At 44.3% G+C, this 256,232-nt stretch overlaps 1 protein-coding gene across 1 annotated transcript; it reads right to left on the bottom strand.

The window, feature by feature from the left end:
• Positions 1-24,080: 24,080 nt before the first annotated feature.
• Positions 24,081-194,225, bottom strand: clstn2a (calsyntenin 2a). Its single transcript, XM_038963295.1, has 17 exons — positions 194,189-194,225; positions 191,016-191,138; positions 119,070-119,265; positions 104,695-104,903; positions 100,411-100,560; positions 92,721-92,906; positions 90,608-90,865; positions 89,557-89,678; positions 43,158-43,320; positions 35,901-36,067; positions 35,435-35,583; positions 29,998-30,185; positions 29,671-29,838; positions 28,962-29,107; positions 28,578-28,698; positions 27,922-28,109; positions 24,081-24,272 (listed from the first exon to the last, which is right to left on the bottom strand). Exons 1-17 carry the CDS (start codon positions 194,223-194,225, stop codon positions 24,081-24,083), a joined length of 2,763 nt encoding a protein of 920 aa, XP_038819223.1.
• Between the last annotated feature and the right edge of the window lie 62,007 nt (positions 194,226-256,232).

Genomic DNA, 256,232 nt, shown 5'->3' with positions numbered 1-256,232 from the left:
GATCTCTCTCTCTACCTACCTTTCTCTTTATCTACCTACAGTTGAAGTCACAAGTTAGCATACACCTTAGCCAAATACATTTTAACTCAGTTTTTCACAATTCCTGACATTTAATCCTAGTAACAATTCCCTGTCTTAGGTCAGTTAGGATCACCACTTTATTTTAATAATGTGAAATGTCAGAATAATAGTAGAGTGATTTATTTCAGCTTTTATTTCTTTCATCACATTCCCAGTGGGTCAGAAGTTTACATGCACTCAATTAGTATTTGGTAGCATTGCCTTTAAATTGTTTAACTTGGGTGAAACGTTTCGGGTAGCCTTCCACAAGCTTCCCACAATAAGTTGGGTGAATTTTGGCCCATTCCTCCTCACAGAGCTGGTGTAACTGAGTCAGGTTTGTAGGCCTCCTTGCTCACACACACTTTTTCAGTTCTGCTCACAGATTTTCTATGGGATTGAGGTCAGGGCTTTGTGATGGCCACTCCAATACCTTGACTTTGTTGTCCTTAAGCCATTTTCCACATCTTTGGAAGTATGCTTGGGGTCATTGTCCATTTGGAAGACCCATTTGCGACCAAGCTTTAACTTCCTGACTGATGTCTTGAGATGTTGCTTCAATATATCCACATAATTTTCCTGCCTCATGATGCCATCTATTTTGTGAAGTGCACCAGTCTCTCCTACAGCAAAGCACCCCCACAACATGATGCTGCCACCCCCATGCTTCATGGATGGGATGGTGTTCTTCGGCTTGCAAGCCTCCCCCTTTTTCCTCCAAACATAACGATGGCCATTATGGCCAAACAGTTCTATTTTTGTTTCATCAGACCAGAGGACATTTCTCCAAAAAGTATGATCTTTGTCTCCATTTGCAGTTGCAAACCATAGTCTGGCTTTTTTATGGCAGTTTTGGAGCAGTGGCTTCTTCCTTGCTGTGCGGCCTTTCATGTTTTGTCGATATAGGACTCATTTTACTGTGGATATAGATACGTTTGTACCTGTTTCCTCCAGCATCTTCACAAGGTCCTTTGCTGTTCTGGGATTGATTTGCACTTTTCACACCAAAGTACGTTAATCTCTAGGAGACAGAACGCGTCTCCTTCCTGAGCGGTATGACGGCTGCGTGGTCCCATGGTGTTTATACTTGCGTACTATTGTTTATACAGATAAACGTGGTACCTTCAGGCGTTTGGAAATTGCTCCCAAGGTTGAACCAGAATTGTGGAGGTCTACAATTTTTATTTTCTGAGGTCTTGGCTGATTTCTTTTGATTTTCCAATGATGTCAAGCAAAGAGGCACTGAGTTCCACTCAAACGATGTCAATTAGCCTATCAGAAGCGTCTAAAGCCATGACATCATTTTCTGGAATTTTCCAAGCTGTTTAAAGGCACAGTCAACTTAGTGTATGTAAACTTCTGACCCACTGGAATTGTGATACAGTGAGTTATAAGTGAAATAATCTGTCTGTAAACAAATGTTGCCAAAACTGTAGTTGGTTAACAAGAAATGAGTGGAGTGGTTGAAAACGAGTTTTAATGACTCCAACCTAAGTATATGTAAACTTCCGACTTCAGCTGTACCTCTCTCCATCTCTACCTACCTCTCTTCATCTCTACCTACCTCTCTCTTTCCATCTCTACCTACCTCTCTCTTTCCATCTCTCTACATGCCTCCCACTCGCCATCTTTCTCAACCTCACATCTTGTCTATTACGCAGAGAAAACTGCAGTTACAAGCTGAGGAGTTTTCCCCCTAGTGATAATTTTCTAAGATCCCTCGAAATTATTAGAGATATTAAGTGGATGATCAGTGCTGAATTTAAGTGGACACTTCCTTGGAACATCTTAAATAAGTTTGAAGAGGATTTACCCTCTTGAGAATGGCCGAGGCCAGCAAATTGGCTTCCACTCCACTAAGCTCAGCCATTGAATCTCAAAGCCTGCAGTTTTATTTTACATTTGAACAAAAGTGAATTTTTATGCGTTGATCAGACAGCTAGCTATAAATATAGCCGGTTCAGCCTTTAGCTTAGCATGGATACATGGACCCGTGCTAAGCTGATACATGGACTTGCGTAAGTGAAAATGATAGATCTTCAAAGGGAGCACTAAGTGCACATCCCAAATGTGGCAGTCGGGATAATGGAGCAGACATCTGCCAGACTGGGGCTTACATCTCTGTTGTACAATGTGATATCAGAGTTTCACATCCGCCCAAGTCTCCAGTCTCCCTATCTCGGTATGTAAGGGATTGCTGTATTGGAAATCAATGCCAGACAGCGTGATACTACTCTTCCGTGCCGGCCTTGAAATGGGCTCGGGTTTTTTTTCTCTCCCCAACTCGTGTTTTTTGAAGCAGCTCAAATGTAATTGTAAAACAAGACTACATGGGGTTTGATCAAAGGTCTGTTGGCATCATTCTGTTTGAGTGCAAGGACACGTGGAGGATATATACACTGCTCAAAAAAATAAAGGGAACACTTAAACAACACAATGTAACTCCAAGTCAATCACACTTCTGTGAAATCAAACTGTCCACTTAGGAAGCAACACTGATTGACAATACATTTCACATGCTGTTATGCAAATGGAATAGACAAAAGGTGGAAATTATAGGCAATTAGCAAGACAACCCCAATAAAGGAGTGGTTCTGCAGGTGGTGACCACAGACCACTTCTCAGTTCCTATGCTTCCTGGCTGATGTTTTGGTCACTTTTGAATGCTGGCGGTGCTTTCACTCTAGTGGTAGCATGAGACGGAGTCTACAACCCACACAAGTGGCTCAGGTAGTGCAGCTCATCCAGGATGGCACATCAATGCGAGCTGTGGCAAGAAGGCTTGCTGTGTCTGTCAGCGTAGTGTCCAGAGCATGGAGGCGCTACCAGGAGACAGGCCAGTACATCAGGAGACGTGGAGGAGGCCGTAGGAGGGCAACAACCCAGCAGCAGGACCGCTACCTCCGCCTTTGTGCAAGGAGGAGCACTGCCAGAGCCCTGCAAAATGACCTCCAGCAGGCCACAAATGTGCATGTGTCTGCTCAAACGGTCAGAAACAGACTCCATGAGGGTGGTATGAGGGCCCGACGTCCACAGGTGGGGGTTGTGCTTACAGCCCAACACCGTGCAGGACATTTGGCATTTGCCAGAGAACACCAAGATTGGCAAATTCGCCACTGGCGCCCTGTGCTCTTCACAGATGAAAGCAGGTTCACACTGAGCACATGACCACATGTGACAGACGTGACAGAGTCTGGAGACGCCGTGGAGAACGTTCTGCTGGCTGCAACATCCTCCAGCATGACCGGTTTGGCGGTGGGTCAGTCATGGTGTGGGGTGGCATTTCTTTGGGGGGCCGCACAGCCCTCCATGTGCTCGCCAGAGGTAGCCTGACTGCCATTAGGTACCGAGATGAGATCCTCAGACCCCTTGTGAGACCATATGCTGACACATGCACATTTGTGGCCTGCTGGAGGTCATTTTGCAGGGCTCTGGCAGTGCTCCTCCTTGCACAAAGGCGGAGGTAGCGGTCCTGCTGCTGGGTTGTTGCCCTCCTACGGCCTCCTCCACGTCTCCTGATGTACTGGCCTGTCTCCTGGTAGCGCCTCCATGCTCTGGACACTACGCTGACAGACACAGCAAACCTTCTTGCCGCAGCTCGCATTGATGTGCCATCCTGGATGAACTGCACTACCTGAGCCACTTGTGTGGGTTGTAGACTTCGTCTCATGCTACCACTAGAGTGAAAGCACCGCCAGCATTCAAAAGTGACCAAAACATCAGCCAGGAAGCATAGGAACTGAGAAGTGGTCTGTGGTCACCACCTGCAGAATCACTCCTTTATTGGGGGTGTCTTGCTAATTGCCTATAATTTCCACCTTTTGTCTATTCCATTTGCACAACAGCATGTGACATTTATTGTCAATCAGTGTTGCTTCCTAAGTGGACAGTTTGATTTCACAGAAGTGTGATTGACTTGGAGTTACATTGTGTTGTTTAAGTGTTCCCTTTATTTTTTTGAGCAGTGTATATATATATATTGATCACTCTCCAAACTCTCATTTACTCTTCTCTTTAAAACAGTGTTCTTTAATCCTGGTCCTGTGGATCCACAGAATTCACAAGTGGGTATAGGAACTTACAGGAACTTACAGGAACTTCTTGTTAAACATCCTGAACATCAATTTGGATGAAACCAGTTCAAAGTAGGTTGATCCAAGTATGAAAAATCACGGTAGTTGGTACATTGACAAAGTTGATCACAATGTTACTGGTCCCCTCCCCCCATGTCAAATACTTGGATTTAGGAGGCAGGCCTTACTTCCTGCATTAAGAAACGTCACGTATTTTCTGACATTTTATACACCAATGGTACAACGCCTTAAAAACCATCATCACGTGCGCATCATACGGCTTTGTTTAAAAAACGTAAGATAGCTCAAGCAGAACGATACTGGTAACTAACCCCTTTTCATCTGTTGTGATTTCAGAAACTATTCAGACCCCGTTACATTCTTATTCTAAAATGAATTGAATAGTTTTTTCCCCTCATCAATCTACACACCCCATAATTTTTTTTGCAAATAAATAAAATAAATTATATCACATTTATATAAGTATTCAGACCCTTTACTCAGTACTTTGAAGCACCTTTTGCAGCCTTAAGTCTTCTTGGGTATGACACTACAAGCTTGGCACATCTGTATTTGGGGAGTTTCTCCCATCCTTCTCTGCAAATCCTCTCAAGCTCTGTCAGGTTGGATGGGGAGCGTCGCTGCACAGCTATTTTCAGGTCTCTACAGAGATGTTTCGATCGGGTTCAAGTCCGGACTCTGGCTGGGTCACTCAAGGACATAAAGAGACTTGTCCTGAAGCCACTCCTGCGTGGTCTTGGCTGTGTGCTTTGGGTCGTTGTTCTGTTGAGAGGGGAACCTTCGCCCCAGTCTGAGGTCCATGCTTCACCGTAGGGATGGTGTCAGGTTTCCTCCAGATGTGACGCTTGGCATTCAGGCCAAAGAGTTCCGTGTTGGTTTCATCTGATCCGAGAATTTTGTTTCATGGTCTGAGAGTCCTTTAGGTGCCTGTTGGCAAACTCCAAGCGGGCTGTTATGTGACTTTTTACGTGAGGAGTGGCTTACGTCTGGCCACTCTACCATAAAGGCCTGATTGGTGGAGTGCTGCAGAGATGGTTCAGCTTGTGGAATGTTCTCCCATCTCCACAGAGGTACTCTGGAGCCCTGTCAGAGTGACCATTGGGTTCTTGGTCACCTCCCTGACCAAGGCCCTGCTCCTCTGATTGCTCAGTTTGGCGGCCGGGTGGCTAGCTCTAGGAAGAGTCTTGGTAGTTCCAAACTGCTTCCATGGAGGCCACTGTGTTCTTGGAGACCTTCAATGCTGCAGACATTTTTTGGTACCCTTCCCCAGATCTGTGCTTTGACAAAATACTGTCTTGGCTCTCTATGGACAATTCCTTAGACCTCATGGCTTGGTTTTTGCTCTGACATGCACTTTTAACTGTGGGACCTTAAATAGACAAGTGGGTGTCTCTTCAAATCATGTCCAATCAATTGAATTTGCCACAGATGGACTCCAATCAAGTTGTAGAAACATCCCAAGGATGATCAATGGAAAAAGGATGCACCTGAGCTCAATTTCGAGTCTCATAGCAAAGGGTCTGAATACTTATATAAATAAGGTGTTCCTGTTTTACATTTTTTATAAATGTGCTCAAATTTCTAAAATCCAGTTTTTGCTTTGTTGTTATAGGGATTTTGAAGAGGAAAATGTTTTATTTAATTAATTTTAGAATACGACTGTAACGTAACAAAATGTGGAAGTCGTCAAGGGGTCTGAATACTTTCCGAATGCACTGTAGCTTGTGTCATTGGGGCTAATCATGATGATTGGGGAGCGGGGTATTTTTATTTCACTTTCCATCTCCTTGTGTCTTTCCACTATCATCAAGCTGTAATGATAGACATTTTAGAAAACAGCTTCCCAGGCAAACACACCAGCAGGAATGCTGTGATACAAAATCAGTTTTCCCAAGGCAAAGATGACGGGATATGCTGAGAAGACAGACCCAGCATACTGTAAGTCATATTAGTGTACCTGTCAGATTCCCAGGCAACCACGCCACTGTCATGATATATTGCTTGTTTGTTTTTTGCTCTTGAAGAGCTTTGAGATTCTATGAAAAGAAGTATAGAAATGTAATTTAGTATTATTGCTATTCATTTCAAATCAATTCAGCATTTCAGGCACACATATTCCAAATACAAACATTGAAAAGTTTAACCAAAATGTGCACAACCAAATATTGTACTTCAAAAATACCAGAAAACACATTGTAGAATGAGTAGATCACTACATCAATAAATTGATAGCATCATAACTCATAGCATCATAAAATAAAATTCACTCCACATTTAACAAACATTTCCCTTTTCAAAAACATCACAGGCTACGTAGAAAGGCTCCTGGATCTCCTCCCCAGCGAGGTCACCCTTGATCCAGCACCGTATGTGGGGAAGCTGTGCGTGCTGTCCATCACAGGACCCCTGTCTGCCCAGTGTGAGAGGCCTGACAAGGAGGAGGCCACAGCTGGATTTGTCTCCCGCTTTAATCTTGGGGAAGACTGAAGTCAAGTGAGTGACTGAAGCCTGCTTGATTGATGCGGGGTACCTGGGTCTCTCTCCTCTCCTGCTCCCCTCCCCATCAATCTCTGTAGTTGGCTGCTTTACCTAATTCACTCTTACGTGATATGACATTATACTTTGTTACTTTGAATTGTTGTTTTTTTAAAGACTTTGGATGGGAGATGGGTGTTACAAATTGTACGAATCAATGGGGTCCTGTACACTGTAGGGTGGCCAGGTGCCTATATTTGGTTTTTGGCTCCAATCAAAAAAAATCCTGTCAATTTTTTTCCCACCTTTATTTCTCATGAGTGTTCATGTTGATCATTATTTGTCTATGCTGGCCTCATGTAAATGGTCAAATGCATGTCTGATCAATACAATGCTGAACATATTGTCATTGGTGATGCTCGTGCAGAGGCACCAATAAAGTGTCTAGTACGCTTATTGTATGCTGTTTTCATGTATATTCCCTTATGTCAAAAAAAAAAGTAAGGGTCGGGATCAGAAAACCAGTCAGTGTCTGGTGTGACAACCATTTGCCTTATGCAACACGACACATCTCCTTCGCATAGAGTTGATCAGGCTGTATCCGCTCCCAGGAATTGTGTACAGATCCTTGCGACATGGGGCCGTGCATTATTATCATGCTGAAACATGAGGTGATGGCGGCAGATGAATGGCACGACAATGGGCCCCAGGATCTCGTCAAGGTATCTCTGTGCATTCAAATTGCCATCAATAAAATCCAATTGTGTTCATTGTCCGTAGCTTATGCCAGCCCATACCATAACCCCACCACCACCACGGGGCACTTTGTTCACAACGTTCACATCAGCAAACCACTCACCCACACAACGCCATCTGCCCGGTACAGTTGAAACCGGGATTCATCCGTGAAGAGAGAACTTCTCCATCTTGTTACGACGCGGAACTACAGTCAGGTCAAGACCCTGGTGAGGACAACGAGCATGCAGATGAGCTTCCCTGAGACGGTTTCTGACAGTTTGTGCAGAAATTCTTTGGTTATGCAAACCCAAAGTTTAATCAGCTGTCCGCAGGTGAAAAGACCTGATGTGGAGGTCCTGGGCTGGCGTGGTTACACGTGATCTGCAGTTGTGAGGCCGATTGGATGTACTGCCAAATTCTGTAAAACGTCATTGGTAGAGAAATGAACGTGAAATTCTATGGCAACAGCTCTGCTGGACATTCCTGCAGTCAGCATGCCAATCGCACACTCCCTCAAAACTTGAGACATCTGTGGCATTGTGTTGAGTGACAAAACTGCACATTTTAGAGTGGCTTTTTATTGTCCCGACACAAGGTGCACCTGTGTAATGATCCTGCTGAATCAGCTTCTTGATATGACACACCGTCAGGTGGAGGGATTATCTTGGCAAAGGAGAAATGCTCACTAACAGGGATGTAAACAAATTTGTGCACAAAATATGAGAGAAATAAGCCTTTTGTGCGTAAGGAACATTTCTGGGATCTTTTTATTTCAGTGCATTTAACATGGAACCAACATTTTACATGTTGTGTTTATATTTTTGTTCGGTATATTTAGGCTTGGAATGACGTGGCCAATTGTTAAGAATAAGAAATAAAAGTAACAAGTAATTAAAGAGCAGCAGTAAAATAAGAATAGCGAGACTATATACGGGGGTGTACCGGTACAGAGTCAATGTGCGGGGGCACCGGTTAGTTGAGGTAATATGTACATGTAGGTAGAGTTATTAAAGTGACTATGCATAGATGATAACAACAGAGAGTAGCAGTGGTGTAAAAGGGGGGGGCAATGCAAATAGTCTGGGTAGCCATTTGATTAGGTGTTCAGGAGTCTTATGGCTTGGGGGAGAAGCTGTTTTCGAAGCCTCTTGGACCTAGACTTTGCGCTCCGGTACCGCTTGCCGTGCGGTAGCAGAGAGAACAGTCTATGACTAGGGTGGCTGGAGTCTTTGACAATTTTTAGGGCCTTCCTCTGACACCAACTGGTATAGAGGTCCTGGATGGCAGGAAGCTTGGCCCCAGTGATGTACTGGGCCGTTTGCACTACCCTCTGTAGTGCCTTGTGGTCGGAGGCCAAGCAGTTGCCATACCAGGCAGTGATGCAACCCGTCAGGATGCTTTCGATGGTGCAGCTGTAGAACCTTTTGAGGATCTGAGGACCCATGCCAAATCTTTTCAGTCTCCTGAGGGAATAGGTTTTGTCGTTCCCACTTCACGACTGTCATGTTGTGCTTGGACCATGTTAGTTTGTTGGTGATGTGGACACCAAGGAACTTAAAGCTCTCAACCAGCTTCACTGCAGCCACGTCGATGAGAATGGGGGCGTGCTCGGTCCTCTTTTACCTGTAGTGTGTCACATTGTTTACCTTGTTATCTGGCAATGATCACAAGGGTTTTTTAAGAGCTGTTAGTCAAGGGGAGCTCATGAATATAGGCTCCCCGCCCACTCAGCCTGTTATTTCAGACTTCCTAATAGTTTGAGATGAGGAAAAGGTATAATTTCTTAAATTCTGAGCATTTTTATAGTGTACAAATATTATGGGTGATGTTTTGGCCATCGAAAGCTATTTTTACTTGGGAAATAGGATGATTGTGCGGGACCTTTTAATAGGAAGGATCGAAATAGGGCTATTCACAATTATGTTTATGGACTATTGCTTTAACTTTCATAGATATGAATAAACTCTGGTAGTCGGCCTAGAACTAATTCAATGGTTGCTCGCAATTCTGCAAGGCTCTCGGGTACGTACATTGCTAGTGGATGCTTTTAACTGTAAAGCCTATAAAGCCAAATTGTTACCAACAGAATAAAACGGGAGAATAACCTTGGAAACAGAAACTTCATCTCTCCTCCCATATGCTTTGTGGACATCATCCAGCATCCATTTTCTCTTAAGTGGTAAAATGGTGATAAAGCGGCATTTAGCTGCTGTTGAGGGACCTTGGCAGACGAGGTGTGAAAAGGGTCAAGATGTGTATCTCTTCTGGAGATTGTGACTTTCCTTGGGGATGATGGGAATTGCAGGGGTGCAACTTTCACTGGGACAGGGGGACTTGACCCCCCCTCCCCCAGTTTTATAACTGCAGTGTGATACAAAACGTGGCTCCGGTGTGCTTTAGGACCATCCGGACGCCACAGAGAGGTTGGGGTGACCCTGCTATATTGTGTGCAAGTAAAAAGAGCTCTACAGTACTATTTGAACTATGATATTAATTATTTATTTCATATTTCACCTTTATTTAACCAGACAGGCCAGTTGAGAACAAGTTCTCACTTATAACTGCAACCTGGCCAAGATAGAGCAAAGCAGTGCGACACAAACAACAACACAGAGTTACACGTGGGATAAACAAACGTAGAGTCAATAACACAATAGAAAAATCTATATACAGTGTGTGCAAATGTAGTAAGATTAGCGAGGTAAGGCAATAAATAGACCATAGTGGCAACATATTTACAATTTAGCAATTAAACACTGGAGTGATAGATGTGCAGAAGATGAATGTGCAAGTAGAGATACTGGGGTGCAAAGGAGCAAAAGAGGAGTTGGCTTTGGGGGTGACCAGTGAAATATACCTGCTGGAGCGCATGCTACGGGTGGGTGCTGGTGACCAGTGAGCTGAGATAAGGCGGAGCTTTACCTAGCAAAGACTTATAGATGACCTGGAGCCAGTGGGTTTGGCGACGAATATGAAGCGAGGGCCAGCCAACGAGAGCATACAGGTCACAGTGGTGGGTAGTATATGGGGCTTTGGTGACAAAACGGATGGCTCTGTGATAGACTACATCCAATTTGCTGAGTAGAGTGTTGGAGGCTATTTTGTAAATGACATCACCGAAGTCGTAGGATAGTCAGTTTTACGACGGTATGTTTGGCAGCATGAGTGAAGGATGCTTTGTTGCGAAATAGAAAGCCGATTCTAGATTTCATTTTGGATTGGAGATGCTTAATGTGAGCCTGGAAGGAGAGTTTACAGTCTAACCAGACACCTAAGTATTTGTAGTTGTCCACATATTGTAAGTCAGAACCGTCATGAGTAGTGATGCTGGACGGGCGGGAGGGTGAGGGCAGTGATTGGTTGAAGAGCATGCATTTAGTTTTTCTTGCATTTAAGAGCAGTTGGAGGCCACGGAAGGAGTGTTGTATGGCATTGAAGCTCGTCTGAGGTTTGTTAACACAGTGTCCAAAGATGGGCCAGATGTATACAGAATGGTGTTGTCTGCGTAGAGGTGGATCAGAGAATCACCAGCATCAAGAGCAACATCATTGATGTATACAGAGAAAAGAGTCGGCCCGAGAATTGAACCCAGTGGCACCCCCATAGAGACTGCCAGAGGTCCGGACAACAGGCCCTCCCATTTGACACACTGAACTCTATCTGAGAAGTAGTTGGTGAGCCAGGCGAGGCAGTCATTTGAGAAACCAAGGCTGTTGAGTCTGCCGATAAGAATGTGGTGATTGACAGAGTCGAAAGCCTTGGCCAGGTCGATGAATACAGCTGCACAGTAATGTCTTTTATCGATGGCGGTTATGATATCGTTTGGGACCTTGAGCGTGGCTGAGGTGCACCCATGACCAGCTTTGAAACAAGATTGCATAGCGGAGAAGGTACGGTGGGATTCAAAATGGTCGGTGATCTGTTTATTAACTTGGCTTTCGAAGACTTTAGAAAGGCAGGGTAGGATAGATATAGGCCTGTAACAGTTTGGGTCTAGAGTGTCACCCAATTGGAAGAGGGGGATGACCGCGGCAGCGTTCCAATCTTTAGGGATCTCAGACGATACGAAAGAGAGGTTGAACAGGTTAGTAATAGGGGTTGCAAGAATTGCAGCGGGTCATTTTATAAAGAGAGGGTACAGATTGACTAGCCCAGCTGATTTGTAGAGGTCCAGATTTTGCAGCTCTTTCAGAACATCAGCTATCTGGATTTGGGTGAAGGAGAAATGGGGGAGGCTTGGGAAAGTTGCTGTTGGGGATGCAGAGCTGTTGACCAGGGTAGGGGTAGCCAGGTGGAAAGCATGGCCAGTCGTAGAAAAATGCTTATTGAAATTCTCGATTATCGTAGATTTATCGGTGGTGACAGTGTTTCCTAGCCTCAGTGCAGTGGGCAGCTGGGAGGAGGTGATCTTATTCTCCATAGATATGAATTATATGGAGGGTGTACTGTTTCTGTGTTAATGTGTTAGTGTGTTTTATAAAACTTTTGTTTTCCAAATCTTTCCTTGAGACATAAAGAAAGATGGGAAAGAAGTTTTGTTGGGGAGAGAGTTGAGTTATTGACTAGACTTGTTGGGGTTGGGCGTGCAGGCGGCTCGGGCTGTCTGGGCAGTCTGGCTGAAATTTGATATAGAGGATCTTAATAAAGACAATCAAAGGTCTTTGTACTTTCTTTGTAAGAGTTGTTAATTTGTTAGGCTATTGGTTAAAGGTGTAACACTACTGATTATTGAATTATCATTGATCTAGTTCAGCCTTATCAATCACTTAAACATATTTAATAATGATCTCTTACCTAGCTTGATAACTGGGAATTTTTGCTTCCTTTATGTTGTTCTAAATAGAGATGGCTAGAAGGGTCATGGATCATATTAGATTGTGTAGAAATGCAGGAAATTAGCTTTAGATGCCCCCCAAAATGGGAGGACACCCAGACCCCCCTCCAAGTTATGTCCCCCCACTTTTAAAACCAAAGTTGCGCCCCTGGGGAATATAAATAGAAGGATGGGTATTCCAGCCTCAGTCATGGGTAAGGCCCTGGGTTGTCCCTGGTTGTGAAATGGACAGGAAAATCTTGGGACCTTGGGATCTTGGGCTCATAAACTGTAGTAAAATGCCAAAGGTTATTGGACACTATTCAATTCCAGTTGACAGTGGCTGAGCTGTTCTCATTAAAATGACTCTTTGTGTAACATCTGGACCACACATTCTGACAGGACACAAGGGGACCTCTGGCCACTCCCCTGGTCTCACTGACGTTGGAAAGACAAGCTACAAGTCCTCCCGGAGGTGTTTACAGCAGGGGTCAATTGTGACAAATATGTTTAAGTGAAACGAGAGACATGTTCAATTCAATACACTTTATTTATCCCCAAGGGGCCAATTAATGAGGAGTAGAAACACAGATATGAACTGCAGGGAAAGAGGACTGGTAAGAGAGCTGGAGACTGTCAACCTATTTCTATGGTGTCCCCCAAAAATTCTGGGCTCCACTTGCTCTTGCCTTGTTTGCCGATCCAGTTCATGTATTTTAGTCAACAACCCCATTCACCCCTCCCTCTCTTTTAAACAATATCTACTTCTGATTAGCCCTCTTTCCATTTTAACTGACACATAATTACCTGCTATTTGGGAAATTGCTCAATATGGAAGTATTGTCAGAGTCGGTGATGTCACTATACCCAATAATGTCTCAAGTCCTACAATTACTCACCAGACATATTGAATAAACACAGCTCCCCCAAACTGGAGAGAACCCAGGTTGCCAAGGAAACAATGTTGAACGTAAGAGAAGGGCAATAAATAGGATGACAAGGAAACGAGGGGCTGCCACGTGTCGATGACAGCGTTGCTATTACGACTAATAGTTTTTATAACTTGAGAGGTGTGTATGTGTTTTTGCTATAGATAGATAGACATATACTGTAGATAGATAGATTGTGCCTGTGTGTGTGGATGTGTGTTTGTGCTATGGACAGACAGACACACAGACAGACACACAGACAGACACACAGACAGACACACAGACAGACACACAGACAGACACACAGACAGACACACAGACAGACACACACACAGACAGACAGACAGACACACAGACAGACAGACACACAGACACACAGACAGACAGACACACAGACAGACACACAGACAGACACACAGACAGACAGACAGACAGACAGACAGACAGACACACACAGACACACACAGACACACACAGACAGACAGACACACACAGACAGACAGACAGACACACACACACAGACAGACACAGACAGACAGACAGACACACACACACAGACACACACACACACAGACAGACACAGACAGACAGACAGACAGACACAGACACACACACACACACAGACAGACACAGACAGACAGACAGACAGACACAGACAGACAAGTCAGACACAGACAGACACAGACAGACAAGTCAGACACAGACAGACAAAGTCAGACAAGTCAGACACAGACAGACAAGTCAGACACAGACACACACAGACAGACACAGACAGACAAGTCAGACACAGACAGACAAAGTCAGACACAGACAGACAGACAGACAGACACACACACACACACACACACACACAGACAGACACAGACAGACAGACAGACAGACAGACAGACAGACACACACACACACACACACAGACAGACACACACACACAGACAGACACAGACAGACAAGTCAGACACAGACACACACAGACAGACACAGACAGACAAGTCAGACACAGACAGACAAAGTCAGACACAGACAGACACACACACACACACACAGACAGACACACACACACAGACAGACACAGACAGACAGACAGACAGACAGACAGACAGACAGACAGACAGACAGACAGACAGACAGACAGACAGACAGACAGACAGACACAGACAGACAGACACACACACACACACAGACAGACAGACAGACAGACAGACAGACACACACACACAGACAGACACAGACAGACAAGTCAGACAAGTCAGACACACACAGACAGACACAGACAGACAAGTCAGACAAGTCAGACACACACAGACAGACACAGACAGACAAGTCAGACACAGACAGACACAGACAGACAAAGTCAGACACAGACAGACAAAGTCAGACAAGTCAGACAAGTCAGACACAGACACACACAGACAGACACAGACAGACAAGTCAGACACAGACAGACAAGTCAGACACAGACAGACAAGTCAGACACAGACAGACAAAGTCAGACAAGTCAGACACACACAGACAGACACAGACAGACAAGTCAGACAAGTCAGACACACACAGACAGACAAGTCAGACACAGACAGACAGACACCGACAGACAAGTCAGACACAGACAGACACCGACAGACAAGTCAGACACAGACAGACCAGACAGACAGACAGACCAGTCAGACAGACAAGTCAGTCAGTCAGACAGACAAGGGAATTGTTTTGCAACTACTGTTGTCATGTATTTTAATATGGAGCTGTGTTCCAAAACTTCAATACCAATTTCATTGGTGTTCTAGTGCCAGTGACACGTTTTCGCTGGTTTGATTTCACACACCAACAAAGCATTCTCGTGCCAACACTCCAGAACACAAGTCACCTTAGTTTGGAACTATGTACCGTACATTTGGCGTATGTGTTCTCTCTTACAGCACTGGAGAATCTCAAATAAGGTTATCCCCCTTGTTGCCAGGAAGAGCATTTAATGAGATCTAACCTGCCCTGCTTCAGTGAACACACGCATGCACACTCGTAAAAACACAGACACCATGTACACACCAAGTACACATAGTTATATACACATGCACTACACTTACACACACAATTACATAACATTTCAGTCCATTTAATCTGTGTATTTTTACGGTAACACTCTTAAAAGACACCAACCTTCACCTATGGAATTGTGTAATCATCAACATGACATTTATTTCCACTGAAAAACATTTACACACACACACACCAAACAAACACAGCTCAGTGCCCTTAGTGGTGAATAGTAGGTGTGTGATTTGTGTGTGTTATGTCCCGTATGGTTCTGGTAGATGACATGCACGGCCACTCAAGCTCAGTAATAGATCCCTGTTTTTATGACCTCAGATGAGGCGAGGGACTGTGTGTGTGCAGTATCTGTAAGTGAGTGTGTGTGTGTGTCTGTGCAAATATGTGTGTGCTAATGTGTGTTTGTGTGCGCAGGTGTGTTTATGTATATGTGTGCCTGTGTATGTTTACCTGTGTGTGCTTGTGTGTTTGTGCATATATGTGTGTTTTGGTGTGCCTGTGTGTGCTTGTGTGTTTGTGCATATATGTGTGTGTGCACCTGTGTGTGTGTGTGTGTGTGTGTGTGTGTCTGTGTGTGCCTGTGTGTATATGTCCATCCAGTACACATCCAGGGTCTATCCGTGGGCTCAAGGCATGTCTGTGATGGTGAAGGAATGGTCATAAAAGTTAATAGCTTAATAAATTGTGACCCATAAACGGCAGCTCCGTCCCAGAGGATGAACGGATGTGACGGATTAGACCTGGGACAGGACCTGCACAGGAAAGGACAGAAAGGACACGCACACAAATGGATGGATTGATGGATCAACCGGCCGAGAGACATAGAGATACAGATACAAGGAATCAGGGAACTGTATATAGATTTCTATTAGAAGTTGTGACTGGTCCTGTGATACATACTGTACGGGCAGTGACATTAAACTTGAGGAGAGAGGCAGTACTGGATGCCTTTTATAACGGTTTAAATATATCTGCACTTGGATCCTTTCCCAGCCCAAGATAGGTAGTGCTCTCCCTCTTCTGGCCTTCTTCGGTAAGTACATCTTTGTATTCTACGCATGCCGACCTTGGAATACTGAAATATAATCGCTTTGGGGCAATGCTTTGGACTGAACTTTTTTATAAACAGTCAATTGTTCTTTCCAGTGTTACTTTCCAAGTGAGAAGTCTATTGGATCTAGTGAGAAGTCTATTGGATCTAGTGAGAAGTCTATTGGATCTAGTGAGAAGTCTATTGGATCTAGTGAGAAGTCTATTGGAGCTACTGAGAAGTCTATTGGAGCTACTGAGAAGTCTATTGGATCTACTGAGAAGTCTATTGGAGCTACTGAGAAGTCTATTGGAGCTACTGAGAAGTCTATTGGAGCTACTGAGAAGTCTATTGGAGCTACTGAGAAGTCTATTGGAGCTACTGAGAAGTCTATTGGAGCTACTGAGAAGTCTATTGGAGTTACTGAGAAGTTTATTGGAGCTACTGAGAAGTCCATTGGAGCTACTGAGAAGTCTATTGGAGCTACTGAGAAGTCTATTGGAGCTACTGAGAAGTCTATTGGAGCTACTGAGAAGTCTATTGGAGCTACTGAGAAGTCTATTGGATCTAGTGAGAAGAAAGCTGTAAAAAGAAAAAAAGGGGGGGGAAAGGTAGGAACAAATCGAACTGAAGAGGGATATATAGTGCATATATAACTATTCAGACCCCTTAACTTTTTCCACATTTTGTTACATTACAGCCTTATTCTAAAATTGATTTATTAAAAATAAAAAACAGAAATACCTTATTTACATAAGTATTCATACCCTTTGCTATGAGACTCGAAATTGAGCTCAGCTGCATCCTGTTTCCATTGATCATCCTTGATGTTTCTACAACTTGATTGGAGTTCACCTGTGGTAAATTCAATTGATTGGACATGATTTGGAAAGGCACACACCTGTCTATATAAGGTCCCACAGTTGACAGTGCATGTCAAAGCAAAAACCAAGCCATGAGGTCGAAGGAATTGTAGAGCTTCGAAATCTGGGGAAGGGTACCAAAACATTTCTTGAAGCACTGAAGGTCCCCAAGAACACAGTGGCCTCCATCATTCTTAAATGGAAGAAGTTTGGAACCACCAAGAATCTTCTTAGATCTGGCCGCCTAGCCAAACTGGTGACCAAGAACCTGATTCTCACTCTAACAGAGCTCCAGAGTTCCTCTGTGGAGATAGAAGAACTTTCCAGAAGGACAACCATCTCTGCAGCACTCCACCAATCAGGCCTTTATGGTAGAGTGGCAGAAGCCACTCCTCAGTAAAAGGCACATGACAGTCCGCTTGGTGTTTGCCAAAAGGCACCTAAAGGACTCTCAGACCATGAGAAACAAGATTCTCTGTTCTCATGAAACCAAGATTGAACTCTTTAGCCTGAATGCCAAGCATCACGTCTGGAGGAGATCTGGCACCATCCCTACGGTGAAGCATGGTGGTGGCAGCATCATGCTATGAGGATGTTTTTCAGTGGCAGGGACTGGGAGACTATCCTTGATGAAAGCATGCTCCAGAGCGCTCAGGACCTCAGACTGGGGCAAAGCTTCACCTTCCAACAGGACAACAACCCTAAGCACACAGCCAAGACAACACAGGAGTGGCTTCGGCACAAGTCTCTGAGTATCCTTGAGTGGCCCAGCCAGAGCCCAGACATGAACCGATCAAACATCTCTGGAGAGACCTGAAAATAGCTGTGCAGCGACACTCCCCATCCAACCTGAAAGAGCTTGAGAGGATCTACAGAGAAGAATGGGAGAAACTCCCCAAATACAGGTGTGCCAAGCTTGTAGCGTCATACCCAAGAAGACTTGAGGCTGTAATCACTACCAAAGCTGCTTCAACAAAGTACTGAGTAAAGGGTCTGAATACTTATGTAAATTAGATATTTATGTTTTTATTTTTAATACATTTGCAGAATGTCTGTTTTTGCTTTGTCATTATGGGGTATTGTGTGTAGATTGATGAGAGAAAAAACTATTTAAACAATTTTAGAATAAGGCTGTATCGTTACAAAATGTGGAAAAAGTCATGAGGTCTCAATACTTTCCATAATGCACTGTATTTTATTTGGATGTTGTAGCGTCACTTGCATTTGTGAGGGATAACTTGGCTATAACTGTGGTCTTGGTAGGCCCTCAACTGATGTGGTCAAGATTGCTCACTTAATACTACCTGTGCAGTGAGTTATGGGAACATATCTGCTCTTGGGTCGACTTCATCTCTGTAACTACAATGACTTTAGATTTATCTCTCGTCTATGGTCGTTTACATTGGTGAGGCTGAGAGATGAGTTATTAGTTAGAAATGGAAGACAAGGACAAAGCCATTGGCCATGCAGGCAGCATGCTTCATAATAACACCGGTTGTGCCTCATCATTGGGTTTTAACAGCCCACTAATACAAATGCAATTAACCTCAACGACCATCAAGGGGATACAGTAATTGACTGTTAACATTTGCTGTCTGGCCAAGGTTTTGGAGTTTCTAATTAACATTATCAGTAATGATGCGATTAGGCTGCGGCTCCCGCCACAATGTAAACAACCGAGAAGCTGTAATGTCATTATTTTTCGAGATGTAGCCTACAAAGCATCATCTATGAGGCTGAGATCTCATCATTCCTTTTCTGGCTGTGTTTATTGTTATCAAACTTCAGTCTGCCTCATTGTGCTTGCTAGTATAGACCGAATGCTTTCTCAACTGTTATGACTATGATGATATGGACAGGAATGATGATGCACTACTGTGCTCACCTGTATTTCTCTGTAATTTTTGAAATGCATGTCTTTTTATTGTGCCATACTGTATATGAAAATGAAAAATCTTTCCATGAAAAATTCATTGGAAGACATGCATAGAAAAGAGACCATTGGAGCAGGTGAGATTATGTCATTCTCAGTCCAGTCACCTTGTTTTAAACCTCTGCGGTGTCGTCGCCAAGGCTATCGGTGCGGAGCTGTGAAAAATGTATATTTTTAAAATCAATACACTCCTCGCAATCTCCTGTTCCGTCACTGAAACAGTAGTGCGTCATGGAGCGCTCCAAATGACGCGGGCACTGTGTACAGCACTCCATAATGGGCGCCAATAAAACATGAGAACGGTATGGGCCCGGGTGTGAAGGTTCTTCAGGAATTTCTAGCAGTAATTGAGCTCCCAGGTCTGGCAGAATTCCACTGCTCGCCTGCCCATGTGGCACAAGCTACAAGGGTCCTCCTCCCCCCGGGTTGACTCTGTCTCACGGCCATATCGTTCTGCTCTGTCAGGTGCTGGAGGACGTGTCCTACCAGTGGGTTGACTCTGTCTCACGGCCATATCGTTCTGCTCTGTCAGGTGCTGGAGGACGTGTCCTACCAGTGGGTTGACTCTGTCTCACGGCCATATCGTTCTGCTCTGTCAGGTGCTGGAGGACGTGTCCTACCAGTGGGTTGACTCTGTCTCACGGCCATATCGTTCTGCTCTGTCAGGTGCTGGAGGACGTGTCCTACCAGTGGGTTGACTCTGTCTCACGGCCATATCGTTCTGCTCTGTCAGGTGCTGGAGGACGTGTCCTACCAGTGGGTTGACTCTGTCTCACGGCCATATCGTTCTGCTCTGTCAGGTGCTGGAGGACGTGTCCTACCAGTGGGTTGACTCTGTCTCACGGCCATATCGTTCTGCTCTGTCAGGTGCTGGAGGACGTGTCCTACCAGTGGGTTGACTCTGTCTCACGGCCATATCGTTCTGCTCTGTCAGGTGCTGGAGGACGTGTCCTACCAGTGGGTTGACTCTGTCTCACGGCCATATCGTTCTGCTCTGTCAGGTGCTGGAGGACGTGTCCTACCCCCGGGTTGACTCTGTCTCACGGCCATATCGTTCTGCTCTGTCAGGTGCTGGAGGACGTGTCTTACCAGTGGGTTGACTCTGTCTCACGGCCATATCGTTCTGCTCTGTCAGGTGCTGGAGGACGTGTCCTACCCCCGGGTTGACTCTGTCTCACGGCCATATCGTTCTGCTCTGTCAGGTGCTGGAGGACATGTCCTACCAGTGGGTTGACTCTGTCTCACAGCCATATCGTTCTGCTCTGTCAGGTGCTGGAGGACGTGTCCTACCAGTGGGTTGACTCTGTCTCACGGCCATATCGTTCTGCTCTGTCAGGTGCTGGAGGACATGTCCTACCAGTGAGTTGCTCGGGAAGTCCCACTCTGAAGAGGGTAGGTTGGGAAACAGTTTGTGGCACTCAGGGCATTGGCCGTGTGACTGCGCGTCCTCACAGTAGCCATCCCTCTCAATGGCACTCATGCCCGGTTCGCATATGAAGTGGCCACAGAGGAGAGGGAATGCTCTGTGGAGGCCTTTGGCACATGATGGGCAGTGTAGGTGAGAGACTATAGCATGGGCAAACATTTTCTCCGTGCAAGTTGTTGATGCACAAGATGTGGGCGATCTGAGCTGAAACTGAAATGCAGCCCATCTATTTATGTAGGCTGTTTTTCATGAAAAAGCCTACAGCTTCAAACAAGATCCACATACAGTAGAATTTTTTGTATTTTTAATTTAAAATGTAACCTTTATTTAACAAGGCAAGTCAGTTAAAAACAAATTCTTATTTACAATGACAGCCTACCCCGGCAAAACCTGGACGACGCTGTGCCAATTGTACGCCGCCCTATGGGACTCCCAATCACGGCCGGATGTGATACAGTCTGGATTCGAACCAGGGACTGTAGTGACGCCTCTTGCACTGAGATGCAGTGCCGGGCACAGTGAGTGGTGCAACGGGTGAAACAACGGAAGCCCATTCATTATTTTTTAATGAAGGAGCGGGGGACCGGTGGGCGACGTGATCATGGGCGAGGGACGTGAACAGAGCGGTACCAACTTTGGAGAGAACTGAACTTTATGCAAATACTCCGCGAAATCGCATTTTTATTGAAGCGCACTATTTTCCAAACCCTATTGAATTGGCTGTTGATACCTAGCTCGCTTGCTAGCACCAACATTAGGGTACTAAGGTGTAACTAGCCCCCCCTAAGAACAATGTCTAATTGCTAACACAAAAAAATCTACGTTTGTAACTCTCTTATGCTCTGCTATTGCACAATTCTAATTTATACCTGTAGGTCACAAATAAAGCTATCCCCAGTCAAATTGGAGCACAGTCGCACTGTAAAATGTAGCCTATAAAATTCCTTCTAGGCATACTAAGTTATGAGGCAGCCAGACAGGACATCACACATTCTTGTCCTCACATATAGAGAGAAGACACATATACTGTAGATTCTAAAACAAGTCTTTATTGGTCAATGTACAGAAAGTGCTGCCGTGACCATCAAAGAGGAAAAAAAAAAAACTTTACAAAAACAAAAATAAATGAAACATATATATATAAAATAACTGTCTTTAACTGTTTTGACACAGTTTATATGCAAAAGTAAATTTTTTACTCCTCTATGACACACTTGGTGTAAAGATGGGGTGAAACAAGGCAATGGGAAAGGCGCGTCTCACGATGATGACATCACAACCACAGGCATTAAGGCCGACGGGGAAGAGTTCTAACCACTGCTACAGACATAAACATGTAACGGATGCAGAGTTTAGAGTGGCATTCTGGGAAAATAAAGGGGTCAGAAAGGAGTTGGCTAGATTCAGCTACAGCAGCCCTGTTATAGGCCACCAGAGAATGAGCGTGAGGATCAATAGTTTCTGGTCTCTTACAGTGGCACTCCTGACAGAGGTGGTTTATCATAGAACAACAACAACATGAGAGGGTATCTCAATTGTCAGAAGTGGATTCCTCTCTTTGTCTCCTTTCCTTAATCTGTATGGGCATGAAGTGAGCTGGTGAAAGCAAAATTTGGGTAGGCAATGGCACCCACCAGTTTGCTTTCACCTTACTGGTGTTTTCGATGGACAGGTGAAGGAAAGGAGACACGGTGAAGACAATTCAGCCCTTTGAGATGCACCCAAAGGCTGTGTTTACACAGGCAGCCCATTTTGGGGGTTTCCACTAATTGGTCATTTGACCAATCAGATCTTTTCATATCAGATATTTTTCAGAGCTGATCTGATTGGTCAAAATACCAATTAATATATGAACAATGATTTAACACAGGCTTTCCACAAGTGTTGAAAGGTGCCATGTGCAGAAATTGCTCCATTTCCTGGTTTCTAAAATTTGCCTAATTTCAGTTTGTGAAATTGACAAAACAAGCAGTCATTGTGTAGAGAATAATTTTACCATCTAAATCGCTTTGAAATATATTTTCCATAACCAAACATATCGTATTTTCAGCTGTTTGAAGCTGGTGTACAAAAACAAAACTTAAGAACGGGAAGCATAGAAAAAGTGCACATAGAACTGAACTACCGCTTCTTAGACTGGCTTTCAATGAGTGACAGCGCCATAACTCATATTTATATGTGAATTTGGGTCGGGTCCCCAAAAATGGGCTGCCTGTGTAAAGACAGCCAAAGAGAATGTGATAAATTGTCTCTGTGCCCAGGCTAGAAATGCCAACCTGTCAAACCGAGAATAGGGATTTTGTATGATGTTGCCCTCTGGTGGTGACTAAAGGGATAGTTCACCCCAAAATGAGCTGTCAGACGCATATTCCTTGTTTTAAACAACAGATGGCATGAAACATTTACACAATTTATGGATTTTATACCACTTTTGATGTATAAAAACAACGGACAAACTTTATTATGGGGTTAACTATCCCGTTGTGTCTATTCTCAGGCCCTCATCTCAGCCTAAGAAGTAGATGGACACAAGTCAATGGCAAATACAGATAGAGGCATGACCATGAGTGCTGATCTAAGATCAGTTTTGCATTTTCCTTTCTAATGGTTAAAGTTAGTTGAAGGAGGGTAAGCTGATCCTAGATCTGTGGTTAGGAGAAACTCGACTACTCACAATGCCCTGCCTCTGATGCAAGCAAGTTTAAACATACAGTTTGAAGAGAGGTAGGTGGGAGACAAGGGGCTCGATTCAATCCGTAGCGCTGAAGATCTGCGCAATAGTGCAATTGGTAAAGGTAATTGAGCCATCCTATGCAGCGTTTACCGTGAATGCAATCTCTGCGAACATTGCCTTTACATCTGTTGCGTGTTGAAGCGCAGGTCTTCAACGCCACGGATTGAACGAAGCCCAAGGTGAATGATAGTTCAGCTACACTACCTGCTATATTCACGAGGGATTTATAAAAACATACAGGAACTTCTCTTTTTTTCATATGTCCAAGAACACGAACCAGGCAGACAGAAAGAAAAAGGAGACTATTAAAATGTTCAAAATTAGTTTTGTAAATACATTGGCTCTTAAAATACCTTAAATTAAATATGCTAATAAAAAAAAGTATGTTTTTCAGAAGACCTCAAACGTATTTCCAAGATTTCAAATGAATAAAATACAATCTTAAAATCCAAAGAAATGCATAATTTTGTATTAATGCAAAAGAAGGTACATACAATTTACAATGAATGCATTCAAAGATCTTTTTGTATTAGTAACTCAACAGCAATTGAGGAAGATAAGACGAAAATGTGCTGTCCAATGTTTCGTGTCCAAACCCAGAAATAATGAAACACAGATGAACGAGCCATTGGATATAAGGTGGAAATGTGCTTGTGCAACTGAATTTTCAATTGGCCCTACCTATTGTGTTGCCAATGGTGGTTTTAAATAGGAACAATTAGTTACACCAAAATATGAGAAAATAAGCTCTACTGGGTAGTCAGAAAACAATGAAACCTTTTGTGTGTAATGCCTTATTTTGACCAGAAGAGAGCGACATTTCATAAAACATTGGACAGTGGCAAATTTGATGGGTAGCTGTTTTCACAACTGATTGACCGACTTTCAGCAAATTCTGTATATGTTGGGGTGTGTGTGTATGTGCATGTGCGCATGCGTGAAAGATTAATATGTTATCGAAGAGCTATCCCATTCCAGCTTGCTCTTCGGCTTGCTCTCCTTCACTTCCCTCTCGTCGTCCTCCTCTTCCTCTGTTTCATCACTGTCGTCAGACTCTGCACTCGTGATGTCGCCTGCCTGTTCATCTTCCTCTTCCTCATTTACCTCCTCCTCCACCGTCTGAGGCTCTCCGACGTTCTACGGGAAAGGACACAGTGGAACACAGAATTACTCTTCCAATATGCAGAAGACACTTTAAAGATACTGTAACATAAGGCCAGTAAAAACTTCCAAAATGACTCATTCAAGGCAGAGAGTTGGAGCGCTCAACAAAAATGGTAGAGATTTATTTATTTTAGCTCACTTTAATCCATTGTTCAGGTGAATGACATGATGTCAAGTTGACATCTTCCTCAGTGTTACCTGCATTGCACTTAGCTCCTATTTATAGCCTAGTGGTTTACTGAGACACAGCAATGTAAATAACATGATTCAAGGTGAATGGAAAATAATAGTACAAAAAAATAATAATAGGAACAATCTTAGACACCATGGATCCTAAGGGGCTAAACAATGATTTTTCACTCTCCTCATTTCTATTACCCTACATTTTTTAGGGTCTCTATACCGCCGCTTTCACAGGCACCCAAATATTTGTGTTACAGAAGGAATTTTAAATGGATTACATTTAGATTGTGGAATTTTTACCACTGACATTTTTTACCAATGAATTAAAAATGAAAAGCTGAAATGTCTTCAGTCAATAACTATTCAAGCCATTTGTTGTGGCGAGCCTAAATAAGTACAGGAGTAGAAATGTGCTTAATAAATTTCATGGATTTTTTGAATGACTACCTTAATCTCTGTACCCCAAATACAATGAATTATCTGTAAGGTCCCTCACTCGAGCAGTGAGTTTCAAACACAGATTCAACCACAAAGACCAGGGAGGTTTTTTAATGCCTTGCACCTATTGGTAACTGGTGACTTTAAAACATGTACAGAATTCAATGTCTGTGATAGGAGAAAGTGAGAGTGGAAGGAAGCCTGTACAGAATAAACATATTCAAAAACATGCATCCTCTTTGCAACAAGGCACTAAAGTAATACTGCAAAACATGTGGCAAAGCAATTTACTTTCTGTCCTGAATACAAAGTGTTATGTTTGGGGCAAATTCAATACAACACATTACTGAATACCACTCTCCATATTTTCAAGCATAGTGGTGGCTGTATCATGTTATGGGTATGCTTATAATCGTTAAGGACTGGGTCATTTTTCAGGATTAAAAAAGAAATGGAATGGAGATAAGCACAGGCAAAATCCTAGAGGAAAATCTGGTTCTCTCTGCTTTCCACCAGACACTGGGAGATGAATTCACCTTTCAGCAGAACAATAACCTAAAACATAAGGCAAAATCTACACTGGAGTTGTTTACCAAGAAGACAGTGAATGTTCCTGAGTGGTCGAGTTACAGTTTTAATCTACTTGAAGATCTATGGCAAAACTTGAAAATGGCTGTCTAGCAATGATCAACAACCAATTTGACAGAGCTTTGTTAGCTAGCTAGAAAGTTACTGTTTAAGAAGGTTTGAATCCTAAGCAACCTGCCTACACATTGTTTGAAGTACAATAGACCGACATAGCTACTGTAGTAGGTCAAAGCTGTGTGCTGGAAAACCTTGGTAGAGCATGGGTGGAATAGGCATTGTGGTGCTCGCTTGAATTTACTTTCTTTTTCGGGCTTCAGACCAATGCCTATTTCTCACCAATCACCAACACCTTGAATTAGTCTTTTTGGCAGTTTTTTCTTGGCAAGCCTTTGTTGGATTTCTGTCATTGTTGTCGAGCACCCCTCCTATTTACAGTGGGGCAAAAAAGTATTTAGTCAGCCACCAATTGTGCAAGTTCTCCCACTTAAAAAGATGAGAGAGGCCTGTAATTTTCATCATAGGTACACTTCAACTATGACAGACAAAATGAGAGAAAAAAAATCCAGAAAATCACATTGTAGGATTTTTAATGAATTTATTTGCAAATTATGGTGGAAAATAAGTATTTGGTCAATAACAAAAGTTTATCTCAATACTTTGTTATATACCCTTTGTTGGCAATAACAGAGGTCAAACATTTTCTGTAAGTCTTCACAAGGTTTTCACACACTGTTGCTGGTATTTTGGCCCATTCCTCCATGCAGATCTCCTCTAGAGCAGTGATGTTTTGGGGCTGTTGCTGGGCAACACGGACTTTCAACTCCCTCCAAAGATTTTCTATGGGGTTGAGATCTGGAGACTGGCTAGGCCACTCCAGGACCTTGAAATGCTTCTTACGAAGCCACTCCTTCGTTGCCCGGGCGGTGTGTTTGGGATCATTGTCATGCTGAAAGACCCAGCCACGTTTCATCTTCAATGCCCTTGCTGATGGAAGGAGGTTTTCACTCAAAATCTCACGATACATGGCCCCATTCATTCTTTCCTTTACACGGATCAGTCGTCCTGGTCCCTTTGCAGAAAAACAGCCCCAAAGCATGATGTTTCCACCCCCATGCTTCACAGTAGGTATGGTGTTCTTTGGATGCAACTCAGCATTCTTTGTCCTCCAAACACGACGAGTTGAGTTTTTACCAAAAAGTTATATTTTGGTTTCATCTGACCATATGACATTCTCCCAATCTTCTTCTGGATCATCCAAATGCTCTCTAGCAAACTTCAGACGGGCCTGGACATGTACTGGCTTAAGCAGGGGGACACGTCTGGCACTGCAGGATTTGAGTCCCTGGCGGCGTAGTGTGTTACTGATGGTAGGCTTTGTTACTTTGGTCCCAGCTCTCTGCAGGTCATTCACTAGGTCCCCCCGTGTGGTTCTGGGATTTTTGCTCACCGTTCTTGTGATCATTTTGACCCCACGGGGTGAGATCTTGCGTGGAGCCCCAGATCGAGGGAAATTATCAGTGGTCTTGTATGTCTTCCATTTCCTAATAATTGCTCCCACAGTTGATTTCCTCAAACCAAGCTGCTTACCTATTGCAGATTCAGTCTTCCCAGCCTGGTGCAGGTCTACAATTTTGTTTCTGGTGTCCTTTGACAGCTCTTTGGTCTTGGCCATAGTGGAGTTTGGAGTGTGACTGTTTGAGGTTGTGGACAGGTGTCTTTTATACTGATAACAAGTTCAAACAGGTGCCATTAATACAGGTAAAGAGTGGAGGACAGAGGAGCCTCTTAAAGAAGAAGTTACAGGTCTGTGAGAGCCAGAAATCTTGCTTGTTTGTAGGTGACCAAATACTTATTTTCCACCATAATTTGCAAATAAATTCATAAAAAATCCTACAATGTGATTTTCTGGATTTTTTTTTCTCATTTTGTCTGTCATAGTTGAAGTGTACCTATGATGAAAATTACAGGCCTCTCTCATCTTTTTAAGTGGGAGAACTTGCACAATTGGTGGCTGACTAAATACTTTTTTGCCCCACTGTATATGTTTGTTGTTGTGCGGAGGCCTACCTGAACACTTAAAAGCTATAGATCAGAAATCCTCCCTGCAGGTGCTCATTGATAATATAACTTATCAAAGGACAAAAATAATGTCCCTGCTACAAAACCCAATCCCTAAATATAATACCAAAACAGTTTTGACGTAATAAATGTTATGAAATACATGTAATAAAACCCAGTCACAAATCAACCCCTAGCCATTCCACTAGACCTAGAGTAGGTCTAATCATTCAACCCCTACACATATTCATTCAATTCAATAGGTCTCAACAATTCAGATCTTCACAAGTGCTTTGGAGTTGATTTTAGTTGACAATGCCTTCTCTGGGAATTCCTTTGTGTAATGTCCTCTCACCTCCATAGGGTTGACTGTGATGGTGAGGGTGGAGTCGTCCCAGTCCATCTCTGGGTCCTTGGCTCCATCCTCCTCACTCTTGGAGCTGTCCTGGTGGGTACTGTGGAGCCTGTAGATGCCTAGCACCACTATACACACCAGGGCGGCGATACAGATCACTACCACGACTGTGGCAGCTGGAGGGGTGCCTGTGGGGGGAGAAATGTGTTTAAAAGTTAAGTTCATCTGAAATTACAAAATCACTTCACTGTTTCATTACATTGAAAGTAGTGTATATTAGTATTATTAATGTAATATAAAAAAGTATGGAGGGACTGGCTTTCTGTTCTTGTGGTAAAACCGTAGAAATCTGCTGCCACATTCTTTCCATTGAGTTGTGTCTCTACACTCGGTTCTCTCTGTACACAATAGGGCAGAGATCCCCAGTTCCCTCTGCCGTGTGCTCTGTCCTCCCTACCCTTGGGAGGATCACTCAGTCCTGTGTATGTGTGTGTGTGTTTGCCTGTGTGTGACACTGAGAGAGGGAGACAGAGACAGCATGTGTCTGTATGATCTGAAGGCTTAGCCTAATCTGGATCCCTCTCCAGTTCAACAAAACACACCCTCAGGTCTTCACTGTGCGTGTGTGTGTGCGTGCAAACTGCTGGGTGCCTTACCTGAGATGTGGGAATTGACAGAGTGCACCATCAGTGGATGATGCACCGACCGCATGTACTGGGATTGGACAGCCATGTGATTGACATGCTCTACGGGTGCTGCGTTGTGAACGAGGCTAACCTGAGGGCGGGACAAAGAACATATCAGTCAGTATGGAGATGGCACTGATGCAGACAAAGACAGACAGGGATAAAGGGTAAATGGGGCTGGGTGATAAGTGACGGTGCAGAAATGTGTCGAGAAAGAGTGTTCAGGAGTGTGAGAAAAGGAGAGAGAGGTGTTAAAATAGGTATGTAGACAGAAGAGCGGCAGTGGTGGAAATATGAGAGAATAGAATGTGTGAGTGGGGGTGAAGTAGAAAAGAAAACCGTTTCATCCCTGACCTCCAAATTAAACTCATTACTGGTGTAGCGTCCATTGAGCTCAGAGCAGGTGAGCCTGAACCTCCTGTTAGTCAGGGTCGCCGGGCGCCAGTTCCTGTAGCGCACCTGCCTGAGTGCCTCCTCATAGTGGGTCATGGAGTCCACACCTAGGGAAAAAGACAGGAGAAAAGGCATTATTACCAAGGGTGTCCCTGGTGTTCCCAACCAAATATAGATGGTGTCCCCCAGGGCTCAGCACTGGGCCCAGTGTTTTTCTCAAGACACTAATATAAATATCTTGACCCCAATCCCATAGAAAATTTGTGGGCAGAACTGAAAAAGCGTGTGCGATCAAGGAGGCCTACAAACCTGACTCCGTTACACCAGCTCTGTGAGGAGGAATGGGCCAAAATTCACCCAACTTATTGTGGGAAGCTTGTGGAAGGCTACCCGAAACGTTTCACCCAAGTTAAACAATTTAAAGGCAATGCTACCAAATACTAATTGAGTGTATGTAAACTTCTGACCCACTGGGAATGTGATGACAGAAATAAAAGCTGAAATAAATCATTCTCTCTACTATTATTCTGACATTTCACATTCTTAAAATAAAGTGGTGATCCTAACTGACCTAAGACAGGGAATCTTTACTAGGATTAAATGTCAGGAATTGTGAAAAACTGAGTTTAAATGTATTTAAATGTAAACTTCCGACTTCAACTGTACATACCATATATGGATATTCCTGAGGTGGAGTTTGTGGCGTCCAGGTGTTTCCCCATTAGAGAGCTGTGGTGAATCTCCAGACTCTCTTGCTCCGGGTTGAGCTCCTCTCCGATCACCAGGACATCACAGTAATCCAGGTTGTGCATCGCCTCCAGAACACCAGGCCTGTAGACTATACACATATACACAAACGCACACAAAATCAAACACAGACATGGAAGCACAAACACACACTTTTACAACTTGACTAGTTGGGATCACATCATGCTGATCAACATGTATCCACGGTAACCGCCCCCTCATCCACCTGCGCTGAACGGCACACCGTCACCCTTGGTTACAGTGCTGGTGATGCGCAGCTCCTTGAAGGGTGCCACGCCCATGGCTCCACGCAGGTCGGCGGCAGGCCTGACGAGTTGATCTGAACCAGCGATGGTGATCCGTGGCTCGCTGGGTGGCAGGACCATTACTAAAGCCTTAATGTCTGGGATGGAGATGCATATGTCCTCCCCGAAACACCTGAGCACCCAGGAGGAGAAGAGAAAACAGTAGAAAATGGAGATAGACATTAGTGTATTGACAGATGATGCAAAAAGTGCACCTTATTTTTCTCAGGTCATGATTGTTCAGGGCAGTAGATAATTGGCCTACAGATAAGGAACAAGAGGGTAAGAGAGATTAGGGGAACATAATTGCCATTTCATACTGGAATCGAAATAAATTGCATTGTGTGGCACCATTAATGAGTGCTTTCACCCAAGAGGACACAGCCTAAATGCTCTTTCTGGTCATGGTAATGAATGACTTGGCACTTTTAATTTCAGAGATCAGAGACAGTTACTGTAAAGACAGATTGTGATAGAGGCAACTGTGAAAGTGGACTTCTAATATTTGTCAAATTGTTTTTGCAAGTGGTCTCTGTTGGCAACGAACTCTACAGCTTTTCAGAATATTTGGGAGTGAGTGATGTGCTTTTGAGACAGATGGCTCGAAACTGCCCATTTCCAATAACACACACACAAACACACGCACAAACACATTCACATATGTATACTAATTATCAGATTTTCTCATCAACACAATTTAACACTTTCTCAGCCAATGGTTGACATGAACACCCCAAACAAAGAAACATTTTAATGGTATATGTCTACATTCACTGTACCTACCTCCTACACACTTGTGCCTAGGGGTACGGGCTTAGGGGCTAGGAGTTGTTTCTGGATGTGACATTCTCTCTGACACCTTTCACAGTTACTACTGTTTAAGTAGTACTCAGACTAAGTTGCCCCTAGTCACTGATTTAAGATCAGTTTTGCATTTATCCATACTAGATTAGGACTTGGCGAGGGTAAGCTGAACCTAGATCTGGGATCTAGATTGTAAGGATATCCTCCCCAGAGTGAGGAGCTGCCCTGCCACCCAGGCAGTCTGGGGGAAACAAGCTGGCTGTCATCTAACTTCATTACAGTTTGAGGGGGGCAGAGTGAAGTCTCTCAGGATTAATACAAACACTGGCGCCTAAAGCCTCGAGAAATTACGCTTTTCAAGGGTTGGTGAAAAGTGCTCTTCACTCACTTATTTATTCATATATTTACTTTCCCACGCTAATTAAAAACAGTCTATTTGTTTATATGATAACAGTGCTTCTGGCTTTACTAGCTAAAAGTACTGATTGGACTGCTTTCCCATGGTAATTACTCGCACTAAGTCTAGGCCTAAATAAAGCATGTACTTAGATGCATTGTTCTCCTTAACTAAATAACAGACTGGCTTTGAATGGGATGACTGTATATGTGTGTCTGTGTATTTACATGTATTTGAATGGGAAGAGTGTGTGTTGTGTGTGTCAAATCAAAATCAAATCAAATGTATTTGTCAAATGCGCTGAATATAACATGTGTAGACTTTACCGTGAAAGGCTTACTTATGACTTAAAAAGTACGAGAAATGAGCAAAAAAGGAAATAGTAACACAAAATAACAATAACGTGGCTATATACAAGGAGTACCGGAACAAAGTCAATGTGCAGGGGTACGAGGAGTTGAAGTAATATGTACATGTAGGTAGGGGTAAAAGTGACTAGGCAATCAGGATAGATAATAAACAGAGTAGCAGCAGCGTATGAGAAGTGTGTGTGTGTGTGTGTGTGTGTGTGTGTGTGTGTGTGTGTGTGTGTGTGTGTGTGTGTGTGTGTGTGTGTGTGTGTGTGTGTGTGTGTGTGTGTGTGTGTGTGTGTGTGTGTGTGTGTGTGTGTGTATGTGTGTGTGTGTGTGTGTGTGTATAGAGTCAGGTGAGTGTGCATAGAGCCAGCCAGTGCAGGAGAGCCAGGGCCAAAAAAAACCAGGGTCAATACACACCAGTATTTCTGTTTGCACATCCTCATCTGCACATCTATCACTCCAGTGTAAATTGCTAAATTGTAATTACATCGCTACTATTGGCCTATTTATTGCCTTACCTCCTTACTTAATTTGCACACACTGCATACAGATTTATTTTCTATTCTTTCTATTGACTGTACGTTTGTTTATTCCATGTAACTCTGTGTTGTTGTTTTTGTCTCACTGCTTTGCTTTATCTTGGCCAGGTCGCAGTTGTAAATGAGAACTTGTTCTCAACTGGCCTACCTGGTTAAATAAAGGTTAAGTAAATAAATTATAAAAAAATAGTGTGTGTATTTGTATGTGTATGTCTGATTAGTTGATCTCCATAATTACCTAACAAACTGGCTTTGAATAGGAAGTGCGCGTGTGTGTGTGTGTGTGTGTGTGTGTGTGTGTGTGTGTGTGTGTGTGTGTGTGTGTGTGTGTGTGTGTGTGCACCTGCAATCGTGTGTGTAGATTTATCTGATAAGCAAAATTGGCTGAAACTCCACAAACAATTACTCTGAACAACATCGGTAAAATATTTGTGGGGTGTAGCACAGTCTCCACACTAAACTAGGGCCTGTCATGCCAAATAGTGTCCCTCTGCCAAATTGTGTCCTCTCTGCGTCACAATAGGATCCGGACCTCACTAAATATATGCCACTTGACCAGAAACACTACTATGGGGTTGCTTCCCAAACAACACCCTGTTGCCTACATATTCCCTATGAGCCCTGATCACAAGTAGTGCACCATGTAGAGTATAGGGTGCAGTTTGGGACACAGCCATGCACCATGTAGAGTATAGGGTGCAGTTTGGGACACAGCCAGGGACATATAGAAATATTTCTGCTGAGTAGGAGGAGCCGTCTCTCTCTATACAAGGCAGCGGTCTGAGTTCTCCTGAGTTAGAATAATCCTATTACAGCTCTTGTGACATCAGTCCACTATCCACCACAATCGTCCATTTTGATTTGGCCGACCCCTCCCTCACTGTTTAACTGTGAACAGGTGTAGACACGTATACAAGGGGCGCACACACACGCAGACAGACACACACACATACACACACCTTTTTGACTTTTCTCCCAATCCTTTCTCATCCCCGTTCTTATTTGGGCCTGTTTCATTCCTTATATCACACTATTTCTTTCTCTCCACTCATCCACTCTCACTTCCTGTCTTGTTATGGGCCTGCATTTGTTTACCAATACATTTCATTAACTCCTATAAGACTGCACAAGTGTCTCTCTCTCTCTCTCTCTCTCTCTCTCAGGTAATGACGTAAACACATGAGCTGTTACAGATACATGCAAAACATTGAAATCATTGAAGCATTGAAATCCAATAACTTTCTTGAAATGGTGACTAGAGGAGGGGGAGAGAAAGACACAGAGGGGATAAGGGAATAGAGGGAGACAGAAAGAGAGAGAGACAGAGAGAGACAGAAAACGAGCCCGCCAGTCACCCACCCAGTCAGCCAATCCGCCAGCCAGTCTTAACAGAGCTATATTTGTCTAATGATCAACTTTCCCTCTCTGAGTGATCTCTGGCGTGACAAACCCTGACATAGCAGATTGCCTTCATGGCCCTCATTCATATCCTCATCATCAGCTGACGAGATGTTGGCCCCTGCGCCACAGCTCCATGGCAACCACGGCGCAACGACATCCCAGCGGCCCTCTCAGCCGTGGCGTGGTGGGGCGGAATGGTGTGGTTACTGAGGGGAGATGTAAAGAGAGGGACATGCCTCTCCCCTCTAACACTCCTGAATAGCACATCAGACACAGAGAGACCACAGGCCGCGCCAGACAACACACACACACACACAACCTGGAAGGTACACATGTACACACTAACCTCGAGAGTGCGCCACAAACACGGATACACACTGACCCGGGGACACACAGAGAGCAAAGGCAGAGACTCGGATGTACACACACCCCCACACCCACACACACACCACACACTGACCCGAGGACATGCAGTTGAAGGACTCCACTTTCACTCAGTAGATTCTCTATCTTTTCTCTCACTCTCCCACCATCAAAACACTTCCCCCTCTCTTTCCCCAGAGAACCACATTTCTTTACCTCTGCTGTATTTGTTTGTGTGAAATACACAAATGAAGGCTTGATATACACATTCTGTGAAGTGATACAAGTCTTTCTGTGTGCTTTGTGTGAATCATATTTGTGTCTGTGCGCTCAAGCACCTGTGTCTTGCGCTTGTAAACTATGTGTGAGAGAGCGAGGAAAAGAGGTTGAGGAGTGTGAGCATGTGTGTGGGAGACAGATTACAGTGTGTGTCTGTGTGTGGGAGACAAATTACAGTGTGTGTCTGTGTGTGGGAGACAGATTACAGTGTGTGTCTGTGTGTGGGAGACAGATTACTGTGTGTGTCTGTGTGTGGGAGACAGATTACAGTGTGTGTCTGTGTGTGGGAGACAGATTACTGTGTGTGTCTGTGTGTGGGAGACAGATTACTGTGTGTGTCTGTGTGTGGGAGACAGATTACAGTGTGTGTCTGTGTGTGGGAGACAGATTACAGTGTGTGTCTGTGTGTGGGAGACAGATTACTGTGTGTGTCTGTGTGTGGGAGACAGATTACAGTGTGTGTCTGTGTGTGAGAGACAGATTACAGTGTGTGTCTGTGTGTGGGAGACAGATTACAGTGTGTGTCTGTGTGTGGGAGACAGATTACTGTGTGTGTCTGTGTGTGGGAGACAGATTACTGTGTGTGTCTGTGTGTGAGAGACAGATTACAGTGTGTGTCTGTGTGTGGGAGACAGATTACTGTGTGTGTCTGTGTGTGGGAGACAGATTACTGTGTGTGTCTGTGTGTGGGAGACAGATTACAGTGTGTGTCTGTGTGTGGGAGACAGATTACTGTGTGTGTCTGTGTGTGGGAGACAGATTACAGTGTGTGTCTGTGTGTGGGAGACAGATTACTGTGTGTGTCTGTGTGTGGGAGACAGATTACAGTGTGTGTCTGTGTGTGGGAGACAGATTACTGTGTGTGTCTGTGTGTGGGAGACAGATTACAGTGTGTGTCTGTGTGTGGGAGACAGATTACTGTGTGTGTCTGTGTGTGGGAGACAGATTACAGTGTGTGTCTGTGTGTGGGAGACAGATTACTGTGTGTGTCTGTGTGTGGGAGACAGATTACAGTGTGTGTCTGTGTGTGGGAGACAGATTACAGTGTGTGTCTGTGTGTGGGAGACAGATTACAGTGTGTGTCTGTGTGTGGGAGACAGATTACAGTGTGTGTCTGTGTGTGGGAGACAGATTACTGTGTGTGTCTGTGTGTGGGAGACAGATTACAGTGTGTGTCTGTGTGTGGGAGACAGATTACTGTGTGTGTGCGTACACATACACATCTATAGGGTTCCATACTCACTGTACGGTGGTGGTGATGTGTAGCTGTCTGAGGCCTGCTGTGGGGAATTGGCGTGAGTTGATGTAGGAGACCTTGGCCATGGCTGTGTTGACACTCTCCAGGTCCTCTCCCTCCATCACCAGCACCGACTGGGCTGGGTTGAAGTGGAACTGCACACACAGAAGAACACATGAATCAACACATCGATACTAGAGGTGAAGTTCATTTACTGTGATGTCTTGCGGAGGTCTTGAACCTCTCGATTTGTACCGTTTCTACATGGATCGCCTTAAAAAAAAAAATACTTGACCTAAGAGTATAATCATATTTATCAGATTGATGGTGATTTTTCAGATCTCCTAACAGTACTGTTTGTAGAACACAGATGTTATGACTTATAAGGGTAAGGTGTGTTTGTAGATTTATGTCTGTTTATATGTGTTTGTATGTGTGTGTGTGTGCACCAGTGTGTCTGCAGAGCTGTCACCTTGATGTCCTTGCCCAGGCTCTCCAGTGAGTGGATATCCAGTCCTTCCTTACAGGCCTGTAGACAGGAGATGACTTTCTGGGTCTCGATCCTCCCTGGCCGGATGGTCAGTCCAGACAGACTGCCCCGGAAGAACTGGGTGAACCGTGGGGTGGACACCTCACCACCTAGGGAAGAGAAGAGGAAGGATGGGAGCTCAAGGTTTGTTCAGCTCAAAGCTGCATCTCAAAACGGCTTCTGAGGAGATCATGTCCTCTCCTTCATCTGTTCTGATCTGAAACTACAGAGCAGGTGAAAGCAATATTGTGCCTGCCTCTATTATAATATAAGAATATACTTTGGTAATTCTTTATTATACAGCCCTTTACGTTTTATTGACTCGGTCTAAGTTAGAAATGACACTTTAAGAAAAGAGATGAACCTACATAACTAACCTTTCAACAAAACTAACCTTTATGAATAAAGGTTTCAATAAAGGCTAACAGAGGGTGACCTTTGTTACCACATTTCCTAAACATCAGGTAAATACCAAGCCAAACAGTACTGTAAAATAAAGCCGATAGCGTGACTACGGAAATGCCAGCCAGTTTTGTTTGCCAGCTCCCATCTGCTCTCCCCACTTCTTTTTTTAAAGCGACTGTCAAAACAACAAAATAAAAACATGTCCAATGTGAGGTAGATTTGGGCTCAGAGCGTCAGGGACATGAGACCTGTGAAGCGCTGCCGTTGTCTTATTCAGACGAGTATGTGTGCGTTTCCTCTTTGATCCACTGGCAGATGGAACTGGCAGTTCGCTAGTCGCTATAGTAACGTGCTAACGGCCCCAGAGCCGGGTCTCGCCACCTGCATCCGCTCGACTTATTGCTTCTGATTTTTTTATTTTATTATGACGTTATCAATTAACTGTTGTGGCACCAAAGGACAGATTGAGGGAGCATATTTTAGGCTCATTTCAGTATCGTCCTACCAAAAGAGGATCATTTGAACACGTTCAGTGTGTAGGCCTCAGTGCTGCTAGCATATGCCATGTCTGCACATCTGGCTGTATAGTATTTACACCTGCAGTGAGAAAGATGGCAATTAGGTTTAAATCAAAAGTTTGACTTTGCTGTATTAGGAAAAGAGAGTAGGTTCAAGATTATGGTTAAGAAGAGGCAGGACATGACAGTAGGCCTAAGGCCAGCCAAAGTTGCTCTGCACTATACTTGTAATTACACGGCATACATTGCTTGTCTACTCTGCTGAAGAGCACCGTTCAAAGCAATCTCCATAAACGTTTCCCCAACGAAAATGGGTAAAAAAAATCAAATAAACTCTGTCGCTCTAGTCTCAAGTCACAAATCTCGTTTCGATTTGGGGAGCTAAAATGATGTCTGGGGCCTTTCGGTCCGTGTGTCTCTTCATTACGTTGTTGATTGTGTGCAGGGTGGTGGGTACTTAGAAAGGCAATCCTGTTCACTAATGGTCTGCAAAGTTATCAGTTGCGGCTTAGTGAAGCTTAAAGCAGCTTCACTGGGTTGTAATAGCCAAAGAACTTGTCTTCCATTCAGACTGTCTTAATCCCTTCTGCAGGGCTTTCTCACACAATCACAGATTCATGGAAAGAGAGAGGAAACAGGAGAACAAAGAGAAAATTGCAATCAGGAGCCAGATTAAAATAAATTCAAATGACACGGAAATGCCGTTGATGTTGGACCTCGATGCTTCGAGTGGGGCTCATGTGATTTAGCTGTATCCATCTCGCGGACCTGCTCCCCCCAGCAAACACATTTACATTATTATTCTTTTGAATCATAAAAGCTATGGTAAGTAGTGCTTCTTCGTTCAAATGGGATCATTAGCCCCCTCTTTTCAAGCGGCTGGAATTGACAGCCTGTTTTTCCTGTTCGATGTCTCCAAGCTTGAGCCTCTTGATTTGAAATAGAATGACTCGATGTTAGAGGTTGTTTCGCGAGCCAATGCTACCTAGCATTAGTGCAATGACTGGAAGTCTATGGTAACTAGGTCGACCGAGAGTCGTCTGTTTTTTTGACCAAACGTGTATTTTTCCATTTATAGACACATCCTATGTGTTAATCAAATCAACTATATTCACTGAGCTTGTGTGATGCTTTAAGCGCATTGTTTCATGATATAATTAAGACACACAAATGACTAGAGGGAGTCTGACCGCAATTGATTTGATTGTGCCGGGCCGGGCTGAGAATTGTTGCCTGATGTCTCCTCCCTGCTGCAAACCACCACAGTGTTTATCATGCTGTCCGTGTTGCTGAAGCTGCAACGTAAATACAACCATTTCTGACTGGAAAGTTCTGTTTCCAAAATCTCCCATTTGTTTAGGAAAAACATAACATTTTCCCTCAACCGTTGCTCTTGTTACGTGACACATGTACGCATCGCATGCACGTGACCAATAGAGCCTGACCTATAGCATATCATAATCACATCAATAAATTGGTTATAACAAACTCTGAACACGTGATAGCAAAATAGATGCAGAGGACGTGAAAAAAAACTTGAAACGGGGGAATGTTTGTTTACTGGTTGCTCAGGAGGTAAAGAGGTAGTCGATTTGGGGAATACATTTGACTAGTTGTGACAAAATACTGGAGATCAAGAAAAAGAAGGTAAGAAGCTCTGCGTGCATATTATGTGTGCCAAACAGGTGCTGTTAGATTACAATATAATTATTGTGACTGTTTGGAACAATGCAAACATAAAAAAAATTATAAGCATACCAGAGAGTCTGTTGTAACGTTTTTATTTTTTTATTTTTTTAAAAGCAAAGACTAAAAACAGTCACATTCATTCGTGAATGCAATTTCCGAAACGGAACGGTTTATTTCTTGTTTACGCTAATTATTCAAAGGTTGCATTGTTATTTTATTTTAAAACTAAAATGCTTGATTGCATTTCAAATTATGAATGACTTGTATGCTCTGTAATGACATTGATGAATGAATGATTGATACAGCAGCCTACAGCATATAGGTATTAAAATCAAATCAAACTTCATTTGTCACATGCGCCGAATACAACAAGTGTAGACTTTACCGTGAAATGCTTACTTACAAGCTCTTAACCAACAGTGCAGTTCAAGAAGAGTTAAGAAAATATTTACCAAGTAGACTAAAATAAAAAATTATAAGAAAAAGTAACACAATAAGAATAACAATAACGAGGATATATACCGGTACCGAGCACCGGGCACCGGTACCGAGTCAGTGTGTGGGTTTAGTTGAGGTAATTTGTACATGTAGGTGGGGGTGAAGTGAATATGCATAGATAATAAACACCGGGTAACAGCAGTGTACAAAAGGGAGGGGGATCAATGTAAATTGTACGGTGGTGATTTCATTAATTGTTCAGCAGTCTTATGGCTTGGGGGTAGAAGCTGTTGAAGAGCCTTTTGGTCCTAGACTTGGCGCTCTGTGCGGTAGCAGAGAAAAAAGTCTATAACTTGGGTGACTGGAGTCTCTGACAATTTTATGGGCTTTCCTCTGACACCGCCTATTATATAGATCCTGGATGGCAGGAAGCTTGGCCCCAGTGATATACTGGGCCGTTCGCACTACCCTCTGTAGCGCCTTACAGTCAGATGCCGAGCAGTTGCCATACCAGGCGGTGATGCAACTGATTAGGATGCTCTCGATGGTGCAGCTGTATAACCTCTTGAGGATATGGGGATGCCACATTTTTTCAGTCTCGTGAGGGGGAAAAGGTTTTGTCGTGCCTTTATCACGACACTCTTGGTATGTTTGGACCATGATAGTTCGTTGGTGATGTGGACACCAAGGAACTTTCTGTCTGAAAGATATCAGTTTGTCTCTGTGGATGGTTTGTCCTCAGACAAATCAACTGTAAATTTCGCTGTTCCTCAAGGCTCCGTTTTAGGACCACTATTGTTTTCACTATATATTTTACCTCTTGGTGATGTCATTCGGAAACATAATGTTAACTGTCACTGCTATGTAGACGACACACAGCTGTACATTTAGATGAAACATGGTGAAGCCCCAAAATTGCCCTCCCTGGAAGCCTGTGTTTCAGACATAAGGAAGTGGATGGCGGCAAATGTTCTACTTTTAAACTTGGACAAAACAGAGATGTTTGTTCTAGGTCCCAAGAAGCAAAGAGATCTTCTGTTGAATCTGACAATTAATCTTGATGGTTGTACAGTTGTCTCAAAAAAAACTGTGAAGGACCTCGGCGTTACTCTCGACCCTGATCTCTCTTTTGACGAACATATCAAGACTGTATCAAGGACAACTTTTTTCCATCTACGTAACATTGCAAAAATCAAAACGTTTCTGTCCAAAAATGATACATAAAAATTAATACATGCTTTTGTCACTTCTAGGTTAGACTACTGCAATGCTCTACTTTCCGGCTACCCGGATAAAGCAATAAATAAACTTCAGTTAGTGCTAAACACTGCTGCTAGAATCTTGACTAGAACCAAAAAAATGTATCATATAACTCCAGTGCTAGCCTCTCTACACTGGCTTCCTGTTAAGGCAAGGGCTGATTTCAAGGTTTTACTGCTAACCTACAAAGCATTACATGGGCTTGCTCCTACCTATCTTTCCGATTTGGTCCCGCCGTACATACCTACACGTACGCTACGGTCACAAGACGCAGGCCTCCTTATTGTCCCTAGAATTTCTAAGCAAACAGCTGGAGGCAGGGCTTTCTCCTATAGAGCTCAATTTTTATGGAATGGTCTGCCTATCCATGTGAGAGTTGCAGACTCGGTCTCAACCTTTAAGTCTTTATTGAAGACTCGTCTCTTCAGTAGGTCCTATGATTGAGTGTAGTCTGGCCCAGGAGTGTGAAGGTGAACGGAAAGGCACTGGAGCATCGAACCGCTCTTGCTGTCTCTGCCTGGCCGGTTCCGCTCTCTCCACTGGGATTCTCTGCCTCAAAACCTATTACAGGGGCTGAGTCAATGGCTTACTGGTGCTCTTCCATGCCATCCCTAGGAGGGGTGGGTCACTTGAGTGGGATCACTGACATGATCTTCCTGTCCGGGTTGTTGCCCCCCCTTGGGTTGTGTCGTAGGGGAGATCTTTGTGGGCTATACTCAGCCTTGTCTCAGGATGGTAAGTTTATGGTTGGAGATATCCCTCTAGTGGTGTGGGGGCTGTGCCTTGGCAAATGGGTGGGGGTTACATCCTACCTGTTTGGCCCTGTCTGGGGGTATCGTCGGACGGGGCCACAGTGTCTCCCAACCCCTCCTGTCTCAGCCTCCAGTATTTATGCTGCAATAGTTTGTGTCGGGGGGCTAGGGTCAGTCTGTTATATCTGGAGTACTTCTCCTGTCTTATCCGGTGCCCTGTGTGAATGTAAGTATGCTCTCTCTAATTCTTTCTTTCTCTTTCTCAGAGGACCTGAGCCCTAGGACCATGCCTCAGGACTACCTGGCCTGATGACTCCTTGCAGTCCCCAGTCCACCTGGCCGTGCTGCTGCTCCAGTTTCAACTGTTCTGCCTGCGGCTATGGAACCCTGACCTGTTCACCGGACGTGGTACCTGTACCAGACCTGCTGTTTTCAACTCTCTAGAGACAGCAGGAGCGGTAAAAATACTCTGAATGATCGGCTATGAAAAGCCAACTGACATTTACTCCTGAGGTGCTGACCTGTTGCACCCTCTACAACCACTGTGATTATTATTATTTGACCCTGCTGGTCATCTATGAACATTTGAACATCTTGGCCATGTTCTGTTATAATCTCCACCCGGCACAGCCAGAAGAGGACTGGCCACCCCTCATAGCCTTGCTTCCTCTCTAGGTTTCTTCCTAGGTTCTGGCCTTTCTAGGGAGTTTCTGTACAGCACTTTGTGACATCAGCTGATGTAAGAAGGGCTTTATAAATACATTTGATTGATTGAACTTGAAACTCTTGACCCGCTCCTCTAAAGCCCCGTCGATGTTAATGGGGGCCTGTTCAGCCCGCCTTTTCCTATAGTCTGTAGAAATATAGGCCTAAGTAAGTTATGTTATTAAGACTTAACAGGATGCCTACAGCTTGATGGTGGTTATACAAGGCTGCTATATTAAGTCCACAAATGATAACGACATTACTTATTATTATAATGATGATCATAATAATAATAGTAATAATTACAATAAGGAGATTATTATTATACATTTTATTTTTCAGACAATTTGGAACAGTGTAAACAACACTAAATAAATTATAAGTAATAACAAAGAGGCTGTTCTAACAAAAAAATTGTCAAGCCTTTTTACAGCATTGCAAAGATTAAAAACAGACGAATTTGTGAAATTGTTTATCCGACATGTTGTGGTTGCGTGAGGCTTGGTGCTCACAGAATCAGTAGGCTATTAAACAAACACTCAAACAGAAGCAGGATGTGTCTTAGTTCTGTAGATATACAGTATATAGATGATTTATAAAGCCAGGCACATTTAACAGTTAGGCTATTGATTATAGGCCTAATTGAGTTGGGGTTTCCTCTCTCCTCATTTTTCTTAGACAATTAAGTCAAGGGCTGTTTCCTCATTTCCTAACTCCGCTGCATTGTTCTCAACACCAATATGCTGGTTAACTATTATGCACATAGCAACATGGTCTAGGAAAAGGCACCAATTCAACAGTGCTGCGGACAACGATCACTATCCAACGTGGGAAAAAGCGTTGTTCTTACCATAATATAACCATATACTGTACAATTAAAGTAGCACATGTCTTAGAGTGATGGACTGTGCCATCCCCATGGCCTCCACAATGGATCAGTCCACTCAAACAGGCGCGAATCAGACAGGTGTCTTGTACACCCTGAACAATTTTTGCCACTGCTCGACTCAAGAAATCTCGGTCGACCAACAGCCTATCGACCAGTCAACTAAATGGGGTCACCCCTAATGGTAACAGCTAGCATGCGCTAATGCTAGTTAGCAACCGAGATAAAGCTAGTTAGCAACTTCCTTCAAACTTCACGAAGACACCCCACTGGTAATGCTCAGGGAAATGGCTGAAACATGATATGAAACATGAATAGGGCCCTTTTCAATCAAACCCAATATGCAGGGGTTTCTGGGATATTGAAAACCGCTGCATTCTTTGTTTGCTCTGAGATAGCATGTCTGAATCCAAGAGAAACTTCCTCCCCTCCCTTTATTTTACAGTACAAAATATAGTTATTCTGGTACGGTGTCCATATTAGGACAGCCTCAGAGTTTCAAGGAGTTGGAATGAACACAGGACAGTATATAAGAGTCTATAATGACCTTGCCAGCAGGCACCCACTGTCAGCTGGGTGTCGATTGACGAGGGATGGATGGGCCAATCGTCCGTCACCAGGTAGGGTTCGTAGGTCACGCCATCCACAAAGAGCGTCACGGCAGGAAACTCCACGTTGATCACGTAGTAGTGCCACTCCTTATCACAGATCTGTAAGACATATGGACATGATGTTAGCATTGAGTTAAACCCACCAATGAGTTGTGTAGATCTAGTTGGTATTTAAGCACATTGATAATCACCTTCCCACATACTCATACTTCATTGGATTCAATAAGATATAATACTGTAACAAACAAACCCATGTGGATGATATTTCTTAAATTAACAATTTATTTATGGTTATCATAAAGCCCAAACCCAACAATGCATGTTTGGAAGTCTCCCTCTCAATCTCAGTAATGAAAAACACATTAAACTTCATTCAGATTCATCCCGCTTCTCTCTTGTTAATTTGTTCTCAGGATAATTCATGAAGTTTAACTGTAAGGAGTTGCTCATTAAGGGGACATGGATTTACGAGCGCTGAGTCAGGGGACCATCACACAACTTTTTCATTAAGCCCAAAACACTAACTTATTCCAAAACCTCCCTGGGGGAAGAACCAAAGCCTGTCAAATCCAGCCCAGCAGTCAGTCAAGCACCAGCCAATCGAAAGGAAATTGACCCAGCTCAGCTCTTATAATAATAGTGTTATGTTCCCCCCCTGGCAAGTGTCTAGTGTTGAGATACTTCCAGGGAGAAGTTGGCCCCACGCTCTGATCTTGAATCAGCTTTTAACTCCCCAACTGTAAGTTGTAACTATCAGGGGGTACACTGCGAAACTGACCTTGGATTAGACGTTTGAGGGGCAATTGCGGCGTACATGGTTGAGATCTATTGTGGAGGGAGATAGCTGTCAAATAGTAGTACTGCAGCACTGTAGATGATTGGATAGAATCCCCCACGCACAGAGCTAGGATCAGCTTTCAACTCCCAATTCAATTCCAAACTGGCTTTAGATCAGAAGTTGAGGGAAACTTCATTCTATTAAATCAACTATATGGAGGGAGATAACTGTCAAACAGTGTGTTTGTAGATGTCTCCAGAGTGCTCTGAGGAGTTTATCATTCAAGTAATGCAATCTCATGCTGCTGATTTACCAGTGAGCCTTGAACAACCTCTCTAGTCGGCGCACAAGGCAGTCAGGCATGGCTAACTCCTTCCCTGATGCCTCGCACACCCAGGAAGCCTTTCATGCTCACAAACATGAGGCATCATTTAAAATGTTGTTTTCTTTAATCAGTGTGAGTAAGACCGCATTAGGTCGCTCGCTGTCGGTAAACACTGATACGCGGCCCACGCAGTGGTAAACACCGATACGCGGCCCATGCAGCGGTAAACACCGATACGCGGCCCACGCAGTGGTAAACACCGATACGCGGCCCACGCAGTGGTAAACACTGATACGCGGCCCACGCAGTGGTAAACACTGATACGCGGCCCACGCAGTGGTAAACACCGATACGCGGTCCACGCAGTGGTAAACACCGATACGCGGCCCACGCAGCGGTAAACACTGATACGCGGCCCACGCAGTGGTAAACACTGATACGCGGCCCACGCAGTGGTAAACACTGATACGCGGCCCACGCAGCGGTAAACACCGATACGCGGTCCACGCAGCGGTAAACACCGATACGCGGCCCACGCAGCGGTAAACACCGATACGCGGTCCACGCAGTGGTAAACACTGATACGCGGCCCACGCAGCGGTAAACACCGATACGCGGTCCACGCAGCGGTAAACACTGATACGCGGCCCACGCAGTGGTAAACACCGATACGCGGCCCATGCAGCGGTAAACACCGATACGCGGCCCACGCAGTGGTAAACACCGATACGCGGCCCACGCAGTGGTAAACACTGATACGCGGCCCACGCAGTGGTAAACACTGATACGCGGCCCACGCAGTGGTAAACACCGATACGCGGTCCACGCAGTGGTAAACACCGATACGCGGCCCACGCAGCGGTAAACACTGATACGCGGCCCACGCAGTGGTAAACACTGATACGCGGCCCACGCAGTGGTAAACACTGATACGCGGCCCACGCAGCGGTAAACACCGATACGCGGTCCACGCAGCGGTAAACACCGATACGCGGCCCACGCAGCGGTAAACACCGATACGCGGTCCACGCAGTGGTAAACACTGATACGCGGCCCACGCAGCGGTAAACACCGATACGCGGTCCACGCAGCGGTAAACACTGATACGCGGCCCACGCAGCGGTAAACACCGATACGCGGTCCACGCAGCGGTAAACACCGATACGCGGTCCACGCAGCGGTAAACACCGATACGCGGTCGACGCAGCGGTAAACACCGATACGCGGTCCACGCAGCGGTAAACACTGATACGCGGTCCACGCAGCGGTAAACACTGATACGCGGCCCACGCAGCGGTAAACACTGATACGCGGCCCACGCAGTGGTAAACACTGATACGCGGCCCACGCAGCGGTAAACACCGATACGCGGTCCACGCAGCGGTAAACACCGATACGCGGCCCACGCAGCGGTAAACACCGATACGCGGCCCACGCAGCGGTAAACACCGATACGCGGTCCACGCAGCGGTAAACACCGATACGCGGTCCACGCAGCGGTAAACACCGATACGCGGTCCACGCAGCGGTAAACACCGATACGCGGTCCACGCAGTGGTAAACACTGATACGCGGTCCACGCAGCGGTAAACACTGATACGCGGCCCACGCAGTGGTAAACACTGATACGCGGCCCACGCAGTGGTAAACACCGATACGCGGCCCACGCAGTGGTAAACACTGATACGCGGCCCACGCAGCGGTAAACACTGATACGCGCCCCACGCAGTGGTAAACACCGATACGCGCCCCATGCAGCGGTAAACACTGATACGCGCCCCACGCAGCGGTAAACACTGATACGCGCCCCACGCAGCGGTAAACACCGATACGCGGTCCACGCAGCGGTAAACACTGATACGCGCCCCACGCAGCGGTAAACACTGATACGCGGCCCACGCAGTGGTAAACACTGATACGCGGCCCACGCAGTGGTAAACACCGATACGCGCCCCATGCAGCGGTAAACACTGATACGCGCCCCACGCAGCGGTAAACACTGATACGCGCCCCACGCAGCGGTAAACACCGATACGCGCCCCATGCAGCGGTAAACACCGATACGCGGCCCACGCAGCGGTAAACACCGATACGCGCCCCATGCAGCGGTAAACACTGATACGCGGCCCATGCAGCGGTAAACACCGATACGCGCCCCATGCAGCGGTAAACACTGATACGCGCCCCACGCAGCGGTAAACACCGATACGCGCCCCACGCAGCGGTAAACACCGATACGCGGCCCACGCAGTGGTAAACACTGATACGCGGCCCACGCAGTGGTAAACACCGATACGCGGCCCACGCAGTGGTAAACACTGATACGCGGCCCACGCAGTGGTAAACACTGATACGCGGCCCACGCAGTGGTAAACACCGATACGCGGCCCACGCAGCGGTAAACACTGATACGCGGCCCACGCAGCGGTAAACACCGATACGCGCCCCATGCAGCGGTAAACACTGATACGCGGCCCACGCAGCGGTAAACACCGATACGCGCCCCATGCAGCGGTAAACACTGATACGCGGCCCACGCAGCGGTAAACACCGATACGCGGCCCACGCAGCGGTAAACACTGATACGCGGCCCACGCAGCGGTAAACACCGATACGCGCCCCATGCAGCGGTAAACACTGATACGCGGCCCACGCAGCGGTAAACACCGATACGCGCCCCATGCAGCGGTAAACACTGATACGCGGCCCACGCAGCGGTAAACACTGATACGCGGCCCACGCAGCGGTAAACACCGATACGCGCCCCATGCAGCGGTAAACACTGATACGCGGCCCACGCAGCGGTAAACACTGATACGCGGCCCACGCAGCGGTAAACACTGATACGCGGCCCACGCAGCGGTAAACACTGATACGCGGCCCACGCAGCGGTAAACACCGATACGCGGTCCACGCAGCGGTAAACACCGATACGCGGCCCACGCAGTGGTAAACACTGATACGCGGCCCACGCAGCGGTAAACACTGATACGCGGCCCACGCAGTGGTAAACACTGATACGCGGCCCACGCAGTGGTAAACACTGATACGCGGCCCACGCAGCGGTAAACACTGATACGCGGCCCACGCAGCGGTAAACACCGATACGCGGTCCACGCAGCGGTAAACACCGATACGCGGCCCACGCAGCGGTAAACACTGATACGCGGCCCACGCAGTGGTAAACACTGATACGCGGTCCACGCAGCGGTAAACACCGATACGCGCCCCATGCAGCGGTAAACACTGATACGCGGCCCACGCAGTGGTAAACACTGATACGCGGCCCACGCAGTGGTAAACACCGATACGCGCCCCATGCAGCGGTAAACACTGATACGCGCCCCACGCAGCGGTAAACACCGATACGCGCCCCATGCAGCGGTAAACACTGATACGCGGCCCACGCAGTGGTAAACACTGATACGCGGCCCACGCAGTGGTAAACACTGATACGCGGCCCACGCAGTGGTAAACACCGATACGCGGTCCACGCAGCGGTAAACACCGATACGCGCCCCATGCAGCGGTAAACACCGATACGCGGTCCACACAGGCATAGATGTGAATATATATATTGTATATGCCTATACAAAGGCACTTGTAGTAACCCACACATAAACATACACATCCCTGCGTATGCACGGACGCATGCAGGCACACACACACACACAGGTGTCGCTGTCACGCTGTGGAGAGTAAAATGTCAGAGAGACCTCCTGTAACTGACTGATGTCTCCTGGGAACAACCACTCTCAGTAGCTTCTCTCCCTTCTCTCTGACTATTCTCTCCAGGGAGATACCACGCCACTCCTCACTGCACAGACCCTCCTCTGATCTCCCTCTCTGGGTACTACTGTCTCTCTACCGGCCTTTGAATTCCTCTCTATGGGACAGATTGACTAACTAAGCATTTTGCACCAGGCGGGAAAAAAATCCGGTCATAAAACACCAAACAGAAAGCTAAAGCAAAAGCATGTAGCAGTATTCATTTAAAATGTTCCTTGAAATGTCTTAACCATCCTCTTTGCCCTTACTGTTGCCGTTTTGTTCTGGTCTCTATGGTTGATATCATCTGGGAAACACAGGTGTACATTTCTTCACCTGGAGAGAAATAGCAAGTCTGTCACAGTGATCTCAGAGAGACTGGCTTACATGTACTGATGGTGGTGGTTGTTATTTGAATGACTATGAGCATGTTGAATTACAGATCATACTTTTGATAACTCTATAAGCTTAAATGTTGAGTAAGTTAGACTTATGTCCACAAATGTACCTATTATATGACACTTGAAATCGGAAGTTTACATACACCTTAGCCAAATACATTTAAACTCAGTTTTTCACAATTCCTGACATTTAATCCTAGAAACAATTCCATCTTAGTTCAGTTAGGATCACCACTTTATTTTAAGAATGTGAAATGTCAGAATAATAGAAGAGAGAATGATTTATTTCAGCTTTTATTTCTTTCATCACATTCCCAGTGGGTCCGAAGTTTACATGCATTCAATTAGTATTTGGTAGCATTGCCTTTAAATTGTTTAACTTGGGTCAAACGTTTCGGGTAGCCTTCCGGAAGCTACCCACAATAAGTTGGGTGAATTTTGGTAAATTCCTCCTGACAGAGCTGGTGTAACTGAGGCAGGTTTGTAGGCCTCCTCGCTCGCACATGCTTCTTCAGTTCTGCCCACAAATTGTCTATGGGATTGAGGTCAGGGCTTTGCAGAGGTGGGACCAAGTCATTGTTCTACAAGTCACAAGTAAGTCTCAAGTCTTAGCACTCAAGTCCCAAGTCAAGACAGGCAAGTCCGAGTCAACTCTCAAGTCAAGACGTGAAGTATCAAGTTAAGTCTCAAGTCCTAAACTTGAGTTTCGAGTCCTAAGTCATAATGTGCTCTTCACCAAATGTAATACCATTTCATATTAGTATATTACATTTACGAAAATCATGAATGCTTTTAAAAATATCTATTTATTTATTACTTTCCAAATAAACGTTATATTTCCATGGAAATACATGGGTAGCCATGAGAAAGACCTGCACTTGTACTTTCTCTATAAAAGCAGAGACCCGACTATGTTTGTTAAGCTTTCAACTCTGAACCATTCTTGGTGATTGTTGATTGCTTCATTTTTGCAAATCTTATAATAAAATTGTTGTTTGAAAGAATCTGCAGTCTGTCTTCCTATAGAATTATTTATCTGACAGAACTCAAAGCTAAGATCCTATCAAGCTATAGGACAACAACAAAGAGAGAATATTTAATCACCTCATCACTTTATGTTTGCCATCCATGCTTGACTTTAACTACAACAGAATAAGATGCCACTTTGGTTTAGCTGGTGTTATGTGACAGTGAGGTGTACACAGTGTTCATTCTCCATACCTCCTTCACAACATAACTAATGTCCCTAAAGCAGTGATTATGTAGCTGTTACAGAATGGTGAACGCAGAATTTTTCACCAGCTTACAGTACATGCGCCCTGTAATGAAAAACACATAAGGCATTAATCTTCGCATGACAGGAGGAGGATCAGCAAGTTAAACACTCACACATAAAAACAATCTCTGACACACACATACACACAATCAATCTCTCTGCACCTGTCTCATGCACACACACACGTAGATGCAGACACACACACACACGTAGATGCAGACACACACGTAGATGCAGACACACACACACACACACGTAGATGCAGACACACACACACACACGTAGATGCAGACACACACACACACACGTAGATGCAGACACACACACACACACACACACACACACACACACACACACACACACACACACACACACACACACACACACACACACACACACACACACACACACACACACACACACACACACACACACACACACACGTAGATGCAGACACACACACACAGCTAGGCACTGTGTAAATATCAACAGAGACATCTGTTTCCTCTCCACCTCTTGATTCACTTTGGTTTCACCGTTAATCTGTCTGTTGTCAGCAGATTGCATCTTGACCTTCAGATCTAACAAAAGACATGAATAAAAACCCAAGAACAGGTTGGAGTGAAAAGCGTGGTCTTCCTCGATACCTTTCAGTTCTTTTGGAGAGATGAGAGAAATGCCTTGCAGGCTACACACTGACATTCCTGTGTTCTCTCATCAGGCATATACAGTAGGTCTGCACTGTGTTGTGTCCCATTGACTTGCTCACTAGCCACGTATAGGCACAAGTGTAATGTTCTTCTGAAAACAATTGCAAAATTGTGCTACGCCACTAAAGAGCGTGGACCATAACAAAAATCCTGACAGAAAAGCGTATCTGTTCGACCCATTCAACCAATTCCGTTTCTATGACGCACTAGCAGAAAGTGATTCTGGTCCTAAACGACCCACCCACTTCCTGTGAAAGCATTGTTGGACTCTGATGAATACGACACTGGACTCTGACACAATAGAGGTGGGAGAAGGGGATGGAATGAGGTGACAGCTCTCCCTCTCCTTTCTCTTCTCCCTGATAAGGAGTGTATGTTATATGTGCTCCAGTACACAGCTACACATCACAGCCTACTGAAGCATGAGATTGGCTGACTGTTGGAAGTGGGCCTATGGTGTCAAATAGAATTCTGGTGCCCCCACTGTCAAGATCTCTTCCGGGCCACTCATAAACAATAAGGCCCTCGCGGAGAGCTGAAATTGGTGTAACACTCTCTTAAGTCATTTCCTCTGGTACGAATGAGTAAGCGTGGAAATAGTAGTGTAAACTACAAGACTGTCGTGTCAAATGAATAGAGAGTTTAATAGTCCACGTTTCGGTCCCGGGTTATTACATTTCTGCAGTGGCCCACAGAAGGGAATGTGATATAAAACAATGGAGTTTTAAGGAAAAATAGTTGATGTTAGGTACATTTGAATGTTATTGGATATGAGGTGATAGTGTACATTTGAATGTTATTGCATATGAGGTAATAGTGTACATTTGAATGTTATTGCATATGAGGTAATAGTGTACATTTGAATGTTATTGTATATGAGGTAATAGTGTACATTTGAATGTTATTGTATATGAGGTAATAGTGTACAGTTGAATGTTATTGGAGGTGATAGTGTACATTTGAATGTTATTGGAGGTGATAGTGTACATTTGAATGTTATTGGAGGTGATAGTGTACATTTGAATATTATTGGAGGTGATAGTGTACATTTGAATGTTATTGGAGGTAATAGTGTACATTTTGATCAGGTGGCACTGGGTCTCAAAACACTTGAACAGGACTACACAGTACATACAGAAAGTATTCAGACCCCTTGACTTTTTCCACATTTTGATACGTTACAGCCTTATTCTGAAATTGATTAAATGTTTTTTTTAGCATCAATCTACACACAGCACCCCATAATGACAAAGCGAAAACAGGTTTTTAGAAATTTAAGAAAAAACTGAAATATATTATTTACGTAAGTATTCAGACCCTTTGCTATGAGACTCAAAATTGAGCTCAAGTGCATCCTGTTTCCATTGATCATCCTTGAGATGTTTGTACAATGTGATTGGAGTCCACCTGTGGTAAATTCAATTGATTGGACATGATTTGGAAAGGCACACACCTGTCTATATACCAAAAAATGTCTGCATTATTGAAGGTCCCCAAGAACAGTGGCCTCCATCCTTCCTAAATGGAAGAAGTTTGGAACCAGCAAGATTGTTTCTAGAGCTGGCTGCCCGGCCAAACTGAGCAATCGGGGGAGAAGGGCCTTGGTCAGGGAGGTGAACAAGCTCCAGAGTTCCTCTGTGGAGATGGGAGAACCTTCCAGAAGGACAACCATCTCTGCAACACTCCACCAATCAGGCCTTTACGGTAGAGCAGACGGAAGCCACTCCTCAGTAAAAGGCACATGACAGCCTGCCTGGAGTTTGCCAAAAGGCACCTAAAAGACTCTCAGACCATGAGAAACAAGATTCTCTGGTCTAATGAAACCAAGATTGAATCTTTGGCCTGAATGCCAATCGTCACATATGGAGGAAACTTGGCACCATCCCTACAGTGAAGCATGGTGGTGGCAGCATCATGCTGTGGGGATGGGTTTCAGCGGCAGGAACTGGGAGACTAATCAGGATCAAGGGAAAGATGAACGGAGCAAAGTATAGAGAGATCCTTGATGAAAACCTGCTCTAGCGCGCGCAGGACCTCAGACCGGGGCAAAGGTTCACCTTCCAACAGGACAACGACCCTAAGCACACAGCCAAGACAACACAGGAGTGGCTTCGGTACAAGTCTCTGAATGTCCTTGAGTGGCCCAGCCAGAACCCAACCGAACATCTTTGGAAAGACCTGGAAATAGCTGTGCAGCGACGCTTCCCATCCAACCTGACAGAGCTTGAGAGGATCTGCAGAGAAGAATGGGAGAAAATCCACAAATACAGCTGTGTCAAGCTTGTAGTGTCATACCCAAGAAGACTTCAGGCTGTAATCGCTGCCAAAGGTGATTTAACAAAGTACTGAGTAAAAGGTCTGAATACTTATGTAAATGTGATATTTCATTTAGAATTTTTTTATTTGCAAAAATGTCAAAAAATCAGCTTTTGCTTTGTCATTTTGGGGTATTGTGTGTAGATTGATGAGGGGAAAAACTATTCAATCATTTTTAGAACAAGACTGTAACGTAACAGAATGTGGAAAAAGTCAAGGGGTCTGAATACTTTCTGAATGCACTGTATATCTAGGAGATACTGTATAAGAAAGCTCTGGAAATATGTGTTTTTTTTGGCACAAAACTACCTCCAATACTTCCATTCATTTGTATGGGTTACCTGTGGGGGTCATAGCGCAAAACAGAGAACACCATCGTGTTCGTGAGAGCCTCTTGTTTCCAAAGTGTGGTCATATTAGTTTGTAGCCCAAACGGTTTGTACACTACAGACAGAAGTTGGCACATCCACATTACCTGCTTTAGATGTTTTCGTGAGAAGTCCGATTTTCAGGATACCTTATGGTTTGACAAACACCACTGTAGCTCTGCCACCTTCCATCGCAGATGCGGAAAGCCCACATGTGTTGTATTGAGACGCAGCCCCAGATATCTGGAGCATAAATTGACAGATTTTGATGGGAATTATTTTATTATGTTATTTAGATTGACTCTTAAGGATTTTAATGATTCAGGGAGTGTTTCTCTGTTAGCCCTTCGGCACGCTAGCCTGCTTTAGATGCACACACACACCCACCAGCTGAACATTGCATTAAAACATAGCATTATCCAGAGAGGGATGGGATCAGCTCTCCAGCCTCCTCTGAGTCCACTGACTATCTACAATTACCAACATAAGGGAGCTGAGTCTGTTGGGTGGAGCTGTCATGGGAAGCATGTTACACTGTCATTTAAAGGAGTAGGATCAAGATCTGTGTAGACTAGAGAGAAGGTTAGACTCTCGTCCATGCATACCAAATGGCCCCGTTCATGTTATGTGATCGGGGCTTATGGGTAAGCCTCAGTGAAAGTTTGCCAGTGTAGTCTGGAGGCCAGTATCAGCTACTTGTCAATAGCCTGTCAGGAAGAAGAGTCTGTTTGACAAAAAAAAGTCTGCAAGAGCATGGTTCATTCTATATGTCCTATACTTTACTGAACAACAAATAGAAATGCAACAATTTCAATGATTTTACTGACTTACAGTTCATATAAGGAAATAAGGCAAATTAAATAAATTCATTAGGCCCTAATCTATAGATTTCACATGACTGGGCAGGGGCGAAGCCATGGGTGGGCCTGGGAGGGCACAGGCCGACCCATTTGGGAGCCAGACCCAGCCAATCAGAATGAGTTTGTCCCACAAAAGGGCTTTATTACAGACAGAAATACTCCTCAGTTTCATCAGGTGTTTGGGTGGCATGTCTCAGATGATCCCGCAGGTGAAGAAGCCGGATGTGGAGGACCTGGGCTGGCGTGGTTACACGTGGTCTGTGGTTGTAACGCCAATTGGATGTACTGCCAAATTCTCTAAAACGATGTTGGAGGCGGCTTATGGTAGAGAAATTACCATTAAATTCTCTGGCAACTGCTCTGGTGGACATTCCTGCAGTCAGCATGCCAATTGCATTTCCCTTGATCCCTCAAAACTTGAGACATCTGTGGCTTTGTGTGTCAAACTGCATATTTTAGAGTGGCCTTTTAGTGTCCCCAGCACAAGGTGCACCTGTGTAATGATCATGCAGTCTAATCAGCTTCTTAATATGCCACACCTGTCAGGTGGAGGGATTATCTTGGCAAAGGAGAAATGATCACTAACAGGATTGTAAACACATTTCTGCACAACATTTGAGAGAAATAAGGTTTTGTGCGTATGGAAAATTTCTGTAATATTTTTTTCAGCTCAAGAAACCAACACTTTACATGTTGCGTTTTTTTATTTTATTTTTAATGTTTTTTTGTTCACCCCTTTTTTCTCCCCAATTTTGTTGTATCCAATTGGTAGTAGTTACAGTCTTGTCTCATCGCTGCAACTCCCGTACGGACTAAGGAGAGGCGAAGGTCGAGAGCCATGCGTCCTCCGAAACACAACCCAACCCAACCCAACCCAACCAAGCCGCACTGCTTCTTGACACAATGCCCATCCAACCCGGAAGCCAGCCGCACCAATGTGTCGGAGGAAACACCGTACACCTGGCGACCGTGTCAGCATGCACTGCGCCCGGCCCACCACAGGAGTCGCTAGTGCGCGATGAGACTAGGATATGCCTGCAGGCCAAACCCTCCCTAACCCGGACGACGCTGGGCCAATTGTGCGGCGCTCCATGGGCCTCCCGTTCGCGGCCGGCTGCGACAGAGCCTGGGCTCAAACCCAGAATCTCTAGTGGCACAGCTAGCACTGCGATGCAGAGCCTTAGACCACTGCACCACTCGGGAGGCCCCACATGTTGCGTTTTTGTTCAGTATATAATCCATTGTTTAATAGATCAACTGATCAACTTAATGACTGACTGATTGTGTAAGAGAATCTACAGATCTGTGCATTTTTCTATAGCCCTAAAAATACAGTAGCCTTCCCCTATGACTGACTGACTGACTGACGGATGTGACTGACTGACTTAATGATGTGACAACCGTTAAACTAACCAACTAGCTAACACACATGTATGTGTTACTGTATATTCCTGGCCTAACTTTGTAAGAGACTGTGTGTGTGTGTGAGAGAGAGACTGCACTATAGGTGTGTTCCTCCTCCCGTCCCCCTTCCGTCCCCCTCCCCTCCCTGGGTGCGACCCGCTGTTGTACCCCTGCATTATTAATGCCAGTCCATTACATGGCAGAGCAATGGCACCAAGGTGATTCAGTTCTAGGCTCTGCAGAGGTACAGAGTGATGTGTCTCAATACACCATGGAACCATGGCAGCACGAAACACTATAGGAGGGGGGAGGGAATTTAAAGACGCACATCTTGGTTAATAAAAGAGCTGACTGGAAAATATGACATGTAATTACTTTTGATATATAGGTAGGAGTATATTTTCGGAGAAAAGTCCTAGCAAAAGTGTACACTCAACTTACTTTTGTGGGTTTGGAGACCTGTGCCCCAGCCCCTTTCTGTCCCAAGAGGGACCCTTTTTGGCTTCCTAGAGACCAGAAGTAATAGCGTGCACATCCTAATTGATGTTGGGCGGTGAGCGCTAGGATATCCAGCCAAAGAAATCATTGCCCCACTCCAAACACGTCCTGTTTACTGAATTAAGGACAGTCTGATTTTACAGGCTCTTTGATGAAAGGATTTTTGTTGGAACCTTTGAAATGAAATCTCTCTCTTTTATTTTCTCTCTCATACTCACATGCTCTACCTTTATCTCTCTCTCTCCCCTCCCTCTCTCTGGCAGATGAGTGGAATTTGCTCTGTTAATGTGGCGATAGAGCTGTAGTCTGTCTGAATAATTTAGTATTCATGATTATTTCAAGCTTTAAACAGCCCTTTAGGTACATCAGGAATGGGCTTTTATCCCAGAGAAGAGAGGGAGAAAGAGAGAGTGTCAATAAGTCTGCCAGCTGAATACAGAGAGCTGAGATTCGGCTCATGTTTTTCTCTTTTCTATTCTCTCATTTTGTTGAGTTTACTTGTCACAGAGTTTGGCGAAGGTGACATCAAATACACCTTACTCCATGGCTTTGAGAAAACTAAACAAAGCACACTATATGGCTGGTCCTGTAGACTCTGTTGTAGGTCTCAAAAAAGACGTAGCCAAAGGTAATTTAGAGAGTGTTAAAAGAAACATACTGGAGCTACTCATATATTCCCTACAAATCAGCCGGGTTAGACAATCTGGACCCTCTCTTTCTAAAATTATCAGCTGAAATTGTTGCAACCCATATTACTAATCTATTCAACCTCTCTTTCGTATCGTCTGAGATCCCCAAAGATTGGAAAGCTGCCGCGGTCATCCCCGTCTTCAAAGGGGGAGACACTCTAGACCCAAACTGTTATAGACCTATATCCATCCTGCCCTGCCTTTCTAAAATCTTTGAAAGCCAAGTTAATATCAGATCACCAACCATTTTGAATCCGACCGTACCTTCTCCACTATGCAATCTGGTTTCAGAGCTGGTCATGGGTGCACCTCAGCCATGCTCAAGGTCCTAAACGATATCATAACCACCATCGATAAAAGACAGTACGGTGCAGCCGTCTTCATCGACCTGACCAAGGCTTTCGACTCTGTCAATCACCGCATTCATATCAGCAGACTCAACAGCCTTGGTTTTTCAAATGACTGCCTCGCCTGGTTCACCAACTACTTCTCAGATAGAGTTCAGTGTGTCAAATCAGAGGGCCTGTTGTCCAGACCTCTGGCAGTCTCTATGGGGGTGCCACAGGGTTCAACTCTCGGGCCAACTCTTCTCTCTGTATATATCAACGATGTCGCTCTTGCTGCTAGTGATTCTCTGATCCACCTCTACGCAGACGACACCATTCTGTATACATCTGGCCCTTCTTTGGACACTGTGCTAACAAACCTCCAAGCGAGCATCAACGCCATACAACACTCCTTCAGTGGCCTCCAACTGCTTTTAAATGCTAGTTAAACTAAGTGCATGCTCTTCAACCGATTGCTGCCCGCACCCTCCCACCCGACTAGCATCACTACTCTGGACGGTTCTGACCTAGAATATGTTGGACAACTACAAATACCTAGGTGTCTGGTTAGACTAAACTCTCCTTCCAGACTCACATCAAACATCTCCAATCCAAAGTTAAATCTAGAATTGGCTTCCTATTTCGCAACAAAGCCTCCTTCACACATGCCGCCAAACATACCCTCGTAAAACTGACTATCCTACCGATCCTTGACTTCGGCGATGTCATTTACAAAATAACCCCCAACGCTCTACTCAGCAAACAGGATGTAGTCTATCCCAGTGCCATCCGTTTTATCACCAAAGCCCCATATACTACCCACCACTGCGACCTGTATGCTCTCGTTGGCTGGCCCTCACTACATATCCGTTGCCAAACCCACTGGCTCTAGGTCATCTATAAGTCTTTGCTCGGTAAAGCCCCGCCTTATCTCAACTCACTGGTCACCATAGCAACACCCACCTGTAGCACGTGCTCCAGCATATATGTTGCACTGGTCATCCCCAAAGCCAACACTTACTTTGGCTACCTTTCCATCCAGTTCTCTGCTGCCAATGACTGGAACGAATTACAAAAATCTCTGAAGCTGGAGTCTTATATCTCCCTCTCTAACTTTAAGCATCAGCTGTCAGAGCAGTTTACCGATCTCTGTACCTGTACACAGCCAATCGGTAAATAGCACACCCGACTACCTCATCCCCATATTATTATTTACCCTCTTGCTCTTTTGCACCCCAGTATCTCTACTTGCACATCATCATCTGCACATCTATCACTCCAGTATTAATGCTAAATTGTAATTATATTCGCCTCTAGGGCCTATTTATTGCCTACCTCCCTACCCTTCTACATTTACACACACTGTAAATAGATTCTTCTATTTTTCTTTTATTTTGTGTTATTGACTGTATGTTCGTTTATGTGTAACTCTGTGTTGTTTTTGTCGGCACTGCTTTGCTTTATCTTGGCCGGGTCGCAGTCGTAAATGAGAACTTGTTCTCAACTGGCCTACCTGGTTAAATAAAGGTGAAATTTAAAAATGTTTTTTTGAAAAAATATATCGTTTTCTTGTGAGTCATAGCACAACAGGCCGGTGTCGACATCTCTGCTCTCCTGCGATTGACTCCTTCACCTGTTTTATGTCTATGTTGGCCTGGTATGGTTCCCAATCAGAGGCAGCTGTTTATCGTTGTCTCTGATTGGGGATCATATATAGGCAGCCATTTCCCCACTGTTTTTTTGTGGGATCTTGTTTTGAGTCAGTGCATGTGGCACCTCAGTACTGGCGAAGGTGATTGTTGGTTTCTTTTTTTTCTTTTTTTAGTTTCACAAAATAAAAGATGTGGAACTCAGAGCCCGCTACGCCTTGGTCTGTTTATTCTACAGACGATTGTGACAATAGCGCAACAGAGAGCCACACTTCTAAGTGTCCGTGCCTTACAAATCACTCTATGTGCAACCATGAATCAATTCAATTAGGCAGCCTAGTCCGGATAGGCGCTAAATCACACATTGAATGGAACTGATTCCCTTCCATCCATTCTCTATCTACACCAAACAGAGCACCGAGCCCAATCAATCTCATCCAAAACAATGGAGCTTCTTAACATGGTGGGGGTACGAAAGGAGGGGTGTCACCCAGCATGGTAAATATATATATTTTATTTAACTAGGCATGTCAGTTAAGAACTAATTCTTATTTTACAATGACGGCCTACCCTGGCCAAACCCTCCCGTAACCCGGACGACGCTGGACCAAATGTGCGCCGCCCTAATGGCATAAGTAGATGTAAGCAGATAAGCACTCAATAGATGTTGTATTGACAAGCGCTGAGAGTAATTTTCTGCTAGTACCACCCGGGCCAGCAATCGAAGCCAGATGCGATGATAATGGTGCTGAGAGTCGCTCAGCATCGGCCGATGTGATTGGTTGGATCAGGAGATACTGGACCAATCACGACCCCCTTTCTCTGATGTGTCCTAAGATGATCAGGTGTAGTCATATATATACGCGATAACTTCGGGACGCCAATCAATGTGTTGACCCCGCAAACGCAAACAAATCTTTGGCCATCGACCTCATGCGCCATCTCAAGATTCTGTGAGATTAATATCTGGTTCGTCTGTGCACTTGGCTCACAGCTTCTAGTTTTCATAGATTTCCTCCCTCGGTCTATGGGTCGATCTGCTGAGAATACATGATACCTCGTTTGTATGGGTTTAAATCAATGCCACCCCATCAAGGCTCTTATTCTTGGTCTTATTAGGCGGTCAGCGTCAATACGGCCTCATAAGCATATAAATAGGGCTGGGATAAAAAACGTCCACAAATCTTGAGGGGTTTGTTTTTAGCTGTGTGGCAGTGTGTAGTGGCAGTGTGTCGTGTGGCTTGATGGTAGTATGGCTTTGTGGTAGTGTGGCTTTGTGGCAGTGCGGCTTTGTGGCAGTGTGTAGTGTGGCTTTGTGGCTTGGTGGTAGTATGGCTTTGTGGCAGTGTGTAGTGTGGCTTTGTGGTAGTGTGTAGTGTGGCAGTGTGTAGTGTGGCTTTGTGGCAGTGTGTAGTGTGGCTTTGTGGCAGTGTGTAGTGTGGCAGTGTGTAGTGTGGCTTTGTGGCAGTGTGGCAGTGTGTAGTGTGACTTTGTGGCAGTGTCTCGTGTGACTTTATGGCAATGTGTAGTGTGACTTTGTGTCAGTGTCTAGTGTGACTTTGTGGCAGTGTCTAGTGTGACTTTATGGCAATGTGTAGTGTGACTTTGTGGCAGTGTCTAGTGTGGCAGTGTGTAGTGTGGCTTTGTGGTAGTGTGGCTTTGTGGCAGTGTGTAGTGTGACTTTGTGTCAGTGTATGGTGTGACTTTGTGGCAGTGTCTAGTGTGGCAGTGTGTAGTGTGGCTTTGTGGTAGTGTGGCAGTGTGTAGTGTGGCTTTGTGGCAGTGTGTAGTGTGATTTTGTGTCAGTGTGTAGTGTGACTTTGTGGCAGTGTCTAGTGTGGCAGTGTGTAGTGTGGCTTTGTGGTAGTGTGGCTTTGTGGTAGTGTGGCTTTGTGGTAGTGTGGCTTTGTGTCAGTGTGTAGTGTGCCTTTGTGGCAGTGTCTGGTAGTGTGGCAGTGTGTAGTGTGGCTTTGTGGCAGTGTGTAGTGTGACTTTGTGTCAGTGTCTAGTGTGGCAGTGTGTAGTGTGGCTTTGTGGTAGTGTGTAGTGTGGCAGTGTGTATCGTGGCATGTGGTAGTTTGTAGTGTGACTTTGTGGCAGTGTCTAGTGTGACTTTGTGGCAGTGTCTAGTGTGGCTTTGTGGTAGTGTCTAGTGTGACTTTGTGGTAGTGTCTAGTGTGACTTTGTGGTTGTGTCTAGTGTGACTTTGTGGCAGTGTCTAGTGTGACTTTGTGGCAGTGTGTAGTGTGGCTTTGTGGTAGTGTGGCTTAAGGGAGTGTGGCATTGTGGCAGTGTCTAGTGTGACTGTGGCAGTGTGGCTTTGTGGCAGTGTGGCTTTGTGGCAGTGTCTAGTGTGACTGTGGCAGTGTGGCTTTGTGGCAGTGTGTAGTGTGGCTTTGTGGCAGTGTGTAGTGTGGCTTTGTGGCAGTGTGTAGTGTGGCTTTGTGGTAGTGTGGCAGTGTGTAGTGTGGCTTTGTGGCAGTGTGTAGTGTGGCAGTGTGTAGTGTGGCTTTGTGGTAGTGTGTAGTGTGGCTTTGTGGTAGTGTGGCTGTGTGGCAGTGTCTAGTGTGACTTTGTGGCAGTGTGTAGTGTGGCTTTGTGTGTAGTGTGGCTTTGTGGTAGTGTGGCTTTGTTTAGTGTGGCTTTGTGGTAGTGTCTAGTGTGACTTTGTGGTAGTGTGTAGTGTGGCTTTGTGGTAGTGTGTAGTGTGGCTTTGTGGTAGTGTGGCAGTGTGGCTTTGTGGCAGTGTGTAGTGTGGCAGTGTGTAGTGTGGTTTTGTGGCAGTGTGTAGTGTGGCTTTGTGGCAGCGTGTAGTGGCAGTGTGTAGTGTGGCTTTGTGGCAGTGTGTAGTGGCAGTGTGTAGTGTGGCTTGTGGCAGTGTGTAGTGGCAGTGTGTAGTGTGGCTTTGTGGCAGTGTGTAGTGGCAGTGTGTAGTGTGGCTTTTTGGTAGTGTGGCAGTTGGTAGTGTGACTTTATGGCAATGTGTAGTGTGACTTTGTGGCAGTGTCTGGTAGTGTGGCAGTGTGTAGTGTGGCTTTGTGGCAGTGTGTAGTGTGACTTTGTGTCAGTGTCTAGTGTGGCTTTGTGGTAGTGTGGCTTTGAGGTAGTGTGGCTTTGTGGCAGTGTGTAGTGTGGCAGTGTGTAGTGTGGCTTTGTTTAGTGTGGCTTTGTGGCAGTGTCTAGTGTGACTTTGTGGCAGTGTCTAGTGTGACTTTGTGGCAGTGTGGTAGTGTGGCAGTGTGTAGTGTGGCTTTGTGGCAGTGTGTAGTGTGGCTTTGTGGTAGTGTCTAGTGTGGCTTTGTGGTAGTGTGGCTTTGTTGTAGTGTGTAGTGTGGCTTTGTGGTAGTGTCTTGTGTGGCTTTGTGGTAGTGTGGCTTTGTTGTAGTGTGTACCGTGGCTTTGTGGCAGTGTGTAGTGTGGCTTTGTGATAGTGTGGCTTTGTGGTAGTGTCTAGTGTGACTTTGTGGCAGTGTGTAGTGTGGCTTTGTTTAGTGTGGCTTTGTGGCAGTGTCTAGTGTGACTTTGTGGCAGTGTCTAGTGTGACTTTGTGGCAGTGTCTAGTGTGACTTTGTGGCAGTGTGGCTTTGTGGTAGTGTGGCTTTGTGTCAGTGTGTAGTGTGGCTTTGTGGCAGTGTGTAGTGTGGCTTTGTGACAGTGTGTAGTGTGGCTTTGTGGTAGTGTCTAGTGTGGCGTTGTGGTAGTGTGGCTTTGTTGTAGTGTGTAGTGTGGCTTTGTGGTAGTGTCTAGTGTGGCTTTGTGGTAGTGTGGCTTTGTTGTAGTGTGGCTTTGTGGTAGTGTCTAGTGTGGCTTTGTGGTAGTGTGGCTTTGTTGTAGTGTGTAGCGTGGCTTTGTGGCAGTGTGTAGTGTGGCTTTGTGGTAGTGTGGCTTTGTGGTAGTGTGGCAGTGTCTAGTGTGGCTTTGTGGTAGTGTGTAGTGTGGCAGTGTGTATCGTGGCTTTGTGGTAGTTTGTAGTATGACTTTGTGGCAGTGTCTAGTGTGACTTTGTGGCAGTGTGTAGTGTGGCTTTGTGGTAGTGTGGCTTTGTGTAGTGTGGCTTTGTGGCAGTGTCTAGTGTGACTGTGGCAGTGTGGCTTTGTGGCAGTGTGGCTTTGTGTAGTGTGGCTTTGTGGCAGTGTCTAGTGTGACTGTGGCAGTGTGGCTTTGTGGCAGTGTGTAGTGTGACTTTGTGGTAGTGTGGCAGTGTGTAGTGTGGCTTTGTGGCAGTGTGTAGTGTGGCTTTGTGGCAGTGTGTAGTGTGGCTGTGTGGCAGTGTCTAGTGTGACTTTGTGGCAGTGTGTAGTGTGGCTTTGTGTGGCTTTGTGGTAGTGTGGCTTTGTTTAGTGTGGCTTTGTGGCAGTGTCTAGTGTGACTTTGTGGTAGTGTGTAGTGTGGCTTTGTGGTAGTGTGTAGTGTGGCTTTGTGGTAGTGTGGCTGTGTGGCAGTGTGGCTTTGTGGCAGTGTGTAGTGTGGCAGTGTGTAGTGTGGTTTTGTGGCAGTGTGTAGTGTGGCTTTGTGGCAGTGTGTAGTGGCAGTGTGTAGTGTGGCTTTGTGGCAGTGTGTAGTGGCAGTGTGTACTGTGGCTTTGTGGTAGTGTGACAGTGTGTAGTGTGGCTTTCTGGTAGTGTGGCAGTGTGTAGTATGGGTTTGTGGCAGTGTGTAGTGTGGCTTTGTGGCAGTGTGTAGTGTGACTTTGTGGCAGTGTCTAGTGTGGCAGTGTGTAGTGTGGCTTTGTGGTAGTGTGGCTTTGTGGTAGTGTGGCTTTGTGGTAGTGTGGCTTTGTGTCAGTGTGTAGTGTGACTTTGTGGCAGTGTCTGGTAGTGTGGCAGTGTGTAGTGTGGCTTTGTGGCAGTGTGTAGTGTGGCAGTGTGTATCGTGGCATGTGGTAGTTTGTAGTGTGACTTTGTGGCAGTGTCTAGTGTGACTTTGTGGCAGTGTCTAGTGTGGCTTTGTGGTAGTGTCTAGTGTGACTTTGTGGTTGTGTCTAGTGTGACTTTGTGGCAGTGTCTAGTGTGACTTTGTGGCAGTGTCTAGTGTGACTTTGTGGCAGTGTGTAGTGTGGCTTTGTGGTAGTGTGGCTTAAGGGAGTGTGGCTTTGTGGCAGTGTCTAGTGTGACTGTGGCAGTGTGGCTTTGTGGCAGTGTGGCTTTGTGGCAGTGTCTAGTGTGACTGTGGCAGTGTGGCTTTGTGGCAGTGTGTAGTGTGGCTTTGTGGCAGTGTGGCTTTGTGGCAGTGTGTAGTGTGGCTTTGTGGTAGTGTGGCAGTGTGTAGTGTGGCTTTGTGGCAGTGTGTAGTGTGGCTTTGTGGCAGTGTGTAGTGTGGCTTTGTGGTAGTGTGTAGTGTGGCTTTGTGGTAGTGTGGCTGTGTGGCAGTGTCTAGTGTGACTTTGTGGCAGTGTGTAGTGTGGCTTTGTGTGTAGTGTGGCTTTGTGGTAGTGTGGCTTTGTTTAGTGTGGCTTTGTGGTAGTGTCTAGTGTGACTTTGTGGTAGTGTGTAGTGTGGCTTTGTGGTAGTGTGTAGTGTGGCTTTGTGGTAGTGTGTAGTGTGGCTTTGTGGTAGTGTGGCTTTGTGGATTTGTGGCAGTGTGTAGTGTGGCAGTGTGTAGTGTGGTTTTGTGGCAGTGTGTAGTGTGGCTTTGTGGCAGCGTGTAGTGGCAGTGTGTAGTGTGGCTTTGTGGCAGTGTGTAGTGGCAGTGTGTACTGTGGCTTTGTGGTAGTGTGACAGTGTGTAGTGTGGCTTTCTGGTAGTGTGGCAGTGTGCAGTGTGGCAGTGTGTAGTGTGGCTTTGTGGCAGTGTGTAGTGGCAGTGTGTAGTGTGGCTTGTGGCAGTGTGTAGTGGCAGTGTGTAGTGTGGCTTTGTGGCAGTGTCTAGTGTGACTTTGTGGCAGTGTGGCTTTGTGGTAGTGTGGCTTTGTGTCAGTGTGTAGTGTGGCTTTGTGGCAGTGTGTAGTGTGGCTTTGTGACAGTGTGTAGTGTGGCTTTGTGGTAGTGTCTAGTGTGGCGTTGTGGTAGTGTGGCTTTGTTGTAGTGTGTAGTGTGGCTTTGTGGTAGTGTCTAGTGTGGCTTTGTGGTAGTGTGGCTTTGTTGTAGTGTGGCTTTGTGGTAGTGTCTAGTGTGGCTTTGTGGTAGTGTGGCTTTGTTGTAGTGTGTAGCGTGGCTTTGTGGCAGTGTGTAGTGTGGCTTTGTGGTAGTGTGGCTTTGTGGTAGTGTGGCAGTGTCTAGTGTGGCTTTGTGGTAGTGTGTAGTGTGGCAGTGTGTATCGTGGCTTTGTGGTAGTTTGTAGTATGACTTTGTGGCAGTGTCTAGTGTGACTTTGTGGCAGTGTGTAGTGTGGCTTTGTGGTAGTGTGGCTTTGTGTAGTGTGGCTTTGTGGCAGTGTCTAGTGTGACTGTGGCAGTGTGGCTTTGTGGCAGTGTGGCTTTGTGTAGTGTGGCTTTGTGGCAGTGTCTAGTGTGACTGTGGCAGTGTGGCTTTGTGGCAGTGTGTAGTGTGACTTTGTGGTAGTGTGGCAGTGTGTAGTGTGGCTTTGTGGCAGTGTGTAGTGTGGCTTTGTGGCAGTGTGTAGTGTGGCTGTGTGGCAGTGTCTAGTGTGACTTTGTGGCAGTGTGTAGTGTGGCTTTGTGTGTAGTGTGGCTTTGTGGTAGTGTGGCTTTGTTTAGTGTGGCTTTGTGGCAGTGTCTAGTGTGACTTTGTGGTAGTGTGTAGTGTGGCTTTGTGGTAGTGTGTAGTGTGGCTTTGTGGTAGTGTGGCTGTGTGGCAGTGTGGCTTTGTGGCAGTGTGTAGTGTGGCAGTGTGTAGTGTGGTTTTGTGGCAGTGTGTAGTGTGGCTTTGTGGCAGTGTGTAGTGGCAGTGTGTAGTGTGGCTTTGTGGCAGTGTGTAGTGGCAGTGTGTACTGTGGCTTTGTGGTAGTGTGACAGTGTGTAGTGTGGCTTTCTGGTAGTGTGGCAGTGTGTAGTATGGGTTTGTGGCAGTGTGTAGTGTGGCTTTGTGGCAGTGTGTAGTGTGACTTTGTGGCAGTGTCTAGTGTGGCAGTGTGTAGTGTGGCTTTGTGGTAGTGTGGCTTTGTGGTAGTGTGGCTTTGTGGTAGTGTGGCTTTGTGTCAGTGTGTAGTGTAACTTTGTGGCAGTGTCTGGTAGTGTGGCAGTGTGTAGTGTGGCTTTGTGGCAGTGTGTAGTGTGGCAGTGTGTATCGTGGCATGTGGTAGTTTGTAGTGTGACTTTGTGGCAGTGTCTAGTGTGACTTTGTGGCAGTGTCTAGTGTGGCTTTGTGGTAGTGTCTAGTGTGACTTTGTGGTTGTGTCTAGTGTGACTTTGTGGCAGTGTCTAGTGTGACTTTGTGGCAGTGTCTAGTGTGACTTTGTGGCAGTGTGTAGTGTGGCTTTGTGGTAGTGTGGCTTAAGGGAGTGTGGCTTTGTGGCAGTGTCTAGTGTGACTGTGGCAGTGTGGCTTTGTGGCAGTGTGGCTTTGTGGCAGTGTCTAGTGTGACTGTGGCAGTGTGGCTTTGTGGCAGTGTGTAGTGTGGCTTTGTGGCAGTGTGGCTTTGTGGCAGTGTGTAGTGTGGCTTTGTGGTAGTGTGGCAGTGTGTAGTGTGGCTTTGTGGCAGTGTGTAGTGTGGCTTTGTGGCAGTGTGTAGTGTGGCTTTGTGGTAGTGTGTAGTGTGGCTTTGTGGTAGTGTGGCTGTGTGGCAGTGTCTAGTGTGACTTTGTGGCAGTGTGTAGTGTGGCTTTGTGTGTAGTGTGGCTTTGTGGTAGTGTGGCTTTGTTTAGTGTGGCTTTGTGGTAGTGTCTAGTGTGACTTTGTGGTAGTGTGTAGTGTGGCTTTGTGGTAGTGTGTAGTGTGGCTTTGTGGTAGTGTGTAGTGTGGCTTTGTGGTAGTGTGGCTTTGTGGATTTGTGGCAGTGTGTAGTGTGGCAGTGTGTAGTGTGGTTTTGTGGCAGTGTGTAGTGTGGCTTTGTGGCAGCGTGTAGTGGCAGTGTGTAGTGTGGCTTTGTGGCAGTGTGTAGTGGCAGTGTGTACTGTGGCTTTGTGGTAGTGTGACAGTGTGTAGTGTGGCTTTCTGGTAGTGTGGCAGTGTGCAGTGTGGCAGTGTGTAGTGTGGCTTTGTGGCAGTGTGTAGTGGCAGTGTGTAGTGTGGCTTGTGGCAGTGTGTAGTGGCAGTGTGTAGTGTGGCTTTGTGGTAGTGTGACAGTGTGTAGTGTGGCTTTGTGGCAGTGTGTAGTGGCAGTGTGTAGTGTGGCTTGTGGCAGTGTGTAGTGGCAGTGTCTAGTGTGACTTTGTGGCAGTGTGGCAGTGTGGCTTTGTGTCAGTGTGTAGTGTGGCTTTGTGGCAGTGTGTAGTGTGGCTTTGTGACAGTGTGTAGTGTGGCTTTGTGGTAGTGTCTAGTGTGGCTTTGTGGTAGTGTGGCTTTGTTGTAGTGTGGCTTTGTGGTAGTGTCTAGTGTGGCTTTGTGGTAGTGTGGCTTTGTTGTAGTGTGTAGTGTGGCTTTGTGGTAGTGTCTAGTGTGGCTTTGTGGTAGTGTGGCTTTGTTGTAGTGTGTAGCGTGGCTTTGTGGCAGTGTGTAGTGTGGCTTTGTGGTAGTGTGGCTTTGTGGTAGTGTGGCAGTGTCTAGTGTGGCTTTGTGGTAGTGTGTAGTGTGGCAGTGTGTATCGTGGCTTTGTGGTAGTTTGTAGTATGACTTTGTGGCAGTGTCTAGTGTGACTTTGTGGCAGTGTGTATCGTGGCTTTGTGGTAGTTTGTAGTATGACTTTGTGGCAGTGTCTAGTGTGACTTTGTGGCAGTGTGTAGTGTGGCTTTGTGGTAGTGTGGCTTTGTGTAGTGTGGCTTTGTGGCAGTGTCTAGTGTGACTGTGGCAGTGTGGCTTTGTGGCAGTGTGTAGTGTGACTTTGTGGTAGTGTGGCAGTGTGTAGTGTGGCTTTGTGGCAGTGTGTAGTGTGGCTTTGTGGCAGTGTGTAGTGTGGCTTTGTGGTAGTGTGTAGTGTGGCTTTGTGGTAGTGTGGCAGTGTCTAGTGTGACTTTGTGGCAGTGTGTAGTGTGGCTTTGTGTGTAGTGTGGCTTTGTGGTAGTGTGGCTTTGTTTAGTGTGGCTTTGTGGCAGTGTCTAGTGTGACTTTGTGGTAGTGTGTAGTGTGGCTTTGTGGTAGTGTGTAGTGTGGCTTTGTGGTAGTGTGGCTGTGTGGCAGTGTGGCTTTGTGGTGGGGGGGGGGGGGGGCAGTGTGGTAGTTGCAGTGTGTCTGTGTTTTGTGGCAGTGTGTAGTGTGGCTTTGTTGGCAGTGTGTAGTGGCAGTGGTTTGTGGTGTGCTTTGTGGCAGTGTGTAGTGGCAGTGGTTACTGTTGTGCTTTGTGGTGTAGTGTGACAGTGTGTAGTGTGGCTTTCTGGTAGTGTGGCAGTGTGTAGTGATTGGGTTTGTGGCAGTGTGTAGTGTGGCCTTTGTGGCAGTGTTAGGGTGACTTTGTGCAGTGTCTAGTGTGCAGTGTGTAGTGTGGCTTGTGTAGTGTGGCTTTGTGGTAGTGTGGCTTTGTGTAGTGGTGGCTTTGTGTGCAGTGTGTTTGTTAGCTTTTGTGGCTGTGTCTGGTAGTGTGGCAGTGTGTAGTGTGGCTTTGTGGCGTAGTGTGTAGTGTGGCAGTGTGTATGCGTGGCATGTGGTATTTTGTAGTGTGACTTTGTGGCAGTGTCTAGTGTGACTTTGTGGCAGTGTCTAGTGTGGCTTTGTGGTAGTGTCCTAGTGTGACTTTGTGGGTGTGTCTAGTGTGACTTTGTGGCAGTGTCTAGGTGTGACTTTTGTGGCAGTGTCTAGTGTGACTTTGTGGCGAGTGTGTAGTGTGGCTTTGTGGTAGTGTGTGGGCTTAAGGGAGTGTGGCTTTTGTGCAGTGTCTAGTGTGACTGTGGCAGTGTGGCTTTGTGGCAGTGTGGCTTTGTGGCAGTGTCTAGTGTGACTGTGGCAGTGTGGCTTTGTGGCAGTGTGTAGTGTGGCTTTGTGGCAGTGTGGCTTTGTGGCAGTGTGTATGTGGCTTTGTGGTATGTGGCATGTGTGTAGTGTGGCTTTGTGGCAGTGTGTAGTGTGCTTTGTGGCAGTGTGTAGTGTGGCTTTGTGGTAGTGTGTAGTGTGGCTTTGTGTAGTGTGGCTGTGTGGCAGTGTCTAGTGTGACTTTGTGGCAGTGTGTAGTGTGGCTTTGTGTGTATGTGGCTTTGTGGTAGTGTGGCTTTGTTTAGTGTGGCTTTGTGGTATGTGTCTAGTGTGACTTTGTGGTAGTGTGTAGTGTGCTTTGTGGTAGTGTGTAGTGTGGCTTTGGTAGTGTGTAGTGTGGCTTTGTGGTAGTGTGGCTTTGTGGATTTGTGCAGTGTGTAGTGTGGCAGTGTGTAGTGTGGTTTTGTGGCAGTGTGTGTGTGGCTTTGTGGCAGCGGTGTATGTGGCAGTGTGTAGTGTGGCTTTGTGGCAGTGTGTAGTGGCAGTGTGTACTGTGGCTTTGTGGTAGTGTGCAGTGTGTAGTGTGGCTTTCTGGTAGTGTGGCAGTGTGCAGGTGTGGCAGTGGTGTAGTGTGGCTTTGTGGCAGTGTGTAGTGGCAGTGTGTAAGTGTGGGCTTGTGGCAGGTGGTGTAGTGGAGTGTGTAGTGTGGCTTTGTGTAGTGTGACATTGTGTAGTGTGGCTTTGTGGCAGTGTGTAGTGGCAGTGTCTAGTGTGGCTTGTGGCATGTGTGTAGTGGCAGTGTCTAGTGTGACTTTGTGGCAGTGTGTGGCTAGTGTGGCTTTGTGTGGCAGTGTGTGTAGTGTGCTTTGTGGTCAGTGTGTAGTGTGGCTTGTGACAGTGTGTAGTGTGGCTTTGTGGGTAGTGTCTAGTGTGGCTTTGTGGTAGGTGTGGCTTGTTGTAGTGTGGTCTTTGTGGTAGTGTCTAGTGTGGCTTTGTGGTAGTGTGGCTTTGTTGTAGTGTGGTAGTGTGGCTTTGTGGTGTGTCTATTGTGGCTTTGTGGGTGTGTTGCTTTGTTGTAGTGTGTAGCGTGGCTTTGTGGCAGTGTGTAGTGTGGCGTTGTGGTAGTGTGGCTTTGTGGTAGTGTGGCAGTGTCTAGTGTGGCTTTGTGGTGTGTGTAGTGTGGCAGTGTGTATCGTGGCTTTGTGGTAGTTTGTAGTATGACTTTGTGGCAGTGTCTAGTGTGACTTTGTGGCAGTGTGTATGTGGCTTTGTGGTAGTTTTGTAGTGTGACTTTGTGGCAGTGTCTAGTGTGACTTTGTGGCAGTGTGTAGTGTGGCTTTGTGTAGTGTGGCTTTGTGTAGTGTGGCTTTGTGGCAGTGTCTAGTGTGACTGTGGCAGTGTGGCTTTGTGGCAGTGTGTAGTGTGACTTTGTGGTAGTGTGGCAGTGTGTATGGTTGCTTTGGGCAGTGTGTGTGTGGCTTTGTGGCAGTGTGTAGTGTGGCTTTGTGGTAGTGTGTAGTGTGGCTTTGTGGTAGTGTGGCAGTGTCTAGTGTGACTTGTGTGGCAGTGTGTAGTGTGGCTTTGTGTGTAGTGTGGCTTTGTGGTAGTGTGGCTTTGTTTAGTTGTGGCTTTGTGGCAGTGTCTAGTGTGACTTTGTGGTAGTGTGTAGTGTGGCTTTGTGGTAGTGTGTAGTGGGCTTTGTGGTAGTGTGGCTGTGGTGGCAGTGTGGCTTTGTGGCAGTGTGTAGTGTGGCAGTGTGTAGTGTGGTTTGTTGTGCAGTGTGTAGTTGTGGCTTTGTGGCGTGGTGTAGTGGCAGTGTGTAGTGTGGCTTTGTGGCGTGTGTAGTGGCAGTGTGTACTGTGGCTTTGTGGTAGTGTGACAGTGTGTAGTGTGGCTTTTCTGGTAGTGTGGCAGTGTGGTAGTATGGGTTTGTGGAGTGTGTAGTGTGGCTTTGTGGCAGTGTGTAGTGTGGCTTTTGTGGTAGTGTCTAGTGTGGCTTTGTGGTATGTGTGGCTTTGTTGTAGTGTGGTAGGTGGCTTGTGGCAGTGTGTAGTGTGGCTTTGTGATAGTGTGGCTTTGTTGTGGTAGTGTCTAGTGTGACTTTGTGGCAGTGTGTAGTGTGGCTTTGTTTAGTGTGGCTTTGTGGCAGTGTCTAGTGTGACTTTGTGGCAGTGTCTAGTGTGACTTTGTGGCAGTGTGGCTTTGTGGTAGTGTGGCTTTGTGTCAGTGTGTAGTGTGGCTTTGTGGCAGTGTGTAGTGTGGCTTTGTGACAGTGTGTAGTGTGGCCTTTGTGGTAGTGTCTAGTGTGGCTTTGTGGTAGTGTGGCTTTGTTGAGTGGTGTAGTGTGGCTTTGGGGGTAGGTTAGTGTGGCTTTGTGGTAGTGTGCTTTGGTTGTCATGTGTAGCGTGGCTTTGTGGCAGTTTGTAGTGTGGCTTTGTGTAGTGTGGGCTTTGTGGTAGTGTGGCGTGTTAGTGTGGCTTTGTGGTAGTGTGTTATGTGGCAGTGTGTATGTGGCTTTGGTGGTAGTTTGTAGTATGACTTTGTGGCAGTGTCTAGTGTGACTTTGTGGTAGTGTTGGCTTTGTGGTAGTGTGGCTTTGTGTAGTGTGGCTTTGTAGCAGTGTCTAGTGTGACTGTGGGCATTGTGGCTTTTGTGGCAGTGTGGCTTTGGTTAGTGTGGCTTTGTGGCAGTGTCTAGTGTGACTGTGTCATGTGGTTTTGTGGCAGTGTGTAGTGTGGACTTTGTGGGTGTGGCAGTGTGTAGTGTGGCTTTGTTGGCAGTGTTGTAGTGTGGCTTTGTGGCAGTGTGTAGTGTGGCTTTGTGGTAGTGTGTAGTGTGGCTTTTTGGTAGTGTGGCTGTGTGCAGTGTCTAGTGTGACTTTGTGGCAGTGTGTAGTGTGGCTTTGTGTGTAGTTTGTGCTTTGTGGTAGTGTGGCTTTGTTTAGTGTGGCTTTGTGGCAGTGCCTAGTGTGACTTTGTGTAGTGTGTAGTGTGGCTTTGTGGTATGTGTAGTGTGGCTTTGTGGTAGTGTGGCTGTGTGGCAGTGTGCTTTGTGGCAGTGTGTAGTGTGGCAGTGTGTAGTGTGTTTTGTGGCAGTGTGTATTGTGGCTTTGTGGCGTGTGTAGTGGGCAGTGTGTAGTGTGGCTTTGTGGCATTGTGGTAGTGGCGTGTGTACTGTGGCTTTGTGGTAGTGTGACAGTGTGTAGTGTGGCTTTCTGTAGTGTGGCAGTTGTGCAGTGGTTATTGTGTTTTGTGGCACTGTGTAGTGGCAGTGTGTAGTGTGGCTTGTGGGTAGTGTGGTGTGTGGCTTTGTGGTAGTGTGACAGTGTGTATGTGGCTTTGTGGCAGTGTGTAGTGGCATGTGTAGTGTGGCTTTTGGTAGTGTGGCAGTTGTTGTGTGACTTTATGGCATGTTGTGTGCTTTGTGGCAGTGTGTAGTGTGGCGTTGGTAGTGTGGCTTTGGTGGCAGTGGTAGTGTGCTTTGTTTCAGTGTCTAGTGTGGCTTTGTGGTAGTGTGGCTTTTGTGGTAGCGTGGCTTTGTGGCAGTGTGTAGTGTTGCATGTGTATGTGGCATGTGTAGTGTGGCTTTGTTTGTGTGGCTTTGTGGCAGTGTCTAGTGTGACTTTGTGGCAGTGTCTAGGGTGTGACTTGTGTGGCATGTTGGCTTTGTGGTAGTGTGGCAGTGTGTAGTGTGGCTTTGTGGCAGTGTGTAGTGTGGCTTTGTGGCAGTGTGTGTGTGTGGCTTTGTGTAGTGTCTAGTGTGGCTTTGTGGTAGTGTGGCTTTGTTTGTATGTGTGTATGTGGCTTTGTGGCAGTGTGTAGGTGGTGGGCTTTGTGATAGTGTGGCTTTGTGGTAGTGTCTAGTGTGTGGCTTTGTGGTAGTGTGGCTTTGTTGTAGTGTGTAGGTGGCTTTTGTGGCAGTGTGTGTAGTGGTGGCTTTGTGTGTAGTGTGGCTTTGTGGTAGTGTGGCAGTGTCTAGTGTGGCTTTGTGGTAGTGTGTAGTGTGGCAGTGTGAATCGTGGCTTTGTGGTAGTTTGTAGTTGACTTTGTGCAGTGTCTAGTGTGACTTGTGGCAGTGTGTATGTGGCTTTGTGGTAGTTTGTGTATGAGTTTGTGGGCAGTGTCTAGTGTGACTTTGTGGCAGTGTGTAGTGTGGCTTTGGGTAGTGTGGCTTTGTGTGTGTGGCTTTGTGGCAGTGTCTAGTGTGACTGGGGCATTGTGGCTTGTGGCAGTGTGTAGTGTGACTTTGTGGCAGTGTGTAGTGTGGCGTTTGTGGCAGTGTGTAGTGTGGCTTTGTGGCAGTGTGTAGTGTCTTTGTGGTAGTGTGTAGTGTGGCTTTGTGGTAGTGTGGCAGTGTCTAGTGTGACTTTGTGGCAGTGTGTAGTGTGGCTTTGTGTGTAGTGTGGCTTTTGTGTATGTGGCTTTGTTTAGTGTGGCTTTGTGGCAGTGTCTAGTGTGACTTTGTGTAGTGTGTAGTGTGGCTTTGTGGTAGTGTGTAGTGTGGCTTTGTGGCTGTGTGGCAGTGTGGCTTGTGGCAGTGTGTAGTGTGGCAGTGTGTAGTGGTTTTGTGGCAGTGTGTAGTGTGCTTTGTGGCAGTGTGTAGTGGCAGTGTGTAGTGTGGCTTTGTGGCAGTGTGTAGTGGCAGTGTGTACTGTGGCTTTGTGGTATGTACAGTGTGTATGTGGCTTTCTGTAGTGTGGCAGTGTGTAGTTATGGGTTTTGGCAGTGTGTAGTGTGGCTTTTGTGCAGTGTGTAGTGTGGCTTTGTGGTAGTGTTAGTGTGGCTTTGTGGTAGTGTGGCTTTGTTGTAGTGTGTAGCGTGGCTTTGTGGCAGTGTGTAGTGTGGCTTTGTGATAGTGTGGCTTTGTGGTAGTGTCTAGTGTGGCTTTGTGGCAGTGTGTAGTGTGGCTTTGTTTAGTGTGGCTTTGTGGCAGTGTCTAGTGTGACTTTGTGGCAGTGTCTAGTGTGACTTTGTGGCAGTGTGGCTTTGTGGTAGTTGTGGCTTTGTGTCATGTGTGTAGTGTGGCTTTGTGGCATTGTGTAGTGTGGCTTTGTGACAGTGTGTAGTGTGGCTTTGTGGTAGTGTCTAGTGTGGCTTTGTGGTAGTGTGGCTTTGTTGTAGTGTGTAGTGTGGCTTTGTGGTAGTGTCTAGTGTGGCTTTGTGGTAGTGTGGCTTTGTTGTAGTGTGTAGTCGTGGCTGTGGCAGTGTGTAGTGTGGCTTTGTGTGTAGTGTGGCTTTGTGGTAGTGTGGCAGTGTCTAGTGTGGCTTTGTGGTAGTGGGTATTGTGGCAGTGTGTATCGTGGCTTTGTGGTAGTTTGTAGTATGACTTTGTGGCAGTGTCTAGTGTGACTTTGTGGTAGTGTGCTTTTGTGGTAGTTGGCTTTTGTGTAGTGTGGCTTTGTGCAGTGTCTAGTGTGACTGTGGCAGTGTGGCTTTGTGGCAGTGGGGCTTTGTGTAGTGTGGCTTTGTGGCAGTGTCTAGTGTGACTGTGGCAGTGTGGCTTTGTGGCAGTGTGTAGTGTGACTTTGGTGGTAGTGTGGCAGTGTGTAGTGTGGCTGTGTGGCAGTGTGTAGTGTGGCTTTTGTGGCAGTGTGTAGTGTGGCTTTGTGGTAGTGTGTAGTGTGGCTTTGTGGTAGTGTGGCTGTGTGGCAGTGTCTAGTGTGACTTTGTGGCGTGTGTAGTGTGGCTTTGTGTGTAGTGTGGCTTTGTGGTAGTGTGGCTTTTGTTTAGTGTGGCTTGTGGCAGTGTCTAGTGTGACTTTTGTGTAGTGTGTAGTGTGGCTTTGTGGTAGTGTTTAGTGTGGCTTTGTGGTAGTGTGGCTGTGTGGCAGTGTGGCTTTGTGCATGTGTATGGTGGCAGTGTGTAGTGTGGTTTTGTGGCAGTGTGTGTGTGGCTTTGTGCAGTGTGTAGTGGCAGTGTGTATTGTGGCTTTGTGGCAGTGTGTAGTGGCAGTGTGTACTGTGGCTTTGGGTGTAGTGTGACAGTGTGTAGTGTGCTTTCTGGTAGTGTGGCAGTGTGGCAGTGTGTAGTATGGTTTGTGGCAGTGTTGCAGTGTGTAGTGTGGCTTGTGGCAGTGTGTAGTGTGGCTTTGTGGTAGTGTGACAGTGTGTAGTGTGGCTTTGTGTGCAGTGTGTATGTGGCAGTGTGTAGTGTGGTATTGGTTTGTGGCAGTTGTTGTGTGACTTTATGGCATATGTGTAGTGTGACTTTGTGGCAGTGTCTGGTAGTGTGGCAGTTTAGTGTGGCTTTTGTGCAGTGTGTAGTGTGACTTTGTGTCCAGTGTCTAGTGTGGCTTTGTGGTAGTGTGGCTTTGTGGTGGTGGCTTTTTTGCAGTGTGTAGTGTGGCAATGTGTAGTGTGGACTTGTGTAGTGTGCTTTGTTTAGTGGTGGCTTTGTGGCAGTGTCTAGTGTGACTTTGTGGCAGTGTCTAGTGTACTTTGTGGAGTATGGCTTTGTGGTATGTGCAGTGTGTAGTGTGGCTTTGTGGCAGTGGTAGTGTGGCGTTTGTGGTGCAGTGTGTAGTGTGCTTTGTGGTAGTGTCTAGTGTGGCTTTGTGGTAGTGTGGCTTTGTTGTAGTGTGTAGCGTGGCTTTGTGGCAGTGTGTAGTGTGGCTTTGTGATAGTGTGGCTTTGTGGTAGTGTCTAGTGTGGCTTTGTGGTAGTGTGGCTTTGTTGTAGTGTGTAGCGTGGCTTTGTGGCAGTGTGTAGTGTGGCTTTGTGGTAGTGTGGCTTGTGGTATGTGGGGCAGTGTCTAGTGTGGCTTTGTGGTAGTGTGTAGTGTGGCAGTGTGTATCGTGGCTTTGTGGTAGTTTGTAGTTATGACTTTGTGGAAGTGTCTAGTGTGACTTTGTGCAGTGTGTATGTGGCTTTGTGGTAGTTTGTAGTTGACTTGTGGCAGTGTCTAGTGTGACTTTGTGGCAGTGTGTAGTGTGGCTTTGTGGGTAGTGTTGCTTTGTGTGTGTGGCTTTGTGCAGTGTCTAGTGTGCTGTGGCAGTGTGCTTTGTGGCATTGTGTAGTGTGACTTTTGTGGCAGTGTGTAGTGTGTGGCTGTGGCAGTGTGTATGTGGCTTTGTGGCAGTGTGTAGTGTGGCTTTGTGGTAGTGTGTAGTGTGGCTTGTGGTAGTGTGGCGGGTCTAGTGTGACTTGTGGCAGTGTGTAGTGTGGCTTTGTGTGTAGTGTGCTTTGTGGTAGTGTGGCTTGTTTAGTGTGGCTTTGTGGCAGTGTCTAGTGTGACTTTGTGGTAGTGTGTAGTGTGGCTTTGTGGTAGTGTGTAGTGTGGCTTTGTGGCTGTGTGGCAGTGTGGGCTTTGTGGCAGTGTGTAGTGTGGCAGTGTGTATGTGGTTTGTGCATTGTGTAGTGTGGCTTTGTGGCAGTGTGTAGTGGCAGTGGTGTAGTGTGGCTTTGTGGCATGTGTTTAGTGGCAGTGTGTACTGTGGCTTTGTGGTGTGTGACAGTGTGTAGTGTGGCTTTCTGGTCAGTGTGGCAGTGTGTAGTATGGTGTTTGTGGCAGTGTGTAGTGTGGCTTTGTGGCAGTGTGTAGTGTGGCTTTGTGGTCAGTGTCTAGTGTGGCCTTGTGGTATTGGGTCTTTGTGTAGTGTGTAGATGTGGCTTTGTGGCAGTGTGTAGTGTGGCTTTTGTGATAGTGTGGCTTTGTGGTAGTTCTAGTGTGGCTTTGTGGCAGTGTGTATTGTGGCTTTGTTTAGTGTGCTTTGTGGCAGTGTTAGTGTGACTTTGTGAGTGTCTATGTGACTTTGTGGCAGTGTGGCTTTGTGGTAGTGTGGCTTTGTGTGCAGTTGTGTAGTGTGGCTTTGTGGCAGTGTGTAGTGTGGCTTTGTGCAGTGTGTAGTGTGCTTTGTGGTAGTGTCTAGTGTGGCTTTGTGGTAGTGTGGCTTTGTTGTAGTGTGTAGTGTGGCTTTGTGGTAGTGTCTAGTGTGGCTTTGTGGTAGTGTGGCTTTGTTGTAGTGTGTAGCGTGGCTTGTGGCATGTGTAGTGTGGCTTTGTGGTAGTGTGGCTTTGTGGTAGTGTGGCAGTGTCTAGTGTGCTTTGTGGTAGTGTGTAGTGTGGCATGTGTATCGTGGCTTTGTGGTAGTTTGTAGTATGACTTTGTGGCAGTGTCGTAGTGTGACTTGTGGTAGTGTGCTTTGTGGTAGTGTGGCTTTGTGTAGTGTGGCTTGTGTAGCAGTGGCTAGTGTGACTTGTGGCAGTGTGGTGGCTTTGTGGCGTGTGGCTTTGTGTAGTGTGGCTTTGTGGCAGTGTCTAGTGTGACTGTGGCAGTGTGGCTTTGTGGCTAGAGTGTAGTGTGACTTTGTGGTAGTGTGGCAGTGTGTAGTGTGGCTGCTTTGTGGCAGTGTGTAGTGTGGCTTTTGTGGCAGTGTGTAGTGTGGCTTTGTGGTAGTGTGTCGTGTGGCTTTGTGGTAGTGTGTAGTGTGGCAGTGTCTAGTGTGACTTTGTGGCAGTGTGTAGTGTGGCTTTGTGGTAGTGTGGCTTTGTGGTAGTGTGGCTTTGTTGTGGTGGCTTTGTGCAGTGTCTAGTGTGACTTTGTGGTGTGTATGTGGCTTTGTGGTAGTGTGTAGTGTGGCTTTGTGGTAGTGTGCTGTGTGGCAGTGTGGCTTTGTGCATGTGTGTAGTGTGGCAGGTGTAGTGTGTTTTTGTGGCAGTGTGTAGTGTGGCTTTGTGGGCAGTGTTGTAGTGGCAGTGTGTAGTGTGGCTTTGTGGCAGTGTGTTAGTGGCAGTGTGTACTGTGGTTCTTTTGTGGTAGTGTGACAGTGTGTAGTGTGGCTTTCTGGTAGTGTGGAGTGTGGCAGTGTGTAGTATGGGTTTGTGTCTGTGGTGGGTGTGTAGTGTGGCTTTGTGGCATGTGTAGTGTGGCTTTGTGGTAGTGTGGACAGTGTGTAGTGGCTTTGTGGCAGTGTGTAGTGGCAGTGTGTATGTGGGCTTTTTGGGAGTGTGGCATTGTTGTTGTGACTTTATGGCAGTGTTAGTGTGACTTTGTGGCAGTGCTGGTTTGTGCAGTAGTGTGAGTGTGGCTTTGTGGCAGTGTGTAGTGTGACTTTGTGTCATTGTCTAGTGTGTGTCTTTGTGGTAGTGTGGCTTTGTGTGTGTAGTGTGGCTTTGTGGTAGCTGGTCTTTGTGGCTTGTGTGTAGTGTGGCATGTGTAGTGTGGCAGTGTGTATGTGTGTGGCTTTTGTTTATGTGGGCTTTGTGGAAGTGTCTAGTGTGGCTTTGTGGCAGTGTCTATTGTGTACGTTTTGTGCAGTATGGCTTTGTGGCAGTGTGTAGTGTGGCTTTGTGGCAGTGTTAGTGTGGCTTTGTGGTAGTGTCCTAAGTGTGGCTTTGTGTAGTGTGGCTTTTGTTGTAGTGTGTAGCAGTGGCTTTGGGCCGTGTGGCTATAGTGGTGGCTTTTGTGATAAGTGTGGGGGGGGCTTTGTGGTAGTGTCTAGTGTGACTTTGTGGCAGTGTGTAGTGTGGCTTTGTTTAGTGTGGCTTTGTGGCAGTGTGTAGTGTGGCTTTGTGGCAGTGTGTAGTGTGGCTTTGTGGCAGTGTGTAGTGTGGCTTTGTGGTAGTGTCTAGTGTGGCTTTGTGGTAGTGTGGCTTTGTTGTAGTGTGTAGTGTGGCTATGTGGTAGTGTCTAGTGTGGCTTTGTGGTAGTGCGGCTTTGTTGTAGTGTGTAGCGTGGCTTTGTGGCAGTGTGTAGTGTGGCTTTGTGGTAGTGTGGCTTTGTGGTAGTGTGGCAGTGTCTAGTGTGGCTTTGTGGTAGTGTGTAGTGTGGCAGTGTGTATCGTGGCTTTGTGGTAGTTTGTAGTGTGACTTTGTGGTAGTGTCTAGTATGACTTTGTGGTAGTGTCTAGTGTGACTTTGTGGCAGTGTCTAGTGTGACTTTGTGGCAGTGTGTAGTGTGGCTTTGTGGTAGTGTGGCTTTGTGTAGTGTGGCAGTGTGTAGTGTGACTTTGTGGCAGTGTGTAGTGTGGCTTTGTGGTAGTGTGACAGTGTGTAGTGTGGCTTTGTGGCAGTGTGTAGTGGCAGTGTGTAGTGTGGCTTTTTGGTAGTGTGGCAGTTGGTAGTGTGACTTTATGGCAATGTGTAGTGTGACTTTGTGGCAGTGTCTGGTAGTGTGGCAGTATGTAGTGTGGCTTTGTGGCAGTGTGTAGTGTGACTTTGTGTCAGTGTCTAGTGTGGCTTTGTGGTAGTGTGGCTTTGTGGTAGTGTGGCTTTGTGGTAGCGTGGCTTTGTGGCAGTGTGTAGTGTGGCAATGTGTTGTGTGGCAGTGTGTAGTGTGGCTTTGTTTAGTGTGGCTTTGTGGCAGTGTCTAGTGTGACTTTGTGGCAGTGTCTAGTGTGACTTTGTGGCAGTATGGCTTTGTGGTAGTGTGGCAGTGTGTAGTGTGGCTTTGTGGCAGTGTGTAGTGTGGCAGTGTGTAGTGTGGCTTTGTGGTAGTGTCTAGTGTGGCTTTGTGGTGGTGTGGCTTTGTTGTAGTGGGTAGTGTGGCTTTGTGGTAGTGTCTAGTGTGGCTTTGTGGTAGTGTGGCTTTGTTGTAGTGTGTAGTGTGGCTTTGTGGCAGTGTGTAGTGTGGCTTTGTGATAGTGTGGCTTTGTGGTAGTGTCTAGTGTGACTTTGTGGCAGTGTGTAGTGTGGCTTTGTTTAGTGTGGCTTTGTGGCAGTGTCTAGTGTGACTTTGTGGCAGTGTGGCTTTGTGGTAGTGTGGCTTTGTGTCAGTGTGTAGTGTGGCTTTGTGGCAGTGTGTAGTGTGGCTTTGTGGCAGTGTGTAGTGTGGCTTTGTGGTAGTGTCTAGTGTGGCTTTGTGGTAGTGTGGCTTTGTTGTAGTGTGTAGTGTGGCTTTGTGGTAGTGTCTAGTGTGGCTTTGTGGTAGTGTGGCTTTGTTGTAGTGTGTAGCGTGGCTTTGTGGCAGTGTGTAGTGTGGCTTTGTGGTAGTGTGGCTTTGTGGTAGTGTGGCAGTGTCTAGTGTGGCTTTGTGGTAGTGTGTAGTGTGGCAGTGTGTATCGTGGCTTTGTGGTAGTTTGTAGTGTGACTTTGTGGTAGTGTCTAGTGTGACTTTGTGGTAGTGTCTAGTGTGACTTTGTGGTAGTGTCTAGTGTGACTTTGTGGCAGTGTCTAGTGTGACTTTGTGGCAGTGTCTAGTGTGACTTTGTGGCAGTGTGTAGTGTGGCTTTGTGGTAGTGTGGCTTTGTGTAGTGTGGCAGTGTGTAGTGTGACTTTGTGGCAGTGTGTAGTGTGACTTTGTGGCAGTGTCTGGTAGTGTGGCAGTGTGTAGTGTGGCTTTGTGGCAGTGTGTAGTGTGACTTTGTGTCAGTGTCTAGTGTGTCAGTGTCTAGTGTGGCTTTGTGGTAGTGTGTAGTGTGACTTTGTGGTAGTGTCTAGTGTGGCTTTGTGGTAGTGTGTAGTGTGGCAGTGTGTATCGTGGCTTTGTGGTAGTTTGTAGTGTGACTTTGTGGCAGTGTCTAGTGTGACTTTGTGGCAGTGTGTAGTGTGGCTTTGTGGTAGTGTCTAGTGTGACTTTGTGTTAGTGTCTAGTGTGACTTTGTGGCAGTGTGTAGTGTGACTTTGTGGCAGTGTGTAGTGTGGCTTTGTGGTAGTGTGGCTTTGTGTAGTGTTTCTTTGTGGCAGTGTCTAGTGTGACTGTGGCAGTGTGTAGTGTGGCTTTGTGGTAGTGTGGCTTTGTGTAGTGTGGCTTTGTGGCAGTGTCTAGTGTGACTGTGGCAGTGTGGCTTTGTGGCAGTGTGTAGTGTGACTTTGTGGTAGTGTGGCAGTGTGTAGTGTGGCTTTGTGGCAGTGTGTAGTGTGGCTTTGTGGCAGTGTGTAGTGTGGCTTTGTGGTAGTGTGTAGTGTGGCTTTGTGGTAGTGTGGCAGTGTCTAGTGTGACTTTGTGGCAGTGTGTAGTGTGGCTTTGTGTGTAGTGTGGCTTTGTGGTAGTGTGGCTTTGTTTAGTGTGGCTTTGTGGCAGTGTCTAGTGTGACTTTGTGGTAGTGTGTAGTGTGGCTTTGTGGTAGTGTGTAGTGTGGCTTTGTGGCTGTGTGGCAGTGTGGCTTTGTGGCAGTGTGTAGTGTGGCAGTGTGTAGTGTGGTTTTGTGGCAGTGTGTAGTGTGGCTTTGTGGCAGTGTGTAGTGGCAGTGTGTAGTGTGGCTTTGTGGCAGTGTGTAGTGGCAGTGTGTACTGTGGCTTTGTGGTAGTGTGACAGTGTGTAGTGTGGCTTTCTGGTAGTGTGGCAGTGTGTAGTATGGGTTTGTGGCAGTGTGTAGTGTGGCTTTGTGGCAGTGTGTAGTGTGGCTTTGTGGTAGTGTCTAGTGTGGCTTTGTGGTAGTGTGGCTTTGTTGTAGTGTGTAGCGTGGCTTTGTGGCAGTGTGTAGTGTGGCTTTGTGATAGTGTGGCTTTGTGGTAGTGTCTAGTGTGACTTTGTGGCAGTGTGTAGTGTGGCTTTGTTTAGTGTGGCTTTGTGGCAGTGTCTAGTGTGACTTTGTGGCAGTGTCTAGTGTGGCTTTGTGGTAGTGTCTAGTGTGGCTTTGTGGTAGTGTGGCTTTGTTGTAGTGTGTAGTGTGGCTTTGTGGTAGTGTCTAGTGTGGCTTTGTGGCAGTGTGTAGTGTGGCTTTGTGACAGTGTGTAGTGTGGCTTTGTGGTAGTGTGGCTTTGTGACAGTGTGTAGTGTGGCTTTGTGGTAGTGTGGCTTTGTTGTAGTGTGTAGTGTGGCTTTGTGGTAGTGTCTAGTGTGGCTTTGTGGTAGTGTGGCTTTGTGTCAGTGTGTAGTGTGGCTTTGTGGCAGTGTGTAGTGTGGCTTTGTGACAGTGTGTAGTGTGGCTTTGTGGTAGTGTCTAGTGTGGCTTTGTGGTAGTGTGGCTTTGTTGTAGTGTGTAGTGTGGCTTTGTGGTAGTGTCTAGTGTGGCTTTGTGGTAGTGTGGCTTTGTTGTAGTGTGTAGCGTGGCTTTGTGGCAGTGTGTAGTGTGGCTTTGTGGTAGTGTGGCTTTGTGGTAGTGTGGCAGTGTCTAGTGTGGCTTTGTGGTAGTGTGTAGTGTGGCAGTGTGTATCGTGGCTTTGTGGTAGTTTGTAGTATGACTTTGTGGCAGTGTCTAGTGTGACTTTGTGGTAGTGTGGCTTTGTGGTAGTGTGGCTTTGTGTAGTGTGGCTTTGTAGCAGTGTCTAGTGTGACTGTGGCAGTGTGGCTTTGTGGCAGTGTGGCTTTGTGTAGTGTGGCTTTGTGGCAGTGTCTAGTGTGACTGTGGCAGTGTGGCTTTGTGGCAGTGTGTAGTGTGACTTTGTGGTAGTGTGGCAGTGTGTAGTGTGGCTTTGTGGCAGTGTGTAGTGTGGCTTTGTGGCAGTGTGTAGTGTGGCTTTGTGGTAGTGTGTAGTGTGGCTATTTGGTAGTGTGGCTGTGTGGCAGTGTCTAGTGTGACTTTGTGGCAGTGTGTAGTGTGGCTTTGTGTGTAGTGTGGCTTTGTGGTAGTGTGGCTTTGTTTAGTGTGGCTTTGTGGCAGTGTCTAGTGTGACTTTGTGGTAGTGTGTAGTGTGGCTTTGTGGTAGTGTGTAGTGTGGCTTTGTGGTAGTGTGGCTGTGTGGCAGTGTGGCTTTGTGGCAGTGTGTAGTGTGGCAGTGTGTAGTGTGGTTTTGTGGCAGTGTGTAGTGTGGCTTTGTGGCAGTGTGTAGTGGCAGTGTGTACTGTGGCTTTGTGGTAGTGTGACAGTGTGTAGTGTGGCTTTCTGGTAGTGTGGCAGTGTGGCAGTGTGTAGTATGGGTTTGTGGCACTGTGTAGTGGCAGTGTGTAGTGTGGCTTGTGGCAGTGTGTAGTGTGGCTTTGTGGTAGTGTGGCTTTGTGTGTAGTGTGGCTTTGTGGTAGTGTGGCTTTGTTTAGTGTGGCTTTGTGGCAGTGTCTAGTGTGACTTTGTGGTAGTGTGTAGTGTGGCTTTGTGGTAGTGTGTAGTGTGGCTTTGTGGTAGTGTGGCTGTGTGGCAGTGTGGCTTTGTGGCAGTGTGTAGTGTGGCAGTGTGTAGTGTGGTTTTGTGGCAGTGTGTAGTGTGGCTTTGTGGCAGTGTGTAGTGGCAGTGTGTAGTGTGGCTTTGTGGCAGTGTGTAGTGGCAGTGTGTACTGTGGCTTTGTGGTAGTGTGACAGTGTGTAGTGTGGCTTTCTGGTAGTGTGGCAGTGTGGCAGTGTGTAGTATGGGTTTGTGGCACTGTGTAGTGGCAGTGTGTAGTGTGGCTTGTGGCAGTGTGTAGTGTGGCTTTGTGGTAGTGTGACAGTGTGTAGTGTGGCTTTGTGGCAGTGTGTAGTGGCAGTGTGTAGTGTGGCTTTTTGGTAGTGTGGCAGTTGTTGTGTGACTTTATGGCAATGTGTAGTGTGACTTTGTGGCAGTGTCTGGTAGTGTGGCAGTATGTAGTGTGGCTTTGTGGCAGTGTGTAGTGTGACTTTGTGTCAGTGTCTAGTGTGGCTTTGTGGTAGTGTGGCTTTGTGGTAGTGTGGCTTTGTGGTAGCGTGGCTTTGTGGCAGTGTGTAGTGTGGCAATGTGTAGTGTGGCAGTGTGTAGTGTGGCTTTGTTTAGTGTGGCTTTGTGGCAGTGTCTAGTGTGACTTTGTGGCAGTGTCTAGTGTGACTTTGTGGCAGTATGGCTTTGTGGTAGTGTGGCAGTGTGTAGTGTGGCTTTGTGGCAGTGTGTAGTGTGGCTTTGTGGTAGTGTCTAGTGTGGCTTTGTGGTAGTGTGGCTTTGTTGTAGTGTGTAGCGTGGCTTTGTGGCAGTGTGTAGTGTGGCTTTGTGATAGTGTGGCTTTGTGGTAGTGTCTAGTGTGACTTTGTGGCAGTGTGTAGTGTGGCTTTGTTTAGTGTGGCTTTGTGGCAGTGTGTAGTGTGGCTTTGTGGCAGTGTGTAGTGTGGCTTTGTGGCAGTGTGTAGTGTGGCTTTGTGGTAGTGTCTAGTGTGGCTTTGTGGTAGTGTGGCTTTGTTGTAGTGTGTAGTGTGGCTATGTGGTAGTGTCTAGTGTGGCTTTGTGGTAGTGCGGCTTTGTTGTAGTGTGTAGCGTGGCTTTGTGGCAGTGTGTAGTGTGGCTTTGTGGTAGTGTGGCTTTGTGGTAGTGTGGCAGTGTCTAGTGTGGCTTTGTGGTAGTGTGTAGTGTGGCAGTGTGTATCGTGGCTTTGTGGTAGTTTGTAGTGTGACTTTGTGGTAGTGTCTAGTATGACTTTGTGGTAGTGTCTAGTGTGACTTTGTGGCAGTGTCTAGTGTGACTTTGTGGCAGTGTGTAGTGTGGCTTTGTGGTAGTGTGGCTTTGTGTAGTGTGGCAGTGTGTAGTGTGACTTTGTGGCAGTGTGTAGTGTGGCTTTGTGGTAGTGTGACAGTGTGTAGTGTGGCTTTGTGGCAGTGTGTAGTGGCAGTGTGTAGTGTGGCTTTTTGGTAGTGTGGCAGTTGGTAGTGTGACTTTATGGCAATGTGTAGTGTGACTTTGTGGCAGTGTCTGGTAGTGTGGCAGTATGTAGTGTGGCTTTGTGGCAGTGTGTAGTGTGACTTTGTGTCAGTGTCTAGTGTGGCTTTGTGGTAGTGTGGCTTTGTGGTAGTGTGGCTTTGTGGTAGCGTGGCTTTGTGGCAGTGTGTAGTGTGGCAATGTGTTGTGTGGCAGTGTGTAGTGTGGCTTTGTTTAGTGTGGCTTTGTGGCAGTGTCTAGTGTGACTTTGTGGCAGTGTCTAGTGTGACTTTGTGGCAGTATGGCTTTGTGGTAGTGTGGCAGTGTGTAGTGTGGCTTTGTGGCAGTGTGTAGTGTGGCAGTGTGTAGTGTGGCTTTGTGGTAGTGTCTAGTGTGGCTTTGTGGTGGTGTGGCTTTGTTGTAGTGGGTAGTGTGGCTTTGTGGTAGTGTCTAGTGTGGCTTTGTGGTAGTGTGGCTTTGTTGTAGTGTGTAGTGTGGCTTTGTGGCAGTGTGTAGTGTGGCTTTGTGATAGTGTGGCTTTGTGGTAGTGTCTAGTGTGACTTTGTGGCAGTGTGTAGTGTGGCTTTGTTTAGTGTGGCTTTGTGGCAGTGTCTAGTGTGACTTTGTGGCAGTGTGGCTTTGTGGTAGTGTGGCTTTGTGTCAGTGTGTAGTGTGGCTTTGTGGCAGTGTGTAGTGTGGCTTTGTGGCAGTGTGTAGTGTGGCTTTGTGGTAGTGTCTAGTGTGGCTTTGTGGTAGTGTGGCTTTGTTGTAGTGTGTAGTGTGGCTTTGTGGTAGTGTCTAGTGTGGCTTTGTGGTAGTGTGGCTTTGTTGTAGTGTGTAGCGTGGCTTTGTGGCAGTGTGTAGTGTGGCTTTGTGGTAGTGTGGCTTTGTGGTAGTGTGGCAGTGTCTAGTGTGGCTTTGTGGTAGTGTGTAGTGTGGCAGTGTGTATCGTGGCTTTGTGGTAGTTTGTAGTGTGACTTTGTGGTAGTGTCTAGTGTGACTTTGTGGTAGTGTCTAGTGTGACTTTGTGGTAGTGTCTAGTGTGACTTTGTGGCAGTGTCTAGTGTGACTTTGTGGCAGTGTCTAGTGTGACTTTGTGGCAGTGTGTAGTGTGGCTTTGTGGTAGTGTGGCTTTGTGTAGTGTGGCAGTGTGTAGTGTGACTTTGTGGCAGTGTGTAGTGTGACTTTGTGGCAGTGTCTGGTAGTGTGGCAGTGTGTAGTGTGGCTTTGTGGCAGTGTGTAGTGTGACTTTGTGTCAGTGTCTAGTGTGTCAGTGTCTAGTGTGGCTTTGTGGTAGTGTGTAGTGTGACTTTGTGGTAGTGTCTAGTGTGGCTTTGTGGTAGTGTGTAGTGTGGCAGTGTGTATCGTGGCTTTGTGGTAGTTTGTAGTGTGACTTTGTGGCAGTGTCTAGTGTGACTTTGTGGCAGTGTGTAGTGTGGCTTTGTGGTAGTGTCTAGTGTGACTTTGTGTTAGTGTCTAGTGTGACTTTGTGGCAGTGTGTAGTGTGACTTTGTGGCAGTGTGTAGTGTGGCTTTGTGGTAGTGTGGCTTTGTGTAGTGTTTCTTTGTGGCAGTGTCTAGTGTGACTGTGGCAGTGTGTAGTGTGGCTTTGTGGTAGTGTGGCTTTGTGTTAGTGTCAAGTGTTGATTTTGTGGCAGTGTCTAGTGTGACTTTGTGGCAGTGTGTAGTGTGGCTTTGTGGTAGTGTGGCTTTGTGTAGTGTTTCTTTGTGGCAGTGTCTAGTGTGACTGTGGCAGTGTGTAGTGTGGCTTTGTGGTAGTGTGGCTTTGTGTTAGTGTCAAGTGTGATTTTGTGGCAGTGTGTAGTGTGATTTTGTGGCAGTGTGTTAGGTTATGTTCAGTAGGGACTAAAGGAGAGGCTGCTGATAGCCATTTTGTGCTCAGGGAGTGTGGAGTGAATAATAGGTGCGTAGATCGGAGTGATCCATCGCTAAGTCCATTAACGGGGGAAGGGAGGAAAAGGGAGGGGAGCGAAAGAGAGAAGTGTGTGTGTGTAACTGAGTGTGTTTGTGTGGCTCGTGTGTGCGTGTATGCCTGTCAGGTGAATAGTGAATGGATGGCACGCTCTCACTCTGTTCCATTGGCAGAATAGCACTCTTTCTTTCTTTCTCTCTCTCTCTTTCTCTCATTTGGAGAAAGGAGGAAGGAAGATTGCAAAATCAATAGGGCTAAATGGAGTTGCAGCGGAAGCTTGCTGATGGAACATGGAGTGCAGGATTCAGCTGTGACACCTCTCTCTCTCTCTCTCTCTCGCTCTCTCTCTCGCTCTCTCTCTCGCTCTCTCTCTCCCTCCCTCTCTCCCTCCCTCTCTCCCTCCCTCTCTCCCTCCCTCCCGCTTATTATCTACCTAAAGAGGCTCTACTCCTCTTCCATCCCTCCCTTCTTTCCCTCCCCTCCTTTAATGTCTACCGTCCAGAGAGAGGAAGAAAGAGAGTGCTATTCTGCCGATGGAAAAACACACACACGCACACGCACACACGCACACACACACGCACACGTACACACACGCACACGCACGCGCACACGTACACGCACACACACACACGGCAGGTGGCCCAGAGGGTTGCCAGTTCAATTCCCGGGTCCGGTGGGAAAAATCTGTCAGGAAGTGAGCTGGCAACCAGAGGGTTGCTGGTATCAACTCCTAGATGCCATTGCCTGCTGTTGTGCCCTTGAGGAAGGCACTTAACAATTCCGAGCGCCCAGTGTGGCGCCCCCCCCGCACCTCTCTAAAAACCTGTATTGTGTCTTTCGGAGGGGTTGGGTTAAAAGCGGAAGTCAAATTTTGGTTGGACCTTGTGTTCAATTGACCAATAGTGATCTTAATCAGTGCAAGGGTGTCATACACACTCAAAACCCAATGCCTTAGACCTAATGGGAGCTGACTGGACTGATTGGCTAACAAACACACATGTATACATATGCACGTACGCACACACGTGTAACCACATGTAAACACACACACACACAGACGCTGTCATTGTGGCACCTCACATACTGCAGCAGCCTGCACCCTTCAACCAGTAAGTAGAGCCTGTCACTTTGTGGAACACTGGCCTGCTGTCAGTCTGTCATAGACATGGCCTTGCTACTCATACTATGGTCTGAACTGATTCAGTAGTCTGCTCCGCTCTCATACAATAGTCTGCATCACAGTCACATTCAAAGTTATGGCTCTGTGTGAATTGTGAACTTGACCTATGGTGTACCCATTAGTGTCACGCCTGCTCTCGATCCCCTTCTCTGGCGCTCCCAGACGCCAGGCGGTCCATCATTACGCACACCTGTCACCATCGTTACACGCATCCCCTATATTTGTCTATTTCTCAGTTTCATCCTCGTGTCAGCATTAATGTCGTTATGTTTCCGCTGTCCCTGTTTTGCTTCATGTCGGTTATTTTTAAAATATTCCCTCCCTGTACTTGATTCTCGTCTCCCAGCATCTGTCCTCACAATTAGACTGCATGACAGTACTGCATTACAACTGTACCGTATTACATTCCAAACCACTCAACTACGGGACCTAATAAACATGTTCAAAATGACTCCCACATCCTGTCGGCCATTTTGGAGAGAAGAAAGGGAATTGTAGACTTCTGTTCCCGTGGTGACACAGCACTATACTGTGTACCACAGAATCAAGGACCCCATATTGTATTAACTGTCAGCAACAAGAAAGACAGAGATATCAAAGGAAACACACACACACACACACACACACACACACACACACACACACACACACACACACACACACACACACACACACACACACACACACACACACACACACACACACACACACACACACACACACACACACACACACACACACACACCTAAATGATAGACAAAGCACAGAGATAATAAAAAGTGTTGGATCGTTAAGATAAAACGCACAAGCCTGGAAAGTGTCGAAAGTGGTCGCTCCATTTTCAAAACATCTAAAACCAAGAGCTAATGTTAGCATCCAATGTCCTCTTTTAACTTTAGGGTGATGAGTTAGCGTAGTGATGTAGCATGTAGCCTCCTCCCTATGCTCCCCCAGCCTGTCTCATGTTTGCCTGGCCGATGTTTTGTGGAGTCTTTGTATTGACTTGAGAGGTTGTTTACCGAAGCAGCTGAATCTGTTTCCTGCAACCCCTTCTCTTAGTCATAGCAGCCTCTTAGGAGAAAATAACGTTGGCATGGACAAAAAATACTTTTCCTCCTTTGACCTACAGCAAACAACTCAATTGCTCCCGGCCATTATAGACAGAGAGGATCCATACTTGTTAGACCAGCCTGATATTCTAGTAAACTGTTGCTTTGTTACAGATGGTTTTATAGCTGTGTAGTAACACCGCAATGACACTACTGTATGCTCACGTTGCGACATTAGTCACTTCATTGTTTTGTAATTGTATAGTCATGGAATTAAACAGTTTACATTGTTACACATTTTAAATATAGGTCTATATAAAGGAGTAAAAGGTTATGGTTGCGTCCCAATATTCTCTCTTTTCTCCAAAAGTGTGTTCACTTCCCTTCATTGATTTGAAAGGAAATTACTGTTATATGGAAACTCCCTCTAGCCTGTGTCTACACCAATCCCATACTTTTACATGTGTGAGGAGTAGTGAACGAGTGCACAGGAAGGATAGCTTATTGGGCCGCAACCTATATATTGTGAGAGTACACTGAGAGCAAATGTGCACCACCATATTGGCTCTCTTTGTGCTTCAGGGACTTAAAAGCACACTACTTGATTATGAATAAATGAACAAAAACGACTATTACAGTAATTTTGCCTGTCTCATTTTTATCATGACTGACTAAATTAAATTATCCTACCGTAAGTTTCTAAGCAACACGGCCACATACTTGGTCTTTATTCATTTATATTCCTTTTGAAGAAAATGACACCTGGTTTTCTATATCAAAGACCCCGCTAGTTCTTTGGCATTTGGGCATTTTTCACACATACAGTATATATGCTGTGTTGTACTGAAATAATGGCTTTCTCAGTAATTTAGTTCATCAACTTTCTGAAACATAAACACAGAAGAAAGACTAGGTGAGCTATTACTTGTGTGTGCTATATCCTATCCTCTTATCTCCTGCTGCGGGGAGAGGAGTAGAGGCAATCAGGATGAAGACTTCTCGACACAAAAATGATCTCTTACTGCAGCAGTAATGATAGTCCTTCACCTGGAGAAAAACGCCACAAACCAAGGCCCTCAGGCAGACCCACACACACAGAGCTAACCATTGCAGGAGATGAGAGGTGGTATTATAACACAGTACCTACAAACAACGAAAGATGTCTCGCAAAGAAAATCTACTGCTCTACTGCTGTTTGTCTACCTGAGGAAAAACTCAGTGAGACAGACATGACTGGAATAGTCATTTACCAACACAAGACTTCCAAAGCAACACAATAGTAGCTGCTCACTTTTAAGCCTTACCCACCTCAAGTTAATTTAGCAAAGCAGCATTGTCCAATGGGTAACATATTGACTGTTTACCAATTTGAGAAAGTCAAAGACACAATTCCCACTCCCCTAGCACCTACCATTATATAAGGCATGTATTCTAAGTGGTGTCCTAGTATGGACATTGGAACATAGGCCCAGTGGAGGTTCCCATCATCAAGACTTGACTACTGGGTCAAAGGTCAGCTCACCTGCTCCAGTTTCCAGTGGAACTCTGCGGGGCGGAAATTGTCCACCTGGGTGAAGTCTCTCCTGAGTAGGAACACCAGACGGCAGTTGTGGACGTACAGGGAGTAGTGATGCCTGTTCATCTCTGCACAAGGATACGGAAAAACATAGATACTTTACTTCTACTGTATGAAACTATAATTATATTGGACTTTATCCGACTATATTATATAATGGACCTTATCTGACCAAAAAGCTATATTCCAGTTTAGAGTGAAAATAAATGATATTCTACAAATGCTCTCCTAAAGCAGTGCTCTATCTAAAAGGATGTCTGTCATTATGGGGCTTGTTAATGCGGTACGTCCTGTAAATGCTATTGACATGTGCCATTTTGAAATAAATCCTGCCACCTTCACGAGGCAGCTCAATAAATGTCACATGCCCCCTGTGCCATTGTGGCATCATAACCCCCCCCCCCCCCCCGTGCTTTTCCTGGGAGCCGCTGGGCTGACACAGGGCTCTTTTGGCCGTGCGTATTGATGGACCCTCCTTTTCTCTCAGTGTGAGCGGAGTGATCGATGGGATCAATAAGAGCCTGTCAGGCTGCCTGTCTCCAGCCAAACCCTCACAGCTTCACTCAATCTAACTCTGTAACTAGAAGTGGTCGACAGACGACAAAACAATCTGTGCATCTATGTGACTACCACCATCAACCCCCAAAAAGTGTGAATACTTTCTAAAAGCACTGTATGTGACTACGCCATCACTACTCCAGATTTGGCACAAAATGTTCCTGTGTCCCACATTGGACACCAACTGTCCTGACGTTGGACGGCATTTGCTACTGTGCTACAACGAACCTTTTGAAATCATCATATTAAATAGTAGCTAAAGGTCTTTGGTTCATTTTTGGGGTTCTAAACCATAAATGGTAGCTGTAAAAATTACATTGACTTTCTCTCAAAATCACGTGACAGGAAACAAAAAGCCTCACCACCATAAAATCCTGATTTCATGAACAATGACCTAGGATGGACCACATCTCCCAACTCAACTCCTTCCTGTTCTCACCGGTCTTGTCGGAGTTGCAGAGCAGGGTCTCTTTCTCGGCCCTCAGACCGGGGCTGGGCCCGTGTTTCATCCACGTGGCGATGGTGAACTGGTCAGTCAGGTTCTGTGGAACCACCCGCTCTGGCACGTTGGCCGCCTGCCGCCCGTCGAAGTTGAAGATGAGGTCACTGTCCCGCCCGCTGTCCGTCAGCAGTGAGGCCGTCCAATTGGTGGAGACGCTGGGGGCGGGGAGGAGGTCCGTGCTGCCGGACGCCGCACCTAGAGGAGGAATTGAAAACGAGTATAATCAGTCGGTGACATCCTCACACACGAAAAGTGGCACCAGGTTAAAAGGAGACTGATCAGATTCAAAATCACCTTTATTCACCAAGTACATTTACACATACTCAGAACTTTACTTGGTGATATGGTGCTGCTAGTGAAAGACAAAAGACAGAGTTTAAACAAAGTTTACATACAAGTAGGTAGAGTGAGCATAGAGCTATTAGAGAATGAACAGATATACACATGTATAGTGTGTATATGGTTGATATACAGTGGATGTACTGTAGACATTTACTGACACAGTATTTCTAACGTTTGACTTGGAAGTTATCTAAAACCCTCTAATCCTACGATGTCCATGCAGGGTGTTTAGAAGTTTAGTGAGTTTAGAATGCAACAGTACAGAAATAGGATGTGGAAGTGTTGTGAACTGAACAGTTTTCTATGGTTAAGGTATTTGGCAGCATCAACCTCTCCATGTCACACAAGGGGTGACTGTCTGAAGCTGATGAGTGGTGAATGACCCAGTTGGTTAGGACTCTTGGTTCTCACCACCAAATTCCCGCCCTACCCACCCTTCAGAAGGAACAAGCTGGCTCTTTTAAGCTATACAACATTTATGTCTATCAATTGATAGGCCAGCATAAATACACACCCAGGCCTCTTAACTCTCTCAGGACTTTCACTGTGATCGTGAGAAGTTGATGAGATTCATACTCTCACGATGTACAGTTTTCAGAGGGGTTGTCAAATCCATGACCCCTCTCTTCTTTTCATCTTTTTTTAAAACAAACATTTCATATTGGGCCATAGGATGTTGTTTGTTTAAGTGTTTGTTTAAGCCACCTTTAAGTGGCTCTAAAAATAATATGGTGGCCCTCTTGAGCAATATCTGTGCACTCTATTTACAGTATGTGTACCGATATTTGTACTCTCACAGAAATCAATGTTGCTCGGAAAAAAAGGTAACACTTTATTTGGATAGTCCATTTGTAGATACTCAGTAACATTTCAACTAACGATCCTAACCTTAACCCTTGCTCTAACTCTTATTCTAAACCTAACCCTAACCTTAACACTAACCCTAACCTTAACCCTAACCGTAACCATAGCAAGCAGTTTCTTGTCAACAGATAGTTTGTTGCTAGCATGAACATCTGTAGAACATCTGCAGATGGGAAATCCAAATAAAGTGTGACTAATTAATTTTTTTACAATGTGTTTTATTGCATATTAGATAATGATTATTGAGCTTTGGAAAAGTTCCTGGCTTGCAAACTTTGCATACTAAAGAAGTATGGAAATCACTTTGCATACTAAAGAAGTATGGAAATCCAAATGAGTATATGAGGATATTAAGTATGCCTGTGTAGCCATCATTACACAAACACTTAAAGACTTAGACTAGAGTCCACCAATGAACTGTTATTGCTGCATATTGAATTGTTCAAACCAACCATACCACGCTTCAGTTTTACACAACAGGAAAATAAATCCAAGAAATATAGTACAAATCTGAGACATTTCACATTGAACATTTTCACTTATTAATAAAAATGATTCATAAGGTTGATTTAATATACACTTTCCTATGTGTTACAAATTACAATTAAATACCTCTACTTGTTTATAATTTGACTGTTAGATATTGGTGGGAATCAACGAGGCAGAAAATGTGAGATTAGAGTAAATAATTGGAGACAACTAATGGGACGCAATTGTCTGTATGACTTCACTAGTTACAAGTGTAATTATGAATGACACATTATGTAACTGCACACAGGTTGAAATGTTATAGGTACATTTTATTGTTTTCTTTTGTCCTCACTTTCCTTATTAATTGGCTTACCACAGAGTTTCTGCATGGACTTCTCGGAGTAGGTCTCTCTGTCGCAGCCCTTCCCAATGTGACTGGTCTGCAGCTCTACCATTGCTCTCACCGCCGACAATGGGCCGTCACAAGTCTCCAGGTGCATCTTGGGAAACAGCTGCTTACTTCCTGTCCCGGGCTCGTAGTCCACTTGTTTGTTCCAGCCTGGGAGAAAGAGAGTAGAATATTATTGTAGTTTATTATTCCAATAGAAAATGAATTTGTCCAAATAATTAGAAGGCTGATTCAGATCCCAAGGCTAGCTTGTTAGCACAACAATACACTGAACTCTTTTATCATATTTTTGCTACTTTAAACACAAACATTTCAAAATATAAATGTTTTTATTCCTTCTAAAACAGAACAACTAAATTAAATAAATCACCTAGAAATGATAAATGCATTCAGCCACTGGCCAAATCATTCGCTCCTACTGTTCTATTATTTACCACCTTTACTGGTCCTGTATGGCTCAGTCGGTAGAGCATGGTGTTTACGCCTCCAGGGTTGTGGGTTTGATTCCCGGGGCCACCCATATGTAAAATGCATGACTGTAAGTTGCTTTGGATAAAGGTGTCTGCTGAATGGCATATATTGTTATATACCATTCTGGTTTAGTATTCACTTTGCATGAAGGTCAGTCCTAGGCTAGCTCAACCACAGCGACAATACTACAGAGGCAAAGGGTTCCTCTGAATTGAAGGCATCATGGAGCACACCTCACTAAAGCTGAAAGGTGATTTCACACACAAACTTAGGAAGAAGTGAGGTTCTGATACAGGAGGCTATGCTACGCTAACCAACCGTGCTTGCTAATCCATGTCACACAGCTGTTTTGGCGACACGCATGACAGGGATCTGCTATCATCCCAGCTAGCACAGTGGATCTGGGCCGATTCCAGCTGAAAGTCGGGGCACTCGGCTGAGAGTCAGCCTCAGCCGACATCATGTGGCCCGATTCAGTGCCGCCTTCAGCAGTATTACTTATGGCTAGGATGCGGGGATTGAGCTCGGGCCAATTCCGGAGTGAGTTTTCTGTCCCAAATGTATTACTTGGGGCTCGGGCCGATTCCGGTGAGAGTTATCTGGCCCAAATGTATTACTTGGGGCTCGGGCCGATTGGGGCTACTCTCTGGCAGATGATTACACGGGCTACTTTATATAATTAACATTTCATAATTTATTTTTCCATATTTTCTCATTGTTTCTGTGATCAAAAAATGCAGTTAACATTTAAATGAAATTCTTGTGTCCTGTGAAGTCCTGTGTAGTATTTTAGTAGATACTTTGTGGAAGGCAAATGATAAGCATTAAAAACTTTGTGGATGGAGTCTCCCGAGTGGCGCAGCGGTCTAAGACACTGCATCGCAGTGCAAACTGCGTTGCTACAGATGCTGGTTCAAGACACGTGCCGGCCGCGTCTGGGAGACCTATGAGGCGACGCACAATTGGCCCAGCATTGTCCGAGTTAGGGGAGGTTTTGGCCGGCCGGGATGTCCTTGTCCCATCATGCTTTAGCGACTCCTGTGGTGTGGTGGGCCAGGCGCATGCACGCTGACACGGTCACCAGGTGTATGATGTATTCTGTGGGTGGGTAATATTTGCATGTATAAAATGTATAATAGTAAAAATGACTAAATCAGGTAATTTTGTATACATTTATTTACATTTGCATCGGGCTGCTTCTGGGGGGATTCTGGTAAGATGCCCGGAAAAGTTGGCTGAATTCCGGTAGACGGAAACGGCCCGATGTATTTTGGCCGATTCTGGGCAGTCATTCATTTTGATTCCGGGCCGAGTCCGACACCCGATACCGGGCCAATTCAATCAGTTCCGACCCCCCCGGAAGAGGGCCGCTTCTGCGCCGATTCCTCATTGCTAGCTGGGATGGCCTTCCAAATCAAACCAATACCCCTTACCTGAGACAAAAAGAATGAAAGGATGTCCTGTCTGAGCTTAAATTGAATTCAGGTGTTAGACTACTCAGTGTCATGTAGCTAACATTACAATGCTACAATGACAAATTTTGCTATCAATGCTAACGAACACGCTAACATATCACCACAAAGGGATTCATTTGACATGAATCACTGCCCAATTATGTCACAAACAACATGTTTAATTACAGGCATCTCTCAAAATATATTATTGATTATTATTGACCAAGCTCAGCTCACTCCAGGTAAGATATTCTACTTGAGAGAGTGTCTTTATCAAAGGGATGTGTAGTCCAGGCAGGGAGTCCCCAGCAGGGACTCCCCAGCAGGCCTTTTCACCACCACAGGCAATATGAGAGTCAAATCGCCTCTGCTGATTGGGCCAGAAGAATCGCAGAATCGCAGTAGGAAGAGAATTGGGGGGACTAGAATCTGAAATTAAGTCGAACAGTAGAATAAGAAAAGGAGTGTGGAAGTGGAATAAATAAGAATACATTTGAAGTGCTGAGGCAATATCGTCAGAAGAAGTCTAGAGTGACGTTGATGGTTCTCTACCAGAACAAAGTGATACCAGATTGCCAGAAAATGGCGAGAGAATGGGATGGGCGGCTGTAAAGATCAACCATGATAGGTGGCATATGACCAGAAAGATGGCAGATAGAGAGAAGGTAGATGTAGTGTGAGAGAGAGAACGAGAGCGATGGTGGAAGACAGAGAACGTGAGAGTAGAAGTACATGCTTAAAGAACATGACAGCTCCATTGCAGGAAGCCCTCCCCACCCCACGGCTTAGTCTGTCATCTTTGTCACCCGGTTTATATTTCGATTACCCTCCATATGTATCTGTGCGCCGCACCCGGTCTTCTTTATAGTCTAGGAAGCAGTAATGGCCAATTTATTACTGTGTGTGGAGCAGAGAGTTGACAGCTGTCGAGTCTGTTCCTTGATATATTCAAGGTCAAACACTCAGAGAAAATAATGACCAGGGAGAGGCAGACAGAGAGAGGATGTTGTTGGAGCAGGTTTATTGTCATGAATCTTGCTCTGTGCCAGCAAATGACCACTCTGCAGAGCTACCTCCAGGGCAAAATTCATTACAATAAATGCCAACGTGCGTTGGTAGACGGCTGGCAAAAGAAATGGTGCAGGAATTTCTCTATTTCACCTGTGATTCTAATTGGGAGTTAAACTCATGTATTAATTTCCTCTTGTGAGAACAATACAATATCTATCTATCCTGGTAATGAAAATATACTAACAGCATTGTCTTCGAAGGCCATAGAAATCTTGCAGGCACCAATTTCAAGTAGAGCTATGATTTCAATATGCTCTCTGTTTAATTACACAAATCATACTCATTTCATGTATGCCTTTATTAAGGTCAAATAAATTACTTTATGAAGTATATAGCCATAATATGTTAATGCCTCATTTCATCTTATTTTTATGATTATATAGGTATTGCTCGCATGAGGTAGAATACCTTATGATAAGCTGTAGACCTCACTATCTACCAATAGAGTTTACATCTATATTATTCGTAGCCATCTATTTACCACCACAAACCGATGCTAGCACTAAGACCGCACTCAATGAGCAGTATAAGGCCATAAGCAAACAAGAAAATGCTCATCCAAGAAACGGCGCTCCTAGTGGCCGCACTTTAATGCAGGCAAACTTAAATCCGTTTTACCTCATTTCTACCAGCATGTTAAATGTGCAACCAGAGGAAAGAAATCTCTAGATCACCTCTACTCCACACACATAGATGCATACAAAGCTCTCCTTCGCCCTCCATTTGGCAAATCTGACCATAATTCTATCCTCCTGATTCCTGCTTACAAGTAACAACTAAAGCAGGAAGTACCAGTGACTAGCTCAATACAGAAGTGGTCAGATGACGCGGATGCTAAGCTACAGGACAGTTTTGCTTGCACAGACTGGAATATGTTCCGGGATTCATCCAATGGCATTGAGGAGTATACTACCTCAGTCACCGGCTTCATCAATAAGTGCATCGACGACGTCGTCCCCTCGGTGACCGTACATACATTTCACAACCAGAAGCCATGGGTTACAGACAACATCCGCATCGTGCTAAAGGCTGGAGCTTCCACTTTCAAGGAGCGGGACACTAATCCGGACGCTTATAAGAAATCCTGCTCTCCGTAGCCAATGTGAGCAAGACCTTTAAACAGGTCAACATTCACAAAGCCGCGGGGCCAGAAGGATTACCAGGACGTGTACTCAAAGCATGCGTGGACCAACTGTCAAGTGTCTTCACTGACATTATCAACCTCTCCCTGAACGAGTATGTAATACCAATATGTTTCAAGCAGACCACCATAGTCCATGTGCCCAAGGAAGTGAAGGTAACCTGCCTAAATGATTATCGCCCTGTGGCACTCACGTCGGTAGCCATGAAGTGCTTTGAAAGGCTGGTCATGGCTCAAATCAACACCATCATGCCAGAAACCCTAGACCCACTCCAATTCTCATACCGCCTCAACAGATCCACAGATGACGCAATCTCAATCGCACTCCACACTACCCTTTCCCACCTGGATAAAAGGAACACCTATGTGAGAATGCTGTTCATTGACTACAGCGCAGCGTTCAACACCATAGCACCCACAAAGCTCATCACTAAGCTAAGGACCCTGGGACTAAACACCTCCCTCTGCAACTGGATCCTGGACTTCCTGACGGGCCGCCCCCCAGGTGGTAAGGGTAGGCAACAACACATCTGCCACGCTGATCCTCAACACTGCTTAGTCCCCTCCTGTACTCCCTGTTAACCCACGACTGCATGGCCAAGCACGACTCCAACACCCTCATTAAGTTTGCTGATGACACAACAGTGGTAGGCCTGATGATCGACAACGATGAGACAGCCTATAGGGAGGAGGTCAGAGACCTGGCAGTGTGGTGCCAGGACAACAACCTCTCCCTCAACGTGAGCAAGACAAAGGAGCTGATCGTGGACTACAGGAAAAGGAGGGCCGGACAGGGACTGAAGTGGAGCGGGTTGAGAGTTTCAAGTTCCTTGGTGTCCACAGCACCAACAAACTACCAAACACACCAAGACAGTGGTGAAGAGGGCACGACAAAACCTATTCCCCCTCAGGAGACTGAAAAGATTTGGCATGGGTCCTCAGATCCTCAAAAAGTTCTACAGCTGCACCATTGAGAGCATCCTGACCAGTTGCATTACCCCCTGGTATGCATTACCCCCCAGCATCTGACCGGAAGGCGCTACAGAGGGTAGTTTGTACGGCCCAGTACATCACTTCGTCAAAGCTTCCTGACATCCATGACCTATATACCTATATACTAGGCGATGTCAGAGGAAGGACTCCAGCCAGAGGAAGGACTCCAGACCAAAAGGCTCCTTAACAGCTTCTACCCACAAGCCACAAGACTGCTGAACAACTAAACTAATCAAATGGCCATCCCTTTTGTTTTTACACTGCTGCTACTCGCTGTTTATTATCTATGCATAGTCACTTTACAAATTACCTCGATTAACCTGTACCCCCGCACATTGACTCTGTACCGGTACCCCCTGTATCTAGCCTCGTTATTGTTATGTACATTTCTTGTGTTACCTTGTGATTGATTAGATTGTTTATTTAGTAAATATTTTATTAACTCTATTTCTTGAACTGCATTGTTGGTTAAGTAAGCATTTCACTGTAAGGTCTACACCTGTTGTATTCAGCGCATGTGACAAATACAATTTAATTTAATTTGATATATGTAAGGTTAACGGCTAGCCTATGGTGGATTATGGCTGGAATTATTAGACATTTGAGAGCTTTTGTGTGAGTATAACATATTTATTATCGCTCCGAGGGGAGGACTGATGACTCTTTTCAAACGCAAAGACGGTGGGAATGTGACACTGTACTGTACTTTGCAGTATGTACCGTTGCCATGACATTGAGGACTATTAGATAAAAAAAATGTACAGCTTTATTTGAAGATGACATTTGCAGTGGAGTGTCTCATGGAGAGTTGCCCTTTAGTATCTAGCCATCCCCCACTACTGTGTGAGCCTCCACCCAGATAATGGAACAACTCTGGACACATTTCAAACCACATTTCCAGTAGGAGGAATCACACACTGTCTTTAAAGGTGCAATCTGCGATTGCTGCATCCAGTTATTGGACTTTTACATTAAATATATACGCTGAGTGTACAAAACAAGGCAACTTGACACAACTGCGGGAAACATTGGAGTCAACATGGGCCAGCATCACTGTGGAACACTTTCAACACCTTGTAGAGTCCATGCCCCGAGGAATTGAGGCTGTTCTGAGGGCAAAAGGAGCGGTACAACTCAATATAAGGACGGTGTTCCTAATATTTTGTACACTCAATGTATATACCCAATGGTTCTTCAAGAATATAACTTATAAATGCCTCTAAAACTTAGTCAATCAAAAACCAAAATATACACTTGTTTTACTCTACTGTTTGTAAACATTGTAATTCTAAACAAACGCTGTATAGCCTTAAAACATGGTTAAAACTATAATTTTTATATCATCAATGGTCATTCCTTGCATCCATCCCTCAGCTTTTAACCTAAACAGTGGAGGTGTGGCCATTCTGTCATTGTTTGCCCTTTTAAGAAAGGAGGGATTTCTTCCAATTGGGTTAAGGTGAAATATCCTGCGCATGTTCCTGCTCTCTGTCTCCCCAGCCTTTCTTCTCCTGACGTGGCCTACTGACATCTGACAGGGAAGCAGTGGGGGACCCTGTCCACTTATAAAGGCTTTCACTCTGCACATGCTACAGTAGTCCAAGACGAGATCCAGGCAAGTTCCCAAGACACTAAAAGGCTTTATTCTGAAACGGCCATCTCCTTCCTTCTCTCCCCTATCTATCCTTCTCTCTCTCTCTCTTTCTCTCTGTGCCTAGAATGCCGCTGTATCCCCCTCTTCCCTTCTCCACAGGGGCCATTGACCTGGATTGGTCGGGTAAACAGAGTCGAGTCGAGGAGGACTGTAAGATCCAGAGCCAGGAGTGTGATAGTGTAGCTATAAGCCCCTACGGGGATGATGAGAGCTCCTTTTTCCCTGAAAGCAGACTGCTGTGGCATATGGGCGGAGATGGAGGAAAGAACAGTCCAATGAGACCGCAGAGAATCTAAGAGACATGTTGTGAGAAGTAAAGGAAGGTTTGTTGGTCAAGAATCATGTGGCCCCAATCCGAGCCTGACCTTGGTCTTTGTGTACCAGCTGTGTAGACTTGTTCACCAGCTGTGTAGACTGTCTGGTATGTTCATCTGCAAAAAATTAGATAACACCCCTAAAATGTCCTTCAATCTGAGTGGAAGCAATCGATTTCTGCTGCTCTTCACCAGATACTCCCGAGTGGTGCAGCGATCTAAAGCACTCCATCCTAGTGCTAGAGGCGTCACTACAGACCCTGGTTCGATACCGGGCTGTATCACAATCGGCCGTGATCGGGAGTCTCATAGGGCGGTGCACAATTGGCCCAGCGTCGTCCGGGTAAGGGAGGGTTTAGCCGGGGTAGGCCGTCATTGTAAAATAAGAATTTGTTCTTAACTGACTTGCCTAGTTAAATAAATAACATATAAATACAGTGTTCCTCTAACATGTGGGAACCCACACTACTCAAATAATTAGCAACCTGTTAGTAGTATCTTTTGGGATCTGCAACTTAGATCTAAGCAGTGTGTGTACTTCTTTGATTAGACTGACCTTGCCAGCCAGGTTTGCAGACAGGCTTGACGTCGATGTGCACCGCCACACTCTCCGTTGCCCTCTTCTGGCCGCAGTCGAAGGCGGTCACCATGACCTTGTAGTGCTGCTTCTTGTCGTAGCTCAGACGCTCCGTGTTTCTGATGTTGCCTAGAGAAGGAAAATGTCAATGTAAACATGGATGCACTCAAGAAAATCATAGTCACTGATATCTTCTGCAAATATATTGTATTTCTGGAGTCAAAGAATAAACCTATTTTACAATTAATTTTACTGAGTTCCTTTGCCATCTACATCCGCAAGGCTCGTCAGACTCTTAAACCCTTTTGGTTCAGGGAGAAGACTTTTTGGTTTCATGTTCTGTGGAAACGGTCCTACATTGAACCCAAAAGGGTTCTATCTGGAACCAGAATGGTTCTACCTGGAACCTAAAAGGGTTCTTCAAAGGGTTAGGTTCTAGATAGCTGCTTTTTTTCTAAGAATGTACCATATACAGTACCAGTCAAAAGTTTGGACACACCTACTCATTCAAGGGTTTTTCTTTATTTTTACTATTTTGTAGAATAATAGTGAAGACATCAAAACTATGAAATAACACATATGGAATCATGTAGTAACCAAAAAAGTGTTTAAAAAATCCAAATATATTTTAGATTTTAGATTCTTCAAAGTAGCCACCCTTTGCCTTGATGACAGCTTTGCACACTCTTGGCATTCTCTTCACCAGCTTCACCTGGAATGCTTTTCCAACAGTCTTGAAGGAGTTCCCACATATGCTGAGCACTTGTTGGCTGCTTTTAATTCACTCTGCGGTCCAAATCATCCCAAACCATCTCAAGTCGGTTGAGGTCAGGTGATTGTGGAGGCCAGGTCATCTGATGCAGCACTCCATCACTCTCTTTCTTGGTCAAATAGTCCTTACACAGCCTGGAGGTGTTTTGGGTCATTGTCCGGTTGAAAAACAAATGATAGTCCCACTAAGTGCAAACCAGATGGGATGGCGTATTGCTGCAAAATGCTGTGGTAGCCATGCTGGTTAAGTGTGCCTTGAATTACAAATAAATCACTGACAGTGTCACCAGCAAAGCACCCCCAGACCATCACACCTCCTCCTCCATGCTTCACGGTGGGAACCACACATGCTGAGATCATCTGTTCACCTACTCTGCGTCTCACAAAGACATGGCGGTTGGAACCAACAATCTCAAATTTGGACTCATCAGACCAAAGGACACATTTCCACCGGTCTAATGTCCACTGCTCATGTGTCTTGGCCCAAGCAAGTCTCTTCTTCTCATTGGTGTCCTTTAGTAGTGGTTTCTTTGCAGCAATTAGACCATGAAGGCCTGATTCATGCAGTCTCCTCTGAACAGTTGATGTTGAGATGCGTCTGTTACTTGAACTCTGTGAAGCATTTATTTGGGCTGCAATTTCTGAGGCTGGTAACTCCAATGAACTTATCCTCTGCAGCAGAGTTTACTCTGGGTCTTCCTTTCCTGTTATGGGAGCCAGTTTCAATCATAGCGCTTGATGGTTTTTGCGACTGCGCTTGAAGAAACTTTCAAAGTTCTTGAAATTTTCTGGATTGACTGACCTTAATGTCTTAAAGTAATGCTGGACTGTCATTTCTCTTTTCTTATTTGAGCTGTTCTTGCCATAATATGAACATGGTCTTTTACCAAATAGGGCTATCTTCTGTATACCACCCCTACCTTGTTACAACACAACTGATTGGCTCAAACGCATTAAGAAGGAAAGAAATGTCCACAAATTTACTTTTAACAAGACACACCTGTTAATGCATTCCCGGTGACTACCTCATGAAACTGGTTGAGAGAATGCCAAGAGTGTGCAAAGCGTGTGCATCAAGGCAAAGTGTGTCTGTTTTGAAGAATCTGATATATAACATATATTTTGATTTGTTTAACACTTTTTGGTTACTGCATGAATCCATGCTTGTTATTTCATAGTTTTTATGTCTTCACTATTATTCTACAATGTAGAAAATAGTAAAAATAAAGAAAAACCTTGGAATGAATAGGTGTGTCCAAACTGAGTTTGAATTTGTTTTCCCACCTTCCCTAAATTTGGTTTATTTTCAGTGTACTCGCTAGCAGCCTCGAGTCAGTTTGGTTGTCTGAGAGTGTGCCTGGGTCTGGATCATAGAGATAGAGCACTAGAGAGGAATTATGGTTTGGCCTCTTTATAGTTGTATCTGTGTGGTCCTGATGCTGTAAAGGAGACAGCGGAGAGGACAAGAGAGGAGAAGTCAGGAGCAGTGTGAGCCCTCAAACCTGGACAGCGCCACTCCCAGATGGGTACTACGAACATGATGTTCCCTGGAAAAGGAGGATATCTCAGTCTCTCACATCCTTCTGTGAATCTGGGTCGGAGCGTTAGTTGAGTGGTATGTTGTTAGCGCTGATTGTGTTGATTCATGTCATACAGTGAATCAAAAGGAGGCTTTTATTCAGATGAAACACTGTACTGTAGTTCCACCGCAATGGCTGTGGTGGTGGTTACACTGGTCTCAATGGCTGTGGTGGTGGTTACACTGGTCTCAATGGCTGTGGTGGTGGTTACACTGGTCTCAATGGCTGTGGTGGTGGTTACACTGGTCTCAATGGCTGTGGTGGTGGTTACACTGGTCTCAATTGACTGTATCCATGCACAACTCATTATTTTGTGGAAATCTCCCATTGACAACAATGCGTTGTATGGATTCTACCCTAAATAACACTTTAGGGAACTGAGGACAGATGGCATTGTTTTTTCTTTGATTGAATGCAATACATGCAACTGTGATACATCTAATACCACGATAGAATCTGACCCAGGCAGGGTATACTGTAGGTTACAAATGAGACATCCCCAGTGACAGCTAACAGGTCCCATTTACACGATGCATCTCTGGTCCCAGCCTCATCTCCCCTTCCTGTCCCAATGTGTAGTCTCTGTGAAAACACACTACAGCTCTGCAGGACCTGATTCTCAAGCTCCCCATTCTCTGAGGTGTATATGTCTAACAAGACTAGATTAGATAGACTTTTTTACTCCAACAGGGTTATTGAACACATTTCTATAAAAACTGTGTAATGGGAGATTTACCAACTGGTGGAGAGACATGATTAAAAGTACTTCTTTATATCCTGAGTTGTGCTCTGTTCATGTGTTCCAGTGGTTAGTCTCTCCCTTCCTCACTCACTCCATCTCTCTCCCTCCATCTCTCTCCTTCTCTCCCTGAGCTACAGTGGGCAGACAGGCCTGTTTTATTTAATAACTTACTCAGGCCTCTGATCCACGGTTAATGATGGAGCCAGAAGCCCCCTCGGTACAAAACACACTCTGGCGGCCCCCAAGCATCACTACACTCAGCTCTATTTGATCACCACAAGTGCCAGTCACACTGCAGAGCCTGGGAGGGCCATAGGAGGCAAGGCGACTGGCAGCCGTGGAGCTGGCATGGCGTGCGGGAGCCATGAAAGTGCCAACCTGCTGTCCCCTGTGGGTCACAGAGGCGCCTGAGCCGTGCCAGTGGACATCAGAGGTACCAGACAGGGAGGAAGACATTAAGAAAGAGAGAGAGGGAAACACACAGAGAGATTGAAAAGAAAGGAGGTGGGGATGGAGAGAGAAAGAGAGAGGGAGGAAGAGAGAGGGAGGAAGGAATAAAAAGGGAGAGAGGAGAGCGGGAGGAGAGAGGCTAGTAGAGATAGCAAGCTGTGGAGTATCTGATGTCATTTAGGCCTGTCCGCTCCACTTGTCCTTGTTTTCCCGCTGATCACACAGAGCTGGATCCAGTTTCAGATCCCTCTGTATAACACTGCACTGTGATCAGAGGATGAATGGGGAAGCATTTGAAGAGTCCATGAATACAGCACACTGACAAATGGTGTGAGAGATGTACTTTAAATAGAATGAACTAAGTTCAGTGGGTTGGAGAAGAATTCTGGCAACAGCAACTTTGTGGGTTCAATTTCCGCATGGGCCATGTGTACTGACTGTAACTCGATCTAGATACAAACTTCTGATGGTGACTGTATAAAAATGATGCCTAGCCAATTTGATGGCCTGAGGAACAGTTTGTGTCATCGCTGTTACGGAAAGTAAAGTGTAACCAAGTTGACGGCTGTGACAGAGTTGACATTGTTTCCTGAATGAAGAGTGTGTGGAGAGAGACAAACATTTTGGACCTCTAATGCAAAGTCAGGAGGAGATGAGGATACTTGTGCCTTTTGACCTGCAGGTTGTGCGGTCAGGGGATGGGGGTTAGAGGTCACTGACCGTTGCGGTCGATGGCAAAGGGCGTGTCGGAGGTGACGATGTCATAGTTGCAGATCTGGCTGTACTGCGGGGAACAGTCCTGGTCCCAGGCCTCTACCTGCAGGATGCTGTCATATATCTTCCCTTCCATTGCTGAAGCGTGGTACATAGGCTCCCGGAACACAGGAGAGAACTCATTTACGTCATCCACCTGGATGTGAACCACTGCCCTGGAGAGAGAGAGAGAGAGAGAGCGAGAGAAAGAGAGAGCGAGAGAAAGAGAGAGCGAGAGAAAGAGAGAGCGAGAGCGAGAGAGCGCGAGAGAAAGAGAGAGAGCGAGAGAGCGAGAGAGCGAGAGAAAGAGAGAGAGCGAGAGAGAGCGAGAGGGAGCGAGAGAGAGCGAGAGGGAGCGAGAGAGAGCGAGAGAGAGAGAGAGAGAAAGAGAAATGGAGAGAGAGAAAGAGAGATGGATAGAGAGAGAGAGAGAGATGGAGAAAGAGAGAGAGATGGAGAAAGAGAGAGAGATGGAGAGAGAGAGAGAGAGCGAGAGAGAGCGAGAGAGAGCGAGAGAGAGCGAGAGAGAGCGAGAGAGAGCGAGAGAGAGCGAGAGGGAGCGAGAGAGAGCGAGAGAGAGCGAGAGAGAGAGAAAGAGAGATGGATAGAGAGAGAAAGAGAAATGGAGAGAGAGAGAAAGAGAGAGAGAGAGAGAGAAAGAGAGATGGAGAGAGAGAGAAAGAGAGATGGAGAGAGAGAGAAAGAGAGATGGAGAGAGAGAGAAAGAGAGATGGAGAGAGAGAGAAAGAGAGATGGATAGAGAGAGAAAGAGAGATGGAGAGAGAGCGAGAGAGAGAGAAAGAGAAATGGAGAGAGAGAGAAAGAGAGAGAGAGAGAGAGAGAGAGAGAGAGAGAGAGAGAAAGAGAGAGAGAGAGAGAGAGAGAGAAAGAGAGATGGATAGAGAGAGAAAGAGAGATGGAGAGAGAGAGAAAGAGAGATGGATAGAGAGAGAAAGAGAGAAAGAGAGATGGATAGAGAGAGAAAGAGAGATGGAGAGAGAGAGAGAGAGAGAGAGAGAGAGCGAGAGAGAGAGAAAGAGAGATGGATAGAGAGAGAAAGAGAAATGGAGAGAGAGAGAAAGAGAGACAGAGAGAGAAAGAGAGATGGATAGAGAGAGAAAGAGAGATGGATAGAGAGAGAAAGAGAGATGGAGAGAGAGAGAAAGAGAGATGGAGAAAGAGAGATGGAGAGAGAGAGAGAGAGCGAGAGAGAGCGAGAGAGAGCGAGAGAGAGAGAAAGAGAAATGGAGAGAGAGAGAAAGAGAGAGAGAGAGAGAGAGAAAGAGAGAGAGAGAGAGAGAAAGAGAGATGGATAGAGAGAGAAAGAGAGATGGAGAGAGAGAAAGAGAGATAAAGAGAGATGGATAGAGAGAGAAAGAGAGATGGAGAGAGAGAGAGAGAGAGAGAGAGAAAGAGAAAGAGAAAGAAAGAGAAAGAGAAAGAGAAAGAGAGAGAGAGAGAGAGAGAGAGAGAGAGAGAGAGAGAGAGAGAGAGAGAGAAAGAGAAAGAGAGATGGAGAGAGAGAGAAAGAGAGAGAGAGAGAGTTTGAGTTTTAAATAATCTTTATTGGGTCTGGGAGCCCACCACACAATAAATACTCATACAAAACCACAGTTACACATCAATTAAAAACACAACTCCAACTCCTCCTCCACAGTAACTAAACACAACAGCCTCTGAATACCCCATATACTCAAAAACAGATCAATATTGTTGACAAGTTTATAATAGGCAAACTCAACCCTTAGTCTCGCTGCCACCATTCCCTCCAGCATTCCCACCACATCCACAGACCCTTGTCCCCGAATACTGTTCTTTCGGGTCTTCCATATCGCTAATTTAGCTGCCCCTAACACAAAATTAAGCAACACAACGACACCCTTTTGACTGAACCTGTACTTTGGCCCAAATATATACAGTTGGGAAGAGAAAACCTCTCCCAACGTTGAGAACCAGTCAGTGATCAGGTCAATCATCCCGACCAACCTGGGACACAGTAAAAACAGGTGTGCCAGAGTTTCAGACTCTGCACAGAATGGACACCCTTCCCCAACAGTAGGGTCCAGGTGTACCAGATGCATGTTGGTGGCTATAGCTCCATGTATTATCCTCCATTGGAGGTCAGCTGTCCTCTTATCAATCGGCAGTTTATATAATGATCGCCAACAGCCTTTTGGGGAAGCACCTGGACCAAGCACACCTGCCCACCTCGTCGATTTTACCCCTTCCAGGGAAGAGGCATGGGACACCTTTACACATATTCTGTACATGGCCTTCTTTCCCACCTCCTTGAACTCCCCCAGCTCCGGGGTATCGAAGGAAAGCAGCATCCCCACGTCCTCCTCGAATGACCCCGCCGCAGCACTAACAATCAGTGCAGGGAACACATAATCCAGACCCTCCTTCCACCGATCAGAATTGGAAGTGTCAATCACATACTGACGATGAAGCACTGGCAAGGAGTCACAGACCTCAGCGACGACCTTCCTCAGTAGGCGAGATGATCGGATCCCCGCTCTTTCTCCCAGCTCCTCCAACGATCTGCTCCTGCTCTGCATCAGATGACCCAGCTTGGTGCACCCCACACCTAACAGGCATGAACGCAGGCTGGCTGAATCCAGAGCACTGGACTGGATGGCAGTGTTATAAAAAAGAGGCTCTTCAAAAAGCCACATCCCTGGTAGCGTGCCGGCCTTACGGGACTTGACAAAAACCCTCCAAGCCAGCATAACAGACTCATAGAATGGAGTCAGGCCATACAGCTCACCCCCCTCCAGCTTTAACAGGAAAATGTGCTTGTCTAAGCCCAAACAGCCTGCTCTCCTCATCAGTGTGTAGGCTGTGTCGACCCAGTTAGAACCGTCACTGTACAACAGTCTCTGGGCTGCTTGAAGCCGGAAAGCCATGATCCTAGAGGAAATGTCTACCAGACCTTGCCCCCCCTCGTGCAGTGGCAGGTACAGGGCTGCAGCTTTGATCCAGTGTTGTCCAGACCAGAAGAAATTGACAAGGGTCCTCTGAAGCTCTTGTATCAGACCCTTTGGTGGCTGCAAAATCATTAGTCTGTGCCACAGGGTAGAGGCAGCAAGATTATTAATTACCAGTACCCTTCCCCTATAAGACAACTGGGGTAGCACCCATTTCCATCTTGACAGTCTGGCACACACTTTCTCCACTACACCCTCCCAGTTCTTTTTCTGAAAGACATCAGAGCCTAGAAAAACACCCAATGTCTTCATCCCATCTCTGCCCCACTGAAGCCCCCCTGGTAACCGTGGAGCGGACCCCGTCTGAAGCTGACCTGCCCACAGCGCTTCACTCTTTCCCCAATTGACTCTAGCTGAGGAGGCCCCCTCATACACCTTTAAAGCGTTTGAGAGAACCTTAACATCCTCAGCCCCTGTAATAAAAATGGTCACGTCATCTGCATACGCAGACAGTGCTATCGTGGGACCCTTCATTACACCTGGCACAGGGAAACCAGTAAGCTTCGCTCTTAAAAAACAAAGCATTGGTTCATTCGCCAGACTATATAACTGCCCTGAAATTGGGCATCCCTGCCTGATGCCCCTTTGGACAGGGATGGGGCAACTCAAACCACCCCCCACCTTCACCATACACGAGGCCCCAGCATACAGTAAATTCATCCAAGACAAAAAAACATCCCCAAACCCAAAGGCTTTCATCGTTTTAAACAAGTACTGGTGGTCCACGCGGTCAAAAGCCTTCTCCTGATCCAAAGAAAGTAAACCCACATTTACATCAGACAGTTTACAAATGTCTAAAACATCTCTTATCAGAAACAAGTTGTCAACAATTGAGCGATCAGGTACACAGTAGGACTGGTCCTTGTGGACCAACAATCCCAGATACTCTTTCAACTTGTTTGAGAGACATTTAGAAACTATTTTGTATTCTGCACACAGCAAAGCAACAGGTCTCCAATTTTTTATGAGAGCCAAATCCCCCTTTTTTGGCAACAGTGAAAGCACCGCACGTTGACAGGATACAGGAAGAGAACCCTCATGAAAAGATTCACACACCACTTCATAAAAATCCTCCCCAATAGACCTCCAAAAGTGCTTATAGAACTCAGATGGTAAACCATCAATGCCAGGGGCTCGGCCTGTTGAGAGCTGCATAACTGCTGTGGACAGCTCTTGCAGTGTAATGTCAGAGTCCAATGCGACTCTCTGTTCAGGTCCCAATTGAGGAAGACCGTGTAACAACTGTTCAGTACACAGAGAGTCACAATCCTCCGCCTTATAGAGGGCAGAGTAGAAATCCACGGCATGTTGACGCATTTCACTGTCATCGGTGGTCACCTTCCCATCAGAGAGACGAAGGCAGACCATCTGTTTACGTTGTAATGTCGACTGTCCAAGGTTAAAAAAAAAAGCACTAGGAGCATCCATGTCCTTGAGGGAAGCGAAACGAGACCTAATCAAGGCACCTTTCACTCTTTCATGCAGAAACGACCTCAGTTCATGTCTCTTGTCCTGTAAGTTCATGACTAGTCCAGGGTCATTCTGAGTGAGCAGCTTCAATTCAATTGATTTGATGTCCTGTTCAAGGGCCTTGATAGTCTCTTTAACTTCAATTTGAGACAAAGCAGTATACTGTTGACAAAATAATCGTATTTGGGCCTTCCCAACATCCCACCATTGTCTCAAGGACTCAAAATTCCCTTTTTTAACCCTCCATTTTTCCCAAAACAACAAAAACCTTTCACAAAACTTGACATCATGTAACAATTTAACATTAAAATACCAGTAAGGTGATGACCTTCGTGGACAGGACAAGTGAATATCAACAGTAACAATATGATGATCAGAGAAACCCACAGGAGTAATGGCACACCTTCCAACCCTACTACAGTATTGATCAGATACGTACAACCTGTCTAACCTTGCTGCACTGACACGACCTTCATTAATTTTTAGCCATGTGTACTGCCTAACTTTTGCATTCCTTACTTTCCACACATCAGAAAGCTCAAACTCAGTTAATAAGCCAGACAGGAAAGTGGCTGACCGCAGGTGAGGTTCTTCAGCAGTGCGATCAACAGTAAAATCCACAGTACAGTTCCAGTCCCCCCCTAAAACCATACACCCCTCTTGGTCTCACTGTCTTAAGGTTTCTTTTATTTGATCAAACACAACAAGATGCTCTGTACCCTCATTAGGAGCATAGACATTCAAAAAAACAACAACAAAAAAAACATAACATCCACCTTGACCAATAAAACCCGACCCTTGACAATCTCTGTTGTAGATATCACAGTCACCCCTAAACCTGAGGAAAACAAGATGGCCACCCCAGCACTGAAATTAGTACCATGACTGAGTATATGCTGCCCCTCCCACCACATTCCCCAGTCAACCTCATTAGCCTCATCACTATGTGTCTCCTGAAGGAAAACTACATTAAGCCTTTTCTGTTTTATTACTTCTAATACCCAAGCCCTCTTATTCCTGTCCCTTCCCCCATTAATATTGAGAGAGCCCACCCTTAGTACCTCCATATAGAAAAGAGAAAGGAAAAGCAGAAGATACCACAGAGAAACCAAAGAGAAAAAAGACACCCTATGAAGCATGATCATCATCATTATTTAAATTTTTTCTTATTAACCTGACCACGTTTCCCACCACCTTTTGCTGCTGTAACAGCAGTAACAAATTTCCTCAAGCGAAACCGCTTCTTCTCACTCAACTGGTCTAACCCCACCGTCTTCTGTAACATCACAGCTGACCTCACAAACTTATCAACATCAAAATATTCTGCCAATTTGACAGATTTCCCAAAAGTCTGATCCAGAAAACCATTTACCTCCTCTAGATCATAAATTGAGTCCTCACCAGCTGCTGTCATATCAAAAGAGATATCCATATCCTTCTCCTGATCTTCCTCAGTTGAGGCCACAGACCACTGACTCCCCTCTACCACATCCCTTTCAACACTCCCCACTTGCACCCCATCACTCGTACCAGGCATCTCCTCCACTACCTGGGAGACTAGCCCCACCTGAACCCCATTACCCGTGGTGGGCATCTCCTCCACTACCTGAGAGCCTAGCTCCACATGAACCCCCTCCTGTACCCCATTACTCATAGTGGGCATCTCCTCCACTCCCTGGGAGCCTAGCTCCACATGAACCCCCTCCTGTACTCCATTACTCGTAGTGGGCATCTCCTCCACTACCTGGGAGATTAGCTCCACATGAACCCCCTCCTGTACTCCATTACTCGTAGTGGACATCTCCTCCACTACCTGGGAGATTAGCTCCATATGAACCCTCTCCTGTGCCCCAGTACTCGTACTGGGCACCTCCTCACCAGTCTGAGGAACTGGCTCTTCAGATCCATCCTTACCTTCTACAACAATATTTTTCTGCTGCATAACATTTCCCTCTAATACAAGTTGCAAACTCGTGCCCTCAACACGGATAACTTGTTCCTCAGCAACAGGTGCTTGTGGCTGCTCAACCACTGTCGGCCCACCTCTCCCTACATCAGTGGGCCCAGGCGTTATGATGACCACCTGCGCCCCTCCCTCTGCCTTCTCCCTTTTCGGGCAAGCATGTCGCTTATGGCCAACATCCCCACACTCAAAACACCGTTGACTACCCGTACTAGCATAAGCCATATACAGTCTATTGTCATACTTGACTTTAAACGATAACTCTAAAGTCTGCTCCGGTGAGTCCAAAAACATAAACACCTGTCGCCGAAACGACATAACCTGTTTCAACGCCGGGTGTTTGCAACCCAACGGAACAACCTTAATTGAACTAGCAAACTTCCCAAAGCGCAATAACTCGCGCTCCAATAGCTCATTTGGAATAAACGGTGGTACATTTGAAATCGTTACCCTTGTTGACGGAGAAAAAAGCGGTGTAACTTGAATAAACATTCCTTTAAGAAGTACGCCCTGCTCAACCATACGATCAACAAGGCGCTCTTCTTTAAGAAATACCACCACCGCTTTATTCATCTGTGACGCATAAGCAACATTCTCATATCCTACCTTCTCTCCTACGGCGACCAGAAACCCCTCCACCGTGACAGTAGCTTCAGTAACACACCTAAAGCCGTGCCGAAGTGACAGGGACGGCATCCCAATTCGGGCTGCCATCCCCGCCAAAATCAAGGTAATTTCGATACGAAAAAAACCCAACTAAATACTTAATTCTACCACACAAAAAAAAATTATAATAATCTTAATCATGCACAGAAGAAAACAAAGAATGCCACCAAGAAAGAGAAAACCGAAAGAAAGTTCTGAATATCTAACTCTACACAACACACGCACTCCCTCGATCATACACTTCCCAGCATGCACCAAACACACCCAGCATGCAGAGAGAGAGAGAGAGAGAGAGAGAGAGAGAGAGAGAGAGAGAGAGAGAGAGAGAGAGAGAGAGAGAGAGAGAGAGAGAGAGAGAGTTTTTTTGAGTTTTTATAAAACCTTTATTTTCTACTCAATTATTAACATAAATAATGACACACTGCCTTTTCAGAAATGAAACAATAAATGTAATTCCTACACAAAATAAATAAAATAAAAATACAAAAGAACATATACATTCAACTTATTTCATCAACAAAAAATAATTTCCCCTCCTCTACAAAACAAAGCGCTCCTTCGTATGCCCACTTCTCCTCAAACAATGGGAGATCTTTTACAGCTGAGAAGAACTCAAAATCCACTTTTATTCTTGCTTTCACTAATCCTTTAAAAACACATCTTATATCCTTCCCATATCCCGTGTCTATCTTATGTTTCCTACTCAAAAAAATTGACATCTTAGCTTGTCCCAAAATAAAATTTAACAGTTGACATTTTCTTTTCTGTTGCTTACTATATTGAAACCCCAAAATAAAAACATTGTTATTGAAAATCTCACCTACAGCTCTAAACAAAGATTCCAGTATTTCCAATAGAGGTTTTATCCTCTCACACTCCATAAAACAGTGAAAAATGGTTTCTCTTATATTACAAAAAGGACATCCATCTCCAACATCTGAGTTAATGACAGATACAAAAGCATTAACTGCAATAATGCCATGTAAAACCCTCCATTGCATATCACCAGTACCCTTTTGTAACGGTGGTTTGTACAGTGCTCTCCATGCTGGCTTTACCTTGTCATCAATTCCCAATTTTACCCTCCATGGAGTGTCTTTTCTATTTTTCAATTTATCTTTATTTAACACCTTGACACACCCCCTATACAAGTCCTTCCCATTCACCTCATCCAAACCCACCTCCTCCAACCCTCTCAAATCCAACAATAAACCCTTTCTCTCTGACTCTGGGATATTTGGTGTAATCCCTAGTCTTGGAAATGAGACGTCTTCATCTTGTACCTTCTTCTTGTGGCTATTAAGCATTCCCCACTCTTCCTCTGACAGAGCCTTCCTGCAGCTTCCCAGCATTTGTCCGACAATCCTTTCCGACCTCACCCCCAAATGTTCAGCCACCCGTCTTCCATCCATTAAGGCGGGCCCGGCCATGGCCATTAACTGTTTTAAGGTGATGATTTTGCCCTTCACCAAAATCTTGGAGAAATGTGGAACAGCTGCAGTTGTACAATCCAGTCTTGCCCCATACACCAGAGGTTCCTCCAACAACCAATGCACTGACTCCGCTGAAGTTCGTCTGGACACCTTCATTATGCTCCACACTCTGAGAAGACCTCTGTAAAACGGAGGTACTCCCTCCCTAGAAATCTGGCTACTATCAACCAGAAATAAAGCCTTCTTTAAACCTAATCCTCCAACCCTCTGTAATACAAGGCCTGCTACCCCTCTCCACACCACATTTTCCTGTCCATAAAGCAACCTTTGAATAAACTGAAACCGGAAAGCAGCAGCCCTACTAGCAAGATGTACAAGACCTTGTCCCCCCTCCTCTTTTGACAAATACAAAACACTTTGTGGAACCCAGTGATATTTATCCCAAAAGAAATCCACAATAATTACCTGTATCTTAGCTAGAAGGCCAGATGGTGGTTCTAAAACTGACAACCGATGCCATAGTGCAGAGGCAATCACATTGTTAACTATAATAGTTCGCCCCCTATATGACATTCGAGATAACAACCAACGCCATCTCTTCATCCTCCCTTCCACCATTTCAACCACCCCAATCCAATTTTTTTCCATAGTCCCCTCATCTCCTAGGTACACTCCAAGATACTTAAACCCTCCCTTACACCATTCCAGCCCCCCTGGCAAAGCCATAATCCCTCCAGACCATTCTCCAATCTGTAAAGCACAACTCTTTTCCCAATTTACTTTTGCAGAGGGTATTCCCCTAAAACGATCAACCATTAGACTCAAACTATCCACCTCCGCTTGATTTTTCACTAAAACAACTACATCATCAGCATAGGCTGAGAGACGAATAGGAGGAATATCCTCTGAAAGGTACACCCCTTCAATCCGACTTCTAATGCTATTTAGTAGTGGCTCTATAGCAATGGCATATAACATCCCTGATAAAGAACATCCCTGCCTAATACCTCTACACACTTTAAAAGGAGCACTCAAACCACCGTTAACTTTCAATACACTTTCAATGTCACCATATATCACCTTTATCATGGCTATAAAACCAGAGCTGAACCCAAACGCCTCAAACGTGTGCCATAAATATTGATGTTCAACTCGGTCAAATGCCTTTTCCTGATCAATTGAAATTAGACCAGCATCCAACCCAATAGCCCTAGAGACGTCCAAAAAATCACGAATCAGAGAAATGTTATCCCCTATCTGCCTGCCAGGAACACAGTAGGACTGGTCCGTATGTATGATTTGCCCCATCACCTCCCTCAGCCTGTTGGACAAAGCCTTGGACAGGATCTTATAATCAGTGCACAGTAAAGCCACCGGCCTCCAGTTTTTCACCTCCCTAGGGTCACCCTTTTTGGGCAGTAGGGTGAGGACAGCCCTTCTGCAGCTTATTGGTAGTAACCCTCCGGTTAAACTATCATTAACTACTGCTAGCCAATCCTCTCCCAACATAGTCCAAAAAGACTTAAAAAAGTCAACGGGAAGCCCATCAATGCCTGGTGCCCTTCCATTTTCCATGCCTTTTAATGCAGTGTATAACTCCTGCAAAGACAATGGTTGCTCAAGCTCAACCTGAGCTTCTGCAGCCACCTTTGGGAGCCCATCAAGGAACTGCTGTGTCACTGTTTTATCCTCTTTGTACTCACACTTGTAGAGCTCAGCATAGAACTCTACTGCCCTCTTTCTAATTTCACTAGGGCTAGTGAGCTCTTGTCCAACAGCTGATTTGAGACAATGAATAATTTTTCTTTGTCCATTCTTTTTCTCTAAACCAAAGAAAAATTTGGATGAGGCATCCATTTCAGAGATTCCCTGAAACTTACTTCTCACCAATGCCCCCTGTGCTCTGATACCCAGCAGGTCTGCCAATGCAACTTTTTTTCTCTTGAGTGCCTGCGTATGGCCTCGATCTCCTGTGGTCTCAACCAACGTCATGAGTTCCACTATTTCAAACTCTAGGGCTTTCATTGATCTGGTGATATCCTTGGTGACATTCCTCGTGTATTGATTACAAAATTGTTGAATCTGGATTTTCCCTATATCCCACCACTGTTGAAGGGATACAAAACTGGCCTTTTGAGACCTCCACCTCTCCCAGAAAAAACAAAAACATTTCCTGAAGTGAGCATCACTCAATAAAGTTATATTAAAATGCCAGTATGCGCTTTTGGGTTTTACATCGTTAATGAACACCACCTCTGTTATTAAACAATGATCAGAAAATCCCACTGGGGTTATCACACTTGATTTACAGACCTGAGATTGATGCTCAAAACAATAAAACCTATCTAACCTGGCCATAGAGATGGTGTTCTCTCTCACATGCGCCCATGTGTACTGCCTTGTGCCTCCATTTTGACTCCGCCAAATATCACACAATTCATGTGTTACAATGAGGCGTTTTAAAAAAGTCCTTGAGGCTATATGAGGTTCTTGGTGATTTCTATCTAAATCACTGACTGTGCAGTTAAAATCCCCAGCAATAAATAAATAATCTTCATTGTTACATTTCTCAATGGTATTTGATAATGTCTCTAAAAAACATACCCTCTCAACTGCCACCACTGGGGCATATACATTTATCAGACACATAGTGATGTTTTCATACCTTGCTCTAACTTTTAATAACCTCCCCTCAACTACCTCTTCAACCTCATAAGACAAAGGCAAAAACCCTCTTGAGAACAATATAGCCACACCCCCACTTTTTGAGTTTTTATGACTACACACCACTGTCCCCCCCCACTCCTGTTTCCACATAACTTCATTTTCCAAATTACTATGCGTTTCTTGTAGAAAATTTATGTCACTTCCCTTTCCCCTAATTAACTCATACACTATGGCTCTTTTTTTACCATCTCTTTCCCCATTTACGTTTAAAGAAGAAATCTTAAAACTGCTCATGAATGAAAAAAATATACAGAGGAAGATACAGACACCCCATCTCTTTACAGAGTTAAATCTGCAACTGAACTCTTTCATTTTCTTTAGAATTTACATCACTTATCACTCTCGTGACCACTTTCTTGAGTCTAGCAATTTCAGGGCTTGTCAAATCTCCCCCTGTTATGTTTGACATCAGAAACTTTGCTGATTCTATAAACAATTCACTTTCAGGAAAAAAATCAGTTATATTGTAATCCTGCATATATTTCTTCCCTTTTGTCAACTTCAGAAATTGACGTACCTTCTTAATTCCATATCTCCCTTCCTCCCCAATTATCTCGCTATTTTGTTGTGACGCGTCAGATGACTCACTCTCACTATCTTCCCCAGAGGAAAACTCCACCATCTCTTCAACCTTTTCATCTTCAACTAATTTATCAATCTCTACCTTCCTCTTAGAATTAGACCCTTCACCACCCCCTACATTCTTTCTCTTACTCCTCGGTACTTTGAAAACAGCTTCTTCCTTTTCTGTTATTTCAATTTCCTCTTTATCTCCGATTTCATTTTCCAGCACCACCTCAGCGACGGCAGTCGCAATCTCACCGACTTTTTCCCCTCCCTCTTTGTTCTGATCTACCACAATTGCCCCCGTATCTACACTGCCTTCCTCTCCTACTTTTCTAACCACATCTGCCCACCTTCTTCCGTCCCCTGCACTTTTAGCAGGTTCATCCCTTCGCGTTGATGCGTTAGTTGTACCATCACTATAGCTACTACCGGGCTCTGCGCGCTCCTTCTCAGGACAACTACGCACCAAATGCCCCTCTCTTCCACAACCAAAACATTTCATTGATTCAGTAGAAGCGTAAAAAACATAATCAAATCCATCAATCTTAAAACTGAACGCTAAATTCAGTTCATCAACGTCCTTTTTTAAGATCATATGCACTTGCCTCCTATGAGACACGACATGTTTCAGCAACGGAGATTTGCATCCAAAAAGAACCTTCTTTATTGTGGATACAATTTGACCATGACGAGATAATTCTCGCTCCAACACTTCATCTCTAACAAATGGTGGTACGTTAGACAATATAACCTTCTTAGCCGGATTCATAAGCGGAAATACCTGCGTCTGTGTCTCCCGCAACACAACACCTCTCTCCACCATTATATTCACCTTTTCAATGGAATCTAAGAATATCACTACTGCGCTATTCATCCTTGAGGCTGATTTGATGCTATCATACCCAATAATAGTTCCCACCGCCAAACTACATTCTTCCACTGAACATCCAGCCGCTGCCGGAATTTTTATTCCATTGCACCGACTAAGTTTTTCATACTCCAAACTTCCACGAGTGGCCATTTCAACCAGCCCCACCCGCTGGTTGTGCCCTCGCGAAAAAAACCTACCTCAAACGATCCCACCACCCCTATACTTGCTTAGTAATAGTTAGAAAAGATACCCTTAAACCAACTAAACTAATCAATATATATATATTTACATACCAAAACCCAATAGATTGAAAAGAAATCCAGTCGCTCTCACAATCACTCCTGCTTAACGACTCACTCCCAGCATGCACTCCGACGAGAGAGAGAGAGAGAGAGAGAGAGAGAGAGAGAGAGAGAGAGAGAGAGAGAGAGAGAGAGAGAGAGAGAGAGAGAGAGAGAAAGGCAGTAAGACTGATATCTTTGATACTCTTCCAAAATGACAAAATAAGTACTAATGATTACAAAATACTCAACGTCTTCAAACCCCTACTAAACTCTCAAAAACAGAAACAACAAACCATAACATACAATACAAATCCGCTTATAATCTCATTACCAGCTGAGAGAACAAGAGAGAGAGAAACATGAGAGCATACAGTACAGACAAAGTCAAATCCTGCTTTTCACTGATAGTTGTACTGTAAAAAAGGTTGGTAGTGATGCAATTTTTTTGCCCCGGATCGAATGAGAGATATCCTCACTACATCTAGGTTGGTTCAGGGCCTCTTCTTTGCATTATGTAAAACAATCCCTAAACAACACTAAAGGGCTGAACATAACAAGTTATATTTTCAATATCTTAGTATTATTTAAATAAGTCCAGTTTCTCAAACTCAACCTGACAATGACCTTGGTGGGTCTGTTGCTGTAGCATGTCTTCCTAATTAAAGACATTCACTTAATGAGACCTACTTAGAATGTCCTGCAGTGATGCTGCTTAGCTGAGGCACACACACACACACACACACACACACACACACACACACACACACACACACACACACACACACACACACACACACACACACACACACACACACACACACACACACACACACACACACACACACACACACACACATCTCTCTATGTTAAGAGACATTCATCAAAGATGCCCAAGCTGTGAAATCCCTCCCTCTCTCTCATACCGCTCTCTCTCAGTATCCGCCTTAGTCGTTGCCCTAGACAACAGCTTTCAATAGCACTTCATCAGAGCAGGGATATAGGGCTTGATTTGCGGTTGTCCACAACTGTCTGGCTCATAAGGATCCTTCAGGCCCTTGTTAATTAAAAACATCCCAGGAGCTGAACATTGAGCAAGTCTCAGCTGTGACTAGGTATTACACAGTGGATGTGTGTGATGTGTGATCTGTCACTGTCTACGACCATAGTTTTGAGAACAACTGTAGGACCCACATACTGTACACGTGGCATGGGCATGTAGGGAAATATCAGTTTGCTTGTGCAATGCATAATTTTTACAAAAATCCATCTCACACACACACATTACACAAAGATACAGGCACACACACACCCTCCGACATTCCCTCCAACACACACACACACACCAACCCCCGTACCCGACACACCCTTCCTTACTTATGTGACTTCTTCCAGCTGGCTCCACTGGCCTCCGCCCCACAGTCGTAGGCCTGGATGATGAAGGTGTACTCCTTCTGGGTCTCACAGTCCACCGGGTCCTTGGCCCTCAGGACCCCCTCCCCTGACGTCCTGTTCAGGACCACCGCCTCGAACGGGGCCTCCTGCCCGTGGATCTTAAATGCACAGATCTCCCCTGAACAAGAGGAGGAGGAGGAGATGGAAGAGGAGGAGGAGGAGGACAAGAGGGGTGGAGAGGAACCAAGGTAGAGAGAAAGGATTAAAAGTGTGTCAACCTATTTACAGATCAGACTTGGAAATGTCTCTGCATGCCGCCACTCTAAAGGCTGTTGTCGAGGACATTGTGTATGTTTTAAGAGGTGGTGGCAAAAAACAGCTGAGCTGCTAAGAGACTGTAACAGAGTTCTGCAGTTGTAATTGCCTCGGTGGCATCATGTCGTGCCAGGCCAGACAGGGAGGAGGAAATGCAATTTCATTTTGCTTAGTTTTTTCGATATTCCTCTCTCCAGGCCACCTTCCAGAAAAATAACGTTTTTAAGTCTAATGGTCTCCAATAGGAGATATATGAGAGTTCATGCTGGTTTTCTATCTCAGCTTTTAATGGCACAAGTGGTGTGATAATCAAGTTCAACTGAAGTTGAATTGTCTGCTGGACATGAGTAATTTTATACAATCGTTTGCTGTAAAAAAATAGTTTTACCTTGATGAATGAGTCAGATTGAAATTGTCATATGTAAGCACAACCTCCCTTATGACACAGAGTGTAGTTGTGACACAGAGTGTGTGCTTGCCTTGTCAGGGTCTCTGGTTCAAGCCTTGCTACTGACTGCTTCCCACATTCACTACACTGGTGTCAGAAGTGGGATTGACAAACCGTTTCCTACCATTGGTGGCACAGCAAGAGTTGTGTGAGGGTCTTTTAAGAGAAACACTGAAGAACACTTTCTTGGTGATGGGGTAGGGTGGTAAACCACGTCCATTGGACCAACACTTGGTGATCTTGTAAGACTTCCAAACCTCTTGGTGTAGTAGGTTCACAAATCCCTCCAATCCTCCCTACAATATCCTCAACTTGTTTAGAGGCAATGCAATATTGGGCAATACACATTGTTCATGAACTTGTTGAAACATCACCTCATATTTGAGTCAGTCACACTGCTGAACACAATGATCTTTGTCAGCATATCTCAGTGACAGAAATGAAGTAGGGGCCTGACACCAGGTGTACCAGGTGTACCAGGTGTACCAGGTGTACCAGGTGTAGTCAAGAAGGAAATAAGTACAGATAGGCTATGCCTATCTGACAATTTTTTACAGGTTTCTGATTCTGGAATGGTCTCTATCTTTCTGTGAGTGTTCTTTTCAGGGATTTGGGGAAATGGCCTTAAGGGAAAAGCCTCGCGCCCCTGACCCCGTGACAGCCGATATCACCTAAATCCCAGCAGGACGTCAGGAACAAAAAGTGCAAGGGCTATCCCTTGTGTGCACAAGCCCCACTGCCAAGCTCTGATAAGCCAAACATATTCTCTCTCTCTCTCTCTCTCTCCCTCCACTTTTCATCCCTCGCTCTTTCTCTCTCTTTTTTTTTAGAACTCGTTCAGTTCTCTCTCCATCCGTAATGGTGAAATAACAATTTACCCTCTGCGGTCCGCCTGTCCGTGCTGCTGCCTGGGCTTGCGGTTTAAATTTCCCCTCTATATTTCAATGCCTTATCGAAATGAAACGGCCACCACAATAGGCGGCGAGGTGCGCAGAGGGAGAAAATAATAATCCAAACACTGTGGGCGGCGTGCGAGGGGAAAGATAAGCACATCAAGGCTCTGCACATCCAGCGCTGTCCAAATATTTAGTTAGATGGAGAGGGAGAAAGGGGGAGACAATATGAAAATAACAAAAACAATCATACACTATGTATAAAATACACAAATGTACAGAGTACTTGGAATAAAATAAAAACATTTTCACTTAGTAGTTTGGGTCTGATGCACAGCCGTTTTCCGCTCCATCTGGTTGGGCACAAATGTATTTTTCTGGGTCAGGGAACGTATCGACGGGCACAGTGAGAGAGACGATGTAAATCCTATCTGGCCTTCTAAGGCTGTGTTTACACAGGCAGCCCAATACTGATATTTGTTCATGCATTGGTCTTTTGACCAATCAGATGAGCTATGAAAAATATCTGATGTGAAAAGTCCTGATGTGATTGGTCCAAAGACCAATTAGTGAAAAAAGATCAGAATTGGGCTGCCTGTGTAAACACAGCCTATGGGCATCTATCTAGGATAGTGACCCCCAAAATCATCCCCTTTCCCTACTTAGAAACAGATTACTTGACCCACCATGTTAATTATCCTCCTTTTAATCAAATGTCACGTTCAATTCCCTCTCATGGTGTGTGTTTTGTCTCATCATGATGATGGTGGAGTTTGTGTTCGTGTAGTGTGTGTGTGTGTGTGTGTGTGTGTGTGTGTGTGTGTGTGTGTGTGTGTGTGTGTGTGTGTGTGTGTGTGTGTGTGTGTGTGTGTGTGTGTGTGTGTGTGTGTGTGTGTGTGTGGCTGATTAAAAAGCGGGTCTCTCTTGGCGGCCCTATCGGGAGGCTTATAGTTGATTTGCTGATTCTCTCGCCTCTCAGCTAGTGATCTAGCGCTCTCAGACGAACCCTCGCCCCCTTTCTTTAATTACTCACTGGATTATGACTCTCGTTGCTAATGACCTGCTGCTAGCGCTCACACACTCACAAACCAGTGATCTGACACAGAGGCGGGAGAATGAGGAAGAGGAAGATGAAGAGGTTAAGGGTTTTCTCTGAGCTCTTTTTTAGCTTTCTGTTGATTTGTGATATGTTTTTCTACTGTGTGTCTGGATAACGAGCGGCCCAATGAAGGATGGACTACTAGCGGATTGCTAGTGGATAGGTCAAATTTACACATTACAGTTGCTAGTTGCTATGGGAGTTAAGACAAGTTAGATTTTGAATTAAAGTGTTAGGACTGCGTGGCAAAACACGACTCCAACACCATCATTAAGTTTGCTGACGACACAACAGTGGTAGGCCTGATCCCTGACAACAATGAGACAGCCTATAGGGAGGAGGTCAGAGAACTGGCAGTGTGGTGCCAGGACAACAACCTCTCCCTCAATGTGAGCAAGACAAAGGAGCTGATCGTAGACTACAGGAAAAGGAGGGCCGCACACGCCCCCATTAACATCAACGGGGCTGTACTGGAGCGGGTCGAGAGTTTCAAGTTCCTTTGTGTCCACATCACCAACGATCTATCATGGTCCAAACACACCAAGACAGTCGTAGAGAGAAGACGACAAAACCTTTTCCCCCTCAGGAGACTGAAAAGATTTGACATGGGCCCCCAGATCCTCAAAAAGTTCTACAGCTGCACCATCGAGAGCATCCTGACCGGTTGCATCACCGCCTGATATGGCAACTGCTCGGCATCTGACATTAAGGCGCTACAGAGGGTAGTGCGAACGGCCCAGTACATCACTGGGGCCACGCTTCCTGCCATCTAGGACCTATATAATAGGCGGTGTCAGAGGAAAGCCCATAAAATTATCAGAGACTTCAGTCACCCAAGTCATAGACTGTTTTCTCTGCTACCGCATGGCAAGCAGTACTGGAGCACCAAGTCTAGGACCAAAAGTCTCCTTAACAGCTTCTACCCCCATGCCATAAGAGTGCTGAACAATTAATCAAATGGCCACCCGACTATTTACATTGACCCCCCTCCATTTGTTTTTTACACTGCTGCTACTCGCTGTTTATTATCTATGCATAGTCACTTCACCCCTACCTACAAATGACCTCTAACCTGTACCCCCGCACACTGACTTGGTACCGGTACCCCCTGAATATGGCCTCGTTATTGTTTTACTTGTTATTATTTTTTACTTTAGTTTATTTGGTAAATATTTTCTAAACTCTTCTTGAACTGGACTGTTGGTTAATTAAGGGTTTGTAAGTAAGCATTTCACGGTCTACACTTGTTGTATTCGGTGCATGTGACAAATAAAGTTGGATTCGATTTGTTTTGAATATACTCCACAACAGCCTGAATGAGCTGTAACACACACCATCCAATGGCCTATTAAAGTAATAGCATATACAACACACACACACTGCCTGAAAACAACACTATGGATCAAGCTACGTATGTATGATCTTATGACATTTCTCATACAACAAAAACATTTCTACAGCAGCACCTCATCCTTTCCTTTCTCACAATAAAAGTAACCTACACCATCTTTTCATGCCGAACCCCTCCGGTCATTTATATTGTTGTGAGGTATTGGCTGTGGCTTCACCACCAAGGGCAATGCTTATTGCCAGTCACGGTGGACAATTCATTAGAATCCCATTGGACTCTTTCATTAAGATACCAGACCTCCTAATTGCATTTGGGAGATAGCAGAGCCAACCGTGTGACCCCTGCAGCTAATAAACTGCTTTTACAGACATAGACAGACAGAGTAGTCTCTCTATCTCTCTCTCTCTCTCTCTCTCTCGCTCTCTCGCTCTCTCTCTCTCTCTCGCTCTCTCTCGCTCTCTCTCGCTCTCTCTCGCTCTCTCTCGCTCTCTCTCTCTCTCTCTCCCTCTCTCTCTGTACAGTTGTAGGACTTGAATACGCAGAAGGAACTGGGGAGGTATTCGGATTCCCCGGGTACTGCTGCTCATTCCGTGAACCAGCTCCGGAGGTCTACGTAACCGGCCTCTAGGCGTCACTGAACTGTTTCATTACGCACACCTGGTTCCCATTCCACCTGATTAGTAATTGTAAATACAGTGGGGAGAACAAGTATTTGATACACTGCAGATTTTGCAGGTTTTCCTACTTACAAAGCATGTAGAGGTCTGTAATTTTTATCATAGGTACACTTCAACTGTGAGAGACGGAATCTAAACCAAAAATCCATAAAATCACATTGTATGATTTTTAAGTAAATAATTAGCATTTTATTGCATGACATAAGTATTTGATCACCTACCAACCAGTAAGAATTCCGGCTCTCACAGACCTGTTAGTTTTTCTTTAACATTACCTGTATTAACTGCACCTGTTTGAACTCGTTACCTGTATAAAAGACACCTGTCCACACACTCAATCAAACAGACTACAACCTCTCCACAATGGCCAAGACCAGAGAGCTGTGTAAGGAGATCAGGGATAAAATTGTAGACCTGCACAAGGCTGGGATGGGCTACAGGACAATAGGCAAGCAGCTTGGTGAGAAGGCAACAACTGTTGGCACAATTATTAGAAAATGGAAGAAGTTCAAGATGACGGTCAATCACCCTCGGTCTGGGGCTCCATGCAAGATCTCACCTCGTGGGGCATCAATGATCATGAGGAAGGTGAGGGATCAGCCCAGAACTACACGGCAGGACCTGGTCAATGACCTGAAGAGAGCTGGGACCACAGTCTCAAAGAAAACCATTAGTAACACACTACGCCGTCATGGATTAAAATCCTGCAGCGCACGCAAGGTCCCCCTGCTCAAGCCAGCGCATGTCCAGGCCCGTCTGAAGTTTGCCAATGACCATCTGGATGATCCAGAGGAGGAATGGGAGAAGGTCATGTGGTTTGATGAGACAAAAATAGAGCGTTTTGGTCTAAACTCCACTCGCCGTGTTTGGAGGAAGAAGAAGGATGAGTACAACTCCAAGAACACCATCCCAACCGTGAAGCATGGAGGTGGAAACATCATTCTTTGGGGATGCTTTTCTGCAAAGGGGACAGGACGACTGCACCGTATTGAGGGGAGGATGGATGGGGCCATGTATCGCGAGATCTTGGCCAACAACCTCCTTCCCTCAGTAAGAGCATTGAAGATGGGTCGTGGCTGGGTCTTCCAGCATAACAACTACCCGAAACACACAGCCAGGGCAACTAAGGAGTGGCTCCGTAAGAAGCATCTCAAGGTCCTGGAGTGGCCTAGCCAGTCTCCAGACCTGAACCCAATAGAACATCTTTGGAGGGAGCTGAAAGTCCATATTGCCCAGCGACAGCCCCGAAACCTGAAGGATCTGGAGAAGGTCTGTATGGAGGAGTGGGCCAAAATCCCTGCTGCAGTGTGTGCAAACCTGGTCAAGAACTACAGGAAACGTATGATCTCTGTAATTGCAAACAAAGGTTTCTGTACCAAATATTAAGTTCTGCTTTTCTGATGTATCAAATACTTATGTCAAATTAATTACTTAAAAATCATACAATGTGATTTTCTGGATTTTTGTTTTAGATTCCGTCTCTCACAGTTGAAGTGTACCTATGATAAGAATTACAGACCTCTACATGCTTTGTAAGTAGGAAAACCTGCAAAATCGGCAGTGTATCAAATACTCTGTTCACCACTGTCCTGGTCGGTTATTGTTCCCATGTCCGTTGGTCTTGTGAGTACCTGTGTTTTGTTGTTTTGGCTTTCGTGCTGCGTGTATTGTGTACTCGTTATTACGGGTCTCGTCCGTTGTATTGTTGTGCACTTGTTATTACAGGTGTCGTCCCGTGTATTGTTGTTACGGGTCTCGTCCCCTGTATTTAGTAGAGGTTTAACCTCGCTCTTTTGTTTGGGTTACATCTCTGTGTTTTTGTGTTTGTTTTGGGCTTCGTGCTCTTTTCATGGCATGTTGTATTTTTGGGTGTATTTTTGAGTATTAAAACCCCCTATTACGTATTCCTGCGCCTGTCTCCAATCATTTATACAACGTGACAAACTGTTGACTTAGGAAGTATAATACTTTGACACAAAGCTTACCTTACAATTCAGGCGTGAAGACTGTGAATAATGGTAAGGGAAAAAATGATGTAATTATGCTTGTTTAGCGTTCATTGTTCATTACAATCTGTTTTAGCCCAGTGAAGCCAAACAAAATGATCCGTATCGTTGGGCCTGAGGTAGCGGGCATGACAGAGGGAATCAGGAGTTGAAGCATGCAGAAAGAGAGAGAGAGAGAGCCCTTGGTATATACCTAGCTCATTGATTTATAGCATGAAGAGAGGGAAGATAGGGGAGGTAAGGATAGGACAGGGAGGGAGGGAGGGAAAGAGAGAGAGAGAGCCCTGGGTACCTAGCTCATTGATTTATAGCATGAAGAGAGGGGAGGTAGGGGAGGTGAGGATGGGACAAGGAGGGAGGGAGAGAAAGAGAGAGAGAGAGAGCCCTGGGTACCTAGCTCATTGATATATAGCAAGAAGAGAGGGGAGGTAGGGGAGGTGAGGATGGGACAAGGAGGGAGGGAGAGAAAGAGAGAGAGAGAGAGCCCTGGGTACCTAGCTCGTTGATATATAGCAAGAAGAGAGGGGAGGTAGGGGAGGTGAGGATGGGACAAGGAGGGAGGGAAAGAGAGATGTAAGACAGAAAGTATGGAGAGGAAAAGAGGCCAAGTGAATGGGGAAAGAAAGAGTGAAAGAGAAGAGAGACAAAGCTAAGAGAAAGGAAAAATAGACAGTGAGAGTAAGCCATAAAAGGATGAGGGTGAGAAAAAGACAGATATTTAAAAGAGAGACAGAGGGAGAGTCAGACATATAGACAAAGAGAGAGAGAGAGGGAGAGAAGGGAGAGTTAATGCAGCTATAAATAGCTGTGCCTGGCAGGCCTCCCCTGAGTCTGTTTGCCTGTCCTCCTCCCTCTCCGGATGACCTCTGCTCAGGGGGCATCAATTATTCAGCTCTTAAAGTTGGCATCCAGGTGCTCTGCTCATCTCATCCCTCCCCCTCCACCCCCTGCTTTCTACATTCCCCTCCTGTCTCTGCGTCCTCCTCTCATCTCTACCCTCTCTACCTCCTTCCATTTCTCCTTTTTTCTCTCTCTACCCCCCCATCTCTTCTCTACTTCTTATCCCTCCCCTTTCCGCTCTACCTTTTTCTTTTTGCCTCTTCTCTACCTCCCTCATCTCTCCATCTCCGCCCCAACTGACCCTGCTGCCCTCCACAGCCGCTTGGTTTCCCCGTGGCGGGTACACACTGACAGCTCCCACATCTGCGGTGGTCACGAGGTCACAGAGACAGGGTTTCCTGAACGCCGGGAGCCCCTCGCTCTGGGACGCCCATTGCCTGGAAACAACTCTGCTGTGGTGAGGAACGAAACCAACAACGATTAGGTTGCAACAGAGGCAGAGACGGAATGTACAGTGTACGCTTGTGTAGGTTTAGGCTTGTGTAATTTGCTGTGACTAGGGTTGACAGGATTGTAGAATGTAGGATGTCCCTCCTGGGTATCCATAGTCGCCTGTGACTTATTTGCATCAAACAGATTTCTGAAATCATGCTGAACAGTTAATCAAATGGTACCTGGAATATTTACTTTGACCGCCTTTATTATTTATTTATTTATGGTAATATTTTTGTTTTGTTGCACTGGCTCCATGTACACTCACTGGACTCCACCCATGCACTCACACATACTACACAGACACTCCAACACACACACACATAAACACAGACACACACACACACACACACACTTCATAAGCTCACACACCCAAACCATACACACATACACACACACACACAGCACACAGCACACACACATGCATATTGACATCACACACACACACACACACACACACACACACACACACACACACACACACACACACACACACACACACACACACACACACACACACACACACACACACACACACAGCTCCTCCCAGACCCACACACACCCCTCCTCCCAGACCCACACATAGCCCTCCTCCCATTCCCATGGCACTGACCGAATTTTCTACGAAACCGAAAGTTCAAACATGTCGATGCCAAGTGTCGGCACCCGTGACTGTGAAAAAAACACATAACAAAAATAACATGGTTTTCAGAACAAGTCATGTGAAAAATTTAATGTGAAAAAACAACATTCTAATTGATTTATTTTCATGTGAAATGTTCACATGTATATTTTTCATGTATTTTCCCCTCATTTTTAAAAATGATTTTCACATCCACTTGCAATTCCACATGTGAAAGTGAGATTTTCACATGTAAACAGCAAACAACATCCTTGTGTATTTTTTTTTCACGTGCAATTGGCTTTCGGTGTCACGCCCTGACCTTAGAGATATTTTTTTATGTCTCTATTTTGGTTTGGTCAGGGTGTGAGTTGGGGTGGGTATTCTATGTTCTATTATTTATATTTCTATGTTTTGGCCGGGTAGGGTTCTCAATCAGGGACAGCTGTCTATCGTTGTCTCTGATTGAGAACCATACTTAGGTATCCCTTTTTCCCACCTGTCTTTGTGGGAAGTTGACTTTGTTTGTGGCACTTAGCCTTCACGGTTAAGTTTGTATTGTTTATTGTTTTGTCGGCGTCATTTCAAATAAAAAAGAAAATGTACGCTCATCACGCTGCACCTTGGTCCACTTCATTTAACGGCCGTGACATTCGGACACGTGAAGATCCACATGTTAATTTTTCATGTGTTTTTCCCTCGTGAATATATATATATAAATATATATTCAGTTGAAGTCAGAAGAATACATACACTTAGGTTGGAGTCATTGAAACTAGTTTTTCAACCACTCCACAAATTTCTTGTTAAAAAACTATATCGTTTTGGCAAGTCTGTTAGGACATCTACTTTGTGCATGACACAAGTAATTTTTCCAACAATTGTTTACAAACAGATTATTTCACTTATAATTCACTGTATCACAATTCCAGTGAGTCAGAAGTTTACATACACTAAGTTGACTGTGCCTTTAAACAGCTTGGAAAATTTCAGAAAATGATGTCATGGCTTTAGAAGCTTCTGACAGGCTAATTGACATCATTTGAGTCAATTTGAGGTGTGCCTGTGGATGAATTTCAAGTCCTACCTTCACACTCAGTGCCTCTTTGCTTGACATCATGGGGAAATCAAAAGAAATCAGCCAAGACTTCAAAAAAAAATTGTAGACCTCCACAAGTCTGGTTCATCCTTGGGATCAATTTCCAAATGCCTGAAGGTACCACGTTCATCTGTACAAACAATAATACGCAAGTATAAACACCAATGGACAACGCAGCCGTCATACTGCTCAGTAAGGAGACGCATTCTGTTCATAGAGATGAACGTACTTTGGTGCGAAAAGTGCAATCAATCCCAGAACAACAGCAAAGGACCTTGTGAAGATGCTGGAAGAAACAGGTACAAAAGTATCTATGTCCACAGTAAAACGAGTCCTATATCAACATAACCTGAAAGGCCGCTCAGCAAGGAAGAAGCCACTGCTCCAAAACCGCCATAAAAAAGCCAGACTACGGTTTGCAACTGAACACGGGGACAGTTGGTACTTTTTGGAGAAATGTCCTCTGGTCTGATGAAACAAAAATAGAACTGTTTGGCCATAATGACCATCATTATGTTTGGAGGAAAAATGGGGATGCTTGCAAGCCGAAGAACACCATCCCAACCGTGAAGCACGGAGGTGGCAGCATCATGTTGTGGGGGTGCTTTGCTGCAGGAGGGACTGGTGCACTTCACAAAATAGATTGCATCATGAGGAATGAAAATTATGTGGGTATATTGAAGCAACATCTCAAGACATCAGTCAGGAAGTTAAAGCTTGGTCGCAAATGGGTCTTCCAAATGGACAATGACCCCAAGCATACTTCCAAAGTTGTGGCAAAATGGCTTAAGGACAACAAAGTCAAGGTATTGGAGTGGCCATCACAAAGCCCTGACCTCAATCCTATAGAAAATTTGTGGGCAGAACTGAAAAAGTGTGTGCGAGCAAGGAGGCCTACAAACCTGACTCAGTTACACCAACTCTGTGAGGAGGAATGGGCCAAAATTCACCCAACTTATTGTGGGAAGCTTGTGGAAGGCTACCTGAAAAGTTTGACCCAAGTTAAACAATTTAAAGGCAATGCTACCAAATACTAATTGAGTGTATGTAAACTTCTGACCCACTGGGAATGTGATGAAAGAAATAAAAGCTGAAATAAATCACTCTCTCTACTATTATTCTGACATTTCACATTCCTTTTTCAGGACCCTGTCTTTCAAAGATCGTTCATAAAAATCCAAATAACTTCACAGATCTTCATTGTAAAGGATTTAAACACTGTTTCCCATGCTTGTTCAATGAACCATAAACAATTAATGAACAATTAATGAAGTGCACCTGTGGAACGGTCGTTAAGACACAGCTTACAGACGGCAGGCGATTAAGGTCACAGTTATGAAAACTTAGGACACTAGAGAGGCCTTTCTACTGACTCTGAAAAACACCAGAAGATAGATGCCCAGGGTCCCTGCTCATCTGCCGTGAACGTGCCTTAGGCATGCTGCAATGAGGCATGAGGACTGCAGATGTGGCCAGGGCATTAAATTGCAATGTCCATACTGTTAGACACCTAAGACAGCGCTAAAGGGAGACAGGACGGACAGCTGATCGTCCTCGCAGTGGCGTGTACACGTGTAAACAACACCTGCACAGGATCGGTACATCCGAAGATCTCACCTGCGGGACAGGTACAGGATGGCAACGACAACTGCCCGAGTTACATCAGGAATGCACAATCCCTCCATCAGTGCTCAGACTGTCCGCAATAAGCTGAGAGAGGCTGGACTGAGGGCTTGTAGGCCTGTTGTAAGGCAGGTCCTCACCAGACATCACCGGCAACAACGTCGCCCATGGGCACAAACCCACCGTCGAAGGAATGAGCATTACACCGAGGCCTGTACTCTGGAGCGGGATCGATTTCGAGGTGGAGGGTCCGTCATGGTCTGGGGCCGTGTGTAACAGCATCATCGGACTGAGTTGTTGTCATTGCAGGCAATCCCAACGCTGTGCGTTACAGGGAAGACATCCTCCTCCCTCATGTGGTACCCTTCCTGCAGGCTCATCCTGATATGACCCTCCAGCATGACAAACCACCAGCCATACTGCTTGTTCTGTGCGTGAATTCCTGCAAGACAGGAATGTCAGTGTTCTGCCATGGCCAGTGAAGAGCCCGGATCTCAATCCCATTGAGCACGTCTGGGACCTGTTGGATCGGAGGGTGAGGGCTAGGGCATTCCCCCCCAGAAATGTCCGGGAACTTGCAGGTGCCTTGGTGGAAGAGTGGGGTAACATCTCACAGCAAGAACTGGCAAATCTGGTGCAGTCCATAAGGAGGAGATGCACTGAAGTACTTAATGCAGCTGGTGGCTACACCAGATACTGACTGTTACTTTTGATTTTGACCCTCCCTTTGTTCAGGGACACATTATTCCATTTCTGTTAGTCACATGTCTGTGGAACTTGTTCAATTTAAGTTGTTGAATCTTGTTATGTTCATACAAATGTTTACACATATTAAGTTTGCTGAAAATAAACGTAGTTGACAGTGAGAGGACGTTTCTTTTTTTGCTAAGTTTATTTTGCAATTCTCGTAAAAGTGAGATTTTCACATGGTGAGTTTTCTTACATGTGAACCTGCATATCCAATTCTCACGTGAAAGTTTTGAACATGTAAAACCGAAGATTCCACATGTGAAACTGCAATTTACATGTCAGGTGAAAGTTATTCTGTGTAAAGGTGGTGTAAACATGGGAACTCTAAATATAATACACGTAAAAAATATGGTTTTACATCTTTTTTTGTAAGGCCATTGCTGTACTACAGAAAATGTCATCTTGGTTGTCACGTTATTTGATAAAGGATTCACATGCTAGTATAACAGATGAGTCATCTACTTTATATAATACAGCCTGATGTGCTCCCAGTGGTATATTCAACATCAGTTGCACTGCTTACATATGTCCCGTTAGCAGAGGGAAAGTGCACAGACACATGCCACAGTCCTAGGCTACTAAAATGTTGCAGTCTGTCTTTGGTTTTTAAAGCTTTACAATGAATAATCAAAAATGTAAACTTGCAACAAAACATCATACAAAAAGGGAAACATGTAGGCCTATTACAGCAACAATTGAGCAATAGCCTAGGCTGGCGAGCACACCATACAGCAATGCTGCATTCACCCCCACCGGTGATCCACAGCGGGAAAAAATAAAAACCTGTTTTAAGTTTAAATGTTACAAAACCTACCTACGTTTTTTTTTAAATTGTAGATTTTGAATACTTTTTTATTAGTGTCGCAGTATATTGTGCACATCTGCAAGCATAGCAGCAACGGCGGGACAAATATTATTTATCTCTTCTTATATACAGCATCTTATGTATGTTAATAAGTGTTCCTCTGCCCAGGTATTGCTGACGTATGCCAGATCTTACACTATCTAGAACCTAAAAGGGTTATTCGGCTGTCCCCATAAGATAATCCTTTGAAGAACCCTTTTAAGTTACAGGTAGAACCTTTTGGGGTTCCATTCTACTTGGAACCAAAAATAGTTCTACCTGGAACGAAAAGGGTTCTCTTATGGGGACAGCCAAAGAACCCTTTTGGAGCACTTTTTTCTAAGAGTGTACAATGCCTGGATAGGTATTTTAAATATCAGCTAACCACATCAATAACATTTAGACATACACAGACACAGACACAGACACAGACACAGACACACACACACACACACACACACACACACACACACACACACACACACACACACACACACACACACACACACACACACACACACACACACACACACACACACACACACACACACAGTACCATCTCTCTATGTTAAGAGACATTCATCAAAGATGCCCAAGCTGTGAAATCCCTCCCTCTCTCTCATACCGCTCTCTCTCAGTATCCGCCTTAGTCGTTGCCCTAGACAACAGCTTTCAATAGCACTTCATCAGAGCAGGGATATAGGGCTTGATTTGCGGTTGTCCACAACTGTCTGGCTCATAAGGATCCTTCAGGCCCTTGTTAATTAAAAACATCCCAGGAGCTGAACATTGAGCAAGTCTCAGCTGTGACTAGGTATTACACAGTGGATGTGTGACCTGTCACTGTCTACGACCATAGTTTTGAGAACAACTGTAGGACCCACATACTGTACACGTGGCATGGGCATGTAGGGAAATATCACACACACACACACACACACACACACACACACACACACACACACACACACACACACACACACACACACACACACACACACACACACACACACACACACACACACACACACACACACACAGAAGTACCCACTCGCATGAACACACACACTCACACAAACACACACCAGGCCAGCGACTGCAGCCAGAGGTCCAGCCCACTCGACCACAACAGGCAGGGGTGTGAGAGGATGTGACAACCGCTGAATGACAAAACGACACATAGGAGTCAGTGGATGGGCCCTCGCATACACACCAAGCACACACATCAAAACATACACTCTACACCTGATGTCACGACTTCTGCCGAAGTCGGTTCCTCTCCTTGTTCGGCGGTCGACGTCACCGGCCTTCTAGCCATCACCGATCCATTTTTCATGTCCCATTTGTTTTGTCTTGTTTTCACACTCACCTAATTGCATGTTGTATATTTTCCTTCTGTTTTCCCTAATGTCCTTGTCGGGAATTGTTTGTTGTATGTATTGGTGCCAAGTATGTAATGGGGTGCGACAGGTTTTTACCCACTTTCTTTATTTTGTATGTTGGTTTTCAGAGTTTGTATGCATTTATTAAATAACTCCGTTTATACCCATTTCGTTCTCCTGCGCCTGACTTCCCTGCCACCAGCACGCACCCCATTACACCTGCATTCACATAAAGAATTCTAAACTTCAAGATACACACACTGTTGCTTTCTACTATCTGCCTCCATTCCTAGAGATCTGCCAAGAGTTCATTTCTCCCCACAAAGTATTTTTCACAGCAGCACTGATCTAGAGTTAATAAAACAATTCAAAGTGCTGTAGCAATTAACTGCAAACAATAGCCTTGAAGCCATTTTCTCATCAGCGGTTTCCCAGAACAAATTATAGCCAGGAGCAGTTTTCTATGATACCTTCTTATGGTACAAGTACATAATTATCAAACAACAAAGTGTCTCTAACAACATGTGTTCTCATTGGAGTAGGTCAAAGGTCATTTGACATAGGTCAAAACAGACAAATGTGATGACTCAAGAATTGTTTAGAGTCTAAAGTAGTGGACAGAAATGCAGCATCCATATTCGGAAGTCGTCAAAACACAAAGCTCTGCCTGTCAACAGAAGGCCAAAGACAGAAGCTTTACTATTGTATCCTTAAAGTATATCAATGACCTCGTCTGCACTTCCGTCTGTCTGTGCACTGAGTGTCAGCAGACAGGCCTAACATGATGAAATGTTAGCTCTGTAATTATATCTAACTGCGAACGCAAATTAATAGGCTGTTACATTTTTTTATCAACACTGTCAGAATGATTTCTAGCCAACCACTTCAAATGACTATAGCACGAATGTGTGTTCTATAGACTAATGGAAACAGATGGCATTAACGACTTCTCCACCGAGCGTTTAAGTCCTGCCCTAGAGATGGAGAAAGAGATAGACAGCACGAAGCGCAATGAGCATGGAGAAACCCTCTCTCTCACTTTGTACACTTCTATCTGTCATTGTCTGTCAGTATACTCCACAATTTAATAAACACTTGCTCCCCAATCCTCCCTTCCCCAAAACACGTGTAAATATTGGACTATAAACTGTGCCTTCCTGTATTATACTTATGCTAAAATATTGATTCTATTCTACTGAGCCATTTACTTTATGTTAGTATTCTTATCTTTTCTTATGTTCTTATTATTGTATTGTCGAGAAGGAATCTGCATGTAAGCATTTTTGTTGGACATTGTGTACCATGTGTATCCCGTATATATACGACTAATAAAACTATTTGACAGGTGCAGAATCATTTTGCATTACTATCATCATTATAATTATTCTGAATATTTTCCCGAGATGTTTGACTGACTATGGTGAGGCAAAAACAGGATCGATTGGATTTGACAGTTGATATTTGAAAACATAAGCAAAGCAAAAACGAGCCAACGCACTCTTACTAACCAGACACAATAACTGTCAGTTGCAGAGAAGAGTAGTATATGAAAGGTAAGGCTGAAACATCCTTCAGAGAAGTAATCAGTGTGAATCCATTAGGGAACTTTGTGATATGTAGTCAGTAGCGTGGTGTAATCTGTCATTTTTAGTGATCTTGGGACTCTTTATGTTTGTCATAACAGAGCAGTGATGATGTTTAATGGGTAATATTACTGTCATTCCTGTTTATTTATCTGTCTCATCTAAGGTGGATATGAATGTGCTGGGCAGGTTTGAAATGAACAACATCCTACATTAATGTATTGCTAGGCTAAATACATGTGTATCACCGAATGTGATCATATGCCAACATAACATGTTAGTGAGACATTATTAGATGTTCTTAGTATGATAGTAATGTGTGCTGTCAATTAACATGTGTTGCATGATAAATATTGGTGCTGGGAAGGTGTATTGCTAGGCTAAATTAATGTGTAGCACGGAACACGATCATATTTAACATTACAAAATGTCAGTGAGACATTGTGTTGTAAATGTAATAGCAAATGTGCAATGAATAAAATGTGACTGCTGGGAAGGGGGCATGCAACAGCATTCAACATAAATATAACATGGTCCTTGGAGCCGGAGGTTCCACTTACCGTGGTGAAATGGCAGAGCGGAGACAGTCCGCACCTTTACTGCCTCAGTCTTCTCTTTACCACAGTAGATAGGCATCATCTTTACCAGTCCCTTCAACACCCCTAATTTTCTGTCTTTAAAGGTGCAATCTGTGATTTCTGCATCCAGTTATTTGACTTTTAAATTAATTATATACACTGAGTGTACAACACATTGATCTTTCCATGACATAGACTGACCAGGTGAAAGCTACGATCCCTTATTGATGTCACTTGTTAAATACACTTCAATCAGTGTAGATGAAGGGGAGGAGACACGTTAAAGAAGGATTTTTAAATCTTTAGACAATTGAGACATGGATTGTTTATGTGTGCCATTCAGAGGGTGAATGGGCAAGACAAAACATGTAAGTTCCTTTGAACGGGGTATGGTAGTAGGTGCCAGGCGCACCGGTTTGAGTGTGTCAAGAACTGCACCGCTGCTGGGTTTTTCACACTGTATCAAGAAGGGTCCACCACCCAAAGGACATCCAGCCAACTTGACACAACTGTGGGGAGCATTGGAGTCAACATGGGTCAGCATCCCTGTGGAACACTTTCAACACCTTGTAGAGTCCATGCCCTGATGAATAGAGTCTGTTCTGAGGGGGAAAGAAGGTGCAACTCAATATTAGGAAGGTGTTCCTCATGTTTTGTACAGTCAGTGTACATGTATGTATTCATACATATTTGATTATATGTCAAGGACCATGTCATGTCTCCATGTAGCGCTAATGTTAGCTATCAAGCTGTCTATCTGCAGTCCCTAGGCAGCAATATACAACCAATTCGTACCAATACAACAACTTCATTGTGAGGTCCCCCTTGTCACAGAGGTAAAGGACAGCCAAAAGGTCAGCCAAATATCACTGAAGGTCAGCCTCATTTGATTGTCTTCATCAGTCTCACTCAACAGGGACTACTAGGGCATCATGGGAGAATTACACCACAGCCAATACAGAATACTAATCGCATTCATACTGACAGAAAATGTGATATACGGTACTACAACCGCAGAACGAGCATTCAGTGCCGAAGATCCAAGACACCAAGGTCCGTTCAAGACAGACTTGGATAACTGTGTGTATATATATATATATATATATTACCTCTATTTGCTCTTCACCAGATAGGAGGTCATCTCATCAGAAAGCGACTCTGAGATATTGCTTTTATGTGTCCTTCAGAGGGATGGAGGATTTCTCTGCTATGTGGCCTGGTGTGTCTAGTTTCACATTTGTGGATTCGGCTATTTCAGCCACACCCGTTGCTGACAGGTGTATAAAATCGAGCACACAGCCATGCAATCTCCATAGACAAACATTGGCAGTAGAATGGCCTTACTGAAGAGCTCAGTGACTTTCAACGTGGCACCGTCATAGGATGCCAACTTTCCACCAAGTCAGTTCGTCAAATTTCTGCCCTGCTAGAGCTGCCCCGGTCAACTGTAAGTGCTGTTATTGTGAAGTGGAAACGTCTAGAAGCAACAACGGCTCAGCCGTGAAGTGGTAGGTCACACAAACTCACTAATACTCTTGTGGCTGAATGGAAGCAAGTCCCCGCACAATGTTCCGACATCTAGTGGAAAGCCTTTCCAGAAGAGGGGAGGCTTTTATAGCAGCATATTAATAACTTCTTGTGGATAGGGGGCAGCATTTTCACGTTTGGATGAAAAGCGTGCCCAGAGTAAACTGCCTCCTACTCAGTCCCAGATGCTAATATATGCATATTATTATTAGTATTGGATAGAAAACACTCTGAAGTTTCTAAAACTGTTTGAATCATGTCTGTGACTATAACAGAACTTATTTGGCAAGCAAAACCCCGAGGACAAACCATTCAGAATTTTTTGTTGTTGAGGTCACTCTCTTTTCAATGGGTTTCATTGGGAATCCAGATTTCTAAGGGACCTTCCTACAGTTCCTATCGCTTCCACAGAATGTCAACTACTTTAGAAATTGGTTGAGGTTTTTCCTTTGAGAAATGAAGAAGTAGCCATGTTCAGAATGAGGCTCCAGTGAAGTGTACTGTTTGTTAGAGGCTCGTGACCAGAAAGCATGCTACACATTGTTTTCCTCCGGTATTTATCATCCCGTCTTCAATTTTATTGATTATTGACGTTAAAAAATACCTAAAGTTGTATTACAAAAGTAGTTTGAAATGTTTGGACAAAGCTTACAGGTAACTTTTGAGATATTTTGTAGTCACGTTGTGCAAGTTGGAACCAGTGTTTTTCTGGATCAAACGCGCCAAATAAATGGACATTTTGGATATATATCGACGGAATTAATTGAACAAAAGGACCATTTGTGATGTTTATGGGACATATTGGAGTGCCAACAGAAGAAGCTCGTCAAAGGTAATATCTTTATTTCTGCGTTTTGTGTCGCGCCGGGAGGGTTGAAATATGATGGTCTGTGATTGTTTGCTGGGGTGCTATCCTCAGTTAACAGCATCGTTTGCTTTCGCCGTAAAGCATTTTTGAAATCTGACACGTTGGCTGGATTCATAACAAGTGTAGCTTTAATTTGGTATATTGAATGTGTATTTTCATGAAAGTAATTTTTTTTATAGTAATTTATTTGAATTTGGCGCTCTGCATTTTCACTGGATGTTGGCCAGGTGGGACGCTACCGTCCCACATATCCCAGAGAGGTTTCCCATGATTTTGGAATGAGATGTTCGACGAGCAGGTGTCCACATACTTTTGGTCATGTAGTGTAGCTACAGAGTTTGATAAGTTGAAAAGCAAATATGAACGTTATTGTTGTGGAACATTCAGTTCTAATCATACGGCAGATGGTTTGTCTTCCTTTGTTCATTTATGGCTCTGGCACCAACATAAGCCACCTTAAATTAATATCGCTATCTGAGTGCTGCTCCAAGCCTCACCGTTGAGTTATGGTTTATCTGGCTGTCGGAAAGATGTCTAAAAGATGTCACCTGTGAGTTGCTTGTGACATAGACCAAACCGTTTTCTGGTATTTGGTAAACATGGAGTATCTAGTATGAAGTTGGTTTTCAGGATAAACTAGTACAGGTGCCTGGTATTTGGATACCCTATACAGCAGTGGGGTCACAGATATTGAAGAAGCAGACAAAATCACACGTTTTTATTGTCACGTGCACAAGTACAGTAAAATGCCTTTTTGCAAGTTCCAAACCCAACAATGTAGTAATCAATATCAATTAACACTAAAAATAACAAGGTAAACAAAAACACACAAGAAATAGAAATAAAAAGAACATGATAAAGTAAGAAGCTATAATACAGGGTCAGTTCCAATACCATATTTATAATGTGCAGGGATACTGGAGCGATAGAGGTAGCTATGTATAGGTGTGAGGTGACTAGGCATCAGATATATGATAAAGAGTAGCAGCAGTGTAAATTATGATCGTATATGACTGTGTGTGTTGGAGTGTCAGTGTGCATAGAGACAGTTCCAAAAAGATGTATAATACAAGGGTCTACACAGACTCAGATAGTCCGTGTAGACATTATAGAAGCTGTTCAGGAGCCTTTTGGTGTCAGACTTGTTGCACCGGTACCGCTTGCCGTGCAGAAGCAGAGAGAAAAGTTTATGGATTGGGTGGTTGAAGTCTTTAACATTCTCCGGGTCTTCCTTTCACACCGCCTGATATAGAGGTCGTGGATGGCAGTGAGCTCGGCCCAAGTGATGTACTGGGCTGTACGCACCACCCTTTGTACCGCCATGCAAATCGAGGGCGGTGCTGTTGCCATACCAAGCAGTGATGCAGCCAGTCAAGATGCTCTCAATGGTACAGCTGTATAACTTTTTGAGGATCAAGGGCCCATGCCAAGCCTGTTCAACCTCCTGAGGGGGAAGAGATGCTGTAGCAATTTCTTCATGACTGTGCTCATGTGAGTGGACCATTTTAAGTCCTGAGTGATTTGGACACAGAGGAACTTGAAGCTCTTAACTTGCTCCACTGCAGCCCCAGTCGATGTGGATGGGGGCGTGCACACCCTCCTGTTTCCTGTAGTCCACGATCAGTTCCTTGGTCTTACTGATGCTAAGGGAGAGGCTGTTGTCCCTGCACCAAACTGCCAAGTCACTGACCTCCTTGCTGTAGGCTCTCATCGTCACCGGTGATCAGGCCTACCACCATCGTGTCCTCAGCAAACTTGATGATGGTGTTGGAGTCGTGCGTGGCCACACAGTCGTGGGTGAACAGGGAGTACAGGAGCGGACTAAGCACACACCCCTGTGGGGCCCCCCAGTGTTGAGTTTCACCATTTGTCGTGATCTTAGATAATGCTGAAGCAATTTCAAAGATTTTACAAAGTTACAGTTATATGAATTTAAATACATTCATTAGGCCCTAATCTATGGATATTACATGACTGGGCAGGGGTGCAGTCATTGGTGGGCCTTGGAGGGCATAGGCCCACCCACTTGGCAACCATGCCCATCCAGCCAATCAGAATGAGTTTTTCCCCAAAAAATGTCTTCATTACAGAGAGAAATACTCCTCAGCAGACGTACTGCCAAATTCTCTAATACGACGTTGGAGGCAGCTATTTTTGTTTCAGCTCATGAAACATGGGTCCAACACTTTACATTGAGTTATTTTTGTTCAGTGCAGATTGAAAAGTTTGCAGTTGAGACATACATACTCTTGGTAGCAGGCTGTTGTTGTTGTGCGTGCATGACTGTTTTTCAAAAACTTTTCCAATTACCAGAGCATTATGAGAATTTTTCAAGGTTGATAGTTTGCTCGTGGGTGGGCAGGACTTACTTAGAGCACATAGTGTATGTGTGTCCTGCTGCTGTGTTTGAATTAACAATGCATGACATTTGAAGATGTAGTGCTGTGTGTGGCAGTGTGTACAGATGTGCATCCACCACACTTTGAGCCATACGTCACTTGGAACACATTCCCATGAAAGGAATCGCACTGTATAGCTGTGCCAGCTCTTCCCCCTCACACATTCAAATCAAATCAAATGTTATTGGTCACATACACATATTTAGCAGATGTTACTGCGGGTGTAGCAAAATGCTTGTGTTCCTAGCTCCAACAGTGCAGTAGTATGTAACAATTCACAAAAATACACAAATCTAAACGTAAACGAATGGAATTAAGAAATATATATAAATTAGGACGAGCAATGTCGGAATGGCATTGACTAAAATACAGTGGAACAGAATACAGTATATACATATGAGATGAGTAAAGCAGTATGTAAACATTATTAAAGTGACTAGAGTTCCATTATTAAAGGGGCCATTTTATAACCCATCTAATGCATTCGCTCTCTTACTCTTTTCTTCTCCTCTCTCCTCTTTCCTCTCTTACTGTGCCTGTGTTTACGCTTGCTCTGTCTCCATCTTGTTTTGTTATAACCCCCTCTCTCTTTCTCTTTCCCTCTGTATTTCTAAAGCCTACCTCTGCTCGTCCATCAATAATGCAGTGGTGCTTATAAAGCTATATAAAATTCAGGGTCGACTGGAGATGGAGCCAAGGGATGTGTGAGACAGTAGGCATCAGCGACCCAAAATAGCACCCCCTCCACCCTTCACCAGCCCCCCTGAGGCCCTATATATTGCACCCTGAATGGTGGAGGCATTACATGTGTGCAACTACATGTGTGCAGTTGATCAGCTACTTTTTCTCACTGCACTCTTCAATTTGAGCTGTTGGTGTGTTGAACTGTGGGGCAGTCAAGCAAGACTAACCCAGTCTTGGTAGGAACAGCAAGATCCACCTAGCTAATGTTCTTTCTCTGTGTCAACACATGCAAATTAAGAGACAACGCATGGACGCTCTGGTTCCTTATGACTTTGCACATCTGTCCTGTCGCTTTATCTCTCTCAACTGGAGCGTGGCTCAATGGTTCCGTGTTCCATCCTTGTCCAGTGCCTGAGCACCCTGTGTGGCCCCCTTGCTGCAGTCTAATTAGTACAAAACAATCTCTATCTCCCCTCTGCATTCGCTGGGGCGACTGCTGATGAGGAAACATCTGTCTGGATCACCCCATAAAGCCCCATTTTTCTCTGTCACCATCGATGGCAGAGGTGGCAGGGAGCACAGGAGAAGAGGGGGGAGAGGAGAGAGAGAGGAGGGATAAAGAGAAAGAGAAAGGGAGAAGAATATAGAGAAAAATTGTTCATGGGATAGGGAAAGAGATGTATGGGGAGAAAAGTGGGTACTAAATTCAGAGGGAGAATACAAAAAGAGAAAAGGAGAGAGAAAAAAGAGAGAAAGTGAGAGAAGAAGAAAGCTGTCAGTAGTGAGAGACTGCAGGAGATGGAGAAAGAGATGTATGAGGCAAAAAGAGATGGCAAAGCTTTGCAGTGGGATTCCTAACCTGGGAGGATAGAGGTTCAATAGAAAGAGAGGAGAGGGGAATCATAAAACACGGGACGAGATGTTAAAACTGTCCATTGGGCCAATAGATGGTATGCACTCACATGAGATTTGCCGTGATGTTGACAGAGTGGCATGGGAGGTTTATTTCTTAGACTGGGTTAAGATGTCAATTTTGGGACAGTAGTGTGCCTTCGAATCAGTGGGTGTTTCGGCCTTTAATCACTAAACACCCTCATCAAAGGTGGCCAGCTAAAGGGTGATCAAGCCTTACCTTGTGTCCCATGCCCAATTAAGATTTCCCACGGGACTATGCAAGGCAGGGGCGTCCTCTTCCCTGAGCCAGCCCTACAGCTGGGGTGGGGGGTGATGAAGTTATAGCCCAGCAAGGGTCCTTCCGTTTGATCCAGATCCACTGGCTGCCTCTTTCAGCTGCTTGAGAAACTGCTCTGACGGTCTGCCGCAGAGCCTGTCCATGGATTCCAAGTTCTTTCAGCAACCTGATGGTGGAAGAAGCCACGAATCCTCTGCATCCCACTTCAACTGGCCAGACTTTTGCATTCCAGCCACGCTGAATTGCGTCTGCTGCCTACTCTGTGTAACGCAGTTTCTTACGCTCGTAGGCCTCTTCAACAGAGTTTTCCCACGGGACTGTGAGCTCTATGATGTACACAGCCTTTCGTGAAGGGGACCAGAGTACCATGTCTGGCCTAAGGTTGGTAGAAGCAATCTCAGGTGGAAAAATGAGTTGCTGGCCAATATCGACAAGCATCTTCCAGTCCCGGGCCATGGCTAGGTGTCCAGTTTCTGGCTTCGTAGGAGGATGCTTGGGCCTTTTCTGTCCCTCCCGGATTAATGTTGTTGTTTTGACGGGATTGCTTGCTTTTGGAGGTAATGAATTGGTTGCACTCCTCTTGGTCTCAAGTGCTGCAGCCAGGCTCTTGAGGACCTGATTGTGTCTCCAGGTGTAGCGGCCTTGTGAGAGGCTGGTCCTGCAACCTGTCATTATATGCCTGAGAGTCCCTGGAGCTGGGCAGAGGGGGCAGGTCGGGTCCTCGCCATACCATTGATGTAGGTTTTTTGGTGATGGAAGCACATCATAAACAGCTCTTATGATGAAGCTGATGTTGCTTGCCTCCATTTGCCAAAGCTCACTCCAGTTGATCTTTCTCCTCTCCAGGCCTTCCCACCGCGTCCATTGCCCTTGTTTAGCAAGAGAGACAGCCTTTGCACTTCTTGCAGTCTCCTCCTGTCTGCGCACCTCCTCGACCACCAGCTTCCTGCGTTCAGATGTTGTTGCCTTATGGAACGTTGGTTTGCTTGCTGCCAGGCCAAAGCCTCCTCTTCCATGCTGGATATTCCCCAAAATGTCTTGGTGTCTCAGGGCTGATGTTGCTTGCTGCACAGCCTTGGATGATGTCCATTTCCGTCCAGTTTGTAGGGGAGGTGCAGCCTTGCTAATGGTCTGGTCTTTGGAGTCCTTCAATGTCATCTGAAGTCTTACTTTAGAGCACTTGTACTCCTCCGTTAGACTTGTAAGAGGTAGTTCAAGGACCCCTTTGCCATAGAGGCCGATGTTACCCAGCCATTTCTTCACGTATGAGGTAATGGTTCGCTCCATCTTCTCCACTGTTGTTATTGGGACCTCATAGACGGTGAGTGGCCACATTACCCGGGGGAGAAGTCCAAACTGTAGGCACCAAAGCTTGAGCTTCCCAGGCAGTAGGGTCTTGTTGATGTTCTCAAGACCGTCGGCGATGTCCTGCCTTACTTGCTGCACTTGATCTTTATCCCGGAGGCTTTCCTTGTACCATCTACCCAGTATTAGTGTGAATTACTTGTTGACTCCCTGCTTCTAGATATAGAGGGGGGGGGGGGGGGGGGGGGGCTTGATTAAACCTAATGGCAGACAGGCACCTGCACAGTGGTTCTTCCTTTAAAGGTTTTGAGCTTATGCCACAACCGTTTGTGATAGATGGACTACACCAGCCAGAATATAGCATGAGTTTATAGCATGGTAACTTGGTATGAACTTTGAACTCTTATTCACTAAAGAAGTGATACATCCTAGACGTCGAGTTATCAGCAGCAGCTGTAAACATGCGTGGCCTAGAAAAGGACGGACAATCTCTTCAGAACGACAGGGTACTACAACGTATCCGTTCTACCACACGACGACGGTACTACAACGTTGCCGTTCTACCACAAGACGACACACTACAACGTATCCGTCCAGAAATATTATTCAAAGGACAAGGGAGATCTCTGCTGGGCAACCCAGCCTTCCATCTTCGACTAATCTATCGAAGCGCAGCTCAGAGTAAATATATTTCTTGCATTTTCCTTTTCCGAATGAGCGGTTATTTAGAATGCATAAGATTGTATTTACGATAGCATAGCTTCATAAGGTCCGATAGAGACCCAATCCTTTTGTTCCTCAGTCTTCCCGCGCTTTCATTCAAACCCAACTCCCTTTCTTTGTGTAACCAGACGTCATATCGGTTTCGTCCGCTAGGGACGTTTTCTTTTATGACATAATTAGTCATCAATGTAGGATCCATTCTGTGTATATATAATTCTGTGTGATTTAGGTATTTAGTAAATAAAATGTTGTATTGCTGATTCAACTTGTTAGCCAGGGTTTGTGAAGATAACCACGTTCAGAACAGACTGAATAAGGTGACGATTAATAATTGACTGCTATTGATATAAAAGATTACCAGGTCTTTAAGAGTTTATTCGGAAGACAACAGCTCTATAAACATTTTTCCATGGTGCCCCGACTTCCTAGTTAATTACATTTACATGATTAGTTTAATCCGGTAATATTAATTACAGAGTATTGATTTTATAAAATAGCATGTCATATCATTTAATCCATAGCAAAGACACGACACTGTCCTACTGTCTTGATGTTTTCTGTCCTACTGTCCTGTTGTTTACGGTCCTACTGTCCTTTCAAATCAAATTTTATTGGTCACATACACATGGTTAGCAGATGTTATTGCGAGTGTGGCGAAATGCTTGTGCTTCTAGTTCCGACAGTGCCGCAATATGTAATCTAACAATTTCACAACAACTACATAATACACACAAATCTAAGTAAAGGGATGGAATAAGAATATGTACATATAAATACATGGATGGGCCATGACCGACCGGCATAGACGAGATGCAATAGATGGTATAAAATACAGTATATACATCTGGGATGAGTAGTGCAAGATATGTAAACATCATTAATAAACTGGCATTAATCAAGTGACTAGTGATCCATTTGTTAGAGTGGCCACCATTTGTTAGAGTGGTCAATGATTTCAAGTCTGTATGTAGGCAGAAGCCTCTCTGTGTTAGTGATGGCTGTCAAACAGTCTGATGGCCTTGAGATTGAAAAATAGCTTCTATCTCTCGGACCTAGCTTTGATGCACCTGTACTGTCCTCGCCTTCTGGATGGTAGCAGGGTGAACAGGCAGTGGCTCGGGTGATGTTGTCCTTGATGATCTTTTTGGCCTTCCTGTGACATCGGATGCTGTAGGTGTCCTGGGGGGCAGGTAGTTTGCCCCCGGTGATGCGTTGTGCAGACCGCACCACCCTCTGGAGAGCCCTGCGGTTATGGGCGGTGCAGCTGCCGTACCAGGCGGTGATACAACCCAACAAGATGCTCTCAATTGTGCATCTCTAAAAGTTTGAGTGCTTTTCATGACCAGCTGAATTTCTTCAGCCTCCTGATGTGTACGCCGAGGAACTTTCTACCCTCTCCACTACTGTCCCGTCGATGTGGATAGGGTGGTGCTCCCTCTGCTGTTTCCTGAAGTCCATGATTATCTCCTTTGTTTTGTTGACGTTGAGTGTGAGGTTATTTTCCTGACACCACACTCCGAGGGCCCTCACCTCCTCCCTGTAGGCCGTCTCGCCGTTGTTGGTAATCAAGCCTACCACTGTCGTGTCGTCTGCAAACTTGATGATTCAGTTGGAGGCGTGCATGGCCACACAGTCGTGGGTGAACAGGGAGTACAGGAGAGGGCTCAGAACGCACCCTTGTGGGGCCCCATTGTTGAGGATCAGCGGGGTGGAGATGTTGTTACCTACCCTCACCACCTGGGGGCGGCCCGTCAGGAAATCCAGTACCCAGTTGCACAGGGCGGGGTCGAGACCCAGGGTCTCGAGCTTGATGACAATTTGGAGGGTACTATGGTGTTAAATGCTGAGCTGTAGTCGATGAACAGCATTCTCACATAGGTATTCCTCTTGTCCAGATGGGTTAGGGCAGTGTGCAGTGTGGTTGCGATTGCGCCGTTTGTGGACCTATTTTCGCGGTAAGCAAATTGGAGTGGGTCTAGGGTGTCAGGTAGGGTGGAGGTGATATGGTCCTTGACTAGTCTCTCAAAGCACTTCATGATGACGGAAGTGAGTGCTACGGGGCGGTAGTCGTTTAGCTCAGTTACCGTAGCTTTCTTGGGAACAGGAACAATGGTGACCCTCTTGAAGCATGTGGGAACAGCAGACTGGGATAAGGATTGATTGAATATGTCCGTAAACACACCAGCCAGCTGGTCTGCGCATGCTCTGAGGACGTGGCTGGGGATGCCGTCTGGGCCTGCAGCCTTGCGAGGGTTAACACGTTTAAATGTTTTACTCTAGTCGGCTGCAGTGAAGGAGAGTCCGTAGGTTTTGGTATCTATAGGCTGGAAGCAACAAAATGGAGTCATGGTCAGCTTTTCCGAAAGGAGGGCGGGGGAGGGCCTTATATGCGTCGCAGAAGTTAGAATAACAATGATCCAGGGTTTTACCAGCCCTGGTAGCACAATCGATATGCTGATAGAATTTAGGGAGTCTTGTTTTTCAGATTAGCCTTGTTAAAATCCCCAGCTACAATGAATGCAGCCTCAGGATATGTGGTTTCCAGTTTACATAGAGTCAAATAAAGTTTGTTTAGGGCCATCGATGTATCTGCTTGGGGGGGAATATATGCGGCTGTGATTATAATCGAAGAGAATTCTCTTGGTAGATAATGCGGTCAACATTTGATTGTGAGGAATTCTAAGTCAGGTGAACAGAAGGACTTGAGTTCCTGAATGTTGTTATGATCACACCACGTCTCGTTAATCATAAGGCATACCCCCCCGCACCTCTTCTTACCAGAAAGATGTTTGTTTCTGTCGGCGCGATGCGTGAAGAAACCAGCTGGCTGTACCGACTCCGATAGTGTGTCTCGAGTGAGCCATGTTTCCGTGAAGCAAAGAACGTTACAGTCTCTGATGTCTCTCTGGAATGCTACCCTTGCTCGGATTTCATCAACCTTGTTGTCAAGAGACTGGGCATTGGCGAGTAGTATGCTCGGGAGCGGTGCGCGATGTGCCCGTCTCCGGAGCCTGACCAGAAGACCGCTTCGTCTGCCCCTTTTACGGCGTCGTTGTATTGGTTCGCCGGCTGGGATCCGATCCATTGTCCCGGGTGGTGGGCAAAACACAGGATCCGCTTCGGGAAAGTCGTATTCCTGGTCGTAATGATGGTGAGTTGACGTTGCTCTTATATCTAGTAGTTCCTCCCGACTGTATGTAATAAAACCTAAGATTACCTGGGGTACCAATGTAATAAATAACACGTAAAAAAACAAAATACTGCATAGTTTCCTAGGAACGCGAAGCGAGGCGGCCATCTCTGCCGGCGCCGAAAGACAGCTTTTTTGGAAGTCAGCTTTTTTGGAAGTCAGCTTTATTACCGTTCAGGGTTTGGTAGGTTACTTTTTAAATGTAATCCATTAGATTTACTAGTTACCTGTCTAAAATTGTAATCAGTAATGTAACTTTTGGATGACCTAAACTCAGTAATGTAATCTGATTACTTTCAGTTACTTTTGGATTACTTCACCCGTAAAACACATACGGAAAAAAAGATTATTACTACTTTAACAACATTTATTGCAGGATGTTTGAGCCACAAAGCAGAGCCACATTAGAACACATCACAAAACAAAAATGTATTTAAGCCCTGTATACCTGCCTCATCCTGATCTTGTCTATTTTACACCTATAAGATCTGATCACAGTCAGACCTTATGCGTCTTTTAATCATGTACACCTGTCTAAAAATGTGGGCACAAACACAATGTGCAGGACAAAGGATACATGTTAAAACCAGTTATAAGTAAGGGGTTAAGTAACACAGCAACATGGATGGTGCTAAACACATATCCCACAGGACACCAGTACAAAAAAGTATTAAAATGTATGCACACTACTGTAATTCGATCTGGATAAGAGTGTCTGCTAAATAACTAAAATGAGAAATAGAAATAGGAAGAAAACTTTTTGTTTTTACAACATGCACACATTTAGTCCACCAAGTAGTTTTTAAGTTTACGCAAAAAAAAGTGCACCTTGGTGCAAACCCATATATCAGACATGGCATTGCAGTAGGCCTATTCTGAAGCTAGCCTACTCAGACGATTGAAGGCAGAAATGGCTGTTGTAGCGCAGCAAGACAACATGCTCTAGATGAGCATCAGACATCCTGTTTCGCTGAGGGGTAAACAAGTTTCCACCACAGCTGAAAAGGCATTCAACTGGGGCACTGGAGGGCAGTGTAGTGTCCGGACTATGGGGAACAATTTCGAGGAGTCCAAAAACTTGTCTTTGTCTTCGAGGTACTTCATCCCATGTAGTGCCACTGGCCCTTGTTGTTGCACCTCAGAACGAGTCTTCTGACTCATCAGACTCGTTCTGTGCTCCCTCATCAACCTCTTCGGAGTGTGTTCTCCGTAGAAAATGCTTCTTGAACTAATGTGCTCCGTATCTCCTCTCTCTGTCACGCCCGCTCCCCCTCTCTGGCACTCGACGGTGCCAGGCTGCCCATCATTACACACACCTGTCATCATCATTACGCGCATCAGCGCTTCATTGGACTCACCTGGACTCAATCACTTTGTTGATTGCCCCTTTTATATCTGTCTGTTCCTCAGTTTGATCCCCGTGTCAGCATTAATGTCGTTTTGTTTCCTCTGTACAGACGCTGTCCGTGTTCTGTTTCATGTCTGTTGTTTATTAAAAGTTCACTCCCTGTACTTGCTTCTCGTCTCCCAGCGTATGTCCTTACACTCTCGTTCCAGGGTTGAGCCAACACAGTCAAAACTTTGTCACGGTAGAAGTTCCAATTTTTGCTTCCTGGGTGCTTAGCATAGGTCCAAACCAACGGTCTATAGCCTCAATGACCGCAGTCGTGATGTGTGCAGAGAATGTTGCAAGAGGTATTTTCTCTGAGAGATTAGACTTCAAGTTTAGGATTGTTGGGATAAGAAAGCCAAGAAAACACTTCTCTCCCTGAAGAAGATCAATAGAGAATGTGAGTGGCTGTAGGACTGTACAGTACTCCTTGAGAAAAGCAATCTCACAAGGATATAGTTTGCTGCTCACACCCAGGTCTTCACAGATTTGCCCCAGCTGGTCATCTGTGAGGGCTATGAGTTTGGTGATGGCACAATACTCTGAGCTCCATCTTGTTACACATGGCACAGTTACTTTCATGCTTGCAATGTCAGTAAAAATGTAAACAGGCTAGCTAGCTAGAAATCTGACTAACTAGCTAGCTAGTACTCTCTGAAATCTCTGACCTATGCTGGAACATTGGTAACATTGTGAAGACAACCTGTCTGTCTCTAGAGACTAGCTAGCTAAGGCAGCTAAGGCGCCACACCTGCATATCGTCATCCTTAATGTACCTCCAAGTGTTTCTTCAGGTTCGAAGTCGAGTCTCTGGATGTCGACAGCAGCTTTACTGTGGGCAAACATAGTTTGCATTGAACTGTTACATTCCTGCCCTTTTCTTGTTTGAACACAAATTGTTATTTGAAACGCCATATAAAAAAATGCACTGTGTTGGCACGCCATACCTTTTTATTTTGTGACCGTGTATGTTGCTTAGACGGGAAGATCAAAGTAGCACTTTTCGGTTAATGACTGACGTTAATATGAAAGGTAATTACGAAAACAGGCAATTGTTTACTGGACATTTTGTTCTGCAAACATCTCTTCTAAATGTGAAAGTAATCCTAGAAGCAATTATCAACTTTTTCAAAAGTATCAGCAATCTGATAAAAATATTTTTGCTGGTAATGTAACGGATTACAGATACAGTTTTTTTTGTAATCCATTACATGTAAGGAATTACATGTAATCTGTTACTCCTCAACCCTGTTAGTGTTTTATTTTTCATGATTTTTTTTACACATTTTTCTTCCACTGACATTACAGAGCCTTTAGTGTAGATCGTTGTCTAAAAATTACAATTAAATCCATTTTAATACCACTTTGTAAAAACAAAATATGGACTCAAAAGGGTGATGGATTACTGTACTTTGCTCAAGGACCGTGGAAGTTACCAAAGTAGATACGCAATGAAAAGGCGGTTTTCAAATAAATAAAAAATCTGTCAATGTCATCAACAAGTGGGGAGAAAATATCTTCATCTCTTCATCTGGCAAACTGTAGCCCACCCAACAACAACGTATTGTCAAAATGTTCGGTTCGAAAAGGAATTGACCCATTCTAAAGCTCGACGGCGCAGAGTGGCTGTAAGTATGCGTTTGCCAGGACTCTGACTTCATTCTGCCGAGCCCTGATTGATGGCTCCTGACGCCCTCATCCATTGCTCTGTCAGTCGTTTGACATTGCCTTTGAAATGTTCCAGCACTTTGGTGAATTTAGTTATCACTTTTCTCTGTTCGCCCTCCCACTGAAAAGAAGGTATGGTTGGTGAGGCGTGGCAAAAGGGCAGTCGGTGCTTATAAAACATCCTTCAGAAATGGAAGTAGATCTTCTTTGAAAGGATGCACTGTAGGATGTGAGGTTGTGGGTTTATAGCATTTGTTCACAGAGTAGTGCAGTGTCATCATTGTGATGTGTACCATGTTGACTGTTGGCGGGGGGGGGGGGGGGGGGGGGGTGATTGAAAACAGTAATCTTGCCAAGAACACTCAGTAATCTTACTCAGTAATCTTACTAGGCAATAAAAAAATATTTCACCCCAACCTAACTTCAGTGTTGAGAGTCATATTCCTATTACTCTATGTTTACTGATATCCAACTTACCTTTTAGTTACAAAGCATTTTGGGTAGGTTTTAAGACCCTAGCCCGACCCAGACCACTCAGCCCTTGAAACATTACGGCAAGGGCACTACCATACTACTGCTGCTGCCTTGCTTTGACACAGTGATGTGGCAGCACATTCCTGGGCATTAATAATGAGAGAACCTTTCGCCTGCGTCACCGCATCATTCATCACTATGATCCAATGATCATTGCCAAATTAGACCAATGTTAAGCATCACATAAAGAAGGGTAATGGGCCAAGAATGTGTCATTAAGAAGCATTACAGCGCTATCATTGACAACAGGTTTTCTCTGTCCACAAGGGCCCCTCCCTTAAAGGTGTAGACTACTGTTACTGTATGGGGGAGGAGAGTTAGTACCTGAAGGGTGCACTTTGTATGTATGTGTGCATGTGTACTTGCACGTGTGTGTATATTTTTTTTGCTAGGGTTCTTTAATTGGCCATGGGTTGGACCAATAGGAGGGAATCTTATTTAACACCATTTCTCAGTTTCTGTAAATAGTCGAGAGAGAGAGAGGGTGCCTGCAATGCACGCTTTGCTCCACGACAACAAAACCTTTGTCCCAGTGTGAGCTAAAAGCTGCTTTATAGTTGTCACTAAGCAACATGTTTCATGAAATAATGGTATGTTCATAAAGCTAAAGAACATATGTTTATAAGTTAAATACTACAGCACAGAACATATCTTCAAATACTACTGTACAGAACATATATTTAAATACTACTGTACAGAACATATATTTAAACATATGTTCTGTACAGTAGTATTTAAAGATATGTTCTGTACACTAGTATTTAAATATATCTTTATAGGTTAAATACTACTGTATATAATATATCTTTCATGGTCATAATAGGGTCAGGAAAAAATCCAAGCCCCTACAGTGAGTACGTTTACATGCACACTAAAAATTCCATATTAAAATGATTATGGCAGTAAGGCCCGTTGTTGCATTAGTCATGTAAACACTTTATTCTGCTTATCTTAATTGGCGTAAAGTCATAATCGAAGTAAGCATACTCTGATTAAAATATCTGGTTTTATGAGCAATCTTTCAAATTATTAAGACATGTAAACACCTTAATCAGAGTTGCAGTGGTGTATTTGATCTGCGCACGAGCAGTGCGAGCTTCCTTCTTTTGCGCCAGTGAAGTGGAGAATTGCAACATTTACCTGGAGCTAACTCTGCAGATTGCACTACTGGGTAATTTGAAAAGTCACAGTCAATGGATCAATAATATGATAAAACTTTAAGCATAAAAGGGTATCTTTCATTTATAATCTGTAGAAACAATGAGAATAGAAAGGTTCAGAACTTTTGTGAAACATCACAGCACTCTAAGGTCATCTATGCATAGTCACTTTAATTAACTCTACCTACATGTACATACTACCTCAACTAACTGGTGCCCCCACAAAATCACTCTGTACCGGCACCCCCCTGTATATATATATTTTTTACTGCTGCTCTTTAATTACTTGTTACTTTTTTCTCTTATTCTTATCTGTATTTTTTAAAACTGCACTGTTGGTTAGGGGCTCGTAAGTAAGCATTTCACTGTTGTATTCGGCGCATGTGACTAATAACATTTGATTTGATTTGAATGGGGGTGAAGTGTGGGACTAATAACAACAAGAAAACTCATGCAAAATATTCTTTGTCTGTAAAATGTATATAGGTTCAGAACTTTTGTGAAACAGCACAGTTATAAAATATAGGCACACCTGTTAATTGAAATGCATTCCAGGTGACTACCTCATGAAACTGGTTGAGAGAATGCCAAGAGTGTGCAAAGCTGTCATCAAGGCAAAGGGTGGCTACTTTGAAGAATCTTAAATGCAAAATATACACTGCTCAAAAAAATAAAGGGAACACTTAAACAACACAATGTAACTCCAAGTCAATCACACTTCTGTGAAATCAAACTGTCCACTTAGGAAGCAACACTGATTGACAATAAATTTCACATGCTGTTGTGCAAATGGAATAGACAAAAGGTGGAAATTATAGGCAATTAGCAAGACAACCCCAATAAAGGAGTGATTCTGCAGGTGGTGACCACAGACCACTTCTCAGTTCCTATGCTTCCTGGCTGATGTTTTGGTCACTTTTGAATGCTGGCGGTGCTCTCAGTCTAGTGGTAGCATGAGACGGAGTCTACAACCCACACAAGTGGCTCAGGTAGTGCAGCTCATCCAGGATGGCACATCAATGCGAGCTGTGGCAAGAAGGTTTGCTGTGTCTGTCAGCGTAGTGTCCAGAGCATGGAGGCGCTACCAGGAGACAGGCCAGTACATCAGGAGACGTGGAGGAGGCCGTAGGAGGGCAACAACCCAGCAGCAGGACCGCTACCTGGTCAGTATGTCTAGGTAATCCTTTCTAACACTGATTTTTATGTATTGTGTAGTAAAACTGCATAAGTGTTGCCTTCCACTTTCTGGAGGATCCGTCCTGTGCCTCCTCCTCACACTCTCCCTGAAGTGCGTGTCCCCAGTCCGGTACGTCCTGTGCCTCCTCCTCACACTCTCCCTGAAGTGCGTGTCCCCAGTCCGGTACGTCCTGTGCCTCCTCCTCACACTCTCCCTGAAGTGCGTGTCCCCAGTCCGGTACGTCCTGTGCCTGCTCCTCACATTCTCCCTCAAGTGCGCCTTCCCAGTCAGGTATGTCCTGTGGCTGCCCCTCGCACTCGCCCTGAAGTGCGTGTCACCAGTCCAGTGCCACCTGTGCCGGCCACATGCATCAGGCCTCCAGTGCGCCTCCCCAGTCCAGAGCGTCAGGCGACGGTCCCCAGTCCAGAGCGTCAGGCGACGGTCCCCAGTCCAGAGCGTCAGGCCACATTTCACAGTCCGGAACCTCCTGAGACGGTCCACGGTCCGGAACCTCCTGCGACGGTCCACGGTCCGGAACCTCCTGCGACGGTCCACGGTCCGGAACCTCCTGCGATGGTCCACGGTCCAGAACCTCCAGCTCCAGGGCAGGAGCCTTCCTCTGCGCCGATGCCCAGTCCGAGCACGGCGTCCGGTCCAGCTCCATGGCAGGAGCCCTTCACTGCGCCGATGCCCAGTCCAGGCACGGCGTCCAGTCCCGCTCCAAGGCCGGAGCCTTCCTCTGCGCCGGTGCCCAGTCCAGGCACGGCGTCCGGTCCCGCTCCATGGCGGGAGCCTTCCTAGGCGCCGGTGCCCAGTCCAGGCATGGCGGTCAACTCAGCTCCATGGCTGGAGCCTTCTTCGGCGCCGGTGCCCAGTCCGGGTGCGGTGTACAACCCAGCTCCATGGCCGGGGCCCTCCTCTGCGCCGATGCCCAGTCCGGGCACGGGGGCAAAGACCCGCACCGGAGCCGCCACCGACACTAGTCACCCCCCCTCCCCTCCCCAGTTGGTTTCAGGTTTTGCGGCCGGAGTGCGCACCTTTGGGGGGGGGGGGGGGGGGGTACTGTCACGCCCTGACCATAGAGAGCCTTGTTATTCTCTATTTTGGTTAGGTCGGGGTGTGACTAGGGGGGGTTTTCCTATCTAGGTTAATTACTTCTATGTTAGCCTGATATGGTTCCCAATCAGAGGCAGCTGTTTATCGGATCATATTTAGGCAGCCATTTCCCCACTGGTTTTTGTGGGATCTTGTTTGTGTGTAGTTGCCTGTGAGCCCTGCATTTGCTGCACGTTTCGTTTGCTGTTTATTGTATTGTACGTTTCACAAATAAAGATGTGGAACCCAGATCACGCTGCACGTTGGTCCGAGTATATTTCCAACGACGATCGTGACAACATGTCTTAATAAAAGACTCCACTATGCAAGTATCTGTTTCAATAGAATGTCACTGCAACAACTGTTGATAGAAGTACTAGCTGGTAAATTCACTCTGGCTATCTACTCCAATTTCAGACCACGGGTAAGAGTCTAGTTAGCAACATTTTCAGATATTACACATTTCTAATTTTGACATAGTCTTTTCATTTCAAGTTAAACTGTACTGTTAGCCAGCTAACTAATGTTAGCTGGCTCGCTAGCTAAAAATATGTGTATGATCTTATTATTCTTATCTCAGAGCCATTTGGTTGGCTAGTTATAGCCTAATGTTAGCTAGCTAACATTGAACCTGGTTGGTAAGCTACCTGCAGATTCATACAGTGTAGTAACGTCACGAGTTGGGATTATGGTTCATTGTTTACCTAGCAGGCTAGCTACATGTCTTAACAAAAGACTCCACTATGCAAGTAACCATTTTGGGTGCGTTCGTAAATTCATTCTGGCCATCTACTCTGATTTAAGAGCACTCTCATCTGAGTGTGCCAGAGCGCAGAATAATTTATGAATTTACAAACGCTCAACACCCATTGAATATGGCCGGTGTTCGTAAACATCGGCAAAAAAGCGTAATTCAATTCTTGCCAGCAGCACAGTTACAGTCACCAACGCTCTAGATAACATGAAAACAGCTTAACCAGCTCTGCTAGGGCGAGTAAAATGGTCAGAGTGGGGTGTTCTCTCATTTGTGTCTGGAAGTAGCTAGCAAGCTAGCCAATGTTAGCCAGTTAGCTTGGGTGCTTGACTGCCGTTGTGAGGTCAGAACGTTCGGATCCTCCTTACTCATCGGCCAGAGTGTCCAGTGTGCACTTTGAACGCTCTGAGAGCGAAACACTCCGAATTTACGAACAGACAATCTGACAGGACAGTGCAGTCACCAACACTCTGATAACATAACAGCCTAACCAGCTCTGCTAGGGCGAGTTATGTTCAGTGAGCTGTTCTCTCATTTGTGTCTGGAAGTAGCTAGTAAGTTAGTTTGGGTGCTTGACTGCTGTTAGTACAGAACGCTCGGATCAACCCTTAAAGAGATGGGTGGGGCTAAAGCTTAAGAGGGTGTGAACTATGCTGAATGGGTGTAGACAAAGAAGAGCTCTCCAGTGGGTGTACCAAAACATGGGTGTACCAAGTTTATCAACTTTCAAAGCAGAATTACTTTCCCATTGTTCCTCAACTGTAGTGTATGATATACCATTTTGTAGCTCTGAATCTGTACTTTTATCCAATGTAAAATACACAATTTTACATTTTGCTACATAAGACAGCTTTGAGCTGGTCGGTCACATTTGTACGAAACATGGTTGGTTGATGGTTGATTGGTTGATTGGAAATGATGATGCATACAATTACATACAATCTATAAGCAATATTAAAGCTCATCTACCCCCCCAAAAAAATAAGTTTATATGTTCGAACTCAGAATCAAATTAGCTTCACAAAAATAACGTTGTCATCCTGATCTGTTTCACCTGTTTTGGGTTTGTCTCCACCCCCCAACCAGGTGTCTCCCACTTTCCCCCCATTACTGCTTGTGTATTTATACCTGTGTTTTCTGTTTGTCTGTTGCCAGTTTGTCTTGTCCCGTCATGTCGTGCCAGCACACACACAGTCTCTGTGTTTTTTTCCTCTTTCTGGTTTTTGTTCTAGTCTCTCCGGTTACGACTTGTTCTCCCTGTCCTAACCCGGAGCCTGCCTGCCGTCTTCGTCTGTGCATTGAGGACTCTCTGGGGGCAGGGATCATTCATCCTTCTTCCTCGCTTGTCGGTGCAGGCTTATTCTTTGTGGAAAAGAAGAACAAAACCCTCGTCCGTGTATCTACTACCATGGCTTTTTAGGGCTAGGTGTTCCGCTAGCGATGAAACAGGAGGGCGCGCAATTCAAATAAATAATATGAAATATTATGGATTTAAACATTTATGTACATATCTTATATCGGCTGAAAGCTTAAATTCTTGTTAATCTAACTGCACTGTTTACAGTAGCTATTACAGCGAAAACATGCCATGCGATTGTTTGAGGACGGCGCCCCAAATCAAAATATTTTTCCACGGCACAGGTTTCATACATTCACATATAACAATTAAATATTCACTTACTTTTTGAAAATCTTCCTCTGATTTATCATCCAAAGGGTCCCAGCTATAACATGTATTGTCGTTATGTTAGATAAAATACTTTTTTATATCCCAAAAAGTGTAGGAGGCGGCAAGCTCCGGCCGGCTTCCTTCAACCACTCCCTGTTCCTCATCGCCCCTGGTCCCATATATCCCTGGACTTTGTCACTGGTCTCCCTCCGCATGATGGCAACACCACCATCCTTACGGTGGTGGATAGGTTTTCCAAAGCCGCCCATTTCGTCCCCCTTCCCAAGTTACCCTTAGCCAAGGAGATGGCCCAACTCATGGTAAAGCACATCTTCCAAATCCAAGGAGTTCCGGTCTACATAGTGGCAGATTTCCAATCGTGGTCCTAAGTTCTCATCCCGATTCTGGAAGGCGTTCTGCACCCTCATTGGGTCGTCGGCCAGCCTGTCCTCCGGATTTCATCCTCAATCTAACGGCCAGTTGCAGCGAGCCAATCAGGACCTGGAATACGCTCGAAACACCATTCCCTGCTCGGCCACTGGTCTCTCGCCATTTGAGTGCTCCGTGGGTTATCAGTCCCCACTCTTCCCTGAGCAAGAGGAAGAGGTCAACATACCCTCGCCCCAGATGTCCGTCTGCCACTGTCGGCATACCTTGAAGAGCCCGGTCCGTTCTTCTTAAGACCACCTCCAGGTATCGTCGACAAGTGGACCACCACCGAACCCAGGCTCCCCACTATCGTCTCGGAAAGAGAGTATGGCTGTCTACTCGGGATCTGCCCCTCTGGGTGGAGTACTGCAAACGTTCCCCTTGTTTCATTGTCCCATCGTCTTTGGCCCCTCTGCTGTCTTATGTTGCCTCACATCCTCCGTATCCATCCTACGTTTCATGTGTCCAAAATAAAACCTATGTCTTTTGTTTCCAGCGTCTTTCTCCATGTTTTTTCCTCTTTATGGTTTTTGTTCTAGTCTCCCTGGTTACGACCTGTTATGCCTGTCCTGACCGTGAGCCTGCCGTCTACGTCTGCCAACTATTACCAGGATTACAAACTCCTGCCTGTCCTCAACCTGCCTTTTGCCTGCCCCGGTATATTCAATAAATCTTTGAGACTTGAACCATCTGCCTCACGTGTCTGCATCTGGGTCTCATCCTGAGTCACGATAACATGGTAGAATGTTTTATTTTGATTGACAATTTTCTGCATTTATCAAAGTCCCATCAGGTAGCCTGATTTCAAATGTGTGAAATTGTTCTTCTTGCAAAGCATGTAAAACTTTAAATCAAACTATTATATTAATCTGACTATTCAGATGTAACCAAGTGAATCGTAGTTGAGCATTGGCTCATTTACATGTGGCTGATTCTGTCCCAGTGTCTCTGTTGACACAGATGTTAATCTCAAGGTCTTTCAAGTTGAAGAAACGTTGAGTGAAAGAGTGTTTTGTCTTTTCACCTTGACTGGAGCAGCAGCAGGAGGTTAGTAACATCCATCAAGCCAATCAGATCTCCCTCTTCCAGTCGATAAAGCACCGGAAAGAGGTTGGTACAAAAACCCTATTAAATCTAATAAGCCACCAAAGCATGTTTCCTCTAGCACTCGAGAGTCACATGAAGATATAAAAAATCATTATACAGATGTCAAACAAATGTTATATACAACCGTCAGCATGTTAAAATAGCATGTTGTCTCTGGATATGGTTGCCATGTGAATCAAGGCCCACAACTTGTAAACAGACGTCCACCAAAAGTTATACAAACGTCAGAGCAACAGCATGTCGTGTCTCAGTTTGTCAGCCAAGTGAATCAAGGCCCACAACTCAGTGCCAGATGTCTGGCCCAACTTCTGTGACTCAGCCTCCACTAGTGTTGTACATATTCCATTATTACCCATCCACATTCAGGACTTCAATCTCCTTCCTCTCTGTACCATGACACCACCAGCAGCCCACTGTTATTACCCGGAAATCCCATCTGTCATATGTCACTTCCACATTTCACATGTCACACCCCAAAGACCTCCCTGGAAAAGCAATATGCTTTACGATAATGACAGAGTGAAATAAAATAAAAATGCAATTTTCCGTCCAATTTGGGTCTAATGTGGATTTGGTGGAGATGTGAGGTGAATTGGATGAAAGGATGATGAAGGGGTGAGGGAGGAGAGGAGGAGGAGGTGGCGGGATGTCGGAGGATAAAGGCGTGCTGGATGACTCGTGCTGAACATAGGTCCTACAGCGTTATTAGCCCATTTTACGCTCCGGCGAACAAGGCAAACGGGCCCGAGGGAGATATGCAAATATGCATCTAACAGGTCTGTCAGAGAGTTGGAAGAGGGGAAAGAGCCCAGTCAAAGCCATGACAGCGAAGAAGAGAGACAGAGAGAGAGAGAGAGCAGATTGGATTCAGCTGCCACCCTTACACATTTAATTAAGCCATTTGCCACGCATTATGCCTGTGGGTCACTGCACCATCCTTGAGCAGGTTTTTTCAACCTTCAATAGAAATTAAGTCTTCTGCATTTCATTCCCCCAGTATCGTGTTTCTGTCTCAATTCTGTCCTGCTAAACTGATATAGAGGATGGCCCTCTTCCCCGGCCTTCCATTCACATGCACCCACATACACATGCACACGACTCCAACACCATTATTAAGTTTGCTGATGACACAACAGTGGTTAGACTGATCACCGACGACGATGAGACAGCCTATAGGGAGGAGGTCAGAGACCTGACCGTGTGGTACAAGGACAACAACCTCTCCCTCATTGGGATCCAAGACAAAGGAGAAGATTGTGGACTACAGGAAAAGGAGGACCGAGCACGCCCCCATTTTCATCAACTGGGCTGTAGTGGAGCAGGTTGAGAGCTTCAGGTTCCTTGGCGTCCACATCAACAAACTGACATGGTCCAAGCACACCAAGACAGTCATGAAGAGGGCACGACAAAACCTATTCCCCCTCAGGAGACTGAAAAGATTTGGCATGGGTCCTCAGATCCTCAAAAGATTTTACAGCTGCACCATCGAGAGCATCCTAATGAGTTGCATCACTGCCTGGTATGGCAACTGCTCGGCCTCGGACCACAAGGCACTACAGAGGGTAGTGTGTACGGCCCAGTACATCACCGGGGCAAAGCTTTCTGCCATCCAGGACCTCTATACCAGACGGTGTCAGAGGAAGGCCATAAAAATTGTCAAAGACTCCAGCCACCCTAATTGTCTGATTATTTTTTCTTCCATTGCCACATAACTAAGTGGCGCCAGTTCAGAAAGGAAACCAGAGTGCCCCGCCTCAGCATCAGCTGAGATGGTACCAATTAGAGGCTAGTATCAATCACGCCTACCTTATTGGATGGGTATTTAAGCTTTACAGGTCTGCTCTCTCATCCTGCTGCCGCTTGCTGATACTGCTACTATGCGATGGCCTCATGTTCTGCATTGACGCTGCTGTAACTAGATGTTTCTCGCTATGCTGCTGTGTTGTGATATAATATTTTCTTTGCGAATGCTAGCTGGTTGTGTTTGAACCTCTTTTGCGTCGTTCAATATGCTCATGTTGCAATGTTTGGCTGCTGCTTGTTTGTTCCCAATACCAGCTTTCGGGCAGAATCGGCACGCTCCCTGAACACACACTCCATCACGGGGAATCATCCCCCGTCATACAAGAAATAAGTAACCTATGCTAGGCTAGTATACAGACGATGCATCGATATACAGGATTGAGTAGCAATGTTTTCTAATCATGAGCAGGAGATTATGTTTTCATGGTGATTCGATAGTATTTCAGTCTATATGCATAGGTTTGATCGTTTAGTCATCGCACAGCTCATTAGAATGCTGAAATGATGCATACAGTCAGTGATGGGCTATATTTTAAAGGGTCATCCCAGTCTCATTAGTAGTGACTTGTGCTGGCAGTCACACCTTAAATGTTGTAAAATCATTATGGTTATTATTCTTGGAACCCTATTGCCTAACACAGTTTAATAAGATAGAACGAATTCAACTTAACTTGCAGACTGTTCTGGATTATGAGCAATCAGAGTATCTGTGTTCATTAGTGCATATCTGTTGCATGAGTCACACTATTAGTATACATTTACGGTATAATTTCAAACAACGTAGTTATATTTACTTCATTCTTATTTGCAGCTGTAGATTTAGGCTGTTTATTAGCATGTCTAATCATGTGTCATGCGTTTCACATAGGTGGTCCTCCATCAGTCCATCTTGCATTCTACTAGTATTATTCTAGTGACTGGTCTTATTCCATCATATTATTGTATGCTATTGTAGTGATCACTTCATTCTAGTCATCATGTATTAGTACTGGTATTAATTACTTTTCAGTGCATTTTGTTATTTTCATGTCTTACATACAGTACTAGTTATATTGTGTGTTTTAGGGTGCAACTCTTAATGCTGTGGTGAATGCTCACACATTCAGGTGTTAGCTGATATTCTTTGCTTCATTTTCTACACTCAGTAGGCATAATGGCATGGCTGCCAATATTGCATTGTGGGAACACGTGCAGGTTAGGCTCCGTATACATCACCTAGGTGGATGTTGTGTTATTCATGCATGGCTGTATGTTCTGTATCATCTGGACATAGTGTTATGGCATGCTTGCTGTAATGGCAAGAGCACACAGTGAGGTTGTGGTGGCTTAGAGGGCAACACTAAGTTATTCCTTACACAGCATCTGCTGGAGCATTGCATTACGATGGCACATCATTTTAGGATAATAGTAAGCAAGTTTATGTGCGTTATCGTACATGTTGTACATAGTGCGCATGCAGGCATCTTATACCCTGATGCAGCTTACTGTGTGTGACTCATATCTACTTGTGCTGGTCCAAATGTGTGGGTTCTACATGAACTGTTCAGCAGTCAAGTAGTGAATGGCCTTAGTCTGTTGTCAGCTAAACATTACTGGGTCTTTTCATCACTAGAATATGTTCACAGGAGTACAGCCTCATTTGAAATTGTTACTTCTGCCTAACCTTAACCCTTCTTCCTCAGATTTTAAGTTATCACCCTGGATCTTAGTGGGGAAGCTGGCGTGTATAGCTGTGCGATGACTAATCAAGGCTTGCTATAGTTTCAGCGTGTTGGTCGGGCTGTTGATACTAGTGTTACCTAGCATGTGGTTGGCTTGCTAAACACCCACATGTTGATCAGTGGTGGCGATCAAGCGTTCATTGCCTATTATGGAAAGGTCTGCTAGAGATTATTCAGACACTTTTACATTACATGAACAAAAGAATGTGGACACCTGTTCGCCGTACATCTAATTCCAAAATCATGGGCATTAATATCAAGTTGGTCCTCCCTTTGCTGCTATAACAGCCTCCACTCTTCTGGGAAGTATTTCCACTAGACATTGGAACATTGCTGCGGGGACTTGCTTCCATTCAGCCACAAGAGGATTAATGAGGTTGGGCACTGATGTTGGGTGATTAGGCGTGGCTCGCAGTTGGTGTTCCAATTCATCCCAAAGGTGTTCGATGGGGTTGAGATCAGGGCTCTGTGCAGGCCAGTCAAGTTCTTGACAACCCATTTCTGTATGTACCTCGCTTTGTGCACGGGGGCATTTTCATGCTTAAACAGAAAAGGGCCTTCCCAAAACTGTTGCCACAAAGTTGGAAGCACAGAATCATCTAGAATGTCATTGTATGCTGTAGCATTACGATTTTCCTTCACTGGAACTAAGGGGCCTAGCCCGAACCATTAATAATAGCCCCAGACCATTTTTCATCGTCCACCAAACTTTACAGTTGACACTATGCATCGGGGCAGGTAGCGTTCTCCTGCCATCCGCCAAACCCAGATACGCCCATCGGACAGCCAGGTGGTGAAGTGTGATTCATCCCTCCAGAGAATGCGTTTCCACTGCTCCAGAGTCCAAAGGCGGCGAGCTTTACACGACTCCAGCCGACGCTTTGCATTGTGCATGGTGATCTTAGGCTTGTGTGCGGCTGCTCGGCCATGGAAACCCATTTCATGAAGCTCCCGACGAACAGTTATTGTGCTGACGTTGCTTCCAGAGGCAGTTTGGAACTCGGTAGTAAATGTTCCAACTGAGGACAGACGATTTTTACACACTTCAGCACTTGGTGGTCCCGTTCTGTGAGCTTGTGTGGCCTACCACTTTGCGGTTGAGCGGTTGTTGCTCCTAGAAGTTTCCACTTCACAATAACAGCACTTAGAGTTGACAGGGGCAGCTCAAGCAGGGCAGAAATTTGATGAACTGACTTGTTGGAAAGGTGGCATCCTATGACGGTGCCATGTTGAAAGTCACTGAGCTCTTCAGTATGGCCATTCAACTGACAATGTTTGTCTATGGAGATCGCATGGCTGTGTGCTCGATTTAATCAAATAAAATTGTATTAGTCACATGCGCCGAATACAACAGGTGTAGACCTTACATTGAAATGCTTACTTACGAGACCCTAACCGACAGTGCAGTTAAAAAAATACGGATAAGAATAAGAGATAAAAGTAACAAGTAATTAAAGATCAGCAGTAAAAAATAACAATATATACAGGGGGGTGCCGGTACAGAGTCAATGTGCGGGGGCATCGGTTAGTTGAGGTAATATGTACATGTAGGTAGAGTTATTAAAGTGACTATGCATAGATGATAACAGAGAGTGGAAGTGGGGGGGTGGGGGGAGGGGCAATGCGAATAGTCTGGGTAGCCATTTGACTAGATGTTCAGGAGTCTTATGGCTTGGGGGGAGAAGCTGTTTAGAAGCCTCTTGGACCTAGACTTGGTGCTCTGGTACCGCTTGCCATGTGGTAGCAGGGAGAACAGTCTATGACTTGGGTGGCTGGTGTCTTTGACAATTTTTAGGGTCTTCCTCTGACACCGCCTGGTATAGAGGTCCTGGATGGCAGGAAGCTTGGCCCCAGGGATGTACTGGGCCGTTCGCACTACCCTCTATAGTGCCTTGCGGTCAGAGGCGGAGCAGTTGCCATACCAGGCAGTGATGCAACCAGTCAGGATGCTCTCGATGGTGCAGCTGTATAACCTTTTGAGGATCTGAGGACCCATGCCAAATATTTTCAGTCTCCTGAGGGGGAATAGGTTTTGTCGTTCCCGCTTCATGACTGTCTTGGTGTGCTTGGACCATGTTAGTTTGTTGGTGAGGTGAACACCAAGGAACCTGAAGCTCTCAACCTGCTCCACTGCAGCCCCGTCGATGAGAATGGGGGCGTGCTCGGTCCTCCTTTTCCTGTAGTCCACAATCATCTCCTTTGTCTTGATCACGTTGAGAGAGAGCGGTTATTGTCCTGGCACCACACGGCCAGGTCTCTGACCTCCTCCCTATAGTATGTCTCGTTGTTGTCGGTGATCAGGCCTACCACTGTTGTGTCATCAGCAAACTGAATGATGGTGTTGGAGTTGTGCCTGGCCGTGCAGTCATGAGTGAACAGGGAGTACAGGAGGGGGCTGAGCATGCACCCATGAGGGGCCCCTGTGTTGAGGATCAGCGTGGCGGAGGTGTTGTTACCTACCCTTACCACCTGGGGTCGGCCCGTCAGGAAGTCCAAGATCCAGTTGCAGAGGGAGGTGTTTAGTCCCAGGATCCTTAGCTTATTGATGAGCTTTGAGGGCACTATGGTGTTGAACACTGAGCTGTAGTAAATGAATAGCATTTTGTCCAGGTGGGAAAGGGCAGTGTGGAGTACAATAGAGACTGCATCATCTGTGGATCTGTTGGGGCGGTATGCAAATTGGAGTGGGTCTTGGGTTTCTGGGATAATGGTGTTGATGTGAGCCATGACCAGCCTTTCAAAGCACTTCATGTCTACAGACGTGAGTGCTACGAGTTGGTAGTCATTTAGGCAGGTTCCCTTAGTGTTCTTGGGCACAGGCACTATGGTGGTCTGCTTAAAACATGTGGGTATTACAGACTGGGACAGGGAGAGGTTGAAAATGTCAATGAAGACACTTGCTAGTTGGTCAGCTCATGCTCGCAGTACACGTCCTGGTAATCCGTCTGGCCCTGCAGCCTTGTGAATGTTGACCTGTCTAAAGGTCTTACTCACATTGGCTGCGCAGAGCGTGATCACACAGTCTTCCGGTACAGCTGGTGCTCTCATGCCTGTTTCAGTGTTATTTGCCTCGAAGCGAGCATAGAAGTAGTTTAGCTCGTCCAGTAGGCTCATGTCACTGGGCAGCTCTTGGCTGTGGTTCCCTTTGTAAACTGTAATGGTTTGCAGGCCCTGCCACATCTGACGAGCATCAGAGCCGGTGTAGTATGACTCAATCTTAGTCCTGTATTGAAGCTTTGCCTGTTTGATGGTTCGTCGGAGGGCATAGCGGGATTTCTTATAAGCTTCCGGGTTAGAGTCGAGCCCCTTGAAAGCGGCAGCTCTAGCCTTTAGCTCAGTGCGGATGCTGCCTGTAATCCATGGCTTTAGGTTGGGGTATGTACGTAGGGTCAGTGTGGGGATGACGTCACCGATGCACTTATTGATGAAGCCAATGACTGATGTGGTGTACTCCTCAATGCCATTGGAGGAATCCCGGAACATATTCCAGTCTGTGCTAGCAAAACAGTCCTGTATCTTAGCATCTGCTTCATCTGACCACTTTTCTATTGATCTAGTCACTGGTGCTTCCTGCTTTAATTTTTGCTTGTAAGCAGGAATCAGGAGGATGGAATTATGGTCAGATGTGCCAAATGGAGGGCGAGGGAGAGCTTTGTATGCATCTCTGTGTGTGGAGCATAGGTGGTCCAGAGTTCTTTTCCCTCTGGTTGCACACTTAACATGCTGATAGAAATTTGGTGAAACTGATTTAAGTTTCCCTGCATTAAAGTGCCCAGCTACTAGGAGCACCACCTCTCGGTGAGCATTTTCTTGTTTGTTTATGGCGGAATACAGCTCATTCAAAGCTATCTTAGTGCCAGCCTCTGACTGTGGTGGTATGTAAACAGCTACAAAGAATATAGATGAAAACTTTCTTGGTAGGTAATGTGGTCTGCAGCTTATCATGAGAAACTCTACCTCAGGCGTGCAATATCTCGAGACTTCCTTCTATCGTGCACCAGCTGTTGTTTACAAAAATACATAGACCGCCGCACCTTGTCTTACCAGACGCATCTGTTCTATCCTGCCGGTGCATCGTATAACCAGCCAGTTGTATGTTGATATTGTCGTCGTTCAGCCACGACTCTGTGAAGCATAAGTTGTTACAGTTTTTAATGTCCCGTTGGTTGTTTAATAATCTTCCCAATAACTCGCTCATTTTATTTTCCAAAGATTGCATGTTTGCTAGCAGAATTGAGGGGAGTGGGGGTTTATTCGATTGCCTTTGACTCTTCAGAAAGCAGCCCGCCCTCCGGCCTCTCTTTCTCAGCCTCCTCATCACACAGATCACTGGGGTTGGGGCCTGTTCCCGAGGGATATCCTCTGCCTCGGGCTCGTCAGAGTCGTGAAAGAAGAAAAAGGATTCTGCTAGTCTGTGGTGAGTAATCGCAGTCCTGATGTCTAGAAGTTATTTTTGGTCATAAGAGACGATAGCGGCAACATTATGTACAAAAATAGTAAATACGATACAAACAGCAATCGGTTGGGGGCACGTAAAACATCTGCCTTCTGCTCTGGCGCCATCTTACTTACACCTGTCAGTAACGGGTGTGGCTGAAATAGCCGAAACGCCTAATTTGAAGGTATGTCCACATACTTTTGTATGTATAGTGTATATGCAGGTTTGGTAATCTAGTAATCTATGGGGTCTATTTCTCTCATTATCAGGTCATCATGTATTCTTCTCTGATGGTTTACCAGCATATACCATTAGACATTAGCCTTCAGCTCAAGTAGACCATTCGTAGGTCTAGGTTTTGATTATCAGGCCACTCTCACTGTGCACACTGTGCATGCTGCAGATGCATCAGCTCATGCTGAGCAATTTCAGTAGGGCATTAGGCTACTTAGATAAGGTGGGTACGTAGCTAACGTTTGCGGTTTTTGGGGTTTGTTAGTAATTCTGTATGTTTTATGCTATGTGATGTCATGGCTGAGCTGTGCCGCAGTCTACTGTATGGTCTTCTCTCTGTAAAATGTATTCTGTTATATAACCACGTACGCCTTTTTGTATTCCAATTTCAGTTGGGCAAATGCACCTTATTGGTCCTGAGCTGTCCGGAACGCCGTACCAGCACTTATCAATTTTTGGGAATTGCGTATGAGCTCCTCTATAAAAACAAAGTAGCCTATTGCTGGCACAGATTCACACACTGAGGCAAAAAAGGTTGATCAAAGCGGAATGAAGGCGGGATCTTAATTGAGTAGCAATTGAGAGGGCATTCATTTCCTGATTCCGCATTGTCGAAGTTTATTTGCTGCTCGTCTGTGAATCTGTGCGTGACAGTAAACTGTTTCGAGTTTGCGCAGATTGAAAATGCGCCAGCCTGAATGGCACGATGAGCTGTTCCAAGTTGTCAAATTAGGGTTTGTACGGTAATGAGTAGTCATGGAAATTAGTTTCATGATTCACGAAGCACACTTTTAAATATGATCAATCAGTTTTTTTAAACTACATCTGCCATTATCGGAATGACCGAGTGCATGTCTGTGGTGCTGCATTGCATGTGTGCCAGTGAGAGTGGGCCGTTGCCTGAGGAGAGAGAGCGCAACATTTCAGCAGCAAGTATAAAATGATGACAGACTAACTAGATCTACAATTCAAAACATAACTTGTAGCAGATCTTGCTACTTAACTATAGCTAACTAAGCATTCATTTCTTTGTCGCCTTTTCAACGGCACTGTAGAGCCTAAATAAATCTGCACAGTTGGAAAGCTGGGATTCCACTCTATTAAACAGTAGCCATGCAATTGCGACAAAACGTTAAAAATATTCTAAGAATAGCCTAATTGACAAATAACTTGCTGTGCATAGATCAACGCTGAAACGTGAATATTTGAGCCTTATATATTAACATGTCCAGTTAGATACCTTACTTTGAAGTAGCCTACCTTATCCATTTGATCCCTGATTTATTGAATGAGGGAATCATTTTATAAAGACAAAAGTATTTGGTTGTAATGTTGCAATGTTTTATATCAAGGGTGGCAACCATACTCCAGGAAATCTACTGGGTGTGCAGGCTTTTGTTCCAGCCCTGGTCTAACCACATTGTAGCCTTAACATCCGCTGCTCAACAGGACCTTGATAAGCAAACTTGGGTGTTTCAGGGCTGGATCAAAAGCCACGCCTGCACACCCAGAATCTCTCCAGATGGAGGGTTGACCACATGTGAGTAACAGCGCAGTTCTATGTGGGGGGCTAAGTGCCTTGATCAAGTGTACATCGGCAGGAGGTGGTAGGTCTACATGGTATCAGACATAGCAGCTTTCCAGTGTCAATAATGCTTACTTTTTTATGTAGGCTATAATAATAGTCATGAAAATGTGGTTAAAAGTCATGGAGAAGTCATGGAAATGTGCATAAACCTATAGTATAATGTCATTTGTGAATTTCAGTGAACATAGTCTAATGGACCGACTTGGAAAAAGACAGCTCCTGCACTTATTCGATACCAAGTCAAGCACTGCTTATCATGCTCCAAAAGCAGGGATTCAGTTCATACTGAGCGTCAGGACCCTGATGCTGGTCTGCTCAAGAATCCTGTCTGCCGACTCTTCATGGCCTACGGAGAAGCAACGAACAAGCATGTCTCTCCTCTCTCTCAGTAGCACAAGTTTGAGTTAACGTTAAGGCAACTGTGTTGGGTTTACATTACGCTTTTCCAGAAGCGGTCCGTATGATGACTTTAGGGGTTCTTCAGTCTGAATACACTAAATGTAACTTCCCTTTAATTTTGCATGATCTGTTAAGTTATGTTTTCATTATGGACTCTCACATGTGGAACATTGTCGTCATCACCAGAACTAACACTGCTTTGTCCACTGTCTTGTTATGCTGCCTGTATGCTGAGCACGGTTCAACATTGATGCTGCCAACCAATGATAAGATACTGGACCTCATCACGGCTCTCGTTCCATCATCAGCGCTGAGGGCTAGCGCTGAGCTACTTTGCCCAATTCTGCATCGGCGCTGCTACAGCTTCTCAATTGATCCTGTCTTCACTCTGATGCTCTGCTGCTACGACGTTACAATTTATTCATTCTGAGATTGTGAAACTTACCTGAGTTCTTGCAGTACTGCTATATGATCATGATTCTGTCAACTTGTGGTCCATTAGCTATTTTGCATAGGTAGAATATCCTCATACACCAAGATGACAGCTCTTTCTGCCTCATGGGCTTCAAAAGGGCAATCTTCAGGCAATGACAAAGGTTACCTATCACCCTCACTCTATGCAAAAAATGGTTTCACGTTAAGGGAAGGGTGTTTTGGCTCATACAATGATTTTATTAGAGGCAGTCATCTTATGGCTTTCTACTAGTTTTTTACGGTTGGGGAATACACTTCATATTAATTTATCTTTAATCATTGCATGATCTCACCATTTTCAGATTTAATTAGGGACACTCACATGTTCACCGTGCTGGTAACGCATTCCCAAACTAATAGGAAGGGTAAAGGTATGCCAGGTATCTCTGCTTTCTGTCCTCTCTTCCATATTACGATACCTGCAATGGCGACCACTGGGCATGCCGGGCGATCCATTATTCATCACTGATGCTGGCAAACCAATGACGAGCTAGTGTTTTGCGTCACTGCTCTATCTCCTGAGCTATACGCAGCCATTCACTTAGCATCAGCGCTACTTCAAAAGCCAAATTTAAATTGAGAATTTTGATAACTAAAATACAGATTGGAGTATTTTTATTGTCTTTTCTCCACAGCAATAGCCATTTGTTTTCCTAACAATTTTTCCACAATTTTATTTTTTAATATTGTAATATGCCGGGCTGGGTCTCTCTGTCAACATATGTGAAAATGGTACATTTTTATGTTTTGCAATAAAAAAGATAGAGGAAGATCTACGTTTCCAATGACATCAACCAATTAGTAGAAAATTAGTAGGCAATGCCTCCTCATAATTGGTTAAAATCACATGATGCACACTGATGATGTCATTGGAAACACTTATCTTCCTCTCATCTTTTTTTCCCACAAAACATAGAAACGTGCCATTTTCACATATGTTGATGTTGTGGTTCTGCAGATCGTATACCGTTTTTTAAGAACCTGCCCGTGGGGCAGATAACCTTATCAGGAGACGAATCAAGCATACACACACATACTGTGCACACATTCATTCACATGCACACCCATACAAAAACGCAGGAACAAAAATAAGCACACTCACACTTAAACACTTATGCACACACACACACACACACTCCCCCGCCCCACCACACCTTAGCCTCCCTTTAGCTGGCCCCAACTCAACAGTGGTAGACATAAAAATCAATGAGGAGCGAAAAATGATAATCTCTCTCGAATTGAAAATCGTCAAACAGGCAAAAACTTGCCAAGAAAGGAGGAGTGAAAAGGAAAAGGCAAGGGTCGAGCTGAGTCCCACCTTAAAATCATTATGAAACTCACAAGGTCTGTGACACTGCAATTGACCTGATGAGGTTGTGATGACAGAACTGCAGCGATGCATTACTAGGATGTAATTACTTTGTTTCTTATATAGATTTCTGATTATGCTGGATATTAGCTGGACTCTGAGCACTACCAACGGTACAGGCACAAGAGGTTGGTGGCACCTTAATTGGGGAGGACGGGATCGTGGTAATGACTGGAGCAGAGTGGGTGGAATGGTATCAAATAGACCAAACACATGGTTTCCATGTGTTTAATGCCATTCCATTTGCTCCGTTCCAGCCATTATCGTGAACCTTCCTCCCCTCAGCAACCTCCACTGGGTACAGGCTAATGTTGATCAAATGTCATGGTACTGTAAGTCATTAATCCAAATTCAGATAACTTTAGCCTTATTCTCTGCTAATTGGTATGGTGGTTTTAGACGTTCCACTCCTTATCTAGCTAACTTACCAACTAACAAGAAGAACGAAGCGACGGTAGGTCAAGTTGAACCGGACAAACCTGGTTATTTGGTTCAATGCCCTCAAAGTACAAGCTAACTGAGGTGTAGGAGGGCTGCGCAAAACAACAAAAGGGCACAAGCTAACTAGGGGAAACTCCTACCCCATGTTCCCCATGGTATCCCGTATGATAGTCCTACAGTGCAATGAATGGGGAGCATTGAAATAAAAATGGCTGCTATACAACATGCTATGAGGAGAAGTTCCCAGATCTGGGATCAGCTAACCCTCCATCAAACCTAACCCTAAAGTGGAACTGACAGCGTTTTTTATTTATTTGTTTGTTTTTATTTATTTTTATTAACCAGTTTCTCTTTGCTTATTTCAGCTGTTCTTGCCATAATATTGACTTGGTCTTTTACCATATAGAGCTATCTTCTGTATACCACCCCTACCTTGTCACAACACAACTGATTGGCTCAAATGCATTAAGAAGGAAAGAAATTCCACAAATTAACTTTTACAAGGCACACATGTTAATTGAAATGCATTCCAGGTGACTACCTCATGAAGCTGGTTGAGAAAATGCCATGAGTGTGCAAAGCTGTCATCAAGGCAAAGGGTGGCAACTTTGAAGAATCTCAAAAATAAAATCTATTTTAATTTATTTAACACTGATTTGTGAAAATATGTAAATATCACGGGAGGCCTCTTACATTTGGGTACTTCACAGTCCTATTGACCAAACAACCATGAAAAGGTAGTCACTCTCCCTCAGTTATGCACATCAACAACAACAAGATCAACAACTAATGCTAGCCAGAGCGAGATGAGCTAAAATCTAACGAGGGAACACTAGATAAACCCTCTCAAACATTTTCAGCTAGTTGGCCATCAAAAATGCACTGATAAATGATGTGGAAAAGTAGCCTGCTTGTCTTTCTGAAGATTGCCTAGCAATGCATGCTTGTCCCAAGCCACGTTTTGACAACTGTCAAAACGTGGCTGCCTGCCAAATACATTTCATTGACAACTAAGAGATATGCTAACTGTGGATAAGTCGGTCAAGTTCAGCATAGCAATGAATTTCACATTTCTTGCTTGTTAACCAAATGACACCGGCATCTCTAGCTGTGGCCACTGAATAACAATATGAGGTGAAAAAGGTTGGTCACTCACCAACCCCTCCAATGACATGACATCTTTCCAGCAGCTAGCTAGCTAATGTTAGGCTCTGTGTTTTTAGCTTGCTAAATAAATTGCAAGCTACATAAATAGATGCGCTAGCCAAGGGGTGTCAAACTCAATCAGTGCACGGGCTGTGAAAAAACAGCCTATTTGATTTTTTAAAGAAAAAGTGCAACTGCAACCCAAACAGGCCATTGTTTCAATTGAAAAAATATGGCCCTTTATAATGTCCACATATCTACATAGGATGCTGTATATAGCATTTTTACATGTTAAAACAAAATAAGAGATAAATAATATTTGTCCAGCCTTTGCTTCTATGCTTGCACATGTGCATAATATGATATGACCCTAATCAATTTAATAACTCCAAATAACAAAAAGCTATAGGTTTTCACTGCATGAATCAGCATTGCGGTTGAATGCAGCACTGCTGTTTGGTGCACTCAAAATGTCTTGTAGTTGAGTCGTTGGCTAGGCAACTGCTACATGTTTCTTGTTTGCATGGTGTTTTGTTGCAGGTTTAGTTTTTTGGTTATTCATTGTCAAGCTTTAAAAACAGAAGCCAGACTGCAACATTTTAGTCTGTAAAATTTCCCTCCGCTGCACGCTATAAACGGGACAAATGAAAACAGCGCAACTTAAGTTGAATTCACGTATGAGAGCGAATTTCATAAAGTAGAGGACTCAACTGTTGACTCGCTTGTGTGTCCTATTCGGCCTGCGGGCCTTGTGTTTGACACATAGGCTAGCCTATTAGCCATGTTATGACTGACTTGTGGTCATTGCCCTTGCTAGTTTTATTGCATTGGGATTCCCAGCCTTAGTTACAGTCGTTCCGTTTTCGTTCAAAATATTGAGTCGTTGAAACTGAAACAGTGCATCCCGAATGGGTGGAGACAATGTACCAGGCCATCTGTGATTTATAACCTATTTTTTGGACTACCAAGAAATGTATTGGTGAATTATATTAATCATGCACTGAACTGCATCCATCTATTCTCCCAACAATGTCTTACTGTACGTCTTGGAAGTTTCAGTCAAATATAACCACATTTTTTAAGCATAAACTAGGAATTTCATATTTTGACTAATATTATGTTTGTCTGGTTGTTTCATACCTGCAAAGTAGTTAAAACACACAGTTCCACTTGAACCATTAGGGGGGAATCACAGAACTGAATTTAGATCCCCATTAGATGAATGATTCTACCAGGAGTAACCAACTTGGGTGATACATCAATGGTGTATGAAGCTAGTTGCCCCCACACAATGTAAAGCACATTGAGACCTGGGGAAAAACGCTACAAGGGTCAAATGCGATCCATTATGGTCAGTGAGAACCTGAGCAAGCCATGTCCTTGTGACAAATCATCACCACTTACACTGGAAACACATACTCGGACAAAGGGACACGCAGAACGCGTGCTGCACACGCACATTCCCGTACACACCTTTACAACAAAACACTGCAGTGTGCACAGAATCATGCACCTTGAAACATTGTGTATAGGCTACTGCATGAATACAATCCTTCTGTTCATCTTGTAATTCTAACTCTGCAAGGTTACCACAGTGCCTCTATGAATTAGCTCTTTCAAAACTGACAATAGTCAGTCAATTATTTGACCATGAACTATGGGTCAGACCATAAGGACTAGGTAGATATTCTTCTTATTGGACTCTTTATGTACAAATAAAGGCTATACTGTCTGTGTCTGGTAAATAATGCCAGAATCCCGCCAGTTGGGGAGACAATGATGCAAGCCTTGGTAAGGATGATATCACCCCGTACAAAAGCAGATTGCAGTACCTCCAGGTACCCGACTGGTCTTTTATCCAGCCAGGCTTTGAACCCTGAGCCTCTCTGAGAAACACAGGAGGCTCCAATCTCATTAGTTCTAATCCTCTAGCCTTTGATATACTATTACAACCAGCTCTGATGAATTACTTTCAAAGACTCAGGTCTTTAAGGCAGAATTTGACATAGCATTTAGATCTTGGGAATTAAATTTTATGATTATAATCGACCCTTTTATTTATTTATTTTTATTTAACCTTTATTTAACCAGGTAAAACCCATTGAGGTTAAAAACCTATTTTGCAAGGGCGACCTGGCAAGAAGGCAAAACAGGGAAATAGCAGCATGTCCATAAAACATTGTAGAAAAATACAGAATACACACAAAAGACAAAGTGTCACAGGCAATACAACTACAGCAGAACATTCTATAACAACTAATGAAGTGTCTCATAAATGCGTGGAGATTTAATGAACATTGGACGTCAAGTTAAAGATACAATTGAAGATTAGAAGCAACTGCAGTTGTCACAAACAGTGTTGTCGATCAGAGTCTTAAAAACAGACAAGGACACTAACTCCCCTAACTTTAAAATCTTCTGAAGTTCCAAGATGAAGTGGCATTATGGGAAACATATTTTTCCCCCATCTCAGTTCTAGCATTAGGAACAGACAAGGACAGCAGCAACTGTGAACGAAGACTATATTGATTGACTGATCTGGTCAGTAAGGAACAGAGATACAAAGTGAGTTGTCCCATCAATGCTTTGTACACAAGTGTACCAGTGTTTTAGCCTCCTGGTTGAGAGACAGGTCCATTGCACCATAGCATACAGATCACAGTGATGGGTCAGTGATCTAGCGTTGGTAATAGATCTAATAGATACACTGTGTTAAGAGTTTAAGGTACTTGCTGAGGCCTGCATATAGACAATATCACCATAATCCAGCACAGATTTTTAAAAAGTGCTTTGATCAAGATATTTTCTGACTAACATTGAAAAGCAAGATTTGTTCCTGAAATAGAAACCCAATTTTAACTTCAGTTTCTTGGTCAAGTTATCAATGTGCTGTTTAAAATTCAACTTTTCATCTAACCAAATCCCAAGATACTTATAGGAGCTGACCCTATCAATTTGCTTGTTTTGACTTCCTAAGCCAGATATACACTGGTTGGTATTATTAACAGGGACAATGGGAGAATTGTATTGAATATGTTCCTACAGTCTGAAACAATATCAAAATGAAACGTCTATGCAGTGGTTTATGTCTATATGTCACCTATTTGTACGATTGCATATTCAGTTGGGGGAGTTACAATCTCTGCAGAAATGTGGTACTCTGTTTAAAGTCAACACTGTACCTGCTTTGTTGAGCAAATACATATTTGTTACACATTAACTGTCAATAGGCCTATACAGATGCAATATTACAACAGCAAAAAACCTTACAGCTATGCGCATAGCGATAGAACGGTGCCAGAGGAACCAATGACAACCAAGACTTAGACTTAGGGTCAAAGTTAGGATCCCAAAGCCATTCATACATAACCTCAGATAAACACCCTGGGTTTTTTCCTTATATTTCTGCTACATTGCCTCAGAAGAACTCATTGCACACTCAATCACTCTTTAAAAAATGTCTGTAAAAATTAAAATAGGTGGAGAAAAACTCTCATAAAGAAGGGGTGTGAATAATTCAAGTTGGAGTGTCCCCTGTTGAGGATACTACCCAGAAAACCTCTATAGTAGAAGCTGTGAATCAACTATCCAGAGGCGGTATGGAGATATCAATACTGAATGTCAGTGTAGAGAGCCCATTCACCATTCACTTCATAAGGAATAAGACGTCAATAGAAGTCCTATGAAATGCTCATATTGAACCCTGGTAGTGGTAAGTAACGATGTTCTCTGAAGCCCTCTTCTTGAGATACTACTGGGCAATGTAAAAAGCCTAGTTCACCCAATGAAAACAATAGAGTCATGTTTTGTTTTGGTTGTTCAATTTACAGCCTATCTATTCCTTTATAAAACTTTTTTTTTTAGCACAACCAACAGGTAGTTGACCCACTCCAGTCAACAGTAGTCCACTCATTATGCTATCTTCTTAGGAGAAGTAATGGTATCTAACACTTTCTATGAACTGTTCACAGAGGTTTAATGTATTATGTACTAGCTATGCGTTTAAAACCCAACTGTATTAAATGCATGTTTATTTCCTTTTTGCACTTTAAAGCTCTACAGAAAACTGAATTCCAGCAATTGTCCTCTTATGAATGCTCATAGTGAGTCTTGAAATCGCTACACTCTTAGAACCAAAAATGGTTCTCCAGCTGTCCACCATATGTAGATCCATTTCCACAGAATCAAAAAGAGTTCTACCTGGAACCAAAAGGTGGTAGTTCTATTGGGACAGCCGCAGCTTTTTTTCTAAGAGTTTAACCTGGAAATCCAGACTCAATCTCTTGAAACAAACATGAAACAGAGCTGAATTCAATCTGGATGTCCAAGCTGTTAAAATCATGAAAAAGGTGCTCTGTTATTGTGTTCCTCTCTGTGTGAATGGCTCACGTGGGAGCAGCATTGAGCTGGTGTCATAATCAGACCCCGGAAAACAGGGTCATCCTTTTGAAGTCCACAACCTGTGTTTCATGTCCGGGGCCTGCCTCACTTCACAGGCAGCAAGTGGAGAAATTAAACGGCAGAACACAAAAGGAAAGTTTCTTTCTCCCCTGACGAAGTTATAGAGGTCCCACAGGCTCAGGCAGAGAGAGATGGAGGGTGGGGACAGGGGGAGGAGAGAGAGAGAGGGTGGGGACTGTGGGGAGAGAGAGAGAGAGAGAAGGTGGGGAGAGAGAGAGGCAGATACCGTAGCGGTTTCATCACCACCCCCTCCAACGTTTGCTTGCCTGGGAGATGAAAGCTGTGATCCCTCCCTTCAAAACGGGCGATACAGGAGTGGAGTCCATCTCTCCTCTTCTTTAGGTCTCTTCCTCTTTAATGTCTCTCTTTGTGTCTCTATTTTTTGTGTCTTTGTCTGTCTCCTTATCTATCACTCTGTTTCTCTCCGTTTCTCTTTCTCAGCCCAGTTTCTCAGCCCAGCGCAGCCCAAATTCTGACTGGATATAAAGAATGCATGATTCAGGAAAAAGTTTGACTTACAGTGGCTTCAGAATGTATTCACACCCCTTGACATTTCAACATTTTGTTGTGTTACATCCTGAATTTAAAATGTATTCAATTGAGAGTGTGTGTCACTGGCCTACACACAATACTCCATAATGTCAAAGTGGAATTATGTTTTTAGAAATATTTACAAATAAAATGAAAATTAAAAGCTGAAATGTCTTGTGTCAATAAAAATCAAATTATTTTGTTATGGCAAGCCTAAATAAGTTCAGGAGAAACAATTTGCTTAACAACTCACATAATAAGTTGCATGGACTTACTAACTCTGTGTGCAATAAAAGTGTTTAACATGATTTTTGAATGACTACTGTCACGTTCCTGACCTGTTTTCTTTTGTCTTGTATTTATTTAGTTGGTCAGGGCGTGAGTTGGGTGGGTTTGTCTATGTGTGATTTTCTATGTTGGGATTTTGTGTTCGGCCTGGTATGATTCTCAATCAGAGGCAGCTGTCAATCGTTGTCCCTGATTGAGAATCATACTAAGGCAGCCGGGGTTTCACGTGTGTTTTGTGGGTGTTTGTATCTCGTGTCAGTGTTCGTGCCACACGGGACTGTTTTCGGTTTGGTCACGTTTGTTGTTTTTGTATGTGTAAGTGTTCAGTTTACGTTAATTAAATAATGACCACTTTCCACTCTGCGTGTTGGTCCGATCCATGAACGACTATGACGACCGTTACAACTACCTCATCTCTGTACCCCACACATACAATTATCTGTAAGGTCTTTCAGTTGAGCAGTGAATTTGAAAAACAGATGAATCTATGAAGACCAAGGAGGTTTTCCAATGCCTCGCAAAGAAGGGCACCTATTGGTAAAATGTTTTAATAAAAGTAAGCTGACATTGAATATCCCATTGAGCATGGTGAAGTTATTAATTATACTTTGGATGGTGTATCAATACACCCAGTCACTACAAAGATACAGGTGTCCTTCCTAACTCAGTTGCCGGAGAGGAAGGAAACCGCTCAGGGATTTCACCATGAGGCCAATTGTTTGCAACAAGGCATTAAAGTAATACTGTAATGAAATGTGGCAAAGCAATTCACTTTTTGTCCTGAATATAAAGTGTTATGGTTGTGGCAAATCCAATACAACACATTACTGATTACCACCATCTATATTTTCAAGCATAGTTGCGGCTGCATCATGTTAGGGGAATGCTTGCAATCGTTAAGGACTGGGGAGTTTTTCAGGGTAAAAAGCAACAGAATGGGGCTAAGCACAGGCAAAATCCTAGAGGAAAACCTGGTTCAGCTTGCTTTCTAACAGAAACTGGGAGACAAATTCACCTCTCAGCAGGACAATAACCTAAAACACAAGGCCAAATATACACTAGAGTTGCTTACCAAGAAGATATTGAATGTTCCTGAGTGGCTGAGTTACAGTTTTGACTTAAATCTGCTTGGAGATCTATGGCAAGACATTAAAATGGCTGTCTGGCAATTATCAGCAACCAACTTGACAGAGCTTGAAGAATTTTTTAAAGAATAATGTGCAAATCTTGCACAATCCAGGTGTGAAAAGCTCTTAGAGACTTACCTAGAAAGACTCACAGCTGTAACCACTGCCAAAGTATTGACTCAGGGGTGTGAATACTTATGTAAATGAGATATTTCTGTATTTAATTTTCAATACATTTGCTAATGTCATTGTGGGGTATTGTGTGTAGATGAGTGAGATAAAAAAATAACATATTTAATCAATGTTGAATTCAGTCTGTAAATTTGGAATAAGTTAAGAGTACAGTATGAATACTTTCTGAAGTATGTGTGGTTATCAGGGTTATGATTTGTCTCTCTCTTTCCTCCTTTATCTAATTTTCCCTCTCTCTCATTCTCTCTGTTTTATTTTCTCTGTTCTTCCATCCTCTATCTCCCCCTCGCTCTCTCTGTAGTATGATAGAAATACTATAAGCATCTCCAGACAAAGCCTCAACTTGTACTGCTCACCATTTGAACTGCTGTGGGGATGCAACGCCAACAAAAAGAAACACATTTGCTGGCTGTCAGCACATTGCCAACTTCAGTACAGGAAGAGCACTCATCAGGTTTCAATTATCACCTCTGTATCATCACCCCAAGGTAAATGCATTCTCCTGTAATTATTCCGATTATGCCTTGACAGTTGAGGAGAATGGAAATGGAAAAAAAGTTGTGAATTAAGTACATACTGTATGTAAATGACTGTTATAATAGTAAAATGATATACTGTAGAGGATGTTGATATCACGGGACACACACACACACACAAACAAACACACATGCAAACACACACACACACAAACAAACACACACACACACACAGGATACCTAGTCAGTTGTACAACTGAATGCATTCAACTGAAATGTGTAAGGACCGATGCTGGCAAAGAGAAGCAGGTACGGGGAGTAGAACATTAATATGGAACAGACATCAAACAGGATAGAGTCAGCGTCATAACCGGGTATGCAAAGACAAACAAACATTAATCCTGAAACAGGGAACAGAGCTTGGGAACAGACAGATATAGGGGAGGTAATGACAGAGGTGATTGATGCGTGTGGCGGGGGAGGCAGGTGTGCGTAATGATGGTGGCAGGAGTGCGTAATGCTGGGGAGCATGGCGCCTTCTAGCGCCAAGGAGAGGGAGCGGGTGCAGGCGTGACAGAAATGTGCAACCACATGCAACCACACTAAATTAAGTTTAAATAAAATAAATAAAATATAACCCATGGGGAAGTGAAAGAGTCATTTGAAGTGTCCAGAGGTTCAATCACACAAGTTTACCAAAGAAGTCAGAATAATTACCCAGCCGGTCTACCACAAGGGGCAAATCACTGATCATTCAACAGCAGGGAGATGATAAACCAGATCCAAGTGGACGTACAGACGTCCAATCCAGACGTCCAATGTTCATTAAATCTCCACGCATTTATGAGACACTTCATTAGTTGTTATAGAATGTTCTGCTGTAGTTGTATTGCCTGTTACTGCCCACGTAATCCCCATTATCCTGATCATTAGTCAGGATTATTAGACGATCGTTCAAGAAATCCTTAGTAAGGCTTGACACCGAACACAAGCATCAGTCTAAATCTGTTTGATTTATGTGTTACGGTATGTTTGGAGTTTGGAAATCTATAGATTCCCCACCGCACATTTATTGTAGCTGTCCAGTGTGTGTGCACATGTGGTGTGCGTGTGTGTGTGTGTGTATGTGTATGTGTCATGTCCTATGAGTTTAATTTACCATCATGGAACAAATTCCTCCAACACCTCTAATCATTGTACACACTTTACAGTGAAACATGGTATGTGTTACGAAAACATTAACGTCCTCCACCTTAAAGGATGAGCATGAAAGTGCTTTTTAGTCTAGGATTAGGCTTTACCTGTGTCTGGGAAACCGCCCCTCAACCTACACTCTTAGAAAAAAAGTTGCTATCTAGAACCTTAAAGGGTTCTTCGGCTGTCCCAATAGGAGAAGAACCCTTTTCGGTTTCAGGTAGATTCCCCTTTTGGTTATAGGTTCCATGTGAAACCCGTTCTACAGAGGGATCTACATGGAACCCAAAAAGGATCTACCTGGAACCCAAAAGGGATCTACCTGGAACCCAAAAGGGTTCCTCTCTGGAGACAGCCGAAGAACCCTTTTGGAACCCTTTTAACATAAACAGCGTATAAACATTTTGATAAAGATTGTACAACATCCATGAGAAGGTGGTGGTAAATAAAACTGTGGCGATCTGTTGCATGACAAACACTTGGTACAAATAGCGTAAGTGCCAAGCAGAAAATGGTGTGGTTTGAAAGCAGTAGCACTTATCTGCAGTGCCAAAATGTCACCCCAAAAACGTCAAACTAATACATTTCCACCCAGTACATTTTGCCTTATTATAGTTCATAATTAGTTGTGGTTGAAATGTAATTTCTCTAGTCTGGAACAGTGTGCATGTGACAAACTTTGCGGAAGTGTAACTGTGAGTGGGAATCCCCAAATGCACAACAACCACAGTCAGCATCACGGTTCTTTCATGTTAATGAGAAAAGTTTCTCTCTTTCTCACGCTATTCTTCACTTTCACTCACTAATTACTATTTCGTTCTCATTTCTTTGTCATTAGTTTCTTTCTCTCACTCCATCTCTCACTATGTCTCTATATCTTGCTCACACACACAACTTTGCCAAGAGAACAATAGGGCATTGTGCATCATCCTGTAGGAGAGATGAATGGATGAGAGCTTTGGCGTAACTACGACCCCCCCCCCCCCCCCCCCCCCCCGATAAAGAAATGGCCAATGACACTGCCTCTTCTTCCTGAGGTCCCCCCAGTCCAGCCCGCTGTCACACTACAAGACCCACGCTCCTCCTCTCTGCAGGGCTCGGCTCCCCCAAATAAGCATTCACCACCTCGCCTTCCTGTCTCGGCATATATCATCGACTTCAGACTCATCATCGTTCTTTCACATCAAAGCGGAGCGGCTGTGCGAGAAGGATAGAGGGACGGGAAGGAGGAGGGAGGAATGGAGGGAGGGGAGAGAGAAATAGGCAATGCACTTAACAATCTGCGTCCATGTTCCCACAGAGGAATTAATGTGGTGCCAGAAAGACGGCCCACTCCTTTCTCCACAGAAACAAAACCAGGTTAGAGCAACGCTGCATAAGTCACTGCCTGCTGCATGGGCTGGCTGGCTGGTGGGGTTGGAGAGAGAGAGAAAGAAAGAGAGAAAGAAAGAGAGAGAGAGGTGTATTGTGATGGAAGGTGGGGTGTGTTTTTGTGTTTGAAGTGTGGAGTTAAGTGAGTGAAAAAGGTAAATGGTTGTAAATCCCAGAGCCCACGTGTGCCTGTGAGCAAGGGTTATGAGGGAGAGCTTTGTCCAGATATGGGGTATAAATTTTAAAATAAATTATAAATATAGTTTATTTATTTTTTGTCCTATCATGATGGAACGGTCCCCAGCCCTATACCCTAGACACCCATCTGAGAGACCCACACACTAAGGGGAAAACCTTTGTTTTATGGACCTACTGTACTGTAAGTAGCCTATACACAGCCAAAAAAGAAAGATGAATGTGGTCAGAGACCTACTAGAGCAGCACCGCCCCCTCAAGATTCTGGCAGGGTTGGTCCTACAAAGCCAAAGTCCCCTGATTGGCGAGCATAATATACATGGAAAGGAAATTTTCAAAGCTGCTAATGTGAACCTTGACGACCTTGTACCTAGCCGGTGGGGATTCCGGTGGGGTGCCCCCACCCAGGTAGTGGCAGTGCTGGCAACACTACCTACAGTAACCCATGGGGAGGGGGTCACACTCAGACAATCAGAGAGAGGGCAAATTATTGTGGCCCTGGTGGCACAAAATAATCAAAGATCTGACTGTACAGAGATGCTTGGTAAAATGGTCAGAACCAGGGACCAGCGTGTGTGTGTTTCAAGGGAAGGGGGTGTTCTGATCTCCATCACCTAGGACTTGACAATGGTTCATTTTGCATGTCTTCTCAAACAGCGGCAAATGTAGATGCATTCGCATATTAAGTCCTTTCTTGAGTTGGGCTCGGGGATGGAACAACTGTTGAACATCTGAGCTTGTGGTTGTTTGTGGGGGAAAGAGGTCGACTGTGTATGAGTATGCGTATTTGTATGTATCCCACATCTGTTGCTATGGGGTAATGATTTTAGGCACAATATAGGATGAATCATAATAATTGTTTGCTAAAATAAATATTGCTTGACAAAAATGTAATTTTTGTAATGGCAATCTTGGTTATAGGTAACAATCTGCCTACATTATTGCGCATATTATTGGTTAATTGTGGAAACTAAGATATGCAAGAGTTTTCTATATGTATATTTTAATAACTATATATAATGCAAATTAAGGTGAGGGCGATGGAAATGCTATTTGTGGTTGATCTGCTTCTGTTCTGTGGGTGGCACTGTGTGCTCTTTTCCAAGGAGGGGTACCCCATAGAAAAGAAAATAGAAAAGAAAAGAACAAAAGAAAGAAAGAAAGAAAGAAAGAAAGAAAGAAAGAAAGAAAGAAAGAAAGAAAGAAAGAAAGAAAGGAAAGAAAGGAAAGAAAGAAAGAAAGAAAGAAAGAAAGAAAGAAAGAAAGAAAGAAAGAAAGAAAGAAAGAAAGAAAGAAAGAAAGAAAGAAAGAAAGAAAGAAAGAAAGGAGAGCATGCCTGGTATGGAGAGAGAAACTGGGGGAATGGGAAAAAGAGGAGAAGGAAAGAGGAGAGAGAGAAACGGGAAATGAGAGAAAAGGAGGAGAGAAAGAACGATAATAAGAGAGAGAGGGAGAGAGAGAAGAAGAAGATATAGAGGCTAGCCAATAGGCCTAGAGCATGACATGGCTAGAGAGATAGAGAGGGAATGAGAAAAATGCTAAGGATATATAAAAAAATGTTTAACATATGAGTTATTTAACAGACACTCTTATCCAGAGAGACTTACAGGAGCAATTAGGGTTAAGTGCCTTGCTCAAGGGCAGAGACAGATTTTTCACCTCATCAGCTCAGGGATTCAAACCCCTAACCTTTCCGTTACTAGCCTTACACTCTTAACCACTAGGCTACCTGCCACCCTGAGATCACTAGGCAAACTGAGATGGAAAGGGCAAGAGTGAGACAGGGAGAATTGAGGAGCGAGAGAGAATAACCGAGAAAGATAGATTAGGACAGAGTGCTTTTTCTGAAGGCGTTTTTTAAAATCTCCTTGGTAGCCGTTTGATGAGTTTCATTCATTAGCTAGGCTTCGCGGAAAAGCCTGGGAGAAATATCACCAGTCACCAAAAAGAGCACAACACCATATATATATAAAGTGCCTAAGAGTTTCTGAGAAAACATTGGTGTCATGGACATGTAATTTACAACTTTGGCTAAGCTTTTTAAGGGCCAGTGTCTCAGACCAGAATACTGTAACAGAAAGCATTTAAGCAGTAGTAGACTTAATCCGGGTCCAGGAAAAAATTCCAACAAAGGTCATGGATGTATGTTTTATTGAACCTTTATTTAACCAGGTAGGCCAGTTGAGAACAAGTTCTCATTTACAACTGCGACCTGGCCAAGATAAAGCAAAGCAGTGCGACACAAACAACAACATAGAGTTACACATGGAATAAACAAACGTACAGTCAATAACACAATAGAAAAGTCTCTATACAGTGTGTGCAAATGAGGTAAGATTAGAGAGGTAAGGCAGCAAATAGGCCATAGTGGCGAAATAATTACAATTTAGCAATTAAACACTGGAGTGATAGATGTGCAGAAGATGAATGTGCAAGTAGAGAAACTGGGTGCAAAGGAGCAAAAAAATAAATAGATAACAATATGGGGATGAGGTAGTTGGGTGGGCTATTTACGGATGTGCTATGTAAAGGTGCAATGATCTGTAAGCTGCTCTGACAGCTGATGCTTAAAGTTAGTGAGGGATACATGCGTCTCCAGCTTCAGTGATTTTTGCAATTCGTTCCAGTCGAACTGGACGGAAAGGTGGCCAAAGGAAGAATTGGCTTTAGGGGATGATCAGTGAAATATACCCGCTGGAGCGTGTGCTACAGGTGGGTGCTGCTATGGTGACCAGTGAGCTGAGATAAGGCGGGGCTTTACCTAGCAAAGCCTTATAGATGAACTGGAGCCAGCGGGTTTGGCGACGAATATGAAGCGAGGGCCAGCCAACGAGAGCATACAGGTCGCAGTGATGGGTAGTATATGGGGCTTTGGTGACAAAACGGATGGTACTGTGATAGACTTCATCCAATTTGCTGAGTAAAGAGTTGGATGCTATTTTGTAAATGACAGCGCCGAAGTCAAGGATCGGTAGGATAGTCAGTTTTACGAGGGTATGTTTGGCAGCAAGAGTGAAGGATGCTTTGTTGCGAAATAGGAATCCGAATCTAGATTTAATTTTGGATTGGAGATGCTTAATGTGAGTCTGGAAGGAGAGTTTACAGTCTAACCAGACACATAGGTATTTGTAGTTGTCCACGTATTCTAAGTCAGAACCGTCCAGAGTAGTGATGTTAGATGGGCGGCAGGTGCGGGCAGCGATCGGTTGAAGAGCATGCATTTAGTTTTACTTGCATTTAAGAGCAGTTGGAGGCCACGGAAGGAGAGTTGTATGGGATCGAAGCTTGTCTGGAGGTTAGTTAACACAGTGTCCAAAGAAGGGCCAGAAGTATACAGAATGGTGTCGTCTGCGTAGAGTTGGATCAGAGAATCACCAGCAGCAAGAGCAACATCATTGATGTATACAGAGAAAAGAGTCTGCCCGAGAATTGAGCCCTGTGGCACAGCCATAGAGACTGCCAGAGGTCTGGACAACAGGCCCTCCGATTTGACACACTGAACTCTTCTGAGAAGTAGTTGGTGAACCAGGCGAGGCAGTCATTTGAGAAACCAAGGCTGTTGAGTCTGTCGATAAGAAGGCGGTGATTGACAGAGTCGAAAGCCTTGGCCAGGTCGATGAATATGCCTGCACAGTAATGTCTTTTATCGATGGCAGTTATGATATCGTTAGGACCTTGAGCGTGGCTGAGGTGCACCCATGACCGGCTCGGAAACCAGACTGCATAGCGGAGAAGGTATGGTTGGATTCGAAATGGTCGATGATCTGTTTGTTAACTTGGCTTTCAAAGACCTTAGAAAGGCAGGGTAGGATAGATATCGGTCTGTAACAGTTTGGGTCTAGAGTCCCCCTTTGAAGAGGGGGATGACCGCGGCAGCTTTCCAATCTTTGGGGATCTCAGACGATACGAAAGAGAGGTTGAACAGGCTCGTAATAGGGGTTGCAACAATTGCGGTGGATAATTTTAGAAAGAGAGGGTCCCGATTGTCTAGCCCAGCTGATTTGTACGGGTCCAGATTTTGCAGCTCTTTCAGAACATCAGCTATCTGGAGAAATGAAGGAGGCTTGGGCAAGTTGCTGTGTGGGGTGCAGAGCTGTTGACCGGGGTAGGGGTAGCCAGGTGGAAAGCATGGCCAGCCGTAGAAAAATGCTTATTGAAATTCTCAATTATCATGAATTTATCGGTGGTGACAGTGTTTCCTAGTCTCAGTGCAGTGGGCAACTGGGAGGAGGTGCTCTTATTCTCCATGGACTTTACAGTGTCCCAGAACTTTTTTTATTTTTTATTAATTTATTTATTTAACCTTTATTTAACCAGGAAGGGCTAATTGAGATTTAAAATCTCTTTTTCAAGAGCGTCCTGGCCAAGATAGGCAGCACCAAGTCATTACAAAAATTACAGACAAACAACATGAAAAACTACAAGTAATCAAGTAAAAACCATAGAATTCACAAGAGTATAACAAAATCAAAAACAGCAAATTAAAAACATTGACAGGTCAGGGAATCAGTCTCAAGATCATTCATCAGTGATTTAAAAATACCAATCGGGACAAGTTCTTCCAGTTTAAAAGTATTTTGTAAGGCGTTCCAAGACGTTGGCGCAAAGTACATAAAAGCCCTTGTATCAAACATTTGGAACAGTTAGCAGGATAAAGTCCAGCGAATGAAGAGAGTACCCACCACATTTATGAACAATAAAAATGGCCAAATAAAAAGGTAGTAAACCCAAAATGGCTTTGTAAATAAAAGTATACCAGTGACTGAGCCTACGAGTGGCTAGAGAAGGCCAGCCAACCCTGGTATACAAAGTGCAGTGGTGCGTAAGGGTTTTGCAGTTTAAAATAAATCTCAAAGTGCCATGGTAAAGGGTGTCAATTGATCTCAAACACTGAGCGGAAGCATTCATATATAAAATATCCCCATAGTATAGTAAAGTCATGAATGTAGCTAATACTAGCCTCCTTCTGGCTTCAAAAGAAAAACAGGCCTTATTCCTAAAATAAAATCCCAATTTCAGCTTAAATTTTTTTTGTAAATTGTTGAATATGCAATTTAAAAGAAAGGCCGTCATCAATTAAAATTCCAAAATATTTATATGAGGTTACAACCTCAATCTCCTTGCCCTGAGCTACAGGATGCACATTTCTGTTTGAAAAATCTAGCCTTTGCTTTCCTAACTGCCTGTGTATATTGGTTCCTAACTTCCCTGAAAGTTGCATATCGCGGGGGCTATTTGATGCTAATGCAGTATGCCACAGGATGTTTTTGTGCTGGTCAAGGGCAGTCAGGTCTGGAGTGAACCAAGGGCTGTATCTGTTCCTGGTTCTACATTTTTTGAATGGTGCATGCTTATTTAAGACGGTGAGGAAAGCACTTTTAAAGAATAACCAGGCATCCTCTACTGACGGAATGAGATCAATATCCTTCCAGGATACCCGGGCCAGGTTGATTAGAAAGGCCTGCTCGCTGAAGTGTTTTAGGGAGCGTTTAACAGTGATGAGGGGTGGTCATTTGACCGCGGACCCCTTACGGACGCAGGCAATGAGGCAGTGATCGCTGAGATCCTGGTTGAAGACAGCAGAGGTGTATTTAGAGGACAGGTTGGTCAGGATGATATCTATGAGGGTGCCCGTGTTTACGGATTTGGTGTTGTACCTGGTAGGTTCCATGATAATTTGTGTGAGATTGAGGTCATCTAGTTTAGGTTATAGGACGTCCGGGGTGTTAAGCATATCCCAATTTAGGTCACCTAATAGTACAAACTCTGAAGATAAATGGGGGCAATTAATTCACATATGGTGTCCAGGGCACAGCTGGGGGCTGAGGGGGGGCTGTAATATGCGGCAAGAGTGAGAGACTTATTTCTGGAAAGGTGGATATTTAAAAGTAGAAGATCAAACTGTTTGGGCACAGACCTGGATAGCATGACAGAACTCTGCAGTCTGTCTCTGCAGTAGATTGCAACTCCACCCTCTTTGGTAGTTTTATCTTTGCGGAAAATGTTGTAGTTGGGGATGGAAATGTCAGAATTTTTGGTGGTCTTCCTAAGCCAGGATTCAGACATGGCTAGGACATCAGGGTTGGCGGAGTGTGCTAAAGCAGTGAATAAAGCAAACTTAGGGAGGAGGCTTCTGATGTTAACATGCATGAAACCAAGGCTTTTACGGTTACAGAAGTCAACAAATGATAGTGCCTGGGGAATAGGAGTGGAACTGGGGGCTACAGGGCCTGGGTTAATCTCTACATCACCAGAGGAACAGAGGACGAGTAGGATAAGGGTACGGCTAAAGGCTATAAGAACTGGTCGTCTAGTGCGATGGGGACAGAGAATAAAAGGATCAGATTTCTGGGCGTGGTAGAATAGATTCAGGCATAATGTACAGACAAGGGTATGGTAGGATGTGAGTACAGTGGAGGTAAACCTATGCGTTGCGTGATGATGAGAGAGGTTTCGTCTCTGGAGGCATCAATTAACATAGGTGAGGTCTCCACATGTGTGTGGGGTGGGACGAAAGAGCTATCTAAGGCATTTTGAGCGGTACTGAGTGCTCTACAGTGAAATAAAACAATAAAAACTAGCCAGGACAGCAGTAGACAAGGCATATTTACATTAGAGAGAGTCATAAAGCAATCACAGGTGTTGATCAGGAGAGCTAAGACAACAACGGGTAAATGGCGATGAATGGGCAGAGTGGGTCAGTTAGGTACATACAGGACCTGAGTTCGAGGCTGGGGCTGACAGGTAAACAAAATGAGGTACCATGTTATTGAAACAGTCCAGGGGGCATCAGCTGTGTAGCCGATTGATCATAGGGTCAAAAGAGCAGCAATAGGTAAGTCAGGGTGCTGATTGGTAGTCCCTACTGCGGTCAAGCAGGGGACACAGCGTTCAGAAAAGCTAGCGGGCCAGGGCTAGTAGATGGTTCTGCGGCGATATCGTAACAGAATAGCCTGTTGAGACCACATCGGGCGATCACATCGGCAGTCCAGTTATGATGGATCGGCTCCGTGTCGACAATAAAGGGTTCAGGCCAATTGGCAAAGGAGGTATTGTAGCCCTGGAATTATCTGGTATATGGGCCTAGCTCGAGGCTAGCTCAAGGCTAGCTGGTGCTTGCTTCGGGACAGAGGCGTTAGCTAACAGTAACCACTCGTTTTCAGCTAGCTAGCTGCGCTGATCCGGAGTAATGATCCGGTGTAATGATCCAGAGCAGCAGGAATCCGGGGATATAGGTAGAGAGAAGCAGTTCGATATGCTCTGGGTTGATATTGCGCTGTGCAAGGCTGGCAGGTGTTGTCCGAGCTAAGGCTGGCTGATGCCGGGGGGAACAAAAGGCGATGACCGCTAGCCGTGGCTAACAAAGACTAGTAGCTAGTTAGCTGGCTAGCTCCTGATGGAAGTTCCAGTTATAAGGAAAAAAATAGCAGATCCGTACCCCATTGGGTGAGGCGGGTTGCAGGAAAGTATATTTAGTTCGTAGATAGAAAGTGAGATTAAGATATATATGAAAAAGACTGGCTATTTACAAGGGATAAGACAAAAACAGATATACTCGACCAACTGCGTTGCCATCTTGGATTTCAACATGAAAACCACCTACGTATGGTCTTGCTAGTACTGTATTATTCAAAAAATAAAAATAAAACTAAAAGCGTAGAAAAATGGCACCAAAAATCAGTTTTCCACAGCTCTCAGTGGAGATTAATTGGAGTTATTTTCATTTAATGAGGTTTAAAGCAGTACCTGCCGCAAAGTCTCCTCGTTTGCCCGGGAGCCAAAAATCACTGTCTAATTACAAGTCGCCTGTCACTGTCACCTACCTGTGTGACGCTGGAATTTACTTTCAAGCAAAAGCCAGTGCTCTGCACTCAATGAGTCCCCTTACATAAAGCAGGACTATCATAACATGTTATGTATTTATGGAAGTGGGTAAAAGTAACCACAGATTTAAGATTATACAGCCTACAAATGCCATGTAAATACTGTACACTGCACAGGTGGCTGATGGCGCCTTATTTGGGGGGACCGGTTCATTGTAATGGTTGAAACGGGATGTGTTTCCATGTGTTTGTTACAACTCCATTCACTCTATTCCAGACATTATTATGAGCCGTCCTCCCCTCACCAGCCTCCTGTGGTACACTGTATGCCCTGAAATACACTTAAAGTAGAAGTTGCCCTTTACCACAAATCTAGGATGCCCCCTGTCCTGCTGATGCAGGGTCAGATACTTTTCATCCCCCTAATGGTTAAGGTAAGGATAAGGGATAGGGTAAGATGATTCTAGATCAGTGGACAAGGGCAACTTCTGCGTCAAGTGTATCACTTTTTATGAAATAATAACATGACATTCAAGCAGCATGGAAGACTTCCAAGGCATTTCCATGTCATTTAAAGGGGACTAGTACAACTGCTCAATGGGATCAATATGTAAAGGTAGCTCAAGAAGTTTCTCTCCTCTCCAGCAGCTCAGGTTATGACTCTTTTTCTTTCTTTGGCCAGTCAGACCAAAGAAGTGCGGATGGTTGTGGATAAAGATGCCTTATGAAGAACTGTAGCTATAAATACACACTTCCTTTCAGACACAGACAGGCTGCTTAGATGTACCTCTCTGCCACATTGTAATGCTGTAGTATTGTACATTTTGTATTGTACATTTGTAATAATAGATTAATAATGTTATAATATCTTGTAAGGTGTATTGTTTTATGATGTAGGCTGTTGTTTTGATGTAATTGTTTTATTCCTGTTTGGACCCCTGGAAGAGTAGCTGCCAGCTAGTGGAGATCTTAATAAATACTAAATAATCTCAAAGTGAGGAAAGAGTATGAGTGCATCCTGGGTAGGTTGACACTCATAGAAGTCAAACCAGTTATGCCAATCAACCACAGCCTCAAATCAACAGCCAGTATTGTGCAGCATCTCAGTGAAGCACCATGAGCCCATAGCATTGGGTTCTTTGAAGGATGTTTAGGATGGGGAAACAGGAAAGTGGTCTCTCTACCTGCGTAGGGGACAGGGGCATCCTTATCCAGGGCCACCAAGGGAGGGTCCAGCAGAACGGTGTCCATGTTCTCTGTGATCACCCCATGGTACGACGTCTCGATCCACGGCTTGTGCTTGTTCACTGTGGAGAAGAAAGAGGATGAGGAGGGGGGGGGGGTATGAGAGAGAGAGAGAATTTGTTAGTCGATTTTCTCTTGCACAGTTCCCAACTTTGTGAGGTTTACATGGCCGTAAAAAGCAAAGCTAAGCAGTACTATCAATAACCATGCTAATATGCATAGACTGCTCTATTTCTCTCTCACAATACTCACTGATATTGCCAACTACTTATTTGTTTTCATTGGCAAGATTAGCAAACTTAGGCATGACATGCCAGCAACAAACGCTGACACTACACACCCAAGTATATCTAACCAAATTATGAAAGACAAGCATTGTAATTTTGAATTCCATACAGTAAGTGTGAAAGCGGGGGGGAAATGTTTTTTTTTATCAACAATGACAAGCCACCGGCATCTGACAACTGGATGGAAAATTACTCAGGATAATAGCGGATAATATTGTCACTCCTATTTGCCATATCTTCAATTTAAGCCTACTAGAAAGTGTGTGCCCTCAAGCCTGGAGGGAAGCAAAAGTTATTCCCCTACCTAAGAATAGTAAAGCCCCCTTTACTGGCTCAAATAGCCAACCAATCAGCCTGTTACCAACCCTTAGTAAACTTTTGGAAAAAATTGTGTTTGAACAGATACAATGCTATTTTACAGTAAACAAATTGACAACAGACTTTCAGCACGCTTATAGGGAAGGACATTCAACAAGAACAGCACGTACATAAATGACTGATGTTTGGCTGAGAGAAATTGATGATAAAAAGATTGTGGGGTTTGTTTTGCTAGACTTCAGTGTGGCTTTTGACATTATCGATCGTAGTCTGTTGCTGGAAAAACGTATGTGTTATTGTGGATAAAGAGTTACCTGTCTAACAGAACACAGAGGGTGTTCTTTAATGGAAGCTTCTCCATCAAAATCCAGGTAGAACAGGAATTCCCCAGGGCAGCCGTCTAGGCCCCTTACTTTTTTCAATCTTTACTAACGACATGCCACTGGCATGCCACTGGCTTAAACACACACTGTATTTAGACTTTTTCTACTGTATTATTGACTGTACGCTTGTTTATTCCATGTATAACTTATTCCATGTGTAACTCTCTCTGCTTTATCTTGGCCAGGTCGCAGTTGTAAATGAGAACTTGTTCTCAACTAGCCTGCCTGGTTAAATAAAGGTGGGGAATAAAACAACAACAAAGAAACTTAATATGTTGTGAAATCTGTTATGAATGTATTGTAATGTTTTAAAATTGTATAACTGCCTTAATTTCGCTGGATTCCAGGATGAGTAGGAACTGATGGGGATCCATAATAAACCCCAGGAAGAGTAGCTGCTGCCTTGGCAGGAACTAATGGGGATCCTTAATAAATACAAATACAGTAGCTAGGTAAAACTCCTAGAAAGACAGGAACTTAAGAAGAAACCTATAGAGGAACCAGGCTCCGAGGGATGGCCAGTCCTCTTCTGGCTGTGCCGGTGGAGATTATAAGAGTCAGCCATTTAGGCCAGATTGTTCTTGAAGACGTTTAAACATTCATAGATGACCAGCAGAGTCAGATAATAACCACAGTGGTTATAGAGGGTGCAACAGTATAACACCTCAGGAGTAAATGTCAGTTGGCTTTTCATAGCCGAGAATTCAGATGTTCAGAGAGAGAGAGAGAGCGAGAGAGAGAGAGAGAGAGAGAGAGAGAGAGAGAGAGAGAGAGAGAGAGAGAGAGAGATTGAGTCGAAAACTGCAGGTCCAAGACAAAGTAGCGCGTCCGGTGAAACAGGTCAGGAGATCACTTTTAAATTAGTGCTGCCCATCCACTGCAATTTAATTAGTTCCTTGAAACCCACCACACAATTACTCTGACAGAGTAAATTAAAAGCTTTCCTCACTTTTCAGTTCAGAGACACACACAAACAGGGTGTACACACACATGTACACACACAGGGGAAACACGCTCACACATGTAAGCGCACAGGCGGTCATGTACAGTGTACATGCACACTGGGGCGCTCAATTTGGAGCTGAACCTCTTATGTTTATCACCTCCCATATTGGATGTTAGCGTGCTAACTCTCCAGCAGCCCCATAAGCTGAGTAAACATCCCTGCAGTAAAAACGGATAATTTGCTAAATGGCCACCATCATGAACCATAAAGCTGGACACATTCTGGTCCAGAAAAAAGGCTGAAGCAGGGATGGGCCTGGTAGCTTTCCATTAGTTCTGGTCTGGATGCAATAAACAGCCACTTATGTGGGTTAGATATGTTTTCTAGCTTTAATAAGGTTAGAAGTGTCTATGAGTGCAATATGCTCTCTCTGTCTGTAATGCCTCAGCCATTACCCATGGGGACATCTGCGGTCATAATGCTGCATTATAGTGCACTGTGATGGGAGCTAATTCACTTAGTGTAACATGCCGTATATATGCAATCTCTGGCACAGGCTGAATATAAAATGTCAGTGAATGTCAATATCATACATCTACAACATTTATGTTGGCTTTCCCACAATTATCATTGTCTGATTAGAAGTACCACTGATAGTAAGTCAAGATAAAGGGGAAACAATACAAACTGAAGAAGAGAATATGAAAGGGTTCACAAATACTCAGAAAACAATTCAGAGAGAGAGAGAGAGAGAGAGAGAGAGAGAGAGAGAGAGAGAGAGAGAGAGAGAGAGAGAGAGAGAGAGAGAGAGAGAGAGAGAGAGAGAGAGAGAGAGAGAGAGAGAGAGAGAGAGAGAGAGAGAGAGAGAGCTGTGCAAGAGTCAATATACAGAAACACAGCATTCAGCTGGGAATAGTATCTTGTTTTTCGAGACTAAATTATTTATCCAGCAGAATAAATAAATCCACATTTGAACCGTCTCTAATGAAACCTGGTTGAGCATTGGCGAAGGGACCTGAGCGTGTGCAAATCTGCACCGTGACCTCACCGTGCCCTCGTGTAATGAAAGTCCCAGTCAGCATTCTGGCTGGTAATTAAACATTGAGACCCACGACACAGAATCGGCGAGATGGATGGAACATTTTACAGCATTCCCTCGGAATGATGCCGACACTAACCTGTGACCAGAAGACACCCTGCTGTAACGTTGGGCATCGTAACCTGGCTACCTGGGAGTGATCAGGACACGTAGCAGCAGTGTGAAGGGGAGACAGAGAGAGGGATGGGGAGGAGTGAGGGAGAGGGAAAAGGGTAGTGAGAGAGATGGAAACAAACAGAAAGAAGCAGAGAGGATTTGTTTTGGGATAATTGGTTTGTCTAATTATATTTCCTCACACCGTTTAATTATATTTTTGCATACTATTTAAACTTTGTGCAAAAATGATGATCAACAAAACAAACATTTCCAGGGTATGAAACTGGATCTGTAATTAAGACTTAATACAAAGATATCAATGGATTCCCACAGTCTGCTGTGAAGGGACAACGTTAACTCTGAACCTATGGGTAATGGCATTTAAATCGTTGGTCTCTCACAGCTACTGATTTCAGTGTAACGGCTGGGATGCATCATTCTGGGCTGTAGCGAAATGACTCCTACACTTGATCTCACTTTCAACCACTGGGAATGATGTGCTCTTGAACGCAACACATTGCACAGTGATATGCATAAGGGAACAGGGATTATGGTACTGTCGGTTAAGCTGTTCGCCTCGGGGTGCTAAAGGGTACATTCACAATGTCAAGAGCTAAGGGAAAACAGGTGTTATTTGCGACTAGAGAGTAGCAGACCCCATTAGGATGTGACACATGAGCTACCTCGCTACGCTAAGTGACGTCACACATTTCTGCATATGTTGTGAGCTAAATGGGATTTGATGTCTGATCGCCAAAGGGTTTGATCGCCAATGGGCATCAAAACCCCCATATACAGTAAAGCCCCTAGTCAGAACCTGTCAGAAATACTTGAGTTTTATGCTGCAGGACTAGAACCGTCATAAAGTGTCACTCTAGCAGAATCACATGATAAGACAAAATGTGGAAACACTTTTTAAACAGTGATGCTCATAAGAACCATTGCCAAGTACAGGTCAGTGTGACTTTTACCAGATGCATTTGGTGTACAAGGCAAAGTACCCTGGAAAGTACCACCCCCAGCTATACCACCCCCAACTATACCACCCCCAAATCTAGTGCAGGATCAACCAGTAAATCACATAGTACAGAACGTAATCCCCATGACCAAATCGACTATCCTCCTTTTAGCTGCCGTTGAGCTAAAGCTAACCCAATCAGACTGGCGTCCAACCCTATTTCCAACAAGAGTATTAGGGACCGACTCACTTGCTCAGTTCTTTAGCACAGTGAATATCGACTCAGAGAAACAGTCAAGCAAAACATTTACTAAATGACTAATAGGAAAAGAGTGATTACGCATATTGACTCAAGAAACCAATACTTGCACATTAAGCAAAACTGAGTGAGTTGGCAGGAGCCTGGGGGTCATTTCCAGATATATTAAGCCCAATAAAGATGCTTCCCAATCTTTAGTTCAGCGCTCAACATATCTACAGGGACATGACGATGTTGACCAGTGTTGTTCCTAAACACTCATTAAAGAGGCCATAAACTCTGGTCTTTATCAACAATGAGTCATACAAACCTACTGCAAAGACAATTAGCTACAGGAGATTCTGAATGAATTTACTTGCCATAATCAGGTTATAACAATGTGAGGGTGGCTATCTACAATGTAGATATTGTACTGAAAGACACAAAATGTTTTTTGCTACCTGCTAAATCAAATAATGCGTCTCCATTTTGTCTTAGAGCAGGTGTCATATGAGGACCCTGTGGTATATGATGGCAATATGGTTTAAGAGGAGACTGTGGTATATGATGGCACTGTGGTTTAAGAGGACACTGTGAGGACACTGTGGTATATGAGAACCCTGTGAGAACAGTGTGGTATATGAGAACACTGTGGTATATGAGAACACAGTGGTATATGAGAAGCTTGTGAGAACATTGTGGTATATGAGAACATTCTGGTATATGAGAACACTGTGGTATATGAGAACCCTGTGAGAACACTGTGGTATATGAGAACACTGGTATATGAGAACACTGTGGTATATGAGAACACTGTGGTATATGAGAACCCTGTGAGAACACTGTGGTATATGATAACACTGTGGTATATGAGAACACAGTGGTATATGAGAAGCTTGTGAGAACATTGTGGTATATGAGAACATTCTGGTATATGAGAACACTGTGGTATATGAGAACCCTGTGAGAACACTGTGGTATATGAGAACACGGTGGTATATGAGAACACTGTGGTATATGAGAAGCTTGTGAGAACATTGTGGTATATGAGAACACTCTGGTATATGAGAACACTCTGATATATGAGAACACTGTGGTATATGATGACCTTGTTGTATATGATGACACTGTGGTATATGAGAACACTGTGGTATATGATGACACGGTGGTATATGAAAACACTGTGGTATATGAGAACACTGGTATATGAGAACACTGTGGTATATGAGAACACTGTGGTATATGAGAACACTGGTATATGAGAACACTGTGGTATATGAGAACCCTGTGAGAACACTGTGGTATATGAGAACACGGTGGTATATGAGAACACTGTGGTATATGAGAAGCTTGTGAGAACACTGTGGTATATGAGAACACTGGTATATGAGAACACTGTGGTATATGAGAACACTGTGGTATATGAGAACCCTGTGAGAACACTGTGGTATATGATAACACTGTGGTATATGAGAACACAGTGGTATATGAGAAGCTTGTGAGAACATTGTGGTATATGAGAACATTCTGGTATATGAGAACACTGTGGTATATGAGAACCCTGTGAGAACACTGTGGTATATGAGAACACGGTGGTATATGAGAACACTGTGGTATATGAGAAGCTTGTGAGAACATTGTGGTATATGAGAACACTGTGGTATATGAGAACACTGGTATATGATGACACTGTGGTATATGAGAACACTGGTATATGATGACACGGTGGTATATGAGAACACTGTGGTATATGAGAACACTGTGGTATATGAGAACACCGTGGTATATGAGAACACTATGGTATATGAGAACACTGGTGTAAGAGAACACTGTGGTATATGAGAACGCTGGTATAAGAGAACACTGTGGTATATGAGAACACTGGTATAAGAGAACACTGTGGTATATGATAACACTGATCGTGGACTACAGAAAACAGAGGGGCGGGCACGCCCCCATCCACATGAATGAGGCTGTAGTGGAGTGTGTCGAGAGCTTCAAGGTCCTCGGTGTCCACATCACTAAGAAATTAACATGGTCCACACACACAATTGTGAAGAGGGCACGTCAGCGCCTCTTCCCCCTCAAGAGGCTGAAAAAATTTGGCATGGGCCCCTCAGATCCACAAAAAGACCTACAGCTGCACCATTGAGAGCATCTTGACTGGCTGCATCACCGCTTGGTATGGCAAATGCGAGGTACCCGACTGTAAAGCGCTACAGAGGGTAGTGCGTATGGCCCAGTAGATCACTGGGGCCGAGCCACCTGCCATGCAGAACCTCTATACCAGGCAGTGTCAGAGGAAGGCAAAGCAACAGCAACAGCAAGCAGTACCAGTTCACCAAGTCTAGAACCAACAGGACCCTGAACAGCTTCTACCCCCAGGCCATAAGACTGATAAACAAGACTGCTGAATAGCTAATCAAATGGCTACATTTTTTTTACTATCTCTCTTGCACTGAGTCTCTGCGCACACACTGGATTCTACCCACAAACTCACATATACGAACACTGACACGCCAACACACACACACACACACACACACACACACACACACACACACACACACACACACACACACACACACACACACTACATACGCCGACACACACATTGTACGCGCACACATGCATACTGACGCCACACACACACCACACACTCACAAGCACATTCACACTCACCACATACGCCCAGTCACTTAACCTCTACCATTATGTACATAGCTACCTCAATTACCTTGTACCCCTGCACACTTTTACTCCTTATTGTTATTAGTTATTCCCAGTGTATTTATTCCTTGTGTCACTATTTCCATTTTATTTTGTATCTTTATCTTTAACTCTCTATCGTCAACTCATTGTTGGAAAAGGACCTGAAAGACAGCATTTCACTTTTAGTCTATACCTGTTGTTTACGAAGCATGTGACAAATAACATTTGATTTGAATAGATGAGGACACTGTGGTATACAAGGAAACTGTGGTATACAGGGACCGTGTGTCTGGAATATAGCATGAGGGCCAGGCTGGACTTTAACAGTCCCTGCCTCCAATAGAACCCCCTGGGGAGAGTGGAGGAGGAGAGTGACGGCACAAGACTCATACTGATTGACCTCCTATCTGTTGGTGTGAATGGCCACGGCTCCACTCTAACCACCAGAGAGAGAGTGCACCAAGACCTGGGCAGTAACAGCTATCTGAGCTCCATGTTGAGACTAAAGAAAATTCCACAGCATGTTTGGTGAGTCAGGAGGATTGTTTGAGCTAGGATGTGTCAACAGTTTGGGATATTGTTGGTGGCAAAAGTGTCCCCAACAGAGGATGCATTTCCTGGAATATCTGAAAAGTAAGGCATCCATGTTAGGAACCCTCCTCTTGAACAGATAGCTGGTCAGTTCACACTGGGCACAATGTATAGTATTTATTTACATTTGGTTGAGTTGTCAATTAAGGTGAATTCAACGTGAAATCAACAAAACATTTCACCGTGCCATTGGATTTAGGATAAAAGTTGTATGTAAAAAAGACTAAATTCCCTTACGTTGATGACTTTTTGCAAATCCAATCAGTTTTCCACGTTGATTCAACGTCATCCCATAGATTTTTTTGTGTCAATGAGATGATGTGGAAACAACGTTGATTCAACCAGTTTTTTCCCAGTGTGTTGTCTCTGTAACGTTCCCCTCTATAAAGGTGAACTGTTAGTTGGACAGCGCTAGATCATCATATAACTCATACGACCACACATCCTTATTGGACTTATACCTTTAACATGATGAATGTATGAATGAGCACTGTAACAGGTTTCTAAATTATGTATGTCGAATGTTCACAAAATGCATATTATAGAATATAGATGAATAGATGGAGAAAGACATTATAGAAAGAGGTAATATATCTCCCAGAGTTCTTTCTTTTGTGCCCATTGGCAGCCTAGTCCAATCAGCTTCTAGAAGATTAATTAGTTTGAAACAAACATTCAACTGCATATTTTCTATTAATAGAGTATTTGCTCAACTTCGGCATTTAACTGGTGTCAGCACGGAAACCCAAGAGGGCTTTGAAATGTCAATTGTCTGCCATCAGAAAGGTTGGCAAAATCCAGTAGAACGAAAGAGATATTGAATCCCCCAAAAACTTGTCTCTCTGTGTTGCATAATTGCGCTCAATAATAACCCCATTATTCTGGGTTCCGATATGTAGCATGGTTCCATTCATAATTAAAAGTCCTGGAAAGCACAATGACTGTAATTATGTGCCAACCGAAAGGAGTCGACGTCAAGCTTGAATGACAACTTTGTTTTTTGTTGTTTAGTCACACTGACTGGCGACTGAAGTGGGAGAATGGAAAGATTTGAAGGGAGTAGAGTGAAATTGGATAGAGAGCAACAAGGTGGAACGTGGAGGAGAAGAAGGAGAAAGTGATATCTCTATTGACAGTAGCAGGGGAAGGGCGGTGAGGCAAGTGTCAGCGAGGAACAGCAGTGTGTCTGTCGCCTGTTGAATTGAATAGAAATGTGTTTCGCCACAGAAAATCCTCTGGCTCCAGTATCTGTGAGACACTGGGCTTGTTTGATAATTCACAGGGTCTCTGGACATTTGAAAAGCTTCATTTTAAAATTACTGCTGGGACTTGGTCCTCCTCCCATTCTCCCTTAGTAGTGAAGACCGTAATGTCCCTTTCCAATAGTCTGTCTCAATCCATTATCCACTCCTCCAACCAATCTAGATAGAGGGGAAAGCAATGTCTCCAGCCATGGGATGTCAACACATACTGAGAGTGACTTGACAGTGTCCGTGCAGACAAGACCAACTGTTTTCAATTAATCAACCAATCACTTTCTATTTGCACAGCACTTTTTACAAATGCATTTGTCACAAATGTGTCACAAAGGCAACCTGGGTCGAAACCAACCAATGAGCACGCTTCGGAGAAAGTGGCAAGTGGAAAGAAAAGACTCAATAAAGGGGGAGCCCATTTGTTAACAGTACATATGACCATCTCCTGACTGTTGTTCATAAAGGCAAGATGCTGAGCAGCCAATGGAGCAGACACCATTTTACTATGTTTCAACTCATTTTCCTTTCCCAGTTCAGGGAATGAGCTACAGTATCCACTACCTTTGTCTGACCATGGCTGTCACCTTTCAGTCGTAATTTTTAACGACTATTGAGGTCAAACCCTATCAACCGGCAGCCTTGAATGGGGCTTGATTTATCCAATAATCAATTAATTCACCTTGTAAAAGGTTCAGATAGAGCGAGGCTTTTAACTTTTTATGGCTGCAGGGGCAGTATTGAGTAGCTCTGTTTAAGGTGCCCATTTCAAACGGCCTCGTACTCAATTCTTGCTCGTACAATATGCATATTATTGTTATTATTGGATATAAAACACTCTCTAGTTTCTATAGCCGTTCGAATTATGTCTCTGAGTGGAACAGAACTCATTCTACAGCACTTTTCCTGATATGGAGTGAGATTTCAGAAATGTTGGCCTCTGGTCCCAGGTCAGTTTTAAAGTCCCTGTAAATCCTATGAGGATACAAACACTGCCCACGCCTTCCTCTAGATGTCAGTAAGAGGTGACAATTTGAATGGAGTCGATTGCGCAATCAGGGCCTGTATAAAACGCCAAAGACCGGATGTACCGTTCTTTTCCTGCTGCGCCTGACGCACGATGGACGTTGGACCTGCTCTCTTTCCAAGCTTGGGTTTAGCCAGTAATATTTCGCCGGTCATGTTTTTACTCGTTATAGGTGTTAAAGACATCATAAGGTAGTTAATTTAAACCGTTTTATAGCAATTTATATCCGTTTAGTGCGATTTTGAGGCAATTCTTAGTGATGCACTTTGAAGCTTTGGGCACGTTTCCAGTACCGGTCGAACGTTAGTGGGCATTTCGACGGACAAGAGGACATCTTTCGACCAAAAGAAGATTAGACCCAAGAAAGGATACATTGCCCAAGATTCTGATGGAAGATCACCTCATAGTAAGAAATATTTAAGATGATAAATCGTTGTTCTGTCGAAAAATTTTAAACGCATATTCCGCCATTTTCTTTGGTATAGCTTCGCTTGGCGAACCCTGTATTGCACAGTAAGGATAATTTTAGAAATGTAATTCAGCGATTGCATTAAGAACTAATTTGTCTTTCGATAGCTGTCCAACTTATATTTTTTTAGTCAAGTTTATGAATAGTTAATCATGAGACAAGATCACTGTCAAATATGGCGCCCGACATTTTCAGGCTAGTTTTGCTAGTTTTGTCATTGTATAACCACGTTTTTTTGTGGCTAAATATGCACATTTTCGAACAAACTCTATATGTATGTTGTAATATGATGTTACAGGAGTGTCATCGGAAGAATTCTGAGAAGGTTAGTGAAAAAATTAATATATTTTGGCGATGATTACGTTATCGCTCTCTTTGGCTAGAATCAATGCTCTGGTAACGTTTGCACATGTGGTATGCTAATATAACGATTTATTGTGTTTTCGCTGTAAAACACTTAGAACATCTGAAATATTGTCTGAATTCACAAGATCTGTGTCTTTCCATTGCTGTGAGCTGTGTATTTTTAAGAAATGTTTTATGATTAGTAATTAGGTAATACACGTTGCTCTGTGTATTTATTCTAGTCGAGTTGTGATGGTGGGTGCAATTGTAAACTATGATTTATACCTGAAATATGCACATTTTTCTAACAAAACCTATCCTATACAATAAATATGTTATCAGACTGTCATCTGATGAGGTTTTTTCTTGGTTAGTGGCTATCAATATCTTTATTTGGCCGAATTGGTGATAGCTACTGGTGGAGAGAAAAAATGGTGGACAAAGAAAAATGGTGTCTTTTGCTAACGTGGTTAGCTAATAGATTTACATATTTTGTCTTCCCTGTAAAACATTTTAAAAATCTGAAATGGTGGCTTTATTCACAAGATCTTTATCTTTCATTTGGTGTCTTGGACTTGTGATTTAATGATATTTAGATGCTACTATTTAATTGTGACGCTATGCTAGCGATGCTAATCAGTGTGGGGGGGGGTGGGGGATGTTGTCATAGGTGTACCGACCTCGGGCTTGCAGCCATATTAAAGCACTCAGCGAGGGAGTGTGAACACCAGAGGCCACCTCGCCATGCACTCAATCGCTAAGATGAGATGAAACTGAAAAAATAACAGGTTTTACGCCTTTGTGATCAGACATCTCTGGTTCCTTTTGTCCAAACTGCTTACAAATCAAGGGGTCCAGGTCGATGCTCTAGGTAGCTGCTGACTTGACATTCAGCTTTCACACTCAGTGAAACACTCGCTTTCCAGTGCCACACAATGCCTGCAGTCATGGGTTTAGCAATAACCCCCCTTCTGTCTCATCATTCACACTTCAGATCTGAGTCTGTCTGTCTGTCTGTCTGTCTGTCTGTCTGTCTCTGTCTGTCTGTCTGTCTGTCTGTCTGTCTGTCTGTCTGTCTGTCTGTCTGTCTGTCTGTCTGTCTGTCTGTCTGTCTGTCTGTCTGCCTGCCTGCCTGCCTGTCTGTCTGTCTTAGGGCTCAGGGGGAGTGGGGTCTGTGGAAGGGAGATTAGTTTGCACATATCCAGTGTGCCTTTCACAGTTTCCCAGAAAAGCCACACAGCAAGGTGTCCCAGGATGAGAATGAAGTGCTGGAACGAGGTGATGTGACGTGGTTGGCAGTGACAGAAAAGATGAGTAGGAAGAGGACAATAGAGGAAATAAGAGTGATGACGGTTATGACAGACCATGACAACGACCATGATGATGAACTGATGTACTATATTGAGATGGGACTGAAGTAGGCCTAACTCCAAACAAAACATCCCTACCACTTTTCCCTGTGGGTAAACCACCCCAGTGATAAGCTGATTCACAGTCTAACATATCTGGAGGATTTAGAAGAAAACAGGAAATGCAAGGAAAACAGCACAAACTACACCTCAAAATACATCCATTGCAACACATCTCTGCCTTAAACACAGGCTGTTGGTGAAGTGCTGCTCTACCACTATTTACCGTGAAATAGTCTATCTGTCTAAGAACGTTTTCCTTGGCTAAGCCTTATTTTTGGATCCCTGTCTTTGTTGTTGCGCAAACTTTCCTTGGATTACGGAACCATTAAGGCCCACCTGAACACAGTGTGTGGGTGTTCCATCTCATTTTACGAAACAGCTGAAAACCCACAAACCCTGCCCTTAGTTGAACTGTAAAAAAAAAAAACATATTTCCGTGTAGGTACAGCCAAAATATGAGCTAGCTCCTTAGCTACATACCAATACTGTATGTAATAGAGAGATAGGGGAAGAATTTAGAGATTACCCCTCAGGAGATTAACTTGCATTTTCGAGAGGTAACCTTGGTCATGGTTAAAGAGTCCAAAAGCCCTAGAACAAGTGTGAAAGTAACTAGAGGGTGCTGCACAAGGTGATCCTTTTTACTGGCTAGATCACTTGTGACATTACTTTACACACACACTCGCGCCTTTAGATGTCAGAGCTGACGTTAACGCTGGGAGATATGTAGCGGATCAGTGTCAGTCCAGTGCCTGTTTTAATCCCCCAAACAGCGGCCCTGGGTTATCCCTCTCTCTCTCTCCCATGTCAGCCCATGAAAGTGTACTGAGGCATGGGGATCCTCACGCCAGACACATATGCTAGCATGCACGCACACACAGGAGCACACACAGGAGCAAACACACACGGCAAGTGATGAATTTGATCAAACCAGGGATGCAGACAGACAGGGCTGTGCACAGCCCTTTCAGGGGGCAAGAGCTCAAAATGAAAAAAGCCCCTCCCACCCCCACCCATGAGTATAGGCCTATTTATTTCTGCAACAACACACTCACTCATCACAAATTGTCAGCAAGCTAGTTACAGTGCCTCCTAAAGACTAGCTAGTCACAGTGCCACCTAAAGACTAGCTAGTCACAGTGCCTCCTAAAGACTAGCTAGTTACAGTGCCTTCTAAAGACTAGCTAGTCACAGTGCCTCCTAAAGACATGCTAGTCACAGTGCCTCCTAAAGACATGCTAGTTACAGTACAGTGCCTCCTAAAGACATGCTAGTTACAGTGCCTCCTAACGACATGCTAGTTACAGTACAGTGCCTCCTAAAGACTAGCTAGTCACAGTGCCTCCTAAAGACTAGCTAGTCACAGTGCCTCCTAAAGACATGCTAGTTACAGTACAGTGCCTCCTAAAGACATGCTAGTTACAGTGCCTCCTAACGACATGCTAGTTACAGTACAGTGCCTCCTAAAGACTAGCTAGTCACAGTGCCTCCTAAAGACATGCTAGTGGGTGACTGTTGTTGATGTGTGCAGAGGGTCCCTGGTTCGCGCCCGGGGCGAGGGGACGGACTAAAGTTAAACTGTTACATAGACACAGTGCCTCCTAAAGACTAGCTAGTTACAGTGCCTCCTAAAGACTAGCTAGTCACAGCGCCTCCTAAAGACTAGCTAGTTACAGTGCCTCCTAAAGACTAGCTAGTCACAGCGCCTCCTAAAGACTAGCTAGTTACAGCGCCTCCTAAAGACTAGCTAGTTACAGCGCCTCCTAAAGACTAGCTAGTTACAGTGCCTCCTAAAGACTAGCTAGTCACAGCGCCTCCTAAAGACTAGCTAGTTACAGTGCCTCCTAAAGACTAGCTAGTCACAGCGCCTCCTAAAGACTAGCTAGTTACAGTGCTTCCTAAAGACTAGCTAGACACAGTGCCTCCTAAAGACTAGCTAGTTACAGTGCCTCCTAAAGACTAGCTAGTTACAGTGCCTCCTAAAGACTAGCTAGTCACTGTGCCTCCTAAAGACTAGCTAGTCACTGTGCCTCCTAAAGACTAGCTAGTTACAGTACAGTGCCTCCTAAAGACTAGCTAGTCACAGATCACAGTGTCTCCTAAAGACTAGCTAATTACAGTACAGTGCCTCTTAAAGACATGCTAGTTACAGTACAGCGCCTCCTAAAGACTAGCTAGCCACAGTGCCTCCTAAAGACTAGCTAGACACAGTGCCTCCTAACGACATGCTAGTTACAGTACAGTGTCTCCTAAAGACTAGCTAGTCACAGTACAGTGCCTCCTAACGACATGCTAGTTACAGTACAGTGTCTCCTAAAGACATGCCAGTTACAGTACAGCACCTCCTAAAGACTAGCTAGCCACAGTGCCTCCTAAAGACTAGCTAGTCACAGTACAGTGTCTCCTAAAGACATGCCAGTTACAGTACAGCGCCTCCTAAAGACTAGCTAGCCACAGTGCCTCCTAAAGACAAGCTAGTCACAGTACAGTGTCTCCTAAAGACATGCCAGTTACAGTACAGCGCCTCCTAAAGACTAGCTAGCCACAGTGCCTCCTAAAGACTAGCTAATCACAGTACAGTGTCTCCTAAAGACATGCCAGTTACACTACAGTGCCTCCTAAAGACTGGCTAGTCACAGTGCCTCCTAAAGACTAGCTAGTCACAGTGCCTCCTAAAGACATGCTAGTTACAGTGCCTCCTAAAGACTAGCTAGTCACAGTGCCTCCTAAAGACATGCTAGTTACAGTGCCTCCTAAAGACTAGCTATTCACAGTGCCTCCTAAAGACATGCTAGTCACAGTGCCTCCTAAAGACATGCTAGTTACAGTACAGTGCCTCCTAAAGACTAGCTAGTCACAGTGCCTCCTAAAGACATGCTAGTTACAGTACAGTGCCTCCTAAAGACTAGCTAGTCACAGTGCCTCCTAAAGACATGCTAGTTAGAGTACAGTGCCTCCTAAAGACATGCTAGTTACAGTGCCTCCTAACGACATGCTAGTTACAGTACAGTGCCTCCTAAAGACTAGCTAGTCACAGTGCCTCCTAAAGACATGCTAGTGGGTGACTGTTGTTGATGTGTGCAGAGGGTCCCTGGTTCGCGCCCGGGGCGGGGGGACGGACTAAAGTTAAACTGTTACATAGACACAGCGCCTCCTAAAGACTAGCTAGTTACAGTGCCTCCTAAAGACTAGCTAGACACAGTGCCTCCTAAAGACTAGCTAGTTACAGTGCCTCCTAAAGACTAGCTAGTTACAGTGCCTCCTAAAGACTAGCTAGTCACTGTGACTCCTAAAGACTAGCTAGTTACAGTACAGTGCCTCCTAAAGACTAGCTAGTCACAGATCACAGTGTCTCCTAAAGACTAGCTAATTACAGTACAGTGCCTCTTAAAGACATGCTAGTTACAGTACAGCGCCTCCTAAAGACTAGCTAGCCACAGTGCCTCCTAAAGACTAGCTAGCCACAGTGCCTCCTAACGACATGCTAGTTACAGTACAGTGTCTCCTACAGACTAGCTAGTCACAGTACAGTGCCTCCTAACGACATGCTAGTTACAGTACAGTGTCTCCTAAAGACATGCCAGTTACAGTACAGCACCTCCTAAAGACTAGCTAGCCACAGTGCCTCCTAAAGACTAGCTAGTCACAGTACAGTGTCTCCTAAAGACATGCCAGTTACAGTACAGCGCCTCCTAAAGACTAGCTAGCCACAGTGCCTCCTAAAGACAAGCTAGTCACAGTACAGTGTCTCCTAAAGACATGCCAGTTACAGTACAGTGCCTCCTAAAGACTAGCTAGCCACAGTGCCTCCTAAAGACTAGCTAATCACAGTACAGTGTCTCCTAAAGACATGCCAGTTACAGTACAGTGCCTCCTAAAGACTAGCTAGTCACAGTGCCTCCTAAAGACATGCTAGTTACAGTACAGTGCCTCCTAAAGACTAGCTAGTCACAGTGCCTCCTAAAGACATGCTAGTTACAGTACAGTGCCTCCTAAAGACATGCTAGTTACAGTGCCTCCTAACGACATGCTAGTTACAGTACAGTGCCTCCTAAAGACTAGCTAGTCACAGTGCCTCCTAAAGACATGCTAGTGGGTGACTGTTGTTGATGTGTGCAGAGGGTCCCTGGTTCGCGCCCGGGGCGGGGGGACGGACTAAAGTTAAACTGTTACATAGACACAGTGCCTTCTAAAGACTAGCTAGTTACAGTGCCTCCTAAAGACTAGCTAGTCACAGCGCCTCCTAAAGACTAGCTAGTTACAGTGCCTCCTAAAGACTAGCTAGACACAGTGCCTCCTAAAGACTAGCTAGTTACAGTGCCTCCTAAAGACTAGCTAGTTACAGTGCCTCCTAAAGACTAGCTAGTCACTGTGCCTCCTAAAGACTAGCTAGTTACAGTACAGTGCCTCCTAAAGACTAGCTAGTCACAGATCACAGTGTCTCCTAAAGACTAGCTAATTACAGTACAGTGCCTCTTAAAGACATGCTAGTTACAGTACAGCGCCTCCTAAAGACTAGCTAGCCACAGTGCCTCCTAAAGACTAGCTAGACACAGTGCCTCCTAACGACATGCTAGTTACAGTACAGTGTCTCCTAAAGACTAGCTAGTCACAGTACAGTGCCTCCTAACGACATGCTAATTACAGTACAGTGTCTCCTAAAGACATGCCAGTTACAGTACAGCACCTCCTAAAGACTAGCTAGCCACAGTGCCTCATAACGACATGCTAGTTACAGTACAGTGTCTCCTAAAGACTAGCTAGTCACAGTACAGTGCCTCCTAACGACATGCTAGTTACAGTACAGTGTCTCCTAAAGACATGCTAGCCACAGTGCCTCCTAAAGACTAGCTAGTCACAGTACAGTGTCTCCTAAAGACATGCCAGTTACAGTACAGCACCTCCTAAAGACTAGCTAGCCACAGTGCCTCCTAAAGACTAGCTAGTCACAGTACAGTGTCTCCTAAAGACATGCCAGCTACAGTACAGCGCCTCCTAAAGACTAGCTAGCCACAGTGCCTCCTAAAGACTAGCTAATCACAGTACAGTGTCTCCTAAAGACATGCCAGTTACAGTACAGTGCCTCCTAAAGACTGGCTAGTCACAGTGCCTCCTAAAGACTAGCTAGTCACAGTGCCTCCTAAATACTAGCTAGTTACAGTACAGTGCCTCCTAAAGACTAGCTAGTTACAGTGCCTCCTAAAGACATGCTAGTTACAATATAGCGTATCCTAAAGACTAGCTAGTCACAGTACAGTGCCTCCAAAAGACTAGCTAGTTACAGTACAGTGCCTCCTAAAGACTAGCTCGTTACAGTACAGTGCCTCCTAAAGACTAGCTAGTCACAGTGCCTCCTAAAGACATACTAGTTACAGTGCCTCCTAAAGACTAGCTAGTTACAGTGCCTCCTAAAGACATGCTAGTTACAATATAGCGTCTCCTAAAGACTAGCTAGTCACAGTACAGTGCCTCCTAAAAACTAGCTAGCCACAGTGCCTCCTAAAGACTAGCTAGTCACAGTGCCTCCTAAAGACATGCTAGTTACAGTGCCTCCTAAAGACTAGCTAGTCACAGTGCCTCCTAAAGACTAGCTAGTTACAGTGCCTCCTAAAGACTAGCTATTTACAGTGCCTCCTAAAGACATGCTAGTTACAATATAGCGTCTCCTAAAGACTAGCTAGTTACAGTACAGTGCCTCCTAAAGACTAGCTAGCCACAGTGCCTCCTAAAGACTAGCTAGTCACAGTGCCTCCTAAAGACATGCTAGTTACAGTACAGTGCCTCCTAAAGACTAGCTAGTCACAGTGCCTCCTAAAGACAAGCTAGTCACAGTACAGTGTCTCCTAAAGACATGCCAGTTACAGTACAGTGCCTCCTAAAGACTAGCTAGCCACAGTGCCTCCTAAAGACTAGCTAATCACAGTACAGTGTCTCCTAAAGACATGCCAGTTACAGTACAGTGCCTCCTAAAGACTAGCTAGTCACAGTGCCTCCTAAAGACATGCTAGTTACAGTACAGTGCCTCCTAAAGACTAGCTAGTCACAGTGCCTCCTAAAGACATGCTAGTTACAGTACAGTGCCTCCTAAAGACATGCTAGTTACAGTGCCTCCTAACGACATGCTAGTTACAGTACAGTGCCTCCTAAAGACTAGCTAGTCACAGTGCCTCCTAAAGACATGCTAGTGGGTGACTGTTGTTGATGTGTGCAGAGGGTCCCTGGTTCGCGCCCGGGGCGGGGGGACGGACTAAAGTTAAACTGTTACATAGACACAGTGCCTTCTAAAGACTAGCTAGTTACAGTGCCTCCTAAAGACTAGCTAGTCACAGCGCCTCCTAAAGACTAGCTAGTTACAGTGCCTCCTAAAGACTAGCTAGACACAGTGCCTCCTAAAGACTAGCTAGTTACAGTGCCTCCTAAAGACTAGCTAGTTACAGTGCCTCCTAAAGACTAGCTAGTCACTGTGCCTCCTAAAGACTAGCTAGTTACAGTACAGTGCCTCCTAAAGACTAGCTAGTCACAGATCACAGTGTCTCCTAAAGACTAGCTAATTACAGTACAGTGCCTCTTAAAGACATGCTAGTTACAGTACAGCGCCTCCTAAAGACTAGCTAGCCACAGTGCCTCCTAAAGACTAGCTAGACACAGTGCCTCCTAACGACATGCTAGTTACAGTACAGTGTCTCCTAAAGACTAGCTAGTCACAGTACAGTGCCTCCTAACGACATGCTAATTACAGTACAGTGTCTCCTAAAGACATGCCAGTTACAGTACAGCACCTCCTAAAGACTAGCTAGCCACAGTGCCTCATAACGACATGCTAGTTACAGTACAGTGTCTCCTAAAGACTAGCTAGTCACAGTACAGTGCCTCCTAACGACATGCTAGTTACAGTACAGTGTCTCCTAAAGACATGCTAGCCACAGTGCCTCCTAAAGACTAGCTAGTCACAGTACAGTGTCTCCTAAAGACATGCCAGTTACAGTACAGCACCTCCTAAAGACTAGCTAGCCACAGTGCCTCCTAAAGACTAGCTAGTCACAGTACAGTGTCTCCTAAAGACATGCCAGCTACAGTACAGCGCCTCCTAAAGACTAGCTAGCCACAGTGCCTCCTAAAGACTAGCTAATCACAGTACAGTGTCTCCTAAAGACATGCCAGTTACAGTACAGTGCCTCCTAAAGACTGGCTAGTCACAGTGCCTCCTAAAGACTAGCTAGTCACAGTGCCTCCTAAATACTAGCTAGTTACAGTACAGTGCCTCCTAAAGACTAGCTAGTTACAGTGCCTCCTAAAGACATGCTAGTTACAATATAGCGTATCCTAAAGACTAGCTAGTCACAGTACAGTGCCTCCAAAAGACTAGCTAGTTACAGTACAGTGCCTCCTAAAGACTAGCTCGTTACAGTACAGTGCCTCCTAAAGACTAGCTAGTCACAGTGCCTCCTAAAGACATACTAGTTACAGTGCCTCCTAAAGACTAGCTAGTTACAGTGCCTCCTAAAGACATGCTAGTTACAATATAGCGTCTCCTAAAGACTAGCTAGTCACAGTACAGTGCCTCCTAAAAACTAGCTAGCCACAGTGCCTCCTAAAGACTAGCTAGTCACAGTGCCTCCTAAAGACATGCTAGTTACAGTGCCTCCTAAAGACTAGCTAGTCACAGTGCCTCCTAAAGACTAGCTAGTTACAGTGCCTCCTAAAGACTAGCTATTTACAGTGCCTCCTAAAGACATGCTAGTTACAATATAGCGTCTCCTAAAGACTAGCTAGTTACAGTACAGTGCCTCCTAAAGACTAGCTAGCCACAGTGCCTCCTAAAGACTAGCTAGTCACAGTGCCTCCTAAAGACATGCTAGTTACAGTACAGTGCCTCCTAAAGACTAGCTAGTCACAGTGCCTCCTAAAGACATGCTAGTTACAGCACAGTGCCTCCTAAAGACTAGCTAGTCACAGTGCCTCCTAAAGACATGCTAGTTACAGTACAGTGCCTCCTAAAGACATGCTAGTTACAGTGCCTCCTAACGACATGCTAGTTACAGTACAGTGCCTCCTAAAGACTAGCTAGTCACAGTGCCTCCTAAAGACATGCTAGTGGGTGACTGTTGTTGATGTGTGCAGAGGGTCCCTGGTTCGCGCCCGGGGCGAGGGGACGGACTAAAGTTAAACTGTTACATAGACACAGTGCCTCCTAAAGACTAGCTAGTTACAGTGCCTCCTAAAGACTAGCTAGTCACAGCGCCTCCTAAAGACTAGCTAGTTACAGTGCCTCCTAAAGACTAGCTAGTCACAGCGCTTCCTAAAGACTAGCTAGACACAGTGCCTCCTAAAGACTAGCTAGTTACAGTGCCTCCTAAAGACTAGCTAGTTACAGTGCCTCCTAAAGACTAGCTAGTCACTGTGCCTCCTAAAGACTAGCTAGTTACAGTACAGTGCCTCCTAAAGACTAGCTAGTCACAGATCACAGTGTCTCCTAAAGACTAGCTAATTACAGTACAGTGCCTCTTAAAGACATGCTAGTTACAGTACAGCGCCTCCTAAAGACTAGCTAGCCACAGTGCCTCCTAAAGACTAGCTAGACACAGTGCCTCCTAATGACATGCTAGTTACAGTACAGTGTCTCCTACAGACTAGCTAGTCACAGTACAGTGCCTCCTAACGACATGCTAGTTACAGTACAGTGTCTCCTAAAGACATGCTAGCCACAGTGCCTCCTAAAGACTAGCTAGTCACAGTACAGTGTCTCCTAAAGACATGCCAGTTACAGTACAGCGCCTCCTAAAGACTAGCTAGCCACAGTGCCTCCTAAAGACTAGCTAGTCACAGTACAGTGTCTCCTAAAGACATGCCAGTTACAGTACAGCGCCTCCTAAAGACTAGCTAGCCACAGTGCCTTCTAAAGACTAGCTAGTTTTAGTACAGTGGCTCCTAAAGACATGCTAGTTACAGTATAGCGCCTCCTAAAAACTAGCTAGTCACAGTGCCTCCTAAAGACTAGCTAGTCACAGTACAGTGCCTCCTAAAGACTAGCTAGTTACAGTGCCTCCTAAAGACATGCTAGTTACAATATAGCGTCTCCTAAAGACTAGCTAGCCACAGTGCCTCCTAAAGACTAGCTAGTCACAGTGCCTCCTAAAGACTAGCTAGTTACAGTGCCTCCTAAAGACATGCTAGTTACAATATAGCGTCTCCTAAAGACTAGCTAGTCACAGTACAGTGCCTCCAAAAGACTAGCTAGTTACAGTACAGTGCCTCCTAAAGACTAGCTCGTTACAGTACAGTGCCTCCTAAAGACTAGCTAGCCACAGTGCCTCCTAAAGACTAGCTAGTCACAGTGCCTCCTAAAGACTAGCTAGTTACAGTACAGTGCCTCCTAAAGACTAGCTAGCCACAGTGCCTCCTAAAGACTAGCTAGTCACAGTGCCTCCTAAAGACATGCTAGTTACAGTAAAGCGTGTCCTAAAGACCAGCTTGTCACAGTGCTTCCTAAAGACATACTAGTCACAGTACAGCACCTCCTAAAGACTAGCAAGTCACAGTGCCTCCTAAAGACTAGCTAGTTACAGTACAGCGCCTCCTAAAGACTAGCTATTCACAGTGCCTCCTAAAGACTAGCTAGTTACAGTACAGCGCCTCCTAAAGACTAGCTATTCACAGTGCCTCCTAAAGACTAGCTAGTTACAGTGTCTCCTAAATCAAATCAAAACAAATCCAATTGCATTTGTCACATGCGCCGAATACAACAACGGTGAAATGCTTACTTACAAGCCCTTAGCCAACAATGCAGTTAAAATAAAGAAAAAAAAGAATAAGAAATAAAAGTAAAAATAATGAAATAGCAGCAGTAAAATAACAACAGCGAGACTATATACAAGGGGTAGTGGTACAGAGTCAATGTGCAGGGGCACCGGTTAGTTGAGGTAGTATGTACATGTAGGTAGGGTTATTAAAGTGACTATGCATAGATAATAACAGAGAGTATCAGCAGAATAAAAGGGGGGGGGGGGGGGGGGCAATGCAAATAGTCTGAGTAGCCATTTGACTAGATGTTCAAGAGTCGTGTGGCTTGAGGGTAAAAGCTGTTGAGAAGCCTCATGGACCTAGACTTGGCAGTCCGGTTCCACTTGCCATGTGGTAGCAGAGAGAACAGTCTATGACTAGGGTGGCTGGAGTCTTAGACAATTTTTAGGGCCTTCCTCTGACACCGCCTGGTATAGAGGTCCTGGATAGCAGGAAGGTTGGCCCCAGTGGTGTACTGGGCCGTTCGCACTACCCTCTGTAGTGCCTTGCGGTCGGAGGCCAAGCAATTCCCATACCAGGCAGTGATGCAACCAGTCAGGATGCTCTCGATGGTACAGCTGTAGAACCTTTTGAGGATCTGAGAACCCATGCCAAATCTTTTCAGTCTCCTGGGGGGGAATAAGTTTTGTCGTGCCCTCTTCACGACTGTCTTGGTGTGCTTGGACCATGTTAGTTTGTTGGTGTTGTGGACACCAAGGAACTTGAAGCTCTCAATCTGCTCCATGACAGCCCCACCAATGAGAATGGGGGCATGCTCGGTCCTCCTTTTCCTGTAGTCCACAATCATCTCCTTTGTCTTGATCATGTTGAGGGAGAGGTTGTTGTTCTTGCACCACACGGCCAGGTCTCTGACCTCCTCCCTATAGGCTGTCTCGTCGTTGTCTGTGATCAGGTATACCACTGTTGTGTTATTGGCAAACTTAATGATGGTGTTGGAGTCGTGCCTGGCTGTGCAGTCATGAGTGAACAGGGAGTACAGGAGGGGACTGAGCACTCACCCCTGAGGGGCCCCCTTGCTATGAATCAGCGTAGAGATGTGTTGTTACCTACCCTTACCACCTGGAGGCGGCCCGTCAGGAAGTCCAGGATCCAGTTGCAGAGGGAGGTGTTAATTCCCAGGTTCCTTAGCTTATTGATGAGCTTTGAGGACACTATGGTGTTGAACGCTGAGCTGTTGTCAATGAATAGCATTTTCACATATGTGTTCTTATGCTAGTTACAGTGCCTCCTAAAGACATGATTGACATCGGGATGATTGACATCGCGAAAAAATAGGGTGGGCTATCAGCTAAACATTGGTGTAAATCTGATAGAAATCTGCTAGTTAGCTAGCTGGATTTCTTTTACTAATTGAGATTTACCTCTCCATGTTTTCTGCCTCTCTCTGCTGGGTGTATCAGTCAACCAAAACCAATATTGATGATGATGATGTTTTAAACAAATGTTATGCTGTGGCAGGGCAGTTGATATTTAAACTAGGTAGCTAGCTACACCGGTGGACAGGAGGACGGCTCATAATAATGGCTGAAATGGAGTAAATGGAATGGCATCAAACACATGGTTTCCATATATTTGATACCATTCTCCTGATTCCACTCCAGCCATTACCACAAGCCCGTACTCCCCAATTAAGGTGCCACCAACCTCCTGTGAGCTACACACACTCAACCGGTAACCGCATTTCTCAAGCCAGGCATGTTTGGATACCGGATGCACGCAATCTCGGGACACGGAACAACAATGAAATAACATTTATTTAAAAAAATATGTAATTGTGGGGGGGGGGGGGATAATACCACCACCCAAAAGGGCACTTTGGAAACTGGAAGGGCAAAGGTGCATGTGCTTGCAGACAGGGTGTATGTGTGCGAGCACTGGGTGAGTGCCAAGAAGCCTGCGTGCATGTGTCCAAGATAGGGTTACATTTCACTTTAAAACTGAAAGTAGGATAATTCCCCTTCCGAGCAGGGAGCTCCATAAATCACAGTAGTGAGAACCATTTCCTCTGTCACTTAGGCGTTCTGAGTCATAAAGAGAGCACTTAAACACAGCTTTTCAGCAGCTCCTGCATATGTCGGTGATCAGTGCCCTAACACACACCCCTTCACTTATTCAGAGGCCCATCACTTGAACATAAAACCAATAAGGAAACCCAGGAGTATATTGACATCCATTCCTCTCTCCTTCCATTTCTCTTTCCCTCCCTCCTCCATCCCTTTATCCTCCTCTATCCTCCTCTAAAAAGAGTGGAAAAGATGGTGAAAGTCCACCCTTCTTCACCCTATTCCCCTCCCAGTTACCCTCTCCATCTTTGGATGGATGAAACAGGCAGTAATCATCAAATCATATCATTTCTGAAACCATCAAACTGCTTGTATTCAATACAAGCCCTGCTTTTACCATCCCATCCCTGTACACCAACCACCTTGACCTTTCTAGATTGGATCTCAATCCCAGTGCTTCTCTTTGACAGAGTACAGCATCTGGCCTCCCTGACCCTAACCCTAACTCTAACCCTAACCCTAACCCTAACCCTAACCCTAACCCTAACCCTATCCCTAACTCTAACCCTAACCCTAACCCTATCCCTAACCCTAACCCTAACCCTAACTCTAAACCTCTCCCCTACTAAGGCTGGGCGGTATACCGTATTTTACTATATACCGATATTGATGCACGGACCGGTTTGGGTTTTTACTTTACCTTGTATAACGGTATTTCAATGTTTGGCTTGTTAAATGTGTTATGCCACTTGTAACTATAATGTCAGTTTTTATAGTTTACTCCGTTTGCTGCTTGAGTCGTCTCTCTCCCTCTCTCCTTCCACACACACCAAGCTCCGCCCCCTGTTACTCAAGGAGAGCAGTTCTTGCGCTACCACGAGTCACAACAACCACTCGCAGCAGTGACAGTCTGCATGGTCAATGCTGCAGATGCAATGCAGCCTTGACCGGGAGATCCATGATGTGGTGCACAATTGGCCCAGCGTTGTCCGGGTTAGGGGAGGGTTTGGCCGGCTGGGATTTCCTTCTCCCATCGAGCTCTAACGACTTCTTGTGGTGGGCTGGGCGCCTGCAAGCTGACTTCGGTCGCCAGCTGGACCATGTTTCCTCCGTCACATTGGTGCGGCTGGCTTCCGGGTTAAGCGAGCAGCGAGTCAAGAAGCAGTGTGGCTTGACCTTCGCCTCTCTGAGTCCTTAGGGAATTTGCAGTGAAGGGGCAAGACTGTAACCAGTATAGAACAAGAAGACCATATTACGGGCAAGACCATTAAGATTAAGGGCATCCATTACATGTTCCACAAAAAATGTGATATACCTGATCAAGTGTATTTGTGGTCTATGCTATGTAGGAAAAACAAAATGTGCTCTGAAAGCAACGATAGCAGAACACAGGAGTAATATCAAGACCCTTGACCAGAGAAACCCTGTGGCTGCCAATTTCATGGAGGCTCGTTACAACATTAGCTCTTTGAGATACATTGGCATCGAACATGTTAAGACTCCTAGGAGGGGGGGATACTGATCATGTGTTATTGAGAAGAGAATTGTATTGGATTCACTGTTTGTCTACTGTCTCCTAGGGGTCTGAACCAAGAGTTTGATATCAGAGAATTTCTTACATGAAAATGTTACTTTGATTTGTCTTGCCTTCCAGGTTACCCACTTATTAATTTTGTAAATATATATTATTTTCTGGAACTACTACATGTAACCATCTCATTGTTATTGAATTATTAGAGATACACAAATAGTTTTTGCACCCACTATGCGTCATGTCCGCAATGGTCATATGATGTGAAATGTGTATATTTTGGGATGTCATTTCAGATCGAAAAGTTGTCAATAAATCGGTGAATTGGGAGCTTTAACGGGCCTTCTTGTTCTATACTAGTATTCTTTATTAGCATAGCACCTATGTTTTTAATGATGTGCGTATGACCAAACTTTTCACAAGACTGTAACTACCAATTGGATTTCACGAAATTGAGGAGAAAAAATAATAGTAGAATGCACAAGGTGCAAGTTCAAAATTTGGTTGTGCATCAGCAGTTTTTATTTTGTTTTGTCAGTCAATCAATATTTATGTTAGTAACTCTCACTCAGATATCATGGCATAAGTCATGGCAAAATGTGTAGAATTGCAGGAAATTATATTTTAAACTGCAGAAATTAATCTCTAACCCATTGCAAAAGTGAGTAGACTTGCATGACAATTTTATTAAATTGCAAAATTTCTCTCTGCCCCATCGTCAATAGGGGCCCACAAACCAAATCTCGCTTAGGATCTCCAAAAGGCTAGAGCCGGCCCTGGCTGCAGATGTTGGTGACAATGATGGTGCTTTCCACTTTGCTTCTTATTATAAATCCACAAGCGTTCTATAATTACACTATTTGTTTATGTATCTTACTGTCTGCAAACAGATAGTTTGTCTTTTCTTAGCAAGTTGTGGCAAAAATAAATTGTGTTAACCACTAATACTAATTGCTAGTTAGCTAGATAGCTAAATGTACTAAGTCAGAGTAAACATACAGTGGCAAGAAAAAGTATGTTAACCCTTTGGAATTACCAGAAATATACTCAACCAAACGTTTTCTATAGTTGCGTATCAGACCTGCACAACGGTCAGGAGGAATTTTGGAACATTCCTCTTTACAAAACCGTTTCAGTTCATCAATATTCTTGAGATGTCTGGTGTGAACCGCTCTCGAGGTCATGCCACAGCATCTCAAACGGGTTGAGGTCGGGACTCTGACTGGGCCACTCCAGAAGGCATATTTTCTTCTGTTGAAGGCATTCTGTTGTTGATTTACTTCTGTGTTTTGGGTTGTTGTCCTGTTGCATCACCCAACTTCTGTTGAGCTTCAATTGGTGGACAGATAGCCTTACATTATCCTACAAAATATCTTGATAAACATGGGAATTCATTTTTCCGTCGATGATAGCAAGCTGTCCAGGCCCTAAGGCAGCAAAGCAGCCCCAAACCATGATGCACCCTCCACCATATTTTACAGTTGGGATGAGGTTTTGATGTTGGTGTGCTGTGCCTTTTTTTCTCCACACGTGTGTTCCTTCCAAACAACTCAACTGTAGCTTCATCTGTTCACAGAATATTTTGTCAGTAGTGTTGTGGAACATCCAGGTGCTCTTTTGCAAACTTCAGACGTGCAGCAATGTTTTTTTTGGACAGCAGTGGCTTCTTCTGTGGTATCCTCCCATGAACACCGTTCTTGTTTAGTGTTTTACGAATCATAGACTCGTCAACAGAGATCTTAGCATCTTCCAGAGATTTCTGTAAGTCTTTAGCTGACACTCTAGGATTCTTCTTAACCTCATTGAGCATTCTGGCTGTGCTCTTGTAGTCATCTTTGCAGGATGGCCACTCCTAGGGAGAGTAGCAACAGTGCTGAACTTTCTCGATTTATAGACAATTTGTCTTTCCGTGGACTGATGAACATTAAAGCTTTTAGAGATACTTTTGTAATCCTTTCCAGCTTTATGCATGTCAACTATTCTTAATCTTAGGTCTTTTGAGATCTCTATTGTTCGAGGCATGGTTCACATCAGGCAATGCTTCATTTTGTGAGTGTTTTCTATATTGCAGGGCAGCTCTAACCGACATCTCGAATCTCGTCTCATTGATTTGACGCCAGGTTAGCTGAGTCCTAACTCCAATTAGCTTTTGGAGAAGTCATTAGCCTAGGGGTTCACATACTTTTTCCAACCTACACTGTGAATGTTTAAATTATGTATTGAATAAAGACAAGAAAAATACAAAAATGTGTGTGTTATTAGTTTAAGCACACTGTGTTTGTCTATTGTTGTTACTTAGAGGAAGATCAGATCACATTTGTTGACCAATTTATGTGGAAATCCAGCTAATTCCAAAGGGTTCACATACTTTCTCTTGCAACTGTAGCTAGCTAATACAACCTTCTATCAGTGCTGGTGGAGGCCTAGATCATTGTGTTGTTTGTGCAACGGTATATTCTAAATCAGAGAGGAATAGGCGAAACATTCATATTTAAGTTACATCAAAGAATACCTCAAATATCGTGACATGATATTTTGGCCATATCGCCAAGCCCTATCTCCTACTAACACATTTTGACATTTGAGAAGCTGTACCATTGCCCTGACCAACCGTCTGATGCCATTATGATTCACATAGACAGTAGTGGCCTTGGACACACTATCTAAACAGGGAGGGAATGTTGGCAGTTTGCTGAGGGAATCCCCATAAGCTTCTGTGACTGCCTGGGATCCAACCTGACAGGTGGAGATAAAACACTAACCCCCCTGGAAACATGGGGCTAAACACAGCCAGCACCGTGTTTGTCTGTGGATTGTGTGTGTGTGTGTGTGTGTGTGTGTGTGTGTGTGTGTGTGTGTGTGTGTGTGTGTGTGTGTGTGTGTGTGTGTGTGTGTGTGTGTGTGTGTGTGTGTGTGTGTGTGTGTGTGTGTGTGTGTGTGTTGTTTACAGACCGGTGGGTAAGGAAGAAGGAAGAGCACAGGGCTGAAGTCACTAGATGGATTATCATGCAGTGTCAGGAGGGGCTTTCAATTTATCCCTCGTTTTCTGCAAAGCGCACGCACACACACACACACACACACACACACACACACACACACACACACACACACACACACACACACACACACACACACACACACACAGACTCCATTCATCGCCGTTCCTGCTTCCCATCTTGCCCAGACCTCTATTAGAGCCCTACCCCCGTGCGGGGTGATGGAACACACACCCAGGAGCAGCAGCAGTAGCAGCGTTGGACAGGAGGTAGAGGAGGATCCTGTGATGATACCAGTAGCGCAATATTTTTTTGCATGGCAAAAATGAAGACACGAAGCAGACCGAACTCATTGGTGCTTTAAAAACCTGTTGTATGTAAATTATGCTATAGCTTGGAAAATAAATAAATGTGACTCTGGATGACAACATAATGATGTTTGTTTCCAACATTAGGGCTGTTTTCCTAAAGAAGTTAAATTTGCTTTGTGTTTTGTTTCCTTACCACAATACTAATGAGTAATGCTGATAGTCTATACATTGCACCCTGGTGCTGAGGGCACAGTGAGGTGTGGTCGAGAGGGAAGGGAGAGAAAAGGGTCTTTGCCTTCGGCTTGGCCAGCTAAGATGCATGGGCTGTCACAGCTACTAATCAGGGCCACCGAGCATGGCATTAATCATCGGATCAGCACTGGGACCACGGAAGGGCCTGTTCGGCAGTATGGTAACATCACGGCAACCAGCAACTGCATGGCGACCATACTACGACCACACGGTAACCGCTCTGCAAGCATGTACCAACAATGTGGGAACTAGAGATCAAGTAACAATGACCACACAGCAACCACAATGCAACAGTGTAACTTCTCAGATTTGGTGCATTATACACTACACAGTCTGGAGGTGCTGAATAAAGCAGGAAGTCCGCTGAAGCAGACAGACATACTGTATCTAAAAACCTGAGTATTTGCACACATACTGTATACAGGTACACACACATACTGTACATACCAGAATACTTTTAAAGTACTACATTTCATTTTCATAGGTGACATTGTAATTTCGGAACTCCTGTCTGTAAGAATATTGACAATCATACATCCAAGCTGTCACGCCCTGGCTATAGAGAGGCTTTTTATTCTCTATTTTGGTTAGGACAGGGTGTGACTAGGGTGAGCAGTCTTTTTTCTATGTTGTTGTGTTTCTATGTGTTTGGCCTGGTGTGGTTCCCAATCAGAGGCAGCTGTCTATCGTTGTCTCTGATTGGGAGCTATACTTAGGTAGCCTGTTCCAACCAGGTTTTGTGGGTAGTTGTTTTTTGTTTCGTATCTGTACCAGACAGAACTGTTTCAGTTATTCTTTTTGTCATTTTCGTGTTTAGTGTTCGGTGGTTATTAAATTAAATATGAACACGCACTACGCTGCACCTTGGTCCTCATCTTCTTCTCTTGAATGCCGTGACACAAGCACAAGCTAGTCCCCTCCCCTCTCCCACACAGTCCCTCAGTCCCTCCATCCGTCCATATGTCATCCCCAAAACAACCTTCCCTTTGTCATTGTTGTTTTCAGGACTTCATCACTCCAAAGTTTACATTTGACTTTTACAAAGGTGCATTCCATTAGACTTTTACAAAGGTGCATTCCATTTGACTTTTACAAAGGTGCATTCCATTTGACTTTTACAAAGGTGCATTCCATTTGACTTTTACAAAGGTGCATTCCATTTGACTTTTACAAAGGTGCATTCCATTTGACTTTTACAAAGGTGCATTCCATTTGAAGGGATATGTCATTGGAATAAAAAGTCATAAGGGGGGAATAGGGGAAGAGAAGTAATGAGGAGAGCTGAAAAATGTGAAAGTACCATTACTCATAACGCCAGACACGTGGTGAAAAGACAAATGACTGTAATCCAATGGGATCTTTCTCTTATTCGACTCAGTTGCGCGGAGCGAGAGAGAGAAACCTTGCTCATGGTTAGGCTACTATTGTTTAAAAAATAGTTAGGGTTATTTAAAAATGGCAGCGTATGTGAGTGTGGTCTTAAAGTGTGAATGTGTTCTTGATTGAACTGTGAGAGAAGATACAATGTGATCTGGTTCAAATGGTCAACAGGAGATGTCTGTGTTTGCCCAAGTTCATGACTGCAGATCTGGCAACTCTACTGAAGCAATAATACCACACTAGGTAGAGCAAAGAAAGCATACCTTACTAGCTGCCATTTTCTCTATGGCATTGTTAAACAGAGATATACAGTAAAATCTATATCCATATCAATACCAAAAAAGATGCGAACATTCAAACCTTGCTAAAATTAATGGAATTTCATATACAGTGCTTTCAGAAAGTATTCACACCCGTTTACTTTTTCCACATTTGTTTGTCCTATAGTCGATTTTGTGTCACTGACCTACACACAATACCCCATAATGTCAAAGTGGAATTATGTTTTTAGACATTTTAACAAATTAATAAAAAATGAAAAGCTGAAAGTATGCAGCCCCTTTGTTATGGCAAACCTAAATAAGTTTGGGAGTAAACATTTGCTAAATAAGTCACATAACAAGTTGCATGGATTTTTGAATGACTACCTCATCTCTGTACCCCACACATACAATTATCTGTAAGGTCCCTCAGTCGAGCAGTGCATTTCAAACACAGATTCAACCACAAAGATCAGGGAGGTTTTCCAATGCCTCGCAAAGAAAGGCACCTATTGGTAGATGGGTAAAAAAAAGCTGAATATCCCATTGAGCATGATGGAGTTATTAATTACACTTTGGAAGGTGTATCAATACACTCAGTCACTGCAAAGATACAGGCATCCTTCCTAACTCAGTTGCCGGAGAGGAAGGATACCGCTCAGGGATTTCACCATGAGGCCAATGGTTAAAACAGTTGCAGAGTTTAATGGCTGTGATAGGAGAAAACTGAGGATGGATCAACAACATTGGAGTTCTCCACAATACTAACCTAATTGACGGAGTGAAAAGGAGGAAGCCTGTACAGAATAAAAATATTCCAAAACATGTATCCTATTTGCAACAATGCACTAAAGTAATACTGCAAACAATGTGCCAAAATAATTAACTTTTTGTCCTGAATACAAAGTGTTATGTTTGGGGTAAATCCAATACAACACATTACAACACCACTCTCCATATTTTCAAGCATGGTGGTGGCTGCATCATGTTATGGGTATGCTTGCAATCGTTAAGGAATGGGGTTTTTTCGCGATAAAAAATAAATGGAATGGAGCTAAGAACAAGCAAATCCTAGAGGAAAACCTGGTTCAGTCTGCATTAATACCAGACACTGGGAAATTAATTCACCTCTCAGCAGGACAATAACCTAAATCACAAGGCCAAATATACACTGGAGTTGCTTACCAAGAAGACAGTGAATGTTCCTGAGTGGCCGAGTTACAGTTTTGACTTAAATCTACTTGAGAATCTATGGCAAGACCTGAAAATGGTTGTCTAGCAATGATCAACAATCAATTGACAGAACTTGAAGAATTTTGTAAAGAATAATTACCAAAAAAGATGCGAACATTCAAACCTTGCTAAAATTAATGGAATTTCATATACAGTGCTTTCAGAAAGTATTCACACCCGTTTACTTTTTCCACATTTGTTTGTCCTATAGTCGATTTTGTGTCACTGACCTACACACAATACCCCATAATGTCAAAGTGGAATTATGTTTTTAGACATTTTAACAAATTAATAAAAAATGAAAAGCTGAAAGTATGCAGCCCCTTTGTTATGGCAAACCTAAATAAGTTTGGGAGTAAACATTTGCTAAATAAGTCACATAACAAGTTGCATGGATTTTTGAATGACTACCTCATCTCTGTACCCCACACATACAATTATCTGTAAGGTCCCTCAGTCGAGCAGTGCATTTCAAACACAGATTCAACCACAAAGATCAGGGAGGTTTTCCAATGCCTCGCAAAGAAAGGCACCTATTGGTAGATGGGTAAAAAAAAGCTGAATATCCCATTGAGCATGATGGAGTTATTAATTACACTTTGGAAGGTGTATCAATACACTCAGTCACTGCAAAGATACAGGCATCCTTCCTAACTCAGTTGCCGGAGAGGAAGGATACCGCTCAGGGATTTTACCATGAGGCCAATACCATTAATACCAGACACTGGGAAATTAATTCACCAAATATTGCACAATCCAGGTGTGGAAAGCTCTTAGAGACTTACCCAGAAAGACTCACAGCTGTAATGGCTGCCAACGGTGCTTCAGCAAAGTATTAACCCCCAGGTGTGAATACTTATGTAAATGAGATATTTCTGTATTTAATTTTCAAGAAATATGCAGACATTTCTAAAAACATGTTTTCACTGTCAGTATGGGGTATTGTGTGTAGATGGGTGAGAAAAAAAAATTATTAAATATATTAAATATTATGCTGTAACACAACAAAATGTGGAAAAAGTCAAGGGGTAGGAATAGGCGCTGTGTTGTGAATATATGCACTGCTTTAATAATCTTTTGGAATCATCTATAAGACTCCGGAACATATCACCTTTTTATATATTATTGCATATGTCAGTCAGCAGTGTCTGTACACCACACACACATCACTCAAAATGAGCATTTTTTGTCCTGGTGGGCCAAGTAACTAGGCTGCGTCTGTGTCGCAGTGTTGATGTAACATTGTTAGAACGTTATTGTACAGCTGCACTGGGCGCTGAGGGAAGCTTGAGTGGCAATAATTGCTGACAGTGAGATGAGAGAGTTGTGAGAGAAACTCCAGCCTCAGAGGAGAATGTAAGGCCTGCATAAGATGACGTATTAAGCGAGCCGAAGAAAAACTAAATGACAACAGCCTCACTAGGAATCCAGGGGTAGGGACTAGTGCCAGGAATCACCAGGCTTCAATGGAAGCTAACTTCCAATTGCAATATATTTTTACCTCACATCTGCACCACACACATGCTGTGCTGTACCTGTCACACACATACACATACACACACACACACACACACACACACACAAAATCTATTTTTCACACAAACAAGCAAACAAACCGTCAAAACTGTATGATTGATCTGCTGTTGCCACAAAACATAAACACCATCCTCTAATTATGCATCTGGATTCACACACACACACTGACAGACACTGACATACACTGACAGACACTGACAGACACTGACAGGCACTGACAGACACTGACAGACACTGACAGACACTGACAGACACTGACAGACACTGACAGACACTGACATACACTGACAGACACTGACAGACACTGACAGACGCTGACATACGCTGACATACACTGACAGACACTGACAGACACTGACAGACACTGACAGACACTGACATACACTGACAGACACTGACAGACACTGACATACACTGACAGACACTGACAGACACTGACACACACTGACACACACTGACAGACACTGACAGACACTGACAGACACTGACAGACACTGACACACACTGACAGACACTGACATACACTGACAGACACTGACAGACACTGACAGACACTGACAGACACTGACAGACACTGACACACACTGACAGACACTGACAGACACTGACATACACTGCTCAAAACCCACCTGTTCACTTTGCTTATTGGCTCAGCTCATCTATAGTACAACGAATCAGTCAGATGGACACATACAAAACAAACATGTTGACTACAATATACTGTACATAAACCAGACTTTGCCGACAGAAAGTCTGCAGGGAGTAAGGTCAAGGTACCAGTCAACACATACACACATAAAAAAAATATCAACCCCTACAAAAATTTCCAACAATTACAATCCTCACAATAATTCACATTTTCCTGCTGTGAGAAACTGGTCAAATGAAGATCCTACACCTGTATTATTTTATCATCCTGCCGCCCTGTCCATCAGGGGCATAAGAACTGGCGAGATAGGCCTAAGTGATGCGATTTGCTCTCGCTATTTCTCATTTCCCCAGATGCCCTGTATTTAGGGGGTCTTTTCTCCCTGCTAAATCTCCACAAGCAGACTGGGCCTGGCATAAAATGTTATTTTCTATTCCACTTAATCAGACCCACACACACACACACACACACACACACACACACACACACACACACACACACACACACACACACACACACACACACACACACACACACTGTTGCTCCAGGAATGTGTCTCTCTCTGAAGCCCTGCATGGATTAGTGTGTGTGTGTGTGTGTGTGTGTGTGTGTGTGTGTGTGTGTGTGTGTGTGTGTGTGTGTGTGTGTGTGTGTGTGTGTGTGTGTGTGTGTGTGTGTGTGTGTGTGTGTGTGTGTGTGTGTGTGTATTTCTAATGCAAAATACTAAGCCCTCTAAGAAATACTTCCCTGAACAGCAATTTGTGTACAACTACAGCTAAAGACAATATCCTGAACGTGTATTCTAAAAGCTTTAGAGACAGAACACTTTCCTACAAAAAATACAGCTTTTCTATAACTCAGGCAAAAGCCATCCTTCCTAAATATGCTGGTCTGTGCTTGTTAACTTGTGAACTGAGCTATTTAGTGAGAGTTAATTGGTAAGAGTTAGTGGGAGTTAGTTAGTGAGAGTTAGTGGGAGTTAGCTAGTTGGTGAGAGTTAGTAGGAGTTGGTTAGTGAGAGTTAGTGGGTGCTAGTTAATGAGAGTTAGTAGGAGTTGGTTAGTGAGAGTTAGTGGGAGCTAGATAGTTGGTGAGAGTTAGTGGGAGCTAGTTAGTGAGAGTTAGTAACAGTTGGTTAGTTCATTTTTAAAATACATTTTTTTAACCCGCCCCTTCGGAAAACAAATATATTAGTTTTTTATTTACATTTTTTACAGCTTTTTTGCTACATATACATACATTTACCTAAACATTTTACATACACATTTAACATATACATTTTACATATACATTTTACATACATGGTACTTTTATATATAACAACAATACATTACCAAACAAACTCTTTAATCCCAACCCTCAGCCACTCTCCGCCCATCCCACCTATCACCATAGACCGCCCTTGTTTGGTTTCCATGTGCCATATATTTTTCAATTGTGATGTGATGTTTTACAACATTTTTGAATCTTTCTAATCGTATATTATCCACAGATTGTGAGCTAAAGATTAAAACTTTTCATACAAGTATTGTTATATTATTTATTGACTGGCTATGGCTTTCCAGATCTCCCAACACTGCTATTTGTAAGGTTCATTTAAGAATGCACGTTCAGCTAGTTAGTGAGAGTAAATTGGTGAGAGTTAGTGGGAGCTAGTTAATGAGAGTTAGTGGGAGCTAGTTAATGAGCGTTAGTAGGAGTTGGTTAGTGAGAGTTAGTGGGAGCTATTTAATGAGAGTTAGTGGGAGCTAGTTAATGAGAGTTAGTGGGAGCTAGTTAATGAGAGTTAGTGGGAGCTAGTTAATGAGATTTAGTGGGAGCTAGTTAATGAGAGTTAGTGGGAGCTAGTTAATGAGAGTCAGTGGGAGCTAGTTAATGAGAGTTAGTGGGAGCTAGTTAATGAGAGTTAGTGGGAGCTAGTTAATGAGAGTTAGTGGGAGCTAGTTATTGAGCGTTAGTAGGAGTTGGTTAGTGAGAGTTATTGGGAGCTAACCTCTTTCCCTCCCTCTACTCTTTCCTTTCCTCTTTCCCTCCCTCTCCTCTTCCCATCCCTCTCCTATTTCCCTTCCTCTTTCCCTCCATCTCCTCTTCCCTTCCCTCTCTTCTTCCCCTCCCTCTCTTCTTCCCCTCCCTCTCCTCTTCCCCTCCCTCTCCTCTTTCCCTCCCCCTCCTCCTTCTCTCCCTCTCCTCCTTCCCTCCCTCTTTCCCTCCCTCTCCTCTTACCCTCCCGCTCTTCTTCCCCTCCCCTTGTTGTGGTACCAGTGTGTCAGAGAGAGAGAGAGAGAGATAGAGAGCGATGTAGGAAAGAAAAAGGAGGAGAAGGAGTTGAACCAACAGACTGGTATGTGTGTGTGGGTCTAAAGATGCATGTGTGTCTAAATGGAAAAGTGTGGTGGGGAGCAAGAGTGCTATTATACCCGTGGGTGGTATAACAAGGTTGGACTGTAAAGTACATCATTACAGAGCTGCCCTGTCTGTCTACCTTGTCTGCCTGCCTGCCTGCCTGCCTGCCTGCCTGCCTGCCTGCCTGCCTGCCTGCCTGCCTGCCTGCCTGCCTGCCTGCCTGCCTGCCTGCCTGCCTGCCTGCCTGTCTGTCTGCCTGCCTGCCTGTCTGTCTACCTGCATCCCTGCCTGCCTGCCTACCTACCTGCATGCCTGCCTGCCTGCTTGACTGGCAGCACACGTGTCAGTCCCCAGTCCTTTGTAGGGCAAGATGAATGACCATGGTACTCTTGAAACGTCAATAATTAAATAAACACAGGGACAGATATGAGGCATTGACAAGTGAATTTATCACAGAGAGGTGGGTTGTATGTTTATAGTGAAAATAACTACCTGAGAAACTTCATCACCATGACTGGTTTCTGTGGTGATGGGCTTACCTAGACAGCCATGAGTGTAAGTAGGGCTTTGGCGGTCATGACATTTTGTCGGCCGGTGGTTGTTAAACAAATAACTGCCGGTCTCACAGTAATTGACTGTTAATTAACATGAACACGTTCTCTTGGCTTCCACTCATAGCATACAAGCCACTGATGCAGACCTTTGGAACATCTACATTTTAAAAAGTCTAACAAATCCATTTAACACCACCACAATGAATCCATTATTTATTTTAGCATACAGTACTCCGAGTTGTGCTTCTGTTAGGCCCTGAGCTACACTAGTTCATTTAGCAGAAAATATTTGCTTAGAATTCAGTAGTATGAAGAATACAATTGAACATAGTAGAAAAAAATAGAAAGGATATTTTCTCCAAACGATTTGAGGGAGTGGGCACATGACTATTCTATGTTGAGCGGTTAACGTAGAAATAGGTCCTCCTATATGCTCAATTTAGAGTTATTCATGTAACTTCAGTTGTGATACAAAAGTTGGGCTCTATGTTTTAATTTTTAATACATTCTATGACTGTATGATGCGACTCTAATGATAATTTGAAAAAAGTTGCATGAAAGGCCTGAGCTCTCATTTGTTTCTTGTGCCTTCTGCACACTCTTCAACAGTCTCTCATTCACAATTTGATAAGCACTTGATTATATTCTCACCAGGCCTCAAATATTCAGGCGGCATCCCCGTTGTGTGGCCGTAATGCCCCCTAAAAAATCCATGCCTTTTGCGGCCAAAGTGGCCTTTGTGCCCTTGGGGGCTGAATATGCTCCGAAGCACCTCTCACTCACATGGCTCTCTGAGATATCTCAATTCTTATTAGACAATGCTTGTCACGTGATGGGGTCCTTTTCATAGGCATCTCAGTAGGCTACAAGTGAAGACATACACATCGGGGACGCAACTGTTTGGGTCCCTCTTATTGAATTCCAATGCATATATTGAAGATATTAGAAGAACTGCCCACATTTACTTTTCATCAGCCAATAAGATGAGTAGTAGAACTAACAAACAGCTAAAGCACCAGCCTATGTCAATCTACTATCCCTCATAGTACAAAAGTTGACCTATTTATTGGTCAACTTGTCCTTCTGTGCAATAAATAAATATTCCAAACATTCTGAGGAACAGTTGTGGGATACGATAAATTTCAAATTAATACAACAGGCTATATTTAATTTATTCAGTAAGTTATAAATGCAGCCAGTCATATATTATGTTCACTCAGTTACTAAATTAATACAACCACTCGCATCAAAAAACGTTTAAAAGCAATGAGGCTGATGCAACAGATCAGAACGTTTAGCTTAAAATGTTGATACACTATTAGGCTATTTCTTCACATTATAAGCGCAGCAATGCACACACAGCAGTAGGCTATAAGAGCGAATGTTCCAAAATGCAATCAATTAGCGAGAAAACACTGTTCTCAAAAGTGACTGCAAATGCAATTGCACATGTAATGCTGTTTTATAAAGGTGCATTTTTATGGTGAAAATGATCTTCCCCAAACTTGAAACTCACAGTTAGGCTCTACACCCGTTGTAAAGCGGATTAATGTGCTTCATTTTAAGAAGTAATTTGTCCACTTTAGTTGTGATACAAACCTTATCAAAACATATAGGCCTATGGGCTAGGCTACATAACGTGTGCGACTAGGATTTGAAAAAGTCACAAAAAAAAGTAATGTACTGTTTCTTGCCTTACTGCACACGCTGGGTATCATTCACAAGTGATAACACATCATTCATAAGTGATAGGCTAATATTGTCACTATTCTTAATTTAATGTTGTCTTTACATATAATAAATAATATATATGTGTGTGTTTCGTTTCTTGATTTAATTCTATTTAAGCCTGTTAGGTCCGCCTAGGTTTGTGCGGGATTGTTACTCTGTTGGTTGTGGATGTGTTTTCGTGTTTGTTTTCTCTGGACTGTTTGGTCCTGTGTTTGGGCTGGTCTGTTTTATGCGCCCTGTATTTTGGCGTGACCGTTTTGTGCCGGAGAATAAATTACGATTTATCGAACCCTCTGCTCTCTGCGCCTGACTCCAACCCACCACTCCTAGTAAACTCTGACATTTTCCCATGGTTAATTGTCATGCTAGCCAGGTAGGCTATACTCCTGTTGTGAAGAGAAGCAATGTGCCTTTATATTAGGAAAGTTGATAAATAAATATAGTAGGCATAACCTATAGAAAGCTGATGGGATCCTCCTCTTTTTAAGAGGCCATCAAAACTCTGTTTTCTTACGCAATTGCACAGCCTATAAAAATGTTGCGCAACATGAGCTCATGAGCTCTCATGAAGTGTTTAATTTGATTTTTGAAAAAATGTGCATTGATGTCAGAGTGATTAGAGGGACAATAGAGTGCTGAGTACCAGGCAGTTAGCAGCGTTGGTAGGCTACTAATGACCATCAGCAGCATCAGAGCTTGGAGAAGCCTAGTTACCGTGACAAAATGGTCACGTGAAATTTGACTGCGGGCATGATTCATGACCGCCGGTGTGGCGGTAATACGGTCACCGTAACAGCCCTAAGTGTAACCTCTATCATGATGCACTCTTCGAAAAAAGGTGCCGACTACAACCTATAATGGTTCTTGATCTGTCCTCATAGGAGAACACTTCGAAGAATGCTTTTGGGTTCCATGTAGAACCCTTTCCACAGAGGGTTTTACATGGAACTCAAAAGGGTTCTACCCGGAAACAAAAAGGGTTATCCTATGGGGACAGCCGAACAAACCCTTTTGGAACCTTTTTTTCTATGAGTGTGTAGATTGATTGAGAAGCTGCTGTGTAGCACAGGGTAGTATAATACCACGTACTGCTACTTGTATTTCTCTGGAAATGTAGTTTATTTTAATGAAAATGTTGAGGAAAGTTGATAGAAACATAATTATAATTTCCAATTCCAGGGCTGTATTCAAGAATACTGCATCTCCGTGTCTCCTCTTACTCATTCACCCTCTCTCAATTCAAAGGGCTTTATTGGCATGGAAAACATACTGTATGTTTACATTGCCAAAGCAAGTGAAATAGATAATAAACAAAAGTGAAATAAACAATAAAAAATTAACAGTAAACATTACACTTACAAATAGAGACATTTCAAATGTCATATTATGGCTATGTACAGTGTTATAATGATGTGCAACAGTACAAAAGGGAAAATAAATAAACATAAAAATGGGTATTTACAATGGTGTTCATATTTACAATGGTGTTTGTTCTTCACTGGTTGCCCTTTTCTTGTGGCAACAGGTCACACATCCTGCTACTGTGATGGCACACTGTGATATTTCACCCAATAGATAAAGGAGTTTATACAAATTGGATTTGTTTGTCTGTGTAATCTGAGGGAAATATGTGTCTCTAATATGGTCATACATTTGGCAGGAGGTTAGGAAGTGCTGCTCAGTTTCCACCTAATTTTGTGGGAAGTTCTTACATAGCCTGCTCACTGAGTCTGTACATAGTCAAAGCTTTCCTTGATTTTGGTTCAGTCACAGTGGTCAGATATTCTGCCACTGTGTACTTTCTGTTTAGGGCCAAATAACATTCCAGTTTGCTCTGTTTTTTCTCTCTCTCACACACACTTTACAAACATTTCTGTGCTCTCTCTCTCTCTCTCACACACATACACACACCCTGCCTCATTACTCTGTCTGATGTAGTTGAGCCAGCGACCCTGCTGGCCTGAGGATGCGGATGAGTCAGAGCAGCAACAGAACAGAAAAGGGAGACGATGCTGAACGCACCCCTCATTAAAGATCACTCTCACTACTGCTATACCAGATCAATGCCTGCCACCTGCCTGCCGTCTAATGACGGGAGAACTGATTACACTGTAAAAAAAAAACAGCAGGGTTGGGTTACATGTAATTGCATGATTACATGTAATCCGATTACAATTTTGTTATCAGTTACGTTACCAGCAAAAATGTCGGAATCAGATTACAAATACTTTTTAGAAACTAGATGATTACTTCTTTGATTACTTTTAAATTCAGAAAGGCTGTATTTCTGTATTTGAAAGTGATATATTTAGATAACGTGATTGCTGACCTGCAAAACATTTAGTTTCGGATTACATTGAGTAACCTACCAACCCGCTACAACCTTGTGCTGATTTCCTGACCAAGCCACTCTGTGTTGTACGTTATTAGCCTGGTTGTAGCAGTCTCTTTGTAAATTTGTACCAAATAGTAGCCTGGAAGCAAGGGGAAATAATGTGCGAGTTGAGATAAATACAAGAGATGATTTGGACAAGATGATGATATTGTTATGGAGGTGCAGTGATCATTCAGCTGGAACTCTTAGCAGTTATACAATAGGTGTGCCTGTGTAGCACAGCTTGGAATGCTGCTCGTCCAATCAACATCCAGGATCCCAAAAAAACATTTCATAAATTATTATAATGTATATATTTTTACTTTTATTTAACTAGGCAAGTCATTTAAAACTTCGTATGGCTGCAGTCCCGTTAACGGGATCGATATGACAACAGCCAGTGAAAGTGCAGGGCGCCAAATTCAAACAACAGAAATCTCATAATTAAAATTCCTCAAGCATACAAGTATTTCACACCATTTTAAAGATACACTTCTTGTTAATCCCACCACAGTGTCCGATTTCAAAAAGGCTTTACAGCGAAAGCACCACAAACGATTATGTTAGGTCACCGCAAAATCACAGAAAAACACAGCCATTTTTCTAGCCAAAGACAGGAGTCACAAAAAGCAGAAATAGAGATAAAATGAATCACTAACCTTTGATGATCTTCATCAGATGACACTCATAGTACTTCATGTTACACAATACATATATGTTTTGTTCGATAAAGTTCATATTTATATCCAAAAACCTCAGTTTACATTGGCGCCATGTTCAGAAATGCCTCCAAAATATCCAGAGAAATTGCAGAGAGCCACGTCAAATAACAGAAATACTCATCATAAACTTTGATTTAAGATACATGTTTTACATAGAATTAATGTCACGTTCCTGACCTTATTTCCTTTGTTTAGTCTTTGTTTAGTTGGTCAGGACGTGAGCTGGGTGGGTGTAGTCTATGTTATGTGTTTCTTTGTTTAGGTTTGTCTTATTGGCCTGATATGGTTCTCAATCAGAGGCAGGTGTTTTACGTTGTCTCTGATTGGGAACCATATTAAGGTAGCCTGTTTTCACTGTTGGTTTGTGGGTGATTGTTCCTGTTCTTGCGTTCATCTGTTTTTGTGTTCTCTAGTTCAGGACTGTAGCTTCGTTGGGTTTTCGTCTGTTTATTGTTTTGTTCATTATTGAAAAAGTATTCTAATAAATATGGATACATACCACGCTGCGCTTTGGTCCTCCTCTCCTTCTACCGACGAAAGCCATTACAATTAAAGATACACTTGTTCTTAATGCAACCGCTGTGTCAGATTTCAAAAAGCTTTACGGCAAAAGCACAATATTTAATAATCTGAGAACAGCGTTCAGCAACAAAAGGAAGCCATACAGTTACCCGCCAAATTGTGCTGTCAACAAAAGTCATAAATAGCATTATAAATCTTCACTTACCTTTGCTGATCTTTGTCGGAATGCACTCCCAGGACTCCCACTTCCACAATAAATGTTCGTTTTGTTCGGTAATGTCCATCATTTATGTCCAAATAGCTATTTTTGTTAACGTGTTTGGTAAACAAATCCAAAGTCAGGAAGCGTGTTCACTAAAAGCAGACGAAATGTCAAAAAGTTCCTTAACAGTCAGTAGAAACATGTCAAACGATGTAGTGAATCAATCTTTAGGATGTTTTTAGCATAAATCTTCAATAACGTTCTTCAATAACGTTGACTTCAGATGTGCAATGGAACAGAGCTCCCTCTCATGTGAACGCGCATGGTCAGAGCATGGTCAGCTCATGGCAGACCTGACTCATTCCTGTCTCTTTTGGCCCCACTTCACAGTAGAGGCATCAGACAAGGTTCTACAGACTGTTGACATCTAGTGGAAGCCGTAGGAAGTGCAAACTGATCCATATCCCACTGTGTATTCGATAGGCGATGAGTTGAAAATCGATCAACCTCAGATTTCCCACTTCCTGTTTGGATTTCTTCTCAGGTTTTTGCCTGCCATATGAGTTATGTTATACTCACAGACATCATTCAAACAGTTTTAGAAACTTCAGAGTGTTTTCTATCCAATACTAATAATAATATCCATATATTAGCAACTGAGACTGAGGAGCAGGCAGTTTACTCTGGGCACCTCTGGGCACCTTTCATCCAAGCTACTCAATACTGCCCCTGCAGCCATAAGAAGTTTGTCAAGGGGGTATAAATACTTTCTGAAGACACTGTAGCCATGTAGTCATGTAGCCTCAAGCCAGATATTGTGCAAGATACAAGGTTCTGTAGCCATGTCGCCTCAAGCCAGATATGATGCAAGATACAAGGTTCTGTAGCCATGTAGCCTCAAGCCAGATATGATGCAAGATACAAGGTTCTCAATTAATTAAAAACACCACACCGCTGAGGGTTTAGTATCTTGTTTCAGCCGCAAACCAAACACTGTGATGAAACCATCTGACATGTCTGATAAGGCTGACAATTTGGAAGGGGGGAGAGAGACCAGTCAAGGTCAGAGAAAAGTGCTAAACAGCTAGCCCACTCAGGTGGGAGAGAGAGAGAGAGAGAGAGAAGGAGAGAGAGAGAGCGACCACCCCCATTCACATCATTTTCCCTCGCTTTGGCTCTTGATTTGAATTTAGACATGGAGGTACAGAGAGCAAGGAGAGGGGAGCAGAGAGCGTTTCCAGTGGGAGATTTGTCCTAGCTACCTTTGGAGCAAGCAAGGTGGGAGAGAATTTATGCTCCAGGCCTGGCCAAGCCTTGCAGTCATTTTAATGATATGAAGCAGGAGCCTACAAGGCCAGGCTGGGCAAATGTGTGTGTGTGTGTCTGCTCACCTAACTAGAAACAATGAATATGTAATCCCCTGATCGGTATGGGGTATCCAATGTATAATGAGCATGCCAAGATTTGCACATTAATCTCCCCAGCCTCATGTTAAAGGTGAATACAGCGCACTCAACATGCAGCATAAGTAAATTGAATTCATTACATAGCAACGGGAAAACATTTTCTCAAGGACGTAAGCAGGAAGAATACGGAACTGTGAGGACAATTATTTTCCTCTAATCATTGTTGTATTTACTCTCCTACGCAACAACCTGTTCCGCTCTCCTCTTCTCCACTGATTTTCTCTTACAGGAGAGAGAGAGAATGGCTTTATGGACCCTAATCAGAAGTAATGTACTATAGTGAATACTGTAGCATGCCATCTCATACGCAGCCAATGAGTCAGCATGCATAAAATCATTCTTCCTGAAGTTACTCTGCATGTAAATTGAGGGAAAGCTAAGTGAGTCTGTCTGCATTCTGAGTAACTGTGAAAAGCTGATGTTTTAGCAACAATGTTGAGCTCTAAATCCCCCCCCCCCCCCCCCCCATAGAAAACGTTAATGTTAAAAATATGGTCAAAATACAAAAATAGGCTGTAAAATATGCAGAATTATTCAATGCCAAATATGTGAGAGATATCCAACATTTTGTCATCTTGTTGATAGATTTCCATTGTTTTACTGCTCCCACATAATGATTTCTCAATCAGAGTCTACCATATATATCTTTCTGAAACAGTCTTCTTTTTCTCATACTGTAAGAGGAGGAAAACAAATCAAAATCTAATTTCGCTCACAAACCCTACAATGTGTACATCAGATTACCATCAAATTGGTTTTCCTCCTCTCCCAGGTCTCAAAACGCTTTTCCACATCCACGGGCAGACTCAGTCACTCCGCCTCACTCTCCATGTTCGGTGCGATATTACGAGAGGTAACTTAAATCTGTGTATTCTGTCAGTTCACAATGAACACCATAAACAAATTACACTTCCTACTCCCTCTTGACATATTCCATTTCTGCGTGTTTCATCAGTTGGAGAAAGGTAGGAGAAAAAATAACAACAAAATAATCTCTATAATAATTTCCCCAGGTGGAAAACAAACACAGGGGTGCCTAAGGTGACAGTATAATTGCTCAGTTCTTCCTGTTTTCTAACTTTCCTTTTCCTTTTTTTTATTTTGTCCCCCCCATCCCCCCACACACACACACCTGCCGCTGCCAGACAGCCAGGTGGATGGCCATGCTGAAATGCATTGGCTGGGGTTTGGGATTAGTAATTAGCGATTTGTAGCGCTATGCATGAAAATCACTGTTTGAGTAAATTCACCTCTTGGTGATGTACCATTCCCTTCCATCAAAAGAGGTCAGGTATGATCGTCCATAATCTGGTAGTGGCTTGCAGGACAAAGTACTAAACTGGTAACACCATGGAGTGATTCTTAACCAGATGGTTTTCTTTGCTTTTCATCTAAAGGTCGAATTTACAGGCAAAGGGGTCATGAGTCGTGACATTAATCAGGTTTCAGCCAATCAGGTCTAGTCAGTGAAACTCTATGCTGTGTCATTATAGTGTAGGTCTAGTCAGTGAAACTCTATGCTGTGTCATTATAGTGTAGGTCTAGTCAGTGAAACTCTATGCTGTGTCATTATAGTGTAGGTCTAGTCAGTGAAACTCTATGCTGTGTCATTATAGTGTAGGTCTAGTCAGTGAAACTCTATGCTGTGTCATTATAGTGTAGGTCTAGTCAGTGAAACTCTATGCTGTGTCATTATAGTGTAGGTCTAGTCAGTGAAACTCTATGCTGTGTCATTATAGTGTAGGTCTAGTCAGTGAAACTCTATGCTGTGTCATTATAGTGTAGGTCTAGTGAGTGACCACCAAAATAACAGAAAGAGAATGAACCAGTCTGGAAAGAAAATACAGGAGTCGTAAGTCCAATGGCTTACATTTTACCCAACATTTATTAGTAAATAATTAAAGTCATGACCCTAACTATTCATGAGTTAAGCATGAGAAAATCTCCAAATGACATACAGTATGAACACCACAACACCAAAAATGGTCCCTTCATTCTCCTGTTGAAGCAGACAATTAACTATTTGAGCCCTACTGGTCTTACAGGAACCCTCCTGAGTCCTGGATGCCTTTAGCCATACAGAAATCAACCAGGTGCCTCTATGTGCTCTGTTGATCTGCAGTGTGATAGTGGTACTGTAGGGCAGAGCACACAGACAGCCCTTTGCAGCCTCACTCACTCTGGCTGGCTCTGCAGATCTTACAGATAGATAACTGTGAGAATGAGCCTATCCTCTAGGGCCTGACACAGGGGTGAAGAGAGGGAAAGGATAGACAGATAGGCAGACAGATGGAGAGAGGGAGAGAGACAGAAAGAGAAGGGGGGCGCTTAGCAGTAATGCAAGTCAGAAGAAGAGAGTGAAAGAGTTTCCAAAAGAGAAAGAAAGAGAGAGAGAGAAATAGAGAGAGAGTGAGAGAGAGAGAGAGAGAGAGAGAGAGAGAGAGAGAGAGAGAGAGAGAGAGAGAGAGAGAGAGAGAGAGAGAGAGAGAGAGATTTAATGAGTGAGAGACAGAAAGAGACAGCATAGAGAGAGTGAGTGAGAGACAGAAAGAGACAGCATAGAGAGAGGGAGTGAGAGATAGAAAGAGACAGCATAGAGAGAGTGAGTGAGAGACAGAAAGTGATGACAGAAAGAGACGGCAGAGAGAGAGAGAAGGAGAATGAGAGACAGAAAGAGACGGCAGAGAGAGAGAAAGAGAGAGAAAGAGATAGAGAGAAATAGACTGTCGGAAAGAGAGAAAGAGAGGGAAAAGGAGCAAGGTCTTGAATGACATCTCTAGCTCCAAATGCTATCAATTCTGTTTGCTATTCTATGGGTGGGGGTGTGGTTTGACTGGTCTCACTGTTTATTAGTCCCTCTGACTGTAGCCTATGTCTCCATGTCTGTGTGTCCTTCCTGGTGACCTTGCTGTGAGGGTGAAGGAAGGCTGGTTCAGGGATGCATTCTCTCTATTGAACTACACATGTACGCCAGTCACATAGTGTAGTCCTATGACACCACACTACAGAACAACCTTGAAGCCTGGCCATGAGGCGAGCCATAGCTTATCCTGTATCAGGTATTAGAGAACGGTCTTGTTCAAAACAGAGACAAATACATAAAAGGGAGGGCTAGCTAGCTAACATAATCAAATCCCCCTCTCCTCTATTGCTCTCTATCCTTATCAGAGCTGAGTTAGGTAATTAGGAGAACAGGGAACAACAGGGGAACAGGCAAAGGACATGTTTGTTTTTCTCCTCTTTTCCCCAGCTAAAAACAGCAGGCGGCTAGCGGCCCAACAATCTGGATCTGTTATCAGGAACACGGTGGCGTGCTAATGCTAATATCCGGAGTGAGTGTTTGTTTGTGTGTGAGTGTGTATGTGTGGCAATGACCTGTTTGAGGGCTGGTGGAGGGAGGGTATACAGACAGGTGTAGGGCATTGGAAAACAACCCAGACTTAGTATACAGTTGAAGTCGGAAGTTTACATACACTTAGGTTGGAGTCATTAAAACTCATTTTTCAACCACTCCACAAATTTCTTGTTAACAAACTATAGTTTTGGCAAGTCGGTTAGGACATCTACCTTGTGCATGACACAAGTAATTTTTCCAACAAATGTTTACAGACAGATTATTTCACTTATAATTCATTGTATCACAATTCCAGTGGGTCAGAAGTTTACATACACAAAGTTGACTGTGCCTTTTAACAGCTTGGAAAAGTCCATAAAGTTATGTGATGGCTTTAGAAGCTTCTGATAGGCTAATTGACATAATTTGAGTCAATTGGAGGTGTACTTGTGGATGTATTTCAAGGCCTACCTTCAAACTCAGTGCCTCTTTGCTTGACATCATGGGAAACTCAAAAGAAATCAGCCAAGACCTCAGAAAAAACATTGTAGACCTCCACAAGTCTGGTTCATACTTGGGAGCAATTTCCAAACGCCTGAAGGTACCACGTTCGTCTGTACAAACAATAGTACGCAAGTATAAACACCATGGGACCACGCAGCCGTCATACCGCTCAGGAAGGAGATGCCTTCTGTCTCCTAGAGACAAACGTACTTTGGTGCGAAAGTGCAAATCAATCCCAGAACAATAGCAAAGGACCTTGTGAAGATGCTGGAGGAAACAGGTACAAAAGTATCTATAGCCACAGTAAAATGAGTCCTATTTCGACAAACCTGAAAGGCCGCTCAGCAAGGAAGAAGCCACTGCTCCAAAACCGCCATAAAAAAGCCAGACTACGGTTTGCAACTGCACATGGGGACAAAGATCGTACTTTTTGAAGAAATATCATCTGGTCTGATGAAACAAAAATAGAACTGTTTGCCCATAATGACCATCATTATGTTCGGAGGAAAAAGGGGGGCGCTTGCAAGCCGAAGAACATCATCCCAACAGTGAAGCACGGGGGTGGCAGCATCATGTTGTGGGGGTGCTTTGCTGCAGGAGGGACTGGTACACTTCACAAAATAGATGGCATCATGAGGTAGGAAAATTATGTGGATATATTGAAGCAACATCTCAAGACATCAGTCAGGAAGTTAAATGACCCCAAGCATACTTCCAAAGTTGTGGCAGAATGGCTTAAGGACAACAAAGTCAAGTTATTGGAGTGGCCATCACAAAGCCCTGACCTCAATCCTATAGAAAATTTGTGGGCAGAACTGAAAAAGCGTGTGCGAGCAAGGAGGCCTACAAACCTGACTCAGTTACACCAGCTCTGTCAGGAGGAATGGGCCAAAATTCACCCAACTTATTGTGGGAAGATTGTGGAACGCTACCCGAAATGTTTGACCCAAGTTAAACAATTTAAAGGCAATGCTACCAAATACTAATTGATTATATGTAAACTTCTGACACACTGGGAATGTGATGAAAGAAATAAAAGCTGAAATAAATCATTCTCTCTACTATTATTCTGACATTTCACTTCTTAAAATAAAGTGGTGATCCTAACTGACCTAAAACAGGGAATTTTTACTCTGATTAAAAATGTCAGGAATTGTGAAAAACTGAGTCTAAATGTGTTTGGTTAAGGTGTATGTAAACTTCTGACTTCAGCTGTATGTAAGCTTATACACAACTAAGCATATATTACATCTGCTACATCCAATATAAGGAGCATCTACCACCAATGACCTGAAAATAGCATTTATCCCACAAATCACTGTAATAAAACTCAACTGAACAGCTCAGAACTGTCTCATCATGTACATTTCTATTTCAGTACAGTGAACGCACCGTGTCATTTTAAGACATGACTTTACATAAGGAACCTCCTGTGACAGTTTGTTTCCCAAAACTTTACTCTGAAATGTTTTATCAGATGTCTATGTCACTGTATCTCAAGGCTAAACCTTTTGGGAGATCGCTTATGTTCTCTGCTAGTTTCACTAACACTACTATGTGTCTCTTCACCGTCTATTCACCAGATCACAAGGAGAAAGGGGGAAAGGCTTTCAGAGTAGACTACCCAGACAGCTCATTGGTACACGAGTCTAGCAGGTCTGATAATCAACCGTCACAATCACATCCAATTAGCATTATCGCTTACGCTAAGAAGGTCCTGGCGTCACTGGGCGCCGATTAGCACCCCGTCTTTTCCCTGTTCCTTGAGTTTCCTACCAATTCCTTTGCGGTTGTCAACCCACCACCTACCCTTTGTTCATATCAGTCCCCCCACCCCTTCTCGCTCCCCCCTCCTTGCTCCGCATTAATTGGCTGGTTAATTATGGAAGTTAGAGCGATCGGAAATGCCTCTCCGAAAGAGAGTGGAGCTGTCCTCGGGGGAGCGCTTGCTCTAATGAACTGAATAAAGATGAGGCCAGCCAATCAAGGGGATCAGGAGGGGAAGTGTTGGAGAGAGAAGAAGAGAAATGCTAAAAAAGAGAAGGGGAGCTTGAGGCAGAGTCCATGCAGTAGGAAGAGGAGGAAGTCAGTAGACTTTGGACAGGTTTTCCTCCTTTTTAATTTTTTTCTTGTCCAACGAGTCTCAAAGAACCAAAACTCCTCTTAAAATAACAGAAACTTTTAGTGTAATGGAGTGCAATAGAGTGAGCAAATGAAGGCATGAGAGTTGTCATTAAAGGGCTAGCTGGAGCCATGTTTCTGCTGATCTCTTCAGCCTCCTCCACCATGTGTTCCAGCCATCTGCAGACCTGCCAAGGGCTTTCTGAGACACTCCATTGGTTTGAAGTGGAGAAAAGATGATTTGCAGTTAGAAGAAGAAGATGTAGACAGAGGGAGATGTGCGGAGGCCTGGGACATCAATGGAGATAATGTCCTTCTCAACAACTACTGTGACAAACTGCCTGGAAAAGACTGTCAGTCATGAAGTATGAGTCTCAACAATCTGCAAGACACTTTTTTGCAACATCGTTATTTTTCACATTGTTAGTGTAATGAGTGTACATGGTATATATACTTTTGTCTCCGGTTGGTTGACAACTAGGTTGTCACTAGTTACCACAGCCACAAAGTCTAAATTGGCTATATCAATAAAATTCATGAAAACCAAAATTTGCTTTTTAGTCTACATTGAAGTTTAAGGTTAGGCATTCGATTCGCAGTGTGGTTAAGGTTAGGGTTAGGTTTCAAATCAGGCGGGGTTTAGCCATAATTCTGACTTTGTAGCTATGGTAGCTAGTGACAACCATTTTTTCCACGCATACGTTTTGCCTACTCTAATCTTTCCATAACAAGCGATGTATTCTACATCAAGGTATCCTCTCTATTTTGCATAGAGTTACGTGCAGTTCTACAGTACAGTATTTACAACCAGATCTCATGCTCAGCAGTGCCGTGCTTCTGGGAGAATAGCAAGGTTGAGAAGAACACCAGAGCGCTGACTGTAGCTGAAAAAGGAATGACGTTTTCTGTCTTGCACTATGTTACAATGCACATCAAGACAGTTCATTTACTCAATGACTAGCCTCTCTCAGCATACATCAAGGAGGAGTAGCTATATTTTACATTTCAGTCACTATGTTACAATGCACATCAAGACAGATCATTTACTCTATGACTAGCCTCTCTCAGCATACATCAAGGAGGAGTAGCTATATTTTACATTTCAGTCACTATGTTACAATGCACATCAAGACAGATAATTTACTCTATGGCTAGCCTCTCTCAGCATACATCAAGGAGGAGTAGCTATATTTTACATTTCAGTCATTTAGCAGACACTCTAATCCAGAGCAATTTACAGTGGTGCGGATATACATTTATTGGATACTGGTCCCCTGTGGGAATCGAACCCACAACCCTGGCGTTGCAAGGTCCATGCTCTACCAACAGAGCCACACGGAACCTCTGCTGTATTTACTTGGCATGATAACTTGGTATTTGATTGATAGATTGAATTTATTTGAAAGTTTGTAAAATCCATACGTAAGGGCGCCCCAGCTGGTGACGCCTCCACATACAATTTAAGAAAACCATCAAGGATTATTTCCATTGTGGTCCTTTTGAAGAGGGAAAGGGGAAGGGGGAATACAACAAGGTTAGGCTGCAATTGTAATGACAACAGACAATGACAGACACAATGTTTGTTTCACAGCATCCGATAATTAATACAGTCAATTCTCGAGACCAAGTGGAGGAACATGATAACTTGGTAGTCACAGTTGAAAGTTACGATCAAATTCCTTGGTGAATATTGGGTAAATACTGTAAAAAGAACTGTGATCTAAAGCCCAAACTATGTATGAAGATAGTAGCACTGCACCCAGCCCAGCTTTCCTCTTCTTAACAGCAACACTGTCAGATTACAGGACCATCACTCAGGGGCTTGCAGCTGTCAAGAGCTGCTGCTGCTGCTGCCTGCTTTCCATTACCGTCCAAATAAGAGCCACAGACAAGATTATCCTCCACCTCTCCCTCTCTCTGTTTCTCACTTCTCTCTCTCTCTCTCTCTCTGCTCCCTCTATCACTTTGGTCTGTTCTCTCCCTGTATCACTCGCTTATTTTCTCTCTTCCTCTTCCCACTTTGTTGCTTCAGCCATTGAACAAGATTTGCCTGACATGACATATTAGCCATTCTCTCTTAAAAGCAGACAGATAACCTCGAAGACAGTGATTTCAAAGCCTGCACTGTTCCACTCTTTCACTGTTTCACTGTTTCACTGTTCACTGTTTCACTGTTCACTGTTTCACTGTTTCACTGTTCACTGTTTCACTGTTCACTGTTTCACTGTTTCACTGTTTCACTGTTTCACTGTTCACTGTTCACTGTTTCACTGTTCACTATTTCACTGTTTCACTGTTTCACTGTTCACTGTTCTCTGTTTCACTGTTCACTGTTCACTGTTTCACTGTTCACTGTTCACTGTTTCACTGTTCACTGTTTCACTGTTTCACTGTTCACTGTTCACTGTTTCACAGTTCACTGTTTCACTGTTCACTGTTTCACTGTTTCACAGTTCACTGTTTCACTGTTTCACAGTTCACTGTTTCACTGTTTCACTGTTGCACTGTTGCACTGTTTCACAGTTCACTGTTTCACTGTTCACTGTTTCACTGTTCACTGTTTCACAGTTCACTGTTTCACTGTTCACTGTTGCACTGTTTCACTATTTCACAGTTCACTGTTAGACTGTTTCACTGTTTCACAGTTCACTGTTTCACTGTTTCACTGTTCACTGTTTCACTGCTTCACTGTTTCACTGTTCACTGTTTCACTGCTTCACTGTTTCACTGTTCACTGTTTCACTGTTTCACTGTTCACTGTTCACTGTTTCACTGTTTCACTGTTTCACTGTTCACTGTTTCACTGTTCACTGTTTCACTGTTTCACTGTTCACTATTTCACAGTTCACTGTTTCACTGTTTCACTGTTTCACTGTTTCACTGTTTCACTGTTCACTGTTTCACTGTTTCACGGTTCACTGTTGCACTGTTTCACTGTTTCACTGTTTCACAGTTCACTGTTTCACTGTTCACTGTTTCACTGTTTCACTGTTTCACAGTTCACTGTTTCACTGTTCACTGTTGCACTGTTTCACTGTTTCACTGTTCACTGTTGCACAGTTTCACTGTTTCACAGTTCACTGTTTCACTGTTTCACTGTTTCACTGTGTCACTGTTCACTGTTTCACTGTTCACTGTTTCACTGTTCACTGTTTCACTGTTCACTGTTTCACTGTTTCACTGTTCACTGTTGCACTGTTTCACTGTTTCACTGTTCACTGTTTCACTGTTTCACTGTTCACTGTTGCACTGTTTCACTGTTTCACTGTTTCACTGTTTCACAGTTTCACTGTTCGCTGTTTCACTGTTTCACTGTTCACTGTTTCACTGTTTCACTGTTTCACTGTTCACTGTTTCACTGTTCACTGTTTCACTGTTTCACTGTTTCACTGTTCACTGTTTCACTGTTCACTGTTTCACTGTTTCACAGTTCACTGTTTCACTGTTCACTGTTCTTTGTTGCACAGTTTCACTGTTTCACAGTTCACTGTTTCACTGTTTCACTGTTCACTGTTTCACTGTTTCACTGTTTCACTGTGTCACTGTTCACTGTTTCACTGTTCACTGTTTCACTGTTTCACTGTTTCACTGTTCACTGTTGCACTGTTTCACTGTTCACTGTTTCACTGTTTCACTGTTCACTGTGCACTGTTTCACTGTTTCACTGTTCACTGTTTCACTGTTTCACTGTTTCCCTGTTCACTGTTTCACTGTTTCACTGTTCACTGTTTCACTGTTCACTGTTCACTGTTCACTGTTTCACTGTTCACTGTTTCACTGTTCACTGTTCACTGTTTCACTGTTCACTGTTCACTGTTCACTGTTTCACTGTTTCACTGTTCACTGTTTCACTGTTCACTGTTTCACTGTTTCACTGTTCACTGTTCACTGTTTCACTGTTCACTGTTCACTGTTTCACGGTTCTCTGTTTCACTGTTTCACTGTTCACTGTTTCACTGTTCACTGTTCACTGTTTCACGGTTCTCTGTTTCACTGTTTCACTGTTCACTGTTTCACTGTTCACTGTTTCACTGTTTCACTGTTTCACTGTTCACTGTTTCACTGTTTCACTGTTCACTGTTTCACTGTTCTCTGTTTCACTGTTCACTGTTTCACTGTTCACTGTTTCACTGTTTCACTGTTTCACTGTTTCACTGTTCACTGTTTCACTGTTCACTGTTCACTGTTTCACTGTTTCACTGTTTCACTGTTCACTGTTCTCTGTTCACTGTTCACTGTTTCACTGTTCACTGTTCACTGTTTCACTGTTCACTGTTTCACTGTTCACTGTTCACTGTTTCACAGTTCACTGTTTCACAGTTCACTGTTTCACTGTTTCACAGTTCACTGTTTCACTGTTTCACTGTTTCACTGTTGCACTGTTGCACTGTTTCACAGTTCACTGTTTCACTGTTTCACTGTTTCACTGTTTCACTGTTTCACTGTTCACTGTTTCACTGTTCACTGTTTCACAGTTTCACTGTTCACTGTTGCACTGTTTCACTATTTCACAGTTCACTGTTAGACTGTTTCACTGTTTCACTGTTCACTGTTTCACTGTTTCACTGTTCACTGTTTCACTGCTTCACTGTTTCACTGTTCACTGTTTCACTGTTTCACTGTTTCACTGTTTCACTGTTCACTGTTCACTGTTCACTGTTTCACTGTTCACTGTTTCACTGTTCACTGTTTCACTGTTCACTGTTTCACTGTTTCACTGTTCACTATTTCACAGTTCACTGTTTCACTGTTCACTGTTGCACTGTTTCACTGTTTCACAGTTCACTGTTGCACTGTTTCACTGTTTCACTGTTTCACTGTTCACTCTTTCACTGTTTCACGGTTCACTGTTGCACTGTTTCACTGTTTCACTGTTTCACAGTTCACTGTTTCACTGTTCACTGTTTCACTGTTTCACAGTTCACTGTTTCACTGTTCACTGTTGCACTGTTTCACTGTTTCACTGTTCACTGTTGCACAGTTTCACTGTTTCACAGTTCACTGTTTCACTGTTTCACTGTTCACTGTTTCACTGTTTCACTGTTTCACTGTGTCACTGTTCACTGTTTCACTGTTTCACTGTTCACTGTTTCACTGTTCACTGTTTCACTGTTTCACTGTTCACTGTTGCACTGTTTCACTGTTTCACTGTTTCACTGTTTCACAGTTTCACTGTTCGCTGTTTCACTGTTTCACTGTTCACTGTTCACTGTTTCACTGTTTCACTGTTCACTGTTTCACTGTTCACTGTTTCACTGTTTCACTGTTTCACTGTTCACTGTTTCACTGTTCACTGTTTCACTGTTTCACAGTTCACTGTTTCACTGTTCACTGTTGCACTGTTTCACTGTTTCACTGTTCACTGTTGCACAGTTTCACTGTTTCACAGTTCACTGTTTCACTGTTTCACTGTTCACTGTTTCACTGTTTCACTGTGTCACTGTTCACTGTTTCACTGTTCACTGTTTCACTGTTCACTGTTTCACTGTTCACTGTTTCACTGTTTCACTGTTCACTGTTGCACTGTTTCACTGTTTCACTGTTCACTGTTTCACTGTTCACTGTGCACTGTTTCACTGTTTCACTGTTCACTGTTTCACTGTTTCACTGTTTCCCTGTTCACTGTTTCACTGTTTCACTGTTCACTGTTTCACTGTTCACTGTTCACTGTTCACTGTTCACTGTTTCACTGTTTCACTGTTCACTGTTTCACTGTTCACTGTTCACTGTTTCACTGTTCACTGTTCACTGTTCACTGTTTCACTGTTCACTGTTTCACTGTTCACTGTTTCACTGTTTCACTGTTTCACTGTTCACTGTTCACTGTTTCACTGTTCACTGTTCACTGTTCACTGTTTCACGGTTCTCTGTTTCACTGTTTCACTGTTCACTGTTTCACTGTTCACTGTTTCACTGTTCACTGTTTCACTGTTCACTGTTCACTGTTTCACGGTTCTCTGTTTCACTGTTTCACTGTTCACTGTTTCACTGTTCACTGTTTCACTGTTCACTGTTTCACTGTTTCACTGTTTCACTGTTCACTGTTTCACTGTTTCACTGTTCTCTGTTTCACTGTTCACTGTTCACTGTTTCACTGTTCTCTGTTTCACTGTTCACTGTTTCACTGTTTCACTCTTCACTGTTCACTCTTTCACTGTTCTCTGTTTCACTGTTCACTGTTTCACTGTTTCACTGTACTCCCTCTGTCACTATGGAACATAGGCTCAGAGAGTTCCGTTACAGTTTCAATAAACAGATATAAGGGTATTAAAGGGTGCTCTAATGGGACTTATTATCACTTGTTTGAGGCATTGACAAAACATGGAAAAGCTGAGATCTCTGCCAAGTTTTATTTTTGCCTCCGCTCCGAGACAGGGGGAGCAGGTGGAATGATGGAAGGTTGGTTGAGGCCCACACAAAGCGCCTCCCGATAATGCCGGAATAATTGTGGACATTAAAACCGTCTCAAAATGCCGTGTCAGCCCAGGGATATCTCGGGAAGGATTGCGAGGGGCAGTAATGCAATAAAGAGAGGGGGAATTTAATTTGAAATGATAAAGGATGGATTCATAGGGCTGACTCAAAATACGGAGGGTCGTAATCCTCCTCAGCATATTCCCCCCTGCTCTCCTGACCTTAGAAATGAAGTGAGATTTTTCTTGTGTGTGCTAAAATCTTCTTGGTGTGATGAATTAGCGCACCAAACTCACACAAATCTCAAAAAGTGGGAAAATGTAAACGGGCGGTACTATCCAGCTAAACTGAGCAAAATAACACAACTTGCAAAACTTTGGTAATGGATAAGCAAAGGATTCAATGGGTTTCATCTCTAACAAAGAGCACCTGTGAAACGCAAGCTCCTGTGTAGTGTGACGTACTACTTAAAGGCAAGCTAAGCAGATTTTGTAGAGGAACACTCCACGAATAGAAGATAATAACATGGTAATGATATGGATTTACCTGGAGGGCAAGAACCAGATCTCTGTCGACTTTTTACTTTCTAGTAGGTACTTCCATAAATGAACATGATCTTTCAATCTCTATGCATTTTCATATAAATTATATTACTCTTCATGTAAGCCAAGGAGAGGCTATTTTAAAACCCTCCAGTTAAGATAATGTTGAAAACACAGGTATTATGGTAATTTGGGACTAGATCTTGTTTTCAAACTCAGCCTTTTGAACTGTAGGAACACTCGGCTACCCAAATCACACACAACAACAACTTCCTCTCTTTCTGTCCCTACCAGCTGCCAAAATTATGAGTTATGAATTTTCAGAGTGAACTCTTATAGAACCCGAAAAAGGTGATAAGTGCAATGAAAAACAGGTGCAGAATTTTTTTGCGATCACTTCTCTTTTGATAAGACATTCAAGGTTTTGGCGGTTTTGGCCAATGGGGTCGGAGAGTGCGCGTAGTTCCTTCTTTGTGCACCAATTGAAAAGATGTTGCCCTGCTAGCACCCCCGCCTCATATCTTTGTACTTTCCAACCACTCTACCGTCCTATATTATACACCAGTAAAAGTTCTCGGAGAGAAAGCGATTCTGCTGTGTTGATGAGGCATTCTTTAGAGTACAAATCTAGACATGGTAACAGCGGGCGCTACAGTACGTACCCCTCCGCTCTGTACTCTTCTCACACACAGGCCTTTAAGTGTGCTCCATCTACAATAGGATCAGGACACATTGTTCTGTAGAGCGTTTCTCTTCGCCAGGGGAAAATAAACATTCCCCGCATTCAGGGACAAAAACACATGAAATCCTTTTAAGAATTAATGGGAGTTAATTTGGCTTGTTACAGTAGGGCTCTCAAATTCGTTTAATTGTGAGGCTCTCGTCTGTTTCTTTGGTGGGAAACAGAGAGAGACTCTTGGTCTCAGAGATGGCGGAGGTTTTGAGTCATTGTGTTGATGATGGTGCTTATAAACCACTTATAAACCACAGCGCAGGGAGAGCTGTGACCTCACTGGTTTGGAAAGGAGGCTGTTTGTTAATGCAATAATAGCTTAGAAATTGGGAGAAGGATTTGATTGGTTCTCTCAAAGGTTTGTTTTTTCCTCTGGGGTTGAGACCTCTCGTTGTTAGAATTTGAAAACCCAACCATTGTAATGGAAGGTTCGGGGCTGTGTGTGGCAGTGGGTGTAGGTGTTTGAGTGAGAAAGACACAGAGGAGAGCCAACCAATAGAAGCACAGCCCCCTTCATTATCGACACCTTGTGCCGACAACATCAAAGAGCCATTCCAGATTCTGAAGTCAGGAGGACTTTGAGAGTTAGGTGTTAGCCAGACTGAGGTTTGGTGTCATAATGGATTGAAAAAGGACACAAGTAGTTATTAAAGGGATATGTTCCCACTGAGTCACTATCATTATCTAACTGCATTGCAATGTAGAGACATCGTGAGGGGAACACAAGGGGCTCAGAGTGGCATATTATGTGTGATGATAAGAACTGTCTTGGCTTCCACACCAGACATCACTCCCTCCAAGCCCTGACCTGCTTGAAAGCGAACACAAGTTGTTATTCTACACCACATCATTATCTATCTCAAGTATAATGTGACAACAGTGAAGCACATTCTTGAGCCCATCGTGTACACTGAGTGTAAAAAGCATTAAGGACACCTGCTCTTTCCATGGCATAGACTGACCAGGTGAATCCAGGTGAAAGCTATGATGCCTTATTGATGTCACTTGTTAAATCCACTTCAATCAGTGTGGATGAAGGGGAGGAGACAGGTTAAATAAGGATTTTTAAGCCTTTAGACAATAGACAATTGAGACATGGATTTTGTATGTGTGCCATTTAGAGGGTGAATGGGCAAGATGGTAGTAGGTGTCCGTGCCCTGACAAATTGAGGCTGTTCTGAGGGCAAAACAGGGTGCAACCAATGTTCCCTCTGTGAAACTTCCGGTGCGCATTTACTGTGAACACTGAGGATATACCGGCTTTAAGTTACAGTTTTAACAGTAGTCAAGTAAGCTACTATGGCTATTTGATCATAATGTAGGCCTACCAGAGTGGTCTACCATCAAAAGCAATGGCGAAAATGCATCTCATAACATTTTTACATGGAAATAGCTGTTGCATCATTCAGCCTACTGTAGTGGACAATGTGTGATATTATTCTCATTATTCTCATTCCATGAGACTTTTGAAAAAAACATGCAGGGCTTGACATTAACCTTCATCCACTCAGACAAGGAGGTGACTGAAAATGTTGTTGTGTTGTTTGATGCAAGAAACCACTTTACAAAATAAAAAGCATTATTATTCCCATACCATTATTACAGAGAATTAGATAAATTATGCTACCCTCTGCCTATTGGCTACTTAGCTTATTCAAGCCTGCCTCAAAAAACAATACTGCCCTTTAAGAAAAAAAAGCTCTTTACCTGACTTGCTTTTCAAAGATGTCTACAAATGTACACATGTTGTGCTCTTGTAGGAAGCAATCACCCCTATTGCTGACTACAAATGAGCTATAACTGGGCTAATAACTCATTAACTAACAAAGGATACAAACAAAATGTGCACCCGTGTCTACATACAGGTCTCGCGTTGATCTCAAAACAAGCGCATCTACTCACGACCACTCATAAACACAGTCCAGTTCAAAGTAAATGGCACAGATCCATATATGGCAATGGTCTATTTGCATATAGGCCTACTGCAGATCTGATTGGTTATGCTGCACCGATTTGTGTAGAGTGTGGGCTGAGTCTTGCATGTCAATGAAATAGAATCCTACTTTGATGCGTTCTGCCTACAACAAAATCTCTGGCCTTTCTTGATCTTATATATTCTATTGAATCTATTGAAGATATGTGTCTAATTGAACAGTATGCTTATTACACAAACAAATATCTGCTTTCATTTTGAATTCATTAAATGCCCATCAGCAAAGCTATTTGGTTGATCACATCAATTGATTGACCAGTTTATCAAAGTCCAAGTCTTGCTCATTTATGTCCTAATCCATCCAATATATTTTTAAAGCCCTTTTTACATCAGCAGTTGCCACAAAGTGCTTATTCAGAAACCCAGCCTAAAACCCCAAACAGCAAGAAATTCAGGTGTAGAAGCACAGTGGCTAGAAAAAACTCCCTAGAAAGGCAGGAACCTAGGAAGAAACCTAGAGAGGCACTAGGCTCTGAGGGGTGGCCAGTCCTCTTCTGGCTGTGCCGGGTGAAGACTATAAGAGTACATTGCCATTAAGGCCAGATCATTCTTAAAGATGTTCAAATGTTCATAGATGACCAGCATGGTCAAATAATAACCACAGTGGTTAAGAACATGATGATGGATCAACAATGATTCTATTGTAACTCATTCCCTGTTGGCCACTGTGCTGTACTGTTGTCAGTGCATCAGTGCCAGCTCCCACGGAGAAGGTTCACACAAACCCTGGGTTTGCTAAACAGACATGCCATTTAATGCCAGCTGGTCTGCCTATGGAGAGACAGTGATATGATGGCTGAAGATCAATCTCTCACTCTCTCTCTCTTCGTTTATCTTTTCCTCCCTCTCTTATTCCCTCTTATCCAGGGGTGAAAGTAGATTTAAGTTCTTCCCCGTACAGGACCTCCTATGTGTGCGTGCATCAAAACATTTTATGGGCCTAGTCATATAATTACATATAGAACCCCTACTAATTCAATAGTATCTCTGTGGGCCTAGTCGAAAACATCTGTCATGTATGACCTTTATTTGTGGCATAAACACAAACAATTACTTAAAAGGACTCCTTTCCTAGGCTACCCGCGCACGTTCATCCACTCGTGACATACAGTACTTCCTGCCTCCAAACAGGGGTGAATGGAAAGACATCTGTTACACAAAACACCAAAAAGTGTAATGACATCAAATTTGTCAATTGTCACTAGGCTACAATTTATGCATCCACGCGCGTCTCGGTGTCGGCCGCTCATCTCTGCCTTGGCAACATGTCAGGCTTCTCTTCTAACTACATGGCATGTTGGAGCGTAGGCTATGCCACCTGTTCTCAAGTCCATCCACTCATGGTTCATGCCTCTGATATGCGGTAGCCTAATGATAAATAATGGTCTAATAGCCTACAGTATTGTTGACATTTTGTTTTAATTATTGTGAAAGGCTCATGTTTTACCAGTATGGCGTACCCCCACTACATATTTTGTCGTACCCTACCGCCTACTTTCACCCCTGCTCTCATCGTCCCTCTCTATTTCTCTCTTTCTCTCCCTATCCTTCTTTTCATCGCTTTCTATCATGCTCTCTCTCTTTTGCTCTTTACCTCTCGTCCCCCTGCCTCTCCTTCCCTCCCTCTCCTTCCCTGCCTCTCCTTCCCTCCCTCTCCTTCCCTGCCTCTCCTTCCTTCCTTCCTTCCTTCCTTCCCCCCCTCTCCTTCCCTCCCTCTCCTTCCCTGCCTCTCCTTCCTTCCCTCCCTCTCCTTCCCTGCCTCTCCTTCCCTCCCTCTCCTTCCCTCCCTCTCCTTCCCTCCCTCTCCCCCAGCTGCAGGTCCAGCAGCGATGTCTGACTCTATGATGTCTAATATAGGCTAACGTTGTGAGACTCCATCTTAAAGATGCCATTTCTCCTTCTCGTATATCACTGCCCCGTTCTGGCCTCCGCTTCTTCTTCTTCTCGCCTGTTTTCTATCATCGGGCTTAATATTAAAGTAGACATGCTTCATGGAGGTGAAAATAAGTTGATACAGACATAACTGCATGTGAATGTACTCAGGCATTTAAGAAAATCACAAACCGTATTCAAAAAAATAAAGGCTTACTGCAAATACCGAAAACAGATGACACTGAACATTGAGATGCATCATTTCACACGGAATCGCTTTGGCAAGGAGGCAGATCTGAAATATGTTTACTATTCATATTTAATGTACAGCACAACAGGATCACAGCGTATGATAAGAGAAAAGAGACACCCACGCATGTACTGTAGTATACACAACAACACAACAATACAACACAACAACAACACACAACAACACAAAACAACAGGGCTTGCCTTGGGACAAAACCTGCAGCATTCACAAGTTTTCACCCAATTATATCATGAGCATGGTGATCAACACACAGACACGTCTTTACACCTGTTTTTCCCTCTCTTTCTTGATCTCTCCGTTCTCATGCCATCCACGTGCGGCATGTAAAAGCACACAAAGCGATATAAAGACACTTGACAGGTCTGATCTCTCCGAGCCTGGCTGTTCGGCATTCAACATTTCCCCTTATCGCCACGGCATCACCACCAATGCACAGCCAGGGTTGTCAAGCAGCTCCGCCAGATAATGTCAGGACAATATTTTACAAACAAAAAGGGGAAAAATATAGATAGCACTCTGGACATGACTGTGCTTTAGCATCCAGGGCCTTCAGAAAGTATTCACACCCCTTGACTTTTCCACATTTTGTTGTGTTACAAAGTGAGATTAAAATGGATTTCATTGTAATTTTTCTTTGTTAACGATCTACAAAATAATTATGAAAAATAAAACACTAATATACAGTATCTTTATTAGATAAGTATTACAACGCCGGAGTTAATACTAGTGGTAGTCAGTGATGTGTTGTGTGGGATTTGCCCCAAACATAACGCTTATAATAAGTTGAATGGACTCACTCTGTGTGCAATAATAGTGTTTAACATGATTTTTTAATGACTACCTCATCTCTGTACCCCACACATACAATTATCTGTAAGGTCCCTCAGTTGAGCAGTGAATTTCAAACAGATTCAACCTCAAGGACCAGGGAGGTTTTCCAATGCCTCACAAAGAAGGGCACCTATTGGTAGATGGGTAAAAAAAACTAAAAGCAGACATTGAATATCTCTTTGAGCATGGTGGTTATTCATTACACTTTGGATGGTGTGTCAATACACCCAGTTGCTGGAGAGGAAAGGAAACCGCTCAGGGATTTCACCATGAGACCAATTGTGAGTTTAAAACAGTTACAGAGTTCAATGGCTGTGATATAAGACTTAGGATGGATCAACAACATTGTAGTTACTCCACAATACTAACCTAATTGACAGAGTGAAAAGAGGGTAGCCTGTACAGATTACAAATATTTCAAAACATGCATCCTGTTTGCAATGAGGCACTAAAGTAAAACTGCAACAAAATTGTAAAAAAATGTTTTTACAACTGGGTGTATTGATACACGATTCAAAGTGTAATGAATAATTTTACCATGCTCGAAGACATGTTCAATGCCTGTTTTTTACATGTGTTACCCATCTACCAATAGGTGCCCTTCTTTGTGAGGCATTGACCAAAAAATCTACATTTCCACCATTTTAAATTCAGGCTGTGACACAACAAAGTGTGGAAAGAAGGGGTGTGAATACTTTCTGAAGGCACTGTAAGTGCTGCTTACATATGCGGATGGGGATGCGTATAGGGGGGTCTTCTCCACTCTATTAATTCAACAGCCTGATCTGACAGTAAGGTACATGGAAGTCCATGGCAGTCACCTATGTGCTATTTGAAGAGAGGATAAAATCCAATTAAGAATGTATAAATTAGGGCTGTGACAGTCATGGAATTTTGGATGACGGTTATTGGCCAGCCAAATGACTGTGGTCACCATTATAATAAATAGCAAAAAAACTGACTGCATGTGTTGCTGGGATGGGGGCGTTGCCTAGACAACCAAAGACTTGTTTGCTACAACACCTTGCATGTTTCAGCAAGGAGCAACAAAGTTTCCTCACGTCGAAAAGACTCAATGTTACCACAGAAACAAACACACTTACAATATTAGACATCACTCACCCGGCCCTCCAGTCTTCAGTCAGCTGTTCGTACCACAACCCCCCCCCCCCCCCCCCCCTCCTCCCACCCCAAAAAACTAATTAAAACGGTTATGACGGTCATCCATAATCATTAGTTAGACGATTATATGGTAATTGTGCCAGCCCTAGTAAAAATATGGCCAGGCTGCAATGTTTCCCACTAAGCAATCTAACTAGGCAAACAACAGTGCATCTCAAACTGAAAACATCTCTTCATGGTTGACGATAAACAATAGCTAGGTGTACTTGGTTCATCAGTATGCCAATACCATTCAACTACAACTCCTAGAACGAACATTCAAATTGCCATGGTCTGCGGAGATAAATCCATTATATTAATTAGGCCTATATTTCTATGTGTAATAATGTTAAGTACTGTACAAGCCCACAGTAGAAAGGCATGTCGTTTGAGCCTCCTGTTAACCAGATTCCCATATAGTAGAGTACCTGGAGGACTCACACATGACCCATGGCCATCTGTAGAGCCAACAGTGATCTGGGGCACCTGGTCCCAGATATGTTTGTGCAGTCTTGCCAACTCATTGCAAGCAACAGCCATAAGAGTTGGCTATACAGCACAAACATATTTGGGACCAAGCTAGTAAGTGACCTGGGGCTACACCCTGATAAGATCAGCACGTGGTCTGCTCTCTATGATTTCAGACCAGGGCATCTTCTATCTCCCTTCTGCAGAAGGAATATAGACTATACAGTAAGAATAAATCAAGTGATGAATTGGAGACTGGAGGTTAATGCGGCCTTTGGGGACCAGAGAGTAAACAAGTGGATGGGAGAGGTACTGTAGCAGTGATCTATAGTAGAAGCAGCTATTCCTGGCGAGGGAGCCAGACGGAGTGGGCTACCCACGTCTAGCCAAGCGTGGATTTCTGCTAACGCTGCAGTTTTTGGTGTGTGTGTGTGTGTGGACGTGCGTGTGTGTGTGTGTGTGTGTGTGTGTGTGTGTGTGTGTGTGTGTGTGTGTGTGTGTGTGTGTGTGTGTGTGTGTGTGTGTGTGTGTGTGTGTGTGTGTGTGTGTGTGTGTGTGTGTGTGGGTGACATTGTTTCTGGGTTGTGAGCGCCATGCTTGTACTGTGCTGAATGTCCAGAAGGCAACAATGGCCTAGATAGCTGAGCTATGTACAATATTTTGCTCAGCTCAGTGAAAAATGAAAGATAACATTGTTTTTTAGGATAAATTATTGATGTTAGGGGAAATCTTGCGATTATGATATTTTTAAGGCCTTATTATAGGACAGAAATGACTGCTTGGCCATAGACAATGTCATTATATCTCTTTCTCAGTTATCAAACAGGTTATAACCCCTTCAACGAGAATGTCTCTCATTAACTTAAACGCAGGTTCTCTCCTAAACGTATCGCGGGTGACCCAAAACATTCT

This window comes from Salvelinus namaycush, chromosome 25, assembly GCF_016432855.1.
Source record: "Salvelinus namaycush isolate Seneca chromosome 25, SaNama_1.0, whole genome shotgun sequence".
NCBI classification, from domain to species: domain Eukaryota; kingdom Metazoa; phylum Chordata; class Actinopteri; order Salmoniformes; family Salmonidae; genus Salvelinus; species Salvelinus namaycush.
Note: the sequence above shows the minus strand (reverse complement) of the source record. Positions and strands in the feature narration are given on the sequence as shown.

What these genes read in the sequence shown, in the direction of transcription:
- clstn2a (XM_038963295.1), bottom strand. Translation starts at nt 194,225, where the DNA reads ATGCCCAACGTTACAGCAGGGTGTCTTCTGGTCACAG. An exon ending in CTGCAAACCTGGCTGGCAAG is followed by an intron (nt 92,907 to 100,410) that starts GTCAGTCTAATC and finishes TCTTTCTCCCAG; the next exon opens with GCTGGAACAAACAAGTGGAC. An exon ending in TCACAGTCAACCCTATGGAG is followed by an intron (nt 24,273 to 27,921) that starts GTGAGAGGACAT and finishes CCTTTCCCGTAG; the next exon opens with AACGTCGGAGAGCCTCAGAC.